Source organism: Vulpes vulpes, chromosome 12 (genome assembly GCF_048418805.1).
Source record: "Vulpes vulpes isolate BD-2025 chromosome 12, VulVul3, whole genome shotgun sequence".
NCBI lineage: Eukaryota > Metazoa > Chordata > Mammalia > Carnivora > Canidae > Vulpes > Vulpes vulpes.
In genome coordinates, this window is record NC_132791.1 from 23,316,676 (window position 1) to 23,601,420 (window position 284,745).

At 46.2% G+C, this 284,745-nt stretch overlaps 8 protein-coding genes and 1 long non-coding RNA gene across 35 annotated transcripts in view; 7 read left to right on the forward strand and 2 right to left on the reverse strand.

The window, feature by feature from the left end:
- The first annotated feature begins 12,873 nt into the window (after nucleotides 1–12,873).
- CNTFR (ciliary neurotrophic factor receptor) lies at nucleotides 12,874–51,316 on the forward strand. Of its 4 annotated transcripts, none has more exons than XM_026008943.2 (10): nucleotides 12,874–13,051; nucleotides 21,363–21,472; nucleotides 33,299–33,383; nucleotides 37,520–37,753; nucleotides 44,830–44,947; nucleotides 45,122–45,288; nucleotides 46,466–46,629; nucleotides 49,834–50,014; nucleotides 50,417–50,585; nucleotides 50,674–51,316. In XM_026008943.2, coding segments are annotated over exons 3-10 (1,119 nt in total). In that variant the 5' UTR covers nucleotides 12,874–13,051; nucleotides 21,363–21,472; the 3' UTR covers nucleotides 50,675–51,316. The 4 variants fall into 4 exon arrangements, with proteins under 4 accessions (XP_025864728.1, XP_072584172.1, XP_025864729.1 ...); XM_026008944.2 differs by having other exon boundaries at nucleotides 12,883–13,051; nucleotides 33,296–33,383; XM_072728071.1 differs by lacking the exon at nucleotides 21,363–21,472 and having other exon boundaries at nucleotides 12,876–13,051.
- On the reverse strand, nucleotides 18,222–133,538 carry DNAI1 (dynein axonemal intermediate chain 1). Of its 6 annotated transcripts, XM_072728069.1 has the most exons (21): nucleotides 133,285–133,519; nucleotides 112,577–112,609; nucleotides 108,872–108,970; nucleotides 108,597–108,677; nucleotides 107,065–107,191; nucleotides 106,675–106,796; nucleotides 106,311–106,430; nucleotides 105,276–105,335; nucleotides 103,692–103,826; nucleotides 100,528–100,612; nucleotides 96,705–96,822; nucleotides 96,403–96,446; nucleotides 86,896–87,143; nucleotides 81,405–81,494; nucleotides 81,187–81,274; nucleotides 80,488–80,567; nucleotides 79,129–79,277; nucleotides 78,921–79,020; nucleotides 76,538–76,723; nucleotides 68,866–68,926; nucleotides 67,582–67,845 (listed from the first exon to the last, which is right to left on the reverse strand). In XM_072728069.1, the coding sequence occupies exons 1-20, from the start codon at nucleotides 133,312–133,314 to the stop codon at nucleotides 68,915–68,917; spliced, it is 2,007 nt and encodes a 668-aa protein (XP_072584170.1). In that variant the 5' UTR covers nucleotides 133,315–133,519; the 3' UTR covers nucleotides 67,582–67,845; nucleotides 68,866–68,914. The 6 variants fall into 6 exon arrangements, with proteins under 6 accessions (XP_072584168.1, XP_072584165.1, XP_072584169.1 ...); XM_072728067.1 differs by lacking the exons at nucleotides 67,582–67,845; nucleotides 68,866–68,926 and adding an exon at nucleotides 18,222–18,391 and having other exon boundaries at nucleotides 133,285–133,513; XM_072728064.1 differs by lacking the exons at nucleotides 67,582–67,845; nucleotides 68,866–68,926 and adding an exon at nucleotides 51,240–51,602 and having other exon boundaries at nucleotides 133,285–133,514.
- ENHO (energy homeostasis associated) lies at nucleotides 70,727–73,167 on the forward strand. Its single transcript, XM_026009032.2, has 2 exons — nucleotides 70,727–71,390; nucleotides 72,359–73,167. Exons 1-2 carry the CDS (start codon nucleotides 70,903–70,905, stop codon nucleotides 72,744–72,746), a joined length of 876 nt encoding a protein of 291 aa, XP_025864817.2. The 5' UTR covers nucleotides 70,727–70,902; the 3' UTR covers nucleotides 72,747–73,167.
- Nucleotides 133,539–133,622: 84 nt separating the features above from the next.
- Nucleotides 133,623–184,500, forward strand: FAM219A (family with sequence similarity 219 member A). 8 transcript variants are annotated; one of them, XM_026008953.2, is made up of 6 exons: nucleotides 133,623–134,139; nucleotides 177,233–177,281; nucleotides 179,961–180,063; nucleotides 180,291–180,371; nucleotides 181,012–181,066; nucleotides 181,588–184,500. In XM_026008953.2, the coding sequence occupies exons 1-6, from the start codon at nucleotides 134,080–134,082 to the stop codon at nucleotides 181,744–181,746; spliced, it is 507 nt and encodes a 168-aa protein (XP_025864738.1). In that variant the 5' UTR covers nucleotides 133,623–134,079; the 3' UTR covers nucleotides 181,747–184,500. The 8 variants fall into 8 exon arrangements, with proteins under 8 accessions (XP_025864738.1, XP_025864736.1, XP_025864739.1 ...); XM_026008951.2 differs by having other exon boundaries at nucleotides 133,645–134,139; nucleotides 177,233–177,332; XM_026008954.2 differs by having other exon boundaries at nucleotides 133,736–134,139; nucleotides 181,591–184,500.
- A 126-nt stretch (nucleotides 184,501–184,626) lies between these two features.
- On the forward strand, nucleotides 184,627–198,184 carry SPMIP6 (sperm microtubule inner protein 6). Its single transcript, XM_026008949.2, has 7 exons — nucleotides 184,627–185,184; nucleotides 193,499–193,643; nucleotides 194,534–194,649; nucleotides 195,666–195,741; nucleotides 195,945–196,179; nucleotides 197,366–197,452; nucleotides 197,899–198,184. Exons 1-7 carry the CDS (start codon nucleotides 185,050–185,052, stop codon nucleotides 198,002–198,004), a joined length of 900 nt encoding a protein of 299 aa, XP_025864734.2. The 5' UTR covers nucleotides 184,627–185,049; the 3' UTR covers nucleotides 198,005–198,184.
- Nucleotides 198,185–199,208: 1,024 nt separating this feature from the next.
- Nucleotides 199,209–207,338, forward strand: MYORG (myogenesis regulating glycosidase). 3 transcript variants are annotated; one of them, XM_026008957.2, is made up of 2 exons: nucleotides 199,209–199,396; nucleotides 203,523–207,338. In XM_026008957.2, exon 2 carries the CDS (start codon nucleotides 203,595–203,597, stop codon nucleotides 205,737–205,739), a length of 2,145 nt encoding a protein of 714 aa, XP_025864742.2. In that variant the 5' UTR covers nucleotides 199,209–199,396; nucleotides 203,523–203,594; the 3' UTR covers nucleotides 205,740–207,338. The 3 variants fall into 3 exon arrangements, with proteins under 3 accessions (XP_025864742.2, XP_072584177.1, XP_025864740.2); XM_072728076.1 differs by having other exon boundaries at nucleotides 199,223–199,568; XM_026008955.2 differs by having other exon boundaries at nucleotides 199,394–199,654.
- Nucleotides 207,339–213,298: 5,960 nt separating this feature from the next.
- Nucleotides 213,299–284,745, reverse strand: part of NUDT2 (nudix hydrolase 2) — a 101,324-nt gene continuing 29,877 nt past the window's right edge. Inside the window, exons 1-4 of one of the 5 annotated variants that reach the window (XM_072728086.1) lie at nucleotides 226,758–226,884; nucleotides 221,402–221,503; nucleotides 215,802–215,931; nucleotides 213,299–213,890 (exon numbers count right to left, since the gene is read on the reverse strand). In XM_072728086.1, coding sequence (XP_072584187.1) covers nucleotides 213,574–213,890; nucleotides 215,802–215,928 — 444 coding nt within the window. In that variant the 5' untranslated portion in view covers nucleotides 215,929–215,931; nucleotides 221,402–221,503; nucleotides 226,758–226,884 and the 3' untranslated portion in view covers nucleotides 213,299–213,573. Of the gene's footprint in view, nucleotides 213,891–215,801; nucleotides 215,936–221,401; nucleotides 221,504–226,757; nucleotides 226,890–284,745 lie in introns of those variants that run through there. The other 4 variants (XM_026008959.2, XM_026008960.2, XM_026008958.2 and 1 more) reach the window with 4 other exon arrangements.
- LOC140594565 (uncharacterized) lies at nucleotides 221,604–226,287 on the forward strand. The gene is made up of 4 exons (XR_011995500.1): nucleotides 221,604–221,732; nucleotides 221,833–221,939; nucleotides 224,869–224,940; nucleotides 226,035–226,287. It is a non-coding gene; the product is annotated as an uncharacterized lncRNA (long non-coding RNA).
- The window catches only part of KIF24 (kinesin family member 24), a 79,064-nt gene continuing 20,635 nt past the window's right edge, over nucleotides 226,317–284,745 (forward strand). The window contains exons 1-6 of one of the 6 annotated variants that reach the window (XM_072728080.1): nucleotides 226,317–227,148; nucleotides 254,435–255,082; nucleotides 259,718–259,907; nucleotides 265,677–265,774; nucleotides 269,908–270,123; nucleotides 275,554–275,641. In XM_072728080.1, coding sequence (XP_072584181.1) covers nucleotides 254,460–255,082; nucleotides 259,718–259,907; nucleotides 265,677–265,774; nucleotides 269,908–270,123; nucleotides 275,554–275,641 — 1,215 coding nt within the window. In that variant the 5' untranslated portion in view covers nucleotides 226,317–227,148; nucleotides 254,435–254,459. Of the gene's footprint in view, nucleotides 227,247–254,039; nucleotides 254,147–254,434; nucleotides 255,083–259,717; nucleotides 259,908–265,676; nucleotides 265,775–269,907; nucleotides 270,124–275,553; nucleotides 275,642–284,745 lie in introns of those variants that run through there. The other 5 variants (XM_072728077.1, XM_026008962.2, XM_072728079.1 and 2 more) reach the window with 5 other exon arrangements.

The following is a 284,745-nucleotide window of genomic DNA, read 5'->3' on the forward strand; positions in this document are numbered from 1 at the left end:
CGTGGGGCTCCCTGCAGGGAGCCTGCTTCTCTCTCTGCCTGTGTCTTTGCCACTCTCTCTGTGTGTCTCTCATGAATAAATAAATAAAATCTTAAAAAAAAAAAAAAGAGGAAATGATGTGGCATATCAGAGAGAACTGGCTGCTACAGTGTGGCAAATGGATTGGGGCACCGGGCAGGAAGGGCAGTGGGGAGGTTTCTAAAGGGACCAAGGGGAGATGGTGAATACAAAATTATGGCTGGAGCAGGCCTTAGAGAAGTGCCTCCCAGCCCACAAGGGCTTTCAAAGCCTGGCACTTTGAAAGAGTTCTTGGCCCAAGTACCCTCTTCACTACCACTTAAGCCACCTCAGCCCTTCTGTTTCTGAGGTTCCTTTTGGCTCTATCTTAGCTCCCCTGGTTATTCTAGTTGGAACTAGGATCTTTATCAGTTTCCATGTGAGGTCCACAGTGTCCTACATCCCATTCTTTTGGTAGATCTGTCAGCCTTGTGCTCACACCACATCCCAGCTTCCCTCAGGGTGATCCTTTTATGCACCTCCTTCTCTGACAGAAACAACAGACAGAAGTGTGACTGAGGGGCCTCCTCCACCAGGGCTGTCACTCCTGCCATGCCCCCACCCTCAACCAGAGTTCATATGAACACATGAGTGCGTGTGCATGTATGTGTATATACGCATGCATGTGTACCATTGATAGGACTGATGCTGAGGGGAGGGCATCTCTGGCAGGCAGAGGGGCATCACCTGAGGAAAGATCTGAAGATAGGAAAGTATGAGGCAGTGTTTGGGGAATGGGGGTATGTTAGCAGGGTCTGGTTAACCTTTCGAGGTTGGGCCTGGAGCCATGACCATGTACTGCAAGCAGGGGGCACCACAGCCAGGTTTTGAGCTAGGATTGGGAGAGTCACCTTCATTCATAGTCTCATGAATATGCACAGAACCTGTTGAATTATGCAGACTGAAAGGATGTAAATGTATATGCAAATTTGGCGCTGCCCTCCCTGTTGCTATGGAAACCAAAGAATAGCAAAGGGGGGCCCAAACCCTGGGGAGACCAGGCTGGAGAGACTGGAGGCCAGGAGGCTCTCCTCTGTTGCCTGCTTTTTCCCTTTCCTGCTATTTTGATCATTTTATTTGCCTCACTCTTTGTCTCCTTGCTCTCTCTCTCCATCTCTCTGCCCCTCTTGATCTTTCCGTCTCCAGCTCTCTCTTTCTCTTTCCTGTTTCTTTGTTTCTGTCTCTGAGTTCCTGTTCATCCCTGTCCGTATATCTTTGACTCCATGTCACTGTGGCTCTATGACGCTGAGACAACATTTCTCTGTGACTTCATGTCTTCCCGTCTCTTGGTCCGGGTCTTAAACTGTAAGGCTCTCCCCCTCCTTCTGTATCTCCCTGTCCCCATGTCTGACTCACATCTTTTTCCTCTGCATCTCTATTTTTGCGTCTGACTCTAATTGTGTCTATTTCTTGGCCTCTCTTCCAGGTTCTCTCTCCTCTCTTTGATTCTGTCTCTCTGAACTTCTTATTCTAATGCTTGTCTCTGTCTGATGGGAAGGAAAGAAAGCTGCACACCTGTCCTTACCTGATGGCCAAACTGCCTGCATGTTCAAAGATTCCTGGGTGCTCTTCCCACTTAAAATCCAGTTTCAGGTCTGCCCCTTGCCAGTGTTGGCATAGGATCCCTATGACAGGCCCATGCTGGCTGCCAGTACACTAGGGCTCCTGTTCCAGCCTCTGCCTACCGCGTGACCCTGCTTAGTGTTTCTCTCTCTGGATCTGTAGTCCCATCTCTCTCCGTGAATCTGGTGGGCATCCTGAGGCAATGATGTGCAGAGAATAGGGAACTGAGAGGTAAGTCTTAGAGGTTCATACATCTGGCCCTCTGCCTAAGGGCTGACGTGAGGTGTCTGGCTGGGGCCCAGGTATGGGGGTGTCTGGGGCTAGTTGAAACCAATCCTGGCCCCAGAAAAGACTCCTTGCTGAGCCACAAAATCAGAACCTATGCACAGTCTATCCGTGCTTCTGTGTGTTACAGCCTTAACCATCCAATTACCTGTTCAGGGTCTTTTGCCCCTCTGTCATTGGGTTTATATTTATAGAGCACCTGTTCTACACCATGCCTCTGCCTTCACAAATCCAGTGATAGAGAAAGGACATCTGGACTTTCTGCATCTTCCCCACCCCTCCCAAGAAGGGACTCTCTGGTCCAGGTGGAAGAACACAGATTCTTCAACCACTGTAGATTCCTATCCCTGGTAGGCTCACTTGGGGGTGTAAAGCATATGCAGCTGCAAAGTCATTGATCAAGGCGAGGAGAAACAGCCACAGAGATAGATAAGAGATAAGAGCCACAGAGATAAAGAGATAAGAGATCAAGGCTAGGAGAAACAGCCACAGAGTAGAGAGATAAGAGACTGGATCTGTGGAGGCAACTTGTCTCCATATAGAGTTTGGAATGGGGTGTGGGAAAGTAGGCAGAACTCAGGGTGAGAGGGTGGCCCAGAATATTTTCAGGGCAGGTAAGCCACCCTATGTAGAGATGGAAGGCTTCCCCCCTTCTGTCCTGAGCTCTGGGTGGGTTGCCTTACCTCCAAGCAGGCACTAGACATGGGGGATCTGGCCTGGGCCCAGGTGTGGGGGCAGTCAGAGAAGTCAGGGCAAGTTCCCCTTCCTCCAAGAGACTGCCAAGCTGAGCCCCAGCTCTCCCGTCTCGCCAGAAAGGACACAGACATAATCACTCTTCCCTCCATCTGTGATTCACCCATGTTCAGGCCCAGGCGTGATCCTGCTGTCAGGAATTCCATGTTTGAATTAAAAACCTCCCTGGAGGGGCACCTGGGTGGCTCAGTGGTTGAGTGTCTGCCTTCGGCTCAGGCTCAGGTCATGATCCCAGAGTCCTGGGATGGAGTCCCACATCAGGCTCCCCAGAGGGGAGCCTCTCTGTGTCTCTCATGGACAAATAAAATCTTAAAAAAAAAAAAAAAAAAAAAACTCCCTGGACACCCCACCCTACCTCACCTGGCCCAGTTGCCCAGTTGTGCCAATGGAGATTGGAGCAGGATCAAACAGGGCTGTCTGGGGGGCTTCTCGTAAAGCCACACACGGGGAGAGAAAAGGGGGTAAGGGGAAAGAAGGAGAGTGAGAAAGATGGAGAGACAGAGGATGATGGATGTAGAGGGAGGTGTTGGAAGACCATGAAAGTCAGAGGAGACCTAAAGACATTGATGGGGAGAAAGCCAAAGCCAGCAGATGAAGAGGGCAGTGGTGCCCACCAGGCTAGTGCTGAACACTTGACTGGATCTCATTTAACTGAATGTTAACAACAGTCCTAGAAAGTAGGCACTATTCTATTATGATCCCATTTTACTCCTGAGGTAATTGAAGCACAGAGGCATGAAGTCATTTCCCTGAAGTCACAAAGCCAGTAAATGGTGGAGTAGGTATTTGAACCCTTCGGTCTCACTGAAGAGCCAAGAAAAGAGACAGACATAGTGACAGAGGTGGGGACACATTCCCACACCAGCACTCATGGGAAATCTGGGAATCCTGGAATCGTCAGGCAGCTGTGCAGCGGAGGGCCTTCCCAGAGGCCAAGAAATAGGCAGCTTCCTATCCTTTGTATCAGAGACAAGGACTGTGACAAAGAGAGACATCAGAGCAGGGAGAGAGATGGAAAGGACCACATTCTAGGCCACAGAATTCCTTGGAGGCCTTCCTCCTTCCTTCAAGATGTGCAGCCAGTCTGCCCCTGATCCAGATTTGGCCCAGCCAACACCACCTGGCTTTGGTGGGGCCCCATCTTTGAGATTCATTCTTTCTTCCCCACAAATTGACCGAGCACCTACTAGTAAAGAGGCACTCCTGCTCCACATCTCCTACCTCTTTCTCTTTCACTATTGAGAAATCCTTCCCATTGTGTAATTTCAATCCCTTAAAGTAGGTGCTGCAATAAGGGATCCAGATTAGAATTTGGTAACACTTCAATATGGAGGCTTAGGCTAGCCGAGCACAGAGAAGAGGTCTCTGAGGGCTGGCTTTGGGTGCCTTCTGGTTGGAGGCCCCATTTAGTTGGTTTGGGGAAGAGGGTCATGGCCCAGCTGGTGGGGCCCAGAGAGCTGAGCTGTCAGCAGCAGGGAGGATAGGGTTGAGAAGAAAACCAGGAACTATCCTGAGGGAGCCGGGGAGTTGGCGTTATGGTTTCTAATGTCTTAACCCTGGTTTCAATTACCCCCAGGGTCTCCAGAGTTCCCTGGCTGTTGAGGGCTCCCAAGCTCAAGGAATGCTCAGGACCCTCCTGGGAATGCCAGAAACTAGAGACTCAGGGATAGGAGTCTGGGGGCAAGGGAGCTTTTCCATCCTCTTCTTCCCGGTGTCTGGCTGAGAAAGGCCCCCAGCCCAAGCAGGGCTCAGGGGACAGCAGGGAGGCTGGGGAAGGAGGGGCCTTGACTCTGCTCACAGGCTTCTGTGGAGGGTCCACCTCAGCCAGCTCCTAACACCAGCTTTGTCCCAGTGGCCTCAGCCCAATCCTGGCTGCTAAAGCCTAGAGCTCTTTCTTGGCCTCACCAGGCTCCTTTTTGGTCTTGTGACAATGCTGACTCCTGGCTTTCCTTATGTCTCTGGGGCAACCACACCTTCCTTCCCTGCCCTCTGTGTTCTGTTTGTTTTGTTTTTTTACAGATTTTATTAATTTTTTTTATTTGAGAGAGAGTGAGGGAGCGTGCACATGTGTATATGTACCACACTAGATCACAAGGATTGGGAGGGGCAGAGGGAGATGTGGGACTCACTCTCAGGTCCTGAGATATGACCCAAGATGAATTTAAGAGTCAGAGGCTCAACTGACTGAGCCACTCAGGCACCCCATCCTCTCTGGTTTTCAATCATGGTTCCTAGGGCTTTGCCTCAATCCTCTCCTCTTCTCGCACTCCCTCATCATTTTCTCTCCCTGCTCAGTGATCTCTCTTGTTAACTCCTAGCTCACTCAGAGTGCCCAGATCAGTCTGAGATTTTGATGAATACCCACAACCAGTAAGAACCAGTTACAGGGGGCACTGGGAGCTGCTGACCAGGGACTCTGCACTTCCAGCCAGGCAGCCCTCTCTCACCTTCTGTGTTCTTCCCATCCTTGTCCTTGCTGGCTGTCATCCCACAGCCCCTTCAATTGGACATGTCAAGCCCCAACTCCCTCTAGCTCAGTGAATGGCACCATCATCTCCCAGTCACTCATGCCAAAAACCTGGGAGTCATCTGTGCTTTTGTACACAATGTTCCCTCTGGGCCTGGCACACAGTAGGTGCTAATAAATGCCTGTTGAACTGAACTTAATTCAATTTTCTCTCTTGGACTCCCATCTGCTCCTGTCTCTTTCCCTAGGACTTGGTGTCTTTGGCATTCAGTCTTCAAATCTCTAATTTTTCTCTGTCTTCCAGAATCATTACAATTGAGTTTTTGAGGGAGAAGTTGGGGTCTCTTTTCTTCCCTCTGCCCCCACCCCAGGGAATCACAGGCTGGCTGGATATGGAGCTTAGGGAGGAAGCGAATCTTGGGGCCATGTGGCCCTCAGTCCTTTTTGGAAATCTCAGCCCCATTATTAGGGAGGCAGCCCTACAGCAGCAGGGATCAAAGCCAGACTCTGGGCGGTCACTGGAAAGAGACAATCCTTTGAAGACATATGCCTCCTCCAGGAAGAATTGGGGGAGAAAGAGGTCAAGACCCACTGAAGTGGGAGGAAGGGTAGGCGAGACTTTGTGCTTTTGAGCAGGGAATTAGTTTCATGCAAATTTTTACAAGATGAAAAATTGAGTCTGTGATTTTGCAAGTCTGTGCCTCTGTTCCAGCCTTCAAACACACTTAGTGTCCTAATTCTTAGGTTCTCTGTCCTCTCTTGTCCCTCTCCCCACCCCCCATCCCCTCCGGATCTTCTTCACTCTGGCTGACCACAGGGCTGCATTTTCCAAACTTGTCCCAGACCCCAGGATTACTGGGGGAGGGTCCTTGGAAGAGCAGCCCCCTGGAATAAGTGTCCAGGGGTCTGTTCTCTGTATATAGGGTAGCACAGAGCTTCCTCTGTCAGGGAGCAGATGGAGATGAATCTGAGTGCCCACTCTCCCTCCCCCAAAGCCCTGTTCTCTCTTCAGCCCCATGGCCCTGCCCCAGGCCAGGCTGGAGGTCTCCCTCCTAGGATAAATGCAAACACCTCTTCCCTGACTGCCCCACCTTCAGCCTTAACGTTGATCACTATCCTATATGGCAGCAGCCTCGGTGATCTAAAACACAGATCTGGTTATGTTCTTCACATATTCTCTGCCTTTCCAGGCCTGCGTGGCCTTGGCACCAAAGGCACTTCAGGATGTGGTTTCTGAGCCACTCAGGCTATCTCAGTCTGCCTTCTGGGTCTCTGCTTAATCCCTTACTATGTGCCAACCCCTCTTTCCCATCCCTTGAGGCTGTAACCCATTCAGGCAGTTTTCCCTCTCCTGTGCCGTGGGACTTCACTCCTCAGGTCAATGTTGTCCTGCTTGCTTACATCATTCATTCATTCACTCAATATTTATTTAAATCTCATTCAATGTTAGGAGCACCTGTTCTATGCCCGGCCCTTCTCTAGCTATCACAGGGCTGCCCTCATGGAGCTCACAAGTAACTAGGTAGTTAAACATCACACAATTTACGAGAAGGAAAAAGACTATGGCACTAAGGGAGAAGACAAAGGGGCTTAGGCTAGGCTTCTTTTAGGTGACATTTAGGCTGTCACCTCTCACCTAAGGGGGCTATGGAGTCAGACACAGCATTCTCACATGGACAAACTGTATAGTTACCTATTTTGTTTAGGTAAGTCTTCCTTGACTAGAATGGGAGTTCCATGAGGGCAGGGGATTTTTTTTGGGGGGGGGGCAGGGGATTTTTAAACTTTTTTTTTCTTTAGACAAAACGTAAACAGTAAAGTACACAAAGGGTACAAAGCTGTACCCTTAAGGGTACAGCTCAAATTTTGACATACATGTCTAAACTCTTGGAACTGCCACTCCAACAAAGGTTAAGTGCAGTTGCAGCTTCTATCATTGTAAATGAATTTGCCTATTCTCAAGCTTCATCTTAATGAAATCATTGAATATATACCCTTTTGTGTCTGGTTCTTATTTTTTTCATTGCTTGACATTTTGTCTATGAGTTCTATCCATTTTTTGTCGCATGTAGCTACAGTTGGTTCTTTTGTATTGCTGTAACTACATAATCTATTTATCCATTTGGGTTGTTTCTAGTTTGAGACTATTATGAATAAAACTGCTATGAACGTTCATTGTGAGGTAATAGGGCATATATATGTTCAGCTGAGTAGATCCTGCCAAACCATGTTTCAAAGTCGTTGTACTAACTTAGACACATGTCAGCAGTGTGTGGAGTTCTAGTTCCTCCATATGCTTGAGAGAGCAGGGATTTTTGTTTGTTTGGCTCACTGCCCTATTCTCTCACTTAGATCAATGCCTGGCATGTAGTAGATGCTCAATATATACTTATTAGCTGCCTTATGAATGGGAGGCCATCAGCATTCCTGGGGTCCTGTTTTGGTCCTGGTACTAATTTGCTGTGCTACTTGGTCAGGTGACTGCCACTCTCTGAGTTGCTTCCCTGTCTGTAGCATAAAGGAACTGACAGTAGGAGCATTACCTTTCAGTGCTGTCTAGGCACTGTGAGAGCTGGACACCTGTTCATTCATTCACTCCACTTGTATCAGTTAAGGTCCTACTGTGTACCAGGATGGCGAGGGTGTGATTTGTGACATACCACTGACAGCCTCTTTCAGGTCAGCCAAGACCAAGGGTCACTGCCCATCTTGTCCCCAACTCATTCTTCTGGAAGTTGTACCTCATCCCTCTGTCCAGCCCTGACCCCAGGCGGAGGGGGTCTGGACTGAGCCTGTGGATGGAAAATGTGATTAATAATCAAAAAAACATCCAAGAGGAAGAGACCAGGAAAACAACTTGGGGAAAGCTCCTCGCCCAGGGGAGGGGGGCCATGTCCTGGGCCTTGGGACAGCTCCGGCTGCCCTCCCGCCGCCCTTTCTGGGAAGCTGCCACAGGAGTGGGTAATTTTAGCCAAAAGCAAAAAAAAAAAAAAAAAAAAAAAGCTACTCTAATTATTTATTAAAAAAGATGTCCCCCCAATGTAAATTGTGCTACCCCTGGAGGATTTCCCCTGTTACTCCGCTCCTAGTGGTGCCCTCTTCTTGGTCAGGCTGGGGGGCCCTAGAGACTGGGTTGGGGGCAGAGGGGGAATTTCAACATGAAATGTTTTGTTCATTAGCAGAGAACATAGGGGGAAATTCCCTTTCTGCCTCTGCTTGGGCAGCCTAGCCGAATACGCAAAAGCTATTTTGAAAAATAGAGTCTAGGCTGCAGAGTGGGGTAGGGGTTATATGCGGGGGTAGGGTGGGGGGGTAGTTGGACACAGATGTGTTCTTCCCTCCTCTTAGACTCCGGACTTTCAGGGGTTTCCTGAGCCTTAATCCTTCCTCCTTTCGGGGATTTCATTCTCAATGGCTCAGGTTGCTTTCAAACTTCCTTCTTAGCAAAACAGGAGGAACTGGGGTTAGACTGGCGTTAGAACTTCCAACTAAGGAGGAAGGAAGGATATCAGAGAGGGAGGCGAGGCTTTGAGCCTATCCAAAAAATTCAGAATTCTAGTTGGGTATGTTGGGATCAATAGGCAGCAAATCTGAGGGGGGCCTGGAGCAGGAATGAAAGCACCCCTTTCTATCAGCATGGCTTTAGAGGGCCCCAGTGAGCAGGGAAGTGTAGATAGCTCCAGAGAATTGAGAGCAATTAATTCCAGGCTGAATACTTAGGTTTCCCCCATCATAGTTTCAGCTCTCTCCTATTCTCTACCTTTAGGGAATCTTTGCCCTTTTCTGGTGCCAAGGTTGGAAGGGTCAGGGCACACTTAGGCAGTGGTCCAAATAACAGGATTCCAGAAGGGGCTCTGCAGCACAGGGTGTGTTGTAAGTGGGCCTAGGTGCTGTCCCAGGATAGGGGTAGGTCCTCCCTGAGGGGCCGGGCTGGACCCTGAATGTGTGTGTGGGTGCTCAAGGGGCCCCCCTCCCTGGCTCGGCCCGGGGCTGTGTCGGGATCGGGTTTCTCGGCGCCTGGAGCCTCCGCGAGGCCGAGCTGTTCCCGGTCCCCGGCCAAGCCGCCCCGGGCGCTGGCACAGTGAGAGGAAGCAGGGGGGGCGCAGTGAGGGGGAGTGAGAGGGGGAGGCTATGAGAGCTTTTACGTAACTGCCTCCCAGAGCCCGCCCCTACCGCCAAACCCCAGTGTGGGACTTTGTGTGATTGAGAGTGCGTGTGCCTATGCGTGTGTGCCTATGTGACACGTGGTATGACTGAGTACATGGCTGTGTGTGTGGCTGTGTCTATGTGTGAGGATGGCGTACAAGTGTGTGATTCAGAGAGTCCTGCCCTTCTAGGACCTCTAGCTGCCAGTTGCAGAGGACCCTGACTACCAATGTACTGTAGTGAGGCTGAATATAAACATTTGACTCTTTGAGACTGAGTATGCGACTTTACATGATGGTGTGTTTGGCACTGGTAGGCAAGATAGAGATTGTCTTTGTATTTGTAACTTTGGATAGTCAGGTGTGTGACCCACAGTGGAAAATTCTGATGGTATGGCAGGTTAGAAGAGCATCATTTCCCAAAGGAGCTCTAGAAAAGGTAGGCCACAGGAGGTGGGACGGAAGCTCTCCTTCCCTGAGGGCATATCAGTAGGAATGGGGAAGGAAACTTGCTACCTAGCCTTGGGATGGCAAAGCTGATTCCTGGGAGTGGAGGGGCACGACGGGGTCCAAGGTTAGGTCATGTGCCATGGTGAAGGGTGAAGCCAAAAGTCCTGCCATAGAGCTTTCTTTCAGGTGTATTCCTCAAGAAGGTGTAATACTCCAAGTTGAGAACTTCTTCCCTCAATTTCCCAAGGTTTTCCAGGATTATCAAATCTGGAATCTACATTACTTGCAGGGGGCTAGGGCTCCCAGCTAAGGGAGTTTTTTCCTGCTGTCCCTCATGGGAGAGGCAGGTGTTGAAGAAGGGTGAAGATGGGGTGGAACAAGGGGGATGGTGTCAGTGAAGTGGGGTTTAGCTTAAGGATAAAGGCACCATGATGGAGAAGGGGGCTGGTGCAGAGCTAGGGCAGCTGGGGATAGGGGTGCCTAATGAAGCCTGAGAAGAGGGCACCTGGCTGGCTCAGTCCCTACAGCATGCTACTCTTGATCTTGGGGTTGTGAGTTCCAGCACCACCTTGGGTCTAGTAGAGATTACTTGAAAAAAATAAATCTTTTAAAAATATAATACAATTAAAATTTAAAAAGCTTGAAAGGAGATAGGGCCAGATCCCGCAAGGGCTTTTACACCCCATCTAAGAAGCCTGGCTTTGCCCTCACGGCCCTGGGGTATGGGAGGGTTCAACACAGAGACTTAGGAAGCTCACAAGCTCCTGGGCAGATAGGGCATTGAAGGCAGCAGGAGCAGAAACCCGCGAAAAATCTGTTGCCCCAGCCCAGGTGGGAACAGAATCGGTTGGGAGGGCGGCGGAAGGGAGGGGGCCGCACCCACAGGTCCTTCCGCGGTTGGGCGCTGCCGCTGAAACCGAGACGCAGCCTTAGGGGTACGCGCCTCCCGCACTGCCCGCCAGGTGTCGCTGCGGCACCGGGGAAGCGGGCGCGGCCGCTGGGTGCTGCGCCTGGAAGTTGCTGAGGATCAACGGACGCCGGGATCCGGTCCGACGTGCGCCTCTCGTCCTCGCTAATCCTCTGACACACCGACATGTCCGGCTCCCGGCTCCCGGATGCCCCGGGCAGAACCTGTCCCGGCACCCGCAGATATCGGCACTGCTGGCTGCAGCCCCCGAGTCCCCAGGTGGAGAGGGGACGTTGTCCCGGGCGGAACTCCCCACTGCTCTCAGCCTGGCAGAAGGAGGCAGTGTCCGGGAACACGGGAGGATCCCGGGGTCAAGTCAGCCCACCCATGACCCGCGGATCTCACGAGGAGCGGGGGCCGCCTGAGCACCCAACTGCATCCAGGCCTAGTTTCCGCTCAGGATGAGGAGCAATTCCTGACCCCTCCTAATCTCGCCCTCCCCTAATTTCGTGGCGTGGCCCCCGCTCTTTCCCAGGGTCCACCTTCCTGTCCTCGTCCGTGGCTCGGGAGTCGGGAGGCTTCGGGCCCGAGAGGCCGGACAGCGGGCGCATACTTGGGGTGGGGATGCACAGGATCTCAGCCTGGCGCCACTATTTAACTGTGTCTTTAAGCCCCTGCCAGCCCTCTCTGAGCCTCAGCCCGGGCTGACCCCTGCCGGTTGCACTGAGGGGATTTTGAAGCCGTGGAAGTGAAAGTGAACAGTCCCGGCAGTGGCGGGAAGAAGGTTTTTCTTCTGCAATTGGAGTCCCTAAGGCACTTCTTGGGAAAGGGCCCGGGCGCTCTGGGCAGCCTACTGGGGAAGGGTGTGAGGAAACCGAGATAGTTCCTTCCCCCCTCTCCCCGCCCCCAGCCCTGGACCGGCTCCCAGGAGGGGCAAGGCGCAGGGATTATGGGTCAAAGGTCAGGTGAAAAATCCATGGGGTGGAGATGGGGGTGGGCCACTCGTTCTCCGCTTCTGGCATTAACCTTTCTGTTGCGCTCTCGCGTGGCTTCAGAAGTCGGTCGGGTTGTCTAACCTTAATCCCCCATGTTGTAGTCAGACTGGAGGCCCCGGGGCAAGTGAAGTGAGCACACTGGCCCCTCCGAGGCCCAGGCTGCGACACGAACACTCGAGGGGTGCACCTCCAGCGCCGGACTCGCGCGTGCCCGGCATTCTGGAACTGCCCATCCAGGCGTAGAGGATGCACCGGCCCTACCCTGTTCATCCCGGCGGAGGTTTCTCCCTAGGCCATGGGCCCCGCGGGGCGAGGAAGCAGAGGGTAGATGTGGTGGTGTCACCCAAGACTTGGTGGGAGACGAATGAATGCCTGGGCTCCCAGCCTGGTCCAGCCTGGTCAGGGGAGCGCAAAGCCCCCTTTCCCTCCAAGCGGGGAGTGTATGTGTTCGTGACTGGGAGGGTAGTCATTGCCCGGAGCAGCAGGAATAGGAGCGGGGCGGAGACGCCTGGCCTCCTGCACCCAAAATGGGGCCTGGGGGCTCTGGCTCGCGCTCCTCTCACAGAGATGCCGGTGGGAGGACCCAGAGATTGGCCCCGGGTGTGCCAGGGTGTCGGTACGAGGCATCGGGGCCTGAACAAGAGGGAGCGTTCAGCAGCAGAGACCTGGCCAAGGCTGAGTGAGAGAGGGAGAGTGAATGGGCGACCTGGGAGGGGAGAACGGGGGGGGGGGGGGGGGGGGGCGCCCAGGGGGGGGGGGGGGGCGCCCAGCGTCCCTAGGGGATCCGGCAGAGTGGGTGCGGGTACGTGTGCACACGCGTTTTTGAGACCCGCGGTCGGGCCTGCGCGTCAAGCCCAGGGGCCACAGCCGTCTGGAGGGCGTTCCCGGGAAAGGGCGAATGTGAGCGGGCCACGCGTGCCAGTGCGGGCGAGTGTGCCAGCGGGGGGAGGGTGCGTGCGAGCACGAGTCGAGTGGGAGTGGGGGCTCACAGGCCTGAGCAGAGTGAGTGTGTCCGCGCGTGCCAGGCGCGGGAGCGTGCCAAGGCGGGGGCGCGCGGGGGCAGTGGCCGGGAGGGGGTCGTGGCGCGCGGCCGCGGAGGCGCGGGGAGACAAGGCGGGAGGGGGAGGGGAGCGAGGGCGCGCGCGGCCGAGCGGGCGCCCGCGGTCACATGGGCGAGGGAAGGAGGGAGGGAGCGCGCGAGGGAGGGAGGAGGATGGGGGGGTTAAAGCTGCCGAGCGCCGAGGAGCCGGTGCAGAGCGGGCGGCGGCGGCGGCGGCGGCGGCGGCAGCGGAGGCGGCGGCTCCAGCCGGCGCGGCGCGGGGCTCGGCAGCGGGATCCGGCAGCGGCGCTAGCTCCGCGCTCCGTGCCTCGCTCGCTGCCCGCGGTGGTCGGAGGGCGAGGCGCGGAGCCCCGGTGGCCCGAGGGCGCGGTGAGTACTCCGCGGCGGACCTCGCGCGCGGCCGGACGCTCAGACCCTCCCGCTGACCGACAGACCCGCGGCCCTCGTGCGCGCGGGAAGACGGGGAGGACACGCGTGGGCCCGCGACCCGGGGGGAGAGGGAAACGGGAAAGTTCAAGGGAAACTTTGCCCGCAAACTCGGGGGCGGGGGCGCGTGAGCAGCCGCCCCCCGCGTCCGGCGCGTCGGGGGTTGGGCGTGGTGATGGTGGGGGCGGACAATCGGCTGGGGGGAGGCGGCGGGGCGGATTGTCCTAGCGTCCCTGTTCTCTCTCACCCCTCAGCAGCGCGCCCGGGGGCTGGGAAATTTCCGGAACTGGGGGGTCGTGATGACCCCCGCGCGCCCGGAGGGGGCTTCCCTCTCCCTTAGAAATCTCGACTTCAAAGCGCCCAGGGGTGTGAACGGACGGTTGCGCGTTTGCCAGTGTTGTGCGTGTCCGTGTGAATCCGCGCGCGCGCGTGTATGTGTGTGTGTCGGTGTGATCCCGCCTGTGGTGTCCTCATGAGTCCGCCTGTATGTATCTCCCTGTAGTGGGTTTCCTCCAGTGTCTCTTTGTAAGACCTCCAGTGTTGTGTGTTTGTGTGAGTCCGCTTGTGGTGTATCCCCGTCTCTTTGTGAGTCTGCCCGTGTGTGTCCCCCCAGGGCGGTCTGGGCGAGCCGGCTTGGGTGTCCCTGTGTTGCTCCGAGTAGTGTATCTCCCCGTGCGTGGGGGCTGGGCCGCCGGGAGGTCACCAGACGGACAGCTCTCCTCCTCGGTTCCTCTCCTCTGCCGAGCCTCTCCTGCGTCTAGCTCTCACCCTCGCTCGCTCCCTTGGCCCCCTCCCCCCTTCAGTAGCTTCAGGCGGGCAGGACTATTTCACGCCTTGTTGAAAATTCAGGATTTTCTTTCCCATTCCGTCTAGTCTCTTTCTTTGAGAAGCGTCTGTGTGTGTGTGTGTGTGTGTGTGTGTGTGTGGCTGGCAGCTTGTCTGCAAAACTAGGTGTGTGTCTGCATGCCACTGTGGGAGTGTGTCTGTAGGACTAGTTTTGCTTGTAACACTTGGTGTATTTGTGTCTGTGTCACTGGGGGTGTTCATGTGGCTGTAATCACTGAGGTGGGAATTTGAAATGCTGGGTGTGTTTGTGCATTTTACAATTGCTGTATGTCCAGGGTGTCTGAAACTGTATTTGTGTGTGTCTAACTCTGGGTGTGATGGTGTACCGTTGCATGTGTGGGGATGGGACTTGAACAATTGAATATTCTTATGGCTACAGGGCTAGCCAGGACTTGGGGGGTGGAGGGGCCTATGTGTCTCAAACTATGCCTGTGTCCACTGTCAAAACCCACACAAATCTCTGAACTGGTTCTTGGGGTTTCTGGTCAGGATTGGTGACCAATGGAGCTGACCTTCACACTCCATCAGGGCTAATATTCCAACAGATCCTCACCTCATACAAAGACTAAGTTTAAAGTTCACATTCAAGACTTCTTGGGGCTTCAGAATTCATACCCAGACTCATACTGGGACACTTAAAGGCATATGGACTCACACTCAGAATTACCAGAACATTGGGACTCACACTCAGATTCACACTTAAATTCTGGGGCTCATATTCAGCTGTACACTTCAGTCCTGGGGTTTACACTCAGACTCACATTGGGACTCCAGGCTCACACTTTGATTCACATTTCTGTCCTGAGGCTCACAGACTTACATTGAGACCTAGAGCTCATGCTTAGAATCTCACTGGGGTCCTAGAGTTCACACTTGGTCCTCATTTCAGATTCATACTTACATTCTGGGGCTTATACTCAGAGTTACAGTAAGACTAAGGGGTCACACTCAAGACTCCCATGGGGAACCTGGGGCTCACATTTGAACTCAAGGACTAACAACATAGGACACTGGAGTTCATGGACTCATGCCTCCATCTTGGAGCTCACACTCAGATTCACACTAGCAAGATTCTCACTTCCATCCTGGCATCACTTAGGGACCCAGACTGGTATCCCTAGTGATTACATTAAACTCACTTCCATCCTGGGGCTTAGACTCTAATTAAGGCTCTATCTAGTGCTCACATTCAGACTTATGCTTCCATGTTCAGACTTTTATAGTCCCATGGAGGCCCTGGGGGTCACACTTGGAATCACACCCAGTTATTATTCTATCCTGGGGCTCACATTCAAACCCAAACTAGGATTGGGTGTTTACACTCCCAGTGAAACTTAAAACTCAGAGTCAAATACACCCTGTTTTCTTTGATTTATGGTGTATATCAAGGCATTTGGGTAAGGAACAGAGACTGCTACAAGACCTGTTCCCTCCAAAGGTGGAGAGGAGAAGGGATACAACTTTGGGCATGTCACTAACTTGGGCTGTGGGCTGATGGAGACAGTGGTGGGAAACCCGGACCCAGTTAGGGTTAAACCTTTCTGCCTTTCTTTCCACAAGGAAACTAGGCTATTGGCAGAAAGGTCTGAGTGGCTTTTGGCACAAGAGTGATATGTACCCGTAGGGTCTCCCATGTGCCATGTTCATGCACATACCCCTTAAATAGTTTTGGGTACCCTTTCTGTGGTAAGACAATGAGGTGTGTGTATGAAGGGGAAAGACATGTCCTCCCAAGACATTTCTTCCATTCGAGTCATCTTTAGTATGAGAGGAGTATAAAGGTTGACTTGGTAAAAGCATAGACCTCTGGTTCCTTTGAACATTCCAGAGCGTTGGATCTCTGATTCTAAGGTATATATATGGGTGGCTCAGAGGTTTAGCCTGCCTTCGGCCCCGGGTGTGATCCTGGAGACCCAGGATGGAGTCCCACATCGGGCTCCCTGCATGGAGCCTGCTTCTCCCTCTGCCTGTGTCTCTGCCTCTCTCTCTGTCTCCCTCTGTGTCTCTCATGAATAAATAAAATATTTTGAAAAAAAAAAATAAGGTAGATGGTAGCCCAGATCTGTGGTGAAAAGGTAGCTAAAGGAGGAGATTCAACTGAAACCAACCTCCTCTTCTCTGCCTTTGCGGGAGAGGAAGGGTAGGGACCAAGTTATATCTCGCAATGTCTCCTGGAATGTCTCTTGAGCCCTTTTGCTGTCTCTGTGGTATGACCAGCATTCTCTACTCCCTAAAGGAGCAGTAGCCCTGAAGGGGAGGGCTGGGCTGGGATGTAACCTATCCTGGGACTTCACCTGCCTTTACAAATGCTGCTGGGTTTACATGCCCTCCCACTATGGAGGCCAGTGAGTTGGGGCTGCCTGAGGTGCACAGTCACCCCATGGGCACCCTGAGGGCAGTAGGGATCTGGCCCTCAGGCTTCCTGTCCCTGAAGGGGACATGTGCTCCCCAGCCCCCGTATGGAGTGGGAAGCTTGAAGCAAAGGGTCCTGTATCAGCTCCCTGTCCCAGAAGGGGACACATGCTCCCCAACCCCCTTATGGGGGTGGGGGGCTTGAAGCAGGGCAGCCTGCTCTCTGCCCCCCCATGGTGAGTTGAAGTGTAAATGAATCAAAACATATGGAGCAGATTTTCTTTGAAATGCAGATGGGTTGGGGGGGGGGACCATGTGTGCCTGGTTTGGTGGGGGGGCTCCCAGAGAGCAAGGAAGCTGAGAGCTGACCCCTCCTCCAGACACACCATGGGGTGAAGGGAGTTGGGGAGACCTCAACTGTGTAAACTGTGGCCCTGGGTGACCACATACACCCCTGGGCACCAGCTTCCTGTGGGGAGGGGCTGGGGAAGTAAGTGGTCCCTGTGGGTTGAGAATGCTGAGGTCATCACCTCCCTTTACCTCTGTCTATAGAGGGCAAAGAGAATCCCCAAAGCACAGAACCATGCTGGGCTGGGAGTCACCAGAGCCTGGAGCTCCAGGGACCAAGGGGTGGAAGTGGGGAGCTGGGGCAGATATGGGGAAGAGTTAGACCCTGCTGCTTGCAGAACCACCTTCTGGAAGCTGGGGCTACACCTACAGTGGAAGGAACTGCAGCTAGACTATCTGGTGACTTCCACCAGGGCACGGGCTCCTGGAGTTTAGGAAGGGACTGAAGAGTCCTCAGTCCTGGAGGAATTTCCCCATACCTAGGATAGTCAGCGTACCCCACCTTACACTACCCATACTTTCCCTCATGAAACTCAGCGAGGTCACACAGTAATTGCCTGTGAGTTCTGTGGGACCTGGGCTCTTGTCTGCTTTGCTCATTACTGTACCCTGCTATTGGCACAGACCCGGGACACGGTAGGAGGGCCATGTTGAGTAGACAATGCATCTTTTTTATCACATCTGACTGAGTGTTCCATGTGGGCAGGTCCATATTCTCAACTCCCAGCACAGTACCTGACAGGGATTAGGTGTTCAGTAAATGTTGAGGATTGAATCCTTGAATGGGACAGACGACAAGGAGGGGGAACTCTCTGGGGTTTGTGGCTAGAGACCCAAAACCCTCTGTTGCATTACCCCTACTTGGCTCAAAGGACCCCTGAATGATTTGTAGTCTAGAATAAAGGAAGGCCTTGGCTGTAGTCAGCAAAGGAGTGCAGAAAATAGGCAGCTTCTTCCTTGAAAAGGTCAGGACTAAGGGAGACTGGGGCAGAGGTGGGAGGTCACTTCTGTCCTCTCCTCAGCTTCAGGGTTTTCCAGAAGGTGGGAAGGTCCTTTTGCTTCATGCAACTGTGAGTGTGGCCCTTGGTCTCTCTAGGTCAGGATTTCTTGGACTCTAGCCAAGGCAGTGGACCCCCACCTCTGAGCCTAGGCTCTGAGGTTGTCTAGCTACTGTGGGAGCTACAAATCATATTGGTTATTAATGTCTGTCTGAGAACACGGGGTTCAGAGCCTAAAAATACCCTATCTAGTCAGAGCTCAGGAGTTGCTGGTGTGGGCTGGTGTAGCAGTAGCTGCATCTTGACAAGATAGACACAGAGCTGGGAGACACTGGAGAGTATGGAGAAACTGAGGCAGCATGGGCAAGAGATACATAGGAGACAGAGCCTCTGTTTTATATATGGAACAAAGATTTATAAAATGAGTGGTGCCAGTTCTTCAAATTACGGCAACATTTGGGGTAATCTGTTATTTTACACTGCAAAGAATTTCCTTCTTGGAGAGTTTGAAGATACATCTGATATCAGACATAAAAATTAAGTATCAGTAGTAACCATTTCAAGTCCAGCTTCAGGATGTTCCAAAATAAGTCCATGGGGCAGCCTGTGTGGCTCAGCGGTTTAAGCGCCTGTCTTCAGCCTAGGGCGTGATCCTGGAGACCCGGGATCGAGTCCCACATCGGGCTCCCTGCATGGAGCCTGCTTCTCCCTCTGCCTGTGTCTGTTTCTCTCTCTGTTTCTATCATGAATAAATAAAATCTTTAAAAAAAATAAGTCTATGGGAAAGAAAAAAATCTCTAAGTAGCCTTTTCTGAGCTACTGTCCACATCCCTACCTCCTGGAGCCGTTCCCTAAAGCCTGAGCCCCAGTGGGGTTCTTACACACCCCCTTGTATAGGCTCCCACCTCACTTCTGACCCTCAGGCCTCTGTGTATCCCCTTTTTCCAGGAGATGGATGCTGCACAGTGGTCCCAAAAAGGTAAGAGCCCAGCCTCTGAGGGCAGATGCCGTGTGACCTTGGCTTGTAAACTGACCTTTCTGGGCCCCTCTGTGAAATCGTAGGATTGGGGGGGCTGGGCCCTGGCCCAGGCTCGGAGAGAAGGCGGTTTTGGCACTCATCCAGGTCCCTGACGTCAATGACTCTCCAAATAATGGAATCAATATTGGGGGGGGGGGGCAAGCGTGAACCAGGCCCCAGCGATTAGAAACAGATCAGCACAAACCCGCAGCTGATTCTGATAGAGCTGCCTTGGAGAGCTAGGGTGGGAGGCCTAGAAGGAGGTGGACCTGGTGGGGGGCTCAGGAATGGAGGTGGAGCCACTGAGTGTCCAAAACATAGGATATACAAGTAGGCAGAAATTCTGGGACTGCTGGGGTTGGAATGATGGGGTGGGGGCCTCCAAACTGGTCCTTTCCTTTTTTGGGCCTGTGGGGTTCCAAGGGTAGGGGAAGTTTGGGAATGAAGACTTTTTTCAGTCAGTAAGTGAGAAAGAGTAGGCAAGGGGAGTTTAAAGTTCATTTCTCTGCTTCCCAGACTTGGGCCCCTAGGCCATGTTAGGGGGCACAGTATGTTATACCCAGGGTAGGGGAGAGCATTGAGTGAGACCTAAGGGAGATGATCTTTTGCTTAGAGGCAGAGGGCATTGATCCAAAATAGGGAGATGGGTATTCCCTCTCACATTGGGAGTCTGGCCTCTTCCATCAGCCTGTGTCCCCTCAGCCTCCTAGAAGGCAGCAGGTGAGGATGGAGAGGGCCGTGGGGGTCCGTAGGGGGCTGGCCTGGCGGCAGCTGACAAAAAAACAGGAAGAAGGGCTGGGGGAGCAGCTGTAATTATGGGGCATTTATTATTAATCAGATGAAATTGCTGGAAGCAGCTGGTGTAATGTGCGTAGCGATACAGACCATGCATACCCCCACCCCAACACGTGTGCACACACACATACACACAAGCCACACACAGCGTGAGCCTTGTTTGCTTACACAATTTTTTTCTAATGAAGGTTGGAGGGCTCTCTCTCTTTTTTTTTTTTTTTTAATTTTTTATTTATTTATGATAGTCACAGAGAGAGAGAGAGAGGCAGAGACACAGGCGGAGGGAGAAGCAGGCTCCATGCACCGGGAGCCTGATGTGGGATTCGATCCCGGGTCTCCAGGATCGCGCCCTGGGCCAAAGGCAGGCGCCAAACCGCTGCGCCACCCAGGGATCCCTCTCTCTTTTTTTTTAAAGTAATTTCTATACCCAACACAGGGCTTGAACTCACGACCCCAAGATCAAGAGACACATGCTGTACTGACTGAGCCAGCCAGGTGCCCCTGGAGGGCTCTTTATGTATATCTGTGTCTGTTTGTCTTGGTGTGTATCTGTCTGTACTTTTTCATGTCAGCCTGCACCCTCCTCTCCCTCTATGGTCTCCTTTCCTGACTATTCTTTGGCCTGATGTGTGTCTCTCTGTCTCTCACCTCCTCTCTGTCTGCCTCTCTTGGGGCCTATTTCTTGGTGTGTCTATATCTATTACCACCAGCCAGCCTGTCTCTAATACCTTAGTTTGTGGCCATCTCTTCCTGGTTGCATTTTTGGGCAGAGTTGGATGGGATATGGAGTCCCTTTCTCATGGGTATGTGTTTAGACCAATCATGCCTTTGTCAGACACATCTGGGACCTGTTTTTTGGGGGGAGAGAGAGGAAATTGGACCCTGAGGATCTCCTGGGGTCTTGTAGAAGGCGAAGGCTGTGTTAAGTGACTGGAGCCCATAGAAGCAATAATGGCTTTCAGGACAGCCCTGAATATAATAGCTCCTATATCAACTAGTTTCTAGGTATCAACTACCAGTTGTGTGACTTTGGACAAGGTGCTTTTGATCTCTGAGCCTCAGTTTCCTCATCTGTAAAATGGAAGCAGGATTACCTGCAAAGTCGTTTTGCTGATTTGGTACAAAGTGTATGTTAGGTACTTATGACATCTGACTCATTAAGAACACTGAACAAGCGTTAGCTGTTACTATTTTTTTTTTTTTTTAGCTGTTACTATTATTACTGGAAAAGGCACTGTGCAGGCAAGAGAGAGAACTGCAGAGGTAAACTGGTAGAGCATAAAGGCATTGCAACTAGACTTGGACTCAAATCTATGCTCTGGAACTGATCAGCTGTATGGTCTTAGGCAAGTTATTTAACCTCCCTGAATCTCAAGTTTTTTCAACTGTCAGATGGGAACAATAATAGAACCTACCTCATGGAGAAGTCATGAAGATTAAATGAGATAATGCATATAAAGTGTTTGACACAGTTCCTGGCACATAACAGATGCTCAATAAATCGTGGTGATGAGGCAAAAGAAGAGGATAGTATGATGGTGGGAGTTTTTGCCCTGCCAGTGGCCACGTGTGAAAGTGTGTGATTGGAGGTACTTGTGCCTGTGAATTGGTTGTGTGGGGACATTGGATTGTCTGTGGGTGTGTATGAGTATGTATGCATGTGTGGTGTTAGGCCACTTCTGGCCTCCCTTTGTCCCTGTGGTTTAGAACCTGAAGTCATCAAGGGGTGCTGGAGGGAATCTGGACTATTCCCAACTTTCTCTCTTGTAGACACGTATCTGCTACTTGCCTCAGTCTCCCTTTCTCTCAGTGAGGTTGTATGGAATGAGTTCTTAGTAGGACTTAGGCCTGTGGCTTCTTCTCTGTGACCTCTGATTTGTGCCCTTTGCCCTCCTAGAATCCAGCCTTGTCACATCATCCTGTCCCCTTGGTTTTGGAAGTCTTGAAAAGAGTTGGTCTGGAGAAGGAGGACATTGATGTGTTCCGTGTACGGCCAGTGGTGAAGAGGTATGTGCTGGGGACCCAAATGAGGCAGGTCAGTCTCCAGGGAATCAGGCATTAGGCTGGTGTGGTGGGGCTATAGGTTTGGGGATGTGAGTGAAGGAGGGCCTGAAGTCCCTTCCTTTTCTCCCTCTGTTCTTCCTCCTAAGGCTTTTCATGCCCCTATGACAGGTCCATAAAGAGGAAGGGCAAAGCCAGGTCTGCATGGAGAGGGCTGAATCCTGGACGTGAGAGTATGTTCTGTCTCATTGTCTGGCTCCCTTTCTGCCCCTAAAGCATCTCTCTGGCTTGACTGGGGGAGCAGCTGGGCTTGGAGTAGATGGGATGGGGGTCGGAAATTCCAAAATCTTCTGGGGCCAGCCATGGGGCTGGGCTTGACTCGCCCTGCCCTGCCTTTCATTAAGGCCAGCCAAGGCCCCCGATTGGCAGCCCCGGGTGGGGGCGTCCAAGGAATTGAGGCGCTGGAGCGGAACGGAAGGGCCTATTGTCCAAAACCCGCCAGAGGCCCACAAAGGCCAGTCGGCTTTTCATCTCAGCTCCCAAACAGACTGGCCATTTTCCTGGCCCAGGAGTGGGGCGACTGACCCTTCAGAACTAGGTCTGGGTTGTTGTTGAGGGTGGGGTGGGGTATCCCAGGCCAACATGTGGCCATAAAGGAGACTTAAAATGGAGTTGGGGTTCTGAAGAGGAGGAAGGGAGGCTTCAGGGGGCTGTAGAGAGTTAAGCTTCCCATCTCTCTGTTCCCAGAGGACTCAAGGACTAGGGTAGAGTATCTGATAGAAGTTCAGATTAACACAACAATAGATAATAAATATTTATAGGGGGCACACCTGGGAGGAGTCTCATGGCTTGTTGGTAAAGTGAGCTACTGCTGTGAGGGCACAAAATCCTCCCCTACAATTGGTAACACCTTATCTATTTGGAATTGGGACTGGAGAAGGCTAGTAGTGGTCAGGCAAGACTGGGCTCCTTGCAGCAGGAGGGACTATGGCCAGATGGTCTTTCTGCCAACGAACGGTAGCTGTGATGCCCTGACTGTATCTCTTTGGATCCCAGAGGATACCAGAGAGCAGGGGAGGTAGAGAACACCCCTGGGGGGTTAAGGGTTAGGCAGCTTCTGTGCCCCTCCCCAAGAGGAGGCTAGGAGGGAAGACTTGGCAGTTCTGTCTACCCTCCCTTTGCAGCACCTCCAGCACCACTTTAAAAACAGCTTTTTAATTTAACAAAGTGGATGAAAAACTGTTTTTGGAAATAAAAGATATCTGCTGTCTCCCAGGCTAACCCTCAGCCCTTGCAGAGAGCCTCTCTCCCGGTTGTCCCCGCCCCCCTACCCCCCCTGCTGGTGGCTCCTCTCTCCTTCCCCCTCCCTCTCCCCTCCCTCCTCCCTCTCTCCCTCCCCCTCCCTCACCCCCTCCTCTCTTTTTAGTTTTTGCTCCTTGGCCCCTTAGCTTCCCCTTGGCTTCCCATTACCCACCTCCCATATCAGCGTCCCTGGAAGTCTCCTCAGTCTCTTATCTCCATGTCTCTGCATCTCCTTTTGTCTCTCCTCTCCCAGTCTCTCTTCCCGGGCTTGTCTCTCTCCTGAATCATCTCTGTCTCCCAGCCTGTCTCAATCTCTGTCTCCCTTCCCCCCCCCTTTCTTCCCCAACTCCTGCTCTAAATGGGTCTATTTAAAACACCCGACGCTGCCAAGTCAGAAAAGCGTCTCCTGATAAAGCGCATTAGGCCGAGGGAGGGAGGGAGAGGGAGGAGGGGGGAGGAGGGAGCAGGGAGCAGCGGGCAGATGGATTGATCCAAGCCTGTAACCCCATTAATCAGGCATCGTGGATCCCCCTCCCTCCTCCAGCTTCAGCCCCTTCTGAGCTAAAAGCCCCTTAAATATTTATCACCCCTCCCCCATGGGGTGAGGGGAGGAGTGTGTGGCCCTTGGTATGAGCATCCCCAGCTGCTTGGCGCTCCCCCCTGTGTGTTTACACATGTGCACATGTGCTTATATGTCCATGCATGGGTTTGCATAGCTACCAGGCCCAGGGCCCATCTTGTCTCTGTTCACCCCCACTGTAGAGTAGCCCTGGAATCTGACACGGTTCTTGCCCTTTTTGAAGAGTAGGGCATGCAGAATAGGGAGAACTTTGGGGTCAGTTGGGGGTTGTCAGGCCTCCCAAAGTGCAGTGTTTCTCAGAGGGCAGGAGGATGAGCTAGGGATCAATGTCCAGATTCCCCCAAATTCCCAGATAAAGAAGTAACTTGGGGAATAGAACTGGGGACTCCATGCTCCTAAAGTGTGCAAAGGTAACTTGGAAGGCTGGCTGAAGTTCTCCCTTTATCCTCAAAGGATAGGAATAAGATTTAGATAGGTTTGGGGGCTCCCATTGACCTCAGAAATTTCTGAACATCACCTGGGCCTGGGTGGAGGTGGCCATCACCTCCAGAGAGTAGGAAGATGGTCACTCTCCAGGGGTGATGTAGGACTGGGTCCCACATCTCATGACTTATTGACCCCCCCCCTGGCTGTAGAGGTCAGTCAACCCTGAGACGTGCAGGGATCCCTCCTAGTTGGCCTGAGGCAACTTCACCCTGGGCGGGGGAAGGGAGGCCCCGGCCGCCCGGGGTGTGAGGAGGGGCCGCGGCTCCGAGCCGAGGGTCCCTTCCCCCTCTCCTCCCCCAGCATCAAGTGCCACATCTCCTCCTGACTCAGACAATTAGATTCAAAGGATGACCTCACTGCCTGCCGTCCCTCACTCGCTCCCTCTGCTAGCTCGCCTCGCTTGCTCGCGGCGCGCTCCTTCCTCCCCTCCTCCCGGCCCGCTCGCGCCTCGCTCGCTTGCTCACAGCTCAGCTCGGCCCCTGGCCCGCCCGCCCGCCCGGACTCTGGGTGTTGTTGCGGGGGGCTCCTGCCCCCCCCCGCCCCCCCCCCCCCGGCCCCGGGCCTCCTGGACCCCAGCCCCGAGCCCCGGGGGCCCGATGCCCACGGGCTGCCGGGCGGACCCACGGAGCGCCGGAGGCACCGACCCGGCGCCTGCGCGGGGACCCAGGTCAGTGGGCGCGGGGCCACGGGGCCAGAGAACTTGTCACCCCCACTGCCGCCGCTGAGACGCCCCCGCCCGCACCAGCCCGCCAGCCCGCCTCGGAGCTTCCCGCTCCTTTCTCGGCCCCCGCCCCCCGCGGCTGCTCGGCGCGCTCCCCCTGCCAAGCTGTCTCTCTTCTCCCCCCCCCCCCCCAACCCCCTGCCTCTGCAGCCGGTGGGAGGGACTGGGACTTCCTGAGGTCCCAGGGATGGGGCCGGGGCCCATTGGCTGCAAACGGCCCAGGCCTCTGAGAGAGGAGGGGGCTCTGGCTGTGTCCATTGGCCTGGGGGAGGGGACCACCACCTGGGTGGGAAGGGGGCTACTGAGAATGAGGCCCAGGGTGTGGGGGTGACATCTACACAGAGGGGGATGAGCTCTTGATATCTTTCTTTTCTCACATCCTGTGGGCCTCTTGCCTGGCTTCATTTGTCCCCACCTCCTAGCAAACTTTAGTCCCCACTGCCTACTTTCATTTGGTCCCCGTGTTCTTTTGGGCCATGTCACCTGATTTCCCTAGACACTGCCTCCTGATTTCTTCTGTTGGCACTGTTTGCTTAAGTCCCTATCACCTGGCTTTATGGGATTGCCCTCCCTGGGTTCCTTCCTTCCGTCCTCTCCTGCTGTTTGGTGTTTGCTGCCCTGATTAGCTTCCTTGGAGCCTATCATGCTCCCTTTAGGATAGGGCATCAGGGCCCAAACTACACCTGGAGTGGCAAGTGGTAAGGATGTCAACAGCATTGCCATTTATTCCCGGGTTGGGGCCTGGCCAGCACAGCTTGGATTCCATTCTGCCTGGACAGCGACACAGCATCATCTCTTGTGATGGGGGGCAGGGCTACAGGGTCCGAGGACGCTTTAGAATTCTTGTCCTCAGCGGTTAGAGGAGCACTGGCTTGGCCAGTGCTGTCCCCATCTCTCTTTGGGCCTGACAGTGATGACAGGGCCTTGGCAGGGGCTAGGGGTTGAGGTCCGGGCCACATCTCCTTCTCCTTACCTTGCCTCTTGCAGTCAGGCCTGACAGGTGCACTACAGATAGTTGTGGGCACAGAGAGGTTTTGAAGAGGCCTGGGATCACACAGCAGGTGGCTAGGCTGAGAGCTGTTGCTGATCCTCATCCTGGACAAGAGGAGTTGCTCTGGGAAGGCAGGAGGGGACTGGGGAGTGGGCTGGTTTCTTAGGTTTTCTGGTTCCTGCTACTCCCAGTGCCACCATCTCTTCACCCAGGGGCTTCTCACCCCGTACTGTCTGGCCTGGATATCTGCTTATTCCCAAATGCTGGGAAAGCAGGGTCAAGGGAAGAAGGAGCCATCTAGAAAATTATATTTACTTGCAGTTTTGGGACCAAGAAACTTCCTCTTTCTTTCCTTCCTTAGGCCACCCTGAGCTTTAGCCCCCACCCTCCAAGTACAGCCTGGGCAATCTGAGGTCCTAGCATGGAATGACTGTCGGGAGTGTGTATCTTTGTATTTCCCACTGCTGGATGTGGGAGCATGAGAGGCTGAGGGCGACTAGGGGACTGAGTTTCTGAAGGTGCACTGGTATCTGTAGAAGATAGACTGTTCTGAACATGTGATGGCATCCATATGTGAGACTGTGACTGTTTTGAGTGAGCGCGCGTGAGAGTCTGCGTGTGTGACTATAATGCGTGTGTGCATGCACAGCGTGTGTGAAGCTGTGGCAGTGGGTGTCCATGTGGGAGGCCGAGGTGTGTGGTCACAATGGGAAACTCTGAGTGCCAGTGCCCATGAGAGGCCGCCGGGGTGTGTCTGTGAAGCTCTCTGAAGCTCAGGCCCTGTGTATGCGGAGGTAGGGAGGGCTTTCGGGAGCTCCGCAAGGTGGTAGTGAGAGTCCAAGTGTGTGCTGCATCTCAGGGAGAAGTGAGCTCTGGGTGCTGTGTGACCCTGAATCGCTGTTGTGTGTGTGAGCATGTGTGCGCACGTACTCATGCCTGTGTTTACCCATCAGGAACAGATTGCTCTGGCTTCCCCACTGTGAGGAGGGAGTAAGGGGGAGGAAGGATGGCTTGCTTTTGCCCAGTCGACCAGAAGCTTCCTCAGAAGTAGTGTGTGTAGTGTGCATGCATGTTAGGGGGGCAGGGAGAACAGGACACTATTACATGAAGACGGGAAGTTTCTGTTCCTCCCAATCAGCCCTAGCTCTGTCAGAAAGATCATCTTCAGTTCCTTTTGTTAGAAACTAATGCTTCATATGCAGTGCTGCTCTCCTCCGTGTGTGTGTGTGTGTGTGCGCGCGCGCGCGCTTGCCTGTACAACAAGCTTGCAAGCATAGGCCTTTGAGGGTGTGTCTGCACCATAACAGTGAGGGGGCCAGGGGTAGGGTGTAGTGAGAGATGCTGAGGCAAGTAGGTCTTTGTCCCAGCTTTCAGGATTCAAAGTCTGGAAAGCTATTTTGTCCACTCTTCTCTCTTCATGGAGGCCTGCAGCCTCCTTCCTGCCCTGCCTCATCAGCTGGGAGAGCCACTGCCCCCCTGCAACCCGCCCGCGCCCGCGCCCCCACCCGCCCTAGTTAAGGGAAATCTCACTGAACCCTAGTACTCTGCCCATCCCCCACCATGAATGGGAGTTCTTCCAGCTGTCTAACCTCCCGCTGTAGGGTCTGTCCCTCCAAGAAGAGCAGCCCCCATTTCCGGTGAACTTAACTTGACTGGTGCATGGCTCTATTTTCTAGGTAGAGGGGTCCTCCTGATTCTTCTAGAAGCCAGAAGAGACCCTGGACTGGGGCTAAGAGATAGGGGATTTGGTGCTTGTACACGAGGTTCTGTGAAGTTATCTAGAGGCCATGTGCCCAAAGGGAAGATACATGCTTATCTGCTCTTTCCTTTTCTCCATTTGAAGGGCAGGGGGCTGGTCCAGATGACTTTTTGAGGGAGAAAGCCCAGACCTTTTGCACCTAGAGGGTTGCTGTAGCCCAGGCCTGCATATATGTGTGCATTCAAGCCCATGCCAGGTTGCCAGGCAGCATGGAGAGCTCTGAGCAGGGCTCCACATTGTGGGCATGGGCTGGTAGGATTCAGATTCCCACCTCCCCCAGATACCTCCCTGCTGCCCAGCCAGGCCCATCATGGGAAGGTCCCAGGCTCCCCCTACAACACGCCTGCACACACGTGCAGCAGGGCATGCACATGCTGATCTCAGGGTCCCCATGGTGCAAGAGGCTGGAAGTGGGGGGTTTGAGCACTCAGAGTCCAGGCTGCTGCCAAAATCCATAGGAATCTTGTCCCCCCCAGGCCCTCATCTCCGGCTGTGGAGGTCACAATAGCAGGTGCGGATACCCACCCCCCCAACTCACTCACATTGGGCCGCCTGCTTTTCCACAACTTCAGCCAGCGACTGGAGCTGGGGGACTGCTCCCCTTGCCTCCCTCCTGGCCCCCCTCCCACTGGTGCTGAGCTTTTCCTGCCCCCTTCTATGGGGGGAGAAGGAGGCCTATATTTGGGTGGGGTCCTTTCCTCTGAACACTGGGGCTTGACCCTGGAGTGGGTGGAGATACATCCAGGAGGAGATAAGGCTTGAATCCTGAATCCAGGCATGGCTCCTATGCCCTTTGGGGTGAGGGCACCAAGAGCTGAGAGGAGGGCCAGGTGTGGATTCAGAGAGGAAGAGCCAGAGACAAGAAACTCAGAGATAGGTAGAAACATTACAGGGGTGGGAGGTGGGAGCCTTCCCAGTGGCCAGCCAGTCCAAGACCCAGGAGCTGGCCCCTGACCCAGGCCCACGCCCCTCCCTGGTGGGGGGTCTGCAGGGCCAGCTGCCAGGGGCCGAGCCTCCCTCCTCAGCCTATACCCCCCCAACACCCTCTGGACTGCTCAGGCCTCTGCCCCCGCCCCCACCGCCCACGTTGTCCCGGCTGCCTAGGCCTGGTGGGATCTGAGGGCCTCTTGGTCTTAGCCTCTCCTCCCCCTCCTGGAGCTTCCAGCCAGCCCTGTCTCTCCCAGGCTCCCCTTCGGCCAGTGCTGCTTCTCCTTGCCCACCACATCCTTGTCTCTGCCTCTGCCACTGCTCTCTCATTTTTCTCTCTCCACCTCCAAGTGAAGATGTCTCTTTTCCTTGCTCCACCCTAATTCCTCTGCAGGTCTGAGGCCTCTAGAATTCCCCAGGCTTTTAAGTCATTTAGTCCATGCTGTGTCCTGTCCTGTGTTCTTGCCTTTTCTCAGGATGGGTCCTTTACAGCTGTTGTGGGAAGAGGGAAAGGGGGCAAGGCCCTAGGATAAAGTGTCTTTTCCTCACACTGAGGGATTCTGGAGTCTGGAGTTACCTAGGTGGAATAGAATCTGTAAAGATGTCACGTTGGCCATGCTCAGATAGGAATGCTGACCTCATCCTGGTCCTAGACCCTGGGGTCGTTAGTGCAGGTTGGGACTTTAGTTGGATTTCAATGTTGGGGCATATCACACGGGCCTGTTCAATTCATTGTTCAGATCAGATTGAGCCTACTTGACCCTCAGCACACCCACATTAACTAATGCCCTAAAGTCAGAACGTATTGTTGCACATCAACACTCACACATAGTTAGAGCTGGGCCCCAGCCAGTGATGCTCAGACCCCCCACCCCTGCTCTGAATGTGGCAGGGATTCCTGAGAGTTGGGCCTGTGTAACCTTCTGCAAGGATAAATTCCTATTTATTCCTCTCCAAACTCATACCTCCCCTCCCTCAGGTCTTGCCTTCAGCTGGTCAGGAGGTGAGGGTTTGGGGCACAGGGCACCTGAGACCTTGCTGGGGATTGCAAGAGGGGTTTTGGGACCTGGATCTTAAGCCAGACTCAAACTGAGTCATTGAGGTCCTCAATCTAAAGCCTGTCACTGCTAATGACTGTCAGCCTTCATGGTGCCCATCTTACTGTAGGCCACTGTTATTCTGTGTGACTATCCATGTTACTGAGTCTGTCAACATCCCTGTGTTACTGTGGATGTACCGTCATTGTTACTCTATGTGACTGTTGATTTTGTTGCATTTTTGATTCTGAGGTTACCATCACTATGATTGTGTCCATGTCAACAGGTGTCATTGCCCCATCTGTGATTATGTCTGTGTCAACAGGTGTCATTGCCCCATCTGTGATTGTGTCTGTGTCAACAGGTGTCATTGCCCCATTTGTTGCTGTCATCGTTTATGACTGTCACCCACTGCATGGTCACTGTAATGACTGTCAACACCTGTGTGTCATTGTCAACTATACACTTGTGTCATCTTCACTGGGTGTTGTTCCCACTGTGTAATGGTCTTTGTGTCACAGTGAGACAGTGACAGTAAGCTGGGGGCCAACGGTTTGTCTCTTGGCGTGTCACCTGTGTGTGTATGATGATGACACTGTGAGATTCTGTCAGGAGAGGTGCTGGGCTCCCTGTGCTAACAGAGAGCGTGGGCTGCTAGGTACTGGCCTCCTTTCAAGTCAGTGGAGTGCCCTCTGTTGCCTCCTCATTGTGGGCTGGGGCTGGAGGCCAGGCCGATCCATGGTGGTATCTACAAAGAGCTTCAGCCAGTTTGCATAGCCCCTATCTGAGGCTTTATGGGATTTATCCTCCAGATCTATCCCAGAGCCATGGGGTGTGGACTTGGAAAATTCTTGGGGAGGATGCTCTTTGCCCTGGGATGGGTGGCCTGAGGTGAGCTAGGGCAGGGTGGGAGTATAGCCTGAATGCCTCTGGCCTCAGCCTCCCTACCTGGGAATGGACCCAGCTGGGACTCTGAAAGGAAGTTGGCTCAGGGCTTTCGGGATCTACAGGGGCAGAGATGGGGTGGGGTAGGGTGGGGTTTTAGTCTAACCCCTGGAGGCTGGTTGCACTCCTGGATCGCCCGGAGGAGAAGCTCTATAGCCTCCAGGAAGGTTGCACCGACACCATCCTCCCTTTGCACTGGGGGAACTAGTGGAGCTGAGAGAGATGCTCCAGGATGAGCACAGAGGCCATCTCTGGTTCTGTCCCTTCCTCTGCCCTTGAATCTCTCCCAATCCCCTGTGGTCCCTTTCTCTCTTTTCCTGGGTCTCTTCTCCCATTTCTCTGCATTTTGGTCTCTTCCTGTCCCTTGGGTCTTGCCTCATGGCTTTCCCTCTCTCCCTGCCTCTCTGCTGCCCCCTCCCTGAGTCTCTGCCTTTCCTGGGTGCCCCAGCCATGCAGTGTCTGTCTCGGTACCCCATCCCCCATTCTCTGCAGCACTCGGCTCTGGCTCTCTCGGCAGCGCCCGTCTCCCATGGCTGCAGCCCCGTTGGCCCAGGGCCCGGCCCTTACAGTAACTCATCGGGCTGATGGAGGCGACTTTGATGAAGAAGCCACCCCTCCCCCTGAGGGGGGCCTGAGTGTGTGTGTGTGTATGTGCACAGGCGTGTGTGTGCACGTGCACGCTTATATGCATGCACACTCATGCCAGGCTATCTCCTTGCCCCTGCGCTCCCAACTGGGACCAAGAATGAGCTGGGAGCAGACGGCCACACTGTCCCTCTTCCATCTTGTGATCTAACCTTGTTCCCCTCCCTCTGCTTCCCAGGCCCTGGTTCCTGCTCCCATGTGGTGGGCAGTGGGGCCTGGCCCTGAAGTTAGAGTATCTTCCTGGCTGTGAGGAGAAAGGCATGGACAGATGGCAGAGGTGGTGGGGGAGCCTCTGAGGGCTACATGCAGAGGTTGAGGTGGGGAGCCAGGTAGCCCTGTAGCCTCTTGCCTCTCTTTCTCCTTCTTCCTTCCTCTTTCCTTCCCTCTGAATTCAGACAGTCCCTGGGTTCATTTCCTGGCCCTACTCCTTGCTGACTGACATTGGCCATTGTCTTAACCTTCTGGGCCTGAGGAGTAGTTGAAGATAGGGAAGTGGCTGAGGGTCAGCAGTAGCTAGGCCAAGTGGTAGCTAAGGCCCTGGGAGTCACTGATGGGGGAGGAGTGGCCAAAGCCACATGGGGCCTGGAGAGAGAGGTTGTGCCAGGGAGGGGCAGTCAGAGCACCTGCTCTGTGGCTAGAGGAAACCAGGTGCAGACTGGGGGGTACTTGCCTGTTGAGGGGTAAGTGTAGCCATAGGCAGGCAGGAGCCCTATCCCATAAAGGAGCCCCCGGAAGTCAGATTTTCTCCAATTCTCCCACTCACTGCTACAGGCTGACACCCACATTTGTCTCCTCCCAGCTCTGTAGCTCTGTTTGCAGTTTCTCTGGCAGTTCTCTGGCTGTATGTCTGGCTGTTTGTCTGGCAGTATTTCTGACAGTGTCTCTGGCTGTGTCTGGCAGTGTGTCTGTGTGTCTGAGTGTCCCTGGCAGTGTTTTTAGTGGTGTGGATACTTCCTGACTGAGCATCTGGCTATGTCTCTGGCTCTCTTTCTAGCTGTTTTTTTGGGTGTATGCCTGTTTGTGTCTATCTGTTTCTCTGGTATTTCTCTGCTTGTGTGTCAGGCAATTTCTCTGGCAAGGTTTCTGACAGTCTCTCTAGCTCTCTTGCTATGTCACTGATGGTTTCTGTGCCTGTGTTTCTTGCTCTTTCTCTGGTGGTATGTCTGCTTGCATTAGCCATGCATTTTATAGTATTTCTGGTGGATCCTTTGGTTGTGGGTCAGTTATTCTCTGACCATGCCTCTGCCTGGTTATCTGGTGATAGCTCCCTGTTTCTCGGGCTTTATCTGATTGTGCCTCACACTGTATCTCTAGTATATCTCCAGCTGTTGTGGAGCTCTTTCTCTGGGACACTGGTTGTTTCGGGCAGTGTATTGGCGGTGTGTCAGGCTATATCTCTGATAGTACCACTCACCCTGATTGGGTGTCTGGCAGTATTTTTCTCTAGCTCTCTTTTCCTGTCTGGTTGACAGTCCCCTTCTCTCCTTACACTGGAATCGGAGAGTCATATTTGAGGCTTTTTTTTTTTCTGCAGGAAATAGTTATTTCCCTGTGATCATGTGCTGGAGTAGAGTGGGGGGCAGGCAGCTGGATCTACCCCATGAAACAGGACAACAGATTAGGGGGTCCCTGGATCCATGCTGGCTTCTGGGGACATTCTGACTGTGCTTTGTGTACCTGCACAGGTATGTGTAGACACTGAGGCACATCTGGGCTGAGGGTCTCAGGCTCCTGGGGCATGTGTTGGGGTAAAGGATGGGCTGGGGCCGCTGACAAGGACTTACATGTGAATACCCTCTTTCTCTCATGGTTGTTGTACACTAAAGCAAAAGTCACATCTGACCTTGCTACCCTGCTGCTGTGAACATTCCAGAGTCCAGTGGCAAGGCTCATGGAGAGGTGAGGGGTGCAGATACTAGGGCTTCAGAGCCTCCAAGGGGCTTTTGAGCATCCAGGTTTTAGGCTCTCTTCCCAGGAGCACAGCAGGGGGCCTTCCATTCAAGGCAATTTGGAGAACTACAGACCTCCTGTTAAGTTTAAATACTACCCTTTCAGTTTGTAATGCTTATAGCTAATTAGCCAACCTCACCAGTAAAGTTATTATTTTTTTTTAGAAAAATGGCCCTAGCATTACCAATGTTCCATAACTCATCCGTGGTTGACTACATCCTGCAGCCAGCAGCCTTATCGAACAACAAACCACTGTAGGTTGCCTTCTACCATCTTAGCAAACCTTTGCCTACAGATGCCAATAATGTTGCTTTTTATTGCTTGAAAGAGAATCCTGAGCCCCATTAAGAAGGGCATTTGGGGTCAAGGTGCCCTAGCTCTAGGGCTGGGATCTCCCAGTCTTGCCTGAGAACAGGGAGGGGGTCCCCAGGAGGTTCCTGCCTGGGCTGATGCCACCCCTTCCCCCGCCAACCCTATTTCTCCCAGCAGATGGCTGCTCCTGTCCCGTGGGCCTGCTGTGCTGTGCTCGCTGCCGCTGCTGCTGTGGTCTACGCCCAGAGACACAGTCCTCAGGGTGAGTGCGGGAGGAGAGGATTCTGGGGGGCGGAGTGGTGCTCCTGGCTGACCTCCACCCAGAGCTGAGCATGAACTATCCTCGACACATGCTGTGTGTGTCCACCCAAGACCACACACTGGCACATGCTGGCGTTATCCCACACAAACATCCAGGAGTTAAATAACACTGATATGCTGGGTGACCCACTGACGTTGCCTTATATGCAGTCCTCCAGTCACTCCATGTGGTCCCGTGCCAGTGGTATCTCTGGCTTGATGATCTATCTGTTCCTCTTCCCACTAGAGTGGATGTAGGGTACAGAAGGGTGGGTTGGGAGTTGGGGGCTGCCAGGGATAGGGCCCTATAGTATCTTTGAAATGGGATTTCACTTGAAATGGGAGTTTGTGGGAGGAGTGCAGTAGAAGGCACTGAGAGAGACAGAGGCTGAGACTACTTTCCCTTACCCTAAGGGAAGATGGAGACAGAGATGGTAGACTGAGAACAAGATGTGGGACGGGCAAGATGACCAGAGGGCTGGCACACTAAGGAAGGGGACAGCCTCCTGCCCTCCCCCTAGCATTTGTGCAGTGAGGGCTGAGTTCTTCCCATAGCCAACCAAGCAAGATCCTGCCCCCCTGCTGGGAAACAGGCGCCCTCTTAACTTGACCACCAGTGCTCAAACTGCACTTAAGGCAACACCTCCCATGGCTATATCAAGTGTCAGGTCTGACCTTGAATCTCCTTGAACAAGCTCTAAGTTGTAGGGAGTTCTCCCCTTGGGTGGGTCCTGCCCCCTGCCAACTTTGGCTGAGTTGGGAGAGGCAGAGAGGGTGGAGGTACTGCTGGGGCCTAGGCATACAGCACATCCTCCCACCCTCAAGGCTATGGGCTCAAGGAGGGCAATGGATCAAGGCTTCTGTGGCTTGTTCCCTGTGAGACTGACATTGAGACCCAGAAAGAACCTTACCCACCCCAGGGTTGCTCCCCAGTGGGCAGGGACTGAAAGGACCACCAGGCTAGCCCATTAACTCCCATCTGCAGGCAGTCTGTCTGAGGCTCTGGTTGCTGGTCTCATCTGCTTAGACCTGCCAGTGGCCGCTCCCATTGGTGTGGCTCCTGCCCTGTATTTTGGGTAAAGGCAGAGTCACATGTGACCAAGGGCTTGAGCATTAAGTCTGCATCTCTGAGCATGTATAACTGTCCTTGTCCATTAGGTTCTGTGCATGAGTGAGACCACATCCCTGTTCGAATGCATTTCTCTGTGTGGTTGTATCCTTGGGGGCTGTGCTTTGTGTGTGACATTGCCTATTTATGTGTGACCATGCTCTTTGTGGGACTTTATCCTTGTGATTGAGACTGTACTCTGTGTAATTGATAGTTCCTCTCTGTTTCTGTCTCTGTATGTTTGGGTCCTTGTCAAATTGTCTCCCTGATGTGAGACTGTGCCTTTATGCGTAAGTGTGCCTCTGGGTGACAGTGCCCTCCGTGTATATGCATGTGATCATCTTGTATTAGGTGTTAGCCATTTAGGTGGGACTGTGTCTCTGTGTGGCTGTGACCTTGTGGACAGTTGTGCTGTGTGTGTGTGTTCTTCTTGTGGGAACTGTCCTCATCCTATGTGTGTGGCAATGTGAAGTTGCTTAGGACGCCCAGGGGGACTGTTTCCGGCATGTGGTCCCCATGTGAGCCCATGTACGCAGGTGTGAGGGAGTCATCAGCTCTGTCCTTCTGTGTTCTCCATGTCCATGACCTCATCCTGTCTCTGTCTCTCATCCTGGCTTCTAACAACCTTTTCACAGCTGATTCCTTTGGAGCATTTGTCACCACGTCAAGGCCAAGAACCCCATCCTCCCCCTGCTGCTTGATTTAATTTCTGAAATGGACAGCACATCAGTAGGGGCACCCACAGGGCGGGAAGAGAACTGTCCAGAGACAAAGGATTAAATCCTTGCCATCTTTGGAGCTTTTGCAGGGCTATGTGTATTGCTGTTATTGTGTTAGTGTAGCATTTGTGGCAGTGTGTGTCTCACATGATTGTCATGTCCTGTTGCCCCCTCTACCTCTGCATATGGCCTGTGGTTGTCTTCTGTCATTGCATTGTCATGTTTTCATTCCTGCCCTGCCCTTACATTGTTGGTTTGTCATTGTTGTCAGGTTGTGTTTCTGTTGCCTTTTGAGGCAGACAGGGTGACTTGGGAGTGTTAGCGCATTGTCATTATATTTGTTGTGCTGTCGGGTGGCTGTTTCCTCATCTTGTGGCTGTACCTGCCCAGCAATATGAGAGAACCACATTGGGTCCAAGTTAGTCCTGAGCTGCTGTTGGTCAGCTTTGCTGCGTCACCGCTGAGATCGTAGTGGCCACACCCCCTCCCCTACGGTCAGTTTTCAGCCTCCTCCTCAGGCAGCTGGATGCAGAGTCTGGGGTGGGGGGGTTCAGAGAGAGGGGTTTGGCATGTTTCCTGGAAGCTCCAGGTTTTGACAGGGGAGGTTGGAGGGGGGGCTCAATGGCTAGGGCTGGCGGACTGGGGGAGCTCTATGGTTTGAGCCTTGGACACTGGGCCTCTGGTCGGGGGAGGTCCCCATTCAGTCTCTGGTCCAGCCTCACAGCTGTGGCCTCCTAGGCCCCCAGCCACCGCCCTTCCGCCGTTCATCCTTTGTTTAGCTGGTCCCAGGCCCCACAGACAAGTGGTCAAGACTGGCTGGGCTTCCTGCTTCCCTCTCCTCCAACAAGGGACAGGGACCAGAGGCTCAGTGAGGGGCAAGACAGAGGCAGGCAGCAGGGTGGGGGGCAGCGGGGGACCTGAAGACACAGAGAGCCCATGACACAGGAAGGGTGGCAGAGGCAGCAAGCAGGGACAGATGTTCCAGCACAGAGAAGAGCAGTACTGGGGAGGGGGCCGCGATGGAGGGAAGGGGGTGGCTGGTGGCATAGGGGGATCCCTGCCCCCTGCAGTCCTGGTGGTGTTAACAAGTCTAATTAAGAGGCCACTGGCCCAAGTTAATTGGCTCGTTAACAGGAATTGCCTCTGAAAATCCCCCAACTCAGCGGGGTGGCTCTCTGGAGGGGAGATGTAAGCGAGTGTTAACGAGGGATCCCGCAGGCCCCCCCCCTCCACCCATGCCCCCCTCCTGCTTCGCTCTTCCCCTCCCATCCTCACTCCACAGATCTGGCCAAGACTGGGGGAAGCATCTGTCCTTCCAGGGTTGGGGGGCAGGATGAGGAATGAGGAGATTAGATTCACATCACCCGGCTCTGCATGCCTGCCTCTCCTCAGTTGTCTGTAGATCAGTGTCTCCGATTTTTTTGTGTCCTGTTCACCTCCCCCACCTAGTGCTGCCTCTCGACAGGTGCTCCCTCCCACCCTTCCCTTCCAGTCTCCTGGGTTCAGTCCATCACGCCTGGGTTGCCGAGGCCAGGGCTGGGGTTTGCTTTTGGCTCTGACAGGCCCCTCCTGGGGGCAGGAGAGGAATGGTCAGAGAGCTCTCTCTGTCCCAGCACTCCCCCGCCACCCCCCCCCCCCCAACCCCAGCAGTTCCTGTCTCACAAAGTTGATAGCTGCCAGGGCTCCCATCCTGGATCTCCCTTCTGCTGCTACCCGAGCCCTGGATGGCTGAAGTGGGGCAGGTTAGGGGCAGTTTGTAGGGGGGCGAGAGTGAGAAGGAGACAGGCAGGACAGAGACCAAGATAGGGACAAGAGACAGAGAAAGGAGTCCAGAAGTAGGACCCCTCAGTTCCAGCTTGCCTGGTAGCAGATGTCAGTGGTTGGGGCTGGGCGAGGTTAGGGTCATGGAGGTCAAGAAAACTAGGACCTAGTGACTGGAGGCAAACTGGGTTTTCACTGAGATTTAACTCCTCTCAGCACTCTACACAAACTTTCTCTGACACACATACACACAGAAGATCATCCATTCACACATAAAATCCCCAGACATGCACACTCACACACACAAATTTGGAAACACTCACATACCTGTATGCTAGCACAGCCACAGAGAAATGTTACACACTCATCTCCCAACACACCATCAGACACTAAGCCTCTTGGCCTAGACTTCTCATTTATAGGTTCTCATCCATGCGTGTTGACCTTGTGGCACCAAGGCAGGGCTCTGACCTGTGACTTTTGCCCTGTGCTCTCCCTGCCCCCTCACAGAAGCACCCCACGTGCAGTATGAGCGCCTAGGTTCAGATGTGACTCTGCCATGTGGGACAGCAAACTGGGATGCAGCAGTGACATGGAGGGTAAATGGGACAGACCTGGCCCTTGACCTGCTCAACGGCTCTCAGCTTGTGCTCCATGGCTTGGAACTGGGCCATAGCGGCCTCTACGCCTGCTTCCACCGTGACTCTTGGCACCTGCGCCACCAAGTCCTCCTACATGTGGGCTGTAAGTGTTGGTCCCAATCCTTCATCTGACCTCCCACTTCACTCAAGAGGATTGTCAGTGAGGCTTAGACCCGTGGTCCAGATTAAGTCCTCTTCCTTTTGGGGAGGGGGGCTGCAGAACCCTGACCTTTGCTCCCTAATCCTATCCTAGCCTTCTCTTCTGACCTCTGAGCCCAGTGTTTCCCACTGAGTTCAGAACTCTGGGCGTTTTGCACATGTATCCCACCCCCAGCCCACTCCCCCACCCCATGCCAGAGGCCTTTGAGATCCAGAAATCACGTTCCCTATGACAAGATAGGCAGAGGAAGGATAGCAGGACCTGGTCCTTCTGGGGCCTGGTAGGGAGGAATTCCAGGGTCACAGCTTCAAGTCAGAGTGATCCCACTCCATTGTGTGCTTGCACAGGAGCTAGTTATGCAGGTATAGGAATAGGCACTCTGGGAGGCTCCAGGGAAGAAAGAACACTTCCTAGAGTGGGAGGCACATGGAGATTGGGAGATTCCGAGGATACATTGAAAAACTCCCTTCTGGGGGACATCTGGGTGGCTCAGCGGTTGGGTGTCTGCCTTCAGGGCGTGATCCCAGGATGTAGGATCGGAGTCCCACATCGGGCTCCCTGCAGGGAGCCTGCTTCTCCCTCTGCCTGCGTCTCTGCCTCTCTCTGTGTGTCTCTCATGAATAAATAAATAAATCTTTAAAAAAAAAAAAAGAAAAAAAGAAAAACTCCCTTCTGGGAGAGAGCTAAGTGTGACTGTAGGCTCAGAGGCTGGGAGGGCATGATAGGGCCCCTTGGGCTGGTGTAAATGGGGGAAGGGAGCTAAAGGAGGGGATGGGGCAAATCACGATCCTAGAAGTTAGGGAGTGACATGGTCAGGCTCATGTTCTTAAGAGATCCTTCTCATGATGAACATAGACAGGTTGCATGGGGGCAATGCTAGGGCAGGAAGGAGGCTGTTGCTAGATGCAGGGGAGATGATGAGGATGAGGGATCAGGGCATGGAGTTGGGGAAGTTGAGAGGGTCTGGTGGTATCTCTAGGAGTCAGTGGTAGATTGGAGGTAGAGAGGACAGGAGAGTAGAGAGCAGGAAGAGTCAAGACAGCTAATGTTACCAATTGCTGCAACAGAGGCAAAGTGGAAGGGTCATTGGAAGAAAAGATAGTGCGTTCTGGGGGCGCCTGGGTGGCTCAGTTAGTTAAGCATCTGATACTTGATTTTAGCTCAGGTTATGATCTCAGGGTCCTGAGTTCAGGGCCCATGTTGGGCTCCATGCTGGGTATGGAACCTACTTAAAAGAAAATAGTGTGTTCTATTTGGACAGTAGTATGCAAGTCGTCTTATTTTGGGTTTTGCTAGAATCAGATCCCAAGATGAGAATTCATCTGCAAATAATTTGTCAGATGGCAGAAACACCGCAAGGAAGTGAGAAAGTGACAGAAGAAGGAAGTTTAGAGGACCAAGAGAGATGGAGTTATCCAGTTATCTTCTGGGCAACTGCAGCTCCACCATGGGAGAACTGAGAGCCCAAGTAGAACATGTACCTGGGAGTTGTGCCTGAGCTGGAAGGGAGCTCAGAAGTTTATACACTAACTCCTGCCCAGTCTTTGGTTGAAGGAGTCTCCTGGGGTGGGGGCAGGGATGTTTTAATTCCCCCGCATTTTTGGCCTGATGCCTCAGCAGGCAATGCAGATTTTGGTGACCAATGAAAGCTCTTAGACACAGAACCGCAGAAGAGGGCAGCAGATATGAGCCAAGGATCTGTTGTGGCACCACCACCATCTGCTGTAGGTATGTTGGGTTGGGGTCCTCGCTATAGCCAGTGGATCTGAAGGTCTGGGGCTCAGAATCGGCCTGGGCTGAGGATGGGATGAGAAAGGCCATGGGGGGGCAGGTGCAGAGATGGCCAAGGGGGAGAGACTCTGGGATGAAAAGAGAAGAAGACCCAGAACTGGACCCTGAAGACTATCACTTTATAAAGGATTGATGGAGAGAAATGAGCCACAAAAAGATAAGAAGGAGCCAATAGGAAGGTAGAGGGAAGAGTGAGTGAATGAAGTTCAGAAGACAGGTTTGGAGAAGTTGGAATAATGAGCTTATCAATGTTGCTGAGGGTCAGCTGGGCAGGCACCCATCAACGGAATATTCTGAAAATAGTTCCATTTCTTTTCTGCTTAAGCCAAAGATTCATGTTTTTCTGGCTTCAGCCCATTTGGGTGATGCACCCCATTTTCTTTGGATGGTTTCTTTATTCCCTGGGAGCTGCTGAGGGGAGGAAATGCTTAAGTGACCTGGGAGCAGGAAATTGGTATGGACAACCATTGGAAATGTTAGGCTGAAGGGTTGCTCATGGTCGTCCACAAACCACTGACCCACCAGTGGGATTAGAGGAGGGGTGAAAATATGTTTTGCTGGGGATATATTCCTTTTCACACAGAAAAGCCTTCATGTGTTCAAACTGGAAAGATAGCAATCATAACCATGTGTTTTAGTTTCAAGCCAAGGGTGGAGTGACCCCTGTTGGCCAGCTTGAGAAATACAGGACCAGCCTACCTGAGTTCATCCTGGCCCACCATGAGGTCCACTGGAAGTAGAACACAGCCTAGCCCCATGTTCTTACACAGAGAAAATGTCATAAACTGAGTGCCATGGAAGAAGGATAAGACCAATTTGACAGTATTCTTCTGTCTTCTCAATCTGAGTCCAAAAATCCTTAGGATGGACAAGGCTGGCCATGATGGCTAGGCCTTGGTGACCCTCAGCCTTATTCCTGATGACTTGATCTTTGAGAAGTTATTGGAAGGAAATTGGGTCTAGTAGTGATGTCTGTAGTCTGCACCCACAGGACATGCCCACAGATGCCCTGTTGTGACCAGAGCCCAGACCTTTTATATATATAGTGACCACTCCCTAGGCTCTGCCTGTCAGAGGAGAGTTGGCTGTGAATTGGCCATAGCATTAGTAACAGGTACTTATCTCTCATTGCCTTATTTGCTTCTAAAGAGCTGGTCAGAGGAACAAGGGACATTAATCATGATTGTCTCAGTCACTTTATATTAGTAACAAGAGACTGGGTTTGGCAACACTCAATATCAAATTATTCTTCTAGCCAACACTCAGAGAACAGGACAAAGTTACCCCAATTTGTGAGTCATCCAAGCCAAAAATTACTTAATATTTATCCTAAACATATAAGATTTTCGTGTTTCTATTTCCAACGAAACTGATCATAAAAATAACTTGTTGAAAGCTCCTCCCTTTTTAAAAAAGATTTTATTTATTCATGAGAGACACACAGAGAGAGGTAGAGACATAGGCAGAGGGAGAAGCAGGCTCCCTGTGGGGAGCCAGATGCGGGACTTGATCCCAGGACCCTGGGATCAGGCCCAGAGCCAAAAGCAGATGCTCAACCACTGAGCCACGCAGGTGCCCCATTGTTGAAAGTCCCCTTACCAGACTTATCCTTGCACTGCTTTCTCCTACTCCACCTCCCTGCCCTCCAGTGGATGCTCACAAACAGCTCAGAGGAGTCCCTCACCCTGCATGATGAAAGGACCACCCACATTAGGAAACAGGATCTCAGGGTTACTGTTAGTAGCATCCTTTTGTTTACTAGACACTGCTGATTCAGTGTCTTTCTGATTTTAAGCTAAAATAAATCAGAGTAATTTACTAATTTTAGATGGACAGTTCTTTGTCCAGTTTTTGAATATCTGTATTTAGTGAGGACAGGAACTCTGAACCTCTGGTTCAACACTGCTTCCCCCTCAGTCACATTTGGCTGAGAAGGAAAGAGCAGCTTGTGGATGAAGATGTCTGGGGGAAAAAGACAGGTGGGAGGCAGGAGAAGGGCATCTGGGAATCCAGAAGTTGGGGTGCCTTGAGAGATTTTATGAGATAAGGTTGGGACAGGCTATGGGCTTTGATGCCAGACAGGAGGAGTGTGGGTGGGACCTGGGCACGGCTGGAGCTGGAAGGGTCACCCTGCTCCACCCAGCCTGATCTGGCCTGGCCAGGGGTGTGGGCAGCCTGCCCCTCCTTCTCTCTGGGCCGGCGGGCAGGCCTTGTGCGTGCCGGGGGCTCCAGACCAGGCGGGCTGGCGAGATGAGAGGAAAAACATGCGGTTTGGTGGGCTGGACATGGAAAAACAAGCCAATTAGGAGGAAAACAAACAAACCCTGGGCCAGCGGGGGCACACGCACACATGTACACGCGTACATGGCCCGCATGGGACCCAAGGACATCCTGCTACAGGCTGAAACAGTCACTTGGCCATCTTAGGAGCCCCCCACGAGGGGCAACTTGGAATGCCTGGGCATCCAGGAGTATGTCCACTTGCCCAGAGAATGACCTGACACATGTGCATATGAGTTTGTGCTCACACACAGCCTCTAACATGTTCTCATGTGGTGTTTAGCTCATACATGTGAACACACTTGGAATTCTGAGCACTTTCCCACACACACAGTTTGAAAAGTATATTCAGGCTTAAGCTTCACCTCCTCTGTAGTGTTTCAGGTATGTAGTCTTGCTGTCACTGTGTTTCAGATGCAATGGCGCACCTTACACATATTCTCAGGGTACCTCAGCCCCGCAGCCATACACGTACAGGCAGTCTTGAAATCAAACAGCCTGCCTGGAGTCACACATAGCCAACTGCACAGTTACACAACTGCCCAGAGTCTCAGTCACAGACACGAAGGCTCTCGGAGTTAACACACAGCCTCACAATTGCAATGTCTTAAAAACAGCTTCTCCCCCATCTTGCAGCACACTCACAACAGGCCTGATCACACACTGTCCCACAACCTCGCACTTGGTCTCTCACAGCACCCCCACCTCCGCCCACCCGGCCCCTCAGCTGGGCTCCAGCTGCAGCAAGTCACTCCTTTTCTTCCTTTCTTTGTTTTTCTTTCCTCCTTTTCCCTCTGAGAAACCTGGTCCCTGTCAGGAAACCCAAGCCCTTCCCTACTCAGGGCCCAAGGCCAGGCAGGAGTAGCCAGATGACAGACAAAGCCCTGCCTGGCCCCCTGGTCCCCCATGACCTGCCCAGTCAGAGAGGAACTGGTTTGAGGGGGAAGATGGTCAGAGGGAATGGAGGGGACTGGTTAGTAGGGAGCCTAGCTGGGGGGTGGGGGCTGTGAGTCCAGTGCCATGGCCCGCTCTGCCCTCCAAAGAGTCCCAGGCAGCAGGGAGCTGACTCTGCAGCCTTCAGTACCCACCCCACCCCCAGCACCCTTCTCCTTTGAAGCTGTGGGGATAAGGGGGGGTGGTGGCTGGAGGGGGAGTGAAGGCTTCTCAGCCGACCTCGGAATGTCCTTTTCTCCTGGGGTGGCTGCCAACTCTGGCCTGGCCTACAGGCCCCCACAAGGCACTTCCTGTGTCCTTGGCCACCCCCCACCCCACCCCCATGCCTCTGTGCCCCTGGGCAGATAGGGAAGGGATATGAGAGGCACACAGGATGAACATGGAACAGACACAAGATGGACACAGAGCCAGGAAGGCTCCCCAGGGGAGGCAGACAGCAGTGGATAGAATGCAAGTTGCCCCTGTGGGGGCTCAGCTGGGCTCTGGCTCTCCCCTGCAGGCCTGGGGCATGGAGCCACCTTTGCCCACAGTGTAGCCCACTCTAGCTGCTACTTACACCCAGGCTTCCCAGATGCCTTTCTGACCCTTTCTTATCTCCTGCTGCAAAGCCAGATTGGGCCTTGGGGGTTTGGCCCTGATACACATATACTTCATACACACTGGCTGTGTACACGCAATCAGATTCAGTCACAGTCCCGTGTACACTATGGATGAAAGCCCACAGTTCCCATATGTCACCATGGCCACTCGGCAAGCATAGACATGTACTCCCCCTTTCACAGTCCCTAGCTCCCTGGCTTATTGAACTGCCCCCTCCCATTTCCTGTCCACCTGTCAGGCAGGGGGTGGGGCGGGGGGGGACACAGGAGGGAGGTGTCAGTGTCCCTGGAGCCACTGACGGACATTCCTTGCCTGGGTCAGATCACAGAAGCTGCCTCCTTCCAGGAACCTGAGCCGGCTGTCCTCACGCCTTACCCAATGCCTGAGGGTGGGACAGCTGGGCTAAGTACTCACAGCAGCAAGAAGTGTGGTTAGATAGCAGAAAGGACTTCCCAGGTGTGTATGTGTGGTCATGTAAGTAGGTATCCCCATCCTGGGGTTTAGTCCCAGCTCTGACTTGCTGTGTGATCCCAGGCAGGTCTCTATCCCTTTCTAGGACTCCCCATTCTAGATTGCAGACAGCTGCTAACCTGCTAATCAAGTAAGGGGCTTCTTTAAAGAGTCTGTGATGGAGGAGCTGGGAGCTAGGGTTTAGGTGGGGTATACACCAAGGGAACAGTAGCTTCTTCTCAACAGGCATATGCACGCACATGCAGTCACACAGGGATACACATTCTGAGCCATGCCCATTATACACGGACCTACATTCCATCATGGGTCATTGCTGTCACAGAAACGCATGTAACATGTATACCTGTGCCTATAGACACCTACATACAGATACACACATGCATAGCCACCCAGTGCTGTTGTTCCTGTGGCACCACCAGGCTTGTCCTTGTGCGTCTAAATCTCTACTTGGGGAAGCCTAGGATGACTCTTCTCCAGGGAGTGCACTCTGATTATTCTAGCAACTGGAGGACCTAGTCAAGACAACCCCCCATCCCGCCCTCAGCCTCTGTTGCAGTTTTTCTCTGTGCATGGACACAACATGTCAGGAGATGTGGGGCTGGGGCCGATTCCCCCAGACATCACCTCCATCCTGTGATTGATGAGCTGAGGCCCACAGCCCCCGGTTCCCCACAGTCCCCACCTCCACTGAGCAGGTGGGGGGGGCTCCCTCTTCATATAGCCCTTGTTTTTCTTTAATTAAACATCTGGCTCTCTGCAGCCTGGGAAGCCTCAGACCCTCGCTGACAGCCACCCCTCCCCAACCTCTGGCATTGCTGATGGGTTGAAGGGGGAGAGCTGGGGTTCTGGGGCCCACCTGTCCCCACACCAGTGCAAGGGACGAGCTCCAAGAATACCCTGACCGTGCTGTCCTCACCCCCCAGTGCCGCCGCGGGAGCCCGTGCTCAGCTGCCGCTCCAACACTTACCCCAAGGGCTTCTACTGCAGCTGGCATCTGCCCACCCCAACCTACATCCCCAACACCTTCAATGTGACTGTGCTGTGAGTAGACTTGCCTGTGACCCAGTTCCAACCCTGACCTCTGACCTCTCCTTGAACCACCCACCATGCCCTCAGTCCAGACCCTAGTCTGCCTTGGGCTTGACTTTCCCCCAACCTCTGCCCCACCTGACCCTTGATGTTGGTAACAGTGCCTGGGCCTCACCCTTCCCCCAGGCATGGCTCCAAAATTATGGTCTGTGAGAAGGACCCAGCCCTCAAGAACCGCTGCCACATCCGCTACATGCACCTGTTCTCCACCATCAAGTACAAGGTCTCCATAAGTGTCAGCAATGCCCTGGGCCACAACGCCACAGCTATCACCTTCGACGAGTTCACCATTGGTGCGTGGGGCGGGGGTGGTCCCTGCAGTGTACTCCAGTGGGAGTATGTAAGTGGATGTGTGCCAGAGGTGTATTTGAGCATTGGTGGGATATTCACATGTGTGCATAGATATATGTGGCATATATATATACATGTGCACGTATATTCATGGTATATATATATACCTGTGAACATTTGAGTGAATGCCCTTTACCTGCAGGGGCCAAGAGACCTTTCCAACAGCTCTTCCATCGTCTCTCTGGCTCCCAGAGTACACAGGAGGGGGATGGGGGCAGGCTGGGCCAGACCCTTGTGCAGCTGCAGCCTCCCCCCCCCCCCCCCCCCACACTAATGGCTTCCTTACGGCTTGTGATGAATGAGGTGTCAGAACAGGAGACAGGACTGGGACAGATACCGCCCTCACCCCCACCCCCACCAGACCCTCTGCCTGCCCCTACCCCACCCTAGCCAGACCCCTTCCTTCCTCCTACCCCATCCCAGCCAGACCCCCTGCCTGCTCTTGCCCCATCCCAGCCAGAACCCTTGCCTGCTCCTACCCCATCCCAGCCAGACCCTCTGTCTGCCCTCCATACCATGGCTGAGTCCCCCAGACTGTTTCTACATGAGGTGGGCCCTTAGATTCCCATCAGGTCTTCAGCCTGCCTCCAACTCAGATCTGCCGCACCTGTGGACTATCTTTTAACCTTGACCCACAGAGCAGCTTCAAACCCAGACTCTTCCAGGGGAGAGTGTGTCTCAGTTTGGAAATGGAAGAGTTGAGGTGAAAAGCCAAGTTTGAGGGGAGTGTATCATGCTGGTGCAGGAGGGGGTGATCCAGGTGACAATGGAGGTAATGCTTGGTAATGGTGGAGCCATTATATAGACCTGGTAATTGGAATGCTGGTCATGATGAGCATGGGGTTGGGATGATGGGATGAAATTTGGGCTACCACTATCCTGAGCTGGTGACCGTGACTGTAGCAACAGTCCTTGGTGGTGACGGGGATGTGAGAGGTGGAAATAATCAGACGGTTGTTAATGGTAGTTGCCAGAATTGACAACAGAGAAGAGGGGTGGCAATTGTGACAATTATCACAGTGGTTGGCGATGTGAGATGGTGGATATGGTGACTGGGGTTGATAAACTGGGGCTGTTCCCAGAGATTAGTGAGGTAATGAGGCTGTGTCTCCTTAACAGTGAAGCCTGACCCTCCAGAAAATGTGGTAGCCCGACCGGTACCCAGCAACCCTCGCCGGCTAGAGGTGACTTGGCAGACCCCTTCGACCTGGCCTGACCCCGAGTCCTTTCCTCTCAAGTTCTTTCTGCGCTACCGACCCCTCATCCTGGACCAGTGGCAGCATGTGAGTGCCTGGCCCTGCCTACATCCCAAGTGCTTGCATCAGAGCCACGTGGCATGGGAGGTATCCATAGCACCCATATCAGCTGGTAGCTGTTCCAGGGTGAAGCCTAGAGGATCAGATGGGCCTGGGAGGGTGGATGGGGCTGAGGAAGGTATCTTACTCTGAAGCCCTAAAGGGTTCCCCGTGACCTCCATATGTGATGGGACCATCTGTTTTTGTGGCTTCCAGGGTAATGGGGAAAAATCCTAGAAGACAGGTGGCAGGCGGGGCAGGTGGTATTTTTCTTCCCTTAACTCTGGCTCTGTCCTGTTCGGGCATCTCCGTCTTAGACTCTGGCCCAGGCTGTGGGCCTGTGCTGGACCCAAGGGACAGGACGTTCCCCATAGTCTCAAGGTCTCAAGGGATCAAAATCAGGCTGCAGAGTCAAACTTGTTCCAGGGTATGAGTTCAGGCCATGACTAGTGTCAGGGCTCCAAAGTCAGATGTAACCTGGGGGTCAGCTCAGGGTCACAAGTCACAAGGTAACATAGGTTGAGAATGAAGCGGTGGATAGATAAGGGCTGGTATGGGGTCAAGGCTGTGGTCTGGCATGTTGATCACACTACAGTAGCTCTGAGGAGCAGCCAGCAGGTTGGGGCAGACTCAATGTTCTCTCTCCTTTATAGCCCTGGGCTACAGAGTGTAGGCATGCTTTTTAGCCCGTGAGTTCTGTGGGCTAGGGCTGGGGCTATGAAGGGTGCTTCACAGGCTAACCCAGGCTGGTACCCAGTGGTCAATCCACCCACAGGCTCCAGCCCCATCTCCTTATGCCTCCCTTCCAGTTAGCCTTTAAAGTGTGTAATTTGATTCCAGGGTGCCTGTCCGGGTTGTAGGCCTGGCCCCCACAAAGGCTGCTCACATGTTCTCTGACAGAGTCCGGAGTCCCTCCTGCCTGGCCAGCTGCCCGCGCCTAATGCATTGCTAATAACCAGGGTCTAGTTTCACAAGCCCCCCTCCCCTGCTAACGAGCTACAGGCAGCAGCCCTGCGCATCGCAGCGCACACGCCTCACAGTGGACCTGGCACACCGCCCGCCACACACGGGAGCATGTACACATACACGTGGTCCCCAGCAGGAACCACACTCCATACATGCATCTGACTGACATGCCAAGACCATGCACTACAGAACTGACCCCCACACCGATGAGGGCAGAACAAAGTAGGAGGACTCTGTGGTAAGAACATGTATGACATGTGGCACGTGCTTGCCCTATTCCATATCTCATTGGCATTGCAGTTGGCTAGATTTATGGCTCTTTTGAACATGACTTTCGCCCTACATAGAATTTACTCTCCCTGATACTTTATATTGGAGAGAAGCAGGTGAATGATTGGGAGAGGGTAGGGAGGGGAGAGCAGAGAAAAACATCACGTGGGTTTTCCAGAGGAAAGGAGAGCTACAGGCCAAGATTTACAAGAATGGGCACCATGGGGTCTGGCAGGAGCTCTCTCAGCATGTGCAAGGTGGGACAAGTGCTGGGACCCAGCATGGGTTCCCTGCATCTTCTCCTCTGGCCCTAACTCAGCAGGGAGGCTGGAGGGTATGACGGACATTTGCTACAGCAGACTGCATAGAGGACTCTGAAGCTAGGCAAATGCCAGCTACTAGAGAATTCCTGCCAATTGAGGAGCAGTTCTCTTAAGGGTGTGGATTAAGGGATCAGTCATAACCAGCAAGAAGGGCCCAAGTGTAGGAGATGTGGCTGCCAGGAAAGCATTGGGTTCCTGGGCCATATTCCTGGAAGTGTATGGTGCCCACCATAAGCCCACCAATGAGGTAGTAATTTGATCTGCTCTCCATAGCTCTGTCCCTCTCTACTTAGCCAGAGGGGGTCTTTGGAGGGCAAAAGGGTGTAGAGTACCAAGAGGAACTGGGCCCCAACACCAGGGGAGGAGAGTCTGTGGAGTCCACCGATCTTCCTGGGCTGGGAGTAGGACTTACTGAGCCCAGGTCTGGTCCCCAAATGACTTTCACCCTGACCCTGACCTTTACCAGTTGTCTCCTGCCTCAGGAGCCACAGATGGGGGTGGGAGGGGGAGTTGTTGGAAGGGCTTCCTGCTCTACTTAGACCCACCTTCACACACATGAATACACATGTGCACATACAGCCTGTCAAGTAGGTAACCCAGACCCCAGTTTTCCGGGAAGGAAGATTGGAACAGGGACCAAAAAAGCCCTGAAGCCAGACGTGGCCCAGAGCAGCCCCCTCTTCCGCCCCTGCCGGCTGCCCCTGTTTACGAGGAGGCTTAATGAGGCGGCGGGTGCCGCTGAGATGAACCAGAGCCCAGCCTGGGACTGGGAGGGGCGCCGGATGGGCAAGCCAGCCTGAAGGGTGGGGGAAGACCAGCAGAATAGGGCTGGTCTGGTGGGGGGGTGGGGGTGGCGATGCCTCCAGGAGGAAATGGTGCAGCTGTCCTGCTGCTTGGGAGCTGCTGCCACCTCCAGCCCCTTCTACTTTAGGCAGGGTGATAACCATCCTGAGGCCTTCTTGGGGCCAGGTTCATGGGTGCATGGGGCACCTGGGAAGCCAGGCTCTGAGCTAGAACCCATGATAATGACAGAGCTGGCTGACGTGTGTTTGGTGCTTACCATGTGCCAGGGTCTTCATTATCCTCCTGTGAGACAGATCACTGATGCCATTTTACAGATCAGGATGGCAAGACATGGAGGTTAAGTAACTTGGTCACCTGGCTGGGAGGGGATGGAGCTAAAACTTGGACTCCATGTCTGTGTTTATAACCTTCCCTCTAAACTCCTGCTTGATGGGAAAGGACAGCACATCACCATCACCTCTCTTTCCCTGTTACTCTTGTCACTTCCAGGCAGGGAAGTGGGCTCCTGCTGGGGGCTGTGAGGGTGCGGGGATGACAGTTGAGAGCAAAGTCCTCCTCCTGCTCTCCTGGGGGGTGCTCCCATTTTCCTTAAAGGTTTTCTTACTCTCCTTCAGGATCCTCTTTCCTCCCTCAGTGTCTCCTCCCTGAGATGTCTTTATGCTCCTTCAGGAATTTTCTCACTATCCTCTTTCTCCCCCAGGGAAGTCCTTTTTTCCTCCAGGGGGGTTCTTCATTCTTCTCTCCCCTGAAGTATTCTCAGTTCCTCTGGGGGTGCCTCACTCCCCTGACCCCCAGGACCCCCTACCCCCATCCCATGGTCTGGCTGCAGGTAGAACTGTCAGATGGCACAACACACACCATCACAGATGCCTATGCTGGGAAGGAGTACATCATCCAGGTGGCGGCCAAGGACTATGAGATTGGGACGTGGAGTGACTGGAGTGTGGCTGCTCATGCCACGCCCTGGACTGAGGAGCCACGACACCTCACCACTGAGGCCCAGGCCCCGGGTGAGCCCCCCCTCTGCCCCGCCCCCTGTTCTCTCAGTGGGCTAGGCTCTGTCTAGCACCTTCCAACTCCTCCCAGGACTTAGAGCCATAGAGCCTCTGCCCGAGGCATGCTGTGGCTGCCACACTCCTATCTGTCTGTCCTGCCCGAGCTGTTACTGGTCCTTGCTCTCTGGACATTCTTGGTGGGGGACCATTGGGTGGAGGAGTCATCTCTGAGCCCTGGGGAAGCAGGGTCAGCCTGATGGGTGAGGCAGGACATGTTTGAGAGAGGAAGCAGGGGTTGTCTGATGGGAGAGGCAGCACGGGTCTAATACAGGGAGCAGGAACAATGTGCCTCGACCCCCCAGATCTGGGTTGGGCTGCAGACCTGGCCCTGCCCTGAGTTCCCCCCATGTTCCCCAGAGACCACGACCAGCACCACCAGCTCACTGGCACCCCCACCCACCACGAAGATCTGTGACCCTGGGGAGCTGGGCAGTGGCGGAAGACCCTCAGCACCCTTCTTGATCCATGTCCCTGTAACTCTGGCCCTGGCTGCTGCTGCTGCCACTGCCAACAGTCTCCTGATCTGGTAAGTGTGGGGCTGGGTGGCAGAGGGGACCCTGAGGGGACTCCCATCCCACCCTCATCCCTCACGGCCCCCTGCCCTGTTTCCCCAGAGCCCGGCATCCCGTGAGGACATGCCAGCGCACCTGCAGAGGAGCAGGAGGCCGGAGCTGAGCCCGCAGACCCGTTTCTATTTTGCACACGGGCAGGAGGACCTTCTGCATTCTCTTCAAACATAATTTGTAGAGACCCCGGCAGGCCCGGGCCTGCCACCCCCTCTCCCTGCCACATCACGCTGGTCCTTCTCCCTCCCCCAGGAGAGGAGGACCCTGCAGCAAACCCACCCACCAAAGACCCCCCACCCCCGCCCTGGCCCCTCGGGCTGGACCCTCCAATGCCAGCGACTCCCAGGAGCCCTTGGGGGGGTCTGAGGGGAACGCCTCACATCCATAATTTCTCCTCCTGCCCCAGCCTCCTGTTTGTCCCAGGGTCTCTGTTGCCACCATCAGATTATAAGCTCCTGATGCTGGGGGGGCCCAGCCATCCCCCTCCCCCCAGTGCCCACACTTCTCACTCCCCTACCTGTGCCCATTTTGTACGACCTTCCCCTTTCCCTGCTCCCACCCCACAGTATTTAATGCCCTATCATCCCTTCTAGTCTGACTCAATGGTAACTTGCTGTATTTGAATTTTTTATAGATGTATATACAGGGGTGGGAGGGCGGGGGGTTCTCATTAAACGTCACCATTTCATGAGTCCTTGGAACAGACCCACTTTGGGAGGGTATCCTTCTTCTAAGGATCCCTCCCTTTCTAGACCTGGAGGAGGGAAGACATTCTAGTTGGAGAGAGACCGTTCTTTCCATATAGATGGGGAGAGGCAGGAGAGCACTCAGGCAGAGGTGTCTGGGGCTGGGGCCTTCTGCTTCTTTGGAGGATAAGGCTCCCTGGAGGCCAGGGTCAGAGTTGTGGGGGAATGAGGGGTCCCAGTGCAGCAGGTCCCACATGAGGATGTCCAGTCAGTCCTGGAGGCTGCTGAATCCTGACAGGGAAAAGGCTTGTCAAGGGTCATCTCCAGAGCTGCCTTCCAAAAAACCCTAGGCTTTACCCATTGAAGCAGAGATGCAAGGTGAGGAGGCCAAACTTCGTCCTTGGGGCAGGGGGGTGTTGTCATCCCTATCATCCAGGAGACATAGTTCAGGGGGCTCTAGCAGGTCAGGCCTGGGGCTCAGCTAGGCTCTTAGGCTCAGAGTGCAGAACGCACTGGGCCTGGGCAGGGCGGGAGGGTGCCTGAAGGAGGCCACTTGGAATGTGACTGGGAATTGGACCTGGGCTTCAGGACTGGGAACGTAGGGTGCAGGATTTACCCCAGGGTTAGATTACAGTCAGGACTCAGTGTGAGCGGAAGACGAGTAGGTTTTGGTTTTACAAAGTGCCCAGTCTTTGGTCCAGTTGTGTACCCTGCCTACACCCTTCCAGTCCTCAAACTGGGATTCTAAGGTCCCTTTGATTTCTCCTCAGAGGAGGGACCTGTGGCTGCCCCATGCCTGCTCAAGTCCAGCCCCTTGTAGAAGCCAGTGTAGCTTCCACTACAGTGGGATGCCCACTGTAGTTCCTTAGCTGAGGTTACCTAAGGCTGGGGCCACGTTGGCAGGTGCCTCCAGCCTGAGGGTAAGAGCAAAGGATCATCCCAGAGCCCCAACCTGGGGAGCCAGGCTTAGACTTGCTCTGGGTGGCTGGGAAGAGAATGCACTGACTTGTGTACACACTCCCCACAGCAGGTGCTGTGTGCTAAGCCACTAATCCTATGATGTTACACTCCCCCCCCCCCCGCCCCAATTCAAACCCTCTTCTTCAGACCAGGGTCAGAAAATGAACATTCCTTGCCCGTCTCACCAGGCCTGCCCTGGGAGCTCGTGCCCCTGGGGGGAGGATCCATGTTGCCTCAAGCACTGATGTGCTAGGCCTGGACAGGGCTTGGGTCTGGGTAAGGGGCTCAGAGTGAAGGTGACTGACTTTCTTCCAGGCCAGGCTCTACAGGAGGAGAAGGGTGTTCCAGGTGGGAGATCTCATGGAAAACGAAGGCCTGATGTCAGAGTAGAGGGGCCTGTGGCTTTCCAAGCTGAGTAGCCTCAGCTATGGGAATGCATGACTCCTCATTCACAGGAAGAGGCTCCCAGTGAGAGAAGTGGCTGTGGAGCTCCTCTGTACTGTGGACCCCTGATTTACCTGTTTGTCTGGTTTCTGTGAGATGTAGCTTGAGCCTCAACCTGTATTCCAGGTTCAGCAGGAGTGGAGGGAGCAGGGGGCACCAAGTCTTGCCAAGGACATTGTATTCCTGGGATGGGTCTGAGCCTTCCCCTTCCCTGTCCTTGCGGTAGTAGGGCTAAAGTTCAGAGGTCTTTGGCCTGTGCTGCCTTCCTGCCTTGAGAGCCTTGGTCAGCCCTGACCCACCCATTGCCCACCCAGGGCTCGGGCATCAGCAATCTGGCCTCCATTAGCAACACGGGAAAGCAATCATGTAGGGTCTGGGGAAGAGAGAGAAAGGAGGTGTCCTACTTGTGCCTCAGAGGCCAGTGGAGAAGACTGGGCATCTCCCTGCCCCCAACCTTAAGGAGAAATCCAGCCCTGTCCTAAGTGCCAAGATGGTTGGGGGGTCAGTGTTGTTGCCTCTGACGGCCCTGGGCCTAGGCATGGTCATTTTTCTTTGGGAGTCTTGGCCCTCAACCTCACACAGGCTGCTCGTTCTGGAGGGTCTTGGCGTGCTGTCTGCTGCTGCCTCCCAAGTATTGTCCCTCCACGTCATTATTTCCCATGGTGGCTCAGGGGAGCTGGGGTAAGTATAGTTATCAATTCTTAAAGCTAAATCAGATCCCACAGAATTAAAACGGTGGAGGAGGGCTGTCAGGGGATGCTTGGATCCCAGGCCCAGTGTGTATGGTGGCTCAGTCTTTCAGCTCACTAGTTCTCTTTGCTCCCCCACCGGGCAGTGGAGACAGGGACCTTTCGGTATGCCCATTCCTATAAGGCTAACTTGTCTCTGCCCCCATCCTCTTCTCACTGAACCCATTTCCATTAGTCTCTGTCCCATTCCTCTCTCTGAATAACTTTGTCCTGGTTCCTATCCCATGTTTCTCTGTGTATGTTTCTAACTCCTGTCGCTGTCTCCATCCCTGTCTTTGTCTCTCTGTTCTCCGTCCTGTCTCTGTGTGTCTGTCTCTCTGTCTCTGCATGTATCTCCACCCCATCTCTGTGTCTCTGTTCCTCTTCCCTGACTCTGTCAGCTCTTCCCTCTCTTTGCCTCCTTCTTTGTGTTCCTGCCCTGGTCCAGACCCCAGCCTGTGGCCACTGTGCCTCTATGGCCTGAGCTGGGGACTGTCCTGGCTTCTGCTGCCCCCTCTCGGCCACCTGCCTGCCCTTCATTTCTGCTCCGGGGCAGGCGGCAGATAGCTGATACACCCCACATCTGCCTTCCAGTAGCCAGCCAGGAGAGGAACGTGGATGAGAGAGAGTGGGCAGGAATCCCTCTGGGGCAGCCTCTGCCCCTGTGAACTCCCCAGAGCCCTGTGAGCTCATTAATTCCCTAGACTGGGACTCTGGGAAAATTCATCTTACCTGGAAAGAACAGAGTGCTTGGGGGCAGAAAAGATTGGGGTGTAATCCTCATACCTTTCCCTATCCTCAGAGGAGGGCAGAGGGGAAGGGGGTCCAAGGAGGGGAGTCTGATGGAGCCAGCATGAGGAGAAGCTGGAAGAGAACTTTTCTGACAGAGGCACTCCAGTGGGGGAATGGCTAAGCTGAAGGTGAGTAGGTCAGTGTAATAGGATTAGTCTGAGGGGAGGCAGGTCTGGTACATGCTGCTATAGAGATCTTGGTTGGAAGGGCCAATCTGAGGGGGTAGACTGGTTGAGGAAGCATCTGGAGGGTCCAATCTGAGGAGAGACCATTCTGAAGGCACACAGGTCTGAGAACAGGATCATTAGTCCTGGTTTGCCTGGGATTTTCTCATTTTTAGCACTGAATATTTCAAGTTCTGGGAAATCCCTCAGGCCCAGGCAAACTGGGACTTTTGGTCACCCTATTTGAGAAGGCCTTGCCTAACAGTGCTGGTCTGATGGGAAAGTAGATCTATGGGCCAGTGGATCTGAGGAGCTCTGGTTTGACAGTGCCAATCTGAGGGGAGAGGCTGTTTAAGGTGGGAAGCTTCTTTGGGCAGAAACTAGGCCTTCAAGGAGAGTGGATAATTAGGGTCCTTCCAGAAGGGCAATGGCTAAGGGAGTGGCCACCAGGGGGCAGAATGAGCTCTCAGGAGAATCAGAGGCAAAGGTCCCAGAGAGGGGAGCCAGACAGGGGGCGGCCAGAGAGAGTGCAGCTGTGTGCAAAGTGTACTCTCAATATCATGTGTCACTGTGCCATCATCTGCAAGTTTGTGGTGATGGCATACAACCACAAAGTTGTTTTTGTGTGATGAGGTGACCAGGGGCACATCCATGGGTATGTTAGTGTGTAGCCTGTGAAGAAGGTATCTAGTGTGGCCATGGCTAAAGCCTTACCTGTGGCTATAGGGACGAGAGCAAGAGCACCCTTGGGACACAAGAACAGTCTAAGTGGGGTGGAGAAGTTGCCTGGGTAAGGGCTGAGATGAGAGATAGGAACTAGGCTTCCCTACTTGTATTCCCTGAGAGTCCAAGAGCTAAGTGTTTTGGTCACACCTGGGGAGACCAGACTGCGTGCCTAGGCCATACCTGCCCTAATCTCCAGGTTTTCTCCTTCTGCACGTTCAGCTGGCATTCCTCCAGCTAGAAACACCCCTTACCTGCCCCTCTCTCCCATTCCCCAGTCATTGTTCCTGTCTGTCCTACTTCTGTGCCTTGGTTCAAGCTGTGCCCTGCCGGGATTCTCTCTTGTGAAGCATTTGAGGTCCCTTTGTTGCTGCCTCCTGCTCATTCCTTTACCATGGACTGAACACCCACTTTGTACTAAGGCCTAGTCCTATGGGCCCCTGTTTCACTCCAGAGATTCGAAAGTACTGCTAGGGGCTGCTAGGGTCTTACCCAAAGGAGGGATCTGAGGGAAGAAGTATGGACAAGGCAAGAGTGGGTTCTCTGGGTTAGGAGGCAAAGTGAAGCCATCACATAATCACTCTACTCCATATCTACCCCTGCCCCCGCACTAACAAAATGAACAAAAGCCCAAACCAAAACAAAAATGCTGCTACCAACTCAAGTCCAACCAAATAAGCAAAGTTTTTGTATAAACCTTAAAATGTGATAGCCAAGGAAAGTAACAGAAGATAATAGTACAACAAGTGAATGGCATGTCTCCTAATCCCATGCCCAAAAGGAGCATTGAGAAAAGAAAGATGAGTCAACAAAGTACCAACAACTCTCACTAATATCCTGTAATCTGAGGAAAATGGATTATTGTGTGAGCAGGTAGCCTTAAGAAAAGTCTGGGGAAAAGCCTTTGTAAGTAGAAGCCCCTGTGTTCCTCTATGAGACCTCCGGAGAGGCAAGAAGAGCTGCCTTGGCTTGGCCACCTCCAGAGTATGGCGGTGAGGTTGGGGGAAGAACCCAAAATCTGCAATTTGGGATATACCCCACCTCCCGGCTGGACCAAGATATCTAAGAGGGTCTCAGAGGAGCCTAAGTGCAGGTAGCCCCAGCCAAACCACCCTCAGGGCGCAGAAATTGGGTGGGTGAGTTTGAAAGCAAGAGCTAGCTTTCAAACCACAGCTCCCAGGGGGAGGGTAAACTGGTCCAGATGGGAAGGGGCAAAGGACCTACACACCAGAGCAAGGAGAGGTATGCTGACTGTGAGCCCTGGTAGATTATTGTAAATGGAAAGACAATGGCATGGCCTTTAGGCATTCAGATCACAGCCAAGATAGAGGTAGGAAGGAAGTAAAGGGGGGATAGGATAAAGGAGGGAGGGAGGGAGGGATGGGAAAGGAACAAGGAAGACAGGATGCAAAAAATAAAGGAGGAACCCAATCTAGAAGAAAACAACCAAAGGAATAAAAAGATTGCCGGCAAGTTCTTCCTGTTATGGAAGGCCTTAAGAATAGTATGAAATTCAGAGAACAAGGACTCAAAGATGATAAAACAACATAATGAGATGAAAAGGGAGATTGCAGAACTAAGGAAAAATAGTAAAGGACCAAAACAATACCATTACAGATGCAACTGACTAGCAATAATGACACAGAATAGATATGGCTGGAAATCAAAGTGATTTGTAGGAAAGGCTTTGAGATCCTGAAAGTAAATATGATGAGGAAAGATAAAGACATTAAAGCAATTAGAGTGAAGCTAATAGGACAAAGACAGGCTACCATAAGCATGATTGTTGGCAGCCCTAAACATAGAGGTTCCAAAAATGGACAGGAAAAGATACTAAGGTATGAAATATAGAAAAGCTTTCCCTGAAATTAAGGAAGAACTGAATACCCAGATGGAAAGTGCACACCCCATGCCAGAAGAATTGATACAGAATAATGGACATTAAGACACTGATTTAGTTACTAAACTTTGAAGATAAAATAAAAAGACTTCAGGAACCCAGGCAAAAAGAGCAAGTCATGTATGGGGAAAAATTCAGTCTGATCTTGGATTTTCTTCAGCATCACATTCCATGAATCTAAGTAATAAAGCAATCAATATCTATGAAGTTCTGAGGGTAAACAAATATTACCTCAAAACATAACCAACAAAGTGGTTGATCTCAATCATGAATTTGGGGATACAGAACCCATGAGCCCTTCTGAGAAAAATACTACACAGTGACAAAATCCAATCAGCCAAGAGATTAATCAAAATAAGGGAGAGTGGTGAACATTAATTCCCTTTAGGTTAAGATTAAACTGGGAATTTTAGTAGAACAGAATGTAAATATAAATCCTTATAAACTTAGAACAACATTGGCAATATAATCTGGTGAGAGGGATGAGAAGGAGAGCAGAAGTACTACTTGGACTTTCCTTCATAGTTCTGAGCAACTAATAGCTTATAAAATTGACACCTAAGGATACAAATTCTACTACCAACCTCTTCTTTTCTTTTTTTTTTTTTTTAAGATTTTGTTTATTTAGTCATGAGAGAGGCAGAGACAGGCGGAGGGAGAAGCAGGCTCCCTGCGGGGAACCCAATGGGGGACTCAATCACAGGACCCCAGGATCACGACCTAAGCCAAAGGCAGATGCTCAACCACTGAGCCACCCAGGGGTCCCTGCTCCAACCTCTTAATCAAAATTGCTTTTAACTTGAGAGGGGTCTTTTAGGAATGAATATTTTTTGAGGTGAAGAAATATTTAGCTGCAGTTTAGCATTCTTTTGTTTTCACTTGAGTTGCTTTTCCCTCAATTCAAGTGAAAGTATGTTTTGTATGTTTTGTATTTAAAAAAAGCTTCTGTAGCATGTCCCATTCTTGTATAATTATTCTGACTCTCTTTTTACATACCTTTCTCTTCACTCCCTGCTCCCACCCCAATGCATTATGCTCACCAAATGTTACTACTGACCATTTGTGAGTGGTGAGACTCTCAGTGATATGTTGCATTTTTCTTTGTATTCTTTTGTATGGTTTATAATTTTTAAATAACAAGCATGTATTTTTTTCAGTCAGTCAATTTTTAAAAAGACCATTTATTTCTTTTGTTTTAAGGTTCACTTAACCTCTCTGTGCCTCAGATTCATCATCTTCAATCTGAGAACGACAGGATTCCTAATAGGATGTTTTGAAGATTGTGAGATAATATGTGGTGGGCTTAATAATGACCTCCAAATATGTCCACGCCCTGATTCCTAGAACCTGTGAGTGTTAACTTATATGGCAAAGGGATTTTGCCACTGTGATTAAGTTAAGGTTCTTGAGATGGGAAGATTAATTCTGGATTATTAGGTGATCCCGATGTAATCACAATAATCCTAATAGAAAAGAGGCAGAAAGAGAGTCAGATAGGTGATGGGATGATGGAATGGGAAATTGGGAGATGAAGGAGGGATGTAAGCCAACAAATACATGCAGCCACTAGGCAATAGGTTCTCAGAGCCTCCGGAAGGAACCAGCCCTGCCCACACCTTGACTTTAGCCCAATGAAACTGATTTTAGACCTTTGACCCTCAGACTGTAAGAGAATAAATCTGTGTTGTTTGAAGCCACTAAATTTATAGGAATTGATTAAAACAGCAACAGGAAACTAATACACCTTCCCATGTGCTGTTCTCTTGTCCCTCCCTACTCCATTCATCTCTTTCATCCCCCCAGCTCCCACTTGTTCAATATTCGATTCAAGTTTCCCTGACATTGCCTACCTTCCACTGCTGCCCAGAGATGGGACATGCATCCCCCCTCAAAGCACTCGCCACTCTAGGTTACAGTTGCTTATGGATAGGTCATCCCCCAGCCTGGGCAGAGGTGCCAACAGAGCAGGCCTCTCTGCTTACCTAGCCTGGCAGAGGACCCAGCTGGGTAACTGTTAACAGATAAATAAATGAAGACTAGGTGAGTAGTTGGTACCATATAACTAACCACTACTCTTTCCTTGGTGTTAGATCTTTCCCTTCCCTATTACTACCTGGCTGTTTCTCCCAGCAGCCTGTCCTCCACATACACATACTCTTTCAATCTCTAGAAAACCAATCTGCGTCTTTATCTCTGACTTCCTTCTTTAGTCATTAGTCCAAAACACATTCACTGACACTTGTGAGTCCATCAGCAGGTTTATCTTCACATCTGTGTATGTGTACACATGTATGTTATGGAGGTTTGCATGCACATTCTTGTGGTCAGGGTAGGCTTGTTATTTCTGTATACATGTGTCTTTGCTTGTATATATGTGTGCCTCTGCTTTGTGGGTGGTGTATTAGTGTGTGTCTATATGTGCAGGGAAGGATACATTTGATTTCTGCCCCCAAGGGATTTGATGGCCTGAGGCAGGAGTTGGTGTGCAGGGATAACTTACTGAAATGTTAATGGAATTTTGTTCCAGTGCATTGTTCCTTTTCTTGTCTCAGGCAGAAGGCTGGGCCTTTTTTCTCCCTGTCTTTTGCGGTGAGCATTGCAGGCCCAAGGCTGAATCAACCTCAGACATCTTTCCGACTCTAGCCTTCTGGACGCCTAAGTTTCTTCAAGGGATTATGCTAAGGAAAGGGGGCAAAGCAATCCAGAGAGTAACCCCAAACAAAGAGGGGATCTGTGTTTGCGTGAGCAGGTGGGACCTACAAACACTCCCTAATGATGTCCTAGGAGTAGGGGCAGGGTGAGCTTGGGAAGGCAGGACTCTGGATATTGAGTTCCCAAACTTGGCTTCTCAGCAGAGACCACATGAATCACAACAAAAAAGTACCCAGGACCTTTGCACGGTTGGGAAGAAAGGGGTGAGGAATTTCTCCCAAAATGACCTTACTATTAGCTCCAGGAGCAAAGACCTAGGAAAGGAATTACCTTTAGTTTCATTTTGTTTTATCATTGTAAGCATTTCTAAGTGTATGGTTTTGTGGTATTAATTGGTATGTGTGTGTGTGTACATACATTTAAAAGATCTATCCATTTACTTGAGAGAGCGCACTCATGAGCAGGGGCAGGTGGAGGGTAGACAGAGGGAGAGGGAAAGAGAAAACCTTCAAACAGTTTCTCTGCTGAGCACAGAGCCCGATGTGGGGCTCAGCCCCAGGACCCTGAGGTATATATTATGCAACCGTAGATGTCATTTTAATAAAACAGAGAAACATCACCAATTTTACACACCTGAGCACATCAGTCACTGGGCTCAGTGTCACAGGAAACACGTACCAGTTGTGGAGGGCACCGTGAAGAGGCAGAGGACACCCCTTGCCCTTGGGGGGGGGAAGAGAAGGGGAGCAGTGGGAGGGGAGTTCAGGAATAGTGAGGATCCTCCTGCCATCAGGAGTGGGCCAGGTGAGAGCTGAAGCTGCAGAGGAGGTGGGGCCAGGCAGTCTGGGCTTCTTTGAAAAACTTTTTTTTTTAAGATTTATTTATTATTTATTTATGATAGAGAGAGAGACACACACAGGAGGAGGGAGAAGCAGGCTCACGCGGGGAGCCCAATGTGGGACTCGATCCCGGGATTCCAGGATTATGCCCTGGGCCAAAGGCAGTCGCTAACCCGCTGAGCCACCCAGGGATCCCCCTCTGGGCTTCTTTGAAAGCCAGGCTGAGGTTCAGGAGCTTCTACTGAGAGTCAGAGGGCTCCAGGAGCTGGGGAGACTTGGTCAGATTTGTATTTGGGAAAGACAGCTCTGGGGGCCATGCAGAGGAAAGCAAGGAAGGGAGAGAATGCAGAAGTGGTGGTAGCCAAAAGGTGCTTTGAATGATGTGGAAGGCCTGAGAGCAGGTAAGAAAAGAACCAGGGCCAGCTCTGTGAAAACAGTGCTTTTTTGGAGCACAGAGTCACCAAATCTTAATGAACATGGGGTGGGGAGGGAAGGGAGAGGGAGGGGCCTTGTACAACCCTGTTGACTGGGAGATGGTAGGACTGTTTATCAAACTAGTTAGGACAGAGGGAGGACAGGGTTTGGGGGAGTTGATAATAATCATGACTCATACATTCAATGACTTGCCTATGGTCACACAGCAAGTAAGGGGCAGATGGGCTCAGATTAGATTATGTCAAGTGTAAGGCACTAGTTGGGACTTCTTGGTAGAAGGCCTTAGGTCAGTAGTTAAGAAACTGGAGTCGGGTCAGGCAAACCTGGGCTCCTGTTGACCTTGGACAAGGTGGTTAATCTCCCTACAGCTCAGTTTCTTTAAGTGGAAAATGGCAAAGGCTTGTACCTCATAGGCTCGTTGTAAGGATTTAATGAGATGATGTATATAAAGAAATTAGCACAGTACCTGCCATGTTGTAAACACCCCATAAATCTTAACTTTTAATAACAACAGCAGCAGCAACAACAAATGCCAGTCTGGGACTTGGGAGTGAGGTCTGGGTTAGCATTAAGGCATCGTCAACACAAAATGGGCACAGAAGCCATAATGCAGAGGGCGGACCTCACTTGGAGAGAAGAGGAGAGGAGAGTGGGTGCGGAGAGCACAGCCCAATGGAGAGGAGGAGCCCTGGAAGTAAGGGAGACAGCCAGAATGCTGTAGTTCAGGGCAATGCAGCAAATCAGGGTTTAATTCCAGACTCTATCCCTGCTGCTATGGGGCCTTAGGAAAACCTCTTGATTACCTTGAGTTTCAGTACCTTCATCTATTCCACAGACCTGTCTTACATGCAGGTGAGGGATAGCTATGATGGATGTAAGACTTTGACAGAGGCTAGGTGCTTGATTAGCAATAGTTTTAGGGGCTCTTGGGTGTCTCAGTTGGTTAAGTGTCCGACTCTTGACTTCAGCTCAGGTCATGATCTCAGGTTGTAAGATTGGAACCCCATGTCGGGCTGCGCTCTAGGTGTAGAGCTTGCTTTAGATTCTCTCTCCCTCTCCCTCTGCCCCTCCTCTCCCTCCTTCTCTAAAAAAACAAAACAATAGCTGTTTTAGGAGGAGGCATAGAGAGGGTGGCTTCATGGAAGACAATGAAAGATGGGTTTTCAAAAAGGGACCAACAGCCTCAATGCTGTCAAGAAGTCAACAAAGATAAGAACTAAAAATATTCACTGGATGTGACAAGGAGGTGAAAGTGACCTTGGTGAGCCAGCTTCAGGGATGATGAGAGCAGAAGGTGGGGGCAGCAGCTGAGGAGTGTTGGGAGGTGGGGAAGTGGATCTGAGAAAGCAGGTGACAGCTTGGCAGGGATGCTGAGGAGCGAGTGGGTGGGTAGGGGGTAGCAATACGCATGGTTTCAAGATAAGGAAATCAGAGCAAAGTCATGGCAAGTCTGCCTATCCCAGAATATAACTGCTTTATACTCACCCTGCCCCTACCCACTGAGGACTGGCTCCTTTGCCCTCCACACAAGGCCTCTCTAAGCACAGACCACAGTGCAATCCCAGGGCCCTGGGTGTGTCCTGGGACCCAACTTGGGTCACCCAATGCTGAGGTCAGTCACCTCTTATCTCTGCCCTACTTGCTAGTATGGCCTAGGAAAAGTTGAAGTAGTTCATACCTTCTGCTACTTTTTAACTTCTGTCCCTGCCCTTTGGCTGCCTGGGTCTGCACAGCCCTGGGGAGATGGACAGTATTAATAAAAATAGCTCTTGATTATCTTCTTTTTTAAAAAAGATTTTATTTTTTATTTGTTTGTTTATTTATTTGAGAGAGAGCGAGCACAAGTTGGGGGGGAGAGGCAGAGGGGGAGGAAGAAGCAGGCTTCCCCACTGAGCAGGGAGCCCAATGTGGGGCCCTGGGATCATGACCTGAGCTGAAGGTAGATGCTTAACCGACTAAGCCACCCAGGCATCCCAACTATCAAATATATTCTTTTTCAGGTTCTTCCCACCAGTATTTAAGCATGCCCATGTAAGAAACACATAAGAAATTTTTAGAAATTGAATATAAATTTCCTCTGGTTCTACATCCTTGGTGTCTATTCTCCTTCTCCCAATTTTTTTTTAAAGATTTTATTTATTTTTTCATGAGAGACACAAAGAGACAGAGAGAGGCAGAGACACAGGCTGAAGGAGAACCAGGCTCCAGGCAGAGAGCTCCATATGGGACTCGATCCTGGGACTCCAGGATCAAGCCGTAGGCCGAAGAAAGCAGGCGCTAAACCCCTGAGCCACCCAGGCATCCCATCCTTCTCCCAATTTTTTACAATAATTACCTTGAGTCATCTATATTGTATCAGCTTCTTACTCATCAGACCACTCAGATCTGGTGGCCACCACATCCCCCATCTCCGCTGCCCACTATCCATTGCCTGCTGGAACAACCTCTTGCCAAGATAATCAACAACCTCCTTTCTTTTAAGTCCAAAGGTTCTCTCTTTCTATAACTACTAGACCTCTCTTTGACATTCTGGGTTGCTGACCCCTCCCTCTGTCTTGAACCTCTGTCCCTTCTTGGCTTCTCTGAAACCTCTCTGACCACTACTCCCTTATTTATTTTGCAGATTTATCTTTTCTCCTGCATCCATTAATGTCAGTATGGTGGACTCCTTTATATTTTATTTGGATGGCCCTCCCTTCTAGTGGGAACTGCTTTTCTCTCATATGGTTACCAGCATATTATGACCTCCCTACCCCGCCATGGATCAATGATACAGGGAATGGCATCTGACCAAGGCCAGGATGATAAGAGCAAGTCCCTAGGAATTTTGAAGCTGGAACTGAGAAGGGTAAACTGGAACTGAAAGACATGAACCAATGTCTTGCTGGGTATACCTGGATTTAAACTGTAAAGCTGAGAATTGTCAGAAGCTGGGTTTATTATTATATGGGCTGGAGAAGCAATAGGAAACTTGTCTGGAGAGAAAAAAGGAGACGAGACAGGTTGGGGACAAGAAGCAGGGCTTCCCAATTTCTCAGACTCTCCCAAGTATACCATCATCATGATTGCTAAGAAGAGGAATAAATGTTTCCTCATAATTAATGTTAGAGAATAGGCAAGAACTTGGCTTCTGCATTTCAGCACGATGCATGATAATCTAGCTTCTAGCCATCTGAAGTCAAGGCTGAAACACTTCCTTATCCAAACAAAATACTGTGTTGGCCCCTAACTTCTCGCAGACCACCCATTTTGGATGTTCTTACCCTGCCAGGCAAATGTGATGGTGCTTCTTATTGTAAAGGGAGTTGATTGGAATGCAGGAGAGGCAAGGGCATCACTCCAGGGCAGGTTGAAGAAGAAAGGCTTTCAGCCCTGTCACTCCAGCCTAGGATTTCCCAGGAAGCCGGAAGGCATAGTTAGAGGGATTGAAAGTGCCCCTTTTAGCATTATGAAAAACGGAGCTAAAAGAGAGAAATTGCTTCAAGAGCTTGCACAGGTCCTGCATTTTCGTGGCAAACCGAAGAATTCAGAGAGCATGATTCTACAAATTTCTAGTATTGATTATGGTAGTAGAAATATGTTGTATTCACAGATGTCCTTCACCTTTTTTAAAAAAGATTGTTTTATGTATGTATGTATGTATGTATGTATGTATGTATGTATGTATGTATTTGAGAGAGAAAGCAAGAGACAGAACATGAGTTGGGGGGGTGGAGAAGCAAAGGGAGAGGGAGAAGCAGGCCCCTCACTGAGCAGGGGGCTCAATCCTAGGACCCTGGGATCCTGGGATTATGACCTGAGCCGAAGGCAGATACTTAACCAACTGAGCCACCCCTGTCCCTCACCCTTTAGTTTTCCTATATGGGAAAATTCACATTTTAAAATCCAGTCTCCTTAGTACTAAAGTCAGAACTAATATTTCCAGCATCTTATGCAGTTTGCTTATAGGCATGCTACTTGCCCCCATGTGACACTTTGATTTGGAAGTGAGCCATACAAGTGGAGTAAATATCACTAAAGTTCAATATTTGTCATTCTCCTTTCCTTCTGAGCACCAGGAGGATTGCACTTCTCTTGTCTCTTGATGTTAGGTATGGCCATGAGATTTGTTATGATTGATACAATGTGAACAGAAGCCAGTGTACATTTTTCCTCACCCTCTTCTACTACAGCAAACGCTGAAGGTTCCTATCAAGAAAGTGGCATCAGGGTGCCTGGCTGGCTCAGTCTGTAGACCAAGTGATTCTTGATCTTGGGGTTGTAGGTTCAACTCCCACACATTGGGCATAGAGATTTACTTAACAAAAATCTGAAAGGAGGGGATCCCTGGATGGCTCAGTAGCTTAGCTCCTGCCTTCAACCCAGGGCATTATCCTGGAGTCCTGGGATCAAATCCTGCATTGGGCTCCCTGCATGGAGCCTGCTTCTCTCTCTCTCTCTCTCTCTCTCTCTCTCTTTGTGTGTGTGTGTGTATCTTTCATGAATAAATAAAATATTTTAAAAAAACAAAAAAAAAAAAGAAAAAAAAAAGAAAAAAAATATTTTAAAAAAACATCTGAAAGGGAGGGAGGGAGGGAGGGAGGGAGGGAGGGAGGGAGGGAAAAGAGAGAAAGAAACAGGCATCATCATAAGATGGTGAAACCTCCATCAGCCTAGATCACTGAGTGATCACAGAGGGCAGACTCCTCCCCCCCACTTCACCCATGCCAGAACTGTGGCATGAGCAAGAAATACATGTTTGTTACTTTAAGCCAGTAAGATCTGGGGGTTGTTTGTGACCACTGTCACCTACCTAATTCTGACTGATAGAGGAAGGAAGTAGGCTGGACATAAGACTTTAGTTTCTGCTATTGCTAGTAGTACACGTGTCCACTTTTTGGAGGTGGTAGTGGTAACTGGTGGTTTCCTAGTGGTTGCAAAATTGAGTTCTTACCGCAGAAGTGCTACAGAGCTTGTAAAGTTGGCAGTGAAATTAAACTTTTGGTACTTAGTATTTGGAGTGGCAGTGGCTGTGGTTTTCTCATCAGGTTGTGTGGTATGGTTTGAGTGTTGTTCCTAGAAACTGAGCCTCAAACTCATTTCCTCAGTCCTCCTAACATTTCTGAGTTAAATAATATCTTTTTAACAAATCCCTTTTCTGTTTTAACTACCCAGGGTGGATTCTATTGTTTGTGAAAAAGAACTATGATGAAATTACTATATTTAATAAATCTCATGTTCCCATCAATTCAAGAGGCAATTTATTTTATGAACTACAGTTGACCTTCAACACAGGTTTGAACTGTATATGTCCACTTATATGTGGATTTTTTTAATAGTAGTATAAATGTATTTTCTCTTACAATTTTTTTAAAAGATTTTATTTATTCCTGAGAGACACAGAGAGAGAGAGGCAGAGACACAGGCAGAAGGAGAAACAGGCTCCGTGTAGGGAGCCTGACGTGGGACTCAATCCCGGGTCTCCAGGATCATGCCCTGGGCTGAAGGCGGTGCTAAACCGCTGAGCCACCCGGGCTGCCCTACAATTTTCTTCTTAACATTTTTTTCTCTAGCTTTATTATAAAAATACATTATATAATACATAAACAAAATATGTGTTAATCAACTGTTTATGTTATCAGTAAGGCTTCTGGTCAACAGTAGACTATTAGTAGTTAAGTTCTGGAGGAGTCAGAAGTTACACATGGAGGGTGCCTGGCTGGCTCAGTGGGAAATGCATGTGACTCTTGATCTTGGAGTTGTGAGTTCAAGCCCCACACTGAGTGTAGAGATTACTATAAAAAAATAAACGAAGTTTTTTTTAAAAAAGCTATACATGGATTTCTGGCTGTGCAGGGGCTGGTGCCCCTAACTCCTGCATTGCACAGGGGTCAACTGCACTAGGGAAAAAAGAGGCTAAAAAACTATTACATGCCATTAATTGTAAGACTGTATTCTGATTTAAGAGTCATTAAACTAGGGGAAAAAATGTGCTTTAGGATGAATAACTTAATAGCAAAAGGAATTCTCCCCCAGATGAAACTGACAGACAGCTGATTATGATTTTAAAAGAACTGTATCAAAAATAAATAAATAAATAAATAAAAGAACTATATCAGGGCCCAGTGGTGCAGCGGTTTAGCGTCGCCTGCAGCCCAGGGCGTGATCCTGGAGACCCTGGATCGAGTCCCACGTCAGGCTCTGCATGGAGCCTGCTTCTCCCTCTGCCTGTGTCTCTGCCTCTCTCTCTGTGTCTCTATGAATGAATAAATAAAATCTTTAAAAAAATAATAATTTAATAAAAATAAAAGAACTGTATCATCTGGGAGGAAAATAAAACCACACCCAAACCTCATAAATGCAGAGATCTGTGATTGCTCAATCCCAGGATCCCTAAAACACCACCAGAAAGTGTAGTGCTAATCAGTACAGTGCCCCGCAGAGAAATCCTCCATAATTATGCTCTCAGAACACTGGAAAAGGGATCACATCCTTGTGGGCAGAACCTGGGACAACCAGATTGGCTGACTGAGAAACTGTAGCCAGAGAAGTGAGTCAACAAACAGATGCCATGAAATTTCCTGGTCCCATCATTTTCATTGTCATTCAGGGCCAATGAATATATGACGCTCTGGATTACTGACCACTCTACAGTGCCTTTTTAAAATTTATTCTTTATTTCTTCCATCTCTAGACATTAGGAGTTTGGGGATTGTTTTTGGGCCGAGGTGGTGGTGGTGGTGGTGGTTTAAAGGTAGCTCAGGATCCCTGGGTAGCTCAGCGGTTTAGCGTCTGCCTTTGGCCCAGGGCGCGATCCTGGAGTCCCGGGATTGAGTCCCGTGTCAGGCTCCCTGCATGGAGACTGCTTCTCCCTCTGCTTGTGTCTCTGCCTCTGTCTGTCTGTCTGTCTGTCTGTCTCTATCATGAATAAATAAATAAAATCTTAAAAAAGAATAAAATAAAGGTAGCTCAAAGGCATTTCAAACAAAGGTAATGAGATTATTAGAAACCATATTCACACCGTATGGAAACCTGACTGCAGCACGAAGGGACATTACCCAGAGAACTTATATATGAAGAACCATGGTCCTATGATATAACCTCCAGAAATAGTAGCTGGATGTGTCATTGAGCTGCCCTCCATTAGAAAGGAGGTGAATTTATTGGCATATGTATAGTGGAATGGCTAGAATATGTAGGTGAGGATATTTTTTTTTGAAATCAAATATATAGAGGAAAATAATGTGTGTGTGTGTTAGGCAAACAAGAGGTGGACTACACTGTACACCTGCAATTCTGCATCCTCTCTTCTCCTGGGACCCCCCCCCCATATCCCTCACGTAGTGTCCATGGGGTTCTCATGTGAGCCACATTAGGCAATTTGAGCTTCAACCATCCCTTGACTACAGCTGATGAGTCCAGTGTTAAGCATCGACTAAGCGGAGCCAGAGTATTTCCTGAAGAATTTGCAAAGTGTAACTAAGAAAAAGAAGCCAGTGTCTTGTTGGATGCCTAGACAATAAGATTTCTAAGCTTTGGGATTGTCCGAAGTGATGTTTTTCACTATGCGTTTTCAGAAAAACATTAGAAGCCAGTCTGGGGGTGGGGATGATAGGGGCTGGGCAGCGCAGGGGAAGGCAATGAAGGAACCTGGCAGAAAGTAACAGAGAGGAGAGGTGGCAAGAGATTCTAATGGCTTTTGTGTCCATTAGTTCCAGTTATTCCTTAGGCATCCCTGTCTTTAGGTTTTAGTCTAACTATAAATGTTTTGTTTTGTTTTGTTTTGTTTGCTTAAACCAGTTCTTACTCTTCTTTGGAGAGCTCATCCACTTTTTGTTTGGTTTTGTTTTGGTGAGAGAGACGGAGGGAGGGAGAAAAGGAGGGGGTGGGGAGAGACATATGGAGAGGGGGAGAGAGCATCCTAAGCAGGTTCCATACCCAGTGCAGAGCCTGATGTGGGGCTTGATGTGGGCTTGATCTCACGGCCCTAGATCATGACCTGAGAGGAAATCAAGAGTCAGACCCTCAACCTACTGAGCCACACAGACACCTGGCTTATCCACTTTTCTGATTTGATTATTACTAATTTACTGATAACCCACAAAATGTTGTCTTCAGCCTGAACCTCAGACCTACTTATCCAACTGTCTATGGGATACCTTGGCTTGAGTGTCCAACTGGTACCTCAAACCTAGCATATCTAAAACAGAAGTCATCATCCTCCACCTCCCCCCCCACACCATCCCAAGCCCCTGCTGAAACACCCCTTCTCTTGTGTTTTCTATCTCAGTAAATGGCATCACAGTATCCCTGGTCACCAACCTGGAACTTATCCCAGACTTTTCCCTCCCTCTTACTTCCCATATCCTATAGGTCTAATCTAAGTCCTACCAATTATAATCCCCAAATATCCTCAGTGCTCTCTTCTCTCCAATCCTCTTCCTCTACATCATTTCAGTCCTTTGTCATTACTCCTTGCCTTCACTCTCAATTGCCTTCAATCTCTCCTTCCACCCAGCAGCCCAAATCATCCCTCTAATTTTTGGATATGACCACATTTACTCCTCTGCTCAAAATATTTCAGTGGCTCCCCACTGTTTCCAGGACAAAATCTGAACTCCTGCAGCTGGGTCACAAATTCACTCACATTACACTCAGATGTGCAACAACATAAGTCTCCTCTCTTTCCTAGAACTGATTTGATCTTGCTCACAATACCCCACCCTGCTGGGTAACAGGGGCAGGGGAACTAAAATTAATCCATTCCGGTAAAATCAGTAGGGTCCAAAAATTTATTTTAGACAGTCTGTAAGTATGACTCAGTCTTTCAGCTTATCTTACCCTTCCCTTTCTTGTTTTCGAGGTGGCATTTGGTTTTATAGGAATCTCATGTGAATTCTGTGTCATTGAGGGAAAGGGTCTCTATGGTTCTTGGGGTTATGTCAGTTGGCATTTGCTGAGATGTGGTGGGTCGGGAAAAAACGAGTTGGTGAATTACAACCCTGAGAGGTAGCTGTTACTAAAACAACTTAAAAATAAGGGAGCTGAGGCTAAAAGAGGGTGAGTAACTTGCTCAAGGTCACAAAGTTTGTTAAGTGACAGAACCAGAAATCAATACCCCCCTAATTCTGGAAGGTACTTGGATCTATGGCTAGAATTCCACAGATGCTTATTGAGAGCTCTGAGAGTCTTCATGGTATACCTTTAGGGATGTGCTCATCCATGGAGAATATGTAGAGTAGGATGAGAAAAAGGTCCAGTTCAGAACACTTAGGAATCATTGACCTATGAGGTAGGGTAGGAAGACCTACCTGACAGCTTCTGCCCGAACTAGTCTTCCTCTTAGGAGGGATTCTAGGATGGAGAGTCATGCCTGGTCCTGCTCCAGCCAGGCCTGAGTGAGCTCTCGGAATACCCCATTACTCTCAGTCCTAGCTTCTCCCACAACGTAGCAAAGCACAAACCTGAGAGCAATACTGCGTGGGAACTCAGTGAATATGCCCAAGAACTTGTGTTGGCAGGGCGGCTCACACTTCCTGGGGCCAGGGAATGCAGAGCCACCTACGGACCCTCTGAGGTGGGGATGCAGAGTCCACCCCAGCTGAGAGTGGTTGTGCATAAGTCTAGGGGTCTTCCAAGATGAGGACTTCGGATCTCCTCCTAGATGTGGGGACCCAAGGCCTTCCTCCTTGGATGATGCGGGCAGAGGCAGATATGGAGGGGCAGTCTCCTCACGTATACGGTACAGAGGCCTTTCTCAGAGATTGTATGTGCAACTCTTCCAGGTGCTGAAGGTGCAAGAAATCTCCGCAAGCAGGTGGGCCTCGTTCCCACCCCCTTCCCCCTGAGGGATCCAGACCTAGTAGCCCCTCCAGTCCTTTTCCCGCCCCCACCCCACTCCTGCATCACGGGCGAGACAGTCCCACCCCAGAGTGCGACCAATCGCCCGGGAGCCTGGCGCAGCCAGCCAATTGAATGACGGCAGCGCCGCGGGGATGGCTCCACCCGGCACAGGCCGCCGGCCGCCGGCCTCCCGGGAAGCTAGGTTCTCCGCTGTTTCTGCTGCCTGCCGAGCCCAGCCGAGCCCAGCCGAACATAGCCGAACGCAGCCGAACGCAGCCGAGCCTAGCCGAGCCCCGCGCCGGGCCGCAGCCGCCGCCCGAACGCCGCCGAGCGAGCGAGCGAGCCGCCGCGGCCGCGGAGGAGGCGCCGCCCCAGGGGGAGGAGGTGCCGGCTCGCCGCAGACCGCCCGCGGCAGAGGCCGCCCCGGTCGCGCCGCGGCGGGAGCGGCCGGCGGAGGCTGCGCGGCCGAGGGGGAGGGCCGGGGGAGGGGACATCGCCCCTGCCCGCCTCCAGTCCCCCCCCCCCGCCCGCCCCGCGCCCGCAAGCTCCCGAGTCTCAGTCGGCGCCCAGCATCCCGCTGCCCCGGACCCTCCCGCGGGGGCGCACCGGGCTCAACTCAGGTAAGGGGGGCCCTCCCCCCATGGGCACGGGGGCTGAGAAACAGAGACAGCGATACAGAGACCCAGACTCACATGGAGACATAGAGGCACAGCCGCGGAGAAAGAGACACAAAGACAGAGACACACGAGACTCGCAGAACTACAGAGACAGACCCCCGGAGAAGGGGCGAGAGACACGTCCACGGGGACAGAGTGACACACAGCAAGGAAGAAAGAGACCGAGAGACACAAAAGACCCATACACACAGAGACCGATACAGAGATACATCTGTGTATCTAGATAGACTGAGAAAAGAGAGACTCAGAGCACACGGAGACAAATATAAAGAGAGCCACATAGACAGCTGCACGAACATAGAGGTGGGTATGCAGAGGCAGGGGCACACATCTAGGCGAGGGAACGAAAGACTAAGAACCAGCCACACAGACACAACTGACCTGGAGAGACAGTCCCACAGAGAGGCACACCTAGGTACACAGCCTTGGATACACAGACCCATACATGCCTGCCAGGGCCTCCACAAAGTTCCCTCTGTCTGAGCTGGCACCTCTGGAGGTCTCCGGGGCTGGCTGGCTGGCGTCCTGAGAAGGGGGAGGTGCCCAGGCCACACCAGCGGTAGTCACAATCCCCATCCTCTAAGGCCTTGGGCTTCCTCAGCCTCATCCACTCACACAGTGCTTTTGAGAGCTGGAAGCTTGGTGGGCAGGGCCAGGCCATGCCCACTGGTTCTAAGGAGGTAAGATATGGGCTGTCGACTCAGCTTCCCCACTGTGGCTGCACCCCCATCCAGGTGCCCAGAGCCAGGCCGGAGGATGGGGGCATTGGCTCTGTGGGGTATTTAGAACTGCTGGGACCCAGAGTCCTCTGCCAGGGAAGCCAGAGATGTGGGGAAGGACTCTCTTTTATACCCCTAGGCCTCACCGTATCCCTTCTCCCTCACTACCCTTTCCTCTGCTCTCTGCCACAGGCTCAGGACTGCAGGTGGACATCTCCACTGCCCAGGAGTCATTGTGTGGACAGGACAGCCTCTGTGGAAGGCCAGCTATACTGGAGTTCTGCCTCGGCATGGGCCTTGCCATCGAGCCAGCCCTGTGGTCTGTGCTGGTCTGAGGGTGCTGCCTGTCATGGGGGCAGCCATCTCCCAAGGGGCCCTCATTGCCATCGTCTGCAACGGCCTCGTAGGCTTCCTGCTGCTGCTGCTCTGGGTCATTCTCTGCTGGGCCTGCCATTCCCGCTCTGCGGACATCGACTCTCTTTCGGAATCCAGTCCCAACTCCAGCCCTGGCCCCTGTCCTGAGAAGGCACCCCCGCCCCAGAAGCCCAGCCATGAAGGCAGCTACCTGCTGCAGCCCTGAAGGCCCCTCGCCTTGCCTGGAATCTGGGGCCTAAGTCTGCCCCACCCAGAGCCTGGGATCAGGATCCCAGGGTCTAGCCAGTCTGGGGTCCAGAACCCAGAGTCCAGCCTGTCTGGAGCTGGACCTAGCAGCCCAGAGTCTAGCCAGTCTGGCTCCACAAGGGGCTCCAGTGGCCCTTAGTAGACAGGCCTGGGGTGGGGGTTCATGAGTTGGTGCTAGGGCCAGGGCCATCTCGACTCTGCTCCATACCGAGGGCCAGGGACTGGGTCCACCTCTCCCTAGGCCAATTGCCTCCAGGCCCTTGAGGTTGGGGAAGCAAACTGGAATCCATGGCAATAATGGGAGGGTGTCCAGGCTGGGCCCCTCCTTGGGTCCTCCCACTGTTTGCTGGATAATAAATGGAACTATGGCTCTACCCTGAGATTTCCTCCTCTTCCTGGGGGCCCTGCGGTAGCAAATTAAAGGTGTGGGGTGAGCTTCCAAACACAAGTTTATTTGTGCAAAGTAGGACAGGATAATGGTTGAGGGGTGAGGTGCTGGGACCAGGGCTGAAACAGAGTGCTGATGGTAGATGCTAGGACCTGATCAGGGGTGGGGTCACAAACTGGGTGCTAAGGCTGGGCTTGGGTACCTCAGTCAGGAGTTACAAGTACTGGGTTCGAAAAATGAGACAGGGACTCAGGTCTTGGTTTTCACTTCCCTCACCAGGTTCAGCAGTTTATCCAATTTTGCGATTTCCACAGCTGGACCCTTCTGTACCTCCTGCCCCTTCTTTTCCTGGGGACGGGGGAAGTACATGTGGGTGAGGAATGGTGAGGGACAGGCCACTTTTCTCTGGGTCCCAGCTCTGCCTCCTCTGCACACCCTGCCCCAGCTTTGTCCCGCCCCTCTCCCCACCAGTTAGATTTTGGATCCCTGCCTCTCCCCATCCCCATGGGGTTCTTCCCCAACTCAGGTTAGGAGACCTGGGCCCAGCTGGGGCCTCCGAGAAGCATCCAGTCTGGCTCTGAATCTTGAGTCAACAAAAAGACTTGATTCTGGGAGGAGGGGCAGAAGGTATCTACCCACTAACCCTCAGAGGAACTAGCCTTTCGGGCTCGGGAGAGCTGTAGCTCTCGGGGAGAGGTAAGGCCTCTGACTGTTGGGACCACCCTTCCCACAGGAGGGTCCTTGGTTGAGGCCTAACAAAGAGCTAAGAGATGTGGGTTTGCAGAGGGAGAAGTGTGGACAAAGCCACAGGTGCACTTACCTAGTACCAAAACTTTCAGGTCATGTTGGGAGTGGGGGACATTTGGGGGTCAGGCCTACTGTATCAGACATACTTAGGGTAGAGGAGGGTTTCAAGAGACCCAGGAGGGCAGATGAAATATCCCATGTGATTCCAGATATCCTTAGCCAGGACTGGCCCTCAGAAAAGCAGATCCTAAATTTATGACCCTCACCCTGGCCTACAGGGCGTTCTAATGCCCTGAGAAAACGAGAATTGGGACACTACAATATGTGTCACTCACTGGCCCCAAGAGCTCCATGGCAGACTAGCACCACTCCCATCCTCCCTTCTGTCCAGGCAGCGGGATACGGGCTACGCTGGGGCAGCTGCCATTTCCTGCCTTCCCTCTGCTCCAGAGTCCCCCTCCCCCTGCCTCCCCTGCCCTCTCTGCCACCTGTGCCCACTGCTCACTGGCACCTGCTCCAGCCTTGCCTGCTGAGAGCCCAGCTTGGGTCTGGCCTGGGCTGTGAGGAAGTGAGAGAGTGCACGGCCAGCAGGCCCCTTCCTGGCCCCATCCTGGCTGCTGACACCATGAGGAGCTCAGATTTCCTCCTGGTGTGACCACTGCACCTGCTCCCAAATCTGTCTCCCCCTCCCCGTGTGGCCCAGTGCCTTTGCCACTACCCGACTCACCTCTACATTCTTTAGGCAGAGAACAAAGAGGTCTTTTCCTTTAACTACCCTCCCTTCCAAATCAAGTTAGTGCTTTCTTCTTGGCCTCACCCCAGGAGTTGTGGGTCCTGGCTTTTAGTTCCAGCTTTGTCATTAACTCCCTATATGGCTTTGGGCAAGTCTCTTGCCTTTCTGGGCTCAGTTTCCCATCTATAGTGTAGTTAGGGAAAGACAGTCTGACCTTTGACAAGCTGTCTTCTGACACCAGTTAGGGGAGGTTATAGGTCAGGAAGTTGGGCCTCTGTGGCCAAACCCTCCTGGGAAGGGCAGGGGGATTGCGGCCGGTAGAGGAGGGGCATTGGGGATGTCCAGAGGACTTCCTATTGCACAAATCACTCGGCTACTGATAGGATCAGATGAGAATTTCACGAGAACCTTCAATCTACCAAAGCACTAGCCCCCAGCTGTCACCCACTCAAGTCCTCTGCTCCCCTGGTACCCACATCCTCAGGTCTTCAGAGATAGAGGTCTCCAGATACACAGAGCCCAGCTGTCTTAGCTATGGCTGACCCTTGGTCTGAGAGGAGTTGGGACTGTGAGAGATCTTCGCCTTCCTGGGTCAGAGTGGGCAGGGCAAGCCCCCACCCAGATCTACCACCCTCCAGGTGTGATGGCTGTACCCTTGCCCCAAAGGGGAGCCACCATCCCTCCCACTGGGCTGTCCAGCTCAAGCCTAGGTCTCTTTCCTCACTAAATCAAGAGCAGATTTTATCTGTTCCACAAATTGTGCTGTTTCCTTCCCCCTCCTTGAGGCCAACTAGCTGGGCTCAACAAAGAGCTTCAGACCATGCCCAACCACCCCATTCCACCCCACCCTACCCTATCCTCCCCTCCCCCCCACCCCCCAGTATAGCCTATAGGCCACAGCTGCAGGGGCTTAGCTGCCTTCTGAGTATTTATAGCCAAGTCAACCCCCTCCCCCAGCTGGCTACAATTACAGGCCCGGCCAAACTCCCAGCTCTTGTCTCCTGGTCATGGTGGGGAATAGACTAGGCAGGTACCAGGGGGATGCTGTAGGGATCCCTGCTTTGGTATCAAAGCAGGGCAGGTATCAGTAGTTGAAAGAGACAGGGCCCTGCCTTTGCCTCAAACTGCAAATAAACGCTTCATATTGCAACCAAGAGGTGTAGTCATCAGGGCAACTTGGCCCAGCTCTGATCCTGGCTCAGGACCAGGCAGAAAGCAAATTCTGTATCTTCTCTTAGCACCCAAATAGGCAGGACTCGACTCTGGGTTCTTGGGCTCTGGATTCGAAGGCCTGAATTCTTATGTCTGAATCAGGACTCTTGAGATACAGACTTTGAGGTGCTGGCTCTGAGCTCCATAGCTGTTTTCAGGGCCTTTGCACTCTGACAGGGTCTCCAGTACAAATCCCAGAAAGGAGCCAGAGCTCACAGGAAGGACTGTCTAGCTGCTGACCTTATCCTCTTTTTCTTTTCACATTCTTCCCTGTGTGGGCCCACAGCTCCCAGCTTAGGGACCACTGGAGCTGAGGCCCTGGGTAAGCCCACCCAAGCCCCCTTTCTGAGTAACCTGGGTCTACACCAAATAAGCCAATGATGTCTATGTGCTTCCCCAGGCTTTGGATCCATGGAGTCACCTGCTTACTGGATGTCTCCACCCAGAAGCTCCACAGGTAACTTAGCTTCAGCATGGCAAAGCTGATCTCATCATCTCTCCACAAACCTGCTTCTCCTGTGCTCCTTATTTGGGTAATGACACCACCATTACCCTGGGTTTTCTAAGCTAGAAAGCTGGGAACCACCCCCGGGCTCTTCCCCTTCCTCTTTACCCCCACCATCTTGGAGACTTTATTTCCTACAGCAGCCCAAACTACCCAAGCTTGTACCTTCGGCATCTTGCGCAAGTTGGGTGAGAGCTTGAGGCAAATGACGTGCCCACGGTCATCACCCACAATGATGATGGGGTGGATGGGATTGAACTGCACGTGGGTGATCTTGTTCTTCTTTTTGGTCACCACGGGCTGGCTGCAGATGGCCTCATACTTGTTGATGGACAAGTCAAATACATGGGTCTGTGGAGAGATGGGTGTCAGCACACTCAAGGCTAGCGCTTGTCCCCCACCTCAGAAGAACTAGCACAAGTGCTTTCTGGGGAAACACAACAGAAGCCTAGCACACTGGAGCTGGAGGCAGTGGGAGAGGGGATTTGTGTCTCTGATCATGGTTTTTTTTTTTTTTTTTTCCTGTGGTTGAGGGAATGAGCATAAAAAGCTTAGAAGAAAATTTAAGTCTATGCAGAATTAATAATAGCTACCATTTATTGAACACTTATTATATACTAGACTCTAGGCAAGCATGTTATGTAGTTGTATAACCTAATAATCCTCACAGACACTCTATAAGGTAGGTTCTGCTATTATCCCCATTTTATAAACGAGAGCTAGAGGCTCTAGGGCTAACTTGCCATTAAGAGGCATATGCAAGGTGCTCAGACAAGTGGTTAATCATATTTTTACCATTCCCTGAGTCCAAACTATTAGTAACTCTTGCCTGGACAATGGTGGCAATGTCCTGACGGATCTTTCTACTTCCACTCTTGCCCCTCTACGATCCATCCTCCATGCAGCCACTAGACTTATCTTTAAACAATCTAAAATCCTCCAGCAGTTTCCGTTGGCAGTATACGTAAAATCCAGATTCCTTATTCCGAATTCTCTACTCTCCACTGCTAGAGCTCTTCTTCCCTTTGCTTCCTAGACCCAGGCATACTTGCTTGCCTGTCCCTGAAACCCCTTCAAGCTCATTCTCACCTCAGGGCATTTGTTTTTTGTTTTTTTTTTTTTAATAAATTAATTTTACCTCAGGGCATTTGTACTAGCTATTCCCTCTGTCTGGAATGCCTCTCCCCATCTTCACATAGCTGGTTGTTGTCATTCAGCTCTCAGCTTGAATGTCACCTCTTGGAGAAGCTTTCTTTGACCATGCTAAGAGACCACCTGGTCTTTTTCTTTTACATCACTCCCTTTCTCTCTTTTTTATAAAACATAATAGCTTTATTGAGATATAATTCACATACAAAAACATTTACCACTTAAAGTATACAATTCTTGGTTTCGGGTACATTCACAGTTATGCAACCATCACCACAACCGATTTTAGAGCATTTTTCTCATCCCAAAAGAACCCTTGTACCATTAACAGTCACTTCCTATGTCCTCCCACACCCACACCCCTAGGCAACCACAAATCTACCCTCTGTCTCCATAGTTTTGTCTATTCTCAACATATAAAAATGGGATCCTACAATGTGTGGTCTTTTGTGACTGACTTCTTACGCTAGCATGTTTTCAAGTTCACCCATGTTGTAGCATGTATCCAATACTTCATTCCTTGTTTTTGCTGATTAATAATCCTTTTAGATATACCATACTTTGTTTATCTATTCATCCGTCAATGGACATTTGGGTCGTTCCACTTTTTGGTTATTATGAATGCTATGAACTCTGTGTACATACATACTCCTCTGTTCATCTCTGCCTAGTACTTAACTCTAATTTTGTTGTTGCTTTGTGTCCCTTTTCCTTCACAAGAACGTGAGCTCTGCAGGGACCTGAATCGCCAGGCCCTGGTCTACTGCTGGGCACCCTTGTTGGCCCTTAGTAAACATCTGTTTGGCAAAAAGGTGACTGATGTTAGGGTGATGCCTTAAACTATAGTCTTTCCTTGAGTGGGTGCCTCTCAGGTTTTACCAAAGTCCATAAGGAAAAATGGATTTGTGTCCAAGAATTTCCTCAAAAAATGTCTGTCTCTGAGCTTTTACCCAATCTCAGTGTTGCACAGACATCTTCCAATCTTCCTTCTCATCTTCCTGCCTCAGACTCAGCTTGCACACTCCCAGGGATAAGGACCTTGCTACCTTTTAGACAGTATTTCAATCACACATAAACTCTGGCTTGGAAGTTTTGCCCTCCCATCCTGTAGCTCTGTCCCCAGAGCCATCAGGGAAGATGGCTGCTCCTCCTGGCATCTTATCCCCCAGTGTGTTCTGTCCTTCATGATGAACAGCCCCATTCTCTCCTCAAGGCTTCAGGGGATGAATGATTCCTCTTTTGACAGGGCCCTGGGTGGCCTAGCCCTTGAGAATACCGAGTTCTTAGGTCTCAGCTCTCAGCTTCCCCTACCTGATTAGAGCACTGCATGGGCTCTCTAGGAGGGAGACCCTAAGATACCTCATGCCATCTCTAGTAGGGGTCAGCAGGGGGCACTCACCTTCCCATTGGTGGTGACTGCCGCAAACACGGTAGAAGAGTATGGTGCCCAGGCCACATCACCCACAGCTGAATTTAGATCATAGATGAACATTGGGGTCCTGCAGTGGTAGGGGGATGGAAAGTTCACCACACAGAGGGCTCACAGTTCTGGAGCCCCACAGGCCCCAGCCCAGGGTGGCGCCTGAGGGAGGGCACGTCTCTCTCACTTGATGGTGTGGTCCCAGATCTTCACTGTCCAGTCGGAGCTGCAGGACATGAAGACCTTGGTGTGGTATGGGCTCCAGGACACAGCATCCACCGCCATGTTGTGGGCATCATAGGTGTCGAGGAATTTGCTGGAGTAGGATTTAGAGCACTGGGGCAAGAGTGAGGGTGGTGGGGGGATCAGGGATCAGGAACAAGAGAGAGGTCAGCAGCCACCACTTCCTTGGGGGCCCTGGAGAGTCAGAACCTAAGACTCCTCTCCTGTCCCTACGTCATTGACACAGCTGAGCTGGGGCCAGGCTGCTGGCTTCTCTCCTTGGTGCCCTCAACACAAGCAGAGACGAAGGAGGGACTGAATGGGTTGGAAGTTTCCCTGGAGGGTGAGAGAGTGTGTAGTCTGCCCAGAGAATTCCAGGCCAAATTGAAAAAGCCTTCTCTCCCGGAGTCAAGGCAGAACAGGTCTGGGGGCCCTGGGAAAGGTGTGGCCTAGCTTGTGTCCAGGCCAAAGCCTATGGGCAGACAGACAGAGCCCTGGGTCCACTCACAGCCCACAGATAGAATCCTTGCAATAGTGAGAAACATCCCACTATACCTGTTGCCCAGGTAAGAGCAGGCACAGAGCCAGGAGCAAGTCCCAATCTCATGATTTCCCATGGGTTTCTGGCCCAGACCAGCATGCCCCTCCCTCTCCCTCCAAGAGACTGTGTGACTGACTAGTCTCCTCCCTCCTGCCTCTCCCACGCTGCCTTTAGGACCTTGTCGAGGGGGGTGGGGACCTCTTTTGCATTCAGACCAGCTCTGGCGGGCCTCAGGGCCTCCTGGGAGGCTGCCTGTAATTAACATTCTGAGTCTTTTGAGCCTAAGAAAAGCATGCAGCAGAGCTATTTCTGGATGGATGGAGGTTCAGAAGGATGTTCACCTACTAACACTGGGACCTTGCAGAAATTGGCCATGAAGTTCCATCCTACTAGCTGGAACACACCCAAGATCCGGAGAAAAATTTTCTTGTTACCCAGCCTTTAAAGCTCAGCTCAAGTTCAGATCTCCTCCAGGAAGTCTTCTCAGAATGTTCCCAACTCCCCCCAACCTCCACTCCCACTTCTATTTCCTCTACTTCTAGGAAGGGAGGGAGGGCAGGCTGAGGGAAAGGTGCCAGACTGGACTAAAGTCAACCTCTAGATTTTTATGCCCTTTTCTGCAATCATCCCCTCTTCCTGCCACCCAAGCAAGTCAAAAATACTTTCTTTTCTCCCAAGAAGCTTTCTAGAACCCTAAGATCTGTCAGAATCAGGTCTGTTGAGAAGGATAAACTCCCATGGTTCTCGGGTCTAAGAAGCTGGCATAGGGCAGCGCTACCTCACCTTGTAGATTTTTCCCTCTTCTGTGCCCACTAGGAACATATAGTCGATCTCTTTGTGGAAGTCAAAGGCGGTGCCACAGCCTTGGGAGAAAAGGTAGAGCAGCTTTAGCCCAGTTCTGGAGGCGAGGGGAGGCTCCCAGCAGGCCCCTGTGACAGCCTGAGCTCTAGCCGGGGCTGGGGCCAGGCAGGCGAACAGAAACCGGCCGTTGGCCTGCTGCTTGTCCCAGGCAGTTGGGACTTTGCTAACGGCCAGGGCTTCTGCAGACAGGCCTGGGGCCTGGGTAAACAAGGCAGGGATTGATTTAAACAGGGTCAGGGTCAGGGCAAACAGGGACATGGTCTGTGCAAACAGGGATCTATTCTGCATAAACAGGGTAGGAATTGAGTAAACAGGGATGGGATTTGGGTAAACAGGGGCCTGATCTGCATAAACAGGACTGGATCTGCATAACAGCACCTGATCTGCATAAACAGGAAAAGGGGTCTGCAAACGTGGCTGGGATCTGCATAAACAGGGAGGGTCTGCAAACAGTCAAGCTCAGGAGGGCAGTGCCAGGTTTTCCCATTACCTCCTGTCCAGCTTCTGTCTAGCACAAGCAGAGGAGGGAGCGCTTGGTAAAAGGGGTGGGCCACCATCCCTGACCCTCGTGGGGCCTGAGTGAGGTGGTCTGCCTGGATGTGAGGGACCTGGGGTTCCTACCCATGGTGTGTAGCTGCAACCCATCGAGACCGTCCATGGTACTGCCCTCCGCCTTCAGCTTGATGACATCTGTGTGAACCAGCTCACTCTGTGGCAACAAGGGATGGGGAGGGTGCATGGGTGGGGCCACCTCCATGAGGTCCAGGGCTGCTTTAGCCGGTCAGCTTCCCCCACTCCCTGTCTCCACCCTCACATGACCCTTTCCGGGAAACGAGCACCTTCAAGAGTGTCCAAGACACAATCCTGCCGTCAGATGACACAGAGAAGAAGTTGAGGTTGTTGTCCATGTCATCCTTCTGCCACCTGACCTGAAACATCCCAATCTGTGAGCTGCAGGACACTATAAAGTGGATGTTGAGTTGGGGCTGGGAGCCTAGCAGGGCTCCCGCCATGTGAGCTTCAGAAGCAAGTTCTGGGAGCCCATTTCCCAGAGTCCCACAGTTGGCCCTCCCTCTCTCCTTCCACCCATCTCTGTCTCTCTCATCCCTCCCTCCCTGACGGTCCTGAGCTAACAGTGCCACTTGGGGTACTGCCCTAACCCACTGGCGTGGCAGTGGAGGTGCCAAAATCCTCCCTGGGTTGGACTCCCGGAGCCAGTTGTAGGAGGAGGGTGGTGTCTCTGAACTCATCCTCCTTATGTAGACAGGGCCTGGAAAGGACAGGGTCCATCGACCAGTTTCCTCATTTATAAAACAGGAACCATAATAGCACAGATTTGTTATAAGAGCTGAATGAGACAACAAACATGAGGCCCTGATCTGATAACACTCCCAACTATTAAAGGTTCAAAAAATGTTAGCAAATATCCTCATTATGACCCTCATCTTAGGAATTGGGGTGCCAGGGTTCTGCAGGGGGCTTTTTCTTGCTTGCTTGGAGGGTAGGGAGGAGAAGGCCCCCTCCCCTCCTCTTCCAGGCTAGCCTTTCCCTAGGCAGCCTCTCCTCTGTTTCCGCCTTTACTTCACCATTAGCTCCCGCTCCCAAAATATTGCTCTCAAATCTCAGATTTGAGCTGCCTTTCTCCATCTGTGATTCGATTCGGGGTTAATAATTGTGCCCCACCCATCTTCTCGGGGCTGGAGACAAACATATGGGAAAGTGTTTTGGAGACAGAGCTGTTGTCTTATGAAGATGACACGCTTGAGGCTCAAGTTTCTGTTGCCAGATGTGGAGGCCTGGCCAAGCCCTGTCCCAGAGAGCCTGGGTGGGGCTGGGTGCCCAGAGCTTTCCACTCTTCAGCTCCCTTCAGACCTCCCATGCTAGGACCCTGTCCCTTCCCCCTGGCACAGAGGCCTGGTGAGGGAGGACAGAACACGCTGCTGCTGCCTGTGACCAGAGCTGTCACCATGGCTGTTGAGGGGTGTGGCTGGGAGGGAGAGGGGATCGTCTGTCCCTGGCCAACCCCCAGGCTTGGCTGATCAGAGCTGCAGAAGGGCTGGCCAGTGCTGCCTGGGCCTGTCTAGGCAGCTGGCTCTTTTTTTCACTGGGGGGGCCTAGAACACTACAGAGCCTCTGAGGTATAAGTCAGAGCTGGCCCTTACACTGGGACCTCTTCTCCTTCTGTGTAAAGATAGTCTCTTTAAAGGGGGGAGGGGACAGGGAGTGTCAAAGGCCAGGCTGTAAGAGGCGCTGGGGAGCTGCAAAGGGAAGTGTTTAATGAGCAGCCGCCACATGCATGGAAATTGTAGTTCACACCCCACTTAGCAGCCTGATGCCCAATGGGGGTTGCTGTATGTATTTGCGAGCGAGCATGTACGTGTGTATACAAGTCACACGTGTGCTCCTGGGGTGGAGGCCGAAGGATAGGAATAAAGGGGGTGGGCAGGTGGTAAGTGGGGTTCAGGGAATGAATGAAGGCCCAGGACTTATGCGGTAAGCAGCAGAAGGAGCCTGCTTAGCTGATTGATTCCTTCTCTTCGGCAGTATCTGATTAGGGCAGACCTGCTTGCCCCTTGTCTCTGCTCATCTATCCTTCCCTGCTCCCTTCCCCAGTATTGCAGAGAACACACTCACACCCACAGAATATTGCTGGTTGAGGCTTCAGAGAGGGGCTTGAATAGGGCTGGGCTACCTAGAGGGGCTTCCTTGGGCAGTAGCCTGTGCTGTGGGCTTGGAACCTAGTCCCCTTTGAACAGACAGTTCTCTCCCTGACTCCAAAACCTTTCATGGCTCCCTGCTGCCAACAGAACAAAGTCCTTCTGCCTCAGCCTGGCATTTGAGATCCAAAATAACCTCTCTGCTCTCCCCCAAGATACAGTCCCCCCCCACTTTTTTAAAGATTTTTTATTTATTCATTTGAGAGAGAGAGAGAGAGAGAGAGCACAAGCAGGGGGAGAGGCAGGGGGAGAGGGAGAAGCAGACACCCTGCTGAGTAGGGAGCACTATGTGGGGTTCAATCCCAGGAACCCCAAATCATGACCTGAGCTGAAGGCAGATGCTTAACTGAGACAGCCAGGCACCCAAAGACACAGTCCCTTTAAGAAGGACCTAGACTCTAGTGTTTCTGACATGCCATTTACCAGCCTAGCTTTCCTCCAAGCTGTAGGCTTACACAGCCCACTGCCTGTAGGACATCTCCTCTGGCTTCTTTTTTTTTTTTTAAGTTATTTAAGTAAAATTAAAGGGGATCCCTGGGTAGCACAGTGGTTTGGCACCTGCCTTTGGCCCAGGGCGCGATCCTGGAGACCCAGGATCGAGTCCCACATTGGGCTCCCGGTGCATGGAGCCTGCTTCTCCCTCTGCCTGTGTCTCTGCCTCTCTCTCTCTCTCTCTCTCTCTCTCTCTGTGACTATCATAAAAAAAAAAAATTAAAGTATGGTGTTAGATTAATTTTAGGTGTTCTTCTAGCTTCTTGTATTAACTTCTGTCCAAGCCTGCTCCTCCTCTGTCATTTCTACCTCTGTGGGTGCTCTCCTGGGTGGTGTCCCAGGTAGTAGCACCAATTCTTTCCCTTTCTCACATCCATCTAATTTCCTTCTATTGATTTTCCTGCATCACCAGAGCTCACCCTACCTTCTTATTTCTATCTCCACTGTCCCTGCTGTAGCTTGGGCTGCAAAGTCTCTCACACTGCAGTGAGAGGACATCTCCAAGACATGAACATTACTGTTACTTCTCTGTCCCAGACTCTCTGATGGTTGGGCAGCCATTTTCAAACCATGCTGGAGGGAGCTCTGAGCAACCTCATGAAAGTACCTTCAAGGACAGGGCAGTGATGACAGGGGACCCTCAAGTAAGCAGGAACCTGACTCACCAAAGCTGCCCCATTCCCACCTCTAAGATACTGGGTTTCTGTACAAGCACTTCATTTGAAGCCACTGACTCTTCCTCACTAGAGAAGCACACTCACACCTGGTGCCTGTGCTTCCCTCAGGCCCTTTGCCACCTTCCCTGCCTCTCACATGTGCTCCAAATGTGTCGTTCCCGGCCCCCACTCCGCCTGATGTCTCTGTGTCACTGCACACGTAACCCCTTTGTACCCTTCCTCATCTGACTCATACTTTTTTTTCTTTTTTAACTAAAATCTAGACTTCATTTGAATTTCTTAGTTTCCTCCTAATACCCATTTTTGTTGTGTTCTAGGATCTCATATTACATTTAGTTGTCATTAACTAATACTTTCTCATCCCTTACCATTCAGCTCAGGTGTTGCTTCCTCTGGGAAGACCTGGTCCTCTTGCCCCTTCTCCCTATCCTGGACAATCTATATGTCCCTCCTCAGTCCCCCCAGGAGCCCATTCACAATTAGCATTTTGCCCTGTCCTGCTCAACCCCTGGCTGTGCTTATCTCCCTACTAGGAACCCCAGGGACCAAGCCCGTAAGCACCCTCAGCTCCCAGAGGAGTAAACAGAGGAGTCGCTGAATAGAGAGATGAATGAGGAAAGGGGGAGGGAATGAGAGGCAATGAGGGAACAGGAAGGCAGGAAACCAATGAGGGAGTGAGTGCCAGGCAGCCCCTCCCATGTCACAAACCAGTCCAGCCAAGAACTCTTGAGTTTTTGGTTTTGCAAAGGCACTAGCCTGTTTTCCCAGCAGGGTGGTGGTGGTGGTGGTGGTAGTGAGGGGGGACAGAAGGCCATCCCTGTCTGGGTGGGTTCCAGTCTCTCTGGCACCTGCCCAATGAAAGCCATAGGGTATCTTCTGCATGCGCCATTTCTTTTCCCAACCTGCTATTTGATTCAGAGAACACAGCAGAGTGGTAGCAGGATGGTTGGCCTTGGCCTGTTGCCCTCTCCTGGGCTTGAGGAGGGTGGTCAGGCCAGTTACAGATGCTCTGTGCTTGGCTCGGGGCTGTCTGAGCTGGGGGAGCAGGGGCAGGCCTGGTGCTGGCTTAGTCTAATCAAAGCAGGTCTTTTCTCCTCTTGGGTGTTTAAAGTCTTTGCAGAGATCCTCCTCATGTCTAGAGACCTCTGTGTGCCTGGAGGCAATGAATTGGAAGGTGGGATTTTCACAGAACTCTTGAGACTTGAGCTTTGGCCTCTGCTTTGGTGGAAAGCAGTGGGGAAGATTTCTCATGGGAGGGGGCACCTCCCTCTCTCTGTCCCTGGTTCTGGGAAAAAGATAAAGCGGACAGGGCATCAGGTCCCCTATGCCTGGACAGTCCCTCCTCTGCTCAGGGAGCTGAGTGGTCTGGGAGCTGAGAGCCAGTGCCTAGGGCAGGTGTCCACGTGACTCAGGGAGCTAGGGACCAGAAAGGCAGAAGTACAGTGCCTGCCTGGAGACTCTATCAGGGCAGGGGGCCAAGGAAGATGAGAAGACAGAGTCCCAGCACTGCCTGATGAGCCCAGAGACCATGGGAAACTTAAGGCAGAAATCCCTCCTTAGATTTGCCCAGACCTGCCCATGGGTAATGGTTCGCAGCCTCAGAAGGAGGGGGCCTGGGGCACCTGGGTTGCTCAGTGGTTGAGCATCTGTCTTCGACGCAGGTCATGATCCCAGGGTCCTGGAATCAAGTCTTGTATCAGGCTCCTGGTAGGGAGCCTGCTTCTCCCTCTGCCTATGTCTCTGCCTTTCTCTCTGTGTTTCTCATGAATAAATAAACAAAATCTTTTAAAAAAAAGAAGGAGGTGGACTTTTGGAATATGGTAAGGGGAGGTCTGCAAAGCCAGAGCTAAGAGACTTCCTGAAGATGAAACATGAAATCCACTCCCAGTGCAAAAAGATGGGAGACATAGGGTGAAACCTAGCTCAGTGTTGGAGTAATGTTCCCCTCCTATGCCCGTCTGGAGAAGAGGGGTGCTACAGAGAGGCCTCAGGGACAGACCTACTAGGCCTTACAGCTCCACCCAGAGGGCAGACAATTGGCAGCACCTGTCTTTGTCTGGGAGTTGTCCCAAATCTAGCCCAAATGGCAGAGGAGAGCCCCCATGGGGAGACAAGGAAGCCCATAGGCAGGGAATTGGAGCCATTGATAGACTCAGCAGAGGCCTGTCAGGCCTTGAGTCTTCCAGCCATGGGCTGTGAGTCACTGCTGCACCTAAGAGAGCCTTAGAAGACAGAAGGGGCCCTCCTGATAGCAGCTCCGCAGCAGCAGACCCTTCACCTCCTGATTATCACCTTCTGCCCTTCTCTGCCCCTTTGCACACCCAGATCCTTGGACTCTAAGCTAGCACCTGTCATTCCCATCCCCTTGCCTGTGGCCTGTCCTCCCCAAGGTCCCTCCTCCAGAGGTTGCATACCCACTTCTCCCACCGGGGTTCCAGGCTCACCTGCCACACAGGGTCTGAATGTTTGCCAGACTTGGCTGAGCTGCGGAAGGAGGGCTGGGAGTGGGGCTTCTTGAGGTTGTAAATGGCCACATTACCATCATAGTGGCCCACCACCACCAGGTAGGGGTGGTCCACGTGCATGTCGAGACACATGATGCCGCTCTCGCTGCTGAAGATATATTCAGGGAAGCTGGGGTTCTTCATGCTGTAGAGCAGCAGCAGGCCCTGGCTCTGCTTCATGAAGTCATCTGTCCCAGGGAAAATGCCAGGCTGTGATGGGAGGATTCAGCTGCCCCCCTAGCCCCTCCCCCACTGGGTAGACAAGACCGGCCTGCTCTGCTTGTCAGGGAGGGTGGGATTCCTCTCTGGGCTTCATCTTCTCTGTCTCAGAAATGGAATCATGAGACTTGGTTTACCCCTTCTAAGGGTTCACAGGAGGATAAGGTGACCAGGCTTATCTGAGGGATGGGCAATCATTCTCCTTTTCTCCCTGGGGTACAGGAAAGCAGGATGCAGGCTCAAAGAGCTGCTAGGTGAAGAGTGTGTGAGCTTGGGAAGAAGCAGGAACCTCAGAAGAGGAACCCAGGGGCAGGAGTTCGGTTTGGACTAACGTGGAATTCTCTATATGAGTTCCAAACTAGCCATCTATGGACATCTTCCCATACCCTCTGGGCCCAGGGTCCTCAGCTGTAGCCTGCTCTCTAGATCTAGGCATGCTCCCAGAATTGAGAAGTCCAAGGCCAGCCAGTCAGGCTTCCACAGGCCACTGTGTCACACTTCTGGCCTGAGCACAGCTTTTGGTGATTAACAGTGGACCACTCAGCAGAGGCTTCCTCCCCACCTACCCTATGTCAGGCGAGAGCCTCCCTCTTTCTTTCACTGCTCATGTGGCATCCATAATGTAGTCACTGAACAGAATACAGTCCTAACTCTCAGTCCAGCTCTCCTGCCACCACCAGTTCAGGACCCTTCCCAAGCTCAGGAAAGGAAGAAGTCTAGAGCAGCCCCCCATCTTGGGGACTCTAAGCTAAGGGAAACTTCTAGATGAGATAAGGGCTCACTCCCCTACCAGGGCTACTTCTTTTGTCCCTGGTAACTGCAGGCCTAGGCCTTCCTGAAAACATGGCCAGTCCTGAGGTCTTGAGCCCATGGATGGGAAAAATGGGGAGACTGCCCCACCCTGATTAGTTTTGCTGAGTCATTCTTTCTTTTTTCTTTTCTTTCTTTCTTTTTAAGATTTATTTACTTATTTTTGGAGAGAGAGAGAGAGAGAGATCATAAGCAGGAGAGGCAGAGGGAGAAGAAGAATCCCAAGCAGAGTCCGTACTCAGAGTAGAGCCCAACATGGGGCTTGCTCTCATGACCCTAAGACCAGGCCTGAGTGGAAACCAAGTGTCAGATGCTCAACTGACTGCACCACCCAGGTGCCCCCTGTCTTACTTCTAATGCTGCCCCTTACTCAAGGGAAGAAGTGCTTGGGCTGGACTCAGGGACAGTATTGGTTGGGTTCCCTGGGCTCTGGGGATGAGCTTGGCTACAGCCAGTTGCCAGATATTCCTGCCCCAGACACTCTGCAAACACCACGTGGTGCTTACTGGGAGCCAGTACTAGGGAGTGAGTGCGGCCAGGAGCCAGGCTGACCTTAGGTAGGTAGAGTTAGAAACTGAGGCAAGTTGGTGTGCTCACCAGAGCAGTTCTCTATGGGGAAGCCCACCTTCCCTTGCTAATCCTTACCAGGTCTGGGATCCCTTTTGGGAATCCCTCCCCCTGATCACTTGCAAAGGAGGCTTCATGTGCCAGGAGGGGGTTGCTCCTTTAGTGGAAGATGCCAGGGTACAATTTGAGGCATGGGAAGGGCACCCAGTGGTTGAGGAAGGACAATGCTCTGCTCTGGAGAAACCTCTCACAAAAGAGGAGGAACTGGGGCCTTCCAGATCTCCCAGAACCAGGGGGGTTACCCTATGCCTGACACTATCTCAAAGTCAGTAGGAACTGGCCTTCAGGTGGAGTGGGGAGCTGGCAGTCCCTCACTCTGTAGGGCTCCTTCTGGGTGGGCCCTGAGGGCTGACCCTGGTTGGGAGAAATTTGCAGCTGCTGAAGGAAGTGATCTGTTCCCTCCAGATCATGCAGGGCTTGGACTGAGGCAGTGTGACAGTCATTTGTAGTTCCTTTTGTTCATCCCACAAATCCTGGGCCTCCCTGTGGGCTGGACCCTGGGAGGGACAGAGACACTCCACTGGAGATGTAGGCTTGCCCTCAGCAGCCCCCAGTGTGATGAGAGAGCCCCATCCCGCAGCTGAATGAGACCAGCACCTGGATGGGTAGTGAGTGGTAACTACCAGGACACTGGTGAACTATTGATGCCCTTAATGTCCAGTCTGTCCTTGATGCTGGGTGGAACTGACATAGGATGAGTGGGTAGGCACCCAGATGGTGAGCAAACAAGTAAGTGAATGAGTAGAGAGTGATTGATGCTCAGGCTGAGGACTCAGACTCTCTCCTTATCTCATCAAGGGGCAAAGGTGGGTATGACCCTCACACTTGCTCCTACTATGGCACAGGCAGGACCTTGACCCTCAAGGGACAGCAATGACCCCCTGCGTGTGTACAGTCTTCATGACTAGTGAAATAAGAAAAGGGGGGGAGGGTAAGAAACCCTAGCCTGGCTTAATAGCTCTGTAGTGAGGATATCTCTGATCTGCTCTAGAACCATTGAGACTAGAGGCTGGACTTTGGCTCCTGATTTATATAGAGGGGTAAACTGAGGCCAGAAGGAAGAAATGGCTTGCCTGGCTGCATCAGATCCCTCACATGGTGTTTGCGTCACACAATATCTTGTTTATAGCTGAAATTACACTGCACTGATCTGGTCTTTATGTGGAGATGGAGAAAGGAAGGGGACACTAGACCTAATGGTGTGGTGGTAACTGGCAAAGCCAGTCCAATCTCTTCAGAATCTGGACTAGAGAATGTGTAAAGAACAGGGCACTCACACATGATAAGGGGAAGCTTCTGGCAGAGAGAAGCATGGATTTCAAGAGATGGGGACACAGAGAGCATTCAATCACATGAAGACCTTAGGTCCTATCTTAGTTCTCAGGCCACATACATCCTGACAATAAGCCTCTTGCCCTTGGTGGTCTCTCTTACTTGCAACCAAATGAGTCCTCCTGATATAAAGATCATGATTTCTTTTTGTTCTTTTTAAAGTAAGCTCTACACCCAACATGGGGCTTGAACTCACAACCCTGAGATCAAAAGTCTCGTGTTCCACTGACCGAGCTAGTCAGGTGCCCCAAGATCACAGTTTTTAATCAAGCCTAGACTATATGTTTCCTGAATTCCAGTTCAGGGTTCTGTCTTCCAAACCACAATGGGAGAACACAGAAAGCTCTCATTTAACTGGTGCTTCCTTTCCACCCCATCTTATTCTATGATGTTCTCATCCCTGACTCTGGTGGCCCCTGGGAGACCTCACTATTCCATTTTCTGAGTATACCCGGGTGACATCACAGCCCAGACCTCCAACAGTATCATCATCTTTTCCAGAAGTCCTAAAATTACATCTTCACTCAGGCCACCAGGGATCCCATATGATATCACTGCTCAGATAACCAGCAGTCCTTAGTGCCTTGTCTAGTGATCATTTCCCAGCTCTCTAACATTCCCAGTATGATATCACCAACCAGGTCACCAGCAGCCTAGTACATCATTGCTCGGCTCTCCAACATTCCCATCACAATGTCACCCACTAGGAGTCCCAGTATAACGCTGGCATCAAGGGGTATCTATAGTGCCTCGGTTCCCAGTGGAGACTAACTAGAATCTCATCAGGCTCTAGGCTTACAAAGCCCTGGGCCCTGAGCCCCGGGGGTATCTTGTTCTGAATATCACAAATTCCCTGGTTTCTCAAAGTAGGACTGGAGGGTCCAATGACATAGATGGGAGCCCCCAACCCCACACTCCACTGTATAAAGAGGCAGAGACTCTGAAGTCTGGGGCCAGTGAGGAATTCCTGGTTCCTCTGGGCTACATGATTTCAGTAAGTAAATGTGGCTAGGTAGAAGAGAGGAGAAACAGAGGAAAGGAAAGAGAAAGGGACAGAGGGAAAGAGAAGAAAAGAGGGAGGGGAAGGGAAAGAGAAAGGAACCATCTGGTCTGTGACTCTGAGACAGAGGGAGAGGGCTGCTGGCTTGGCATTAGCTCCTCTTTATGCTCTTGCCCTTCTCCAGGAAGGCTTCCAGATCATTCAGCCTCTCTTCTGTGTGTGGGGCCCCTCCACTCTTCTCTACCTGTACGTTGTTATTATAGGTGGTCATGAGTAGGTCTTTCTGTAGCCTGCTGCAAAGGCTCCGTCAAAGGATGGAGTGAGCACGGCTTAGCCCAGCAGGTTTACTCTCTCCATTGGGAGGGTGGCCTCCTGCTACCCTTTGCCTCGGCTAGATCACCTCTAAAGCCTGCTGACTCTGACCTTCCATGATCCACAAGATCCGGGGAAGGAGAATCAACCCCCTAGTAGAACCTGATCTGGCAGCTCTCAGAAAACCATGGTGTCAGGGAAGGAGGGCTTAATGCCACCATAGACCAAAGCCCTCACTCCCTCAGCTCCCTGTGGTGGGGCCCTAGCAGAGTAGGGCCCAGTGAGGAGCGTGGATGGATGGGTGTCTTCTTGAACTGGCAACCACCAGTGGGGGTCTCAGTCCCAGAGCTCTACCCCTGCCTTGCAAGTAATAACTCTAGATCACAGGGGCCATTCTGGAGAGTTCTGGCTATCAGAACAGAGGGGAAGCCTGGGCTCTTGCTCAGGATTCAGGGAAGGCAAGGTAGACAAAGGGCATGTTAGGGTACCAGGTTAAAGCCAGGTCAGTGGTCAGAGGGAATTGGATGCCAAGCTGCAGACAGGTTGCCAAGCCAGCCTCAGACAGCACACCTCCTCCTTTCTTACTGTGGCTTTCCAAAAGAGTCCAGCCCAGGGCTGACTCCAAGCCAGCAGCCATTTAAAGACTCCCTTATTAAGACATGCAAGAGGCATTTGGAAGGGGGCTGTGGTAGGCGGAATAACAACCCCTCAGATGTCCATGTCCTAATCCCTAGAACCCATAACTATGTTACTTAGCTGGCAAAAGGGATTTTGCAGGTCTGATTAAGTTAAAGACCTTGAGATGGGGAGATTATCCTGGATTATCTGAGTGGACTCAATGTAATCACAGGGGGTCTTATAAGGGAAAGAGGGAGGCAGGAGACTCAGAAAAGGAGGTTAAGAATAGAAGCAGATGTCAGAATAATGCACTTGCTGGCTGGAAGGGGGCCATAAGCCATGGACTATGGGCAGCCTCTAGAAGCTGGAAAAGGCAAGGACATGGATGTCCCCCTAGAGCCTCTAGGAATGAAAGGATGAAGCCAAAAGCCCTGCTGACAACTGATTTTTGCCCAGTGAAACCCACTTAGGCTTCTGACCCCCAGAAATGTAAAATAATAGACTGATGTTGTTTTAAGCCATATGTTCATAGCAATTTGTTACAGTAGCAATAGGAAACAAATGTAGTAGGCATTCAGGGAAGTTTGACCCAAACTCTATTTTGAGGAATCAGAGAGAGAAGCCCCATAGATGATACCTTTTCCTGGTATGGTTTAGAAAGAGTGTCCTTAGAAGTCTGGGTGATGTATGCAATGATCCCCAGCTCTTCTAGTGACAATAATGAAATCTTTCTTCAGCTTCCCACACCCAGCCTTGCCACCTTGGACTCCAGGAGCAGAAATGCCCTTTTAGTTAGGATTTTCACAGTCTTTTTCACAAAAGCAGGGACTAGCCCAAGGCTGCACTAAGACAGGACATCAGTGCTAGAGGGTTCCAAACCTCTGGCACGGCCCAGAGACCCAGAGGCCGTAGTGCCAGGCTGGGTTCTGCCTCCCAGGCAGCTGGGCTTTTCTGAGCACTTTCCTCCAATTAGAAATCATATTTAAACAGTGTAGGAAATAAGAGCAAGGCCTTGGAGACAGAATACATCAAGCGGGACATTTAATTTGATTTAGGGAAAATGAGGCAAACATTTGAGAACCTAAATAACTAACCAGTAATTAAACTAACAACGGGAATGCCCTTGCACTACAACCCGGCAAGCACAGTGGCCTTTATGGACTGTATTTACAAAGAGACCTGACAACATAATTAGTCCTGTAAATTTTACGCAGCCTGCAGCTGAGGAGTGATGGATTTTGTGTGTGGAGGATGAACGGGGAGAAATGAGGTGGATGAATTTCCATTTTCAGTAAATGAAATTAACACTGCTTAATTAGTGAAGCTGACAAATAAATGATCAGGAAAGATTTAAATCCCTACAAGTGTATCTCTGGCCTTGGCAGGCTCAGAGATCGGCCAGGATGTGATCGGACAGAGTGGGAAAGGGTTCAGTGCTGGGACTCAGGGCCTGACTTTGGCTCCTCTTGAGGGCTGCCCTCAGAGGGAGGCTGGGCTGAAGGGCAGCTGGCTCCTCTGTCTTTCTTAGGGGTGGCCCACTGTGAAGCTTCCCCCTCATCTCTTGTAAGCTAGTCAGGACCACACAGAGTGTCCAGGATCTCCTCCACCATCCCTGCCCAACGGGCCATGAGGAGTTCCCATTTCCCTGCTATCAACTGGCTAATGGGCTGGAAAGGATCCCTTCAGTGTAGCAGGCTGATATAATTGCATTCCAGCTTTGCCCCATGGGCCACCCCTTCCTAGACTACTTTCCCTTGCCCTCTGGCAGTGTTCCTCCATCTGCTTTCACCTGCTCACAGCATCTCTACTTTGCTGAGACACAGGAGCCTGGCCCTAGGGGGCACCCCAGTCTCTGCTTTACATGTAGCTTGACATGCCCACCACCTCATCCCCAAGAGCCACACAGTGAAGGCAAGTGCAAATGCTTCTGTAGTATTGCAGGCAAGTGCCTGGACTCCCTTTTCCCTACCTCTTGCTCCTGGCCTGGCCTGGCTCCAGCCACTCTGCTCTGTGCCCAAATAGAATGGCCACAGTCCTTCTTAGGCATGTGCCTACGCCTGCCAAAGTCCTTCTTAGCTGCGTTATAGAATAAATATCAGGCAAAAGGAGGCCCGAGCTGAGTTTATCAGGGTCAAATCCAACAGTAAACCCACATTCTCCCTCCAGTGTTTGTCTGTATGAGGCAAAGTCTGATGACAGGAGGCTGGCATCTGGGAGTTTCCAAAGACAGTGTGATGGATGCTGTTGAGCCAGCTGCTCCTCACAATGACCTCATCCAGTGACGAGGGTGCTCTTTGCCTGCCTCAGCTTTGCTCTTTTTTTCTGGGCGGTGGCGGGGGGGGGGGGCTCTGGGCACTCTAGAGCACAGGACTCCCAGAGGTGATCTCAAAAGTGAATGCAGGAGCCCTTCCGAGTCCCAGGTAAGCCTGGTTCTGCTTGGGCCTCTGCAGAGTGGTGCTGAGATCTGCAAGGCTCTAGCTGGTCGATAACTCCTTTGCTAGTGGCAGTAACAGCAAATACCACCACTGCTGCTTCTGGGGCCTGCTCTCTAGAGTAGGTAGGGGACTTATCTGATTCTCCTCCATCCCTACGGCCCTCTCTCTCTGCTTAGGTCCCCTAAGAGTCCTGCGGGAAAGCCAGGGGACAGAATGGCAGACAAATCAGCAATTACTGTCCTTTACATGTCAGTGGTTCCTATAGTTCATAGGGCCCATTTGCTTTTCTTTCAAGTGAGTCTAGCAACAACCCTGGATGGAATTCTGGCAAGTGTCGCCTCTTCATGTCACCAACAAGGAAACCAAGGCTCAGAGCAGCTTCTGTCCTCAGTTCACACCACTGGAAAGTAACCCTCTAGTCAGAAGTTCTACAACTGACTGGTACTACCCAGGCATGTGGATATGACCAGCAAGGGACAAAGAGGCCCTTCCTGGGTGTATGCTTGCCTAAAGGAGGCTGCTGGGCCTGTCAGGCTTAGGGTCATCTATTCCTTACTTCTCCACCACTACTGACTAAAGCTGCCCCTATGGATAGCCTCTGCATGACCCCAACCAGCTGCCCCTGCTTCTGGCACTGGGTGGGAGGAGGATGGGGCAAGAACTGATGTGGTTTCCCTCCCACCTGCTAGGGAGCCTCCTCCACCCTCGCTTCAGTCCTGGGCAGAGAGCCTGAGCTGAGAGCAGCCTCACAGGGGGTCCACACCCACTCCTGGGAGGGCCTGCCCAACCCCCAGGCCCTGTTCCAGGCCCAGTAGCTGCAGCAGAGGGGGAGGAATGTGCTAGTTCCCTGCCAGAGGGGGAGGGTGCTTCCAGCTTGGCAGCAGCCCACCCTCAGGAGTGGGGACACAAAGCGGGCATTTAGGGCATCCTCAAAGGCAGCCCAGACCACGAGACTGGGAGCAGCTCCAAGGTCTCCTCCCTGAGAGGAATAATAAACACCAACTCCTCCTTGCCCTCCCTCCCACTCCTCAACCCTGGTCAAAGAAAGGGCTGGGTGCACAGGCAGTCTGAGGGGTAGGGACCAGGAGCTTGCACGTCTGCCAGGCAGCAGAAGCTTGGAGAATGGAAGGGTTTTCTGTTCATAGATGCTGATCCTCCCAGCCAGAGAACATGCTGTTAGCCTGGAGAGCTGCAGCTAACATGAAGTGTGGGGCCCTCTCCCGTTAGGAAGGAGGAATGTCCAGCCCAGCACGGTGGCAGGGGCTTCTGCTGGGAACATGGAAGATGAAGGGAAAGCAACCTACTACACAGTTCCCACACTGCTGCCTCCTGCTGTGGAGAGACAGGCGGGCCAGCAGGGGCAGCAACAGCCTGGACAATAAACAGTCTTCCAGGGACCTGGAAGAACACGAAGCACCTTGCCTCACTCCTGCCTGCTCCAAAGCCAGGTCAGGAAAGTTCTCTCTCAGCTTCACCATCCACTCTCTCCCCAGGTCTGGTCTAGCCTAACTTCTCATGCTTCCCAAACCCACTTCCCCATTCCCACTCCACAGCTGTGGTCCAGGTCCTGCCATCTCTTTCTGAGGAGCCTCACCAGTCTCCTAAGTGGTTTCCCAGCCCCCAGCCTCATGCCTGCAATACCCCCCTGTTCTGATTCTGTCCCTGCCCTTCTCAGGTTCCTTCAGTGACTTCCCCTCAGAAGAATGTCATTAAGACTGCCCTCAGGAGAATTTCCAAGCTTCTTGGAATGGCTTATCAAGCCCTTTGGGGGCCAACCCTGGCTCCTTCAATAGTTTCATTTCCTCCCATATCTCTTGTGCCTCTGGACCTTTGCATATGCTATTTTTTTCTGCCAAAAGTGCTCTCCCCTCTTTCTTCACCACAATAACACCTTCAGCGCTCACTTTGGCATAGTCCTTCACCCAGCTCTAACTGCTGGTTGGATTGTCGGTCTTTCCCATTAGACTGTGAGCTCCTTGAAGGCAGTGACTACATCTTAGTCATCTTTCACACCTCACAAAGAGCTCTGCACTGAATAGGTACTAAAGTGTTTGCTGGTTGAGTGAGCAAATGAAAAAATGCCAGATTACTTACAGGAGCCATGTCCCACTGCAAATAGATCATTGTACTTTGGATTCCTGCAAAATAAATATTAGCCCATTGGCCCAGGAAATGAACATGGCTTTCCCATGGACACAACACTGATGCCTAACTACACTGCAGACATCTACTGTTGGCTTTAGAGACCTGGGCTGATCCCACAATCCCATAAGCATCCCAGGTCCATTTTTTCCTCTAAAGCTACATATCATCCTCAAGGTGGTTGGTTAAGCACAGTACAAGCGCCCTGCTCAGGCGCTCAGGGGCTCTGGGTTTGCGGCAATGTCTATACTTACCAGCAGAGGGCGGTGACAGCCAGGCGCTTGGCTTTGTCGTTTTGGAACTTCCAGAGCGGCAGCAGTGTACCCTCCTGGTCTCGGTACTCATCAGCAGCATCCTCGTAGTACTTGAAATCTTAAATGCACCCACACTGAATCAGCCCTGGGACTGCCATTTTATGGCAAACCCATGTCTGCCACTTTCTCTCTGTACCTCCTTGGCCAAAACAGGCTCTGTGTTTCAAAGTGGGAATAGTAATAGTACCTATCTCGAAGGACTGTTGTGAGGATTAATTATACTTAGAAAAATACCTGGCACACAGTAAGCTTTGTATATGTGTCATTGTTACTGTCATCACTGCTATTGGAGGCAAATTACAATAAAGTAGCCATGCCCTCCTAGATAAAATCCCAGGTTTGTCCATCTTTACATCCGCTGCTTATGCTCCACTATGGTGAAGAAAGCTGCGTGGATCCCTGAACTGGGTTCTCTGAACTCAAGTTCATCTCCTACCCTAAATCATCTCTGCCTCCTGCTTCCTCTGACTTAGGTAGAAGCACCATCCATCTTACCACTTAGCTAAACCGGAAACCTGGATAATCCTTGACTAATCTCTTTCTGTCATCTCTCATATTTTCCTTCTACTTCTTTAATCCATTCATTTTTTCCCCCAAACCCATAGTGAATGCCCAAGAACCATCTCCTGGGTTATTACATCCTCCTCCTAATTGGTCTCCCCACCTCCGATAACTCCTCCTCCAGTCTGTGCTCCCCAGAGCTACCTGAGTGAAAACAAATAAATCGCCTCACCACACTACCTCCTCCACCCCACTGAAAATCCCTCCATGACTCCCTTTGTACAGGGCTTCCTGGTCAAACCAAGACTCCAAGCCATGACTTCCATGGCATTTCCAGCTAAGTGTTCATGTAACCTCTATATCAAATAGTGTCTAAAATGTCCCGCTCTTCCATCTTCCTGGCAGACTCCCACTCAATGCAGATCCTCTGTGATTAAATTCCCTCTCCTCTGTGAGGCCTTCATTTTCTTGTTGAGCAGAATTCATTTCTTCCTTCATTTCAGCCTTGCCTCTTCTCTACTGAAATATCTGTCACGCTGTGTTGCTTCTATTTATCCTTTTGCCTGTCTCGCCTACCAGACAGCTCCTGAGGAGCAGATAGCTTGTTATATTCATCACTGGACTCGAAGTGCCTAGCACAGTGCCAGCCACACAGCAGACACCCAATGACTGTTCAAAGAATGCAATGAAATAAATCACCAGAAGTGAAAAGTTTCTCAGTCTTTTTTCCAACCAAGGGTGACCCATTAGAAAACTAATGCTCTCACCCAACATGGTCAAGGACATGCCCAGGCACTGCCCCAGCCTTGAGGTCATGGAACTACACTCAAACCTCAAAAATATCTCAGAACAACAACAAAAAATTAGAGTGATCAAAGGCATGAGCCTTGATCATATCAGAGATCCCTGAGCTTAGGCAATCTTTGAATATACATCATTTCAGAGAGGAGATTAATTGGGAACACTTCTCTGCTTTCACTTCTTCATGACTAGACTTTCCCAAAGGGAAAAGAGTATGCAATTAAAAAAAATCAAAGTTCAATGCATTTTTATGTGATTGTGTTCTTATAAATGAAAAAGGTTCACCAAGGCCAATTTCTCCATGGATATTAATAGTGTTTGCAGCCCTTTCGGTGGGCTGGTTGGAGAGGCTGGGTTTCAGAAAGCCAAGCTGTGTGAGTGACAAATTCATTCACAGCTGCTGTGTACTTTGACAGCTTTGAAAAGCACTCAAGGTCGTTTTCCAGCCTGAATGATAACAAGGGGGCTTGTTTAGGCTGCTGGTCTTGGCAGCCTTGGTTTCTATGTCCCATGGGTGAGCAATGAGCATCAAGTCACCAAGAAGAGCCCTAGGCTGTCAGCAAAGGAGACCAGCCAGCAACGAGGAGCTGCCAACTTTGGGGAGGCAGCTGCTCCAAATAAATGCACAACCTCTTAGGGAAATACAAGCCACTTGGGAATGTGCTGTTCATGCCATGGGAAGGATTCTGTTTCCCTGGCTCTGTCAAAGACACCAGAATTTCCCAGGCCCCCAGGATTTAAGCATTTCTGAATCAATCTCTTTCTTCACTTCATTACTAATTAATCACCAGCATAGACTTATTGAATGTTTATTTGAAATGTCTCTTCCAGCTCAGTGGCCCTGTAGCATTGTGCTGAAGGGCTTAGGCTATGGATCCAAGGGGCCCATGTTCAAGTCCTGATTGCTCCACTCACTCCTCATACTAGCTATGGTTTTGAATGAGTGGCAATAGTCCAGATTTCTCACCTACAAAATGGAGAGAATATTGGTATCCATCTGACAGTGTGGAGGTCAGGACGATATAAAGTAATATATGCAAATTGCACAGCACAATGCCCAGTATATGGGTCATTCCTAGGGAATACTGGTGCTGGTTTTTCACTATGATAACTGTATCCTTTTCTCCCCTGGAAAAGGTATGTTGAGGCCCATTCCACCCCACATCTGAACCTCATCTTCATCTCTGTCCGTGTATTTGGCCAATCACATCCTTCTCAGGCCATGCTCTCAATGGGCTATGTTCCCGCCTGGACAGTATCTTTAAACTGTCTGCAGGAAAAGCTCGGATTCCCTGAGATATTCTAGGTCCTTCATTAACTGGCTCTAATCACCTCCATAACCTGAACTCTCCCTACTTTCCAACAAACCCCTGTTTGAGTCACTGAGCCAGCTGCCCTTTATCCTCAGAGTCCATTCCAATTTGTTTTTACCACCAAGTCACTGCTCATGCTGTCCCTCACCCAGTGAAAACATCTGCCTTTCTGCTAATCTCCCATTCAACCTCTGCTTATCCCTTGGCATTTAGCTTATCCCTCCCTGCTGCCTTCCTTTACTGCTGCCACTCATCCCTTCCTCCATTCTTGAGGATCCCCAGAGCAGTTTCAGTCTGTATTGTAGCATTTATATTGTCTCCAAGATGGACACAGTAGAGACAAGAATTAGGAAGCTCAAGACCTAGATTTGGGTTCTCTCTGCCATTCACTAGCCAGGTAGACTTGGATTTAGCTTCCTCTTGTGTAAAGTAGGGGTAATACTCTCTGCTCTCTGCCTGACTCCCTGGGCTGTTGGGAAGTGATCCATTGGATCACTAATGTGCAGGTGTTTTTGCTGCACCATTGTCAGATCTCATCAATAGACCCATTTTTTTCTTATTCCATTATTTGTAGTAGACCTGTGTATGCCATGTCTTCCAGGTGATATCCAGAGGAGGGAAGGATTAGTTTTTCTCCCCTTGCATCTACAGACCTAGTATGGGACACTCATGGCTTATACGAAGAATTTTTGAAAATATTTATTTATTTTAGAGAGAAAAAGCACAGAGATGACAGAGGAAGATGAAGAAGGAGAGAAGCAGAACCCCACTGAACACAGAGCCCATAAATCTTGATCCCAGGACCCTGAAATCATAACCTGAGCTGAAATCAAGAGTTGGATGCTCAACCAGCTGAGATACCCAGGCACCCCATGAGGAATTTTGTTTTTGTTTTTATTTCTTTTTTTAATTTTTATTTATTTATGATAGTCACACACACAGAGAGAGAGAGAGAGAGAGAGAGAGACAGAGACACAGGCAGAGGGAGAAGCAGGCTCCATGCACTGGGAGCCTGATGTGGGACTCGATCCCAGGACCCCGGAATCACTCCCCGAGCCAAAGATGCTCAACAGCTGAGTCACCCAGGTGCCCCATGAGGAATTTTTAATACAGGCTATAATAGTAGTTGTCAGCACTTCAAATCTTACCTTGAGCAACATCATCATAAGTGTTCTGGTTGACCATCCGCTCCACAATTTTAGCTGCCTGAGTCACTTTGGTGATGTCATCACTCTGTGGAGATAGAGAGGCCACAGGTCCTCATACTAGCACCTGGAAATGTTATGCCTCAAGCCACAGTCAAGATGTACAATTGTGTCTCTGACACCACCCACCCCAGATAACTCTGTAAAGATATCTCTTCATGTGTCAAGGACCAGCTCACTTCCCCACCCGCTTTTGGGAATGCCCAGCTCAAAAATGGCACAAGGAGTCTGCACTGCCATACTTGGCTCCTGGGCACAGCCTGCCTCATGATCTTTCATTCTGAGCTTATTCAGAAGGCATATCTTGGAGTACAACATAGGACATTGAAGAGATGCCAGGAAGGGTATTGGAGGGAAGAACAGAAAAGGGAAGGTAAGAGCCTTCTTCAGTGGAGACAGAGAGGTTTCACCATTTCAGGAAATGACAAAGACTCCCATTAAAGAGAGCTTCTGGTCCAATTTATTTAGTTAAGAGTTGAGGAAGACATAGAAGCCCAGAGAGGGGCAGAGATATGCTTGTATACCAGAAGTACAAGGCAGAAATGACTCCTAATCCAAGACTTTGCCCACTGCAGGAAGGAACCAGATGAGTGCGCAGCTTGAGCGGCTCAACATGGCTAGGTCCATGGCTCTTGAAAAAGAGATATCCCAGGAGTGTCAGCATCAGGTGGTAGAGCTACACAGACCTGCATTCCCTTCCCATCCCATGGATTAGGAGCCAAGTGGCAACTTTAGGCAAGTTATTTCTCTGAGTCTTAGAGTACACATGATACAGCAGGGATGAATAATGGCACCTGCACCATAGGGTCACTGTACTATACTAGCAACTGTACATAATATTGGGTTGTTACAACAATCTTGCAAAGTATCTTTAGGATGTCTTTCCAATGAGGAAACAGGTTAGAAAACCCCAGCTAATAAGTAGCAAAGACAGGATACAAACTCAGCTCTGTGGACTCTAGGTCCCAAGCCCTCAGCTTCACACAGAAAGCCAGTCCCTCACTAGCCTGAACACCCTTGCCTTATCCTGGCAGACTCAGGGTTTTTGATGTGCTCTGAAGACAGAATGTGGGGATCCCTGGGTGGCGCAGCGGTTTGGTGCCTGCCTTTGGCCCAGGGCGCGATCCTGGAGACCCGGGATCGAATCCCATGTCGGGCTCCCGGTGCATGGAGCCTGCTTCTCCCTCTGCCTCTGTCTCTGCCTCTCTCTCTCTCTCTCTGTGACTATCATAAATTAAAAAAAAAAAGACAGAATGTGGTGGACTTCAGTCTCCCTTGTTCTGGATATTATGCTACTTGAACAGACATAGCTCTTCATTAGTTCTGACTAAACTTGTGGCCTCTGAACCCTTTCTCCCATTCCTGTCCTAATCTTTCAGATCAGACAAACTTGCTTTCATTTCTGTACATTCATCCAAATCATGAATGAGACAAACCTGAGATCTATTACTCCAGGGTATCATGGAATTATTCCACTTTCTCCCTTCCCATGCACTTGAGTTTTATATCAACTTCATCAGATGCAAGTCACTGAAGAAGAGGTCACTCTTCATGCACTGGGCCTGAGCAAAGGGCCACTCTATTTTACAGACAGCTAGGACCAGTTCTTGGGATTCCCAATTAAAACTCAATTGCCTTGTGTAGTGGTTGTACACTAAGTATTCAGTGTCCTGCCTCCACTGTAGCTTCTTCGTTCAGAGGGCTGGTATCTTCCTGCATCACAGCCTTCAATGTCAACCAAATTGGAAGATTCAAGTGTAGTCCTTCTTCCCTGGGCATGTTAGACACCAAGTCTGATAGACATGTTAGGCACCAAAGGCTTGGACCGAAGGACAATTTTCAGCCACAGGGACATTTCTTCTGTTTCCTAGGTCCTGGCAGCTGCAGTTAAGGTTTCTGCAATAATGGTCCTAGGACACAGCCTATAGCCAAACAGCCTATAGCCAAACCATTGATGGATCTTCAAGTGAAATGTGACCCAGGCAAATAGCCCCTCTGAAGCTGCTAACTTCTAGGTAATAGTACAGGGGAAGTCAGGGGTCTGGACAGGGCAACCTATGGGGCAAGGACTTCATCTTTCACCTCAGGGTTCCAGTACCCAGCATGATCACAAGTGCTTGGTCTGTAGTTGAATGAAACTGAATTGGGGCAGTTCATATTAAGCCAAGGCAGGGAACCCTCAAAGCTCTTGTAAAGTGTGATTTTTATCAGGGACATGGATTTGAGTGGAAGTGGGGATACCTTAGACAAAGCAAAATTTCCTTTAACTCATCTGGTTTCTATAGCAGAGCCACTTCCCAGAGCTGCCTGGGAACTCTCCAAGGTGCTGAACCCAGACCTCAGCTTCCTGTGGCCCTCATCTTTCCCACTCCATTGCAGGTCAAACTCAATCTGATATCCATACTGTGACTCTGGCTCCTGACCCAACTTTCTCTCTGTTGAAGGGACAAATGTGGTCCTTCAGCACTCCCCGTGGTGATCTTCCCTGTGGTGACCTATCACTATAACTTCCATGATAATCTCCAACCTATACAGGCTATACCCACAGTGAGCCCCCCAACTATTACCTCTATAATGACTCCTATATGGTTCTTTACAGTAAAAATCCAGCCCAGAATGACCACATCCAGTGGCCTGGACTTGCTGGTGACTGTGATCAGCTTTGACTTGGCTCCTGGCCCATAAGACTCACCATAAAAATTGGGTACAAGTAAACACAAGGACTGAAGGTCAAAGAGCAAATCACTCTCCCAAACCCCAAGAGCCCTGCTCAGGGAGGTGGTGCCTTATTCTCATATCCCACACCATCCTGAGAAGACTCCTGAGCTCTTTCAAGGTGTACATTGGGCTTTCAATAACATTTATGTCTTCTGTTGCCCCCTAACCCAATAATCTTGAATCCTATACAAGATTGGAGAGAGGTGTGGATTGCCAGAGGCTGTAAGTCTTCTCACATGTTTCTACAAGGAAACAACTCTTCATACTTCAACATTAGCACTCCCCTTAAGGTCTGTGACATTATTTCAGATAGACAGGCTTCTCTACCCAGAGACCAAGATCCCACTCAGTTATTCTCTGTGACAGAGCCATAGGAACCTCCATCAAACCTGGGACTCCATAGATGTCATCTTCCTCATGGCCATCTTCCCCATTTTTTTAGCCACTGGTGTCTTTGCCTTCTCTTTCTCTTTGGTCTTTTCCTGCTTCTCAAGCTCCTCTACATAGGCATCATAGATCTCCCACTAGGCAAGGGCAAGATGAGAAGGATCATCACAGGGCAAAATCTTCAGCCAGCCAACTCCTATTCAGCTTCTAAAGCTTGAGGAATAGATTATATCAACCCCTGTCACATGTCTCTATAGCATCCCCTACTTGGCCTACTGTAGTTATATATTCAATGTCTATCTTCTCTGCTGCCAGCTTGAGGACAGAAATGAAGGAGCTCTCAGGGCACCTCTGGGATGAACTTTCCACCTCAGGCTCCTTATCAGCTGGAGATCAGTATTGTTCCAACCTACAGACCCCACTAGGCAAAACAAATGGGCAAATATTACGCTAGCTCACATTTTTCTTGGTGAATTATAAGACTCTGAAGTAGAATATTTTAAAAATGTTTCCCCCATGGAGATGTAATAAGCTTTACTAGTTCATGTTGGCGGTCTACCACACTGACAACACCTTGTGAGCATAAAAAGGTAAACGGAAAGTAAATGATGGGTGCCTGGGTGGTTCAGTCAGTTAAGTGTCTGACTCTTGGTTTCAGCTCAGGTCACTATCTCATGATCATGGGATTGAGCCCCATGCTGGACTCCACACTCAGCATAGAGTCTGCTTGAGATTCTTTCCCCCTCTCTCCCCCTCTCCCTCTGCTTCTCCCCCTCTGCTCCTCCCCTGCTCACTCTCTCTCTCTCTAAAATAAATAAATCTTTTTTTCAAAAGTAAGGGGATCCCTGCTAACTGGATCTGACACCAATAGGAGCTCCAGGATAGTAGCAAGGAAGCACCAAGGATCTGGGACTGGGCAAAAATTCTGGATCACATTCTGTGGTCTCCAGAGTTGGGCAGTCACTGCCACCTGGAGGCCAGATAGACACACCTTACATTAATGATTCACCCATGGGCCAGTATTCCACACTACAACATAATTCAATGTTTGTTATCTCATTCAGAGCCTTCTTACAATTCTGTGAGGCTGCTTATCATCCTCATTTGACAGAGAAAAAGAAATTGATGCATTAAGGGTGACATGGTTTGCCCAGGATCTTATAGTATGAGCAGCAAAGCTGGGGGCTGAGCTCAGGGCTCCTAGCACCATATCCTGCCCAAATCCGAATGGTTATCCAGTAGGATTTGAGGGAGAAGGAGGGTCTGCAGGAACAATGAAAGCTGCTAGAAGGGCAAGCTAGAGTGCTAACACTTCAGAGTCAGCCTTGGGATACCATGAGCTGCAGAGAGTCAGAAGCCATGCCTTTTCCCCTCTTTGACAGCCTTGCCCTGGAGGGCATGTAGCTGATCTAGAGTTCCCTGGGTGGTGACCTACTGTCTCATATGCCAAGTGTTCAGAACCTGGATAAGGAACAGGAGGATGGATGAATGAGGAGGGCAAACTGCCAGAGGAATCTTTGACAAAGATGCACGGGGTAGGTGGCTGGAGGTGTGGTGATGACTTTTAAACTGACCCAGGGTCTTACCTGATTGGCTGTGGCTGAAAAGTTTGTCCTGGGAGGAGGTTCCATCTGGCATTCTCGGTCCTAGAGAACAATGACAATGGAAAACCCATAGAAAGCCCTCAACTCCTTCTCACTTAACCCAACAGTATATCTATAAGTGAAGTAGTTCAGTTGGAGCAGTGGGAGGGGTGGGACATGGAACTGGGGAAGTAAAGAGGGCCTGAATAAAGGACCAAATGATGCAGTAAAAGCCTACATTTTCCTTCTAAGCCTCCTTCAGAAGAAGCCTAAGCTAGAAATCAGGGGCAATGAAGCCTGATTATCCCAGTTTCAATCAAGAAAAACTCCAAGTGGGGGATGGACAGGTCTCTGGCCAGCTTCCTGTTGCAAGACACAGAGGTCAGCCCCTGGCAAGCTACTGGGCTAATATCCTTCACCCTGACAAGACTTCCTCCTAATACTGGGGTCTCTGGCTCCACCAGAGGAATACACTCCCTTTTCCTTGTATATCATGCAAATTACTGAAGAGGGACTATACAGCATGATTAGGAGTACTAAAACCCATCCCATAGACCTCTGCCCTCCATTCATAGGTTGGTTTCTGTAAAGCACTGTCTTATATATGTGGATATCTCCCCTGAAACCCTGAGAGGTTCTTTCAGCCTGGTACTCAGAGCCCTCCATACTTATGAGCCAGGGAACTTTTATAGCCTTTTCCAGCTAGTCTATTACAGACCATCAGCTTCAATCAAACTGGCTCTGAGTCCTGCCTCCCTGGCACATTCTGGCCTCCCCTAACTCCCCCAGATCTTATCCTCTCCAAGCCTGTACATGCTTCGGTCTCAGTGAAGTGGGTTTCAGACTCCTTGTTATCCACTCTGAACTCCCACCAGGTTGGCTTACAAGGACCCAAACACATGCTCCCAGCTCTCCTCGGCCTGTGCCTCTCATCCTTCCAAGCTAAGGGCTGCTGAGACTGGGAGCAGGCCTGCTCATTTCCTGCCATGCAAAGTGCAGAGCTTCAAGGTAGAGGCACTGCGGTGGGGGCTGCTCTACCCGGAGAGGGTTGTTTAAGGTCTGTGAGGCCCTCTCACTGAAGTTGAACTTGTTGGTGAGCTTTCGCTCCTTGGGCTGCTTAGGAGTCATCAATTCTTCTTCAGTCACTTTTTCAGCTACCTGGAAAAAAAGACCCACAGGATCAGGGATCAGCTGTGAGAAGAAGGTGGTGGGGAGTCAACGGTGGGGAGAAGTCATGTCCTAGGAGAGGATGGAAGTAGGAGAGGGTGATAATGCAAGAGGTATTGGTACCTGCAGCCTCTAACCTCTCACCTTCAGCTCTACCTCCAACAAGTTAACCCCTACAGCTTTCATCCACACCTGGAGCTGGAAGGGGAGGAATGGGAGCAATATTATACTGTACCTCAGCTACAGGCATATCTGTTTGACTCCCAGCTTCAGTTTCAGCTTCTGCTTCCTTAAGCTCTTCTTCTTCTTCAAGAATTTCAGTTTCAGAAATCACCACCTTAGTGGACTCCTGAGAACCTTGGTAAGAAATTGCAGGTGAACCCAAAGCCCGGGCCTACTCTCCCACCCCCTGGCAGGGCCAGGCTTTCTTGGTTTCTGCCTTTGAGACCTCAGCTATACCACAGTTCTCATGGGTTGACTCCCAGACCTAACCAGGACAGCCAGCTATTGGAACATTATGTAAGTGGAAGCTCTGCAGAGTTCTGGCTTAGTATTTGCTCCCTTGGGTGACCATGGAAGGGGCCCGGGCTCTGGGTTCCAGCTCTGAGCTGGTCCCTCAGCCTACTTGCTGCTAACTCATCCCGGTAGTGCTGCCGTCGTCCTTCGTCCGAGTCTTTGGGGATCAGGTTCCCGACCTGGCTGAAGTGAACTGCCAGTTGGTTCACAACACCAATAAGTTTATATGTGCCTTCCTAAGAGGAGAGGGGACTGAGTCAGACCAGGTGTCCCAAAAGGGCCGGAGTTGAAATGTAGTCTGCCTTCATTCTGTAAGGCTTAATGTGGTCCATCTGTGTGGGTATATATATATATATATATATATATCCTCCAATCTTCAGTTAACCTGAAGTTTTTATTACATTCCAGCTTAAAGAAGAAGAGGCAAATGAAATAAAGTTTTTTTTTAAAGTTCTCATCAAAGACATATTTTAAAATATCTTTTCTTTCCAACTTTGAATAGTTCTGGATTTGTCTGTCACTGGCTCTTACATCCATGCCTTGGGATCCTCATTTACCTGTCTCATCACAGATCTGAGAAAGGTCATACATGGTCATCAGATATCCCTGGCCTGACCTTCTCTGTACTGTATTTAGTGGATATGAGGACTGGATAGATTCTCAGAGACACTAAATATCCAATCCCCCTGTTCTATAGAAGAGGCCCCAGAAATCTAGAAAAGGTTTGAGTTTGGCACTTGTCCAGTTCATACAGCAAATGAGAAGCAGTGCTAGGTTTAAAATCCAGGCAACCTTATTCATTCCTTTTCAACAAATAATTTTTAAGCAGACACAACACAACATGCCAAGTATTTTCTAGGTTCCAGGGATATAAAGCTTAGCAAAAATAGATACGATCCCTGTTTTCATAGGGCCTATTAGTCTGGTTCTTTTAATAGCTTCTTTATTGATAAACATCTTAGTTGTATCATTGCCCGAGACCAGGATTTCCTTCCTTCTTTCAAAACATTTCTTCTCAACCTTTTTCAAGTCACAAAGAAAATTATTATATTTTACACAAAGGGATAAATTCACTAGAGATGAAGCCAGCCCATGGGCTCTGGTTGTACCAAACCCACCTGCCCCAGGAGGACTAAAAGAATTACTATTTCTACACATAGGTTGGGATGCTCTGCCTTAAAAAGTCATCACAAAGCCCTTTTCTTGGTAACTCAGATGGATGGGAGGATAAAACAGTGTAGCAGTTAAGAGCATGGTTTATGGTGGTGGGCAGAATGGATTCAATCCTGATTCTGTCCCTATTTCCTGGATGAACTTGGGCTTAGCCACTCTAAGCTTTAATATTTTCATCTGTAAAATGAGGATAATATCTAATTTTCAGGATAGTTAGAAGTATTGAAGATATTGAAAATAATTTATTAATACAGTGTCTGACACATAATAAGTACTTATTAAGATTTCAAGGGAGATTAGTAAAGAAATTTCTTAAATCTCCAGAAAATTCCATGTAAAATTTCAAGGTTCCAGTCAAAGACCAAAGTTTAAAGGTGATCTCTAATAGCAGAGAGGCTTTTGTAATATAGCCATCACTGCCAAGCCAGGGAGTACCTAGAGGTCCCTACCCCAGAGGGGATGACTTACTTTGAAGCTGTACCTGACAATGTTCTGGGGTGCATGTGGGTTGTTGGCTGTCAGAATGCGGGTGAACTCCTCCTTTAGCTCCTAAGGGAGAAAAATACCAAGAGGGTTATACACAGAGGGCCCCTACTGCTTTTGAGACTTGAGAGGACCCCTCAGGCTATCAGCAGACATCTCACAGCCAGGTTCTATGCAGGCTCCTAATCTGTACTATGAAAGAACACATTTCTGAGGCTGGAGGAAATAGAAGGGGCAAGGGCAGGATGCTGCTAACTCACCGCATCAGTCAACTCTAGCTGGTCAGGGGGTCTAACAGTGGCTTTGGACTGGGCCCATTCATCTGTTCCTTCTCCCACTTCAGTCCCTGAATCTTCATCCTGGACAAAAACCTCATGTGAGGATTAGTAAGCATTTCTGCAGGAGGCCCTTTCACTCACAAATCCTCCCAGAAGCCAAGCTCTGTCCCTAATACATAGAATACAAAATGCACAATAGATCACTCATGGAAGAGTCCAAAGGAACTGCTCAGGCCAGAGTTCTCTTTGCCTGGAAGACCTTAGCCACTTTAGCCCTTGAGGTCAGGGGTTAGCTGGAACATTGTGGTGGGCCTTTGGAGCCAGTAGTGAGACCGGAAGAACTCTCCCTTCCCTACTCTCTCCCATATGGTCTGGAACCTAATGATCAGGACCAGCTGCCAAAGGCAGGGCTTTATGCAAAATGAAAGGACATCCAGCTATTCTTTTTTTTTAATTTTTATTTATTTATGATAGTCACACACAGAGAGAGAGAGAGGCAAAGACAGAGGCAGAGGGAGAAGCAGGCTCCATGCACCGGGAGCCCGACATGGGATTCAATCCCGGGTCTCCAGGATTGCGCCCTGGGCCAAAGGCAGGCGCCAAACTGCTGCGCCACCCAGGGATCCCATCCAGCTATTGTTTAAGCTACTTCAATTCTGATTCATATTTTATCTTCCAATTTGCCACCTTATGGTTACTCTTTCAGCAATACTCTTAGTGCCTGGTAACTTTGAGCTTCCCAGTCCCATCAGATTCTTGCTGCAAAAAAATCAGACTACGAGTTTTTACTTTTCCTGATAGCTAAAAACCTTGCCAAAGTGGCCCATGATATATTAAGAAAAACTCACCCTGGTTAGCAAAGATATACAAAATAAAAGAATGTCATTTTTCACTATAAAATTCCTGAAAAGTATGGGGCACCTGGGTTGGCTCAGTCAGTTGGGCAACCAACTCTTGGTTTCAGCTCAGGTCATGATCTCAGGGTGGTAAGATGGAGACCCACACCAGGTTCTGCACAGTGCAGTCTGTTTGGGATTCTCTCTCCCCCTCTGCCCCTCCCCCTGCTCGCATTCTCTCATTCTCTTTCTCTCAAATAAAAAATAAATCAATTCCTTCCTTCCTTCCTTCCTTCCTTCCTTCCTTCCTTCCTTCCTTCCTTCCTTCCAAGATTTTATTTATTTATTATATAGAGAGAGATTGAGAGAGAGCGCACAAGTAGGCAGAGAGGCAGGCAGAGGGAGAGGGAGAAGCAGGCTCCTCACTGAGCAGAGAGCCTGATAAGGGCTTGATCTCAGGACCCTGGGATCATGACCTGAGCTGAAGGTAGATGCTTAACTGACCGAGCCACCCAGGGGCCCCAATAAAATCTTTTCTTAAAAAAAACCATTGAAAACTAAAACAACAAAAACCCAAAACAAAGAGATCCCTCAACCAAATGAAACTAATCATCAATGTTGGTGTGGTTATGGGGAAATTGATGCCCATAAATTAACACAACCTGTCTTTCTTTCTTCCTTCCTTTCTTTCTTTCTTCTTTCTTTCTTTCTTTCTTTCTTTCTTTCTTTCTTTCTTTCTTCTTTCTTTTTCTTTCTTTTTCTTTCTTTTCTTTCTCTTCTTTCATTTCCTTCTTTCCTTCCTTCCTTCCTTCCTTCCTTCCTTCCTTCCTTCCCTCCCTCTTTTTTCATCCATAAATAGTTTTATTGGGACACAATCACACTCATTCATTTATGTATTGTCTTTTGCTGCTTTGGCCATACAAGCTGAGTTGAGTAGTTATACATGAGACCAAATGGCCTCCACAGCCTAAGATATTTACTCTCTGGCACTTCATAGATAAAATTTGCCCACCCCTGAGGTATATGATTAGTAGTCAGGCTGCTGGTGTTCAGTAGAATTAGATTGTCTTATCTTTGTGTTAATAATTTTTTCTTCTGCAGTGGCAGACTACAGTTTCTGTATGTTATAGGGAGAGTTTTACAGTTAACCTCTCTTTGCTACTATGAAAAAGAAAAGATATTTTATTTATTCCTCAAAAACATGACTGTGGTTACCCTGTTGTTGTGCAGGGCCAGTATGACAATTTTGGTCATTTTTTAAAATTTCAAGTTTTTATTTAAATTCTAGTTAGTTAACCTATATGGTAATATTTGGTTTCAGGTGTAGAATTTACTGATTCATTATTTACATATAACACTCAGTGCTCTTCATAACAAGTGCCATCCTTAATCCCCAGCACCCATTCAGCCCATTCCCTGCCCACCTCCCTCCATCAACCCTCACTTTGTTCTCTATCATTAAAATTCTCTTATGGTGGGACGCCTGGATGGCTCAGTGGTTGAGCATCTGCCTTTGGCTCAGGGTGTGGTTCAGAGTCCCAGGATGGAGTCCCACATCGGGCTCCTTGAGGGGAACTTGCTTCTCCCTCTGCCTGTGTCTCTGCCTTTCTCTGTGCGTCCCTCATAAATAAATAAATAAATAAATAAATAAATAAATAAATAAATAAACAAACTAATAAATAAATAAATAAAATCTTTTAAAAAAAGATTCTCTTATGGTTTGCTTTCCTCTCTCTCTCTCTCTCTCTCTCTCCTTTTTTTTTTCTCTCTCTCCTTATGTTCATTTGTTTTGTTTCTTAAACTCCACATGTGAGTAAAATCATATGGTATTTGTCTTTCTCTCACTGGCTTATTTCGCTTAGCATAATACCTTCTAGTTCTATCCATGTCATTGCAAATGGCAAAATTTCATTCTTTTTGTTGGCGGAGTAGTATTCCATTCATCTTCTTTATCTTCTTTATCCATTCATCATTTTTAAAAAATATTTCATTTATTTATTCATGAGAGAGAGAGAGAGAGAGAGAGAGAGAGGCAGAGAAACAGGCAGAGAGAGAAGCAGGTTCCATGCAGGAAGCCCAATGTGGGACTCGATCCTGGGTCTCCAGGATCATGCCCTGGGCTGAGGGTGGCGCTAAACCGTTAAGCCACCTGGGCTGCCCTCCATTCATCATTGATGGCCATTTGGGCTCTTTCCATAATTTGGCTGTTGCTGATAATGCTGCCTAAACATCGGGGTGCCTGTGCCCCATTGAATCAAAGTATAACCTTTCTAAAGAGCAATTTGGGAATATTTCTCAAAAGCCTAACAAGTGTTTATATTCTTTGACTGAAGTTTCTATATGTAGGACTTTTTAATTAAAGAAATAACCAAGGACACGCCCAGAGATTTAAACGTACAAATGTTTGCTGGAGAATTGATCATAATAGTGAAAAAGAGGAAACATGAAACATTAATGTCCAATAATAGGGCATGGTTGAACAAATTATGGTATGGCCTTAAGAACACATGGTAAAATATTATATAGTAATTTTAAATGACTCTATAAAAGTATGTTTATTGGCAATGAAAAGTATTCTAAATATATTATGTAAAAAGGAGATTATAAAATAACATACAGTTTGATTCCATTTCAAAATAAATACATATCATTTTTATATATGCACAGAAATATCTGAGAGGATATAACATCATGTGTTAACTAAGAGGTTTCCTGTGATGGTGGGTTTAAGGGTGATTTTAATGTTCTTTTTGCTCATTTGAATTTTCTAAAAAATATATAGCTAATATTTTCAATGGAAAACAATGCTGTTAGCTTCTTGCTGAGAGCCTGCAGTGGGCTCAGCACTTACTCTTTTTCTGGTTCCTCTGCCCACACTGATGCTCTGAAAGAAAGAACAGAAACAAGAGGTAAATCATAGGCAAATCTCTGTGGGACTATCAGAAACAGTATTATAGGGAAGTTTCTGCCCAGAGACCCCAAAGACATTGGACATTGAACTTTCCCAAGTCTTAAAAACAGTCTTTTCAGTGGCAACATGTGTTTCTTACCCCAGCCAAGGAGGCCCTGTATCTGAAGCAACCCCATTCCAGCATCAGTGCAATTGACCCATGAAGAGCAACCAGGTAACTTAGCATTGGGCATTTCAACAAACATTTTTTTAAAGTATTTGCTATTTTAAGTGCTCAGCTTTGCAGTATGCTTTCCACTAAGGGGATTTTTTTTTTCACTAAGGGGATTTTGAAGTCAGATTATATTCACAAACACTTGTTTGGGATGAATGTAAACTCTTTCTGAGCAGGTACTTTGTGTTGTCCACTGCTGTCTGAGAATATAGCATGTGTTCAAAATATTTATTGAATAAATGAAAGAATGCTGTCAAACGCATTAGTAATCATGATGCTGGGAAAAATGTTTTTCCTCTTTGGGCCTCGGTTTCCTTGTCAGTAAAATGTATAGGATTGGATGTGATGACCTTCCAGTTCTAACACACTAAAATTTTATGTTCCCAAGGGGATCCCTGGGTGGCTCAGAGGTTTAGCGCCTGCCTTTGGCCCAGGGTGTGATCCTGGAGTCCTGGGATCGAGTCCCTCATCAGGCTCCCTGCATGGAGCCTGCTTCTCCTTCTGCCTGTATCTGTTTCTCTCTCTGTGTGTGTCTCTCATGAATAAATAAAATAAAATAAAATAAAATAAAATAAAATAAAATTTTATATTCCCAAGAGCATCATGGTCTGTTCAGCTTCATAAACATTTGTTGAGCATCTATTTATCTGTTAGGGACATACCCGAGCAGTAGGACAAAAATGAAGACAGATAAGGTCTCTGTTCCAGTTTGCTCAGGGTCCATGGAGGATAGTGTAGGCAGTGCTCATCCTTTGCTCTCTCATTCACTCACTCACTTACTCACTCAGAGTACGTTCCTTTGAAAGCCTGCTCTGTGCCAGCAACAGAGATATATGTGCCCAGAGTGCTGGAGGGGTGCACAGAGACACCTACCCAGCACAAGAAAGGCTCCCAGAGGTGGCTATTTCCTAGCTGGATATCAAAGAAAAAAAATATATTGTCCAACTAGAGAAAATATTTTTCAGAAGAAGAAAACAGCATGCACAAAGGCAAAAGAAGAACAGTGACAGAGCTAGTGAAATGTTCCACCAAACAAACAAAAACCCTGCAGTATATATACAGAACAATAGATGTTTCAGATGATCAAGCGAAAGGGAGATCAGTGGAGGCTAGAAATGTGAAGGAAAGGCACCTGTAGGAAGCAAGTCTAAAGTGTTGGAGGAGGGGCCAGTGCAGTGTGGTGGCTGCATAGCACATTGGACAGAGACCTCTGCTCCCTGCTCTCACAGGCCATCTGTGTGATCTTGCAGAAGTGTCTTGGGCCTCAGTCTTCCAAATACAAAGCGACAGAGTTAGACTAGATGGGGTCTTATAGCTCTTACAGTTCTTACATGGTAGTCTATGGGAGAGGCTTTGATGGTGGAGGGGAAGAAAGGGATTCTAGGGAAAGGAAGAGCATGTCTCAGCTTGGGCTGGGATTGTTGCTGGTAGAGCAGGCAGCAGGATTCAGATTTCTGCCAGGTTGCCAGGGTTTCCAGTGATGGAACCCTTCTCTGAGGCTAAGGTGCATGAGCCAAAAAGCTGCTTTTTTTTTTGAAGCACCTCTGATCCCTAAGGTAACAAGATGGAAGCGCTACAACATCCAACAGCTTTCTGGCCCACAGCAGAACACTGGAGGGCCAATCCCAATCCAAACTGCCAGCCTTAAATAGAAAACGAGATCCAGTTACCACTGCCCCCCATAAATATGTCTGTAAAACATTTATCTGGCAATAAAAGAACTGACAAGGCAATTTGAGTATAATTGTTTTTGGCAGTTGGAAATATTTCAATTAACACACTATAAAAGCCACACTATAATAAATGCAAAACAGGCCAATGAAATCAGCTGCAGCCCTGACTTCCCAACCATGGCAAAGGAGATTGAATGTCAGGCTGCCACTCTGGGCCCTTGGTCTTCCAAAAGGAGAGGCTTGAGACAGACAAGCCTGAATTCCTGGAAAGCTTTTGATGGCTCCTCCCAGAAGCCATCAAACCACAGAAGAACAAAGCCCAAACTCCCTCCCCTGGCCCTCAGAACTCTATCATTTGGCCCCACATCTCCATTCCAGCCTGTTCTCCAACCCTTCATGTGCTAGCACTTTGAGATGCAGCTACTCACAGTTCCTGAGCATGGCCTGTGCTTTCTCACCTCTGCACCTTTGCTTTTTTTTTTTTTAATTATTTATTTTATTTTCTTTTAAGATTTTATTTATTTATTTATTTATTTATTTATTTATTTATTTATTTATTTATTCATAGAGACAAAGAGAGAGAGAGAGAGAGACAGGCAGAGGAAGAAGCAGGCTCCATGAAGGGAGCCCGACGTGAGACTCGATCCAAGGTCTCCAGGATCTCACCCGGGGCTGCAGGCGGCACCAAACCGCTGCGTCATCTGGGCTGCCCTTAATTACTTATTTTAAAGCAATCTCTATACCCAACATGTGGCTTGAACTCATGACCCTGAGAATAAGAGTTGCGTGCTCTTCTGACTGAGCCAGTGGTGCTCCTGCACCTTTGCTTTTTACATACAGTTCCTCCTGCCAGAAACACCATCTTCCCTTTTCCCCTTTCTGCTCCCACTATCTCTAACAAAACACTACTTAACTAACCTCTACTCGTCCTTTATCTTACCCTGACATATTATCATTTTTCTCCTACCTCCCTCTATTCTTCTATTCCTCACTTTGAGCAAGGCTCTGCCCCACCTTCCATCACCACCATAAGTACTGGCTGTTAAGAGATGCAAGATGAAATGTATCTTCAAATAGACACTCTGTTATTTCTGGGTTTTGGTTTGCAAAAGGGAATTGTATTATGAAAAGAAACATAATACCGCAGTATGCGTTGGAGGCAGCCTGGAGATTCCAGCAAAAGAGGTCCACTATTCTTATACTATTGATCAAAGATCTACTTTTGGATAGGTCATTCTACTTTGCCAAGGGAGGATGTATATTAGAGGAGTGATGCAGGAAGAGAGAGGAACCCTCCCCATCCCCCACAGGCCACCATGGCAGTCAAATTAATCCTGATGATCAGTGGGATAACAGATGTCCTATTCTGAACTCCTCCATAGTAGAGCATTTTCTATTCTCATTATTACAGATTTTAGTGTGAGCATCCTGAGAGAAGGAACTGGTAAAAACTCAGCTTCCAAGTGGTTACTTCTCATTTCTTTTTCAGGATGAGGGCTGGGCTCCCTTGCTCTTTCTTGAAACTTTTCCACCTTCAATTCCACGTCACTTCTCTAGTAGTTCCTTCTCAATATCCTTGACCAGGAATATATGCTTCAACTCCTTAGTCTTCTTTTTTTTTTTTTAAGGATTTATTTATTTATTTATTTATTTAAAGAGAGCAGAGGGAGGGGTAGATGGAGAGTAGGGAGAGTATTTCAAGCAGACTCCCTGCTGAGCATGGGAGCCCGACTTGAGGCTCCATCTCATGACCCTGCGATCATGATCTGAGCTGAAACCAAGAGTCAGATGCTCAATCAACTGAACCACCCAACACCCACCCCCCAAGTCTTCTTATTCTACACAGTCCCCTTGGTGTTTCTAATCCCTACTCATAGCTTCATCTTGCACCTTATGATAGGGTTCAAATTATTTCTTTTTAAAAAAAATTTAATTATTTATTTTTATTTTCTTTAAGCCATCTCTATGCCTAATGTGGGGCTTAAACTCCAGACCTCAAGATCAAGAGTTGCATGCTTAAAAAAAAAAAAAAAAAAATTGCATGCTCTACTGACTGAGGCAGCCAGGTGCCCTAAAGTTAAGATCTATTTCTATAGCTTAGACTTCCCAGGACCTCATGTTCAAATTGGTAACAGAGTACTCAAACTGAGTATATTTAAAAGCCAACCATAATATGTTCTTTTCCCACCCCAATGATTATATTCTTTTTCTACATCAAATTTCCATTTCTTCTGGTATTTCCTATGTCACTTAAGTGCATCCCCATCCACTCAGTCACCCAGGTTGGAAACTGGAAACCATCAAAATGCCTGCCTTTCCCTCCCTCCCTCCCATTAGCATCATATTTCAAAGTCTAACAATTCTATCTCCTTGATATCTTTCATACCTATCCTCTCCATTTACACCTCCCTTACTATCTCTTGCCTAATTACATTTGATTTACCTAACTCCAGTTTCTCTCCATTCTAATAATTATATCATTATCATCATTCTCAGCTACTGACCACTTACACTGGGCTAGTCATTTACTAAGCAATTTATATGCCTTATCTCATTTAACCTTGAGAACCACCCTATCAGGTAAGAATTATCATTATTCTATTTTACAGATGATGACATTGAGGCTTAAAGAGATCAAGCAACTGACCTAAAGGTGACCAGGAGTTGAACCCAAACTAATCACTATCTATAAGTGATCTTCCTGTAACACAAATCTGATCATATCACTTTCCTGATTTAAAGCCTTCAAGGGTTCCTCATCAGCCATGAGATAAATCTCAAATTCTCTAACACAGCATCCATATCATCCTCTACCCTTTTCCTCCCACAGCTATGGGTGGGTGCTTTGAAAATGAAAATTCTGGCCAAGGTAACAGATGATTATTATTGTCACCTACTGGGCATTTACCTGAACTTAGATCTGTTTTGGTACATAGCATCTGAAAAGTGTAAGCAACCCATTTGTCTCTGAGCATACTTTAGAGGTAAGGAGATAAAAAAAAATTCTTAAACTAAAAAAAAAAATTCTTAAACTGTTCCCTATCATGAAGATATAATATTAAACAAGTATGTGATAAGATGTACTCACGGAGCCCAGATGTGGGCTCTGAAGTTGAAGATACCTTGGTTTGGGTCCCCACTCTGCCACCTGCTAGTTCTATGGCTCTAGGCAAGTTACTTGTCTTCTCTGAACCTCGGTATCTTTATCTTTAAACTAGGAATAATGACACCTTCTCAATCATAGGCTTGTTATGAGGATTAAATGAGTCAATGAACATAAAGTGCATAGTGTGGTGTTTAGCCAGATTTATGCTGAAGTAATGTAGTCGGCAGCATTATATTCCCATTTACAGACCCTGCTCTGCCCTCAGCCACACAGAATTTCTGTGGCCCTTGCTTACTAGGAAGCCCCCACCCTAGGGACTAGAGGCTACAGCAGCTCACATTTCCACCAAAGAGTTCAATGCTGAAACATGTTTGTTCCTGGAAAGAGGGGCTCTTCGAAGCATGCAAACCCACAGATGCAGCAGCATCCTTCCTGGAGCCCAGGAGACTTCGTTTACCATTTCAGTTGTCTTGGTCCTTATTTTAAAACTCACTAACAGGTTTCCATTAAGCTAAATTGAAACTAAATACCTCACCAGCTTGCAGTTTCCGTTTTTAAAAGGGTAAAAGCTCTTAGTCCCAAAGGAACAGTAATTCACCAACACATCTTTCTCTGGCTACAGGGACTGCATTTCAAATCTCTGAGCCTAGTGCAGTGTCTAAAGCACACAGAAGGTACTAAATAAGTGTACTTGAAAGAAATCTCAAAATTTTGAAAAACTGGAGATAAAGGGTAATAGATATTATCAAACACTATTGTGGGAGTGCCAACTGATGCAAACTTTTTATAGGATTATTTGGCAACATCTGACAAAATTTAAAATGCAGATACCCCTCAACTCCACTTTCTTGAATTTTTCCTATAGCAGTATTCATACACATGCATAAAATGTACAAAACTGCTCACTGAAGCGTTATTTATAATATTTTTGCAAATGGAAAACATTGATAGGGGCCTAGTTAAATAACTTATGGTATAGCCATTCAATAAGACACTCTGCATATTTTTAAAAGAATGAGATAAACATTTATGTACTGTTATGGAAAGCTCTCCAAGGTACATTGTTAAATAAAAAAGCAAGCTACAGAAATAGATGACCCATCTGCTTACTTTAAGAATATGTATGTATGTGTATTTGCATATACATACAAAATTTCTAGAAGAATATATAGAATCTGTTGATAGCAGTTTGGTTTAGGAATGTGACTAGGGAATCGTGGGGAAGGGGACCAATACTGTCCACTATATACTCGTTCTCATGGTTTTAATATTTTTAATGTGAATGTGCATTATTTTATAATTTAATATGCTAAGAAATTTAAAAGTCAACAAAGCACAATTATAGAGGTTTTTCTTCCCTATTAATGCAGTATTAGTTAGTACAGTGTTCTGAATACAGAAAAAGAGGATATGAGACCAGGCTGGTGCCTATCTGGAAGGTGAGGAGGGCAGAAGCCAACTCTAAGGACCCTTGCCAGATAAGGCTACAGCAAGCAAAGAGGGTAGGATTTAAATGCAGAAGTTTTATTTATTTATTTATTTCTAAAAAGATTTTATTTATTCATGAGAGAGAGAGAGACAGGCAGACACAGACAGAAGGACAAGCAGGCAGAGGGACAAGCAGGCTCCATGCAGGGAGTTCCACATGGGACTCTATCTCCATCCCAGGTCTCCAGGATCACACCCTGGGCTGAAGGCGGCGCTCTGGGCTGAAGGCGGCACTAAACGGCTGAGCCACCTGGGCTGCCCTAAAAGCAGAAGTTTTAGGGTAAGCTTTGGATGGGTCCCCTACTTGGCCACAAACTATATGTGAAATCTTGAGCAAAGTATTTAGTCTCTAATCCTCATTTTCTCATCTACAAGGTAGAGAAAAATATTAATGCCTGTCTCAGAATTGCTCTGAGGATGAAATAAAACAATGCCTGAAGAGCACCTAACTTAGAGCCCAGCACTCAGTAAGCCAAGTAACACTGGCAATGTAGACTTTGTGGTTGTCATCATTTTATTAATCTATCATGGTCTGCTAAGCATGGCCACTGAGTCTCATTCTAGGGGAATTTATTGTAAAATCGAAAAGTGTGTTGTCCATACCTGAAATCCAGGTAGGCACCAACCTGGTCTCATATCTCCTTTTTCTGCATTCAGAGAGAGACAAACTATAAGAGACTTTTAATTATGGGAAACAAACTGAGGGTTGCTAAAGGGAAGGGTTGTGGGAGAATGGGGAAACTGGGTGATGGATATTAAGGAGGGCACATGATGTAATGAGCACTGGGTGTTATAGAAGACTGATGAATCACTTACCTCTACCTCTGAAACCAATAATACATTATATATTAGTTAATTGAATTTAAATTTAAAAATAACACTTCTGTTGTTATTTATGCCTTTGTATTTGATACAGTTCATCAGTTAAACCAGTTGGGACTGGAGTTTCTTTGTAGGAAGGTTTTAAGTTTTGAACTCAATTTTTAAAAATAGGTATGGAGTTTTCATATTTCTATTTATTCTTTTGTTAATTAAGGTAAACTGTATTTTTCAAGAAATTTGTCTATTCAAGGAATCCCTGGGTGGCTCAGCGGTTAAGCGCCTGCTTTCCGTCCAAGGCATGATCCTGGAGCCTCGGGATCAAGTCCCACGTCAGGCTCCCTGCATGGAGCCTGCTTCTCTCTCACACACTCTCTCTCTCTTTCTCTCTCTCTCTGTATCTCTCATGAATAAATAAATAAAATCTTAAAAGAAAGAAAGAAAGAAAGAAATTTGTCTATTCGGGGCACCTGGGTGGCTCAGTTAAGCTTCCAACTTTTGATTTCGGTTCAGGTCATGATCTCAGGGTCATGAGATCAAACCCAAATTTGGCTCCAAGTTCAGCACAAGTTTGCTTGAGATTCTCTCCTTTTCCCTCCTCCTGTTCTCTCTCTCTCTCTCAAATAAATAAAATCTTAAACTTTTTGTTCATTCTATCTAAATTGTTGAATTTATTGCCATAAAGTTATAGTAATATTTCCTTATTATCCTTTTAAAAGAAAAGATTTTATTTATTTATTCATGAGAGACATACAGAGAGAGGCAGAAACACAGGCAGAAGGAGAAGCAGGCTCTATGGAGGGAGCCCGATGTGGGGACTCAATCCCCAGACTCCAGGATCACGCTGTGAGCCAAAGGCAGATGCCCAACCGCTGAGCCACCCAAGTGTCCCTCCTTATTATCCTTTTTAATGTCTGTAGGATCAGTAGTGATTTCTCATGTTCTATTCCTGATATTGATGTTGTGATTTCTTTTTATCTTGATGAGCCCTGCTAGATTTTGTCAATTTTATTAATATTTTCAAAGAATGAACTTCTGACTTTGTTAATTTTCCCTATTGTTTTTCTCATTGTTCCTATGAAACATTGATTTAAAATCTTTCCTTTTTTGCTAATACAGGCATTTAGAAGTGCCTGGGTGGCTCAGTGGGTTAAGCATCTGCCTTCTACTCAGATCATGATCCCAGGGTCCTGGGATTGAGCCCCACATCAGGCCCCCTGCTCAGCAGGGAACCGGCTTCTCCCTCTCCCTCTGCCCCCCACTTGTGCTTGATCTCTCTTTCTCAAAACAATAAAATAAATCTTTAAAACAGACATTTAAAGCTATGAATTTCCATTATGCCTAACTAAGCAGCAACCAAAAATTTGTGGTCATATTTCCATTACCACTCAATTAAAAGTATTTACTAATTTCATTTGTGCTCTTTCTTTTTTATTCTCTTTTCTTTTTATATAGTTGACACTATATAGTTGACAATGTTACATTAGTTTTAGGTGTTCAACATAGTGATTTGATAATTTTTTAAAAAAGATTTTATTATCTATTCATGAGAAACACACACAGAGAGAGGCAGAGACATAGGCAGAGGGAGAAGCAGGCTCCATGCAGGGAGAAGCAGGCTCCATGCAAGGAGCGCAATGTGGGACCCAATCCCGGAACTCCGGGATCACACCCCGAGTCAGGCAGACAGACGCTCAACCGCTGAGCCACCCAGGTGTCCCTGATTTGACAAATTTATACATTATGCTATGCTCACTACATGTGTAGCTACCATTTGCCCTTGTCTCCTTTGACAACTTTATTTAGAAGTATGTTCCTTAATTTCTAAATATTTAGGGATACAATTCATCAGTTTTAAATAGCAATTTTAAAGATATTGCTATTTATTTTAAATTTAACTCCGTTTTTTTTTTTTCAAGCTATTCCTAGTCTGCTGAGATTCTTTCTCTCATGGATGGATGTTGAATTTGAATTGAATTAAAATCTGTAAGATTTTAATCTTTTGATATGTCTTGGGATTTGCTTCATGTCCTAGCATATGGTCTATTTTTGTGAACATTCTGCAGTTCTTGGATATAATTTTCATTCTCCAATTCTTAGCTGTAGTGTTCTACAAATGTTAATTAGGTCATTATCTTCCAATAACTGAGAGACAAGTATTAAAATGAACTATCTTTGTGTATTTTTCTATTTCCCCTATACACTCTGTCAGTTTTTTTTTTTTAAGATTTTATTTATTTATTCATGAGAGACACGGAGAGAGAGAGAGGCAGAGACAGAGGCAGAGGCCCACGCAGGGAGCCTGACAAGGGACTCCATCCTGGGTCCCCAGGATCGTACCCTGGGCCGAAGGCGGCACTAAACTGCTGAGTCACCTGGGCTGCCCTGTCAGTTTTTTATTCATTTATCTTGAACTTCTATTAATAGGTGCATACATGTTTGTGATTTTAAGTCTCCTCTTGAGAGAATGTCATTTATTTATCATTATGAAATGTCTCTACTTATCATTGAGAATATTCCTGGTCTTGAAGCCTACACTTAGTTCTGATAATACTAGAGCCACACAACTTGCCATTATCAGGGTATACTTTTTCTACTCTTTTATTTTCACCTTTTCTATGTCTTTATGTTTAAACTGTACTTTTATAGGCAGCATTTAGTTGGGTCTTGCTTTTTCCCTCCATAGCTTGAGAAACTCTACCTTGTAATTGAAAGCAATGGTATGGTTGTTGGTTGTCTTTATTATGTTGCTCTTTGTTTTCCCATCTGCTTTTTTTTTTTTAACCTTTTACTTAAATTCAATTAGGTTAACATATATTATTAGTTTCAGGGGTAAAATGTAGTGATTCATCAGTTACATATAACACCCAGTGCTCATTACATCAAGTGCCCTCCTTAATGCCCATCACCCAGTTATCCCATCCCTCCACCCCCATCTCCTCCAGCAACCCTCAGTTTGTTTCCTATAGTTAAGAGTCTCTTATGATTTGCCTCCCTCCATCTGCTGATTGTGTTCCTCTGTACACCTTCTCCCTTCTTCTGTTAACTGAGTTCTTTTAGTATTTCATTTTATTATCTCCATTGGCTTTTTATCTGTGCCTTTTTGTGTTACTTTTTAATGGTTACTCTAAGGTTTACAATGAGCATCCTAAACTTATCATAGTCCACTAAGAATAAATAACATACCACTTTATATTTCACAATGTAATAACCTTATAACATCTTAATTCCATTTACCACCACAACCTCATATTTTGCCCTATTGTTATCACGTATTTTATTTCTATATACATTATAAGTCCCATCTTATAATGGTATTATTTTTGCTTTAAACAGTCATATGCCTTTTAAGAAAATGAAGGGAAAAGAGCTAGTTTTTTATCTTTAGCCACATACTTATCATTTCTAGTACTTTTTGGTCTTTCCCATAGATAGAGCTTCTATCAGTATCATTTTTCCTTTAGCCTACAGAACTTCATTTAGTACTTCCTATAGTGGAGGTCTGTTAATGACAAGTTCTCTCAGCTTTAGTTTATTTGAAGATGTATTTATTTCACTTTTCTTATTTGAGGGATATTTTTGCTAGATGTAGAATTCTAGGTTGACAGTAATTTTCTTTCAGTGCTTTAAATATATCCTTACATTGTCTTTCTGACCTCCATTGTTTACAATGAGAAGTCAGCCATAATCATATCACTATTACCCTTTATGCAATGTGTCATTTTGTTCTGCCTACTTTCAAGATTTTATTTTTATCTTTGGCTTTCAGTATTTTGACTATGAGGGACCTAAGGGTGGTTTTCTTTGTACTTATCCTGCTTGGGACTCACTGAACTTCTGATAATACTATATGTTTTCCATCAAATTTAAGAAATTTTGGCCACTATTTCTTCAAATCTCTCTCCTCCTCCTCTATTTCCTTCTGGGATTCCAATAGGATACATATATGTATATGTATATACATATACGTATATGACGTGTTCCCAGAAGTCAAGACTCCTATTTTTTAATCTTATTTCTCTCTGATCTTCAGGTTAGATCATTTCAATGGACTCATCTTCACATTTAGCCCATCCAGTTACTTTTCCATTCTGATATTTTTCTATTGTTTCCATTTTTCTGCTTAGATTCCCCATCCATTAAATCAATATTTTCTGTAAGTCTATAAATATATTTATAATAGTTGCTTTAAAGTCATTGTCTGCTACTTTTAACATATGGGTTATCTCACTGGTATCAGCACTCCTTTGGAATCTACCTCCCTGAGCCAAGGTCAAGAAATTGTCCCCAGCCAGAGAGCAAGGATAAACACATGACTCACATTGGGTGCTTTCTTTCCCTCAGGAGTCACTGTCCTGAGGGAATGTGGCACATGTTGTCCAAAATTATAGCTGTTTAAGTGGGAGGGCAAGTCCAGTATGGATTGTTCCATCATGGCCAGAATATAAGTTCCCTATACCAAGGCCTTTAAAAGTTATACATAGTGTGCTGCATTTTAAAATTCATTGCAGAAACACACACACACACACACACACATGCACACACATGAACAACAAGCCTAAAGTAAAGCTGTAAAGCTGTTTGTAAAGGACAGAACCTTTTATAATGTAAATATCAGCCCTGAATGGAGGCACTGGGTTGGAAGAAATCTGAGGCCCTTCCCGCACAATATATGAGAAAGAGATTTTTCAGAAACAATGTAGAAGTTACTTTGGAGTAAAGCAGGTTATACCTTGTACCGTGTAAGAGAAACTGGCCTCCTCACAGCTTTGGCTGCTTAGAAAGCCATGGGATCTTGTCCCTCTGTGATACAGTCTAGCATGAACAGATAAGCTAGGGTCAATCAGGTTCCTTCTCCAAGAATTTGAACTGGGACTACTGAGAGAAGTGGTGATTGGATGGAGATAGTATGGAGATGTTTCTGAGTTAGAGACAGGCCAAAGTGGCATGATGGGCTGGAAACACACTAAAGTTATGAGGGAGCAGAAACCATAAAAAAGTTGGCTGTTTGGGAAATGAAAATAGGGAATGAAACATAGTTGCTAAGAGAAGAAGAGAGGCTATGAGAGATACAGAGAAAGTAATTAGTACTTAATCTGTTTCAGAACCAATAGTTTTCCAATTATGATTCTAGGCTACTTATATATTTATAATACTCATCCTCAAACCCCCACATATACCCTTTCTCCCTTTAGCCAACCCTCCTTTTACTTGAGATAACTTGAGTTGAGCCTCTGTTCTTTGCAATTTAAAGAGCTTGACTAAAATTTGTGTGCCTTAGAGTTTGCCAGGCTCATAAAGAGCAGAAGTAAGAATGCCTTGGGCATTCCAGGCAAAGGAACAAAATCATTAACAAAGATACAGAGACTTGTAACCATGTGTCTGTCTAGAGATCAGCAGATTCCTTCCCTCCTTTTTTTTTTTTTTTTTTTTTTTTTGAGAGAGAGAGAGAGAGAGAGAGAGAGAGAGAGAGCCAGAGAGCACACACACAGGAGGGTGGAGTGGGCAGAGGGAAAGGGAGAGAGAGAATGTTAAGCAGGCTCCACACCCCGTGCCAACCAGTGCCAGTCCCACCTCATGGGGCTAGATCTCACAACCCTGAGATCCTGACTTGATTCAGAAGCTTATAGACTGAGCTACCCAGGCACTCTAGGATCAGCAGATTTTTTTTATCCATTTATATTCCAATTTGTCTCGAAGCAATATTTGAGGCTAAATATATGACACATGAAAAAATTAAGTAAATAAGAAAATGGATGTGAGGTAAAAATAAAAGTAGGGAAAAAAGCTTAACATCAGTAGTAGGGTCCCTACATTATTATTATTATTTTTAAAGATTTATTTATTTATTTATGATAGGCATAGAGAGAAAGAGAGGCAGAGATTCAGGAGGAGGGAGAAGCAGGCTCCATGCTGGGAGCCTGACATGGGACTCGATCCCAGGACTCCAGGATCGCGCCCTGGGCCAAAGGCAGGCGCCAAACCACTGAGCCACCCAGGGATCCCCCCCTCCCCTACATAATTAATAGAATGAAGCTGCTTTGACTAAGACAAAGGCATGAGCAGCTTCTAATGCAGGCCCAGAAAGAAAAGCTAGCATTCAGAGTATTGTTATACATACCTTTCCATCATGCATTTATTTACTCATCAACCGATTCATTCAGTCATTATTCATTCATCCAGTATTTATTAAGCATCTAATATGTACCAGATCCTAGGATGACAGCTAAAGAAGAACCAAGGCTGAGTTGGCCCCACCTCTAAGAGTTCTCAAATCTAGGAGGTAAGAACAATAAGAGGACGTAAACCTTCCATACAAACCAGAATCCAATGACTCCATGAGTGGGACAAAGTGTTTTGAGATACAGACAGTGAAAAAGGTTGACAACAGCTGTGTCCTTTACTTGCTTCTTACATACAATTCTGTCTCAGTGATAGGGAAGACTGAACGCTCCATACAAATCCCTAACCGGCAGAAAACAATTTCATGTCACTTGCTTACAGCTGGAGCCAGAGAATCAAAATTACTCTTCAGCATCAGCTTGCAGGCTGCAAAGCCTAGGGATAAGCACAAGAGCCCTCTGCCATTGTTATTCGAGTACCTGGCATGTACTGAGTACTAACAATGTGCTAGGCTCTACAGTAAATAGGAGGAGACCAAGTTCTGGCTGCAAATGCTCACAGCTGTTTTGTAATCTGATAATTGTGCATGACAAACCTCAGACTATAACTCTGAAAATAGCATGACTATAATCATAACAAAATGGAACAGCCATTGGCAAAATTTGTTTTCTAGTTATCACTTCCAGAAGGAATTCCATAACACTACTACGGGAAGAGAAGAGAAAATTCTCTCAACTTCCTGCCACTAAACCTCTAAATTATCATCATCTGCATCCATCCCTTCCTCCTTTCTTTTCTCCTGTTACAGTGTTCTGTCTCCTGTCCACAACCGATCCACCCTCTCCTCCTCAGAGACTTGGCTCTAGTCAATATTTTATGTCTCCTGATTCTCCTTCTTCTCTATGCCAGGGTCCCTCCCCTTAGCATTTAACATATTCAAGTATTACTTTCATCCATAAATAAGTAAGTAAGTAAGTAAGTAAATAAACAAACAAATCATTGTCTATATAGTCTTTACTTTCTTTTTAGCTCAATTCAATCTGGCTTTTAACTGGAAAATTGTTCTTTCTGGGGTGCCTGGGTGGCTCAATTGGTTAAGTGTCTGCCTTTAGCTCAGGTCATGATCCCAGGGTCCTGGGATCTAGCACCACATAGGGCTCCCTGCTCAGTGGGGAATCTGCTTCTTCCTTTCTCTCTGCCCCTCCCTCTACTCATTCTCTCTCTCTAATAAAAAAATAAAATAAAAAAGAAAATTGTTCTTTCCGAGGTCCCCAGTGACTTCCTAATTATTATATCTTTTTTTTAAAGATTTTATTTATTTATTCATGAGAGACACACACAGAGAGAGGCAGAGACATAGGCAGAGAGAGAAGCAGGCTCCATGCAGGGAACCTGATGTAGGACTCAATCCAAGGACTCCAGGATCACACCCTGGGCTGAAGGCAGGCGCTAAACTGCTGAGCCACCCAGGCATCTCCTAATTATTATATCTAATGGCTCTGTCTAGTTCTTATCTTCACTGACCCCTTAGCATCATGTGACACAACTGACCACATATTATATAAACACTGTAAACTCACTATAAACACTCTTCTTTAGGACATTATTCTTCCTTGTCTTCTGTGTATGTTCTTGTATGCCTTCTATTCTGTTATGTCTTCTAACTTCTCTGGTCACTTCTTATCCTACATTTTGAACTATTCTTCCTTTGTCCAAGCTTTATTTTTATTTTTTTATTTATTTTTAAAGATTGTATTTATTCATTCATGAGAGACAGAGAGAGAGAGAGAGAAAGAGAGAGAGAGAGAGAGGCAGAGACACAAGTAGAGGAAGAAGCAGGCTCCATGCAGGAAGCCCCATGTGGGACTTGATCCTGGGACTCTGGGATCATGCCCTGAGCCAAAGGCAGAGGGTCAACCACTGAGCCACCCAGGCATCCCTCTTTGTCCAAACTTTATTTTTTTTTTAATTTTTAAAAAAGATTTATTTATTTATTTATTTATTTATTTATTTATTTATTTATTTATGAGAGAGAGAGAGAGAGAGAGAGGCAGGGACACAGGAAGAGGGAGAAGCAGGCTCCATGCCGGGAGCCCGACACGGGACTCGATCCCGGGACTCCAGGTTCGCGCCCTGGGCCAAAGGCAGGCGCCAAACTGCTGAGCCACCCAGGGATCCCCTGTCCAAACTTTAGATCATGGTACTCCTCCTAGAAGTCTTCCCTCATTCCCCCAGAATCAGTGTTAAGATATCCTATAACAGGCTTTTCATAACACTCTATGCTACTTTCCAATCACATCCTATCATTCACCCAATAGGCATTTATTGAGAGCTTCTGATGTGATGGCCACTGTGTTAGGCGCTTGAGAACAGTTGTGAGCAAAAACATCCATAGGTCCTACTCTTGAGGAGCTCACAGTCTAATGGGAGAGACATACAATAATCCAATAATTACACAAAGAGTAAATAAGTACATACTAGGATGCAGGCTAAGGAAGAAAGGATCAAGGTATATTACTACATAATAGAGGAAACAACCCTATCTTCATTAATAGGGCAGCAGCATTGGGGCAGGTAGTGCGGATTGATAATTGGTCTGAAATCTTAGGAGTACATATGTGAGGAAGGATTTGAAAAGTGTTCCAGAAAGAAGGAACAGTACGTAGAATTAAAGTACAGCTATAATAGGGTAAGAGTGATAAAAGTTAAGGCTTAGAGATCCAAGTGGGCCTCAGCCCATATAGGCCCGTGAAGGGTTATCTAAAAAATTTGTCCCTATACTAAGAGCAATGGGAAGTCACTGAAAGGTTCTGAGTGGGAATGACATAATCAAATGGACAGTTTGAAAAAATCACTTGATGTAGCTGTTGAGAAAGGATTAGAAGGGGTATGAGTAGATGAGGGGAATACCAGTTACAAGGCTTTCACAGCACTCTGGGTGAGAGATGATGTAGGCTGGGCTAAGGAGGTGGTAGTGAATATGAAAAAAGTGGTTTGATTTGAGAGATATTTAGGAGATAAAGTGACAAAGGATCATATCTAGGGCTTGAGGAAGATAAGAGGTGTAAGGATGACACTGAGAAGAAGGGTTGTAAGAGTGTGGATATCTTACTTTGAACATATAGAAACACTTCAACTGCTCTCAGATTCTGCTCAACTCCTCTTGTCCTTTCTTCTATGGGATCCCAGGCCCAGTCACCAGACTCAAAATCTCTGAATCACCTAAGACTCTTTTTTGGCCTTGCATGGATTCTTGCCAATTTTCCCCTAACCTAGTCACCCTCATCAAGATCATCAGTTCTAAAAGTATCAACCATGAGAGACCTCTGGAGAGACCATAAAATGATCTAAAAATGCAAGCCTTTTCTTTGGCTCTCATAGACAAATGATGCAAAATTCCCTACTGATTTTTTTTTTTATGGTAACTGAGTTATAAAGAAGTACTAAAATTTGTTAGTCATAAACTAAAATTAGCTTTTAACTAGAGTTCACAGAAGACTCTAATTCAGTTCTCTACTAAGAAGTCTGGCTGCCAGGCAATGTTTGGCAACGTTGCAAAACTCCCCCTGCACACATACACATGTAGCCAGTTGGAATTCTCAAAATTTTCAGGAAGGACACTCTGTTATTGGGGCATTACCGGTGATGTTTTGAGCTGGTCATGGTTTATGGTGCCTGACATTCATGCATTTTAACTACAAATTATGATTCATGGAGCTCTATCAGCACCGATTTAATATGCCCTAGGCTATTTGATTAACCCTATGGAGTAGAAGGATACACCTCTGACTTTATTTCCTGTCACTTTCCTCCTTCCCTTCCTTGCTGATCCAGAACATGTATAGCAAGCTTCCATCTTAGGAACTTTACACTTGCTATGACTGTCTGGAGGCTAACTTGTTTATTTACTTCAGGTCTTTCTCAAATGCCACCTTTGTCAGGCCTTCTCTGATAACTATATTTAAATCATAATCTTCTGGTTTCCTGAACTTCCTACTCCATTTCCCTGCTTTATTTTAATCCTTGATACCTATAAGCATCTGATAAACCATATATTTTACTTATTTATTTATTGACAATTTACCTCCAACTAAAAGGTGAACTCCATGAGAATAGGGATTTTGGTTTGATTTGTTTAGTGCTATATCACCAATACCTAGAACAGTACCTGGTATATAGTAGGTGATCAATAGATAATTGTTGAATGAGAATGACAATTTATATTATCAGAATTACTGACCTCTTAAATCTCTAATGCCCAGCTCTTGAGGCATGGGTATATGTGATTCAAATTTGAATCATTCATAGCCCTACTGCCAAAGCAGATATAAACATGAACTCAGAACCAGAACATGCTTCTACAGTGACATTTTCTTGTTATTACTCCCCACTAGTCTCTTCATCCCAGGCTTACCCCTTCCTATCCCTCAAACACTCAGATCAAAACTTCTAAAGAACAGCTCCAGACATTCAGAACTCATATTCAATTCATGTTCAGAATTTAATATATTCCAGACATTGTGCTAGGTTCAGGGGACTCGACAATGAATGAGACAGACATGATCTTTGCTATCACTGAGTTTATAGTCTCAGGGGGCTACCCTATCCTGCTTCCAGAAAAGGAACTTAGGGCAGCCTTGGTGGCGCAGTGGTTTAGCGCCGCCTGCAGCCCAGGGTGTGATCCTGGAGATCCTGGATCAAGTCCCACGTTGGACTCCCTGCATGGAGCCTGCTTCTCCCTCTGCCTGTGTCTCTGCCTCTCTCTCTCTGTCTCTATGAATAAATAAATAAAATCTTTAAAAAAATAAATAAAAAAAAAGAAAGGGGACTTAATCCCTTATAGAATATGACAGCCAGGCTGAGACCTGATGTATGGCCAGGAAATGAAGAGACGTGAGGCAGAGTGGTACGGAACAGGTGGCAGCAGACAGAAATGATTATACCAAGCAGGTAGAGGAAACAGGAGTTTCAAAGGCCTAGAGGAGAGGAGTGTGTGGATGTCACCTTCCAGGAAGTGAGGGCAGTTCAGTGTGCTGGGACTGTGGAATTGTCACAGAGCGATGGTGGTATTTGAAGTAGGGTTGGTAGAAAGGCTAGACCTTGCAGGCCAAACAAAACAAGTCAGACTTTTGGGACTTTATCCTGAGAGCAAGAGGAAGCCATTGAAAGGTCTGATCAGTGGAGTGAGATGAACAATGGAGTTAAACTCTTCTCTGTCCCCTAACAAGCTCAATCCTGACCTTCCCTCTCCACTACAGGCATCCAAATCATAGATACCTCCTTCCTGAAGCTTTTCTATCGCTTCAACCTCCATGTCTCTCTTCCTGCCAGCCCCAGGGATCCCATCCTCTTTTATCTTTGTGTGCCTATGTTCTGTCTCCCCCATGGGACTGAGTTTCCAGAGGAAAGGAGTAATTTCTCAAACCTTTCTAGACTGTCCCAAGCCCAGCTCACCACTGACTCAGATTGCCCTTCACTGAGACAAGAGACTGAAGAGTACAACCTAGCACAACCCAACCTTTTCTAACACCCACACACCAATATTTACACAATATTAAAACAACTCCTCCCTCCAGAGGGCAGTGCTGATGTGTACAGAGCCAGTTGACCCAGGTTTCTGTTTTCTGTCTGTTGTCACCTATCTCTGCTCTCAGTGAAACTAGCCTTTAATGTCTCCCCTAATGGGCTGAAGAAACTGACCCCAAGCTTGTTCAAACTATAAGTGCTAGAAAAGATAAATATAATCTGCAGTGACAGGAAGAAGCGGTTACCTGGGGGTAGGGGGCTGGGGAAAACGGACTGGGAATGAGGCACAAGGAAATTTGGAGGTAGAGGAAGTGTTCTATATCTCAGTTGTGGTGGTGGCTCACAACTGTATACATTTTTCAAAATTTGTCAACATGTACAACTAAAATGTCCATCTCACCATATGTGAATCAGACATCAGTAATGCTGAATTTAAAACAAACTTCATGTAAATTAAGTCAGTAGGCCCAAGCACAACACACTGAGTTTCAAAACACAGCTCAACCCCAACATAAAACTAGGGCGTGGCCATGCAGGAATAGCAGCCTCTTCACCGTTGCTGAGATTTAAGAAAGATGAGTCCACTTGCTATGGAAGGCCAAAGAAGCAAAGTAGCAAAGGCTAATAAAGAGAAGGCCAGACCAAAATATGTAAGGTCACAAACAGGATGGACACAGGTTTGCTCCCCAAACCTCAAAATACCTACATCTGAATGAGGGAAATTTAGAATAAATAAATAGAAGTCCTGCTTCACAAACCTAGAAACTGCATATTAGCTACACAGTGATAACTCATAAAGGGCTTGGAAAAGTGAATTCTTAAAGGACTGAGTGGCAACCACAGAGGGATCCTTGAGAAGCCAGGTCTTACCTCACCTTCTATCAAGAGTGATGCTGGGGGTGAAAATAGAACTCTGTACTTGGTGGTTGAAGGGGCCAACTCTTGGGTTTCCTATGAGAAGGAATGACATCTGGCCAGGTGGCAACAAAGACCCAATGTTCACATGGCTGAATGAGTCACAGGACTGGTCCAGGGGCTCAGAGCAGAGAGAGACATATGAGGTTCCAGAAATAGTCAGGGGCCAGTGTTTGGGGTGTGCAGGTGTGTGAGGTAGGGGCGTGGGCAAGAATGAGAGAAAGGTCTCTCTCCTCTTCCTCTTTACCTGATCTCTCTCTCCTGAAAAGTCGCCCAGCACGGAAAATCTAAGCCAAATTCCTGTACATAATCTGTTCTGTCTGCTGTACAATTCTCTTGCACTCCTTCTGTGGGTTCTCAAAGGCCTGTGTCCCCACCTAGCCCAGCACTGGGAATCCAGCAAAGGTCTAGAAAAAGAATTTCTTTGGAACAAGAATGTGAGGGCAATGAGGGACACATGAGTCAGGGTGGGGGTTAAGGAAGACGAGTTGGTCAGAAGGGTTTGCGATATGAGTGGAGAGAGGAAATGGAAAGATGAAAGGAAGACAAGTGAAAGGGAAGTAGGAAATAGTGGGTCAGGGGCAGTGTGGGAGAGGAAGCTAGGATTAGAGGGAGAGAGGACAGGGTTGGAGGTCAGTGGGAACACAGGCCAGGGGTCACAGGGAGAGAGAAGTTTAAGGGTCAACAGAGAAAGGACGATGAAGGATCAATAAAAGTATGATCAGTGGTCATTGGTGGAGAAGGGCAGAGGTCGTTGGGAGAGAGCAGTCGGGGTTTGTGTTACCTGCCTACGAGGCGGCTGTTTCTGGGGCATCTTGATAGAAGCAGGAAACACCTCAACACTTGGAACACCTACAAAATGCTCTCTTTCCTGAGGACAAGTAGTTTGTCCCCTCGATCACGCACAGGAAATCTGGATTCTTTGTCACTTCAATTCCCAGTCGCAGGGGTTCTTTGGGGACAGCCGTCGTTGTGGGTCCCCGCGCCCTTGCAGTATAGAATCTGCTCCTCCCTGACGCGGTTGCCCAGCAACCAACCGTTAGCCAAGGCGCAGGCGCCTCTGACGCCCCCTCCCGGCTCGAGGGAGAGGCGGGGCTGCGCGCTCGGGGAACCTCCGGCTCCACAAGACCCGCCCCCTCAGGAATAATCCGACCCGCGGCAGCTTGCATTAGAACTCCCGCATGTGGGAGGGGCTAGAGCAACCGGGCACCGCCTCCTCATGAATAATGCAAGTTCAGGCGGTGTCCCGGACCCGGAAGTGGAGTTGCCGAGTCACCGCAGTGGCTGAGCTGCTGACAGGAGGCGGCGGCGGAGGAGGAGGCGAGGCAAGACCTGCGGCTCGGCCCGGCCACAGCCGCGGTAGCACTAAGGCGAGCCCACGGAGCCACGCCGGTCTTAGCCAGCAGGCGAACCTCCCGCCCCTCGCCCATCCCTCCGTCCGTCCCGACGCTTGCCCGCCCGACTCGTCCCGGGCGGCCTAGTCTGCACCACCCACCCGACTCCTGGGGCCGCCGCCCCGCGCGGTCCCGTCGGCGTCCCCGGCCGCGCCCGGCCCCTGGCCCGCTCGCCCGCCGGCACCATGATGGAGGAGATCGACCGGTTCCAGGTGCCCACCGCGCACTCGGAGATGCAGCCGCTGGTGAGGGGGCGGGCGGCGGGCAGGCCAGGACCGGGAGGGGGCGCTGCCCGAGGCCGAGGGAGGGAATCAGGCCCTGGTGACTGCGGAGGGGGCGCCTTGGGATGGGGCAACGCGAGCCTTGAAATCGCATCGCCGGGGGAGGGGGCTTGCAGGACGAGAACACAAGAGACCCGTGGGAGAATACGCGGGGTGACAGAAAAGAGGCCTGTAAAGGCTCAGGGCTCTGTCAGCAAAGACAGGCCAAGGGAGCTACGGGGAGGACCGTCGGTCGGAACGTTTGGGGCACAATGGTGCACACTGCTAGTGGAGGCCCTTAGCTGGGAAAGGAAGGGAGCTGTCTTGGGGCCCCGCCGCCGGCAGGCCCTGGGGGCTGGGTTGAGAGGTGAGGAGCCGCTTAGCCCTAGAGGCCTGTGATGCTCAGAGCGGGGGAGGGGGCCAGGAGCAATTAGGCTAAAAGGGACTGGGAATAGACCGGCAGAGGAGGAAGGGGGCCATCCCTCAGTTAGCTGGATACGGATGGGAATGCGGGTCTGGGGCCGAGGGGGTCGGTGCAGGACCCCTGAATTCTGTTCTTCTCCGGAGGAGAGCGCAGGGAGTCTTAGGCGTAGGGGGTTGCTAGAGCCGGAGTCGCGGAGGAGAGAGCACCGCGGGGAGGTGGAGAAACAGGGGCGCGGATGAGACAGCTCGGGAACCGACAGGAGAGGGGGCGGGGTCGCTCTGGAACCGCCTGTGCCCACCCTTTCGGAAGAGCCCCCAGCATCTTCGGCCTACGTGCATTGAGTCTTTGCTGGGCGCCCATCCTGCTGCCAGTCCGCGGTCCCGGAGTCCGGGAGGAATGATGTCATCGTTGCCGGCGCGAAGGGGATGGAAAGGGGAGGGCGACGCGGGCGACCGAGGCCAGTCGTGGGGAGACCATGCCCGATGGCCACCGCTCAAGGGGGCTGCCTGACGGGCTTGTTCATTCGGCGGTGGGCAGCGGGGCGAGAGGCGCCACCAAGGCCTAGGCAGCTGGTACAGGGAGAGGGGGAAGGGAGGGAGTGCCCAGCTCTGTTCACTTTTCCATCTCCCTTCCTCCTTGGAACCCGAGCGGGAGCTGGAAGGAAGGAAACAGGGCAGGCCAGGACCCTGAAGGTGTGGATGCCCTATTCTCTGAGCTCTGCTGGAGCTAAACAGAGCTCTCCAAAGCTTGAAGATCTGGAGCTCCCTAAGGCTCCTCCTTCTATGTTAGGCAGAGAGGTGAGGAATAGGTCCTATTCCTAGGCCCTTGGGCCCCTGGCTAACAGATGTGCTTTGTAGCTTCCTGAGCAAGTAATTAACCATTACAGCAGACCAGACAGATCTTGGCAGGGACTCATGACCCACTCTAAGCCACACCTTTTGGGGGAATGGTAGACAGAATCACTAGGAACCACCTAGCAGGAGACAAGTGGCCTTTTCCCCTTTTTGTGATTACTTAGTTCTAGAAGCCCAAACAGAGATTTACAATAGCAGGAGATGAGTGGCCTTTTCCCCTTTTTGTGATTACTTAGTTATAGAAGCCCAAACAGATTTACAAAAGTATACCATAATATTAAAGTGGGGAAAGAGATCCTGATGGACTTTTTTCCTAGCCCGATGCCATCATTGGAATATTTGGGGGCCAGAAAATCCTGGTGAGAAGTCTGTCCCACGAACTTGAAGAACTTCAGGCTGGCTGAAGAGAACATTCCTTTCTAGATTATCTTTCCAGCCTGGCTTGTCAAACTAGATTGCCCTTCCAGTTCTAACCATCTAATCAAGAATCAAAAGGGAGGGTGGATGAAGTAGGAGGAGGAGGTCCAAGTGAGTCAGGAGAAGAAAGCAATGAGTTGGTTCTTGCCTCCCATCTGGGGTTCCTAAGAAGGTAGGCAGTAGTTGTCTAAGGAAAAGGGGGAAGGAATGGTGTCACAAGGACTTCTTAGTTGTCCTTGGTGCCTTTATTATCACCTGAAGTTATCAAGGATAGTTTGAGTGAATAGTGACCCCAAAAGACTCCTGAGGTGCTTCTGGTCTGTGTGACTCTGGAGTAGAAATGTTTATGCAAGGAGGCATTTATCAGAAAAGCTGTGGCTGCCTTCAGACCCTCTCCTTGAAGGCTAAAGGAGCCCTTTGCTGCAGGAGGATACTTTGTTGAGGTTAATGAGAGCCTTTTGGAAGTGGCAATACAGTCATCCTTCCATTTGGAGGCATAGATGTTGCCCTGTAGATCTCTACCTCTTGACCTCTGTTCCCAGATTGAAGTTTAGAGGATCCTCAGAACTCCTTAAATGCTCTGTGTATTACTGAGACCATCAGACTCTTGGGTGGAGTTTCTGGAAGAGCCTTTGTTTCAAGGCATAAGGAATCAAAGTGGTATACCACAGAAGAGAAGGGCAAAGTGGCTCTTTAGAGGTATTTGGGTAGACCATAAAAACTAGGGTCCCAGGCTTGGACTCCACTGTGACCTATTTCATTTTTTGCCATTTTTTTTTATTGAGACCTCTAGGAAGTCTCTTCTCTTCTCTGGACTCAGTTTTCTCATTTATCAAACAAAGACAGACTATCTCTTTAAAATTTAAACAATAGCTCCTCACCCTGTCTTCCCAGGAATATCATAGGGAGGTAATATCACTGTTTTAGCTAATTCATTCACCAAATATTTATGTAGTATTTGCTCTGTTCCAGATATTACACTAGGTATTGGGGACACAGTAGTTAGCAACACAGATACAGTTTGGTAGAAGTTTTATTGTTCATGCTTACTCCTTCGGTGAGAGCCCCTCTGAGGGCAGAGTGGGGGCTGTCTCCATTAGCCATAATGGAAACAAGACAATGCTGGTATCAGCATCTGGCCCACACTGTACCAATAGAGGCCTGTCACAGGGACTCCATCATTAAATAAACCTCCCTAGCCTATAGTGGTTGGAAAGAATCCAGAGGGCACTCTTTACTTGAAAAGCTCTAGTTCTAGGGGAGAAGATTTTTATTTTTTTCTTATTTACTTGAAAGAGAACCTCAAGCTTAAAAAGGGGGGCCTAAGGGAGTGGCAGGAGCTGGGAGAGAAGGCACAGCCAGCAGATCTGGGTGTTTCTAAGGTGCTAATTTAAGCATTAGTTCTCAGCTAAGTGGGAGGAAGAGGAAGAGATCCCTGCCCTGTTGTTGCTGCTGCTGTTGCCACAGCTGCATGGAGCCTTCTGTCTGGGGTGGGAGTTTGCCTGAAAGGAGTGGCTTCCCTTCTTTTCCCATCACAATTATTTAATTGGCCTGGCTGCATCTCAGCAGCTGAACCAGGCCTGGGTCTATCACTGAGAGCTCCCCAGGGTCTCTTCCTTGTCTCCTTATGAAAGGAATAAGAACTCCTCTTGGAGACATAGTCCCCATGCTCCACTCCTGCTGTGTTCATCTCCTAGACAATCCTGAGTGTTTCTGAGCACTCAGATTTTCCCGAAGAAACTGCCAGAGATAGGCACACTTTGTACTCAATTCTGTGTCCCAGCCACACATGCACCTTACTGATCTAGGGAAGCTCCCAGATGTCCAAGGCTCTCTGTAGAGCAGTTGGGTTGAATTTGGGCTATTGTGTAAGTGAGCAAGCAGGAATAGGTTTTCTGGCCCTATTTGTTCGGCTGGTTGGTGCAGCCTCACAGTCTATGTCTTCTCTTTGGCTGCAATTGGAGAGGAAGAGATTTGTTGCAAAAACAAGAACAAAACAAATGGAGCTTTTAAGGACTTAATTATGTCAGGCAAACATCTTACCTCTTGTGTTCTCAGAACCTAAGAGACCAAAAAAAAAAAAAAAAAAAAAAAAAAAAAAGAATACGGCACCAGATGGGGTCTTTGTCTGAAAGAAATGCTAGTCTGTCCTCCTTGAAACTCTTATTATCCATTAACTCATTTGTTTAGTTCATGAGCATATGCTCATTTCTGGGTACTTTAAGGATAGAGACAAGTGAGATTTCTCTAATAGTTGGCCAGGAAAGGATGGGCTCAAACAGCTATAGGAAGCTTTTAGATATATGTCAGGGGAGAGTGAAAATCAATGGAGGGTGCTCCTGAGAAATAGTGACACTGCCCTTGGGAGAAGATGAGGAATGCTGAAGTTTTGACCCCCTTTGACCACATGAGTTTGGAAAGATATCTCAGACTCCTCTTGCCTGTTGACACTCGGAGATGGGGATGGTCAAGGCAGTAACTCAGTGAGTAGGCCACAGTAGCTCCTGAAAGTGGCAGAGAGAACATTGTAAAGATAGCAGGAACCCACAGTGAAAAACTGACCTATATATATTCTTTAGTCTGGGAGCTTTAAGTCACCTTCTTGTAATTAGATGGCTTTTCAGTTTAAGGGTAAATTCTCCTAGTGGGTCCATGTGGCTTATGACCCAGTAGTATTTCTCAGGTTCTGAGAAGAGGCATATCCTTCTCTCTCTTCCAGTATTGCAAAGTGAAGATCAGGTTTGCTCAGGCCTCCCCTTTCTCCATTACTACTCCTCTCTTCAGTCAACAAACACTAAGAAATGACTTTCTGCCAGATGTTGTGCTGGGCTTAATAACACAGAATCTTGCTTGCTTCAGGGATACACACAGTCAGGATGGACTGAGGTAATGCAGGTAATGAGCACTGCACGAAGTAAGAACCAGACCAAGAAGGGCCAAAGGAAAAAAGGAAGTGCTCTCATCAAGTGACCAGGGAAGGCTTCACAGAGGAGATGCCGCTGAACTGGTGCTTAGATGAAGACTAGTAGCTTGGCAGATCAATAAGATGAGGTGAGGGCAAGCATGCCAGCCAAAGAGCATGGAGAAGAAACAATTGAATGCATGAAGGGTTTAATTAAGGGAATAGCATGATCAAATTTGAGTTTAGGACTATCACTCTAGTAGCAGATGAGAGATGGGAGAAGGTGAGATTGGAGGTTGGAAAACTAAAATGGAGGTGGTGCAGTAAAAATCCAGGAAAGAGATGATGAAAGCTGATACTAAAGCAGCAAGAAAAGAGGGATCCTTATACAGATACAAATAAAATAGAATAGGCAGTATATGGTACCTGTTTGGAGGTCTGGGGAGAGGTAGGGAGTCAAGGATGACTCCCACGTTTCTGGGATGGATATCTGGAAGGCAACAGGCACCATCACGACCCCAGGAAATTGAGGGGGGCTGTTTGTGTACTTGGCTTCAGGGACTGCTTATATAGGAGAAAACTGCTGTTTTTCCTTGCTCTGCTTTTGAAACCGCATTCTTGGGGTTATGAGGGACTCAGGAGTCTTGGAAAGTCCTGTCAGAGTGATACTGGCCCCCAACAGCCTCAAATAGGATACTGAGAAGCGTGCTCACCTACCAGTGACTACTTTTCCCCTGAAACCTGCTTTGATGAATGCAAGTGAATTGGTTGCAACATGGAGCCAGTGGTGCTGCTTTGTTGTTGTTGTTGTTGTTGTTGTTGTTGTTGTTTCCCAGCAGCACTTTGATGAAGGAATAATAAAATCCTTTGTTGGCTAAGAGAGTGTTTTTATGTTGCAGTTTCTGGCCTGGCCTTTTACCATCATCCTGGTTAAGCTTATAACGATTTTCTCTCTAATTGGTTGAGCTGGGCTCTTGTACTGATTTCTCTTTCTTTCTTTCTTTCTTTCTTTCTTTCTTTTTTCTTCTTTAAAGATTTGATTCATTTATTTATTTGAGAAAGAAAGAGAGCGTGTGGAGAGAGGAGCAGAAGCATACTCCATACTGAGCCCCACATGGGGCTCAGTCCCAGGGCCCCGAGATTACAACCCAAGCTGAAATCAGGAGCTAGATGCTCAACTGACTGAGCCACCCAGGCGCCCCTCATTGATTTCTTTTAGGATAGATGTGTGAGTTACTGCTTCACCTGCAAGAGTCAGAATGAAAAAGGATACATAACCCTTCTTCTCTGATGGATACCAGCCTGGAAAGCTCCACTTGGTATAGAAGCAGTTTCCAGGCTGCTGTCTTCCAGGCAAGGTGTGCCAAGAGAGCAGGCTTCTGGAGTGAGATTGCTCAGAGGTGACTTGTCTTCTTAAAGGCTCCAAATGCAGCCTTTTAGACAGGTGCTTCCATGGGTAGTTGGGTGTCAAGCTGAATCATTTCCAGCCCCCTGCTGCTTTTGACTGACTGCTGCTCAGAGTGAAAAGAAATGGAAAACAGGGGCACCTGGATGGCTCAGTAGATTAAGCATCCAACTTTTGATTTTTGGCTCAGGTCATGATCTCAGGGCCAGGAGATTGAGCTGTGCATCAGGTTCTATGCTCAGCATGAAGTCTGCTTGAGATTCTCAATCCCTCTTCCTCTGCCACTTGCCCCCATGCTCGCACTCTCTCTCTCTCAAATAAATAAATTTTTTAAAAAAGATTTTAATTTATTTATTCATGAGAGACACAGAGAGAGAGGCAGAGACATAGGCAGAGGGAGAAGCAGGTTCCCTGCAGGGAGCCCAATGTGGGACTCGATCCCAGGACCCTAGGATCACAACCTGAGCCAAAGGGAGACATTCAACCACTGAGCCACCCAGGCGCCCAATAAATAAATTTTTCATAAAAGAGAGAAAGAAAAGAAGAAAAAGAAATGGAAAACAGAGCCTTTTTCGCTTGAATCTGATTCACCTCAAGGACTCTTCTCAACTTGAAAGGGCAGATGGAGCCTTGTATCTAGAAAGGATATAGGAGACTTATCTTCTTGGGCTTAGCTGCTTCATGCCTTCCAGCAGACCATGGGAGAACAGGTGCAGGGAGGCCCAAAGGGAACAGGAAGAGGAGAATCAGGTTAACAGTAGATACCCAGAGATGCTGGCTGAAGGAAGCAAGAGGCGTGGCTCAGCAGGCTCTCAAGTCATTGTTTCCTAAGGAGATTCTACTGGGAATGTGGCCATCTGGGCCAGAGAAAGGAAGGAAGGAAGGAGGCAGAGCTGGGCCCAGCTTTGTATCTGGCTCTGCTCTGGAGTTCAGAAATTGGCACATGACCCAAAGCTTCACTGTGGGGCAGCCAAATGAACTCCTGAGCTCTAGAAAGGGACTCTGGAGTGGGAAAGTCCACTAGAAAGGAGGCCAGGAGGTCTGGCCTTGGGGACTGGTAGACAGGGGCCAGTAGGAGTTCAATCTAGGTCTTATCTTCTTAGGAGCTGGTTCAAGGAGATATGTATTTGTTGTTGTTGTTGTTGTTGCTGTTGTTATTCAGCGATGTCAAATTGAGGATCAGTTGGTTGTGGTTCTTGAGGATCAATTTTAAGTTTCTATGATGATGATGATGTGTGTGTAAGCATAAGAGGGAACTAATGGCCAGAAAGGGTATTTGACCATTCTAACCCTGAGGAGTGTAGCTATGCCAAAGGTCACACCCAGGCAGAGGTGAGCCCAGCTACTGTGGTACCTGATCTAGTTTTACCTTTTTTCACCACCAGACTCTTGGCTGTCATAACCAGAGTCTACCCCAACTATTTAGAAGGGGTAATTTAAGATTTGTTGAATTAACTTCATCTAAATCATATGAGAACCATATATATTTTACTATGTAGTTAACTTAAACTTAATTATATACAAGTTATAAATGATTTATAGTTCCCCATATTAATTCTGAATTTTATCCTTATAAAGGAATTGGTGAAGCCCTCAGCCAAGCATGGCTTAGATGAGCATTTCCTATAGTATAATTCTTAGAAACATTGATCCTTTGAGATACTTTATGGGAATAAAAAGGATCTATAGACAAATTCCTTTGGGAAACACTACATACTGTATCCTATCACAATGTTTAATAGTGTTTTAAAGGCTCTGAGTAGTCCTGCAATAAAGACTTTCCAGCTTTGTTTAACCCAGTGTTTCACAAGCTTGTGTAACTGTGGGACCTTTTTTCATGTTTCATCTATTAACATCATATAGAACCAATGTGGTTTACGGAATATTCTTTGGAATGCTTTGTCTTAGAAATTAGTATCTCAGGACACCTGGGAGAAGTAAGGCATCTTACTTTTGGTTTCAGTTCAGGTCATGATCTCAGGGTCATGATTGAGCCCTGCATGGGGCTCCATGCTCAGCATCCAGTCTGCTTGGGATTCTTTCCCCTCCTCTCTGCTGTTCCCTCTGCTCTCTCTTTCTCTCTCTCTCTCATAAACAAACAAACAAATAAAATCTTTTTTTTTTTTTTTAATTCATGACAGACATAGAGAGAGAAAGAGGCTCTCTTTCATAGAGAGAGAAGCAGGCTCCATGCAGGGAGCCTGATGCGGGACTCAATCCTGGGTCTCCAGGATCACGCCCTGGGCCAAAGGCAGGCGCTAAACCGCTGAGCCACCCAGGGATCCCCTAAAATCTTTTTTAAAAAAGAAATTAGTCTTTCTTCTGATTCAGTCTAGATTTATAGTCTTCTCAGTTCTTTTGAGCCTGTTTTATAACCCATACCATTTTGCCCCATGCTAGTCTGTAATGGGATATTGTTGCTTTGTGTCAGGGTCTGGACTTATTGCTATCAGTAGGAAGTTCTTAGTGAACTTGGGTCGATGTAAAAGCAAATCCATTGTACTGTGTCAAGTTTTTCTCATGATAATGTTAAAGGGGTTTTACTTCCCTTTAATTCCCTCTACTAAATGTTGGTCTGGTGAAACCAGTATTTTTACCACTAACCTTGTTTTTTTTTTTTTTTGACAGCTTCATTGAGATATTGAGACATAATTCACATACTGTACACTTTACCCATTTAGTACTTTACTTTGAATCTTTGTGTGGCTGCTGCTTGCCTCAGTTCTGTTTCTCCTTTGTAGCTTTGGGCTGTGTTCTGCCCTTTTGTGTTCTGCTACAAAGGAGAGAATATAAAGATTATAGTCATCAGAAAGAAATCTCTCATCAGAGGGAATCTTATCTCAATTGGGATTTAAGCTGAAAAAATGATTCCCTGATTAGGTAGGTGCCTCAACACTTCCTCTGTAATACCATTAAATGTGCCCCCTGGTCACAGCAGATTAGGAGGCGTTCCCACATAATCATTTTACACTCCCTATTCCATGGGCTATATAAAGCATGAATGATAAGCAGGTTTCACCCTTTATGTCAATGTCCATTGATCAGTAGTGGCTGTCTAGATTAAGGTGGATTCTGAGGAAGAACCCTGGTTCAGTTAGAAAGAGTGACATGGTTGATTTGCCATGTCTGCTATGGTCTTCAGCAGGGAAAATGTTGTTTCTGTTTGCCATTCTGGCACCCCTGAGCCCTGAGACACCATAGTTATCCTAGGCAAAGAACATAGGAAAGGAAGAATCTTGGAGATGTTAGCCAGCTCAGCAATATGTTTCACAGAGGGTCTGGAGTCTTATGATATGGCTCTTTAAGAAATGAATGGAGAAAACTGATCTTTCCTATCCTCATATTCAACATGGACTTTTGAAGTATTGACTTCATATAAAGTTAATAATCCTTTGGAAATAGGCCAGGCAAGAGGAAGTAACCTTGACTCTGCTGAGTGAGTAAGAAGAAAAAAGAGGCAGATTTAAGAAGAGACCTCATAAGTACCATATAAGTAGCTGGCCACACTTCAGATGAAACTATAAGCCCTTGACGAAAGGATCAAGGAGAAGGAATAGGCTACAAGAGGAGACCCTTAAGCCAGCAGTTGCTGGAGAGGAAAGGCCCTGATGTGGACTATACAGCCTTAGCACTTTTTTTTTCCCCAGGCTAACTAGGCCCTGCATTTTCTTTCTAACCATTTTCCCAGAGACTGATTTCCAAATCTCCAGTTATCCTGGCTGCTGTAGTGAATTCTTTGAGTATTTCACCCCTGGAACTAGACCTGACCTTTCCATGTGATCTGACTGGTGCAGATTACTGTGGGGCAGCCGCTATCCATAATATTGATATTGTACTTCTATTATCAGTTGAGGTTTCATGATCACATTTTAATAGTTGTACCTATTGCTATATTGAACTCAACATACATCTGAAATAGGTAGACCTTTGCCTTTTCAGTGCAGAATCAAGGCAAGAACCTGGAATCACATCATGCGCTGGGCTGGCTGCTAATACAAGTAAGGGTCCACTGGTGCCAGTGAAATGGTGGTTTCATATTAGAAACTATGCCACATGTATGTACTCCCAGAGAGGTAGCTGACTGAATTCAGCAATATGGAATTTGAAACTAGGTGAGACTGTGTGATTAGGTAGGCTAGGGCAGACCTCCAGAGAGCCAGTGCATATGTAGACAGAAAACTTCATATAAATCTACTATGTGACTTAGCCATGAGCAGAGCTAATGTGCTGTTGAGCAGCATTCAGGTCCTAGGAGTTGAGGATCTTGGAGGTGACAGGTCAGTGCTGTCTAAAGTCCTATGTTCTGGGCAGCCCGGGTGGCTCAGCGATTTAGTGCTTGCCTTCAGCCCAGGGCATGATCCTGGAGACCCGGGATTGAGTCCCATGTCGGGCTCCCTGCATGGAGCCTGCTTCTCCTTCTGCCTGTGTCTCTGTCTCTGTCTCTGTCTCTCTCTCTCTCTCTGTGTGTGTGTGTCTCTCATGAATAAATAAATAAAATCTTAAAAAAAAAAAAAAGTCCTATGTTCTATGCTGATACTATTATTCAAGAGGGCAAGTGAATGGAATGAAGTAAGGAGTCAAAACCAGGACCCTCACCCCCTCTTGTCTATTAGTATCTTTAGGCCTCCTCTCCTCTTTTTTTTTTTTTTTCATTATGTTTATTTAAGTAATCTCTATACACAACATGGGGCTCAAACTCATGATCCTGAGATCAAGAGTCACATGTTGTTCTGACTGAGCCATAGACACCCCAAGGCCTCCTCTCCTCTTAAGAATTCTCTCCCTGGGGGATCCCTGGGTGGCTCAGTGGTTTGGCGCCTGCCTTTGGCCCAAGGCATGATCCTGGAGTCCCGGGATCGGGTCCCACGTCGGGTTCCCTGCATGGAGCCTGCTTCTCCCTCCTCCTGTGTCTCTGCCTCTCTCTCTCTCTCTCTCTCTGTATCTCTCATGAAAAAAAAATTTTTTAAAAAAAAAAGATTTCTCTCCCTACTCCTCCTCTGCCTGTCCTATTCCTGTGTATCCTTCAGAAGACCATATAAACTGCCTTTCTTCAGGAAGCCTCCCCTGACTATTCTTATAAGCTCTCAACCATCCCCAAAGCCTTTATAACCTCTAGCACATAACTTGATACATATCCTAATTTGAGGGTCCACTTTGATGTGCTATGTTGTGAGTCTCATCACCCCAATGCCTCTTTTTAACTCCATGGCAGATAGTTCTGCCCCCAAAACTTACAGTCTGGCAAAGAAGAGACTTACTGTCATGAAACAGAACTACAGAAGAGTGCAGCTGGTTTTGCCAAAGATGAGTAAAAAAGGAGACAAGGTTGGGAGGTGATTCTATGGATGGCACCAGTAGAGACCTAGAGGAAAATGAGTAGGTGGGAGTTAGTGAGTGGAATAGAAGGTACATGTGGGAATTGTGGGAGGTTCAAGGGAATACATGAATTGGGCACTCATTCATTATTAAAAAAAATGTCATTGTGGAGGGCGCCTGGCTGGCTTAAGACAGTAGAACATGTGACTCTTGATCTCAGTGTTGTAAGTTCAAGCCCTACGTTGGGTGTAGAGATTACTTAAAAATAAAATCTTTAAAAAAAAAGTAATGTTTGAACTCAGACCACAGAATGAGAAGAACCTTGAATGCCCTGACAAGGAGTGACTTGCTGCCACTGTTCCACAGTGAGGTGGAGGCTCCCAGATTTGGTAGTCTAAATCCCTTACAAATGGACCTTTCTGCATCCTCTCCCTTTGCAGCATTAGGTAAGTTTTCTGGAGTGAAGTACATAGGAGAACGTAGGAACGCTGGTCCAGCTTCTCTCCCATAGGTAGTATAACCGATGACAGTGCTACCAGCTTTGCTATAAGGCTGGAGGCACTATTTTTTTTTTTTTTTATGATAGTTACAGAGAGAGAGAGAGAGGCAGAGACACAGGCGGAGGGAGAAGCAGGCTCCATGCACTGGGAGCCCGATGTGGGATTCGATCCCGGGTCCCCAGGATCGCGCCCCGGGCCAAAGGCAGGGGCCAAACCGCTGCGCCACCCAGGGATCCCAGGAGGCACTATTAATAGAGTTGTGACATATAATGTTTAGCGAGCAATTTGACTCTCCTGATGAAGAGCTTCTACCTGAGTCTTCCAACATTCTATGACTTGCACACATCCTCCTGGAGATGGAAAAAATATCTGGAGCTCTTGGAGGGAGGAGAGTGCCAGCCTGGATGTCTTGTTCTTTGTGTATCAGGCATGGGGTACACATTCTCCTTACCACAAAAGCCAAATGCTACAAGCTATTCTGTCCAGGGGCCGGACTGCCTCTAGTGGGACAGCCAGTAGCTACATTGGCATATAGATTGCAATAGCTAGTGAGAAGGGCCTCTGTTGAATTGTTTGCAAATCCCAAAGATGTTCCATAAGGATTTCAGCTTCCAGAAAGTCCTCTCTGTCCTCAGCTGTCCTGCTGCTTTCACCACTGGCTCAGAGTATATCATAAGCTCAGAGAAAGGCCAAGTGGAGGTAATGACATGGGGAGGTGGTGGTGGTTAGTGGTTTGGGGAAGAGGAGGAGAATTATGTGGAGTCAGGGAAGGAGACTGAGTTGGGAGGTGATAGTCAAGGTAGCAAACCAGTGGCATCAAAAGGAACCAGTCAGGAACCATCTATCAGGCTCCCTGTCAACTTCTTGATAGAACCTCATGTTTCAGATTCTTTATTTGCCAAGGGACTGAACTACAGCAGTGAGGCAGTCTCAGGGAACTCCCACGAGAGGAATTGGCTTCAGTATCCTTGAGGGGCTGTGGAGATCTGGGTGAGCTAGTGAGGGGCACTGGCTTCAGGGCAGGAGCTGTGCACAACAATAGTAGGAAAGCTGGGTACATTCTAGATCTACCACTTTTGTTGTCTAGCGCTACTACCTTTAGCCAAGCTCCTAAACTCTTTCAGCTATTTATAAAATAAATAAGATCATGTACATGAAAATGAACTGCAAATTACTGTATCATTTCTGATCTAAGGATTGATGTGATTAAGGGGTTGGCATTTTCCATTTTTTTGTTGATGGTTCCCAAGTGAGCTTTTATAGGAGAGGGTGAAAAGATGGCTTATTTTTCTCATCATCATGAAAAGAGTCCCTGGCCTCCTTTACAAGGCCATGATGCGACCAGCTAAAGATGGAAGTGCTCTGTGCTCCTGCTGATTCCCAAAGGGGTTCCATTGACCAGAGGATTCCTGCTCCTGCCCCGTCCTATCATGACTGATGTAGAGTTCTTTTGGCTGAGTGGGGCCTTCCTGGAAAGCCCCAGTACTGATGCTAGTAGAGGGTGTCCTGCTGCTGTTTCAGCTCCCATAGGCCAACTCTCAAGGCTCAAGAAACATTTGGAAAGGACCATGTTGCTACTACTACTCTCCCAGTAATAGGACTAGAGAAGGTAGTTTCTAGTCTGCAGAACTTCAAATTTTAAAAATGTTTTGTTATGGATAATTTTAAGCATATACAAAGTAGAGGAAAAGTGAAATGAACTCCCTAGTACTCACCCAACTTCAACAGTGATCAACCCAGGACTAATCTTGTTTCACCTATAACCCACCCACTGGATTATTTTGAATAATTATTTCATTTATAATCCTCTCTGTCTCTTGTATTTCTGCAAACTGGTAATTATATCTCAAAGTCTGATTAGATTCAGATTCGACTTTTTTTGTGTGAAGAACACTTCTGAGGTGTGCTGAGTACTTCCTATTGCATCATATCAGGAAAGAGGCACAGGACATATGGTTGTCCTACCTTTTGTGAAATTCAGATTAATTAGTGGTGTAGTTAGCCTCATGTCTCTATCACACACATTCCTTTCAGCCTTTCACCTAATGTTTTGAGCAGTCATTGCTGGTCTGCCTCAGTCCATTATTTAATCAGGATTTTCCTGTATACTTGCATAGCAAAGAACCCCTGTCAATTGTCTGCCTGCACCCCTCCCTCCTCAACAGGTATTACAGATAACCCTAGGCCTTTCTCTTTTAGGACTACTTTTTCTACCACTGCCCTTATCCTATACCATCTTTTCCTTATCAGCCTGGGATGGCCTTAGGATATCTGCAGATGAGGTACTCAGCCCACTTCACTGAAGAACTTTGTTTCTCTGAGAAGAGGGTCCTTACTTGGAATGTGTTCTCACATGCCAAGACAGTTTCCCCCATGAAGCTTCTGGGTCTGCTCTCTGAATCCTGCTAGGCCATGCTTGACCATGCTACAGAGTGAAGGCAACTCTAGTGTTTTCCTCCTCTGGAGGAATTCAGCAGGGGCTGGACTTATTTTATCTTCCCAGGGATTTCTAAGCAGCCTTCTTCTATGCTGAAGACCGTCTTTCTCACTTGTTTCCTGAGCTTCCTGCCCCAGCCTTGGCCCTGGCAAGGACCCAGGCCTGATTTCCTGTTTAGCTGGGCTGTGGGTTGGGAGAGGTTGGAGGAGGGGTGGGGCAGGCAGCTCTAGTAGTCTTAGGCCCTTTTCTCTTTCCAGCCAAGTTAACGAGTCTTGAGAGCCAGAACAGAGCTATCACCTTCTGGTACTTTAGCATTCCTGTGCTGTTCAGGATCTCCACTCTTAGTTTCTCTGCTTACAAAGGAAAGATTGTAGAGACTACACTCTGTGCGCATGTGCCCCCAATCAACACACTGGATGTTCTATGGATGCTGTGAGCTGGCTAACCAGAAAGGCACATAGAAATTGAGAGCTGCTGCTTGCAAAGCTGAACACATCCCTGCCTGTAGGATTGTTGTACCTCTGCCACCCCATCTTAATAGCTATTAATCCCTTAGTCACTAATTCCAATACAGTGGATAATCTGTTGGGGCAGGAAGTCTGAGATGTGGAGACTGGCTAAGGACGTGGCCATGCAAGTCAGAAAACATTAGGGGTTCTGTAGTGACAGCCTATCACCAGTATAGGATTTCTGATGAGAGTCTCCAAACCCTATGTCTCACTCATATTCCTCTTTATGCCCAGTTCTTCCTTGGGCAATGAGGGTTCACAAGGCCTCATTCTGTTTTGAGAAGAGACCTGTTGTAGGTTACTTTTTTGCACCCTTCTCCTGGATGGCCATGGCAGAAATTGTGTGAAGCCCTAACCCTTTATCCCCCATGAAAAGAGATATCAGAGGGAAACATTGCCAAGTAGGATGGATGCTCAGTACAGCCCCTGACATTTCAACAGCTACCCCCTTGCTCTTAATTATAAAGACTCAAATTCTTAACATGGCCTGCAAAGCCTTATGTGATCTGGCTCCTGCCTTCTTCTCCAGCTCATCTCATACCACATTAATTCCTATCACCACAGTCAACCTTACTGGCTTTTCCTCTGTGTCTCTGATATCCCAGACTCCATTCTGTTTTAGTGCCTTTGCACATGTTCCTTCTGCCTGGAATGCTTTCCCTATACTTTCTACCATTTTTGGGTTGACTCTTACTCATCCTTCAGATCTTAGCTCAGCTATAGTTTCATCACAGAGGGTTTCCTTCAAACTCTAGACTTCATCAGTGGTCTTTTCCTTATTGCACTTTTTACATTTATAATTTCACATATGTTTGTATGATTATTCTATTCATATGGGTCCTTTTGAAGGCCAAATTTCATGATGGCAGAGATCATACCTATTTTTACTTCCCATTATATCCCCTGTGCCTTGTAAGGTAACCTACACATAGTAAACGTTCACTAGATATATGTTGAATGAATGAATGAGTGAATTCAATCTTTTTATCTCCTTTACTTAGTTACCCCTTGTCATATCTGACTATCATATTCACCCATATACCCTGTGATGTGTGCCCTGCTGTCTATGGGCACTTACTATGTGTTTGCCACTGGACACACATTTCATTTAATACTTTTCATTTAATACTTTAAGAAAGTATACTCTTAATCTACAAAGAAGGCAAGCAAGTCACACAGCTAATATCAAAGTCCTGATCCTAGCCCACAATGTGAAGTCAAAGCCTATGCTCTTAACCATAACACTACACTGCCCCCTTTTGGCAGTTTGGAGAGTTGTCACAGGGCTTTTTCTGTCACTGGGTCCTGGTTAATTTCAGCTCTAAATCAATACTTTTTGGAACTCAAAGCCCTAAGAGGCCCTGATCCAGTTCTAGCCCTTCTGCTTTTAGGCCAGACTGTGGAAGTAAACAGTGAAGGGAATTCAACCTGGACTCCCCAGTGTCTCAGAGTGCATGTGTCTGAGGTCTGTCTCCCATCTGTTTTCCATAGGCCCCTTGTAGCCTCCAGGGTTTAATGCAGTGTCTTATTTTAAAGAACAGAAAAGCCAGCTGTCGAAATGGCCCGATCAACAGTGTTCTGGGGAATAAACATGGCCTGATTAAGATTCTAGGAAAGATCCTTGAGAGGGGGAGAGTTTGTCTCTTTGTGATTTAGCCACTAAAGATAGAGCTCTGGAAATTAGCTTCAAGGCTTTCCTAGGAAACTGAGACTCAGTAAGAGGGCAATATCTCTTTCTGTTGATTAGAAAAACTTAAGCTAGTATCGTCAGCTCCTTTTAGTGGCCAGGGAACTTGGGACTGATGAATACTGTAGACTAGATGGAAACAAAGTAAATGAGGAGAGCAACATAAAACAAAACAGAACAAAACTCAACTACCATTTGTTATATGTGCCAGGCATGCCGTGAACCATTTTACATACATCATTGCATTTCATTCTAATACTGGCCCTATTAAGTAGGTAATATTACATCTCTAGAAGGGAAGGGGATGTTAAGAAAGGTAATTTGCCAAAGGTCTTATAATCAACTGTCCTTAGAACTAATCTAGGGTTTTCTGAGTTCAAAACCTGAGTACTTTGCACACCCTGTTGCTGAGAGTATGCATTGTCACAGCCTCTCTGGAAAAACAGCTGGCAATATAATGTATGCATACACATTGACCCCCTCAGCAATTCTACTTCTAGGAATTTATTAAACTAAAGAAATAAGTGTATAAATATTTTTACAAGATATTATAGTAGCTATAAATAAATAAATAGTAACAATATTATAACAAATAGTTGTAATAAATGTAACATTGTAATAGTGGGTGGGGAGAAAAAAGAAACAACATGAATTTCCATCAGTTAGGACTGATTAAATAAATCATGATACACCCATCCCACAATATACATATAGGCAGCCTTTTATTTTCTTAAAGATTTATTTATTTATTTGAGGGAGAGAAAGCACGAGCAGAGGGAAGGGCAGATGGAGAGGGAGAGAAGCAGACTCCCTGATGAGCGAGGAGCCTGACCCTGAAGGACCCTATCTCAAGACTCTGAGATCATGACCTGAGCTGAAACCGAGAACCAACGGAGCCACCCAAGTGCCACTAGTCAGCCTTTTAAAAGGAAGAGGAGATAAATCTAATATAAGATCTACCATGGAAAAATGTTCAAGATATATATCTTTTTATTGTGGTAAGTGCATTTAATGTAAGAGTTACTATTTTCATATATCATTTGGAATATGGATGATATGATTCATCTATGCCTACCTAGGAGATAGAGCTTTAACCTCAAAATTCCCATCTTATTCAATCAAGTATGCACATCAACAAGTTGGTGACATGAATTGACTATGGAAATGCTGCCAGATACCTGGATGCCACCTATCTGGTCAGTCTTGTTCCTACTGGGCACTCCAAACTTTGACTGCACTGGCCACACTTGACTCAGTTTTTCTCACTTCCTTCTCAAGTTCTACAGAGCCCTGTAGCTTTGGGGAGGCAAAATATTTCTTTGAAAACAGAATGCAATCACACCAATCAGATACATTTCTATTTCTTATTTCCTTTTTAGAGCTCTCTTCCATAGCCTCACTTTCACCATAAAAGAGAAGTAAGGGAACAAAATTATTCTCACATTCCCCAAGGTAAAACCATGGTCATTGATGTGTCAACATTCTGAGTGGTTCTCTTTGGTTTCTGGCCTTCCTCCCATTAATGTTGCTGCTCATTGTGGTTTTTAGCATGGTGTTTTTATGAGGTAAAGTAGGAAAGGGGTCAGAAAACTTGGGACCTAGCCCTGGCTAAGGGACTTGAGGGGAGCTGATTAGCTTTACAGGGTTTCAGGGTTTTTTTCCTCTGTAAATTTGGGGTAAAGAATAGATGTTGGATTTCTAGGGCAGTGAAAATGCTCTGTATGATACCATAATTATGGATATGTCATTTTACATTTGTCTGAGCCCATAGAATGTACAGCACCAAGACTGAACCTTAATGGAAACTATGGCCTTCAGGTAATTATGATGTATCACGTAGGTTCATCAGTTGTAACAGATGTACTACATGGTGGAGGATGTTGGTAATGGGGGAGGCTATGTATATGTGGGAACAGGGAGTACATGAGAACTCTCTGGACCTTCCTCTTAATTTTGCTCTAAACCTAAAACTGCTCTTAAAAAAAAAAAAAAAGCCTTTATTTTAAAAGAAGATACTATTTCTATCTCAGGATTGCCAGAGATTTCATGAGATAATAAGGAAAAAGCTTTGAAAGCATAAGTTGCAATGCAAACATAAAGGTTTATATTTTTCTGGACTTAACCTTTTCTGACTTGCATTATAAGTTCTTAATTCAAGAGGCATGTCTCTAAATCTGCTGTGATGTAGCAACTTAATAGGGAGATAGGAGATATATTGAACAATCCGGAAAAGCCACTTCATTCTTAAAACGGGGGGCACCTGGATGGCTCAGTTGGTTGAGCATCTGACTTCCGCTGGGGTGGTGATCTTGGGGTTCTTGGGTCGAGCCCCAAGTACCCAAGTCAGGCTCCCCACTTAGCCTGGAGTCTGCTTCTGCTTGTCCCTCTCCCTCTTCCACCGGCCCTCCCCCCACTCATGCTCTCTCCATCTCTTTCTTAAATAAATAAATAAAATCTTAAAAAAACAACAACTGAGGTTTGACAGTTGAGGAAGACAGAGGGCACAGGAGAGTCAGAGACTCATTGTCTTAACTACTTTGGTATTGTTTTAATTCTCCCCCATTTAACATACATTACTTTTGTAAGTTAAAGAAACTAATAAAGATTCTTTAAAAAGGTTTTTATTAATTTATTTGACAGAGAGAGAGAACATAAGCAGGGAGAGCTGCAGGCAGAGGGAGAGGGAGAAACAGGCTCCCCACTGAGCAGGGAGCCAGATATGGGGCTTGATCCCAGGACCTGAGCTGAAGGCAGATGCTTAACCGACTGAGCCACCCAGCACCTCTGATAAAGATTTTTTAATGGCTTAAAATGATAGAGCTAGAGATAGAAATTGAAAGTCATCTGCATATAGAGCTAACAGTTGGGCCAAGAGAACAAAGAGCCATGTTTAATCCCCAGAAGAGTAATTTAAGAGTAAAGTATAGGATGAGTTGGAAGAAAAAGAAACAGATTGGGGAGATGAGTGGGTTACCACTGCAGTAGTCCTGAAGTAAGCTGATAAAGATTTGAAGCAGGATGTTGGTTAATGTAAAAAAAAAAAAAAAAAAAAAGGAAACAAAAGGAGAAAAAGGAATGTTACTGTATGTTTATGATTAGCTTGCCAGAACAATAAGGAAGAAAGAGATAGATCAGATGACATTGAAAGGAGATAGGAGCCAACTTGAAAAAGGTTCCAGTGGCCAAAGCTGGAATGATTTGACAACAAAATAAATAATGGAGGAGGTACCTGGGTGCCTCAGTGGTTGAGCATCTGCCTTTAGCTTAGGTCGTGATCCCTGGGCCCTGGGATCCAGTCCCACATCGGGTTCCCTGCGGGGAGCCTGCTTCTCCCTCTGCCTGTGTCTCTGCCTCTCTCTCTGTGTCTCTCATGAAGAAATAAATAAAACCGAAAGAAAGAAAGAAAGAAAGAAAGAAAGAAAGAAAGAAAGAAAGAAAGAAAGAAAGAAAAGAAAGAAAGAAAGAAAATAGTAAGAAACTAAGGAGACCATGGAGATATATTCAATGAAATGCAATATGGAACAGAAAAAGAGATATTAATGGAAAAATGGAGAAATTTGCATAAAGTCAGTAGTTTAGTGAATAGTATTGATTTGATCATTGTAGATTTGATTAATGTACCATGGTTATTTAAGGTGCTAATATTAGGAGAAGCTGAGTGAGAGTATACAAAGATTCTCTGCACTGTCTTTGTCACTCTTCTGTATATATAAAATCATTTCAAAATAGTAAGTTTTTTAAATGACCCTCTCTGTTTTGAGTTTAACCAGGAAAGTGGTTTGTGCCATTGACAAGATAAGGATACTCAACAGGAAGACCTAGTCTGGGGGAAGGGTATGACATCAGTGAAAGTAGTAGGTAGTTGGAAGTGTGGGTCTAGAGCTTAAGAGGTCAGAGCTAGAGATTCAGATTTGGGGACAAAACCTAGAGATGTATTATTTGAAATAATAAGTTTATAGTATCTATGCCAAGAAAGAACATGTGGAAAGAGAGTCAGTGACCACACTAAGGAGAGGATCTATGTCTAGAGTATGAGAGGAAGAACAGTAGGGAGGGTAGTCAGAACAGATAGGGATAGGATGTTTGTTTGTTTAAAGATTTTATTTATTTATTTATTTGAGAGAGAAAAAGAGAGAGAGGACATGAGCAAGGGAGAGGGACAGAAAGAGGGAAAAGCAGACTCCCCACTGAGCAGAGAGCTCGATCCATATGGGTCTTGATCCCATGACCCTGGGATCATGACCTGAACTGAAGGCAGAAGCTTAACTCACTGAGCCACCTAGGTGCCTCAGGGATAGGATATTTTTATAAAAGCCAAAGGAAAATTGAATTTCCAGAAAGATTTGGTCAGCACTGTCTAATGATACTGAAAGATAATGGACTATCACTTGAGAAAAGACCATTGGATTTTAATTAGGAGCCCAGTGCTGACCTCAAAGAGAATAAGGTTAGTTAGAGTAGGTATGGAGAGGTGGGGTGGCAGACACAAGAATCAAGTGGCTAGGACATAGACGGTGAGGAAGCAGGCTTGCCCAAACCAGGCAAAGGGACTTGTTTGGGTGCCAAAAGGGAAGGAACCCCTGGAGGAGAGTGGGCACTCCTGGGCAGAGAAGCAGAAAGTGCTGCTCAGAGCAAGTATACCAAAAGGCCGGGGCCCAAAGTTCAAGAAGAGGAGAGAACCTTGACTAAAAAAAAGCCACTGCCATTTCCTGGCTGCAGAACTCAGGCTGAAAGCTAAAGCCCTGGATCAAGAACTGCTTGTTTTCCTTCCTGAGCTGGGAGGCCAATTTATTTCCTAAGTCCCAACTTATCATCACTGTGGCCTAGAAAGTTAGGCCAGACAGAAGATGAAGTAAACTGAATTTATTAATCCTCTCCAGATCTTCTCTGAGATGGAGAATAGTCTGGTTTTAAAATTAGGCATTCGGGGACACCTGGGTGGCTCAGCAGTTGAGCATCTGCCTTCAGCTCAAAGCATGATCCCTGGGTCCAGAATCGAGTCCCACATTGGGTTCCTTGCAGGAAGCCTGCTTCTCCCACTGCCTATGTCTCTGCCTCTCTTTCTGTGTGTGTCTCTCATGAATAAATTAAATAAATAAATAAAATAAAATTAGGCATCCAGCAATATTACAGAGTGATTTCTATGGGGGTTTATGTATAAACCTACTCTTTATTGGGGCACCTGGGTGGCTCAGTGGTTGAGCATCTGCCTTCAACTCAGGTCGTGATCCCAGGGATCCCATCTAAATAGCCATCTACAGGAGCTCCCTACTCCCTGTGGCCAGATGGGAGTTCCAGATCACTTTTTTCTCCCAGGCCATGGTGCTGGGGCCACTACAGTTGGTGTGACTGGTTCAGGGGCTTTGGAGTAATGTTTGGTAGCTTTATCATTGGCTATACCAGAAACCCGTCTCTCAAGCAGCAGTTCTTCTATGCTTTCTGTGCTTTGCCCTGTCTGAGGCCATGGGGCTTTTCTGTTTGATGGTCACCTTCCTCATCTTCTTCACCATGTAGGCTTCATGAGAGTCACCTACCCATTCCTGCTGCTTCAACTCTATGCCTGTACTAGAGTGAACTAAGCTTTACTATTAAACACTGTATTTCTCTAAACCTCTCTCTCTCTCTCTCTCTCTCACACACACACACACACACACACCAAAAAAAGATGAAAGCCAGACACAACGAGGTTAGAAATTTAATCACAATCACACAGACAAGTAAATGGCAGAGGTAGAACTTACTCTAAACTCATACTTTTGGGATGCCTGGGTGGCTCAGTGGTTGAGCGTCTGCCCTTGGCTCAGGGCATGATCCTGGGGTTCAAGTCCTGCATCAGGCTTCCTGCATGGAGCCTGCTTCTCCCTCTGCCTGTATCTCTGCCTCTCTCTGTGTCTCTTATGAGTAAATAAATAAAATCTTTAAACAAAAATAAACTCATACTTTTTAACCACTACACTGTACTGCCTCTTACTGACACTCGTAGCATGCGTGCATGCGCACACACATACACACACACACACACACACACCACACACAAGGGCCTAGGCTATGTGCCAAGAAGTTAACATGGGATATAGCTCTGGATGGTAGGATTAAGGGTGATTTTTTTTATTCTTCTTTTGTGCTTATCTGGACTTTTCACAGTGACAATCTATTCCTCTTGAATTCAGAAAAAGCAGTATTTTATTTGTAGAAGTTTTAAGTTTTGGTACTCTTTGCCAAATTTCTGTAATTGTGAGAACAAAGCAGATACATTATCCTCAAGTGCAGACAAAGAAGACTATACCTTCTTTGTAGCAGTACAGGCTCTGAAGTGACAGAGCAGAAAATCTGGCATGTGTGTATGTGCATGCATATATGTGTATGTATGTCTGTGTTTGTGTACATGCACGTGTGTGCAGCAGCCACGAGATGAAGGGAGGAGTGACTGATCTGTTTGAGGATATGCCACATGAAGACCTCTTTCCCCTCCCTATAACCAGCCACCTTGTCCCTGAGCCAGGCCCATTTAGTTTTGAGCTTCCAAAGGGGCTGAGAGATACTTTTTCACATACACCAAGATCACCCTCAATATCACCCCTTGTTAAAAATCTGGACAGGGAGCCAGGCTGCTGGCATGAAGCCCAGGTTGTACCCATAGAGAGTGATTGGAGTTATGCTGGAGGTACTTCAGATGATGGATCCAAGCAGACAGTTGATATCAGGGATGAGCAGAGAGGAGCCAATAGGATTTAAGGTCGGCATCAACTCCAATGTGGGGGTCTTGTCCAGAGGCTCCAAGGTCTTCAGGTGGAGGCAATTCAGGACCCTGGATAGCTCCCAGAGAAGCCCAGTCTCTGCCAGGTCTGAAAAGCCTAGGTGCCCAAGTCCTTAAGGCCCTTGCTTATTTAATTTTGAATAGCCTTCCTATACATGTCTCTGGCCCCTTCTGTCTCCAAGATCAGCTCTATGGATCCAGGGACTCCTCCTTATCCTCTAGCCCTTGCCTCACCTTCCTCCACACACATCTAGCCTGACTGAGCTCTCTCTGTTGAAGTCACCATTACTCTGAAGGTAAAATAAGCTTTCAAGACAGCATCTGAGCTGTCTCTGGCCAACGTGATACTATAGAACTGTAGGATTTCAGAGGGAGGGTAAGAGTCTAGTGGAACAAGGGAGTATTAAAAGGGCCTTTGTCTCTAATACCCCTGCATTCCTATCTTCAGTCTGGTGTGTGAGTCAGGGAAACTAAGGAGAAGCACTGGGCAGGTTTCAGGGCCTGAAGCTGGAACATTTCATGAGTTATCACTATGCAGTCAGCCTGCCACTGGGTGTACACTTGATTTAAAGATATCTTTTTGTAGGAAAAGAGCACTTACATAAGGTGGATAGGGGCAAGTGTAGCAAAGAGAAGCAGAAATGAAACTAGTGAGTCTCGATGCTCACAGCCTGCCATCCCTACCCTGGCCAGGCACTTGGGCCCTAGGCAGAAGAGAGATTAACATTGCAGAGGGGTTTCCTTCCTGATTCCCCAAATTATCCAGAGGAGGGGTGTGTGAGGAATATGGAAGGACAGAGGAATCAGAGTCGCCTACTAGGGTTGGATTTTCTAGTCAAAAGTTCCTTCTCTACTTCAAGGCCTCTTCCATAGCTAAATGAATCAAAGCCAGCAAATGAGGTTTCTATGCTCTCACTTTGATTGCCTCAGATGGTGAGTGAGGAGGGACGGTAAGTTTACCTGGATTGAGGCTGAGTGAAAGCACTTAAGATCCCATCCCTCCCAACCAGCCTTACTCTAGGCCTTGTGTAAGGGTCTCCATTGTTTTCTTCACCTCTCATAGACTCCTGAATCCCTTATCAAAAAGAACTGTCTGCGCTGAAAGGCCATTACATGCCTTATACCTCAAATAACTTCCTGGTGAAAGAAACAGGTGCTAAAGCAACATGAAACCAGCAGAGAACAGCTGCAGGCCCCCACTCTTAGCACCAGCCAGTCATAATGGGACAGGCCATGTCAGGAAGAAGAAGAGAGCATTTGGTGTCTGCTGAGCCATGAGTAGACCTGACAGTTGGGGCTGGAAGGAGTAGGGCTGCCTCCAACCCACTTTAAGAGATACACATTTGAAGAGGATAACACTCCTGGAGATGGACTATTAACAATGTAGTAACTAATTTATGGATGAAAAGATGCTCAGAGGATCTAGATCCAGATTGTCCCTCAGGCTGACACCTCTCTTGCCTGTGGAAACAGTGTTTCCCAGCTTCTAGGAGAGGCCCTTACTATGGGATTGAGCACAGGTTATTGACATATAAAGAAGCCTGGACAAGAAACAAGAACAGATGATGACCCTGTCAGATCCCAAGGGAGTTGTTTGTGTTGGTTTTTGTTCAAGTAGAACAGTCCTAGCCTCAGCCAGAACTTGCTTTTGGCCTGTTTTCTCAGGGGCAAGGTCTCCCCCATGTTTCCCTTCCCTAATAGCGGATGCTCTGTATTCTGTTTTATTAAGAGCAGTGATTATGTGACCACAAACCTTACTAAATTGAATATAATCCTGAGTATTCAGAAGAAATGGTTCAAGACTCAGGGGAAGGAGCAGCTGGCTGGAAAGAAGGGCCCATGAATTCTAATCCCAGAGCTGCCATCTGGCATTGACTTGGGACAACTCATTTACTCTCTACCCTGGAGGCTCTTTCTGGAATCTCAGGGCCTGAATAAAAACAGACCTGGGAACTCAGTGAAATGACCTGTCTAGGCTCTCAAAGTCGTTGCAGTTCACAGGTAATACTGGAATCCACAGGCCCTATTCTCCAGCCAGAGGTGTGTTTAGTGTTTGGGGAGGTTTCTTATGTTTTCCTTTGCTGTCTTTTTGCCCTTATGTCTGAACTCCCAAGTGCTCCCATTTTTGGGTACTTCACAGCCTACCAAACATGGTTGTAAGCCCCAGGTTGTCAGAAAGTACTTTGAACAGACAGGATCAGAGCAGCCCTGACCATATCTCCCTCTAAAGGGTTTTCTGATGGTTTGGTTCCAAGCTGGGTTCCCACTGCTCTAAAACTTGACAGTTGGGATGCCTGGGTGGCTCAGTGGTTGAGTGTCTGCCTTCAGCTCTGGACGTGATCCCAGAGTTTCCGGATCAAGTCCCAGCATCGGGCTTCCTGGGTGGAGCCTGCTTTTCTTCCCTCTGCCTATGTCTCTGCCTCTCTCTGTGTCTCTCATGAATAAATAAATAAAAATCTTTTAAAAAGAAAAAAAGAAAATCACATCTTCAGCTTAAAAAAAAAAAGTTGTCAGTAAGAGTTGGGCCTTACTCACTTGATGGTGGGAGTGTATATCTGCAAGCAAAATCTGAGCCTGGCCCTAGAGTCTCAAACAAAGCTGTATCTGCTCATCTTGGTCCCCACAAGAGGTCTACCTGGAGTTGGGCTGCCGCTTTGGTCATGGGCCTTAAGTGAGTTTTAACTAGGCCAACCCTTCAGGTGAGTGAGTGAGTAACAGAGGGTTTGGGGACTCCTGCTTTAGCTGTTCCCCAAAATAATTTCCTGGAAGGCAGTCTTTCAGCCCCTAGCCAAAGGCTTATGTAGAGAAGTGGCCCTACAAAGAGCACACAATACAATATCTGTCTGGGACACCATTAAACAAGGCCCTGGCACAGCCTGGCAGGCCACTGGACTTTTGCTACCTCTGTTACAGAAAGAGCCTTGCTGTGGCTCAAACCAAATAGAAAGCAATCTGTTTGTTATCAGATTATGGCCCTTCATTTTCTATGCTGGTCACTGGGAGAACACAGTAGAAATAGGCATGGTCCCTGCCTTCATGAACATTTATTAAATAAATTATTCAAGTATTCACTGAAGTAAAATTTGACAAGTACGTGAAAGAAATGAAGGGAGGTGGTGCTGTGAGAGTATATTACAGAGGGACCTGACCTATCCTGGTATTCATGGGAATTTTTTTTTTTATAAGAGATGATGTTTCATCTGAGGTCTGAAGGATAAGTAAGGTGTAGCCAAAAGGGGAGCATGAAGCAGGAAGGCTCTTTGTGCTCTGTCAGGAACAAAGACCCCTGATACAAAGTATGATAATCTGGGGAAGAGTGGCATGGGATTAGGTTGGGGAAGTGGAAAGGAGGGCAAGCGACTGCTTCTTTGCCACCATTCCTGGCCCAATCTGAATAGCTCCTTTCCAAAAAAGGGCTGGTGGAGACCCACCCAAACTGTTATGGCATGGGGAAGCTGGTGCCTCTTCCATTTCCCCAGCCTAGGGGACTCTCACAGGGATGCTCAGGAGAGGTGCTTTTAGCCCCAGCTTGGAGTTCACACAAGTAAGGTGGTCTTCACCTGGCAGCACAGCTCAGAGGACGGAAGAGGGAGGGGGCAAGAAGGACTAGACACTTAACTTTCCCTACAAATCCTCTCTGTATGTTTTTCCATTGCTTTGAACTGTTTATTAATAGATGACAAAAGCCATTTCCTCATTTTGATGGTTCCGCTGGGAATTCCACACTATCAATCCCCTCCTGTGGTAGATAAAAAATGTCAGCTTTCAAGATTTTTTTTTCTTTCAAGATTTTATACTTGGATTTCAGAAAGTAAATTGCATTACTCCTCCGGTGAGACGGCACCTACTACTCCGGTGAGATGGTTCCTATCTGCGTGCTCCAGGCACCATGTGGCTGATAACATCAGCGTGTCAAAGCAGCTCGATCCAGACAATTTGCAGCTGGTTGGGGCTGGGCCAGAGGAGTTGGGTGGCAAAATTCTCTCAGAATCCAGAGCAGCCCAGGGTTGACTGGATTTTCAGGGTTTTTTTTTTTTTCTATAGACCATTAGTTCTCTTATATGTCGAGAGAGAACTTGTCTTGTCCCACCTAGATGTAACAAGGAGTTGAAAAGTACTTTCCTAAATACTGGTAGGGTAAAATCACCAAAGAACCAATGCTCAGATTTTACTTGAAGTGAAAGATAGAAGAGATTAGGGGAAAGAGTGGAAGTCATAATATGAATAAGGCAGGTCCCTACTGCCTGTGAAATTAGGTGTCCATGTAGAATCCAAAATATTCCTGGAAATGGTTGTTCTGGGCTTCCTTGAAGCCCAAATGTGAGGCCTTGTAACTAACCTTCGACTGCCATAAGGTTGTGGAGCAAACCAAGAGAAAGCATTGTTCCTTTGCCAGGAAATACAGGAACTTCTGGAGTTTCTTTTCTAGTTGTAACCATGATTTAACTCTACAGAACAAGTATTCCTTTCACAGCAAAAATTTTCAACTTATTGGGTTATTTCAAACACATCAAATAGCATAAAACATTCATTCAACTCTGGCAGCATTCACAGACCCGTTTTTGTAAATAGCGAAACAGGCTCTTCATCCCCAGAACATGATGTTTTCAAAATATAGTAGACCCCAAGGTCAAGGTTCTGGGAAGAGTCATTCCAACCTCATTGAGATTGCCAGTGCTAGTGCAAGCCTGTTTTCCTGCTCACTGCCTACTCACTCATAGGTTCTCGTGTTTGCATGCAAGAGACAGAAACTAGAATCTACCCCAACTCTAATTGCACATATCTTAACTTCTCTTACAGTGGAGGCATACAGTTTACTGACTCCATTACTATAGCTATGGGATGAATTGATAATTAAGTCAAATGATTCTTTTTTTTTTTTAAGATTTTATTTTTAAATATTTCTACACCCAACATGGGACTCAAATTTACAATCCCAAGATCAAGAGTTGCATGCTCTACCAACTGAGCCACCCAGGCACCCCTAAGTCAAATGATTCTTTAGCTTTATTTGTTTATTTTTATAGAACAGTACTATCTTTTTAAAAGATTTTATTTATTTATTCATGAGAGACAGAGAGAAAGAGAGGCAGAGACATAGACAGAGGGAGAAGCAGGCTCCTCACAGGGATCCTGACCCGGGATCACAACCTGAGCCAAAGGCAAACGGTTAACTGCTGAGCCACCCGGGCATCCCTAGAAAAGTACTATTGAAGGGGCACCTGGGTAGCCAGTCAGTTAAGTGTCTGCCTTTGGCTCCAGTCATGGTCCCAGGGTTCTGGGATCGAATCCTGTGTCAGGCTCTGCTCAACAGGGAGCCTGCTTCTCCCTCTCTGTCTCCCTACTGCTCCCCCTGCTTGTGCACTCTCTCTCTCTCTGTCAAATAAAGAAATAAAACCTTCTTTTAAGAAAAGAAAAGGATTATTGAAGGTTTTAAAAGTGAGAAATCATGATCACTAGATAACCATGATCTCTTGGAGTATAGTTTCAACATTGAGCCTTTCCTATATGTCCATGGTTGGTGGAGCTGGTATTTCAGTTCTAGAAAAAGCTCAATGCAGGCTGCTCCCTGCTGTCCTGGATTCCCAGGCTGCTCCTGTTTGGTCTGTGCAGGCCTCTTGCCTGAAGGACTAGAAGCCCAGGGTTTTTGTGCTTTCTACCCTGGCCGGGGGAGAATGGCCCAAGGCTAAGTCATGGGACTGTGGTACAGCCAGAATTGGGGGCAACTACACCCCCTACCCCCACCCAGCTTACTGTTACTTTGAGATTGTCCAGGCCCTGGTCAGCCTCCTTTGTCTTCAAACCACCTGTACCCACACTTCCTAAAAAATAGCAGACCTGCCATCCTTTCTGGACCAGGGCTAGACTCCTCTAATGGGGCTTCTTTCTGGGGAGTCTCAAGCTTCCCAAGGATCAGACATATAACTTTGAGAGGAAAATAGAGTTTTTGCTGAAATGTCAGCAAACCACAGAATAAACAGTGTGTCTTGAACTCTCTTTATTGATGTCTTCAAATATCTGGCCCTTCTCCACTGGCTCCTACCTTCTGGCCTCAACCATCCTCCACTCCAGTCTCTCTTGTCATTTAAGAGCCCCTTTACGACTCTAGTTTTGTTTCTCCCTGTTTTATATTATCCGTCTCAAAACCTTATCCTTCCCAGACATCCATGACACCAGCCTCTTCTTAGCCTGTTGCCTCTCTGAGCAGGGCTGTCAGTCTTCTACCTACCCCTTCATATTTATAGGTGTGTGCACACATGCACACACACGAAACCTAGGAGTCATCTGTGCCTAGGTCTTTCTCCTCAAACCCAGATCCAGTCTGCCACTAAACCCTGGCAGTCTGACGTTGATATGTTTTTCTTCTCTGATCCCATTATTTTCCACTAAAGGCTAAGGTCCTGAATGTGATTTACAAAGTCCTTCATGATTTTAAGCCTTCCTCCAGTTCTGGTCTCATCACCTGCCACTTCACCCCACCACTTAACATTCCAGCAAAATTGAGCTATTCTTTTTTCCTGCTATATAGTCATGTGTGTTTTCCTCCCTACTCCTTTCTTTTCTTTGCTTTTCTTTCCCTACTGCTTTCTTCATCTGGTTCATTTCTATCTCCTACTCATTCTTCATGCCTCAACTCTCTTTGGAGAAATCTTTCCTAATTCCCCAGAGTAGAATAGGTGCTTCTGTTCTGTGTACAGACGACACTCTTACAAACCTCTGTTATAGCACTTGGCATATTATTAAAAATTATCTGTTTATTCATTTGCCTTATGTCAGTACGTAAGAGCCTTTGAGCTCTTCATGAGTAGAGATCATATTATCTTTTGTATCCACTGCACCTAGCACAGTGCCTATAATATAAGTACCTCTAAAATTTAGGACCAGAAGTGAATTGGTGACTGAGACTCTTTCATCTCCTTTTTTTTTTAAATTTATTTATGATAGTCACAGAGAGAGAGAGAGAGAGGCAGAGACATAGGCAGAGGGAGAAGCAGGCTCCATGCACCAGGAGCCCGATGTGGGATTCGATCCTGGGTCTCCAGGATTGCGCCCTGGGCCAAAGGCAGGTGCTAAACCGCTGCGCCACCCAGGGATCCCTCATCTGCTTTTTTTTAATACTGTTGTCTGCTTTTCTCTCCTGGGCTCAGCATTCTCAGTCCCCAGTGCTTTTTCTTGCTTCCTGCTTCCTGCTAGTCTGTCTGTCTCTGTGTCTGCCTCTTTCTATCTTGAGATATTGACTGCTTGAGTAACTCCAATATCACCTTCATATGGAGCACTGGAGCACTTGTTGAGCAAGAGATTGCTAATCAGAAAGCATCCATGCCATTTTCTAAAGAGAGGCTTTAAGTGTGTGCAGAGCACTGGAGACGGGATGAGATTAGTACCAGCCTTCCAAGTGCCTGCTTTATAAGACAACAGTCCCACAGCTGTGAATGTTCTGATGTGTTGTTAATCTCATGACTTTATCTGATGTTTCTAAGGAGGGGGGGTTAAATAAAATTTAAAAAAATAATTTAGAAAACAGACATGTATATGGGAAATTAAGATATCATTTCAAACTAGTGGTAACAGGATGTCATTCCAAAAAAGGGGTATGGTGATATGTTATCCATTTGTTAAAGCATTAAGTTAGATCTCTATTTCAAAACTCCAGATGGATTAAAAGCCTAAATGTAAAAATAAAACTATGAAATTTAAAAAAAAGAAGGAGTTGGGTATAAGAAATGACAAGTTAGATTCAAATTCTAGTGCTGGGATCCCTGGGGTGGCACAGTGGTTTAATGCCTGCCTTTGGCCCAGGGCGCGATCCTGGAGACCCGGGATTGAATCCCACGTCGAGCTCCCGGTGCATGGAGCCTGCTTCTCCCTCTGCCTGTGTCTCTGCCTCTCTCTCTCTGTGTGTGACTATCATAAATAAATAAAAAAATTTAAAAAAAATTCTAGTGCTAACCACCTTCTAGGTATGATTTTGAACATATTACTTTATATAATCAGGTTCTTCAGTTTTAAAGTGGGAATATTATTTACCTTACTCAGTCTTTTAGGAAGATTAAATGAGATAATATATACAAAACACCAAGCACCATAACTGTACATATAGCAGGTAACAGGTGTTCAAGCAATTTTAACTAAATGATCTGCTGAATTCCAGAAGAACCACATCTGGTCTGCATTGTGAACAACTTCCTGACTTGGCTCAGCCACAGCTCTTGGCAGAGCTGCCTCCTCAATATGAGCTTTGGGTCCTCTCTCCTCCCTCCTTCCACACCAAAGAATTGTCCTCTCTTGGCACTAAGAATATAAAACAAGTTAAGGTGATGGCAGAGGGCTGTTTGAGAGACTGTCTGGGATGGTGTGGGTGTAGAGGGAGGGTGGCCTGGAGCCTTGCTATTCAGTGTGGTCTCTGTATTGAGAGCATTGGTATCACTTGAGAGCTTGTATGAAATACACTTAGGCACCATTCCAGATCTACTACATTGGAATCTGCACTTAAACAATATCCCCAGGTGATTCATATGCATATTAATGTTTAAGAAGCACTATCCTGCACGCACACAGATAAGCTCAGCAGGTGTGGAGGGATATAGGCTGTGCATGTATGTCAGAACCATCTAGAAGAGATGAAGCCTGCACAGGTGCAGAGGAGCTTTGAGAGAGTGTAGTCAGAAGTATTCCTCAGAGGTGTGGGCTACAGAACTGTAGGGGGCGGGGTTTGGGTAGGTATAGGTTATGTGTTGTTTCAGGTCCCCTTCCTGTGCATGCCTTAAGAGGGAGATTATACCTTTGAGTTAGCTGGTCAGTGTCACTGCACCAGCCAGAGAGTGACAGATGAATAGAGAAAGGCTCTTTACCACCATGAGCCTGCAGAGACCCTCCAACAGGGCCCCAGGACCATCTAGTTTAGTGGATAAGTATTATTTCTCTGAAGAGATGCATAACTAGCAACCAGCTGGCTTCACTGCTGAAAATTTGCCTTGAGTTTATGCTATAGGCTAGACTCTTCCCTCCCCCTACTCTTCCACCACCAACTGGTACACATCTCTCTCTCTCTCTCACACACATACACACACACACAAACACACCATAAAAAAGCTGACTTAACAGAAACTTAGGGGTTTATGAGCCTTTGTAGAGTTAACTCTCTACTTCCCTCTCTGACCTTCACTGCTGAGCCTCCAGGAGCCTTTAACATTAACCTCTTTGCTGCACAAAGCATGCCTGATAAGAGTGACGGAAGGCCCTAGACTTGGTTGGAAGCAGCAAGAATTTGGAAAACAAGAAGTCCAAAAGATTCATGAATTGATGCAGGGTAGGCTCAGTCCCTTGAGTAACTAAAGCTTACCAAAAATCCTCCAGTGAGATTTGGGGCCAAGATCCATGTGCAGAGCTGAGGGACCGGTCTCAAAGACACTCCAACCAAAAAATCAAAAATCTTTTGATTTTTGGACAGCATCTTTCCTCAATGTTCTGTGCCTCCATTCTTACCTTGGAGAACTAGAATCCACATCCTGGAAGGAAACTGAAAGATCCTCTAGACACGCTCCTTAAAGCTTTGTTAGTCCTGAACATCTGGTTCCCTTCTTGCCCTCCTCTGGGCCCTGCCTAAGCAGAAGGACCCCAGAAACTTGACTCAGAATCTCTTGGCCCCTCCAGCACCCTTGATTTTAGAATAATTTCCCCCCTCATAGGCCTCATCGCCAAGGTCTGTGTTGGCTGGAACTGAAGCAAAAAAGAAAGAAGGAGAGAGAAAGAGAAAGAAAGAGACGGCCTTCTATCCACGGCCCACCCTCACACATTTTCTTTCTGCCTCAGGCCTTACCAGTCCATCTTTTATTTTCTTCCACTTTTTCATAACATAAAATTAGCCATTTTAATCACTGTTGATCTATTTTTAAAGAACTTTATGCTTTTACCCTTTTCTCCATTAAGTGAGATATTCTTTCCCTAAAGAGATTGAAATGGGGGCCAGGGAGGTGTGGCAAGATAGGGAATTCAGAAACCCTTTAGGTCATAAGACCTGTGTCTCTAGTTGGTCCAAAATAAGGTAGGAGACTCTTGAACATCTGGTTCAGGGTATAAGCTTAAGGATAGGGATGAAAATCACAGGGGCTAGGCCTCCCAGAGGAACCCAAGTTTCTCAATTTGTAGCTCTGGTTCCTACCTCCTGAATCATGAGGCTTGTTCCCTAGGCTTACCTCAAGCCACTTCTGCTACAGTGGGTGTCCCTGAGTTGAGGTATTTGTCCTATCTCCTGAACAAAGGCTTTTTAGTCATAGGGTCTCCAGGTGATTAGGAATGGGAATGAATAATACAATATCAATCTAGGACAAGCAGTCCTAACCATGAAGGAGGCAGAGCAGGATTCTAAATCTTTTTAAAAACTCACTGCCCCGCCCCCAAAAAAACTCACTGACCCTTTGTCTCCCCATTTTGAAAAATGAATCTAGTTATTTGCCATCCCAGTACTAACTTCATATCTTTCGCCGTTCTTTTTTTTTTCCCCTGAGTAGTTCTGAGTAGACTTTTTTGAAAACTAATTAATGAGTAAGGAAGTAGAAGCTGCCACTCTTGCTGGGTAACTCCAGAGCCATTTTGATTAATTCTCCTCCCACAAGTCTGAAAGCAAACTTCTGTGAAATTTGCCTCCTGGTTCTGCAATTAGTCATGGTTCCTACAGCTGATGTGCTGGCACCGGCCAAGAACTAGCTAAAGCCTGGTGGCTGGCCACCAGGCAGGTACTGTCCCCATTTAGAGTTTTTCCAAAACTTCAGTGTAACAAAGTCTTCTCTCCATTTGTTCTTAATTGGTGGCCTCAAGTTAGGCATATTTTGTCTGGCAGGTGATACCCAGAGGGAATTCTGTTCTTTGAAAGAAGATTCCCCAGAGGGCACTAGGTGAGTAAGGACTGAGGCATAGTTCTCTTGCAAGATGATGGATAGATGTGATGACCTAAAATTCCCTGGCACACAGTGAGAAATAAAATATTAAAAACCAACTATAGCCCTCAGTCATGACTGGAGGCAGTAAATTGGAACAATCCTTTGGGAAAGCACTTTGTCAATGTGTATCAAGAATCTTAAAAGCACTCCTGCTTTTTTACTTTATAATTCTACTTTATTTAAGAAATTATCCTAGGGGCACCTGGGTGGTTCAGTTGGTTGGGCGGCTGACTCTTGATTTTGGCTTGGGTTGTGATCTCGGGACTGTGGGATTGAGCTCCATTTCAGATTCCACACTCAGCACAGAGTCTGCTTGAGATTCTCTCTCCCTCTCCCTCTGCCTCTCCCCCAACTCATACTCATTCTCTGTCTCTAAAGTGAATAAATAGAATCTTTTTAAAAAGAAACTATCCTAAATGCAAATACATATGGATTTAAGCATGGCATTATTTATAATAGTGAAAAATTATAAGCAACCTGAATGTCCAAAATAAGTGAATGGTTAAAAACTTATTGTACAAAACAAAAAGTTATTGTACATCCCCTCTTATGGATATTTGTAGCCATTAAACTGATGATTTCAAAAACTATGTGAAAATATGGAGAGTTGATTATATTCCAATATTAATTTTTAAAAATAAAGAATATAAGGGGCATCTGGGTGATTCAGTCAGTTAAGCATCCAGCTCTTGATTTCAGCTCAGGTCTTGATCTCAGGTTGTGAGCCTGCTTAAGATTCTTTCTCTCCCTCTGTCTCTCCACTTGTTCTCTCTTACAATCTCACTTTAAAAATAAAGATAAAAATGCGAATATAAGATACAGTTTGTTTTTCTTTAAATGTTGTTCAATGCATGTGTATTAGTTGACACTCTCTGGTTGTGAGCCTGCTTAAGATTCTTTCTCTCCCTCTGTCTCTCCACTTGTTCTCTCTTACAATCTCACTTTAAAAATAAAGATAAAAATGCGAATATAAGATACAGTTTGTTTTTCTTTAAATGTTGTTCAATGCATGTGTATTAGTTGACACTCTCTGGTTATAGTAACAAATTTTAACTTAAGCTAGTGTAAGCTAAAAAAGAAACTAGAGGTGCCTGGGTGGCTCAGTGGTTGAGCACCTGCCTTTGGCTCTGGGCATGATCCCAGATTCCTGGGCTCAAGTCCCACATTGGGCTCCCTGCATGGAGCCTGCTTCTCCCTCTGCTTGTATTTCTGCCTCTCTCTGTCTCTGTGTCTCTCATGAATAAATAAATAAAATCTTAAAAAAAAAAAAAAAACTAGACTATGAGGACACTAGGATTCCTCATAGTATTCAAGGGCAGTTGTGCCCTTCAAGCCTTAGGAGGGTAGAGCAAGTTCTAGAACCAGAGCCTAGGAAAGACTTTACCTCTTGGTCTGCTTCTTTGTGAACATCAGCTTTATTCTTGTCTCTCTGTCCAATGGCTTTCTCTGCTACCTTATCTACAGTTTTAAACCTTACATCTCCTCTTAGTCCTACTTCCTATTCTGGGGAAACTGATCAGCTCCACCTGATCCAAGCAAGAATGGAACCACACTGAACCAACATGGTACTTAGAGCCTACCTCTAAGGACAAACATCAGCTCCTAGGGAGGGAAACCCCAGAGTGTTGCTACTGTCGTCTACATACAAGACTTAAATACACTAGAGCATTAACAGAGGTTGTTTCAAGATAGTGAAAATATGAATTAAAAAATTTTTAGCATATATTACTGTATAATAGAAAAATCTAGGGGCACCTGGATTACTTAGTCGGTTAGGTGTCTGCCTTTGGCTCAGGCCATGATCCCAGGGTCCTGGGATCACAACCTGCAAGGGGGGGGGGCTGTGTCCTTGCTCAGCTGGGAGACTGCTTCTCCCTCTTCCTCTCCCTTTGCCCCTCTTCCCTGGTCATGCTCTCTCTCTCTCTCTCTCTCTCACTTGCTCTCTCTCTGTTAAATAAATAAACACAATCTTAAAAAAGAAAGAAAGAAAGAAAGAAAAATCTATTAAACTTACCATGGCTATTATTGTTATTAGGTTGTTATTAGGCCTGGGGTCAGCAGAACCCTTCTCCATTTTGGTCCCAGTGACAGCCACTACAAAGATACTAAACCTTGGTGGTGCTTGTTTTTGGTAACTAATTCCATTGAGCTGTGTAAGGAGACAGAAAATTCTCCATTAATCACAGGACCAATCTGAGTTCTCACACTCTAGCTGTAGCATAAAAATCCTTTCTATTTCTTTATGGTTAACTTTACTTTGTCCCAAAATTCCTCTGCAGAAGTGTGATATGTATAAAGAAAGAGTGCTTTCCTTCTTTGCATGCAACCACCAGTAGCTACTCCAGAGCTGAAAAGAGTAGACACTCAGTGTGTTGACTATTTGAATTGAGCCTTCTTTTGGAGAAAAACCTAGTAGATTGATCAGATTTAGACTAATAAGGGAGGCCCCTCTTGAAAATGTAGGCTTCATGGATTTTTTTTTCAGTTCTCCTTCCCCTCTTTGTAAAAGCCACAAGCAGCATTTGGAAAAAAATGGTGTCTCTTGTGTTTCCTTAATCTTCCCCAAAGACCTTATACTTGTAAAAGATATTTATCTTTCCTCAGAAGTGGGCCCCATAAAGGTCTTAATATGCACCTAAAAGATAGACGTCCTGCCAATTGCCTGGCGCTGCAGGCAGCTCCTGGAGAATCCTGGAAAAGGGGAGCTGAGGAGTAAAAATAGGAGCTGCCTAAAACTCAGACTTAGGAAATAGGACTCAGAACTTCACGTCATACCACAAAGACCTGTTATTGGTCAAATGATTCTTATGTTGAGATGTGGAGTCAGAAACAGATGGGAAGGGGTGCCTGGATGGCTCAGCGGTTGAACATCTGCCTTTGGCTCAGGGCGTGGTCCTGGGTCCAGGAGTCAAGTCCTACATTGGGCTCCCTGTGAGGAGCCTGCTTTTCTCTCTGTCCCTACCTCTCTCTGTGTGTCTCTCATGAATAAATAAATAAAATCTTTTTTTTTAAAGTTGGTAATTCAGCCTTACAGGCTGAATAAACAGTCATCTGTAGGGAAATAGAGGTGTCTACCCAGTGCCTACATTGCTACTGAATATTCTTGGACAGGAGGTTAGGTTTCTGCTCACCCATGGACATTGAACATAAAGAGTCCAATGTTGTAGTTAGTTGTATCATCTGGATCTCTCTCTAAAATATGATATCTGGGCAGCCCCAGTGGCGCAGTGGTTTAGTGCCGCCTGCAGCCCAGGGCATGATCCTGGAGACCCTGGATCGAGTCCCATGTCGGGCTCTCTGCATGGTGCCTGCTTCTCCCTCTGCCTGTGTCTCTGCCTCTCTCTTCTCTCTCTCTCTCTCTCTCTCTCTCTCTCTCTCTGCATCTCTATGAATAAATGAATAAATAAAATATAAATAAAATAAATAAATAAAATCTAAAAAAATAAAATATGATATCTAAACATGTTTATTTCTACCCGCTGGCAAGAGATGTTTTGAGAGGTGGCATAGCCCTGAACAAGAGACCCCAGGTAGTTTCTGAGCTGACCTCTAGACAAATTGTTACAGAAACAAGAGTTGGTCTTTGGTGCCTTGTCTTTGGTGCCTCAACCTACCTGTGAGAGAAGGGTGTGAGCTCCAGATCTTCTCTGCTTTCCTGCTTCTTTATCAGCGTCATCTTTCTTCCTCACCCTGTTCCTGCTCTAGGTTTGCCCTGCTTCCTGCTTCCACCCAGGACAATTGAACAGAGTACAGACATAACTATTCCAAAGGTAGCCTCTGACAACTCAGAACTGCCTCTGCTAACTCCCTTGTAAACCTGGAGGAAAAGTCACATGTTTTCAGCAAAGAAAGTTTAGATAATGTTGGTAGGAGCACTTTGCCTCTTCATATTTCATTCTGAATCCATTTAAATTTCCATTTGCCTGAGACTTAGTGCTTGGAGGTGAGGACAGAGGTTACCTTTCTTGTGGGAAAGCTAAAACTGAATCATGTCTCTAAACTAAAACTAAAACTAAAACTAAAACTAAAACTAAAACTAAAACTAAAACTAAAACTAAAGCTAAAACTCACTCATGTTCAATCCACAAGACAAGGGCAAAATTGTTCAGCACCACGGAGAGCATCTTTCATCCTGGTGACGAGATCAAGGGCACCTAGGTAAAAGATAAGAATTTGTAGCTAGAAGCCCAGCCAGTCTGATCTCCTTCCTCTTCTGGCCAGTCACCAAGTATCCCTTTGTCTCCAACCTCTTAGTATTCAACTTCTTCCTTACCTAACTAGACTTTCAGGAATGAACTCCTTTAACTTTCCACCTACCCTTCTGCCTCCATGTTATCTACATCCTCCACTCATCTTCACCTCCCTTCCATTTCAGTAAGGAGCCTTCCTTCCCTGGCCCAAGGCTCTGTTTCCATCTCCTTTTGAGTCTACCAGGACCATGCTGTATCAAACATCTCCTTTTGATGTTTCTAGCTTCTTTCCCCTCAGTCTAGGATATTAGTCAGGTATTCCCTAGGTCCAAAGAAATTTCTTCAACTCCAAAGTTCCCTCTGGCTATCATTTATTCTCATTCCTTTTCTTCTCAGTCTGATTCCTTGAAATAATATCCATGTTCACTGTTTCTCCTTTAGCTTTTCCTATTCCCTCCTAAATCCTCTGTAATCTGGATTCTGTTCCTACTCTTCAACTAAAACTGTGTTTTCTGAGGGCACCTATGACTTCCTTATTTCTAAATACTGTATCTCCTGGGACTTATCTGGTTTTTGACACTGTTGATAATTACTGGAAGCTCCTTAAGGATGGGATTATTTTTTTTATCTTTATGAGCCCCAGGCCTGCCACTGATAAATAAATGAAGGAAATTTAGTATATTGGAGTAAGGAGCAAGAGGAGGCAGAATGACCCCTGGTCAGTCCCCTTCTCACCCTGTGGAGGGAATACCTTTTCCATGGCTACTTCCCTATGTAATCCAGGCCCCAATCTGTGTGATGCCAGGGATGCAGCTGTGGGCCAGTCACTCCCAGGGCATTGTGTAGGCCTTATGGAACCTGTACTAATAACTTTATAACTAGCAAAGTATATTGCTTAATATGTACCTAGTGCTCACATGTACTAACTTATTTTAGCCTCACAAGAACCTTTGATGAAGGTATTAATATTAGTTGCATTTTACAGATAAGGAAACTGAAAGCCAGATTGCACAGCTAGTAAATGGAGGAGTGAAGATTTTTTTTAATGGATTAATGAGTTGAATTTGTCAAAGCTGATAATACCCAAGATCTCACTATATTATTTTCTCCACTTTTGTGTAAGTTGAATAATCTCCATAATAAAACATTTTTAAAGGACCAGATTGTATTAAATTAATGGATTTTTAAAATATTTTATTTTAAAGTAATCTATACACCCAACATGGGGTTCAAACTCACAACCCTAAGATCAAGAATCACTCACCCTACCAACTAACCCAGACAGGCACCTCAAATCAATGGATTTTAACTTTGTTGTTGTTGTTGCAACAGAACCCTTTCTCCAACCAAAAATTTGTAGAAAGGCTGGTATATAAGTGAAATAAAAGAGGATCTTCATTCTCCCTATTATTGCTTCCCCCTTGCACTCAGCCCTGCCCAAGGCACAGGGTTCAGGGAACACAGTTTAATGAAAATTAAACTGGACCAGGGATCCCTGGGTGGCGCAGCGGTTTGGCGCCTTCCGTTGGCCCAGGGCGCGATCCTGGAGACCCGGGATCGAATCCCACGTCGGGCTCCTGGTGCATGGAGCCTGCTTCTCCTCCCTCTGCCTGTGTCTCTGCCTCTCTCTCTCTGACTATCATAAATAAAATAAAATTAAATTTAAAAAAAAAGATTAAAAAAAAAAATTAAACTGGACCAGACTAGCTCTAAGGATTCTTCTGGCACTTTTGCCTTCCTCTAATTATGTTGGCTTTGCACTGGCCATTAGCCTATATATGCTGTCCCAGAAACAGTGAGACTGGGCTATTAATCATTTCTGCAGTCTGTGGAGAATTTATTTGAAGGGTTGCAGAAACACGGGTTGTTAGAGATGCATTTCAATGTCTGTCTCCACTGAGTGTTTAATAATCTTGCTAATCCCCACTCTAGTTCCTGGATCTAGCTAACTCCTGTCAGATGTCCTTGGGGGGCATTTTAAATTCTCCCTGATTTTTTGGAGCCAGACATTTCCTTCTGCCTGGATTCTCTCTGATACTTAACATTCATGAATATTTCACATTTAACCTGATTACATTTCCATGTGATGGTCATGGTGCATTGGCTGTGTTTCTCAGGGAAAACATACAGGAAGCCCACAGTAAAGACTTGAATGTTCAGGCACAGTGCCAGAGATCTTTGTTCTTGCCATGAAAATGACCTTCTATCATGGACAGTGATGGGGAGATGCTGAATGGTAGGCTTTGCATGGGACTTTTCAAGCCCAGGGCTCTCTCTGCACCCTAGTTTATGACCCACAGGAACTGGCAATTTCCCTCAGGGATCAGAAGCCACCAAGACCTGTCCAGTGGCATGAAGGACCAAATGTGGGCCCCTGTAACTAGAATTGCTCAACAGCTTCTCAGCCCTCACTCAGACCCTATCCTTCCTGCATAGTCTCCCTCCAATGTTACCATTCCTACTCGGTGGTACCTCCAGCCTGAGAGAAGCAACTCTTATGAACTCATCTGTATTAAAGAGGAAAAGGTTAGCCTTACACGCCTGAGGGACTCACGTGTGGGTTTTTGTTGTTGTTGTTGTTGTTTGTTTTTTGTTTTGTTTTTGTTTTTGTTTTTGAGAGAGAGAGAACATGAGGTGGGGAGGCGCAGAAGGAGAGGGAGAAGCAGGCTCCCTATTGAGCAGGGAGCCCAATGCAACCCTTGATCCCAGGACCCTGAGATCATGACCTGAGCAGAAGGGAGACACTTAACTGACTGAGCCACCCGGCATCCCTGAAGGGCTCATGTGTTTAAAGTCAGCCCCAAGGAAAGGACAGTGAAGCTTGCATGAATGGATGGGGTAGAGGGTTCCAGAGAAGATACCAGATTGGGAAGGCCATAGATTTAGAAGTCCCTAGTGTAAAAATGTTACTCTAAACTGTAAGAAACATTAGGGCTCCCCAAAGTGAGAGGTAGACTGAGGGCCAAAAACTGCTGAAGAGACACAGGGCTGTGGGAGGAGTAAAAAATGATGGTTAAAGAGGCAACATGAGCCAAGGATCACAGTGTCCTCAAAGCCAGAAGAGGAAACCATATCCAAATGGATATGGTATGTGTGACATGTGAGAAATGGTACAGAAAAAGTAATGTGACTAAGGAAATTGGAAAGGTGCCAGTACTTCACTGGTGGGATCCCACAGGCATGTTTTTGGGCTTTACCCTTTGAAAAGTCATCCCTCAGGCTGCTTTGGAAAGGAGTCCTACCTGTAGCCTAAGGGGAAAACCAGAACCCAGCTGTCAGGTCTTCATGCCCCCTGTAGGTAGCACCTCAAGGTTGTTTTGGCTGCAGAGAAGCCTGCTTCTCTAAGTCTGCATGGGACAAGTGCTATCCATTAGGAATCTCGCAGGAGGAACTCAGACAAGGAGGCAGAGAATAAAGGATTGGAGAGGACTGTAGCATGAGGCGCCACCTGAGATGCACTGAGGCACTGCAGCACCCCACTTTTTCTGAGCCCTGTCCCCTACAATCCCAGCTAAGTGGTGTAGGTTCAGAGCAGAGGACAGAGGCCCAGATTCTGCCCTCAGGAACTCACAAACCACTGTGGCAACAGAGTCTACCCAAGGTCTTACACTCTGGCTCGCCTGAAGGAACACGGGCAAGGCTAGGATTTCCCTCCCAAACATTCTAGACTTTTTCCTTTCCCCTTAATGACAAGCATGTTTTTATTTCTACTGCCTCATTCTAAAGGGAACAGAAGCCATCATAATGGTTCTATGTCCTTCCCTTGCTTGGTCACTCAGATCCCTGGGCCTGACACTGTAGGGCCAATTCTGGAGCATTCTACCTGTCTGTCTGCTGCCTGCATCCCCAGAGGCAGAACAGGCAGCCTTGGGTCCACTCTGCAGTTCTCAGGCCTTGGGCTTACTATTCTTTAATCCTAGGCAGATGCCTAGAGTGGCAGTATCTGTATCAGTTTCTCAAGGAGAGTGTGCATGATTCCAGCCCCTTCCAACTGACTAAAGTAGGATTGGCCAGGGCCCTGGACCTTGTAGCAGAGGTTTGAGGTGTTTTGGAGGAAACAATGAGGCTAGATTACTGAGCAGCACAGTACTAACTGGTCACCAGTTCGTTTGCCATTATTCATCTTCTCACCTACCATATCCAGCCAACCTTTCAGGAGACATTCTTTATGACTCATCTGTGAAACGAAGAGAAGTCCTCATGAGGACTCTTTTGTCCATTGGCTGCAGCCTTGAAGTCTGGCCTGGCTTGGCCAGTCAGTTCTCTAGATCTGGCAAAGAGACCCATCCAATGCTAGGAGAAAACAGAAGCAGAAGGTCTGTCTTAGAGGGCATCTACTCTGCCCTTAATCCAGACTTAAACTCAAAGGAACCTAGAAAGACCTTTCCAAACAAGTATACAGGAAGACCCCTGAGGAACAGGGCAAGGGGAAGTTGGACAAGGAGATTCTGTGGGTTTAAGGAATCACAGTAGGCTTTCTGGGGTGAGGCTGGCTCACACAGGTCTTTGAAGACAGACACCTAGGTAAGCGTAAGTGGGGCTGAAACCTGCGGCTCTTTTACCCAGTTCGGGGTCTTCCTTCCAGCATATATGGATCTGCCCTTCCCTCCTTGAATCGCCTGTCTACTGCCAAGTGTTAATGCTTCCAGAGGACAAGTGGAAAAAACAGCTTTAGGGCTGAGAGCAGCCCCATGAATTCACTTCCTAACAATTCTCTGTCTCTCTGCTTTCTTCCCACAGGACCCAGCCGCCGCCTCCATCTCAGACGGGGACTGTGACGCCCGGGAGGGTGAGTCAGTAGCCATGAATTACAAACCATCCCCGCTCCAAGTGAAGCTGGGTGAGTGTGTCCGGGGGCTGAGGGAGATGTGGGGAGTGGACAAGATGCTCTGGGCTGGGTCTGCAATGAGGTGGCACAAATAAACCAACTCAGACTAGATGATTCCAAGACTCAAACCACCAAGTCATTGGCACTGCCAGACACCTTATTTCCTGCAAGGTAAAGAAGGAAGTTAGTTCTCTGCAGGACCCAAAGCTCTAGGAAGCATCTCTGAGGCCAAGAAGACTCCAGGTGTTCCAGGGGCTAGCTTCAGGGATAAAACCAGGGAACCCCAGAGAGAGGGTTAGAAGTCCCATCAAACATTGGACCAAGCTGGAAGGAAACTGCCTTAGAGGTGGGGTGTCAGTTACTATGTTTGAGGGGTAGAAATGAGTGAGGATCCGAAAACCTAGAAGCTGAGATCTTCTCTCTTTTCCTCCCTCACCCATCCAGAGATCTCAGGGCCTGGCAGGCTCCTGTTTTGGGAGCTTTCCCTTGATTTTTTAGTAAGCCCAAATATCTCCCCACCCCCTTTCCAGGGAAGCCACTTGGCTCCTAACTACTGCTGTAGCTCCCACTGCTCTTCTCACTTCACCCTATGCCAAACACTGTCCTTCTCCCTTGGGGGACCAAACTGTTACTTACCAAAGGTTGCTGCATATAACAGACTTACTAAAGTTTGGTTTCATGAAGAATTACATCACAGTGTATCCAGGAAACAGTTTACAATTACATACAACTCATCACTATCCTTCAAAACTCCTCTGCCATGCCTGCCACCCTCTTGGCCTTTCTCTATCTGTTGTAAAACCTTTCCCTCTGTAGCTGCCAGAGCTCCTTTTCACAGTCCTATTCTTTTATTCAGTGTTTGTTTGTTTTCTTTTCTTGTGGTGTGTATGTCGGGGGGGGGGGGGTGTTTTGTATTGTTTTGATCTTGCTTCTCATTCTAGACCACATCCAGGGATCTCCTCAGGCTGTTTTTCTAAACAAGAGAGCAGTTCTCTCAGGGGAATTTGTTCATCTTCCCAAGACACCAGTCTCAAACTGCAGCCAGTTTTGTTATTATTGTTTAATAATACAAGTATTTTAACAAGTGTTCTTCTCCTTTTATGCCCTTCCCACAGATAATCATCCTAAGCCTTTTTAGTTTTTATTGTTTTATTTTACTTTTTAACAATAGTGGCATCATACTGTACACATTTTCCAAAACTTTGTTTTTGTTTTTGTTTTTGTTTTCCACTTAATACCATGCAGACCCTGCCAATGTCAGTGTATAAAGAATGACTTCACACTTTTAAATGGTTGCATAGTAGTCCATAGTTTGGTTTTGCAAATTTATTGTTTGCATTTTTTTCGCTATTTAAAACAATTCCAATATGCTTTTAAAATAACACTTTTTTTCCCCTCCCCATTATACTACCACCAAAGTGCCTCTTGAAAATTCACAACTTTGTCCCAATTGAACTAAGGAAAAATCACCACCGGGAACCTCCTAGCAGATGGCACCCCCTAGAGTCATGGAGTGGTAACGGCAGCTGCTGCCTGCTGGAAAGAAGCCAGGGGAAAAAACTGGAGTCAGAGGAGCAGTGGCAAAGACAGAGGATCAAGACTGAGAGACGAGAGACTAAGAGACATGGAGATCAGGGGAAATTTCAGAGTCACAGTAGCTGGGAATGCCCATTCCATCCTGACTCTCTGGGGCTAGTGGTTATTTTATGAGAGCTTTCCCCTCAGCATCTCTCTTCACCCAATAGTTCTTTTTCCCACATCTGGGTTTAAGATGAGTAGGAAAGTGTAGGCAGGCTTTCTCAAGGGCCCAGGCGCTACTAACTACTGGGAACAGTGCCACATACTAGACAGTGGGTCACCTGGTGGCCAGCTCCATGAAGCTGGTAGACTCGAGCCCTGAAGAACTCAAAGGCTGGCACAAGAGTCAGAAGTAAAGTCAGAGGAGCTCCCCAGCGTCCTGCCCCTTACTCTGCTAGCCCCATTCTTCCCCTCCCACTCTACAACTTCAGTAGCTCCTTCGGCTTCTTCATTAATCCCAAGTTCCTTGGTCTAGCATTCAAAGTCTTCAAACTCTGAGTTTGTAACCAGAAGGAGCCCCCAACCCCTTAACACAGGACCTAAGACATAATGGTGATTGGTGAATAAATAAATGACTGAATAAATGTATCCTGTTTTTCTGACCTGACTTCCCTCCAACTTCACCCCTCCATCCCATCTGGATCCAACCTTATTTTGCTCACTTATAAATTCATTTTTGCGTATGCTATCCCTCCTTCCTAGAATGCCCTCTTCTCTCCAGCTCAAGGTATCACCTGCAAGAAGCCCTGATTCCTCCATGCTTCTGCTTCATCTCCAGCCTTTCTCTGGCATCAAGCACATACTAACTGCCCCACATGGGAGTAGAGCTTCTGGAAGGCAGGGGTCAACCTCTTCCTGTTGCCCCTTAGTGTCTGCCTCAGGTTGTACAGGGGCAAGTATTGTCTCCACCAAGCAGAAGGGCCTGGAGTTGGGATCCCTGTCTCGGTTCCTAGAGAAGCAAGAGGTTTCACAATGGAGGCCCAACCCCGTCAGCCCTGAGCAGTAAGGTAGGGTGGTGGCCCTGGGAGCAGGACACAGCTTCCTTCCCATGTTCTCCTGCAGAAAAGCAGCGGGAGCTGGCCCGAAAGGGCTCCCTGAAGAATGGCAGCATGGGTAGCCCCGTCAACCAGCAACCCAAGAAGAACAATGTCATGGCCCGGACAAGGTAGAGGCCCCCCCTACCTCACCTGGACCCTGCCAGTCAGCATCTATTTCTGCTGGTCCTATGCTTCTCCTTCTTTCCTCCCTCCTCAGGCCCAACTCCTCCCTGAGAGGAGAGAATCTCAACAGGATCCAAGGGGCAGGGGGAAGTGGTGGGTCAGGGCCCAATCCAGTTCCTCGCCAGGCTATCTGCTCCAGTTGCCAATCCAATCCCCTAAATTTTCTACCCAGGCTGGTCGTCCCCAATAAAGGCTACTCCTCGCTTGACCAGAGCCCAGATGAGAAGCCACTGGTAGCCCTTGACACGGACAGGTGTGTACAGGGATGTTGGGGCAGCTGGGCAAGCCACAGAAACTATATGAACATACAAGTGGGCTGTACAGGCCACACCTGCTATATTGTCAGAAGTGGAATGTGGGGTATTCCTCAGACAGCCAGGAGTTCTCCAAGGATGAATCTCCCAGGGAATGGAATTTTTTTTATCTGGAGGTAGGAAAGAGCAGAGAGAGGAAAGGGGAAATGTCACAGCCTGATGCTGTCCTGGGACAACTGATTCAATCACTGTCCCTTGAATGGGCCCTGATGCAATGTTCAATGTCCTGCTCCCTCCAAGGAAGGAGCTCTACTGCTAGGAACACACCTGGCTACACTTAAAGTTTGGGAAAACCCAACAAGTCGGGGATTTGAGCCTAGAAGAAAAGTGAGAGAAATGGGGGTAAAGGATGTATCAGCTCTGTGTAGAAGAAGGTTAAGGGTAACAATTCATTCAGAAGGGTAGGACTAGGGAACCTGGGCATTTGCACAGCAAGCACAGTCTTTGATTTAGATCTGCTGTTTGCTTGGAAGCACGAGGGAGGGGGAAGGTATCAACTGTTGGGTAGGGAGTGGGGTACAGGGAGTTTCCTATTTAATATTGAGGAATTACTTCTCTGTCTCTTTCTCCTACCACCAGCGATGATGACTTTGACATGTCCAGATATTCCTCCTCTGGCTACTCCTCTGCTGAGGTGAGGCCCCACTCCTTAGGACTCTAGGCACGCCTGAGCAGGATCACCGCCATCCAGGAAAGGGCATGGGGCCAACACCCACTCACACCCTGAGAAGAGTAATGGGCAAAGCTAGGTGGAGGCCTGTGAGGGGTGGGGCCTGGGGTGGGACAGTGTCTGAAAGAAACTGGAGGCCGTTAGAAATGGGCCTTGAGTGTGGGGAGCCCCGTTTTAGGGGCAAGGTTTGAGCTTGTGGTTAGAACAGGGTCCCTAAACAGAATGGAGTGTGAAATACAGGCGATACTTTATAGGGGCCAGCCAAATAGAGGCAGCTGCCCTTTGTAGAGAGGCAGGGCCTCAAGGTTGTACCTGTAAAGAAGTGAGGCCAGAAGTGAGGCCGGGGCCTAAGAAGGGGCAAAGCCTGGCATTTCAGTAACCTGGGATGGGACTGAGTTGGATGCAGGTGGCCTGTGAGTGAGGCCTGACTGTGAGTGGTTCCTCCAGATCACCCCGAGCCTGACCTCCCTCCGCTTTGTCTACAGCAGATCAACCAAGATTTGAACATCCAGCTGCTGAAGGACGGCTACCGGTTAGACGAGATACCAGATGACGAGGACCTGGACCTCATTCCCCCCAAGTCCGTGAACCCTACCTGCATGTGCTGCCAGGCCACGTCCTCCACCGCCTGCCACATTCAGTAGCGGGCGGGGCCATTGCGGCCACCCGGGGCAGGGTCCCCAAGGGCCAGGTTGGACAGGGCAGGGGCCAACCCCTCCCCAGCTTGTCTGCCTGCCCCTGGCCCCTGTGCCCCCTACAGCCGCCAACCTCGTAACAGTCATTGCTTCCTCCTATGGTAGGACGTGTACCTCTGTGTGTTCATGGAGCCGGAGAAACCAAAACCGGGTCTTTCTCCACCCCGGGGGCTGAGGAATGGTGGGGCTGTTTGTTCAGTTACTTGGGGGATCTTGCCCAGCACCCTGCCCCCCTCCCCAAAGATGCAGTCTGGTTGAGGAGAGGAAAGACCAGACAGCAGGGAGGCTAACACTAATCAGTGGGGGGAGGGATCACAAAGCCAGGGGCTTGACCCCACCCCAGTGAAGCCATGAGCTCCCCCAGCCCCAGCCTGACAAGGAAAGAGGCTGGGAGGCAGAAAGGCCCAGGGCAGTGGGAGCAGGGCCCAGCATCTCAGAGCCCCCTCCATGCACCCCCTGCCCGCCCATATAACTATTTGTTTCCCCCTCCTCTCCAGATGGGAAGCCTGGCAAAGCTGCCCAGTGGATACTGCCCGCCGCCCTCCTCACCTGCCCATAGAATCACTGCCTTCTCCCTCCACTTCACCCCATCACCCCCTTCCTTCTCTCTGGGTTGTGGAGGAGTACGGTGGGCCTTAGAGCAGGCCAGTTTGGGGTGATATGATTTGTCCTCACCCACCCCCAACCAATGCATCTATTTCTCTGTCAACTCCTCACACCCCTCTAGGCTTCTGTTCATTGGTCTCCATCCCAGGCTGGAAGCAGGAGGTAGGGCTGGCCTCGAATGCCCCATTCCCATTTTTCTCCAGCCTAGGATCCCAGATGCTGCTTCCCAGTAAGAATCTTCAAGGAGACAAGCTTAGGAGAAAACAGTGGTTGCATGTGTATGGTAGCAAGAATTTGGCAGGATGTGCGTGTGTCTGAGGCTGTCAGGGTGTGTGTCTGTGTCTCTGTGCTGGTCCTGTCTCTCCAGATGTCTGTTTCTGTCATGGATATGTGTCTGTGGTGGGAAAGTGACTGTGTGGTCTATTAGCGATGGGAGAGGCTGCTCAGCAGTGTACTGAGAGCCCAAGCCTGAGAGTCAGAAGTGTGGGTTGTGGCCCTTACGCCAGCACTCACTCTATCCACTTTCAACAAGCCACTTGTGTTCCCTGGGCTTTGGTTTCTGCCATTGTAAAATGAGCGGGGTCTGAAGTTACTTTTAAGGTCTTTTCAAACCTGAAGGAATTCCTTCATAGGAATTTCTATGGAGGTGTGTGGACAAGTCTCTGTGTGTCTTTGAATACATCTATGGGGCTTTCTGAGTTGTGTGTCTGTGTGGAAAGGAGAGGGAAGTTCCTAAGAGACCTGGATGTATTTGGGATCTATTTGGGAATACATGTGTGTGTGTCTATGAACATGTATGTGTGGGGGGTATATGTTATGTGTGTAGCTCTATGTGGTATTTGTGAGTCCGAATGTGTGTATTGCTGCTTCTGCTGCTAGTGTTGGGGGTGGGGGGGTGCGCAGGGAGAGGGCGGAAAATTAAAAATCAAGAGGGAGGAGGTGATCAAGTCCAGCACCTCCTCTGACTGGGCAATAGAGACCTGCCCCCATGTGAAGACATATGAAAGCACAGAGAGCCTAAGACTGCTCAGGTCTTATGCCTCACAAACCCCATATCCCAGGACCAGGGTGTATACTCCCCATTCTTCCATGGTACAACCTACACATATTGGGATATCCACTCTCATATGTACCACCCACATGCTGCAAGCTTGCACAGGACACCCCCACATGCTGCAAGCTTGCACAGGACACCCCCACGGCCCACTCCCTGGAGGGAAGGGTAGTGAGGAGTGAGAATAGGCTGCTGGCTTGGGAAGGTAGCACCTCAAAACCCACAGGCTCCAAAGTTTTTGAGGTGCAGCTCTCCCCCCTCAATTCTTCCCACCCTCTCATACCTCCTCAAGTGCAGGGACCCTGGTTAAGTGAGGAGAAAACAAATGCCAAAGGGAAGCAAGGACAAATAAGGCACCCGCGATACCTATAAGGCCCATCTCACTCCCATCTGAACCTTTCCCTGCCACCCTGGTCAGCATCCCCATTCTGGCAGCCGGGCCCCACAGCCAAGTTTCCTACCACTACTATCTTCACCCTGGGCTCCCCGTCTCACCCTTCTAGAACATGGGTACCTCCTCTTTTCCAGGCAGGGTCCCCACGAGGGCTCATTTAGACTACTGTCTTTGCTGCTGACTTGCCCTAGGACTGGCCCACTGCTTGACCTCTCTGGCCCTGAGGAACCAGGGAAAAGCTCCCTCCCCACAGGACAGGCTAGTTCCCTGGCAGGTGAGGGCTTCCAACTGAGGCAGTGTACAAGTGGTAGAGAGAAGTAGGGAGCTGGTGGCCAGCACCTTTTGGGTCTAGGAGAGTGTGTGGGTCCCTCCTTCCCTGTCTGGGATGTTGGAGGGGAGGAACTGAGGCCTTAGCTTGCCCCCTTGTCATCCTTCCCCCTTGTAGATACTGCCTTAACACTCCCTCTACCCTCAGCTCTGGCTGCCTATCAGCCAGGTTTCTCCGTGCTCACTAATTTATTTCCAGGAAGGTGTGTGGAAGACATGAGCCGTGTATAATATTTTTTTTAACATTTCCATTGCAGTATTGACCATCATCCTTGGTTGTGTATCGTGTAACACAAATAATGATATTAAAAGCATCAAACAAGCCAGCCTCATCTCCCTACCTGGGTTGTGGGCAAGGGGCAGGTGGGCTGGAAAGGGGAGATAACTGATTCTCTGAATACACATTTCACTCTGCTTCCACTGATGGGTTCCCAGGCCAGGCCTGCCACTGACCTGCTGCATAACCTGGGACAAGTCACTTGATGTCTCAGAACCTCCATTCTCTTCATCAGAGTGAGAAGTTTGGCTTCCAGAGACCCTCTGAACTCTTGGAAATTAGATTCTTTTGAGAGGCTTGAGGCAGGAAGAGGCTGGAGGTAGGGAGGGAATTGGATCTTCTCACCTCCCCAGTGCTGGGGCTGAGCCAGATGATATCATAATGGGCAGTGCCCATCCTAGAGAGGGAAGCAGGGTTGGGTAGGAGCAGGAAGGTTGCAGGGGAGGAAAGCTGAGAGATCCCCCATAGGAGGGGGTCACAACAGCTAGGGGCACCCGCCAGGCTGGAGGTGTGAGCTTTCTGGAAGAGGGGGTGGTCACTGATGTTCTTACAGGAGCCCTTGGTAGCCCACCGCGGCATCCCCTAGACCTCACTATGTTCCTCTTCTCCCGTAAGACCAAGACCCCCATCAGCACCTACAGTGACTCCTACAGGGCTCCTACCTCCATCAAGGAGGTCTATAAAGACCCACCTCTGTGGGCCTGGGAAGCCAACAAATTTGTGACCCCGGTAAGTGGAGGCTGGGTGGGTGGGTGGGCAGGCCAGAGTGTATGGTCATGTATGTCTGAGTGACTGGTAGTGTGTGGTTGTCATTATGTGTTTGTAATTATTTATAGCTGTGTGTGTACACACACACACATGCATGAATGTATTTATTTGCCTAGTATGGAATTTATTTTTTTTCTAGTATGGAATTTATAATAATACATAAAATAGTACAAAATCCTGCCCTCACGGTGCCCTCCTACTCCACCAGGGTAGGAAGTGGAGAGAGACAGATAATTATCAAGAAACAAACAAGTTTTGGGATGCCTGCGTAGCTCAGCTGGCTGAGCATCTGCCTTCAGCTCAGGTCATGGTCCCAGGGTCCTGGGATCAAGCCCTACATTGGGCTCCCTGCTCTACGGGGAGCCTGCTTCTTCCTCTCCCTCTGCCCCTCCTGCTCCTGTGCACTCTCTCTCTCTCTCTCTCTCTTTCTGTGTCAAATAAATAAATAGAAATCTTTAAAAAAAAAAAAAAGACACAAGTTTTATAAATTATCCAAGATGCTGTATAGGAGTAAATGGGGTGGGATCCCTGGGTGGTGTAGCGGTTTAGCGCCTGCCTTTGGCCCAGGGCGCGATCCTGGAGACCCAGGATCGAATCCCGCGTCGGGCTCCCGGTGCATGGAGCCTGCTTCTCCCTCTGCCTATGTCTCTGCCTCTCTCTCTCTGTGACTGTCATAAATAAATAAAAATTAAAAAAAAAAAAAAAAGGAATAAATGGGGTAATGGAAATGGAAAGTAACCAGGCAAAGCTACTTAAATATGGAGGTCATGGAAGACCCCTCTCTCTCATGGTGACATTGAGCAGAGGCTGGAAAGATAAGAGAGAACTAACCCTGTAAAGAGCTCACAGAATAGTGTTCCAGGCAGAGTGATTAGAAAATGCAAAGGCCCTGAGGCAACCTGTGGGATATGTGAGAAAATGTGCTATAGGCATGTTTTCGTGTATATATAACAGAGTCTTCTTGTGTCTGTACTTGAAGACGAGTGGCCAAGTGGGTCTGTGCAGCTTTCACAAAATGAAGACAAGATCTGTGAGTCTACTTTTGACTGCCTAAAGGAATTTATCTGTGTGTACCATCTAACAAATGGGGAGTATCGACACGTGCCACGCACAATGCAGATACAGCGATGAAAGGCCAGGCTATGCCTTTGAAGAGCTCTCAGCAAACAAGTGAACAAAATAGGGTTGCCCAGTGGATGCAGTGATACAAGAGCTGGATAAAGGAGAGAGCATTCCTGCTTCTTGAAGGGTAGGTCTACTAAGAGATCCTGAGGAAGGGGGCTTCCAACAGAAAAGAAGGGAAAGGACAGCCTAGGGACACGGATCCACCAGAAGTTCAGAGCTGGAGCAAAGGGAGAGGGTAGCCCCAGGTGAGAGGAGTTGCAGTGGCAGATTGGAGGGGCTGGGGCTCAGGACAGGAAGCCCAGTGAGGTGGTGAAGGATAAGGGAGAAGGATGTAGGTGAGAGATAAGAAGAAGACTGTAGCAGTGAAAAGGGAATTTTTGGAATAGAGAATATTTAAAATAATGTTTATAAAATATATTCTCAATGAAGAAAATTGGGATAACTCAAAGAAGCATGAAGAAAAAAGCTCTATAATCTCACTATCCAAATTAACCATTGTTAATTTATTATTAGATGCCAATTTAGGTAGCAAATATTTTTCATAAAAATGGAAAAAAAGTGGAACCACACTGTATACTAACATTTTGAATCTTGCTCTTTTCATATAACCACGTATCAGATACAATTTTTTTGTGTGTAAAAATATTCTATAATGTCATTTTAATGACTATGGTATTTTATTTTATGACTGTACCAAAATATATTTAAGGATTCTTATTGGAAATTTAGATTATTTATAAAATGTTGCTAATATAATCATTTGTGTACATCTGTAGATATCGATTATTTCCTTAGGACAAATCCCTAGACATGAAATTGTTGGAAGAAAGGATATGCACACTTCAAAAACTTTTGATATACACTTCATATTCCTGTAATAAGAATTATAATAGGGGATCCCTGGGTGGCGCAGCAGTTTAGCGCCTGCCTTTGGCCCAGGGCGCGATCCTGGAGACCCTGGATCGAATCCCACGTCGGGCTCTCGGTGCATGGAGCCTGCTTCTCCCTCTGCCTATGTCTCTACCTCTCTCTCTCTCTCTCTCTCACTGTGTGCCTATCATAAATAAATAAAAAAAATTTTTTAAAGAATTATAATAATTTACATGCCCACCAGAAAAATATGAGTGCCTGCCTGTTTTTTGACATTCAATAATAAGAAGGAATTTTAAGAATTAGATCAATAGATCTTGGTCACCAGCTGGGTATAAACAAGAGAGGAGAGATTACGATGACTCCTAGGTTTAGGGCTCTGGCAACTGGAGGAATAGTAGTTCTATCAACTAAGATTTGGAGTTCATTTTGGGACAAAAATATTTGAAGACTTCCAGGAGATATCTGGATATATTTATCTGAAGCAAAGGGTAAAGGTTTGAGCTACAGATACAGATTTTGAAATCAACTGTATACAGGCAGGCAGTAGCTAAAGTCGTAGGAGTGAATGAGATTGTTAAGGAAAAATAAAAAAGAGGTCAGGGATGGACTTTGGAGAATACAGATTATTTAAGAGGTAAGTAAAAGAAAAAGAGCCACAAAAGGAGACAGGGTGATAAAAGAAAAATCAAAGAGAAACCAACAAAGACAGCATTTTAGACAAAGGTCAGTGTCAAATGTCAGCTCAGACATGGATCTCTTGGATGTAGTAATCCTTAGCAATCTGACCAGACAGCTTCAGTGAGTGAAGACAAGTGAAAGCCAGACAGCAATGGGACTAAATGAAGGAAAGGCTTCTTCTGCTCCTGGCATTGTGCTGATCTAGAAACTCTAAAGGGCCCTCCTGCTTCAAAACAGCTAGGTCTTGCATAAAAATTAATTTTTATTTTTTTCTGGACTCTCATGGAGAGGAATGGTAGGTATACTTAGGATGCCCTGAGTATGAATGTCAATATCAGCACTATAAGCAGAAGTTAAAGCCTTAAGCTAGCTGAAAGGTGAATAAACAACTTTAAACTCCAAACTGAACCAGAAAGTTTAGTAATCTCTGGCTCCCTGCCCCCACCACACACACATACACACGTGATGAATGTGTATCCTCTGCAGTGGAAAATACCCTTAACATAGGTTTTCAAGTATCCTTCAGAGTAAAACCAATCAAATCTGAGTTCACAATAAGAGATATAAGGAAACAAACCACCATACAACAGCAAAAAACAAATAACAGACTAAAACTTCCACGGACTTCAGATATTGGAATTAACAATACAAAATAATTATTATGAAATTTTAAAAATAAAGTGAAATCATCAAAATGAGCAAGCAACAAGCAATCATATTTTTTAAAGGCCAAATGTTAAAAAGAAGTGAATAGAAATTTTAGAAATAGGGACGCCTGGATGGCTCAGCAGTTGAGCATCCACGTTTGGTCTAGGGCGTGATCCTGTGGTCCCGGGATCAAGTCCCACATCAGGCTCTCTGCATGAAGCCTGTCTTCTCCCTCTGTCTATGTCTCTGCCTCTCTCTGTGTGTCTCTCATGAATAAATAAAATCTTTTTAAAAAGGCATTTTAGAAATAAAAAATATATGTGTTAAAACCAAAACCTCAGTGGATGGGTCTCAAAGGGCAGATTAGACACAATTTAAGAGGTCAGTGAGATGACACAAAGAAATGGAAAAACATTCCATGCTCATGGATTAGAAGAACAAATATTGTTAACCTCTTTGACATTGGCTCTAGCAATCTTTTTTCTATATATGTCTACTGAGGCAAGGGAAACAAAAGCAAAAGTTAACTATTAGGTCTACATCAAAATAAAAAACTTCTACATAGTGAAGGAAATAATCAACAAAACTAAAAGGCAGGACACCTGGGTGGCTCAGCGGTTGAGTGTTTGCTTTTGGCTCAGGGCATGATCCCTGAGTCACGGATCAAGTCCCACATTGGGCTTCCTGCATGGAGCCTGCTTCTCTCTCTGCCTGTGTCTCTGCCTCTCTCTCTCTGTCTCTCATGAATAAATAAATAATCTTAAAAAAAAAAAAAACTAAACTAAAAGGCAACCTACGGAATAGGAGAAGATATTTGCAAATGACATAGCCAATAAAAGGTTAGTTCAAAATATATAAAGAACTGTAAAACTCAACCACCCAAAAAATAAATAACCCAATTTAAAAAATGGGCAAGACGGGCACCTGAGTCTTTCAGTTGGTTAAGTGTCTGACTCGATTTTGGCTCAGGTCATGATCTCAGGGTTGTGAGATCAAGCCCTGCATCAGGCTATGTGCTAGGTGGGGAGCCTGCTAGGTGAAGATTCTCTCTCCCTCTCTCTCTGCCCTCCTCCATACTCTCTCTCAAATAAAATGCACAGAAGACATGAACAGATATTTCTCCAAAGAAAATATACAGATGGCAAACAGACACATGAAAAGGTGTTCATCACTTATCAATAGGGAAATGCAAATAAAAATTATAAAGAGCTATCACCTCACACCTGTCAGAATGGCTAAAATCAACAATACAAGAAATAACAACTGGTGTTGGTGAGGATGTGGAGAAAGGGGAACTCTTTTACTCCTTCCTGTTGGTGGGAATGCAAACTGATACAGCCACTGTAGAAAATAATATGGAGATTCCTCAAAAAGTTAAAAAATAGAACCACCCTACAACCCAGCAATCGCACTACTAGGTATTTAGCCAAAGAATACAAAAACTCCAAAGGGGATAAATGAACCCCTATTTTATAGCAACATTATTTATAATAACCAAGATATGAAAGCAGCCCAAGTGTCCATCAATTGACAAATGGATAAAGAAGATATATATTTATTCCATTATATGCTACATGAATAATTCTCCATTATTATATGATATATGATGGATTATTCTTCAGTCATAAAAAAGAATGAAATCTTGCCATTTGTAACAATATGGATGGAGTAAGAGTATAATGCTAAATGAAATAATTCAGAGAAAGATAAATGCCATATGATCTCACACATGTGGAATTTAAGAAACAAATGAGCAAAGGGAAAAAAAGAGAGAGAAACCAAGAAACAGATTCTTAACTATAGAGAACAAACTGATGGTTACCAGAAGGAGGAGGTGGTAGATGAAATAGGTAATGCGGATTAAGGAGTGCACTTGTTTTGAGGAACACTGGGTGATGTATGGAATTGTTGAATCACAATATTGTACCCCTAAAATTAATACAACAATTAGTATGTTAACCAATTGTAATTAAAATAAAAACTTTAAAAAAAATAAATAAATAAAATAAAAATTTTTTAAAAAAGAATGAAATGAAAGAGCAAAAGAAATCTCCCAGAATGCAACACAAAGACCAAGTGGTTAAAAAATATGAGAGAAGCATTAAGCAATATGAAAGATGTAAGGAGAAGATTTCATACACATCTACTCAGAGTCCTGGAAGGAAAGAACAGAAAGAAGAACTGGCATTATCTGAAGAGAAAAGAGCTTCAAATTCTCCAGAACTAATGAAAGAAATGAATCCACAGATACAGAATAAATAGAAGAAATTTCACATTTTAGGTACCTCACAGTGGAACTGCCCAACACCAGTTTAAGAGATGACCTTAGAAACAGGGAGAGAGAAAAAAAAGAAAAAAGAAACAGGGAGAGAGGAGTGCCTGGGTGGCTCAGTTGGTTAAATATCTGCCTCTGGCTCAAGTCATGAGCTCAGGGTCCTAGGATCCAGCCCTGCATTGGGGCTTAAGCAGGGGCTGAGCAGGGAGCCTGCTTCTTCCCCACTCTCTCCCCATACTCGTGTACTCTCTCTTGCTCTCCCCCACACTTTCTCTCAAATAAAGAAATAAAATCTTAAAAAAAAAAAAGTAGTACCTGACAGCAGATCTGAGAAAGCAGAATCCAAAGCCAGTAGTGAGAAACACAAGACATAATTTAACTTAAAACTGCAGAATTTAAAAAAAAAAAAAAAACGCAGAATTTTCAAAAAGTTTCAGGAATTGGCAATGCTAGGCAACTAGTTAAGTGGCTGCCTTTGGCTCAGCTCAGGATCTCAGGATCCTGGGATCGAGCCCCACATCACATTAAGCCCCACCTGCAGGGAGTCTGCTCCCCTCTTGTACCTACCCCCACTCGTGCACTCTCTGTCTTGCTCACTCTCAAATAAATCTTCTTTAAAAAAAAAAACAATTAAACCCCCAAATCCCTCTTTTTAAAAAGATTTTATTTGTTAATTGAGCAAGAGTGAGAGAGAGCACACAAGCAGGGGGAGTGACAGAAGAGGCAGAGGGAGAAGCAGATTCTGGGCTGAGCAATAAGTCCGATGTGGGTGGAGCCACCCACTGAGCCACCCAGGCCCCCTCTAATTGCCTCATATTTCATGCCATGGGGTGACTGCCTACCCCATCTCTGCAAATGTCAGAAGGCTTATTTTTTGGCGAGGATCTCAGGACTGGGCACACCAGGCCCAGCTGAAGACAGGGTACCATACTGAAAACAAATGAACCTCCACATACTGAATGCCAAAACCCTCCAGCAGCCCTCTTCTTCTCTACTAGATTCTCAGAACACTGGCATCCTGGCCACTGTCCTCAGGCCAAAGATTCAGAGTCTCTTTTGAGGATTTGATCAGCCCAAGAGGGAAGACCTACAGATACTGACAGAATTTAACAAAAACAGTTTAACCAGACCATCTTACAATGATGCTCTTGGTTGACAAAGCCCACTAACAGCTCAAAGCCTCCAATAAGCTTTTTTAGTCTCCTATTCCTTTTTTTTTTAAGATTTATTTATTTATGATAGAGAGAGAGAGAGAGAGAGAGAGAGAGAGAGAGGCAGAGACACAGGAGGAGGGAGAAGCAGGCCTCATGCTAGGAGCCTGACGTGGGACTCAATCCCGGAACTCCAGGATCACACCCTGGGCCAAAGGCAGGTGCTAAACCGCTGAGCCACCCAGGGATCCCCTAGTCCTATTCCTAACTGTGAGCAGACAAAGATACAGACATTAGAGGAAAGCCTCTGAGGGGAAAACTGATGACATCTAGGAGTTCTTCTAAATGACTGTGTGTGTGTGTGTGTGTGTGTGTGTGTGTGTGTGTGTGTAAAGGTCAGGGGAATGCCAAGCCATGGGACTCTTTTACCCATTTGGAGTATGATTGTCCAGGATTTGCCCATAAAACAAAACCTCAACTGGGTACAGAAATCCAAGAAACACCTCAGCTGAGGGATTTTCAGGGCAGTAGGGGCACCAGGTCTGATCTTGGTCAAGAGAAACTTTTGGTCTTCAGATTATACAGGGGAAATGTGGGTAGCAGTGTCACCATCCCAGCACCTTGATGCCCACTATGAGGAAATCCTTCCCGGCCTCTGACTTTGCTGGGGGTCCCACCCCTGTGACCCAGCCATCTTTTCACACCAGCTGATTGCAGAGATCTACTGGTATACAGATGATGTGGCATTCTGCCCTCAGCTGAAGACAAAGAAGCCCCAGAAATAGGTCTTAATCAGGAATTCCACAGATCTAGCCCAACAAGGGATTGAAAGAGATAAGACAAGGTAAACCCCCAAAAGCAGAGGGACCCAGGTCCTGAACCAAGATCAGGAAAAAGGTCAGGTTAGGATAAGAACCAGGGCAAAGTGAGTGTCAGGGCCAAGGGTGATATTGCTGTCAAGATCAGAGCTACAGTAGAATCAGGGTTAGATTGGAGTCAGGGAATTAGATTTTAAATTAGGTATCCCTCCAGCCTCATCCTTCATCTCCTTTAGGATGCCAAATTCCCAGAGAGCTCTCCCTGTCCAAAACACCTGTATAAGGTGGCTGGCTCCCAGGGCAGCCAGCCTTTCCTGAGGTTCCTGGTTATACCAGGGTCCTGTTGGTCTGTTGAGGGAGACCCAGGCCCTGCTCCTGGATAGCACACAGTCTGAAAGAAAACAGGAACACCCAGCTCTGCCCTTAAAGAGATCTCAGTCAAGGAAAGGACAGAAATGAGAACATCAGAAAAACACTTTGAGGGCAATGCCTGGCTCCAAGCCCCAGCCTTGGCTAGAAAGGAAGAAAGTGTAATTCAAACAAAGAACTATTCAGAGGGGGCCAAGACTGGCATGGGGATCTCTCTGGCATAGGGGAGAGACCCAACTAGGCTGACTTTCTCTATAGGGGCTGAATCTGGGTCGAGTGGACATGGAGGCTGGGACCTCAATGCACCTAGTCATTTCCCCCCATCTCCCCTTGCCCAGGGCCTGACTCAGACCATGCAGCGCCACGTGGATCCTGAAGCTCTGCAGAAAATGGTCAAATGTGCCGTGCAGGACTACAGCTATAAGGGTTTCATACCAGGCCACCCCTATTTTCCTGAGAAATATTGGCTCTGTCAAGAGGAAGGTAGGGCCTCACTCCTTACCTACCCAATGCGGACTCCACTCAGAGACTTCAGCTATGACCCTTAAACTGACCCTTAACCTCTACCCTGATTCCATACCAAATTTATCCCCACCCATAATCTGGGCTTCTCCAATCATCTCCACGCCAGCTTGATTCCCAAACACCTGATCTGATCCTAACCCTGACCCTAGAGGAGGAGATCCAGGCCCTGCCTTTTGGGAGTTTCCTATCTGTGCCAAAGAACTGGAAGAGGTCTGAGTCCTATTCCTAGAGAGATAGAGGGAGTATTAACCTCTTCTGAACAAATCCTTTCAGATGTATTCCAGGGCCATCTTTTCCCATATTAGTGACCCTGTTCCACCAGTTACTCCATTAACTAATTCAGTCAAGGTCATACAGAGCTAATATTTGCAAGAGCTGAGGTTTGAACAATGTCTGTGAAGTCCATTCTATTAACCACAATGTGATATTATTTCCTCCTTATGGCATTGCAGAGATACCTGGGTGAGATCATGGGGGGCTGGAAGAAGGGATAGATTCAAATGATTTTACTGAGGCAAAATTAGTAAACTTTGGAACCTTAGATGTGAAAGATGAGAAGGAAGAAATAGGAAAAGGATCCATTTTCAGGTTGCCTGATTCAGAGAGAGTGGTGTCAGTATGCAAAGTGATCAGCTCAAAGGATCCAGATCCCACTCAGAAATTTGCCTTATGTGAGAAATGGGCTGCATCTCAGTATCTAAATCTGGAGCCAGGCTGGGCTTGACTGGCTCAAGGATATTAGACTCTAGCTTTGTCCTGGGGATCAGAGGAGGAACATGTAGGGGGACCCAGATTCTGGGGTAGAATAAGGAGTAACAATGTCTTATGTCTCCACCCCTATGATCAAGTAGACAAATGCAACCCATACTACCTGTGTGGTGACCGGTATAACTTATGGAGGATGGGACCTTACAACTGCACCGGCTGGAACAAATATACCACATGCCTTCCTCGGCTACCTAAGGTATCTACTGTGACCAGCACAGATGCCTGGGGTCTGGGATACACATCTCTCTCTATTTCTAAACCACAGTGACTGATATTTCACCATAAGTTCTTCATCCCTTTCCCATCAACAATGCTCCAGCGCTCTTTCTCTAGTGTGAAACTAGGGTTTGTCTTTTTTAGGGGACAAGGGAACTCAGGAATGGAGCTGTATGAACAGCTCTTGGGTTCCCGAGATCCCAATATCTGGCTGGCCTCTGTGGGGACGCGATTAGCACACATTCCCTGACTTGCTACCTTCCTGAAGCTTGCCACCTGGCCCCTTCCTACATGGTCTGGCTAAGGATTCAATGATAGGTTGAGCTTACCTGCTCCACTCTCCCTCCTTTGTGATGTGAGCAAGGACAAGGGGAGGGAGAACAAGGTCACCCAGTGGCAGTGCAGATAGATATAGGAGAGTCATTCAAGGAGACAGGGAGGAGACTAGCTACAGGCCCAGGCCAGAGGGAAGAGGAAATTTGAGAGAATGGGAAGACAGAGCAGAGGTTCTTAACTGTAGCTGATGGTTGACCTTGGGTTGACTGAACCCTTTTGAATCAGAATTTCCTCAAGAATCAGAATTTTTCACAAGTCTTTCAGGTGATTCTGGTGGGCAGGCAATATTATAATATTGACACTACCTCTCGCCAATTAAAGACGCTCTAAGACACAACTACACAGAGTCAGCAAGACAGAGAGATAAAAATCAAAGGCAAATGCTGAGGCAGAGATGCCAGAGACCTAGGTCCAGACCCTGTCCACCTATAGCTCCATTTCCATCCCTTCCTATCCTCCTCTCTCCTCCTCCCACCTGGAGGTAGAGCAACTGCGTTGCCTGGTGACAACTCTAAACACTCAGAGTCCCGAGAGAGTAGAGGAGCTTCTGGAAGGCGGGAGAAGACATGGCCTGGGACTGGTCTGGGTGTTCAGGGAGGACCCCCAAAAGGAGGAACTCTTCTGGGTCAGAGTTTGAGGTAGCATGTGTGCCACTTCCAGGAGGCCGGAATGGAGACAGCTTGTCGAGGAATGCCTTTGCGATGCCCTCCTAAGCCGGAACGACTCAATGCCTACGGTAAAGGAGGTGTGGCGGTAGCGGGGTAGACCAGAAGGGCGATGGTATGAGACCTGGAGGATGGGGTGGAAGCCAGAGATTCTGTAGAGGGTCTAACTCTGTCTCTGTCTTTCACTGTTTTTGTCTCCATCTCTTCCTATCTCTGACCTTGTCTCCTCCCCTTTTTTGTAACTCTGTATCTGGGCTTGGGGCCGCGGGTGCAGAGCGCGAGGTGGTGGTGAACATGTTGAACTCGCTGTCACGGAACCAGCCACTGCCGCAAATCACTTCCCGATGCGGGTGCGTGGACCCGCTGCCCGGTCGCTTGCCCTTCCAGGGTTATGAAAGCGCTTGCTCTGGCCGCCACTACTGTCTACGTGGGATGGACTACTGCGCCACCAGAGCACCCTGCACGGAACGCCGCCTCCGGTCTTTGTGCACCGAGCAGCCGACTGTAAGGTTCGCGGGACTGCTCCTGCCTTAGGCGGGCTCCGCCCCCAACAAGCCCCAACCCCCTGAGTCCCGTGGCACCCTGGTAGTGCGCACCCCATCCCTCACCATTTCCAGCTCTCCTCTGCCTTTATACCAGACCCCACCTCCAGCCGCCTCTATCCCCTTACTGGGCCCTGTCCTTTCCTGCCCTTCGGCCCCAGGGCCTGAGCTGACCGCTGAGACTGGAGAACCTGCAGGAAGATTCCCCTAGGTTCTCGGCCCTATCCGTCCGGAACTGGGCTCAAGGTCAACCTGTACCTGTTCTGGAGGCCCTGCCAGAAGGTTTTATTGAGGGAGAAACCCCGCAGACCAGTCCCATCCCTTCCCACACCTGGTTCCCTACCTGGACGCCCAGCCTTGGAGACGCAGGTTCTAGCCTGCAGTGTCCCATGTGCCCTCAAAAATCAGCCTGTATTCCTGTGTCTTGGGTCACCGTCGATAATGGGCAGGGTCATTGCCGGGGGTTATGTGAGCAAGGAAATGGTAACCGCATTACCAAAGGGGTCCTGGCCTTCAGAGCCCCGCACGACCTATGAAGGTAGAGAACCTAGCAGGTTACAGCAGAGGAAACAGGCCTGAGCGCCTGTTTTCCTCAGCTGCAACCCAGACTGCTGCGCACCCTTCCTCCTGCATGCACCAGGTGGCAGTCAAGGCAGGCCCAGCCTGGGAGAACTTCAAAGTCCTCATCTAAGTCTAGAGAGCTCAAGTGAGGGGTGGGCGCTAGAACCTGCCCCTACTCTACAGTGATACCTCTCGCCCTTCCCCAGGCAGAGTCTGATTAATTATGCAAGGTTGAGTCTCATCCCTCACAAGGGTAGGGGGGAGGGAGAAAGTGCCAGAGCCTTAGAAATGTCGTTAGTGCTGGAATAATTGCCCTCCAATGGAGAGCGCTCCCAGCTCTTCAACTACTGGAGCCCGACCCTCCCCAGAGTCCAGCGTGCTCCACACAGCCCAGCCTGGGCGGTGGAAACGAGGTGTAAGGAAGATAGGGACTTTCAGGTATCTTCCCATGTTTTGATGGAACCTTGAAGACCCAGATGTACGAGCCCTAGGGCAGACACCTGAAGCGCAGCTCAGAATCTTAGTCTGGGTTTTGAGGGTAGGGAGAAATCAGAAAGACCGACCTCTTCCCGCCCACCACTTTCTCCTGCAGGAGTGTATCACCCTGCGAGCACCGGCCCGGAATGCAATGTGCTGTTATAACTCCCCCGCCATCATACTACCCTTGTCCGAACCTTAGGTAAGTCTGGCGCAAACACATGCAAAAGCATTTGGCGCAGCGGGGTAGGCGGGGACCGGTTGGGGCGGGAACTGTCCGCTGCAGTGCACTGACTGGAAGATGCCAGCAGAGGGTGCCAGTGCCATGGGGCCGTCAAAGCGGGCAAGGAAATGGAGGCCCCTCCATCAGAGGGCGCTAAGGCTGGCTTTGAAGGGTTACAGGTTGGCAGTGGGGCTTAGAGTCAAGAGATCGGAGCATTAAGTTCAGGGCTTGAAGTAAAGGATAAGAGATTAATGTTAGGGAGTCAGTACTGGGAATCAGAAATTTAACAGTAGAATCTGAGGTCAGGAGGTCAGTGTTGGAGCATGGGGTCAGTATTAGGGGCAAAATGTTGGGATAGGGTTAGCACTGAAAATTGAAATCAGACTTCTGAGGGTCCAAAAGGGCTGACTCATTTCTCCCCACAGATGGGACACAAGTCACTTCAAGAAGACCGGTGGCCCCCAGAGAAACAACTATGTCGTCCACCCTGAGTTTGTGTCTGAAAACTATCCTGACTGCCACTGCTGGTAGAGCCCAGGCTGGTGGGGCCGAGGGGGCTGAGCAGTAAATAAACCCTTCACCCCAAAGGCTGCCTCCTGCATCCTTACCCTGCAGGACCTAGCAGTGAGGAGCCAGTCACTCTGGCTCTGCCAGGCCCCTTCAACTGAGATACAGTTTCTTAGTCATCCTGCCTTGACTCTCCTTGCCCCCTTCTCTCAGTACTTCCCTTGGGTGGCCCTGAGTGCCCTCCTGACACATAATAATAGCTGGTGTCCTCCCTCCACCAGAACTAATGGGTCTACCTAGCCATGCAGGGAGGGCCCATTGACCTCCCATCCCAGAAGGGCCTTCCAGGTGACATTTGTTCAGTATCCCCCAAACCTAGATGTCCCCTCACCCCCACATCTCAGCAGACCCAGAATCTTCCATTCTACAAAGACCTGTCCCTGTACCCAAAGTTCTTGATCTCTGTTCCCAGAGTCTCCATCAGAGCGCTGAAAAAGTTTATATTCAGACATCCTTGCTGCCCTCCCTTACCCAAGTCCAAGGGTCTAAAACATAATTTTGGAGGGTTTCATGACGAAGAAATTTCAAATTACAAAGCAAAGCTCTGTTTCTCTGTCCCTCCAGAAATGAGGGGTGGGGTGCTCTGGAATCTTTAGTATTTTTATACCCAACTCCTCCTTGAAACAGGGATATGGCAGGGCACGTCCACCACCTCACAGCACATGCATTTCTAAAGGTGTCACCACAGAGTGTGTGTTGTGCAGGGAGAGCAGAGGGGGCATTCCAAAGCACCGAGATCCCCAACCTCATATACTATCGGTCTTGTCCAGTGGGAACCCACATTTTGGGCCACCTGGCTGTTGGAACTAGGCTCCTTCCATGGAGCCCTTGATTAGATTCGCCGTGTACTGGGCCTCTGGGATCGTCCCAGAACTCTGCTACCCTTTTTCTATATGAGAGAATTTCTTCCACACGTGAAACAATTTCACATGAAGAGCTAGTGAGAGCGTTATACCAAGATGGCCTCTACTTGCCCAAATGTGGAGAAGAAGGAATCCCAAGAGCCAGCCCTACCCCTTTACCCTGCCGCTCGCTCTTCCTCATATGCATACCACATTTAGCCTAGAGGTGCGAGAACCCCGACACTCTACTACTGCTCCTTCCTCCAAAACTACATTTCCCAGAAGGCCTGGGGCAGAGCCCCGCTTGCACGCGGTGAGCAATTGCCCAGGGGGGCGGGCCAGCAGGCAGGGGGCGGAGCCAGGGGACGCCCGGCTGGTGGCCGGCCAGAGTTGCCCGGAGGTGGGCACAGAGCTGTAGGAGAAAGGCAGGGGCTAAGGCGTGGGGCCCTCAAGTCCACGTGACAATGTAGGCGGGATGGAGCGCCCGGGGCGGGGCCGGACTCCGAGGCCCGAGGTGAGACCAAACGACTGGGGGCGTGGCTGAGCAGCAAGAGGGCGGGTCCCGAGGAGGGCCTCAGCTGTTCAGCTAGGCAGCGCCCCGCGCCGCGCCGTGGCAGCCCAACTCCAGCTAGCGTGGAGGGAATCTTCAGGAGCCTCCCTTCACCCCCACTTCTGGGGTCACTGCCGTGAGTGAGCCCAGGGGGAGGACCTGGGGGGGGGGGTTGCTGAGGAAGCACACTTCCTGAACTTTCTCTCCCTCTGATGAGAAGGGGTAAGAACCTGAACACCTGGGCCCCTCCTCAAGTGGTGGTTTCCAGAGGGAGGCCGGCCCTTTGACCTCAGTCTGTCCCTCCGGACATTGTAGCTGTAGCGCGGGGGTGGGGGTGGAGTATTCCAAGCTGAAGGCGCAGTCACTCGATCCCCTCTGATCCCGTAGTTGGGGAGCAAAGGGAGATGGGCTGGATCGAGTTGCCTTTGACATCTCCCCCACCACCCCGGAATTATGTTCGACAAACGACTCGGCTTGGCATGGCCTCCCCCCTTTGGTGTCGGGCCGGGCCCTCCCCCTCGGATCCGGCTAAGGGCCGGCAGCCAAGACTAAGGTCTAGTGTCAAGTGGGGAAGGGCTTGGTCACGGCGGACCCCACCTGCCAGCATTAGCCTGTGATTGGCCAGATGACGGAGGCGGCAGATTACAGGGGTCTCTAGCGCTGTTAATACAGGAACCACAGTTCCTCCTCCATAGCCTCTGTACCAAATGCCATTAAAATTGCCCTTTTCCCACACCAAGGAGTCTTTCTGGAGCAAGCAGCAGCACCAAGCCCTTCAGAAGATAGGGTTCACTATGCACACATTTCATCTGATGGGGATCCTGTCTCACCCTCTGACCCTCAAAACTCTTTTCCTCTGCTGCATTCAGATAGCCAGTCAGACCTTTATCTCTCATCTCCTAAAAATTATGCTGTGGGGGGTTAAGCTGGGACTTTGGATTTAGGCAACCATGCTACCTAGTAACTTCAAACAAATTCCTTTTCTGTTTGGGCAAGTTTCTTCATCTGTAGAATATGCACTATAGCTCTGCCTCTTGTTCAGTATTATTGTTAGGGTTAGATGCTGTGGTAGCATTTGGGAAACCAGCACAGGGCCTGCATGGAGTGGGTGCCTAGGACTGTGGGCCCCTGTCCTTCACCAAAAACCTTTGGAATCCTAGAACATTAAGATTCTCAGAACCTATCAGAAAGGGCTTTTGAGGTCATCTTGGTGGCCTCCCTATGCTTCAGGAAATGGGTTGACTTAATACGAAAGGTTTTGGGGTTTGTTTTTTTTTTAAGATTGTATTTATTCATGAGAGACACAGAGAGAAGGCAGAGACATAGGACAAGGGAGAAGCAGACTCCTCGCAGGGAGCCTGATGTGGAACTTGATCCCAGAACCCTGGGATCATGCTCTGAGCTGAAGGCAGACACTCAACTGCTGAGCCACCCCAGGCATCCCAATATAAAAGTTTTGAAGATGAGGGCTTCTCTGTCCTCTTCAGATATAGACCCTTTCCCCTTATTCCCTCAGTGCCCAGAATGGGGCCTTGGTTGTCCCGAATGAATGAACATTAATGTACAGCAAGTCTGGCCTGGGCCACCTAAGGCCTTCTTTGGGTTCTGCTTAGCTTGAGGGCATCAGCTAAATGCTACTGTGTGCATTCTCTTGCAGCAGGGCTTTTCTGACCTGTACCTACAGGTAGGGGAAGCCATAGTAGGGTGGGCGAGTTTTGAAAGCTAAATTGTGTGGGATGAGAGGTAAAGAGTGAGAGGCTGTTCCAGACCAGTTGGAACTGACCAGCTTGGAAATTTGAGAGGAAGGAGCACAGAGAATGAGGCCCTGAGATAATATCTCCCTGGAGGAGGGATACAATGTAGTGGGCTGTATATTGACATCTGGGATCACAATTCTGTTCTGCATGGGAGAGGTGGGGGAGGTGAGGACCCTGTGCTGTTCTGGCATCTCCTTGGAAGTAGCTAAGGACTTAGAGACAGACACTGGCATCTGAGAGGAGGCTAATTACTGTTTGCCAGTCTCCCTCTCTCTTTCCTCCCAGCTGGAACAAATGGGCAGCTGGCTGGCTGGCAGTGTGTATGTCTGTGTGTGCATCTTGCTGGTGCTATTTCTTTGTTGAACTCTGCCGTAAGGGCTGAGATAGGGTCAGTGGCCTTGGGCAGTAGATTGGGACACACCCTGCCACCCCCTTCCCCAAAGTCTATGGGTTTTTTTTGCAGTCATATGTTTAACATACAATATATGAGAGCGTATGTGTGCAGCAGGGAGTGTCCACTCCTTGGAGAGCTGATAGGTGGAGGAGAGACATTGACCCAGTGTGGGTAGGTGAAAGTTCCTAGAGCAGATGGCTGAAGTATTTAGGTTAGGGAAGGAATGAGCTTGGTGGTCATAGGATAGGCCTGGCTGGAAATGGAATCAGAAAGGCAGATGAGACTACATCATGCCTTGACCCTCGATTGTAAAGCTTATACTTCTGAACTTAATTCTGGGGGTCATGAGTAGCTCTCTAACGTAGGGAGATAGAATCTAATAAGTGCTTTAAAAAGATCACCATGGGGGATCCCTGGGTGGCGCAGCGGTTTGGCGCCTGCCTTTGGCCCGGGGCACGATCCTGGAGACCCGGGATCGAATCCCACGTCGGGCTCCCGGTGCATTGGAGCCTGCTTCTCCCTCTGCCTGTGTCTCTGCCTCTCTCTCTCTCTGTGTGTGTGTGACTATCATAAATAAATAAAAATTTAAAAAAAATAAACTTAAAAAAAAAAAAAAGATCACCATGGTTGCCATGAGTAAGGCACTGGGGGAAAAGAAGGTGGAAGCAGGGAGGCCTATTGGGGGAAGTACTGCAATGATACATGGGAGAAATAACAGTGCCCAAAGTAGGGCAGGGGCAGCAGGAGAGAGGGTGAGTATAGACACAAAGCCAGGAGGAAGCTGGCCAACAAATGTGTTGCCAGGGGGAGAGCAGGAAGGTTGGCAGGGAAATGGACTTGGTGATCAATTGCTGAGAACAGGGTGGAGTTTTGAGAGCAAAGAGAAGGTAATCTGAGAAGTCACCATGGCCCCTATGCTAGACTTTTTACGCCAGCCCTAATGTACAGATTCAACCCTGCCCCTCTCCAAACCAGGCCCAAGACTAAGTCTGGCTTTGGGTATCTTCTCTAATCTCCAGATTTTTTAAATTAATTAATTAATTAATTAATTATGATAGACATAGAGAGAGAGAGAGGCAGAGAAACAGGAGGAGGGAGAAGCAGGCTCCATGCCAGGAGCCCGACGTGGGACTCGATCCGGGGACTCCAGGATCATGCCCTGGGCCAAAGTCAGGTGCTAAACCGCTGAGCCACCCGGGCTGCACTCTAATCTCCAGATTTAACCTGGCTTTTGACTCAAGATTAAATTCTATGCCTGAAATGTTCCCCCTTCTTCTCTCCTGTCCCCCCTGCCTGGACAGGAAAACCAGTCTACTGCCCTGCGAATGATCTTTTTTTTTTTTAATTAATTTATTTATTTATGATAGTCACACAGAGAGAGAGAGAGAGGCAGAGACACGGGCAGAGGGAGAAACAGGCTCCATGCACCCGGAGCCCGACGTGGGACTCGATCCCGGGTCTCCAGGATCACGCCCCGGCCAAAGGCAGGCGCCAAACCACTGCGCCACCCAGGGATCCCCCTGCGAATGATCTTAAAGAGCTTCCCTCTCCCACCATGGGGAGAATCTGCAGAAGGCAGATCCCTCCCCTTCTTGCCAGAAATGCCCCCATGTATGATCCAGGGAGGCCTGGCTAATTCTGTGATCCTAGATAGTTCCCTGACCCTGTGTTGGTTGTTCCTCCACCAGAAAAATGGGGATGCATGCCATCTGTCCCTCCCCATTCGGAGTCCTGAATAATTTTGGCAAAAACTGGTGCTCATGAGAAAGAGTGGGTTAGACACAGACAGATGGTCCCGGTAAGGGTCAAGCCTTTATGCCCCAGACCTTACATCCGGTAATATAACCTTCCCAAGGTATACAACTCCTCCTTCTGCTGCAGCAAAGGGAAATACTATGGAATGAGAAAGCTCCGTTCTACTTCTCTGTTCCCCTTCCAGAATCAGGCAGTCCAAGTTCAGATGAACTTCGTCGAGTGGTCCCACTGCCCACTCTTTCCATAACTGGGGCTGATGCCCCAGAACCCTCAGGAAAAGAGCCAAGCCTACCCCCGCCGCCGCCCTGGGAGCCACGCAGATCATAGGAGCCCCAAGGCCATCGCCGCCGCAGCTATGTACACCTTCTTGCCTGATAACTTCTCGCCTGCCAAGCCCAAGCCCTCCAAAGAGCTGAAACCTCTACTAGGCTCCGCGGTACTAGGGTTGCTGCTGGTGTTGGCCGCAGTGGTGGCCTGGTGCTACTACAGCGCCTCTCTACGCAAAGCAGAACGCTTGCGCACGGAGCTTCTGGACCTCAACCGAGGCGGCTTCTCCATCCGCAACCAGAAGGGCGAGCAGGTCTTCCGCCTGGCCTTCCGCTCAGGTGCACTGGACCTCGACTCCTGCAGCCGAGAGGGCGCTCTCCTCGGTTGTTCTCGCACAGCCGATGGGCGCCCCCTGCACTTCTTCATCCAGACCGTGAGGCCCAAGGATACGGTCATGTGCTACCGCGTGCGCTGGGAGGAGGCGGCCCCGGGGCGCGCGGTGGAACACGCTATGTTCCTGGGCGATGCAGCGGCGCACTGGTACGGCGGTGCTGAGATGAGGACCCAGCACTGGCCCATCCGCCTGGATGGCCAGCAGGAGCCGCAGCCCTTCGTCACCAGCGATGTCTACTCCTCCGACGCCGCATTCGGAGGCATCCTCGAGCGCTACTGGCTGTCGTCGCGTGCGGCTGCCATCAAGGTCAACGACTCAGTGCCCTTCCACCTGGGCTGGAACAGCACCGAGCGCTCGCTGCGGTTGCAGGCACGCTACCACAACACGCCCTACAAGCCTCCTGCGGGCGGCTCTGCCGCACCAGAGCTCAGCTACCGTGTGTGTGTCGGCTCTGATGTCACTTCCATCCATAAATACATGGTCCGGCGCTATTTCAACAAGCCCTCGAGGGTGCCAGCACCCGAGGCCTTCCGGGACCCCATCTGGTCCACGTGGGTGCTGTATGGGCGTGCCGTGGACCAGGACAAAGTGCAGCGTTTCGCCCAGCAGATCCGCCAGCACCGATTCAACAGCAGCCACTTGGAAATAGACGACATGTACACACCCGCCTATGGAGATTTCGACTTTGACGAGGCCAAGTTCCCCAATGCCAGCGACATGTTCCGCCGTCTGCGTGATGCCGGCTTTCGCGTCACGCTCTGGGTTCACCCGTTTGTCAATTACAACTCGTCGTGCTTTGGTGAAGGAGTGGAGCGCGAGCTGTTTGTGCGCGAACCCACCGGCCGGCTGCCCGCGCTTGTGCGCTGGTGGAATGGCATCGGCGCGGTGCTGGACTTCACGCGCCCGGAGGCTCGGGACTGGTTCCAGGGGCACCTGCGGCGGCTGCGCTCGCGCTATGCCGTGGCCTCCTTCAAGTTTGATGCAGGAGAAGTCAGCTATTTGCCGCGGGACTTCAGCACTTACAGGCCGCTGTCTGACCCCAGCATATGGAGCCGACGCTACACTGAAATGGCGCTGCCCTTCTTCTCTCTGGCGGAGGTCCGCGTGGGCTACCAGTCCCAGAACATCTCGTGCTTCTTCCGCCTAGTGGACCGCGACTCCGTGTGGGGCTACGATCTGGGGCTGCGCTCGCTCATCCCCGCGGTGCTCACCGTCAGCATGCTGGGCTACCCATTCATCCTGCCCGATATGGTGGGTGGCAACGCAGTGTCTGAGCGCACAGCGGGCAGTAGCGACGTGCCCGAGCGTGAGCTCTACGTGCGCTGGCTGGAGGTGGCTGCCTTCATGCCCGCTATGCAGTTCTCAGTCCCGCCCTGGCAATATGATGCCGAAGTGGTGGCCATCGCGCACAAGTTTGCCGCACTGAGGGCCTCGCTGGTAGCGCCGTTATTGCTTGAGCTGGCTGGTGAGGTCACTGACACAGGTGACCCCATCGTGCGCCCCCTTTGGTGGATCGCGCCCGGGGATGAGACGGCACACCGCATTGACTCGCAGTTCCTTATCGGAGACACGCTGCTGGTGGCGCCAGTCCTGGAGCCGGGCAAGCAGGAGCGAGACGTCTACCTGCCTGCAGGCAAGTGGCGCAGCTACAAGGGTGAGCTTTTTGACAAAACCCCAGTGCTGCTCACCGATTACCCCGTCGACCTGGACGAGGTCGCCTACTTTACCTGGGCATCCTGACCCAGTCCAGGACCCAGGAACCCCACAGCCCTAACCTCTGTCTTCATGCAGGCCCTTAACCCTCCATCACAACCACACGGTGTAGCCCCAGGAAGTCCTCACCTCTGCACCACACACTGAGTGGGAGCTGACATAAATATGCTCCAGCCAGCTGAGGTAGGGCCAGGTGAGAGGGCACTGAAGCAACTTCCCATTCTAACGCACAATCCTCAAGCCCCTTTTTCTCTCCACACCTACTGTAGTCTGCAGAAACCTCTTCCCTGAGGTGGAAGAGAACTCAGAGGGGAAAAGTCAGCTATCCTCCTGTTACCCATGATTGTGTTTTAAAAGCACAAAAAGAAACCTTACCCTCCATCCTGGCCTGAATGGCCATCTTTGCCCTTCTGAGGTGGGGACTTGATCCTCAACATCCCAAAATAGCCCCTGCCACACTTAGGTTCTTGGAACATTCTTGATGCTGGAAGCCAGGGCCAGAGTTCCCAGTATTGGCCTGAAGTGTGGCTGACCTGGTCCTACCCCAGCTGGGGAGATGGGTTGGAGGTGTCTGGCCAACAGACTGGAGGGAGGAGGTCCCATCCGAGAGGACAGGATGACTGAGCAGAGCACGGAGCCATCACTGCTGTCCCTCATTTGTGAAGAGACTCCTAAGACTGCCCTTACCATCTAGGTAAACACATGTGCTCAGCCCTGGCCAGGGCCATGGCCTCATGGGCAAGGACTTGCAAGGCCACGCAGGCCAGACTTGATGCCTTAACTCAAGAATCTGTGTGTGTGTGTGTGTGTGTGTGTGTGAGAGAGAGAGAGAGAGAGAGAGAGAGAGAGACTGAGAGAGAAAGAGACACAGAGAGAGAGGCACCATGTGTCCCTGAATCCATGGAATGAACACAACACTCCTAAAGCTGGCGAAGCCTGGAAAGAGGGGCAGGGAGCAAATTGGAGGTTTTGATTGTTGAGCTGGCCCCCTCCTGGTTGATGTCCCTAGTACACTAGTAGGAAATAAACAGCCCTTTCATGATTTCTCAGCTGCTTCGCTTCCTGCATACATGGCAGGGGTGTGGCCTAAAAGGGAGAGATATTCTTACTCTGGTGGGGGTGTGCTTCTGCATGCGAACCCCATGTGCACATCAACACCTGTAAATAGACCGGGTAAGGTCTTTCATTTCAGCCATTTTCTCTTTCTAAGAAGAGCAACCTCAGCCAGAGTGAATTTTCTCTGACCTTGTAGCTGAGTCTGAGGAAGCAGTGGCTTGCCTGAATGGGGAGGTGGGAAACAGGGCACCGCTCAGCTTCCTTCAACCCCTAAAGAATGTATCCTTTGGTCCACTCCTCCACCCTCTCTATTTTAACCCTGTGTGAAGAATGCCTAATGAGTTTGGGGGCACTCATGGATGTCCGTCCTGAATGCTGATTCTACCACTTGTCTACAAGCTGTGTGATTTTAAGTGAGCCACTTAATCTTGTTGAGCCTCAGTTTCCTCATGTGTAAAACAGTGATGATAATGCCTACCTCCCAGGTTGTTGCGGGAATTATAAGCACAGATGTATGTAAAGTGCCTGGCACAAGTAGGTGCTCAATAAAAGGTAGTTATTATACCATGACACAGTTTCTTGGTTTTTTTTTTTTTTATACAAAAATAACAAGGATTTTTCCGGGCCCTAGCTCCCAGCTTCCTCTGGACCTACCTGTGACACACAGAGCACCCAGTTGAGCTCCAAGTTTGTGACCCAGAGGACACTGTATTCCAGGAAAAAGGCAAGAGGAGAGAGATCTGAAAATGGGATGTCAGGAGCTGAGATTCCTGGGTCCTCAGGAGATGGGGAGTAAATTAATTAGCTTCCTTCTTTTTCTCAAGAGCATCCACCAATCAGTACTCAATGAACTTCCTGGGGCCCTGGCACCCACCTGTAGGCTGGGGAGTGACTGTAGAGGCAGAAGACCCAGCCTGCATCCTAGAAGTTTCCCTAAGTGGCTGGAGAACATGATTCACACTTGAATGGCCCTTCTGCTTTCTGTACAGTCTAAAGCCAGTTTAACCAACCTCTTGAGCCTTGGTTTCTTCATCTTTATTATTATTATTATTTTTTTTTTGAGAGTGAGAAAGAGAGAGAATAGGAGAGGGGCAGAGAGAGAATCTTAAGCAGGCTCCATGGCCAGCACAGATCCCAATGCGGGGCTCCATTTCAAGACCCTAAGATTGTGATTTGAGCCAAAATCAAGTCAGATGCTCAACTGACTGAGGCAGCTAGCCACCCCAGTTTCTTCATTTTTTGAATGGAATTTCTAGGATTCATTGAGATATGCCTGTAAAGCATTAGATAAAAATTGGCAAAGAGTAAGTCCTCAATAAATGGTAACTCCTATCAACTCTTATTTTAGACAAGGGACGCTAAACAAGAAACAAAGAGAATCTCCACCTAGAACCTGTGCTGTGCAATGTGGTAGTTACTACCCACATGTGGCTTCTTAAATTTAATTTTAAAATGAATTAAGGCAGCCTGGGTGGCTCAGCGGTTTAGTACCACCTTCAGCCCAGGGTGTGGTCCTGGAGACCTGGGATCGAGTCCCACGTCAGGCTCCCTGCATGGAATGGAGCCTGCTTCTCCCTCTGCCTGTGTCTGTGCCTCTCTCTCTGTATGTGTCTCTCATGAATAAATAAATAAAATCCTTAAAAAATTTTTTGTGAATGAATTAATGAAATAAAATGTAAAATACAGTTCTTCAGGCACACTAGCTATATTTCAAGTGTTCAAAAGCCATATGTGACCAGTGGGCAGGGCAGATTATAGTTGCAGAAGGTTCTAGTGGACAGCCCAAGATGGAGCAGTGTATGCTAAGATGGCATGGGGAGGGATAAAGCCATCTGGCATGGGGGAGGCGGCATATACCCTTCCAAAGGGCATTAAGGGTCGGCAGCAGTGTCTTACAGCCTAGATGGGGGAGGAGGCCGACCATACCCACTGAGTACTCACTGTATGCTGGGACAGGGCCAAAGGGAAGAGTGCTCTTTTCTTGCCAATTCCAGCAAACTGGCCCTTGGCTTGTGGTCTGGTTTCTAGTTAGGCTTCTGCCATTCTCGTTAATCACAAAAGCACAGATGAACAAACTGAAGCACTGAGAGAGGGGGGTATTGGCAGAAGATTAGTAACCAAGAATAGACTGGAACCTCATGTTCTGCATCCAGACACCTAGAATTTCCTACCCAGTATTGTCCTACCTTTCAAAGGCACAGCCCATCCCTAGCCTATATACCACCAAAGATGGGGAGCCAGCTGAAATGTGTATCTCTGAAGCTGCCACCCAGTGGTTCTGGGTCAAGAAGTGGCGGGGGGGGGGGGGGGGTGGGACTTGAATGGCAGAAGCCATGAGAAAGAGCTGGATTTTGGGAGATAGGGGAAGGTGAAGAACTGGGCTAGAAGCTACCTCTCCCCTATTCTGGCCCCTCCCAGACTTGTCCAGCACCCCATCCCTGCCCCATCCTCTTGTGCATTCCAAATTTATGTCTCTCCACACATCTGGATGGAGGGGGATGTTTCTACTTCATGGGACTTCCAGCTCCCTTGTATGGCCAGAATTCCTCATTTGTCTCCCCTGTAGTCCTGGGTTTTGTTGGTAGGGACTGATATGCAGGAATGAGGAACTCCTCCAGAGGTAATGGAGAGAGGGCCAGAGTGGCCGCTGCAGGAAATCTGGAACTGGGGCCCAGTGCTCCCATTCTGTGACCTGTGTACCCTGAGAGTCTGCCTTAGCCTCCCTTCTAAAACCACATGAATCAGCTGAACCCTAACCAAACCCTCTAAACCCAAGATGTAAGTTTTCTGAGGGTCTTTGCCCTGTTCCCCAAGGTTTGGGTCAAGTGTCCCTCATCCCAGTTGGCTGCAGAGCAAGCCTTCTGCTGGCTCGCCTCACCAGGTTTCTGGTCACTTCTCCCCTCCTCAGGTCCAAGGCCAATGCTGACCTCTCCAATCCCTTATTAATGCTAGCCTGTACCACTGCAGTGGCCTCCTAACTTTTTCCATTCTTGAACCCTTCAACCTAATCCATATAGCAGCTAAAGAAATCTTTCTGAAATTCAATCAAATCACTTAGAAAAATATCCAAGCTCTGATGTTCAAGGCCTCTAATATCTGAATACTTCTCATGCCTCTGTTTCTTTTTTATTCACACACACATACGTATGAACATAGTTTGAAAAGCATTTGAAGAAATACTACCTTCTGTTCTGAGAACAGCTGCACAGCATATCCCTGCAAGGGGAGGTCTGCCTGGACCCAGCCTTGAAGAAAACCCACAGTGCTAACTGGGTGATTTCCTTTCCTGTCTTTGTCCAACTCAGTGGGGCTTCAGCAGACACCCTCCCTTCTCTGGCACACACCCCAGCTCCCAAGGAACAACCTGGTTTTTATCTTAAGGCTAGTCATTTACTTCATAACCAAGGATCTTCCCAGCAGCTTGAGGGAAAGGGAGAGTCCTTTTTTTTTTTTCAGTGTACTTTACCATTTTAAGGGAACATAGGGGAAAACAAAGGCTGACCTCTTTTTTTTTTAAATATATATATATTAAGATATAACTGACATAACATTATATTAATTTCAGGTGTACAATGTAAGATTCAATATTTCTATGTATTGCAAAATGATCAACGTAGTAAGTTCAGTTAACATGTCACCATGCATAGTTACCAAAAAAATATTTTTCTTGCAATGAGAACATTTCAGATCTACTCTCCTAGCTACCTTCAGATATGCAGTACAGTTTTATTAACAATAGTCACCATGCTGTACATTACATCCCCATGACTTACTAATTTTATAGCTGGAAATTTGTACCTTTTGACTCCTTTACCCATTAGGGGAGGGGAGAATTCATGACCTTAATTAAGTGGCAAGCCCTGAAGTTGGCTAGGGTTGGGTGAGGAATGGGAAAAGACAAGGAGGGGATCCCGTCCTTGGGAGTCTCCAGTCTAAAGAACAGGAAGATTGTGCCTCTGTATTCTGTGTCCTTATGCTGTTTTTCCCTCCCAAGCCCCCCTTTTCCTTCCTCAAGGAGTCCAATTGAAAACTTCCTAAAAAAAAAAAAAAAAAAAAAAAAACTTCCTATTACATAATCCTGAGCAGGAGGTGGGCTGGGAGGGTAAGGGGTAGAGGAAGGCACAGAGCAGTCTCACTGGGCACCTACAGCACAGCCTCAAGGGGACAGCAGGGGGTGCTGGCACAGCCCTCCTCTAGAAAAGGGACAGGTTGGGCCACAGTCTGGACCAATGGAAATGTAAGCCTCTGCTCCCCAAACATGGGAGCCCCACTTGGGGTCTCTCATATGAGTATGAGACCCCAAAAGTATTTTATTTTTTAAAATTTTTTTTTTAATTTTTTTTATTTATTTATGATAGTCACAGAGAGAGAGAGAGAGGCAGAGACACAGGCAGAGGGAGAAGCAGGCTCCATGCACCGGGAGCCCGATGTGGGATTCGATCCCGGGTCTCCAGGATCGCGCCCTGGGCCAAAGGCAGGCGCCAAACCGCTGCGCCACCCAGGGATCCCTTAATTGAAATTCTATCCTACCACCAAAACTACCATTATAAATTCATTCCTTTTGGGTCTTCAACTCAGCAAAGTGCCTACCATGTGGGTATAAGGCATCACATCTATGAGTCAAGAGGGCATTTTAGTTTTCCAGGGCCCCCTCTGGCAGGGGTAAATCTGTTAAATGCTTCTTCACCCTGTGGTGGTGGAGGCAGTACTGGGGTAGACAGGTGGAGTTCCAAGAGGAGCCTCTTCAGGTATAGGTGGGGAAACAGGATAATATTTATAGGGTGGGTGGTTATTAGGGAAGGCTTCCAGAACATGCTCTGGAGCTTGGAGGGCCTCAGATTGAAGGGGAAATTGTGGTCTCAGTCCCATATCTCTGGATGAGCTGGCCAGAAGCAAAGTGGGGATGATGACAAAGCCTACTTGCCTGCCACGTCCCAATCTCAGTTCCACTCTCTCTGGCCTCATCCACCTCCTGTCACATGCCCTCGTTCCACCCTGCTGTCAATTCTCCCTGCCAAAAGTGGATGAATACAATTTATGGGGCTCCCCTCACCAAAGTACCTGTGTTTCAATGGAAAACTCTGTAAGGCCCAGAGGAATTACTTCAAAGCCATATACATGGTATTCTAAAGCACTTCCCTTGGGCACTTCATCCTCAAAGCACCTCACATATGGGTAACTGCCAGGGCCATCTACCTTCTTAAGCCTCAATTTCCCCAGCTATAAAAATGAGCAGCAAAATTAGGTCATTTTCCAGGTTCCTTCCAACTCGGATGTATAAGGTTTTAGCATCTTGAACTTCAACAGCCTCCCATGCTGAGAGCACGAGGCTGGCCAACCCTTGTTAGGAGGCAGCTAGTCTGTGGTTTGGCACCACTGCCCAGCCAGCATTTATTAAATCAGTGGGATGTGGTCCCTGCTGGCCTGGAAAGAGAACATTAAGCTCCAAAAACTTCCTGCAGCAGGCCTCCTTCAGAGAGCACTGCTCAGAGGGGTGAGGAACAAAACTACTCAGGTCCTTGGCGGTGCTCCAAGATCCTGTTCACTAGTATTTTTGCCCTGTCTGCACAGAGAGCCAGTGACTGAAAACATCTGGAAGCCTGGCTAAAGACCTGGGTGACTGCTCTTTCCTTCAGAGGTGGCTGTTCACGACCTTGGAAATCCAAATTGACCTTTGCCAATGCCCCTTCCCATCCAACCTTCTGCACTTCAATGGGCAACAGCCCTTTAATAAAATCTGCATGAATCCATTTGCTAACAGCTTCTGGAAGGGCTGGAGGATCTAACACCCGCCCTGCATTCCTTGAGCCCTAGTAGCAAGGGAAAACAGGGCTGAGACCCAACTCTTGTGCCTCTGGGTCTTACAAGTGGAATTGGAGAGAAAGGGAGAAGGTAGGAAGAGAGAGACATCGATGATGAGAGCTTGCTAAAGGTGAAGGCAGCTGCAGGTGAGGAGTGCACCGGTGGAGTGATGGGGTTGCTGGGTAGCCTAGCAGAGTCCCCCTGGCCTGGGCGTGCCTCTTGCCAGTGACCTCAGGTCACTATGGCCCATGGTGACTCTGGGAGGCAGGGCTGGGCTGAGAGGTTTGGGTCCATGTGTCACTGACCTGGTGGTCCAGAGCTGCCTGTCCCTCGTCTCCCTCTTATGGCCTGGGCTATGTAGCAAATTCCTTGGGTCTCTATTTTAGGAAGTATCTACCGAGCACCTACCGGTGCCGGTGTTGGGGACAGGATACATTAGCGAGTAGAACAAACCCAATTCCTGCACTCTAGTCCCACTCGCTTGTATATCCTGTCTGACTACAGGTCACAAAGTCTCAGGTACACTGGTGGGGTGTGGTGAGAGTGCTTGGAGTTCCAGAGGCAGCAGAGCCACCCTAGCAGTGCCTTGTCTCCCCCATTCCAACTCCTCCCTTAGCTTTTCTGGGGTTAAGTGCATGGACACAGGATTCCCTCTGGCTAAGGTCAGAGCTCCTAATTTACTCTAGCTTTCTCCCCACCAAGGGCAAGAGTCCAAGAAAGACAACAGGTTAGATGGACAAACAAGCTGCCTGAAGTTTATTTATAAAGTACAAGGACGCACTTACCACGCCTAGACTTTTCTCTTTTTTAAAACTCATTTGTCTTCCTTTTCACTCTGCTGAGACTTTCCTTTCCTCTTAGAATTCTCAGCTGATTTTACTAACCTATCTGCTCTTTGCCATGATGAGCGAAAGACCAACACAACCTTCCCTGGAGCTGACGGTATTCATCTCAGAAGGCCCTCAAGGATCCTACTGAAGTAAATGACTCTCCTCTGGTCAGCTCAGGATGCTGTGGAGCAGAGAAACTGGTGTCCTTCTTGGAGCACTGCCTTCATTTCCTTGAACTGAGCCAACTGGCAGGCCTCATCTAGCCCCAGCCAGCGGTAGGCTTGGTGCTCTTGGGAGAGGCGGATCTCCACATCGTAGTCCTTCACCTCAGCCAGCCAGTAGATGACTATTTTAGGCTTGTTCCTGGCCACATAATTGAGCTCCCTTCTGAACCCCTCAATGATGGTCAGCTGGCCTGCTGCTATGCCTGCTTCCTCCTGAGTCTCCCGCAAGGCCGTTTCCAAGTCATCTTCTCCTGGTTCCACATGGCCTGGTTAGGAAAAAAGAGGAAAAGGAGGAAGAGATAATCTTTAGCAAAGTGGAATTTTCAGGTCTGGTGATTTAAAGATGGGGTCTTTGGTCACTTTTCTAGATGTTGCTGGGCTAAAGGGGCTCTAGGAATGGGGCACAGAGCAGGTAGTGTCCAGGCAATTCCTCCACCCCACCCCACTTCCTCTGTAGAGAAGACCAAGTGTTTGGCAAGTCTAGTCTAGAAGACAGCTCTTCAGTGATGAGAGAGATGGCCTCCCTCAGACCTCTGCTTTCTTATCCTTTGGCGCTCTCCTCATTCCATGTTCTTAGGGAGACTTTTCCCTTGGAGACCTTAAATCGATTTTCTTAAGGAGGGGCAGTCTTCCTGGCAGATGGGAGCTGGCTGAAGACGGAGCACTTTGCCTACCGTCCACAGCGAGGACTTCACGCTGTCTTAGCTGGTCCCTGAAGTCCCAGGGTCAACAGACGGGCCGGGCTCCAAGCCCTGCACTGCGGCACCGGCAGCTGTTTCCAAGTAGCTAGCAAGGCTTTTCCAAATTGTTTTCATCTTTCTAACTGAGCAAGGCCAGATTCCAGTTTCACAGGGAAATTCCTGATGGGAACTTAGATTCAGGACAAGCTGAGAGCCAGTTCTAAGAAATTTTTTTGGCAAGACCCAAACCCAAGGAGACAGCTGCCAAGAAACTGTTTTAGGAGAGCCTGAAGCTCTGCAGACTGGAAGCAGCATTCAGTTTTGCCTCTAGGCCCCCCCTGCAAATTCTAAGCCTGCCCAGAGGGGCCAAGATGGACAGGGAGGGGTCTGGCAGCTTCTGTCAGCACATAGCTGCAGCGAGTTGCTGGGGGCCTCGGGGTTCGGGTGCTCCTGGGGAGCAGGAATTGTTAGCTGTTCCCTTCCTGGTTCAGAAACTATCCTAGCCGCCCTCCTTCCCAGGGGTTCTCACAGCAGTGCCCTGAGCCAGCTTGCTGCACAGCTCCCACAGGGAGCAACCAGAAGTCAGAACTTAAAAACCCAGTCTGGTCCATGGCTTCTGGGGAACTTTCTCTGTATAGCACCCATGCAGTCATGTACACAAAGCTGGGTAAGTAAGTACTGCATGGGAGGGGGGCAGTGGTGAGAGGTGTGCTGGTGGTGAGAGAGGGGACACGGATCCCCATGCCCCACCCATTCTTTCTGAACACGCCCTTCCCAACAGCATCTATGCTGCATTCTCCCCATCAGTGTTAACAGGGTGATTTCTCCCTAGGTCCCAGCAGAACACAATTTGGAGAGGTCCTTTGAAATCTTTCAGTGAGAGGTACTAAGCAGTATGACTTTGGCAACCAGGAGACAAGTGTGAATATTTCTATTCATAGTATTTGTGACACTTCTGTCCCTTTCTTTCACCTTATTTCTCCTTAGTGAAACACAAACGTGCAAAGTTTATTTCCTATTCCCCTTTCCTTATTTTCCTCCCACCCTTGATCCTTGTTCGTCCCTCTCCCATGGCACTCCCCTTTAAAGCCCCTGCTCCCTTCTATCTTGGAACCGTTCACTCTGGGCTCCTGACCTGTAACCCAGTAATGACTTGACCCCAAGGTCCCCAATTCCCAGCCCAGTGCCTTTTCTCCTACCCATTTACCACAGAGGCTGGTGCTTCAGTGAGTGATAGTCTCACATACACACACACACACACACACACACACACACACACACACACACATGCTGCTCTGCTCCGGGATTCAATCACGGAGTACTATTTCCAGCTCCAAGCTGGCATGGAGACCACGTATGCAGAAAGGATCAAGGGCTCCTGCCTACCCCACCTCCTTCTGCTGCACAGTCACTGGGACGTAAGCCTTATGGGGGGCCTGGTAAGGTGGCTTTTCAAGCAATGCTCGGCACTTGAGAGCCAGCCCCTCTGCCTCGCACCTTTGGGAGGAGTCCAGTGATGAATGCCATCTGACGCCTGCAGCAGTAGAAACTCAATTGTGGGATTCTCCACCTTGGGAATGAGCCGTCTTCGGAAGATGATCAAGCCACACGCTCTCAGGGCCATGGTCTACCTGAGGATTTAACAAAGAAGATGTGAGACACTGGAAGTTACATGCAACAGGAAAATGCATCCTGGGGGCAGCATCTGGTACTGGGGAGTAGCACAGATCAGCTAACAGTGACCTCATCAACTACAGAAAAAGGCAGCATACCAAGGACCAGTTGGAGAAAGCCAGGAATCAGAGACTGATTTGTGAGTGATGGTAGGACCCTGGCTCCTACCCTGTCAGTGCAGCTCTATCCCAACTCCTCCAGGTTTCCCTGCTAAGACACAGGGCTGGTATGCGTGTTAAGAGATCAGAGGTCCTCAGAGGCAAACCATCTGAACCTGGCGAGATGCTGGGAATGGGAGATGAGGAATGTTATCAGCAAACCCATGGTTCCACTTCCTTCAGCCTTCAGCTTGAGTTTGTGGGGCAGAGACTCCAACAGTGTGGTTTCTGATGGCCTGAGGGGTCACGTAGGAAAGGTAGCTTGGTGTACTAAAAACATTTTTGTTATTGGAATTTTTAGTCTTTTTTTTTTTTTTTAAGATTTTACTTATTTATTCATGAGAGACACACAAAGAGAGGCAGAGACATAGGTAGAGGGAGAAGCAGGCTCCCCACAGGGAGCCTGATGTGGGACTCGATCCCAGGATCTTGGGATCATGACCTGAGCCAAAGGCAGCTGTTCAACCACTGAGCCACCCAGGCGTCCCTATTTTTAGTCTTTTATCCATGTTTTAGAATGTTACACATTTTACACATTCACATTGTGAATGTAGAATTTTACACATTCACATTCACATTCACATGGTTCAAAATTCAAAGTAAGAAGAAGCGCACAGAGTAGAAAGTCTCTTTCCCATCAGTGAGCAGCACACTAGCTTAGTGGTCAAGAGTGTGAAGCTGCAGCCTGGGTTCGAGTTCTGACTTTGCCACTTATTCACTGTGTGATCAGTTTCCTAAGCCTTAGTTTCCTCTGCTCCTAGGCCTCAGTTTCCTCTGCTGTAAGACAGGATAATAACAGTTCTACTTCACAGGGTTGCTGGGAGGATTACATGACTTAACTTGTAAAGTGCTTTTGAACAGTGCCTGGCATGTAATAAGTCCTCAGTAGGTTTCAATATGCATTGGAAAATGTCTGGAAGGATACACATCATTAATAGTGTTTTCTGGAGGATGACATTATGGCGAGACTTTCATTTTCTAGTCCCTATATTTCTGTATTGTTTAAAAGTTCACAGAGAACATTTATTAATTTTATAATCAGCAATTCGGTTTTTTTAAAAAAAAATCCCCCCCCCAATTTTTTTTATTTTTTTTCCTTTTATTTGAAAGAGATAGAGCACAAGCAAGGGGAGCAGCAGGCAGAGGGGGAGACACAGGCTCCTCGCCAAGCAAGGAACCCAATGCAGGGCTTGATCCCAAGACTCCAGGATCATGACCCTAGCTAACGGCAGACACTTAACCAACTGAGCTACCTAGGCACCCCAATTCAGTCTTAAGTCTTTTTCATTTCAGTTTTTTCTTTCCATTTCAGAAAAGAATGTCAACAACAACAAAAGACAGAAAGGGAGAAGAGTAGGAATATCTGCAGCAGCGAAAAAACAATTCATTATCTGAAGGGGGACACATCATCAAGGTAATAAAAAATATGGAAGATCTCTTATGTAAGGCCTCGCTAAAGAAAATGTGTCACTTGTTCAGTCAACAAACATTTACTGATACTATGTAATAAGTACTATGCTAGGCCTTTGCTCTCATGCAGTTCATATTTTAATGGGAGAGGCAGATTTTTTAAAAAGATTTATTTATTTTAGAGAACGAGAGTGCACATGAGCTGGGGGAGGAGTGCGGGAGAGGGAAAAAATCTAAGCAGACTCCGTGCTGAGCTCACAGCTGGCCGTGGGGCTCAATCCCACAACCCCGAGATCATTACCTGAGCTGAAACCAAAAGCTGGACGCTTAACCGACTGCACCACCCTGGTACCCTGGGAGAGGCAGATTTTAATCAATCAAGCAAATTAAAAAATAACTGCCAATAATGTATGTGCTACAAAGGAAAAATGTGTGATAGGTAACCTGACCTTGTCTGAGGGATCAAGAAAGGTTTCCTGGAGGAAGGGATATTTGAGCAGAGAAGTAAGGACGAGTAAAAGGTAAGTTGGCAATGGGAAGGAGGGGAGAAAGCATGTTCCAGGTGGAGGGGACAGCATGGGCAAAGGCCCTGAGGTGGGATGACAGAACTGAAAGAAAATCAGGTGTCTCAAGTGCAGCAAAGGCCTAGGAGAGTGGCCCAGGCAGGAAGAGACCCAAGTCAGTAGGGCCTCATCTGAAAGATTCCAGGGCCAAAGAAGGCGCTGGTGCACATAGACAGGCAGAGCTGATGCAGAGAGGATGGCTGGAGCAGGAGGTGATGGTTTCCATGGCTCCTTTGCTGTTATTCAATCAAGATGAGCCAGGGGGCACTCCACTGGGTCAGTAGGCCTTGAGCATCTGCCTTCAGCTCAGGTCATGGTCCTGCGTCCCGGGATTGAGCCCCACATGGGGCTACCGATGGCGGGGAGTCTGCCTCTCCCCCTTTCTGCCCCTCTCTCCACTTGTGCGTGTGCGCACTCTTTCTCTCAAATAAATAAAATCTTTTAAAAAAGATGAGCCTGAATCTGTCAAAGGCACAAAAATCAGACCCATATTGAAACTCAATTCAGGATAATTCTCAGGACTGACAACAGATGGCTTACCAAAAACCAAACGCACCCAACACTGCGATCTTTCTAAATGTTTCGAAACCTGTAACGAGTTTTTTAAGATTGGAAATAATCTCAAATGTCTTTTTAGTTTAGTTTTGTTTTTAAATATTTTATTTTAGGGGGCACCTGGGTGGTTCAGTGGTTGAGCATCTGCCTTGGCTCAGGTGGTGATCCTGGGGTCCTGGGATCAAGCCCCACATTGGGCTCCCTGCAGGGAGCCTGTTTCTCCCTCTGTCTATGTCTCTGCCTTTCTCTGTGGGTCTCTCATGAATAAATATGATTTTATTTATTTATTCATGACAGACAGAGAGAGAGAGAGGCAGAGACACAGGCAGAGGGAGAAGCAGGCTCCCTGTAGGGAGCCTGACATGGGACTTGATCCCGGGTCTCCAGGATCACACCCCCGGCCGAAGGCAGTGTCAAATCGCTGGGCCATCGGGGCTGCCCAAAGATTTTATTATTTTATTTTATTTTATTTTATTTTATTTTATTTTATTTTATTTTATTTTATTTTATTATTTTATTTTATTTTATTTTTTTATTAATTTTTGACAAAGATTTTATTTTTAAGTAATCTCCATACCCAATGTGGGGCTTAAACTTACAACCATGAGATCAAGGATCACATGCTTCTACCGGCTGAGTTAGCCAGATGCCCCTCAACAATTTTTTTTTAAAGATTTTATTTATTTATTCATGACAGACAGAGGCAGAGACATAGGCAGAGAGAGAAACAGGCACCCTGCAGAGAGCCTGATGCGGGACTTGATCCCAGGACCCTGGGATCACAACCTGAGCCAAAGGCAGTTGCTCAACCACTGAGCCACCCAGGTGCCCCTCAAATGGGGTTTTTGAAATGGTCTGTGCTCTTGTATACTATTGGTAGGAGAGAAAATTAGCATATCCCCTTAGGAGGGCAATTTGGTAATAATTATCAAAACATAAAACACATATTCCCTTACCCCTAGCAATTCCATTTCCAGGCATCTAACATACAGAAATACATGTTTAAGACATATACACAAGGATGTTCATGACAACCTTGTTTGCAATATCAAAAAAAGGCAGAAACAATATCCATCAATATAGGAATGGTTAAATAAAGTACAGTTTTTCTATATGATGGGGAATGTTATGAAGCCATTTAAAAAATAAGGAAGTGGGGTGCCTCAGTGGCTTAGTCTGTTAAGTATCTGCCTTTGGCTTAGGTTATGATCCCAAGGGCCAGGATCATGCCTCAAGTTGAGTTCTCAGCTCAGTGGGGAGCCTGCTTCTCTCTCTACTCCTCCCTCCTGCTCTGCTCCGCGCGCACTCTCTTTCTCTCTCTCTCAAATAAATAAAATCTTAAAAAAATAAGGTAGAGCCAAATGTGCTGCTTTTAAATTATTTTCAGACAAATGAAAATGATTCAGAATAATCATTCAGAATTCGGTATGATTCAGAATAAAATGTGTAACAGGATCTTGTTTGTTTAAAAACTTGTATGTAAACTGGTAGTAGGCTTTTTTTTTTTAAGATTTTATTTATTTGGGATCCCTGGGTGGCGCAGCGGTTTGGCGCCTGCCTTTGGCCCGGGGCGCGATCCTGGAGACTCAGGATCGAATCCCACATCAGGCTCCCGGTGCATGGAGCCTGCTTCTTCCTCCGCCTGCGTCTCTGCCTCTCTCTCTCTCTCTGTGACTATTATAAATAAATAAAAATTAAAAAAATAAAGATTTTATTTATTTGAGAGAGAAAGAGAGAGAGAGAAAGAAAGGAGACAGAGGGAGAAGCAGACTCCTCACTGAGCAGGGAACCCCACATGGGGCTCGATCCCAGGATCCGAAGATCATGACCTAAGCTGAAGGCAGACACATAATCAACTGAGCTACCCAGGTACCCTAGTAGCAGGCTTTTAAAAACATTATATTCTATTTCCCTGGTCTCCCTATTTATGCTAAGAACGTTCACCATTCTGGAAACCAAAAAGAAACAGCCTGTCACCACAGAACTGGTGAATAGAGATTTCAAATTATTGGTTTCAGGTTCAGGCAGAAAGAGGTACTTGATCCCATGCCCTCCTATCAGGAAGCTCATAAAATATTAGCAAGTTACAGATGAAGGACACCTTGCTCCTGTTTTGGGTAGAGTCCCATGGAGTAAATGTTGGAGTCGCTAGATAAGTTTAGGGATCCAAGACTAGAGGCCCTGCCTTGGATAGGAAGCCCCAGAGCATTGCTCTACACCACTGCCATCACCAATACATCATGGGGAAACAACAGCACCTGAATGGGGGGCCAAGAGACAGGCATGGGGTGGCCATGCGGAGCCACTGGAAAGAAGGGAGCAGGCCAATATTTTCCCATGGGGAGAGATTCTATTTATTTATTCATGAGAGACAGAGAGAGAGAGAGAGTGAGGCAGAGACACAGGCAGAGGGAGAAGCAGGCTCCATGCAGGGAGCCCAACGTGGGACTCGATCCCTAGTCTCCATGATCACGCCCTGGGCTGAAGGCGGCGCTAAACCTCTGAGCCACCCAGGCTGCCCCCTTCAGGCTTTCAGAAGCAGCTCAGTGTCACCTCTTCTGTGAAGCCTTCTGGTTTCTAATCATTCCATCTTTTGGGCCTTTAGCATGGCTTGAATAAACTTCTGTAGGGTTTGACTGGAGAAGTAAAACACTATGAGACAATTAAGGATTTAGTGTAGGGATTAGAGCTTGTACAATTGTGGAAGCTGATGGAGAAATCCATGCAACTCTGTCACCTCTGCATCTGGTGGTGAACTCGAAGTCTCTATAGGTCAGCAAGGCCAGCAGTTGGGAAGGAAAGCTGGATGTGAAGTAGAAAGAGCAAGGAAAACTGGAACCTGTGAAAACAAACCAGATCCTATGAGGACAAGAACCCCTGAGGACAAACTGAAACCTCTGACTTCCTAACTTAGAGGAGAAGCTGGAGCCCTTTGCCATAGAGCTGAAGGTACATCTGGCCTGGCACTCAGAGTATCTGAAGGAGGAGACTGAACAGGAGGTGGGGAGCTGGGGCCCTGGGTGCCTTATCCAGCATCAACAGGGGAACCAGCAAGTCAGTATCAAAAGGTATGCACTGCCACATGCTTGGTATCCCACTCTGTCCTTCATAGTGTACTGGCTGCTACTTCACTTCAGCTTTCCAGATCTTGCACAAAATTTTCTTTAGGTCGACCCTAACTTGGAACCATATAGAAAGGGAATCCTGGGAAACATAGTTCCAGCCTAGCCAAGTGGACACAGTACAAAGCCACCACAAGCACAATACCTTGTCTGGTAAGTCTCAATCTGTACCTTTGGCAGCAAGAGCCAGACTATGCACTCTGTCTCCTTGGGACCCAGCACAGCAGCTTTCAACAGATGTTCATTGACTCAACAGAACACTCTCCCCACATCCCACTCAAACAAATGCTCAGGGTATGTTCTGGGATTTTGGGAAATCGCCCAGTGTTTTCCTGAAGAGTGCCATTTACATAAAAGTCAATGGAGCTATTGTTGTACGTTTTCTGTTTTTCTGGAAACCATGGATTGAAACTGTCCTGGGGTTTGAAAGTAGCCAGCTTATATACAAACGCACACACACACACACACACACACACACACACACACACACATAGCATGCACGCATGCACTCACACACATGACTCCAAGTGGATTCAAACCTCAGGGGGTTAAAGAACACAGCATCCAATATGCAAATGTGCTTGCAGCCAGGATTGCAGAGATGAGAACTCCAGGCTGACAGCAGGCAATTCACACTTCAGAAAAGTGGCAAAGTGCCTTAGGTGGTTAAAAAAAACCTGAACAAAAAAGTCCTCAATGTCATCAGAAGGTTCCAGAAGCTAAGGAAAAATGCTCTTGCCTTTCTCTATATATACATTTCCCTTACAGCTGAGGAGGTTCAGGACCTAGGTGCCAAAAAATAATTCACAGATAAACGGCTGTACTGATGTGTTGTGTTCCAATGTTTTCATCAAATTAATCAGAGTGCTATTGCAAGCCTAGCTCAACCTCCCAAAGAAGGCCTCATAAATACATCTTTAGATATAGAAAGAGTACCTCAAATCCTTTCCTCATGTCCTGATAATCTAAAATCCCTTTAGCGGAAACTGTTTCATGCCACCATGTTATCAATTAAGCATCTACACTGGGCCAGCTATCCTGTGCAAGGTTCTTCACATGTGTATTTCTAATATTCAAGACAAGTCTTCATGATAAGCACATCTTCAGTTTTGCATGAGGAAACTAAGATTCAAAAAGGTTAAAATACTTGCCCAAGAGCATAGCTGGTCTGTGAATGGGAAGATTTGAATCTAAGTAAGCCTAACTCCAAAGTGTTTATTTTTTCCCCTTCTATAATTCTGCTTAATGTAAAAGAGCAGAGCTTAAGGCAAAATGGTGCTGAGAGAGGACATGCAAATAATTTATAAAAATTATTTCCAGTTCCCAAATTCCCAGTCTTTGATCTATATGCACATAGAGGATTTTAAAGGTACCTAGCTGGAATCTTTTCCACAGGACAGGTATTAGTTGAGGGAGGTGGAGAGGGTGCATAGATGAAGGTCCTGGTGCTCAGAGATGACCCTGGAGAGGTAAAGTTTCGCCTAAGGCCCTGAAACTTTGCCTATCTGATAAGGGTTTCTATGCGTCCTCTGCTTTTTCTCTGGAAAGCAGGAACCTAAAATCACATGTTCAAAACCATACCAGGTAGCCTGGGAGTTCCCATGAACCAAGTGTTGGGAATACTTTTAGTGCTAGCCTTGAACAAGCACACAAACAACTAACTTGGGGTGCTGGTATGCAGGTAAGTTGCCCAGGCCCACTCCACTGGGAGGAGGAAAGCCACCTCCACCTGCCTACAAGCAACTCTGACTGTTCACTGTTTCCTCTCTTCCCATATCATAATGGTCTTTTCTGATTCTTTAATTCCCCTTTACCCTTTCAAAGGATTGAGCACAAATTAGGTGCCCATCTCTGAATAAAGCTCTTTCTTGTAACAACAACAACACAAAGAGAAAAAGAAAAAAGCTCCCAACTACTGCGAATAAATTCAGACAAAATGTTTCCTCACTGCCCCTTTAGGGAAAGGACACCTGCCTGACACTATCTTCTGACAGAAACCAATTTGCTGAGTCATCTTGCTATCTTTGCCATTTGGCTGAGGACAGAAACAGGAGATTTCACCTGTTATGGCATGAATATTAGCTTCTAGGATGAGGCCAAAGTCAGACAAGGTTGGAACAAAAATCATTCGTTGTGAAGGGGATCTGTTAAGTGGCCTATTAGTGCCATCTGCTGTACAGTTCTAGAAAGTAAACATGGGTAATTCTAATATTAGAGCCTGAAGGGATTTACTTACTCATCTAACATCTGTTGAGTGTGTCCTACTTGACCAGCAGTGTGATGGGATTGAAGAGTGGGTATGAAGCTGAATATTATAAACCCCAGCTTCCTAAGGGTTCACAGCCTCAGAAAAGTAGAAGGTACTTTGACAAAGTTGACAGTTTGTTTTGTGCAAAATAGGGGTATGTGTAAGATGGAAAGGAAGCAAAAAAGAGAGTGATTTTCTTTGGGTCAAAGGGGCACCCCATAAGGATTCTGAAGGATGGCTAGGAATTCACCAGGCAGAATAAAAGTGGAGGAGAGGTGCATTCCAGGCAAAAGGAGGAAGGTGGGCAAAAGCTCTCAAGCACAAAATGACATTCCACTAATAAACAGTTTAGTTTATATTCTATAGGCAATGAGGAGCCTTTTAGGCAGGGCTGGTAATTGTATTGACATTTTACAAAGACATTCTGGCAGCACTGAAGGTGGCGAATGGATTAGAAGATTGGAGACAGGAACCAATTTGTTACAAATCTGTTGCCAACAATCCAGATGACAAATGATAGAGTTAAATTAAGGCAGAGAGGAGGAGAAAGAGGAAGGGATGAATTTGAGAGATATTTCAAAAAGAAAACCAATAGTATTTGTTTCATTGTCCAAGGAAGAGGGGTGGGAGATAGGGAGGTAGAGAAAGAAAGGTGAGTGAAGAGGTTGTTCGGTTTGGGTGACAAGAAGTTGGTGGAGTAGGGAGTAGAAGGTAAGCTAATGCTTTGTTTGGGAGAAGATGAATTTGAAGTGCTATTGACTACCCACAAGGTAAATGAACTGAAGGAATTGTGTTCAGTGATCATCATCTCATTCCATCTCTTCATTTTCCAAGGTGAAAATTTCCTATTGGAGAAAGATCTTGCTCCCACTATAGGTACTTTGGAAGCCATCTTCCTCCATTTAGGTAAGCCTATCTGTGCATCTGGTATTCAAAGCATCTTATCCTCCTTCAGGCAGAAACAACATGAAAAAGCATGGCTAACTGTACAGTGGGAAACACCTAGGTCCCTAATTCAACAGTTGTATTACTGTAAGCAAAATACTTCTCTAAGCCTCATTTTCTCATCTGTAAAATGAGGGTAACCTCTACATGATTGTTGTAGTGGGTTTTTTAAACATATATTTTTAAATATTTAATTTATTTATTCAACAGAGAACGCACAAGCAGGGGGAGCGGCTTCAGAAGCAGGCTCCCTAAGGACTGAGGAGCCCAATGCAGGGCTCTATCTCAGGATCCTAGGATCATGACCTGAGCCAAAGGCAGATGTTTAACTGAGCCACCCAGGCGCCCCTGTTTTAGAGTTTAAAATAAAGAATGTATACATAGGACCATATCAGAAGTACTGAATATATATGAGTCACTTTCATCCGTTATCATGAAAGGTCATCAGGAAGCTTCTGTTATGTTTTAATGGTACGCTCTTAACTTTTATTGATAGCTGAATCAAATGGCTTTTTGTATATTCAGCAAAACTGCTGGTAAGCACACTGCTCACCACACCATTATATTCCTCACATATAAAGTACAAGATATAAATTCCTTTCAATGAAAGTACTAGGAAGAATTTTCACTTTTGAAAAATGGTTTCCTTAATTATTTCTCTGACAAGTTTTGAGCTAAATTGGGTACTTGCAGTGAGTCCACTGGCCTTGTTAGCTAGTATATTTGTTTGTTTCTATTATGAAGGTAATAGGTACCTTTTTTTTTTTTTTTTTGAGGAGTTATGGCTTGTCAGGTGTTGTGCCAAGTGCTTTACTTTCCTTATTTCATTTAAACTTCACAACAACCCTGTGAGCCTTTACCAGGGTTTTTCAGATGAGGAAAAAGGAAAGATGTGTCTGGGTAGACTGAAAAGCAGGTCTGCCTGACTCCCATCATTGCTCTTTTAACGTCAACTCTGTATTTGCGTTTTACATTTGGCTATTTGATTGCATTCGGTTTAAGTTGTCACATATATAAATACTTTTGCTTTTCTTTTCTTTCTTCCTTTCTTTCAGAGATACAATAACAAATACACAGAGCCCAAACCAGGCCAGAACAAGGGAAAAGAAAGTTCTGTTTTAGGCGGTGGGACTCATGTGATTTTCTTAAGACTTTTTTTTATTTGATTGTGAGTGAGAGAGCGAGCACGAGGCGGGGGAGGGAGAAGGAAGAAGCAGACACCCCGCTGAGCAGGGAGCCTGACAAGGGGCTCCATCTCAGGACCCCAGAATAATGACCTGACCTGAAGGCAGATGTTTGATGTTTAACCCACTAAGCCACCGAGGCAACCTGGTGATTTTTTTTTTTTTTTTTTTTTTTTTTTTTACTATTGCTATAATTGCCAAGATATTATCCATTCAATAAATGAAACAATTAAAACATACAAAATCTATTTTGGAAAGCAGACGGGGCATAAAGAGTAACAACAAAGTGAAACTGAGGCCAAGGGAGGGGAGGGTATGGCACTCTCGCCGCCGATCCCTAAATCCGGAACTCTAGAATTCCGCCGCCGCACCCCATCACCAAGCGGACCAGCAAGGCTCAGAGCCATAGAACCCTCCCCTCTCCCTGAGCTTAGAGGAAAACTGAAGTTCTCCGAGGGCCTGGCCTGCCCACGCCTCACGTCCGCCTTTGACGCTGCAACGACGGAAGCTCATTCAGCTGCATTCCCATCGCTCCAACCCTCAGCTCCTCCGTGGGTGAACTACACCCAGAGGCCCCTCTCTAAGACTACTCACCCAACACCCAGGGCGGCAGGAGGCGGGCCTTGAACCGAAAGGGGGAGTACACTGACCGATTGTTGGGCTGCGCTTAGAGCGACCAACAGTAGAGGGCAAAAGGCCCTTCCACCCGCCTCAAAGAGGCCTTCCTTTCACTTAGAATGTCGCGAGAGCCTCACTCAAGCGATTCGATTGGTTGAAAGACGCAGCGTGAGAGTTACGCCCACTGTTTCTTCGGGTCCCTGATTGGTCTTCTAGAGAAGAAGGACTCTAACGTCAACGAGTTCCCGCGATGCCCATTGGTGGATGTTTCGGGGCTGCCGGCGCGCGGGCGCCGGCGCGGGCGTTCGAACCCGCGCTTGGTAGTGTTACCATGGGGATACGGCCTGGTCGGCGCCTCAAAAAGCTGGTGAGTTGACAGCACGCCCGCCAACTTTGGGGCTCTCTCTCGTCGGCATTGTCTTCTGCCCTCAGAGTTGACCGAGGGGGAACTTGGAAGCTACCGAGGTGAGAAATGGCGGGTGAGAGCCGGGGAGGAGAGAGGCCTCTGCTCCGCGGGGAAGGGTACGCTGGACGCCTGCCGAGCGCGTGAGGAGGCGGCGGTTGCGAGGAAACCGGGGTTTGGCCTCTCCTGGTTGTTCCAATGCTCAACCTACTCTCCTACCCTTCATCCTCATATCTCTGCCTTTTCTTCAGTGTTCATCTCGAGCGCTGCTCTTCCCATGAAGCCTTCTCTGAGTCTCGAAATCCTCTTGCCTTTGAACCCGTGGCCCTGACTGGAACCTTTGTTAAAGCACTTCTACTCGGCCTTGGGTTGTGTACTTCGGTAAACCTCATTCTCCTCGTTCCTCCCATATAATTTAGAAGTCTTTGAGGCAGAGTAACCATCTTTCATTCCCAGCGTCTTACACATAGTGGAGGAAATTTTCAGGAAATACTTGTTGAGTCGAATTTAATTCACCACAAATAGATGGGATTCCCCTCTATGCACTGCCCTGTTTTCCCTTCCGTTTAGAGGTTATTTTTTATTTTTCTGGGAGTAGAGGGAGGGCACCCTAATCTCATATTCCGAAGGACCCGAGGGGCCTCTGGGTGGCTCAGTGGTTGAGCGTCTACCTTAGGCACAGGTCGTGATCCCGGGGTCCTGGGGTCGAGTCCTGCAACGGGCTCTCTGCAGGGAGCCTGCTTCTCCTTCTGCCTATGTCTCTGCCTCTCTCTGTGTCTCTCATGACTAAATACATACAATCTTAAAAGAAAAAAAAAAAAGGATCTGAAAGCCCACGGTTGGCCTTTCCACTGTTTGTGAAAGAGAAATTTTTTTTTTTTTTTGAATGCTTGCCACAACTCTTCTGGCTTTTAGTCTTGTTCTCACAGTGCTTTTATTGAAGTCTTAATGAGTCTTTGCTTAAAACAAACCATTCTGTTGTTGCTGAATGTCAAGAGTATTTCAGTGTCTTAGTTACCCATAGCTATTGTCACATTTTAAGAGTGCTTTGGAAATGGTTTTAAAGCATTATCTCCTTTGTATTCTACTTGGAGTTTCTCTGCTTCAGGTGCATATAACATAACAGCTGCTCTGGTAGCTATCCATTCATCAGCTGTCCATGATAGAATTACATTACCAAGACTGTTGTTTTGTCAATTCATAAGACTATATATTGCCGGGATGCCTGGGTGGCTCAGTCAGTTAAGCGTCTGTCTTTGTTTAGGTCATGATCTCAGGATCGTGGGATCAAGCCCCTCATCAGGTTTCACGCTCAGTTGGGATTCTGCTCCAGGATTTCTTCTCTCACTCTGTCCCTTCCCCTGCCCATGCTCTTATTATTACGTACTCTCTAAAAATAAGTAAATCTTAAAAAAAAAAAAGGGGGGATCCCTGGGTGGCGCAGAGGTTTGGCGCCTGCCTTTGGCCCAGAGCGCGATCCTGGAGACCCGGGATCGAATCCCACATCAAGCTCCCGGTGCATGGAGCCTGCTTCTCCCTCTACCTGTGTCTCTGCCTCTCTCTCTCTTTCTCTGTGACTATCATAAATAAATAAAAATTAAAAAAAAAAAAGAGAGAGACTGTATTGCCAATCTGGATTGTTGATGATTCTTATGTGAAATTCATAGCCCATTGATGATTTTAATAAAAGGATTGAAAAAATCAGGTATAGCAGCTATGTTTTTATTAACCTTTTACCAAAGTTTAAAGACAGCCATATAGCTAAACTGCAGATCTGGGACTCCTAGGTGGATCAGCGGTTGGTCTGCCTTCGGCTCAGGGCATGATCCCGGAGTTCCGGGATCAAGTCCCACATAGGGCTTCTGCAGGCAGCCTGCTTCTCCCTCTGCCTATGTCTGTGCCTCTCTCTGTGTGTCTCTCATGCATAAATAAATAAATCTTAAAAAATATTTTTTTAATATTTTTTTAAACTTCAGATCTGAGACATGTAATGGAAACATGATTGAGAATTCAGGGTTTGACTCTGGCTCTGTCTCTACTCACTCACTGTGACTGACTTTGCAAGTCACTTAGCCATTAACCAAAGACCTCACTTTTTCCATCTGGAAAATTAAAATATTGAATTAGATTAGAGTTCCTGTGGCTTTGCTATCAACTTAGTCAAGCAATTGGCTTTTTAAAAATTTCATTATAATTAACAGTGTTATAGTTGTTTCAGGTGTACACTATGCTGATTCAGCAATTCTCTACATTACTCAGTGCTCATCATAAGTGTACTCTTAATCCCCTTCACTTATTCACCCACTTCCCCTCTGGTAACTAACCATTAGTTTATTCTCTGTAATTGAGAGGCTGTTTTTTTATTTGTCTCTTTTTTTCTTTGTTCATTTGTTTCTTAAATTCCACATTTGGGTGAAATGATATAGTATCTCTCTGATTTATTTCACTTACCGTTTTATCCTTTAGATCCATCCATATTGTCGCAAATGGCAAGATTTCATTCTTTTTTGTGGCTGAGTAGTATTCCATTGTATATGTATTCCATCTTCTTTACCTGTTCCTCTGTCAATGAATACTTGTGTGCAGAGCGGGGGGAGAGGCAGGTGGCAGGGGAAGAGGGAGAATCTTAAGCCCCATATCATGACCCTGAGATCATGATCTGAGCCAAAATCAAGAGTCGGTTGCCTAATTGTGCCACCCAGGTTCCCCTATTTTTGAATTAGTGTTGTCATATTTGTATGCAGTAGTTTGCATTCCTACCAACAGTGCATGAGGGTCCTTTTTCTCTACATTTTCACCAACACTTGTTTCTTGTGTTTTTTATTTTAACCATTCTAACAGAAGTAAGGTGATATTGTGATTTTGATTTGCCTTTGCCCGGTAACTAGTGATATTGAGCATCTTTTCAGCTGTCTTTTGGACATCTATATGACTTTTTTGGAGAAATGCCTGTTTATTTCTTCAAGCAATTTGTTATTGATGTCAGGTAAACATCACACGTTCAGCATTCTAAAGACCGTACAGCTGGAACTGATAGCCGCCATTTATTGAGCATTTACCCTGTGCAAAGCATTATGTCAAGACTTTATATAAACATTACATTTTCTTAACATAGTACATCAATATACTGTCCACATAGCATTTCATTAAAAGCTTTTGGTTTATGTTGCTAATTTAAATCCTTAGCTGTTGGGCAGCCCAGTGGCTCAGCGGTTTAGCACCGCCTTCAGCCCAGGGCCTGATCCTAGAGACCCCGGATTGAGTCCCACATTGGGCTCCCTGCATGGAGCCTGTTTCTTCCTCTGTCTGTGTCTCTACCTCTCTCTCTCAGTGTCTCATGAGTAAATAAATAAAATCTTAAAAAAAAAAATCCTTAGCTGTTGTATGTCTTTTGTTGTTGTTGTTGTTGTATGTCTTAATGCAGTGTCCATGGGGCAAACTAGGGCATGATCCTCTCATCTTCCAGTTTAGGAGGAATAGCAGTTTTTTTGGGCTGCCATTTTATTGTTTATAAAGTAAGTTGAACTCTTCTCAATCCCTTATAGATTAATTAATCAATTATTCCACTTTCTTGTGCTGGCTCAGCAAACTCATTCATAGTTTGTTCAGAGTAAATCCCCAACAAATTTTGTTTTTTTGTGTTTTTTTTTTTTTAATTTTTAAATTTATTTATTCATGAGAGACCGAGAGAGAGAGAGAGACAGACAGACAGGCAGAGGGAGAAGCAGGCTCCATGCAGGGAGCCCAACGTGGAACTCGATCCCGGGTATCCAGGATCACGCCCTGGGCCGAAGGCAGCACTAATGTTGAGCCACCCAGGCTGCCCCCCAACAAATTTTGTTAAATGAGCAATAGAGTTTTACTTATACTTTGATTGTTATCATCATTATATACTTCTCTAGTTATTGTCTCAAATATTTTGATGTTCATATCCTGGTAAACAAGAAGACTCTTCCATAGGCATAAACTCATAATAATAGGTGCTCATAATAATAGGTGCCATGTGTATTGGGAAAACTCCGTTTTCCACCTACTTGTCTTTTCCTGTGTAGGAAAAAACCTCATTTCTTTCCCTCGTGTGTGTCTCCTTTACCACTCATATGGAAAACTTCTGACACTTCTGGTCAAATGTATGGGGACTTTCTCCCCATCAACCAATTATCTGTGACGCCAGCTGGGTGTCCCATAATTTAACTCAATCTAACTCTACCTATTTGGAGACAGTGTCAGATTCCACAGGTTAAGGGCTCAGTCTGACAAAACTGCTCCCACCCCACTTCAGATGCCAACTGTAAGTAGGTCTCCAGGTTACCCACAACTTCTGTCAGACTTGGTTACAAATTAGAGGTTCCCGTGACTCACTCCTTAGATTCAATTAATTTGCTAGAGTGGCTCACATTACTGAAGGAAACATTTAAGTTTACCAATTTATTAAGTTTATGATAAAAGATGTAGATGAACAGCCAGATGAAGAAATACATAGGGCAAGATCTGGGAAGGTCTCAAGCATAGAAGCTCCTATGCCCATTGAATTGGGATGCATCACTGTCCTGGTGTGAATGTGCTCACCAACATGGAAGTTCTCTGAACCCCACACTTTGGTATATTTATAGAAACTTTGTCACATAGGCATGATTAGTTGTTCAGTCCATTTACAGCTTCTCTTCCCTCTCTGGAAAATAGGGAGTAGGGCTGAAAATGTCAAGCTTCTGCTTATGGCCTGATCTTTCTGGTGACCAACCCCCACCCAGAGTTGCCTCATGAGAACAAATGATATTCCTAGTGCTCTTACCACTTAGGGATTTGCCAGGGCTTTAGGAATTCTGTGCCAGGAACCAGGGACAGAGACCAATATATACTTCATATTATCTTATGTCATTTTATTGCTGGATGCTTCTCTGTCAGATACTGAATGTAGCATTTTATTTACATTATCCCAATTAATCCTTATAAAAGTAAACATCTTTCCTAAGTCGCTATCATTTTTTGCCTATTAACTGCAAAGAGCTTCCTAAATGATACTCCTCCTTCCATTTTTGTCCATCGTCTACAATCCATTTCCCATAGAACTTGCAGAGTGATCTTTAAAGATCATGTCCTTTCCTCGCCTAAAATCTTCCAGGGACTTCCTGTTTCATTTCAGATTAAAATCCAAGGGCACCTGTGTGGCTTAGTCTGTTAAGCATCTGACTCTTGATTTCAGTTCAGATCATGATCTCAGGGTTGTAAGATTGAACTGGGCATCTGGCTCATGCTGGGCATGGAGCCTGCTTAAGATTCTCTTTCTTCCTCTCCCTGTCCCCCACCTCCCTCTCTTAAAAATAAATAAGGGTGCCTGGGTGGCACAGTCAGGTAAGTGTGGACTTTTCTTTTTTTTTTAAGATTGTATGTATTTATTTGAGAGAGCATGCTGGAGTGGAGAGAGGGGCAAATAGGGAGAAAAGGAGGGAGAGGGAAAGGGAGAGAACTCAAGCAGACTCTGCATGAGCCTAGAGGCTGATGTGGGGCTTGATCTCATAACCCTAAGTTCATGACCTGAGCCCACACCAAGAGTCCTATGCTTAATTGACTGAACCACTAGGCACCCCTAGCTTCTAAGTGTCCAGACTCTTGATGCAACTCAGGTGATGATCTGAGTTGTGAGATCAACCCTGTGTGGGGCTCTGCACTCAGCGCAAGTCTACTTGTCCTTTTTCCTCCCCTTAATGTGCACACAAGTGCTCTCTCTTGAGAGAAATAAAATATTTTAAAAATTAATTGGTTAATTTTTTTTTAAGATTTTATTTATTTATTCATGAGAGACACAAAGAGAGAGGCAGAGACATAGGCAGAGGGAGAAGCAGGCTCCCTGAGAGGAGCCTGTTGTGGGACTCGATCCCAGGCCCCGGGGATCATGCCCTGAGCCAAAGGCAGACGCTCAGCCACTGAGCTACCCAGGTGTCCCAATTAATTGGTTACTTAAAATCCAGATACCTTTACTTGGCCCAGTACCCTCATAAATGACCCCTCCTTTCTGTCATCATCTACTACTCTCCCTCTCACCAGCTGTACTAGAGCCAAACTGGTCTTGTCTTGAATGTTTGCTTGATAATGCCATGCTCATTTCCACCTTAGGGCCAGTGTACTCACTTGCCTGGAATGCTCTTCCTCCTAACTTGTACGTGAATAATTCTTTCATATTTCATCTCAGTGTTTCCTTCTGAATGAGGTCTTCTCTGATCATCCAATGTGAAATAAACCGTTCATCCTGCTTTATTTTTCATAGTACTTATCACTATCTAAAATTATCTTATTTGATATTATCTCCTCCTACTAGAATAATAGACTTTATGGGCAGTGACTTTATCTCTTTTCTTCACTGCTGTATCTTGTATGTCTAGAACAGGGCCTGGTTCCTAAAAGGCCCTCAAAAATTATTTCTTGAGTGACTGGATGAAAGGTTCTTCCTGAACTGTGGCCATAGCTTGTGTCCATAGCAATCCATTTGAGTAATACAATCTTGTTTCATTTTATTGCCAAGGGAGCAGTGAGTCAGGGCACCAACTCTGCTACAGTTTTCCTGAGCAGTCAAATTAACCTGATACAGCTTCTACCTCCTATAACTACAAATGGTATCAAATGCTTTTGTATAGTTTTAAAAATAGTGTATGGTTATATATTCATTAAATAATTATTGAATGTTACTTATTTCCAGACACTGTTTTAGAAACTGGGCATAAGATGAATAAGACACATTCCTTTACCACAAGGAAATCATCTTCTAATGGAGGAAATAGACCTCCTTATATAGATAATTAGCATGTAACTGCAATGATAGAGATATGCAAAAGATATGAAATGAACACATAAAGGACTTCCAACCACATATGGGAAGATCAAAAAAGACTTCATTTATGTTTTAATCATTGCTAAGAAATAGGCAGGTAAAATGAGGTTTGATGAGAGTGGGAGGGGGCTATTTAAAAGCACGATATGGGGGCAACCTGGGTGGCTCAGCGGTTTAGAGCTGCCTTCAGCCCAGGGCATGATCCTGGAGACCCGGGATCGAGTCCCATGTCAGGCTCCCGGCATGGAGCCTGTTTCTCCCTCTGCCTGTGTCTCTGCCTTTCTCTCTCTCTCTCTCTCTCTCTCTCTCTCTCTCTCTGTGTGTGTGTGTCTCATGAATAAATAAATAGAATCATAAATAAATAAATAAATAAATAAATAAATAAATAAATAAATAATGCACAATATGAATAAATGCACAGAAAACAGTCTAAGAAGTTGACTAAACTGGAAAGAGGAAGGGGCTAGACTATAGGTGGCTTTGTAGGATGTGCTAAGGAGCTTGGACTTTGTCCTTTAGATGGGTGACTAGTTGACATTGAAGGGTTTTAGGTAAAAGGAAGCAGCATGGTCAAAACTGCTTTCTAAAAAATGGTCAGCTCTGTACTGTGGAATATGTTTTGGAGGGGGCAAGACGGAGATGGGCAGAGCAGTTGAGAGATATGTAATTATGTAGGTGAAAGATACTGGGACTGAACCACCAAGGCTGTAGTGGTTGGAATGGGGCTAGAGAGGGGAAATTTGACAAATATTTATGTTATCAAATTGACTGGACCTGCCTGTTGATTGGATTTGGGACTGAAGGAGAGGAAAGGAGTCTAGGATGCTTCCCAGTTTAGCTCTGAGTCACTGGTGGATGATATTGTTACTCACCCACTCCCACGCCCCTACCAAGGAAAAGAAAGGTATTCACAAGAGACACAGAGAGAACGCAGAGACATAGGCAGAGGGAAAAGCAGGCTCCTCACAGGGAGCCTGATGTGGGACTTGATTCTGGAACTCTGGGATCACACCCTGAGCTCAAGGCAGATGCTCAACAGCTCAGCCACCCAGGTGTCGCATATTCTTTGAATTTTTCTTTGCTTTCAGCATCATTCCTTTAGAAATAATTCTGGTGCCATTGTGGCAACAGTTCCCAAAAGGATGTAACTTTGAGTAAAAGAATCTATATTAGTAATTTATAAAAACTGATTATAATAGGGTAGCCTGTGACTCAGTTGGTGGAGCATGTGACTCTTGATCTCAGGGTTGTAAGTTCAAGCCCCATGTTCAGTGTAAAGTTTACTTAAAATCTTTTTAAAAGATTTATTCATTACAAAGAGAGCTTGCACATATGCATGAGTACAGGGGAGGGGCAGAGGGAGAGGGAGAGAGAATCCTCAGACTCCCTGATGAGCATGGAGCCCGACTTGGGGCTCCAGCCCAGGACCCCAAGATCATGACCCGAGCAGAAATCAAGAGTCAGCTGCATAACTGACTGAGCTGCCCAGGTGCCCTAAAAAGAACATCTTAAAAAAAAACTGATTACAATATCTTTCCAATGAAACACATGAAGATATATTTTGTTGAAAGTACTTTATAACTGCAAAATGGCAAAAATCTGCAAGTGACAATGTACAATTGGATTAGACCAGGATTTTAAACTTAAAGCACTGAATTAAAACCCAACATTGGTTACCATCTATTCCTGGAAATTCTTAAAACATTAAGCCTCTGTATTTAGAGAGAGCAATACTTGTACTCTTTTAAGATAACTAGGTTCAACAATTTTGTTATGTTTATTTTTAGGTGATTGCTTCTATGCGCTTTACCAAACGTAGAAACTTAATAAGCTCATAGTGGGACTTTTGAAAGGAATCATAGTAATTAATTGCAAAGTATTAGCTACTTAACCATAAATTTGAAACTTTTCTTTTTCCACTAAAAAAAGAATCTCTCAAAAACTGCTTTTGGGTGTAACTCACATAGTTGGCATCCCAAAATCTACATCTAGCTTTAAGAATTCCATTAAGTGTCATATATTCTCATTCTTTTGCAGCTGTTGTTTTGAGCAGTTGTTTAGTGTCACTTGTCTTCAGTTGAGATCACTGGTCTATAGATAGAATGATCCCTAGAGTTTGAAATAACTCCCTTGTTGGGGGCAAAATATACCGTAGCATCCACCTTTTAATTTTTCAATGATAATACTGAATTTCTTATGTTATTATTAGGGACCTTACACCTAACATGGGTTACAGAACCATTTTAATGAATATTAATTGAGAATTTTGGGTTTGTATTGTATACATTTCTAATGGTACAGGGGACCCAGTGACTTTGTTAGCAATTCCTAAAAGATGATTACTCTTAGTGTGTCCTAGAGCTGAGTGGGTTGGGGGTTTAGGATGTGAACATACACTAAAAGCCATTGAATTCACTTTAAGTGGCTGAATTGTATGCTATGTGAATCAGATCTCAGTAAAGTTGTTTTATATATTTTAAAAAGTGGTCATTGTCACAATTTAGGGGAACTCAGATGAAGAAATATTTCTTGGCAATCAAGCTACTTTAGTTGGGGCTCTGAGGTGGATGAGTTAGTTGGGCATCTAACTCTTGATTTCACCTCAGGTCTTGATTCAGAGTCCTGAGTTCAAATCCCATTTTGAGCTCCACGGAAGAAGAGGAGAGAAGAAGCTATTAAAAAGAAGAAGGAGAGAAGCTATTTTAGTTTTTATTTTCATACTACTAAATAATAGAGTGTAATATGCTTTTAATGCCTGGTAACCTTCCTATGTAGACTCTTACTTTTAGGAATAGCATATTCATTTAACACATATATAATTAAATATGTAGAGTGGAAAATAGGAAAATATTTGAAGAGGCCATAGAGGTTTAGCCTGCCAATGCTATGTGTTCTTGAGCAAGTCACTTAATCATTCAGAGCTTTAGTTACCACATACTATGAAAGTGTTGGACCACATCCTGGTTCTCAAACTCAAATGCCCATGGAGCTAACCCACTAATGTAAATGAATAAAATTGGTTGGTTGGTCGGCATAAAGGAACCAGGAGCAGAGAGACCATGGTGTATAGGATAGTATATGCTCCTTTAAGGAGAACAGCCACAACTCAGTTTTCATCTGTTGACTTATCTTATTGTAGGCCCAATGTAACTATCTTTTAATTTTCAAGAAAAATGGAAACTGGATTATTTTTAATTGCTCTTGATTTTTAAATAGTGCAACTAATTCTAAAAAAAATTTAAACATTGTGTAAGGTATGAAGGAATCCTTCATGGGCTAAATATTCTAGATTAGATAGCTATGGACTAGATGATTTCTATTGATCCTGGCTAGCTGTAGAATGCCTTTCTGTTTGTTTGTTTGTTTTTTAATCTTATAGAAATACAATGTGGTGCTTACCAAAGAATATGTGTGAAACATATATGTAGGTTATAAAGCACAATACAAAATGAATAAATATCTAAGACCTAGCACATGATCTCCCTATGCTCCCCTGTTCCACGTTTCCCTACTCTCCCCTCAGAGGTAACCATTATTGTATATTTTGTGTTTAGATGCCTAAATAATACATTAGATTGCTTGCTTTTGAGCCTTATAAACAACAACAAAGTTTTCTAGGATTTATTTCTCTCATGATGTTTCTGAGATTTGATAAATTACTGAGTGTAGCTATAGTTCTTTTTTATCACTATTGTATAATATTCCATTATATGTATATTTCCAAATTTATTCTCTAGCCAATAGATATCCAGGTTATTTTCAGCTTTTGGCTCTTATTAAGAGTGCAACTGTGAACATATTTGTATATGCCTCCTGAAGCATGTGCAAACGTTTTGTGGGGTATATACATAGGAGTTGAGTTGTTTAGTTGTATGATATATGAAGACTTAAATTCGTAGGATAATGCCAAACTTTTTCAGTATTACTGACTTAGCCCCATGAGTCTTGATTCTGAAAGTTCTCCATAGCTCTGCCTTCTCTAATTTATTCTGTCCTCTCTTTCTATACTTCTCTTCCCTTGGTGAAGATAACTGCTTCACTGCCCTTTTATTTTCTTTTTCACAAAAACCATATGTTCCCTGTCATTTCATTAAGAACTTTTTCTCTAATAGAATACAGTGATATTTAGAAGTAGATATTAGCCTTTCACATTTCATAAATGTAACTTGCTAAAGAAGCCTTTTAAAAAGCTTTTCCAGGGATGCCTGGGTGGCTCAACAGTTGAGTGTCTGCCTTTGGCTCAGGGCGTGATCCCGGATTCCTGGGATCGAGTGCTGCATTGGGCTCCTTGTATGGAGCCTGCTTCTCCTTCCTCTGCCTTTGTCTTTGCCTCTCTTTCTGTGTCTCTCATGAATACATTTTTTAAAAAAAGTTTTTCCATACAGAAATATTTATTTAAAATTTAATGGTCATTTAAAGACTTTGTAAGTTGTTATTTGTCAGGTTCTATACAGGATTAGTTACAATGTAAGTTCTGTTTACGGTGTGGCTGTGTTTTTTTTTGTTTTTGTTTTTTTTTTATTTATTTATGATAGTCACACAGAGAGAGAGATAGAGAGAGAGGCAGAGACACAGGCAGAGGGAGAAGCAGGCTCCACGCACCGGGAGCCTGACATGGGACTCAATCCCGGGTCTCCAGGACCGCGCCCTGGGCCAAAGGCAGGCACCAAACTGCTGCGCCACCCAAGGATCCCCTGTGTTTTTTTAATTACCTCACAAATGATCTGAGTATTTTTGGCATTTATGAACTCTTAGTTGTTTCAGGAGCTGCTTAGCATAAATAATTTGAAATCTTGGGGTGCCTGGATGGCTCAGTCAGTTAAGTGTTTACCTTCAGCTCAGGTCATGATCTCAGGGTCCTGGGATTGAGCCCTATGAGCTCTATGTGTGGCTCCCTGCTCTGCAGGGAGTCTGTTTCTCTCTCTCTCTACTCTTCCCTCCCCCTCCACTTCTCTTTTGGTTGCTCACTCTCTCTCAAATAAATAAAATCTTAAAAAAATAAAAAATAAAATAAGGAGGGGTGCCTGGGTGGCTTAGTCAGTTAAGTGTCTGCCTTCAGCTCAGGTCATGATCCTGGGTCCTGGGATTGAGCCCCCCATTGGGCTGCCTGCTCAGCAGAGAGCTTGCTTCTCTCTCTCTCTCTCTCTCTCTGCCATTCCCCCTACTTGTGCTCTCTTGCTCTCTCTGTCAAATAAGTAAATAAAATCTTTAAAATAAGTAAGGATAGGATTCCTAAGCATCTTAATAAAATGAAGTAGGTTTTAGTTTATCCATTATTAGGCTAATATTGAATTACTCTTTTTAAATTTTTATTTACTTTTTTTTAAGATTTTATTTATTTGAGGGAAAGAGAGACAACACAAGTCTGAGGGTGGGTGAGGGAGAGGGAAAAGCAGACTCCCTACTGAGCAGAGAGCCTGATATGGGCTCAACCCCAGAACCCCAAGATTATAACTGAGGCAAAGGCAGACGCTTAACACTGAGCGACCCAAGCACCCCTACTTTTTCTTTTCTTTTTTTTTTTTTTTAGATTTTATTTTTAAGTAATCTCTGTACCCAATGTGGGGCTTAAACTGACAACCCTGAGATCAAGAATCATATGCTTTACTGACTGAGCCAACCAGGCATCCCTTGAATTACTTTTTTAAAAACCATGGCCATTACCCTCACTTAGAGCATGTTCATTATCCTTTTTTAATTTATTCAAATAAAGCTCTTGAGGTTTTTATTCTGTGCTTGACAAGTCTAAAAAAGTAAGTGTTCAGCATGTGCATCTTTTTAAAAAAATTTATTTATTTATTCATGAGAGACACAGACTAAGAGAAAGAGAGGCAGGCTCCCTGCAGGGAGCCTGATGTGGGACTCCATCCTGGACCCTCCCAGATCAGGACCTAAGCCGAAGGCAGGCGCCCAACCACTGAGCAACCCAGGCATCCTGCATTTTTTTTTTTTTAAAGTAGACTTCATGCTCAACGTGGGGCTTGAACTCACCACCCTGAGATTGATAGTCACATGCTCTATTAACTGAGCCAGCCAGGCATCCTAGCATGTGCATTCTTGACACCTCTTAACCACAGCTCAATTTTTTAAATTTAATTTTTAAGTAAACTCTACACCCAACAGGGGCCCATACTCATGACTATGAGATCAAGAGTTGCATGCTCTGCCAACTGAGCCAGCTGAGCACCCCCGCAGCTCAAATTTCTACAGAAAATTTCAGTATATTTTCTCAGTTTCTTCCATGGTTAATTTTGGTTTTGATAATTATAGAAGTGAACACTTTACGGAAAGAGCTTTTCCCTTTTAGATGTTAATGTAACATCTAAAATTTAATGGAAGAGGTTTCTTTTGGGGTGATAAAAATATCCTAAAATTGGGTTGTGGTGGTATAGTTGCACAACTCTGAATATACTAAAAACTACTGAATTGTACACTTTAAATGGGTAGGTTTTATGGTATGTGAATTATATCTCAATAATGTTGTTAGAATTTAACGATGTTTTGAAGGGATTTCTTGACCCTTTTTCCCTGTTTCTTTGATAATTCAAGTATTTGTGATGTCACATGAATTTGAGAAACTACAAATAACTTAGGTGCTTTTGAACTTGGGCCATTTTCCCCCAGTGTTTCTGATTAGCAAGGGATATATAGACCTTAGATTTAGGTTTTCTACTTTTTTATAGCAATCAAAAACTTTTTTTAGACATATTGAATAGTCTGCTTGTAAAACTGTCAAGATAACAGTGGATTCTGATATTTTCTTCAGGTTTTTTGAAATATTGCCAGTGGGTTCATGTTAGTTACACTGTTGTCTCTTCCTAGGCATAGAAGGCAGAACTCTTAGCAAAAATGTCCTATTTATTGGGGTGCCTTGGTGGCTGAGTTGGTTAAGTAAGGGTCTGACTCTTGATTTCAACTCAAGTCATGATCTCATGAGTTGTGAGATTGAGCCCTGCAGTGGGCTTTGTGCTAGGCATGGGGCCTGCTTAGGATTCTCTCTCACCCTGTCCCTCTGTCATTTACCCCCTTGCCCTCCCACACTGAAGTAAAAAAAAAAAGGGGGGGGGGATCCCTGGGTGGTGCAGCGGTTTGGCGCCTGCCTTTGGCCCAGGGCGCGATCCTGGAGACTCGGGATCGAATCCCACGTCGGGCTCCCGGTGCATGGAGCCTGCTTCTCCCTCTGCCTGTGTCTCTGCCTCTCTGTCTCTCACTGTGTGCCTATCATAAATAAATAAAATTAAAAAATAAAAATAAAAAATATATATATATACATACACACACACACACACACACACAATTTACCCATAGGATTGCTTCAAAGAATGTTTTATAAGGAATATTTTTTCCAAGTCATTGACACTATATGTATATTTGTTTCACTAACTCCTGTTTTTCTCAGGTTGACTTAAAAAATTTAGACTGAAATATCTTCATTTATTAGCAGATGTCATCTAGGCCAGAAAAAAGTTATGAAAATTGGTATCATTTTGTTTCCAAAGGCCTAAGAAAGAAAAATCACACATAGAGTTGCAACTCTATATGTCACATGGATTTAAAGTAACAATGAGGGCAGCCTGGGTGGCTCAGCAGTGGTTTAAGCCCCTGCCTTCAGCCCAGGGCATGATCCTGGGGTCCCGGGATCAAGTCCCATGTCAGACTCCCTGCATGGAGCCTGCTTCTCCCTCTCCCTCTGCCTGTGTCTCTGTCTCTCTCTCTCTGTCTATCATGAATAAATAAATAAAATCTTAAAAAAAAATAAAGTAACAATGACACTGTATGATTTTATTTAATGTGAAATTCTAGAAAATAAAACTCCTCTACAGTGATAGAAAGCAGGTCAGTGATTACCTTGGGCCCAGAGTAGAGGAGAGGGTTGACTGCCAAGAGTGGATGAGGAAATTTTAGAGGTGATTTATGAGACTGTCTTGATTGTATTTTGTCAAGACTCATAGAACTATACTTCTAAAATGGGTCTTGTTTATTATATATAAGTAAAGATGATTAAAAGAAAAATAGAATAAGACCATATATACACATGCCTTGTATTTGTATCAAGTGTTGGTCTTTTAATATATAGCATCATCTAATATTTCTACATTATATACATAATCAGACATTTATGTTAACTATGCCAATGAAGAGAAAAGTACTCATACAGGGGCACCTGGGTGGCTCAGTGGTTGAGTGTCTGCCTTTGGCTGAGGTCGTGATCGCAGGGTCCTGGGATCAAGTCCCATATCAGGCTCCCTGTAGGGAGCCTGCTTCTCCCTCTGCCTATGTCTCTGCCTCTCTCTCTGTATCTCTCATGAATAAATAAATAACATCTTAAATAAAAAAAAGTACTCCTATAATTGTCATTGATGAAATAGTTTGAATAGAAGCCTACACATAGTATTACTATTAATTAGTATATTTTGCAAATATGTCTACTTTAGTATCTCTAATCCTTTGCCTTTTAATTCTATGTTATATATTCAACTTTTCACCAGACAATAGAAACCATCTTTTAACAGCGTTAAAAGTCTTTATATGGTGTGCCTATTTGTATCTAGTCAGGCAGCCAGCACTTCCTACATGCAGAAACACTGATCCAGTGCTGAATAAGAGAGCATGGCCCCATCCTATGGAGTACTTTACAGTTTTCAAATTAGTTTTATATAAATATCTTATTGCGTTCTTTGAGAGCAGATGAAACTCAGAGAAACCGACTTTGCCTAAGTTTACAGTTAGATGACTGAGATCTGATTCCAAGTTCAGTTTCAGGCAGTTTAGGTGGATAAAATTCCAGAGTTGAGGTAGATGAATGGAGAGTTTGAGAGAACATGTGAAATTCAGTTGGATCTTATCCATATTGTGGAATGTGTATAAACTTCCCTAATTTTGTATAAAGTTACATGTATTCCCCTTCCAGTTGATTTTCTCTAACACCAGGATAAGAAAGTTTGAATTTCTGCCAATTGGATTTCTTCCAAGACTATTTCTGATTGCTACCCTAACAGCTGAGACCTCACAGATTCTGGGTGTTACAAAGGAGAACCCTGCATACTTGTGGCATTGAATGTGAATGAGCCCTACATATAAAAATCTGCCTATTAGAGTGCTTGGGTGGCTCAGTCAATTGAGCATCCAACTCTTGATTTTGGCTCAGGTCATGATCTCACAGTCACGGGATTGAGCCCTGCATCAGGCTTCTCAGTGGGAAGTCTGCTGGAGATTGTCTCTGCCCCTCTCCTCTCCATCCTTGCTCACTTGCTCACTCTCAAATAAAATAGATCTTAAACACAACCCCCCCCCCCCCCCACCACACACACACACACGCCCTGCCCTCCTTCTGGCACCATTTGGATTTCATTGATTTGCAGGGAATTTTCTTGGTGGTGACAGCTGTGAGCCATTTCCTGCTGCAGAACAGATGCAGGAGGCTGCTCTCCTGCTGAGTGGTATAGATGGTAGGTCTTTTGTGACAAGGGGATGGCAGTGTGGTTATCTTTGCCACTACTTGTGAAGGAGGCAGCATGGAATAGTGGAAAGAACATGGGACTAGCCATGAGAAGACTTAGGTTCCAATCTTAGAACTGTTACTTGAGCTATGTTACTTTGGGCCACTCACTGATTCATTCCAGTCTTTCTCCTTTTGAGTAAAATGAGGGAGTGGTATGTATATCACAGATAAATCTCAAAATCATTATGCTAAATGAAAGAAGCCAGATACAAAAGAGACTATATTGTATAATTCCATTTATATAGAATTTTAAAAAATGCAATCCAATATATGGTGACAGAAAGCAGATCAGTAGTTGCCCAGGGCCAGGGGCGGAGAAAAGAATGGAATGCAAAAAGGCATGAGGAATCTCATTTTGAGAGTAATGAAAATGTTCTGTGCTCTACTTGTGGTGGTTTCACAGGTATATACAACTCTCAAAATTCATAGAATTGTACACTATTGTGTACATACACTCAAAAAATGGGATTCCAACTTTTAATAAGGGCTTAATAAGAAAAAATAGATTTGGATTATTTACCATGTGTGTAGGAGGGGAGAAAGCACAGATATGTACTTGTGAATTTGTATGAATATTTGTATATATTTTTATATACTTTGTAGTTTATGTAATAGGAATGTTCAAGCACTAAATAAAATTAACAGTCATTAGCCTTGATCTCTAAGTCTTGCTTTACCTATTTGTCATTTTTATCTGAAATTTTATGAACTAATAGTAGTAGAAGACATTTAAGGTCAAATTCCTCAAAATATCTGAAATACTTAATTTACTAAAAATTTTGACTCTATATGCCATTTGTGTGATTGTTTTGCTTTTTAGCAGTTACTGCATCCTATCACCTTTATGTTGCAGGAGTCTGTTTACATCATTATAGTCACAACATGGCAAAGGTGTTAGTGGCAAATTCTTAGTTCCAATATATAGCACAAGAAACAAAATGGAAATGACTTGACAATACCCCTTCCCCCAGTTCCCATCCTGTATTCTATTAATGGTTTAAAATCCTCAAAATCCTTAATAAATACTTCCAGAAGCCAAAACTAATTGTTTGGAGTTGACACTGACGTTGAAAATTGACCTAGAAAAAAAAAAAAGAAAAAGAAAATTGACCTAGAGAGAATATTCAGTAACTCAAATATGAAGTAAGAAGTGACCATTCTGGATTAGTTGTGGCTGTATAGAGCTATTCCTGATCTCCTCTTTCCCTAATGCTCAGGCCCTTTGTACTTCAGACTTGCAGGGAATGCATCATTTTTAGCTGGATGTAGGACAGTGGCAGCTACTTCTAAGACAGAGAAACACTAGTTTCTTTTTTCTTTTTTTAAGATTTTTATGTATTTATTCATGACAGAGAGAGAGAGAGAGAGAGAGAGAGAGGCAGAGACACAGGCAGAGGGAGAAGCAGGCTCCATGCAGGGAGCCCGATGTGGGACTCGATCCCAGGTCTCCAGGATCACTCCCTGGGCTGAAGGCAGCGCTAAACCGCTGGGCCACCAGGGCTGCCTGAAACTCGTGTTTCTTGGGGGAAAGCCAATTTTAGGCTTTGGTCAGGAATATACAAGATGAAGCTGTCAAGATAATTGATTGAAACACATGGAATATATATATATATATATAAAAAAAACCATGAGTTAATAGTGAATTTTTTAAAAGCACCCTACTCCCCCCAAATCCTAAAGGAACTCCTTAGATACCATCCCTGTCTTCATGTACAAACTCTTGCTTTGGATAATCAAGTAGCCCTAGTTGTTGACAAGTTTTTCTTTACAGGAAAATTCCAACAATAATGATATATTCAGGAAATCACCATTTTGCAACCCCTCATGAAATAATTGAGGCAGGTAGCAGTCATCATTGGATGAAACCATTGGATTCATTAGCTGATGAGAGAACTTTACAATGAAGGAATCCGGCTGCAATTCTAGTAGATATTTGCATATATTCTGATGTGATGGTAATGTATTTTAAAGTACATGTAACACCGATGAAGTATTTTTGCCTGAAATGTGGAACTTTATTCTAATATAGGATTGCAAGATTAGGCCAAAACAGAAAAGGATACTAGTTAAAATTGAATTTCAAATAAACAATGGTTTTGTTTTGTTTTAGTATGTCTCATACTTGGAACATACTTGGTTTATGCAAGAAGTCAGTGGAATAGAAGGGGAAAAAAAGAAGGATTTTAAAAATACTTGTTTAAAGGTGCCTGGGTAGCTCAGTCGGTTGAGCTTTGGGCTGTTGATTTTGGCTTAGTTCATTATCTCAGGGTTGTGAGATTGAGCCCTGCCTCAAGCTCTGCACTCAGTCTGCTTGTCTCTCACCCTCTGTTCCTTCCCCTGCTCACATGTTCACTCACTCTCGCTCTCAAATAAATCTTTAAAAATATATATTTTGAGAGGGTGCCTGGATGGCTCAGTCAGCTAAGCATTGGACTCTTAATTTCGGCTCTGGTTATGATCTCAGAGTTGTGGGATCAAGCCCCACATCTGGCTCCATGCTCAGTGGGGAGTCTGCTTTCAATTCTGTCCCCACCTCCCTCTGTCTCCCCTGCCTCCACCTTGCATGTGTGCCTGCATACACATTCTCTCCCTCTCTCAAATAAATAAATCTTAAAACATATGTATATATTTAGGAGCTCCTTGTTGGCTCAGTTGGTGGAGCATGCAACTCTTGATCTCAGGGTTGTGAATTCAAGCCCCCATTAGGTGTGGAGATTATTTAAAAATAAATATTTGGGGATCCCTGGGTGGCTCAGCGATTTAGCACCTGCCTTCCATGCAGAGCATGATCCTGGAATCCTGGGATCGAGTTCCACATTGGGCTTCCTGCATGGAGCCTGCCTCTCTCTCTGCCTGTATCTCTGCTTCTCTCTCTATGTGTCTCATCAATCAATAAATAAAATCTTAAAAAAAAAATAAATCTTTTTTTGGAATTAAAAAAAATCTTTAAATATATACATATATACATACATACATGTTTAAATTTAAATATTTTCTTGGAAAACTGGACAGCAATGTGCAAATACACAAAAATTAAATTTGAGTTAATTTGGATTAAGGACTGAATGTAGGAGCTCAAACCATAAAACTTCTCAAAGAAAACATAGATGTTAAGCTCTTGGATGTCAGTTCTGGCAATGATTTTTCGGATTTGACAACAAAAGCAAAAATAAACACATAGGACTACATCAAACTAAAAACCTTCTGTACAGCAAAGGAAACCACCAATAAAATGAAAAGGCAGCCTACTGAACTGGAGAAAATATTTTGGAGAAAATATTTGCAAATCATGTATTTTTTAAGATTTTATTTATTCATGAGAGACACACAGAGAGAGAGAGAGGCTGAGACATAGGCAGAGGGAGGAGCAGGCTCCACACAGGGAGACCAATGTGGAACTTGATCCCAGGACTCCAGGATCATGCCCTGAGCTGGAAGGCAGACACCTAACCAGTGAGCCATCCAGGCGTCCCATGCAAACCATATATCTCATAAAGGGTTAATATCCAGAATATATAAAGAACTCCCATAACTCGATAGCAAAATAAACAATCTGAAAAAAAGGGGAGCAGAGGATCTGAACATTTTTTCAAAGACACATAGATGGCCAACAGGTACATGAAAAGATGTTTAACATCACTCACATCAGGAAAATGCAAATCAAAACCACTTTGAGGGCAGCCTGGGTGGCTCAGTGGTTTAGCACCACCTTCAGCCCCGGGGGATGATCCTGGAGTCCCGGGATCGAGTCCCACATCGGGCTCCCTGCATGGAGCCTGCTTCTCCCTCTGCCAGTGTCTTTGCCCCTCTCTCTCTCTCTCTCTCTCTCTCTCTCTGTTTCTCTCATGAATAAATAAATAAAATCTTTAAAACAAAACAAAACAAAACACTTTGAGCTATCACCTCACACCTAATAGAATGGCTATTATCAAAGACAGGAGATAACATTCCAGAGAGGAGGTTAGTGAGAAACTAGTCCTTGTGCACTACTGGTGGGAATGTTAATTGGTACAACCACTATAGAGATTCCTCAAAAATAAAAATTGGGGACTAGGGTGGCTTGGTTGAGTGGCCTGCTCTTGATTTTGGCTCAAGTCATGATCTTGGGGTCCTGGGCCTGGACCCCACGTTGGGCTCCGTGCTCAGCCCGGAGTCTACTTGAGGATTGATTCTGTCTCACTCCTGGCTTCTCCCTCCTACCTCCACCTGCCTCTAAGATAAATTAATAATTAAAAAAAATAAAAATAGAACTACCATATGACTCAGCAATGCCACTTCTGGGGAATTATCCAAAGAAAACAAATACACTAACTCAAAAAGATATATGCAACATTATTTACATTGGCTAAGATATGAAAACAACCTAAATGTCCATCAAGGGGTAAATGGATAAAGAAGTAGAATATATGTGTGTGTGGATGGACCTTGAGGGGATTATGCTAAGTCAAAGACAAATACTGTATCATCCCACTTATATATGGAATCCCAAAGAAACTATAAAAGTAAGCTCCTAGATATGGAGGCCAGAATGGTGGTTGCCAGAAGTAGGAATTGTGAGGGTGGGCGAAAATGAGTAAAAGGAGTCAAGAAGTACAAACTTTCAGTTATAAGTTATAGGGTATAATGTGCAGCATGGCAACTATAGCTCATAATACTGTGTTGCATATTTGAAAGTTTCTAAGAGAGTAGATCTTAAAAGCTCTTGTCATAAGAAAAAATCCGGTAACTATATGGTGACAGATGTTAAGTGGACTTCTGGTCATTTTGCAGTATATACAAATGTTGAATCATATTGTATATTGAAAATGTGTTTCAGTTATATCTCAATAAAAATATACACATACATATTTAAAGATATTTTTATTTTTATTTATTTTATTTATTTGTTTATTTTTAAGATTTTATGTATTTATTCATCAGAGAGAGAGAGAGAGGCAGAGTCACAGGCAGAGGGAGAAGTAGGCTCCATGCCGGGAGCCCGACGTAGGACTCGATCCCGGGACCCCAGGATCACACCCTGCGCTGAAGGTGGCACTAAACCGCTGAGCCACCAGGGCTGCCCAAGATAAATATTTTTAAAATATATACTTATTAAAGATTTTATTTATTCATAAGAGACACAGTCAGAAACATAGGCAGAAGGAGAAGCAGGCTCTTCACAGGGAGCCCCAGTGGGGGACTCGATCCCTGGACCTCAGGATCACACCCTGAGCCAAAGGCAGATGCTCAACCACTGAGCCACCCAGGCATCCCTATATTAGTTACTACTAAACAAACTCTTTGGTAGTCTACTGACATGTTTAAAATAATCTCGGTGGGGTGCCTCGGTGGCTCAGTGGATTAAGCATCTGTCTTTGGCTCAGATCATGATCTCAGGGGTCTGGGATCAAGCCCCACACTGGGCTCCCTATTCAGCAGGGAGTCTGCCTCTCCCTCTGCCACTCCTGCGCCCACTCATGCTTGCTCTCCTCCTGCTTGCTTGCTCTCTCTCTCAAATACATACATACATACATAAAATCTTATAAAAGTAAAATGGAAATCTGGTTTAGCCAGATTGAATAAAATAGTTTATGTAAAGGACTTAAACATAGTTCTTGGCATAAAATACAACAATAAATTTTAGTTTAATCAGATTGTCAAAGTAGTATCACTGCACTATGTGCCGAAATAATGTGATTAGCCTTGTTACATGAAATGTTTTTTTGAACTATATGAAGTGTTCAAGGTGACATTGCTAAAGATACAGTGTGTACCAGGCCCTTCTAGTTTGTAAGGGCTCTGAGGTTGTCCCCATTACTTTGAGTGATGGGACTTGTAGAGAGTTAGGAATCCGAGAAAATGGCTCCTTAGCCACCACATAAGCAAGCTTCATGCAATGTTGTAATCCTGTAGTTGCCTTGGTTAAAAAGTAGAAATGGTAGAACTTTTTGTTCTTTGTACTGTCTAAGCAGATTGTGTTCATTCAACCAATACTTGATACACACCATTCTAGCTAGACTGAGAAGATCATATTGCTTTTTCTCTTGAAGAATTCACACTATAGTATAAGGCAGAGCCACCTTACATCACCTCTAGAACAAGAATGGCAATAAATAAAAAATATATATATATAAGTCTGTAAAAAGTACCCTATCGGTTTTACAATTGAAACACTATAGAAGTTTGGAGAGTGAAATCACATCTCCATGGGGTAATTCATATTTGTCAAACATTATAATTATGTGAATTGTTTTTAGTGGCTATAACAAACAGCATATGAAAATGCTTATGTTGGTACGCCTGGGTGGCTCTGTGGTTGAGTGTGTGCCTTCAACTCAGGGCGTGATCCTGGGGGTCCAGGAATGGATCCCCTACAGGGAGCCTGCTTCTCCCTCTGCCCGTGTCTCTATCTCTATCTGTGTCTTTCATGAATAAATAAATAAAATCAGAAAGGAAAGGAAAGGGAGAAAGAAAAGAAAAGAAAAGAAAAGAGAAAGGAAAGGAAAGGAAAGGAAGAAAGAAAAAAAGAAAGAAAGAAAGAAAGAAAGAAAGAAAGAAAGAAAGAAAGAAAGAAAAGAAAGAAAAAAATGCTTATGTTAAAAAAGTAGATTGCAATATAGTTATGTGTACAATGTTATATAAAATGTAAAAATGCATTAAAAAATAAAAAGCTAGAGGGAAAAACAATAGCAACAAGTAGTTTTCTCAGGTCAATTTGAGAAGGGAGGGAGCGAGGTAGATGGATTTAGAGATATATTTTTAAAATAAAATATATAGTCACATAGTTTCAAAAGTTAAAAAAACAGCTGTTCTAGGTCCTGCTCTGGGTGATGAAGACAGCAGTAAAATAGAAATAACAATAGGAAAGGCAATAGCTAGTGACATTTATTGCTATATAGTAGTCTCCTTCCCATGCTTGCCCTCTACCAACTAGTTCCCCTCCCCCCCCAGACCAATACTATTACTTTATTGTGCATCCTATCAGAGACACTTTATGCCTGATAAGCAAATATATAGATTTATTATAAATAGTTCTCTTTCTCTTCAATGAATGGTACCTTTACAAACCTTTACAAACATACAAACTGTTTTGTACCTTGCTTTAGTCACTTCAATATATTGGAGAGTTTACTTTTTCTTCAATAATATATTGAGAGTTTATTTATTCTCTGTAATTGTTTCGTAGTATCCCATTTAATGGGTTACTGTTATTTATTTAACTAGTCCCTATCTGTACTAATTCTTTGCTAGTATATAAAGTGCTGCAGTGAACAACTTTGTTACTTATGTCATTTTGTACTTGTCCACAGTATCTATCTGATAGGTTCCTAGAAGTGGAATTGCTGGGTCAGTGCATTTGCATTTGTAATTTTGATAGATCAAGCTCAGTGGACTAAATCACCTGGGGAACTTTTTCAGTGTTCTTATGCTTGTCTCCCTTAATATCTGGGAAATTTGGGATGCCTGAGTGGCTCAGAGGTTGAGCGTCTGCCTTTCGCTCGGGGCGTGATCCTGGGATCCAGGATCGGATCCCACATGGGCTCCCTGCATGGAGCCTGCTTCTCCTTCTGCCTATGTCTCTTCCTCTCTGTGTCTCTTGTGAATAAATAAATAAAATCTTAAAAAATATATCTGGGAAATTTTTTGGTTTTGTTTTTTATTTTTCTATGTATCTGAGATGGAGCTCAGTATCTTAATACTTTTAAGTTCCTATGGTGATTCTGATGTTTACCCCAGAAGAAGGAGGATGTTAGACCCTTGTAAAATGGAATGTGTACTAAAAAAGCATATCGAATTTTATTTTATTTTATTTTATTTAGCATATCGAATTTTAGAACAAAAGAGCAGCTCTTTCTACCCATGGGTCATATCCTTGTGCTTTAATAAAAATGCCTTTTTGCACTGAGAAAAGAAAACACAAAAAGTAAAACAAAAGAAAGTGGGTTAAGTATAGGGCTCAGAAAGGCAGCATGCTCCCAATTTTTGTAGAAGTATGACAGTGGCTGCTTTAATTTACATATCCAGATTACTGCTGTCTCCAGCATCTTCCCCTCCCATGACATTATGGGATATCCAAGCATTGCAAGATGAAGACATTAGTCTTTCAGGTACTGATAAAGGGATGCAGTAGATGTCATGGTAATCAGAGTTTGGTATGTTCCAAAGGAATGGGTGTGTGAAATACAGGATTTTGTACAACCTGTAGAAATTAAGAAAACTGCATAGCACCTAACCTGCTGTTCTGGGTTAGGCTGAGCCAAGTAGGAAATATAATTGCTTGGAAGTAACTTAAAGCACACCAAAATGTCAAAGGCTTATTCTGTTCTAGCTTCTGTGCTAGGCAAAGATAGTAATAAACAAACAAACCATGGTAGTAATAATTGGGCACTGAGTATGTGCCAGGTATTATGCTGAAAGTTTCACAAGTATTTTCTCATTGAATCCTAATCCTAGGAACTGTGGTCACTATTACATTCCCCTTTAACAGTTGAGAAAAATGAGCTTCATAGATATTAAATTACTAACTTACTGAAGATTGTGCATGTATCTACTGCATAGAATTGTTTGAAGGTTAACAAATAGTACTTAGAAGAATAGTACCTGCTACGTAATAAATGCTCAACAGTATTAGTTATTATTACTAAAGTACAGAGGAAATCCTAATAATCCTTTGCCTAGGGCATACCTCAAAGAAGAAAAATATAAGTAGGGCTTTTCTTAGGAAAGACAGATATTTCAGTAGAAGAAACTGTAGTAAAGGGATTGGTGGCCTGATTTGGCTACTGCATAGGGTGATTAGTGGTAAAATGGTAGAAGAGGATGAGAAATGAAAGGCTTCATGAGAGGGTGGGGCAGAGAGCTCTTGAGCTATTTTGAAAGAATGGGCATAACTCATTTTAGGAGACAGAGGGGATTGGGAACATTTCAGGCAAAGATACAAGGCATAGAAGAAGTGTTAGAAGGCATAGAAGCAGTGTTGGCAGTATCTACTGCTATGTAGTAAACTACTGCAAAATTAAGTGGTTTAAAACAATTACTATTTTATTTACCCACAGTTCTATTAGTCACATATTTGGGCTAGGCCTAACTAGGTAATTCTGGTCTCACCAAGGGTCACTCATGTGGCTGCAGTCATTTGGTGGTGCCACTGGGGCTAAATAGTATGATGGCTTCTCTCACAAATGTGGCTTTAATGATGGCTGTCGGCTGGACTTCTTCACATGGCAGTAGAAGAGTTGCAAGAGAACAGCAGAAGCTGCAAGGGTTCTTGAGGCCAAGGCAAGAAAGTCACACAGTGTTGCTCCACCACATTCTATTAGGCAAAACAGTCACAAGGCCAACCTAGATGCAATGGGAGGAAAAAGACACTGCCTCTTGAAAGGACATGCGAAGAATTTGTGGCCTTCCCCCACGCCCTCAAATCTTCCACAAATGGATGAGTTTAGGATGTGTAGCCTTTTCCTCACCCTAAGTAGTGTTTCCTCCAAAGTTAATTATAGAAGTTACTCTAATCACCTTTATTACCTGGCCCTCAACTCTGTTTCTCTTAGAATGAAGACAAAATATAAATTAAAGTGAAAAAATCTTTACTGAGAATTCACTAACTGAATTTTGAAAACTGAGCTTATAAAACAGTTTGAGAAAATGTAGTTTTTAATATTTTCACAAACTTGAACTTGATTAACAGTGGTGTAGAGAATTCCTCAGGGTCCTGACTTCAGTAATAGACTAGGATTTTGTGTTATTAACACATCATTTATTAGTATTTGATTAAATACCTTGGTGTTAAAATTTTTTGAGAATTACAGTATTTGACCATTTGAAATCTTTATTTTTTTATTTATTTATTTATTTATTTATTTATTTATTTATTTATTTATTTGATTTTGTTTATTTTAGAGAGAGGAGAGTGCAAGGGGAGGATTGATAGAGGGGCGGGGAGAGAGAGAGAATCTCAAGCAGACACTGAGTGCCGAGCTCAATGTGGGGCTTACAACCTGGGATCCTGATGAGCAGAAATCAAGAGCTGGATGCTTAACTGACTGAGCCTCCCAGGTGCCCCTAAAATCTTATTTTTGTTTTTAGTAATCTCTATATCCAACTTTGGGCTTAAACTCATGACCAAGATCAAAGAGATCTCCAAACTAAGATCAAGAGTCACATACTCTTCTGACCGAGCCAGCCAGGTGCTCCAACAACCATATAAAATTTTGACCATTTCCTAGGTTATTTACTTATTTATTTTATTTATCCTAGGAAAATTATTGTATTCATATTCTGTACAAGTTAACATCTACAACCACCTACCTTCACCTACCTTTTAGAATGATCTGAGATCCTGAATTAGATTCTGAATTAATGATGTTTTTACCTCTTTATTCAACTAACTTTTGCCAGTACTCAGCAGATACAAATGTGATTTCCTCTGAGTTATATCAGTTCTGTGGTTTGCTATTTAATTCTGCTTTCCATTCTGAAAGAGTTCTTAGCCTTTGTTCATTAATCATAGGAAACAGTTGTGCAACATGCCTTGACATTAACTTGAACATCTAAAATTAGTCTTGCTACAATCAGTGGTTGGGAACAAGGTTTCAGTAGTTTGTGACATGTGTTAAGTAGACATTGCAAGGTTGGAAGGAACTCCCTAGAATTAAGTAAGTAACTTGCATTGTGTGTGTGTGTACATGTACCTGTGTATGTATACAATTGAAGTTCTATTTGTATTAAGCAGATGAACAAATTACATCTATTACTACAAATGCATCATAAGCATCTTTCCTTATGCACTGTACTGTTTAATTATTTCAGAAGAAAAATGTATTTTGAAAACTTGGCATGCTAGAATGAATTTTTCTGCATGTTTGTTTTGTGATTTTAATTTTTTAACAAAATAATTATATATACCGTTATTTCAAATAAATGGCTTTTTTTTTCTTTTTCAGAATTTATAGAAACTCATTCACAAAAATGACATCCTGGTTGTATGAATGTCTTTGTGAAGCTGAACTTGCACAGTATTATCCTCATTTTACTGCCCTTGGCCTTCGAAAAATAGATGAATTAGCCAACGTTACAATGAAAGACTACTCTAAATTGGGAGTCCGTGACATGAATGACCGCAAACGTCTCTTCCAACTTATCAAAATCATTAAAATTATGCAGGAAGAAGATAAAGAAGTCGGTAGCCCAGATCATCCTCTTCAGACAAACCGCCTGTGCAGTAAGCCTTGGGAATCCAGATCTGGCCCTCGCCGGCAACTGCATTTTGATTCTCCTGCTGACGACAAAGACAGAACTACCAACAACAATGGGTTTGAAATGTGCAGTTTATCAGATTTTTCTGTAAATGAACAGAAGTCTAGTTACCTAAAAGTGCTGGAACACATACTGCCGGATGATTCCCATTACCATACAAAAACAAGAATTCTGAATGCTACAGCTGCTGGTTCCTATGTGCAAACAGAAACTAACACTTCACTCTTTTCATCAAATCACTTTTCTCCAATCCTGGGGGATTATGATATTCCCATTATTCAAAGAATCTCTCATGTTTCAGGGTATAACTATGGAATCCCTCGTTCTTGTAGCAGGTAATCATTTTTATCTTTTTGGGGGGTATGATGGAGAGGGTAGCATCAGGCAAGGGCAAGCCTCCATGATTAAGAGCACCCACTCCTTATTTACAGAAAATTACAGTGAACAGCTTCTGCAGTAATAATAGCAGTACCTTGATGGGGTGAAGTTCATGAGGAATTGGGACTTTCCAGATGGGAGAAAGATGATATTGTTCATGTATGTCAAACAGCTGCTACTTGCCAGGATCTGCTATTATTCCGTTAGCAGACCTATTTCTATTATTTATTATAGTGTAACATGATACATATAATGCATCCTTGAAGGTAAAATAGTTAACTGGCCTTCTGCAATGGAAAAAATGTGCGTATTCCACAGGTTTTTTTTTTTTTTTTTTTAAGGCTATCAAATGCACTTCAACCAGGAGATATAGAGCTTAAAAACAAAGAGCATGTAGTTGAATTAAGTAATTCTTTCTTTTTTCTTTTTTTTAAAAGATTTTATTTATTTATTCATGAGAGACACAGAGACAGAGAGGCAGAGACACAGGCAGAGGAAGAAGCAGGCTCCATGCAGGACCCCGACATGGGACTCAGTCCCGGGTCTCATTGGACCCTGGGCCGAAGGCGGCGCTAAACCGCTCGCTGAGCCACCCAGGCTGCCCAAATTAAGTAGTTCTTTCATGCAATTAGTTTACCTGCACACATTGAAATATGGTCCTGATTTTGAGTGCTTTTTTCTATTCCAGCCCTGCAAGAACATATGATTTTGGTGATTGCAGAAGACTAAGACATTTTAATGTAGCTTAGACTTTGAGACTCAGGGTGACAATAAGTTATTTTCACTTAGTGCTTTAAGTTAAATGTTGAAATAAAGGTCCCTAGGAGGGATCCCTGGGTGGCGCAGTGGTTTGGCGCTTGCCTTTGGCCCAGGGTGCGATCCTGGAGACCCGGGATCGAATCCCACATCAGGCTCCCGGTGCATGGAGCCTGCTTCTCCCTCTGCCTATGTCTCTGCCTCTCTCTCTCTCTCTTTCTCTGTGACTATCATAAATAAATAAAAATTTTAAAAAAAAAATTAAAAAAAAAAAAAAGGTCCCTAGGAGCTGAAATATTGAATAATCTCTAATACCAGAATTGGTATAATAGAAAGCATGTTCTTTTAAAAATAACACATATTTGTTGTTTTGTTATTTTAAAAGTTATACATGGCAAGTTGTGGAGAAACAAAATACCTTCTTTTTTTTTTTTTAAGATTTTATTTGTTTGACAAAGAGCACAGTAAAGGGGGAGCGGCAGGGAGAAGCAGGCTCCCTCCTGAGCACGGAGCCCAGTGCTCAATCCTAGGACCCTGGCATCATGACCTGAGCTAAAGGCAGACACTTAGCCACCTGAACCACCCAGGCATCCTGAAACAAAATACATACTTAAGCCACATTTCCTTTTCTTTCCTTTTCTTTTTTAAGGCTATTATTCATACTTTAAAACAAGGTATATATTTACATCTGGTCTTATATTGGCTAAGGTTTCAGAGGATCTCATAACCAGTTCTTTTATTCACCCCAAAAATAAAAGACTCAATTTTACAGGTAAAAGTGCTTTTAGTAATTTGAAATACATAGTGCATTTTATAGTATTTCTGAAAACTTTATTTGGTTTAGCAGAGCATAGAGTATATAGTACTCTTCTTCTTTTAATTGTTAGAGAACTAGATTGTTCCATGACTATCAAAGCCAGGATTGTTTCTGTCCTATTAGTTAGCTCTGGTAAAAGAAGAGATATTTTCTTGAATATTACAATCTTGTATTGAACAACACATAAAAATCTAAACTGGAATTATTTATAAATAAAGATACCCCTTTATATTATTTATTTGGACAGAATGAATATTTTAGTTTAAATACTGCTATTTCATTTATGTGGCACATATTAAGTATCACCTCTTCTAGGTCTGATTCTAGTTGTAAAGATAATTAGGATATGTGGAGGCTCTTAGACTCTTAGGGGGAGTGAGTGGGATGACAAACAACCATATGGTGAGGTAAGTGCTCTTATCAAGGTTTATACATCACAAACCCAGAATGAAAGCTGTTCCATTGAGCTTTCTTACTTTTAATGTCATTATTTTATCTCTCTTCTCTTTATTATGTGAGGGAAATAGAGATTAGAAAGGACATTTCCTCCCAATAATTCTCATATTCTCACCCAGATGTTTCTAAGTAGCAGTCAAGGTTTTAGAACCCTGAGAAACTCCCTCACCAACTTAATGCTTACTGTTAGGATGTCATCTTGTCCAAAGTGCATTCTCTTTGGATGCCTCAAATCAAGTAAGCTCAAAATAAATTAATAAAAGTCTAATGCATTTAGAGATCTTAAATAGACCTAACTCCAGCTGTCTTAACTCTTCATGTCAGGAAGATACAGCTTATCTCTTCTAAGGAATGTTGGGCATTAAAACCAGAGCCTTCTAGTGGTACCAGGGTGGCTCAGTCGCTTAAGTGTCTGACTGGCTCAGGTCATGATCTCAGGGTCCTTGGGATTGAGCCCTGTGTCAAGTTCCCTGCTCAAGGAGGAGTCTTCTTGTCTCTCTGCCCCTCCCCCTCCCACTCATTTTCTTTCTCTCTCCAATAAATGAATACAATCTTTAAAAAAGAAACAGAGCCTTTTAGCAGAACATTCATTCCTTTTTGCCCCTTGACTTGAAAACTGTAGTCTTTTTGACCACATGATCCATCCTAGAGTCCTTAGTCAATTTTGAAAAAGACTTTTTCTATCCCGTTTAATTGGCTTTATACAATTGGTTTTTAATACTTCCCAATAAAAATTTTGACACAGGCCCTTGTTAAAATAATGCATTAAATTTTTGTTTTGGGGGGCACCTGGGTGGCTCAATAGTTGAGCATCTGCCTTTGGCTCAGGGCGTGATCCCAGAGTCTTGGGATAGAGTACCAGCAGCGAGCCTGCTTCTCCCACTGCCTGTGTCTCTGCTTCTCTCTCTGTATCTCATGAAAAAATAAAATCTTAAAACATTTTTTTGTTATTAAAAAAATCAAACATATGCAGAAGAAGGGAGAATAGAACAATGAATCCCCTACCTGCCCATCATCTACTTTTAATGATTGTCAAGATTTTGCCACACTTAACCTCAAAATGGTACATTTTTAAAAGTCTGCTGTGTTTTGGTTCATGAGAGACACAGAGACAGAAAGAGGCAGAGACACAGGCAGAGGGAGAAGCAGGCTGGGTCGCTCAATTAAGCGTCTGACTTTTCATTTCAGTTCAGGTCATGATCTCAGGGTTATGAGACTGAGCTCTGAGTTGGGCTCCACACTGGGTGTGGAGCCTGCTTCAGAGTCTCTCTTTCCCTCTCTCATTGCCCCTCCCTCCCTTAAATGCTTTAAAAGCCTGGTGTAGTCCTTTATGCACTATATAGAAATTTTATTCGTTCCTTTTTACTAATTTAAATAAAATCCTGGCAAAAAGTAATTTTCCAGCCAGTTGGAGGGCTCAGAAAATCGAAATTGATATGAAACAATTATATAGTGAAATATCCTGTGTAAAATCTATTATAAAAGGGTTTTTAGGGGCTATTAATCAAATTCTAAAGTGTAAAAGGAAGGGACTAATTTGTCTTGCTAAGGCAATCTTAGTATATGGACCAAAGGCATTGATCTGGTAAACTACTTTCAAGAATCCTATTTTCTTGTTACTAGGTTAAGAGGAATTTCTATATAGGTAAACGGTCAGTTGTTAGAGATAAGTGTATATAGCCCCATTAGACTCAGTAAGTAAACCTGGTGAATTTTGTATCCCTAGCTCAAGGAATATTTCATCAAATATTCTAGCTGTTAAGATTGTTAAGTTCATTGAAGTCAGAGCCAGAGAAGAAATGCGTCTGAATAGAAGGCTGATAGTGGTGGGCAGCACCAGTTGTAAAATTGTCCCAGGAAGAAGAAATACAGGATTGTGTTCTAACAAATACATATCAGGTAAATAAAAAGAGGAACTGAGAGAGCAAGACAAAGGGAGGACAGAGTATACCAGGAGGAACAGAGAAAAAGTGCATTGAAACCTACCACCTAGTTCAAGGTATTCAAGGATCAAGGTGATCCCAGGTAGGATAAAAAAAAGAAATTAGATTGAATGATCAAGAAAACAATAAATGTATAAGAATAATTGGATTGAGAAAAAGCAATAGATATGGGTTTTAGGTATTTTAAAGGCCTTGGAGGAGTGATCAAAACATAACTGTGTTTGATTTTGAGGATTAACCAGCCTGATTTGGGGGGATATATAGAAAGACACATAGAAGTTTTTGGAAGACCACATCTGGAAGCCAAACATATGGCTTAGAGCTAGAGCAACTCTTAGGGTTTTGGAGTTTTTTTGTTTGTTTTGGCAGGACAGAGGATGGAGTGGATTAGGGATAGAGATAGAAGTAATCAGGAGGATTTAGTTAGTAAAAGAACTTTCTATACACCTAATATGTATAAGTTACATATTAAAGTTGACACTGAGAAAGCTTTTTATATATGTAAGATGTGTATATAAGTTAGGTGTAATGTGTATATAAAATAAAATATACTGATACTTTGACCTCTTAAGTAGCCTTATCCTATTATTAATTAAAGCCCACTTCTAAATATATATCAGACAGAACACCTCAGAGAAAGAGAATCCTTGGACTGAGATGGAGAAAATTAGAGTTTGTGTTCGAAAACGCCCTTTGGGCATGAGGGAGGTACGTCGTGGAGAAATTAATATTGTTACTGTAGAAGACAAAGAAACGCTACTTGTTCATGAAAAGAAAGAAGCAGTTGACCTTACACAATATATTCTGCAGGTATGATGCTTTCCTTTTGTGTTTGGAATTAATATGATCAAGTGTGTAGATTTTTTTTGCTCTTATTTTAATGATAGCATACAAATTCTAAAACCCAATTTCTGCTTTGGGTGTTGGTATTCATACGTGATATAAATCATTAATACTCTGGACCTTCATTTTAAACAAATATAGTGCAATGGAGGAAACAAAAACGTAATTTCTGCATTCTAAGGCTATAGAATTGCATCATATATTCGCTTAACACATTTTACATGAATGTTATTATACCTCTTTGGCAAAAAAGGGTCTTAAGGGGATAAAAAGAATGTAGTGGTGGTAGGTAGGACTAGTCACTGAGTATATGCCCCAGAGTGACTCTGAGATGATCCCATAGTCAGTCTCAATCCTTGCCTGTATCTCACAGTATGAACTTACTATTATGAGTATGAATCTGGAGTTTAATATGGAGGATATGTTTTCGAGCAACAAAATTCCAGATAGCCACTCAACTGCTTATTTTGATTCTCAACTGTCTTTGGGTTTAGATTTAACTTGGTGGAAATTGAGCAGGTTACTTTGTATAGAATAGATTATAGCAAGTAAATGCAGTCCAGGGATATGATTTCACTTTTACATCTAACATATAAGGATTTAAATAGAACACTAGTAACTTAGACACATAAGAAAGTGTTCACTCCCTGCCAGAAAGATAAGAGTCCAAGAAGAAAGAGTTTGATATTGAAAGGAACTTATTTCAAGCAGATAGATAACCTTGCAATAACTTCAGTCTCCTATGGAAGCAGCAGGCCATGGATGGAAGATGCCATAATTTAGGTACTCTTAAAATTATGAAGCAATTCTTTTTTTTTTTTTTTTAAGATTTTATTTATTTATTCACGAGAGACACACACACACACACAGAGGAAGAAACACAGGCAGAGGGAGAAGCAGGCTCCAGGCAGGGAGCCCGACATGGGACTCGATCCTGGGTCTCCAGGATAACACCCCGGGCTGAAGGCAGGCGCTAAACCTCTGAGCCACCTGGGCTGCCCTGAAGCAATTCTAAACAATCTAAAACAGAGGATAATCCACCAGATGTTAAGATTTGGGAATTCAAGTCTCTCTTAATCTGCCTCTATATATATTCATATTACATTCATACTATTCTCTCTCTTGCTCTCTTGTCTCAAAACCCAGTGAATGGTAGAGAGAAGAAAAGTGGTGAGTAATCTGTTGTGCTAGCATTTCACCTTAGTCAGCTGAAATTTTACTCTCCTGGAATAAATATGTTAACACTGAAGTCAAATTGTTAACACTTTCCCCCTCTTTTATATTTGGCATTGTTCATCTTTTTCTTTGGTTATCAAAATTGGGTTTCACCGCAACATTCAAAGTAATCCACTGAGTCTTTCTATGGGCACTAAATTACTAGACCACTGTATAAACAACCCAATTACTTTAACAGCATTATTGACTGCTGATCAATGCACAATCTATTAGGTCTAGATGGGAGGTATTTATTTTGAAGATGGTCTAAATGTCAATTAGTTATAATGTTATCTAGTTCCATGTCTACTTATAACCATAGTAATAGTCCTGTCCAGTTGCCATCTACCCAAGAAGCCCTTAATGATGCTTCTGTCACAGTAATTCCCTCAAAGAAGCATTGTCTTATCTTTTGTATTTTTCCATTATTCCAAAACATAATAACCTTACTTCTTTGTCATTACCGTTGGTCAATACTTATTGAACACCCATAGTTTTCATAGCACTTTCTCTGCAGTTTGAACTTTGGACCTTTGCTCTCATAGGTCAAAGTCCTTACCTATCAATGTCATAATACAAGTGCTGGGAGGGCTTTCACCCCCTTTTCTTTCCTTAAGTGGAAAGAAGAAAAAGGAGGTTGATAGCAAACCTAGCAAATAAATACTGATCCTAGACTCTTTGGGTTTTAATTTTTAAATTTATTAAAGAATTCAAACAATAGGTTTATATATATCCATTTAATTAAATGTACTTTCAAATCTTCTTTGTTATTTAGTATATATGATCATATATATGCAATGTGCTATCCTGCTTAGCATTTAATTTTGTATCAACATAATGTGTGAAAGGACAAGGAAACAAATTTTTATATATTTCATTCCATTTCTTAAATAAAGAAATATATATAGAACAAAGAGATGGCACTGAAATATATCAAAAAGTCAACAGTGGCTATCCCTGGGTAGTAAGATTTGTAGATAATTTTATTTTCTTCTTTACTGTTTTCCATGTTTTTAAATTTGTCTATAATCAGCATGCTACTTTTATATAAAAAGCAAAAAAAATGTTTTAAAGATTTTTATTTATTTATTCATGAGAAACACAGAGAGGCAGAGACATAGGTAGAGGGAGAAGCAGGCTCCCTGAGAGGAGCCTGGTGCAGGACTTGATCCCAGGGCCCCAGAATCATGACCTGAACCAAAGGCAGATGCTCAACTACTGAGCCACCTAGGTGCCCCTAAAAAGTAAAAAAATTTGAGTAACATAGATTTGTTTCAAAATCAAAACATACAAAAAGGACTGCGGTGAAAAGTGTCCTGCTTATTCTATGTCCTCCTTGAAGGCAACCAGTATTACCTGTTCTATGTTTCCAGAGATATTCTATAAATACATGTTACTTTAATAATCTGAAAAACTTATTTGAAAATAAAATATGGAACTCTGATCATATCAGGGCTAAAGTGTATATTAATACAACCTAATTAATTAAGTATGATCAAATGAAATATATGTGATGCAAAGGACTTTATGGAATATATGTATTTAGATATCTTTTGCTAGCATTTATAATATTTATATATATTAATATGGGCAGCCCCGGTGGCTCAGCGGTTTAGCGCCGCCTTAAGCCCAGGGCCTGATCCTGGAGACCCAGGATCGAGTCCCACGTCTGGCTCCCTGCATGGAGCCTGCTTCTCCCTCTGCCTACGTTTCTGCCTCTCTTTCCCTTTCTGTGTCTCTCATGAATAAATAAATCTTTAAAAAATATAAATATATATTATAATATATGCGGTAATTATAATAATAATACTAATCTTACATGTTCACATATCTTTCATTGAGGATATTTACAGAAGTACTAGAAAAATCAATACCTAAGTCCTATTGGAAGGAAAGATACTAATGCCTTTAATCAATGTGTTTTCTAAGATATATACTCAAGAAGTAAAGTTATTTACAGGCACTTATAGAAGAAGATGAAGAATAGCCAAATACTCAATGAAGTAAAGGAATTTAAAAAGTTTTCACATTTACTTGTGATCATTTTTTTATTTTGCTGAGAAATGCCAAAAAATATATATATTTTAGAAATAGATTTTACTTTTTATTATTGCCATTTTCAAGTTTATTCAAAAGTAGAATGAGCCCTTATGTGCCTGTCACCCAGATTCAGCAGTTAAAAACATTTTATTATTCTTAAAATCCTATCACATATTTCATACCACTAAAAGTTCACAGATTTCTTTATCATGCTGCACAGATTCATTATTTTCTCACCTTCTAACTTTTGGCGATATTTTCTAATACATTCAACAATAATTGAATAATTTCTGTTCAGGTGACCTAGCAAATTTCTATTCCAGTGTATTGTAATGATACACAAGACTGAATCAGACCTGAATAGAGTGACTCACACAGTAAATTGGCCCAAATTCACTTTGCTGGATTTTCCCATGCAATTTTTCTCAACTGTATATTTAGAGTATGCCCAAGAGGTAGTAGAAGAAAGGGCTTAATGTCTCATTCATTGCACATGGACTGCCATTATTACACTACAGTCAGGCTTGAAATTAGGATTTTTTTTACTCAGAGTTAGTTGGTCTGCCAACATAATAAGCTTCTTAATTATCCAAATGATTATTGCTGCTAAGTTAATTCTTTCCAGATCCAGTTTAATAGGGTCTTCTATCCTTTTCCAGATTATCATGGTTTATTCATTTGGGGATTGTGGACTACTTTCTCTCCCCACCAACTCATATCCAGGCAGTGGCCAAATTTCTCATGCATACATCTCTTTATTTTTACTGTCATCATTGAATTTAGACCCTTCTAAAACAGAGGATAATCCACCAGATGTTAAGATTTGGGAATTCAAATCTCTGGATTACCATTGGATTACTACCAGTGTCCCTGTGCTTAGTCTTTTCGCAGTGTGAAGCCAGATTAGTCTTCCAGTAAAATGGCTCAGAGCATCTCTTTCCTTTGCAAAGTTTTTTATTGGCTACCCACTATTTGCTAAATTAAATATGAACATTCTGTCCTTAAGGCTACTGTCCTAATACCCATGCAACATAGTCCTAATACATTATTCTTAGCCTTCTATTTCACCTTTCTATCTACCAAGATCCTATGATTCAACCACAGTAAATCTTCTCTGTTTCCTAAATGTTCCTTGTGCTTCTCTCATTTGACTGTTGCTGAGGTTTTTCCCATGCTAGAATATCTTCCCCTGCCTCCATCTCTACCTCTAAATTCTTCTTCTTGCATGGCTCTTTCTGTGTACAGTCTTTTTTCATAATGTCTCTCCCAATCAGAAGGAATATGCTTTTCCTTTGAATTCCACATGTACTTTATCTCTCAAAGGTTTTCTAGCTTAGAATCATTTGTATACTTGTCTGGATTCACATCTTTAGGTGTGAAGTTGGGGTGATGGTAGGGTAATATCTATATCTTTGGGCCTTTTGAAGTGCCTACTGCAACTATACATGTTACCAGCTGAGCAATAAGTGTTCATGGAATTAAAAACTCAGCTTTGGGGGCTCTTGGGTGGTTGAATTGGTTAAGCAAGCATCTGTGTTTGGCTCAGGTCATGATCTCTGGATCCTGGGATGGAGCCCCATGTTGGGTTCCCAGCTCAGTGGGGAGTCTGCTTCTCCCTCTGCCCTTCTGCCACCCCCCCACCCCTGCGCTCACTCTCTCTCAAATAAAATCTTTAAAAAATAAAAAGGGGTGCCTGGGTGGCTCAGTTGGTTAAGCATCTGCTTTCAGGTCAGCTCATGATCCCAAGGTCCTGGGATCGAGCCTCAAGTCAGGCTACCTGCTCAGCAAGCAAGTCTGCTTCTCCCTCTCCTTCTGCCCCTGTTCCTGTGCTCTCTCTCTTGCTCACTCTCTCTCAAATAAATAAAATCTTTTTTAAATAAATAAAATTGGGGGGGGGGGGGGAGACCAGCTATGTAACCTATGAAATGGAAGTCTTCCTTTATAATTCCTCCAAATTTCAAATATGCTAGTCCTAGCTGGGCTATGAGGATAACCCCCATAGAATTCAGTTCTCCTGGACCTAAGGAGGATTAGCTGTCTTGTACTCATAATTTACTTAAGAAAGAACAAAAATCGGGGCTCCTGGGTAGCCCAGTGGTTGAGCATCTGCCTTTGACTCAAGGCGTGATCCCAGGGTCCGGGATCGAGTCCCACATCGGGCTTCCTGCATGGAGCCTGCTTCTCCCTCTGCCTATGTCTCTGCCTCTTTCTTTCTCTATCAGAATAAATAAATAAAATCTTTTAAAAAAGAAAAAGAACAAAAATCGTGTGCTTTTGTTTTTACATTGTAAGAACATATCTACAGAGATCTTAAGAAAGCCCTATCATTTGATAGTTATTGATTGCTTATTTATCTCTAAGTTTGTCATAGTCAGTTACTATTAGTTGAAAAAGTACTTGCACCTTTATTATGTGTTTACTAGAATAGTGAAGAAAACCCAGAAAATACCTCTTTATATAAAAATCACATTTCTTTTTCAGCATGTTTTTTATTTTGATGAAGTCTTTGGTGAAGCATGCACCAATCGGGATGTATACATGAAGACTACTCACCCACTCATTCAGCATATTTTCAATGGGTATGATAGTTATTATTTGCTTCGCTTGGTTCATACTGTTTTCCATAACATATTTCTTTATAAGTATCATTTGTTTTTTATTTTTTTGAATTAGACATTAATTTGTGTTTTAATCCGATGAATTTAGACTCTTCTGAAGAGTGCATTGTCTCTTTTGGATTTACCAAGCATTCAGAAAATTTCAGCAAAAATATAAGTTGTCAATAATATAATTTTATCAAAAAAAAAATAATAATATAATTTTATCAAAGTCCTCAGAATAAAAAGGCTTAAGTGGTTGTAGTTTGAACTTTTGATAATAGGAATTAAATATCCTACCCATAGTTCAGTTACTCTTTTCATTGAAGTGGGATAGGTAAGTGACTGTCACCTGTTTTTTATAGATGTATTTTTTTAATTTTGAAATAATTATTCACAATAAACATTAAATGGGACCGAAAAGGCACTAAGGACTCTGTTGTTTATTCAAAATATAGGCATGTATAGATAGAAAATGCCAAACAGCTTGCTAGAATCACGGATTCCAGAGTATTTTGACTTTTTAAAAATAATTCTTAGAACTTTAAAAATATTGAAATATAATTCAAATAAAATTAGATGCACAGATCTTAAAAAGTATTCAAGTTTGATGAGTTTTGATACTTGTATTTGTCCAAGTAACCAATACCTCAAACAAGATAGTAGACCATTTCCATCACTCCCAGAGAGTTTCCTTATGTACCCTCCTAGTAAATCTCCAACTTCCACCTTCAAGTTTTATATAACCACTGACCTTTCCTTTACTATAGATTAGTTTTGCCTGTTCTAGAATGTCACAGAAATAGAATCCTTCCCATATAGGTTCTTTTATGCTTAGCTTCTTTGGCTTAGCATAATGTTTTTTGGTATTAGTACGTGTTGCATGTATCCATAGCTTTTATTGCTGAATAATGTTCCTTTCTATAAATATACCACAACTTATCCATTTTCCTGTTGATGGACATTTGGATTATTTCCAGTTTGGGAATATAAAGCTGTAAAAGCTGTATGAACATTCTTGGTCAAGTCTTTTTCTTGGACATGTTTTCATTTATCTTGGGTGAAACCTAGAAATGGAATTACTGGGTCATTGGATAGGTGTGTGTTTGTAAGAAAGTATCCAACAGTTTTCCACACACCCATTTTCTTTTTTTAAAAGATTTTTTTTTTAACTTTTTTTTAATTTATTTATGATAGTCACAGAGAGAGAGAGAGAGGCAGAGACGCAGGCGGAGGAAGAAGCAGGCTCCATGCACCAGGAGCCTGATGTGGGATTCGATCCTGGGTCTCCAGGATCGCGCCCTGGGCCAAAGGCAGGCGCCAAACCACTGCGCCACCCAGGGATCCCTTTTTTTAAAAGATTTTTATTTATTTATTTGAGAGAGAGTGCAAGAGAGCAAGCACAAGAGGGAGAAACAGACTCCCTGTCAAGCAGGGAGCCTGATGTGTTGCTTGACCCCAGGACCCCAGGATTATGACTGAGCTGAAGGCAGATGCTTAAACCGACTGAGCCACCCAGGCACCTCCACATACCCATTTTATATTCCCATTAGCAATATATGTGAATCGAATTTCCTTCTTTAAAAAACATTTTTTTTTTAGGATTTATTTATTTATTGGAGAGAGAGCATGAGTATGGCAGGAAGTATCAGGGGCACCCTGTGAATTGCATTTCTATGTCACCATATTTAACATCATCAGTCTTCTTTATTTCAGCCAATCTAATGGGTATATAACTTGATCTCATTTTGGTTTGTATTTGAATTTCCCAAATGCCTAATGATGTTGAGAATCTTTTCAGAAATGTGCTCATTGGCCATTCAGATAACTTCATTTGCCCAATTTTTTTCTTTTTATTGTTGTTTTGTAGAAGTCATTAAATTTTTTTTTATTCTGAGCAGGCTGAAAAACTGAGATTCCTTTCAGGTTCAATTTTTTATGCACCAAGTCTAGGGAGTACTTTTTAAGAGAGCAAGTTTCTAAAGTTAGAATTTGAATGTTAGGCCAGTACCAATTAAAAAATAAGAGGTGCAAGAGTGCCTAGGTGGCTCAGTCACTTGAGCATGAGCCCTTGATTTTGGCTCAGGTCATGATTTTGGGGTCATAAGATTGAGCCCCCCTGTGGGAGTCTACTTGAGATTCTCTCCATCTCCCTCCCCACTGCCCCACCCCTTGCTCATGCATGTGCACACACGCACATGCTCTCATTCTCTCTAGTTCTAAAATAAATAAATCTTTTTTTAAAAAGTACAAGTTAAATGCATCCATTCTGTGAACCATAATAAGAGACATTTCATATCCATATTTGTTGTTTTTCAAAAAGCACATCTCTAAAATGTTCAGAAGATGAGGTGCCTGGGTGGCTCAGTCGTTAAACTTTCTACTCTTGATTTCCCCTCAGGTCATGATCTCAGGGTTGTGAGATCAAGTGCCGCACTGGGTTGTGCACTGGGTATGGAGCCTACTTGGGATTCTCATTCTCCCTCTCCCTTTATCCCTCCCCTCTTCACATTTTCTGTCTCTCTTAAAAAAAAAAAACTAAAAAATGTTCTGAAGATAAGGTAGATATTATTCTTTAGTCTCATTCTGCTGAATCTTCTGTAGTTTGTTCACATTTTCCTCCTTTAATGCTTTTCCTCACACTGCCTCTACCAGTGTATCCAAGTACCTATACAGCTGGGAGCCTGGATTCAAAAGACAAGGAGTAACTGGTCTCTACTCAAGCAGCTTAAATCTGATTAGTTACCATCTCTTTCTTCTCACACTTCCATGGTTCCTTTGCCGTTGTCCTATTACTCATTCTTTGGTTTCTTTCTGGCTTCAGGCTCCTTTCTTCATGTTAATCTCTCTGCCCACCTCCAGTATCCCCTTACCTCTGTGTCTGTACATAGACATTTTTTCTTGCTGCAAGAAGCTACTTTTATCATTCATCCATGCAATTCCTGTTCAAGAGTCTGCAATAGCTGCTTACTACTTAACATTATGGTCACTTACTGCTCTGCACTACATAGTTGGGCCTCTGATACTCAGATAATCTTGGCCTCTAGCTCCTCTGAAAACATGTGATCAGAAGATTAGTCTCTGTCTTTCTTCTTCACCTCTAATTCTGTAGTTCTTCACAGTCCTAACCACACACATACCCACCCACATGCGGGAATAGTGATTCTCACTTAGAATCACATGATGTCAGGGCTAGAAGGAATCTTAAAAACACAAATAACCTATTTATTAATGAAAGTGAAAACTGAGGCCTTTAGAAAAGCTCTTCTAGGGATCCCTGGGTGGCGCAGCGGTTTAGCGCCTGCCTTTGGCCCAGGGCGCGATCCTGGAGACCTGGGATCGAGTCCCACGTCGGGCTCCCGGTGCATGGAGCCTGCTTCTCCCTCTGCCTGTGTCTCTGCCTCTCTCTCTCTCTCTCTGTGACTATCATAAATAAATACAAAAAAAAAAAAAAATTTGAAAAGCTCTTCTGAGTCATTCCTCAACTATTTTGCTTATACTGATTTTACCTCTGTCTAAACTTCCTTAATGTTTATGAGTAGTCACTAACACCTTGTTCATATAGTCTTCCATTGTCTATTGTATTTATTTTAATTCTCTATTTAAAGATTGTATTTATTTATTTAACAGAATATAAGCAGAGGGAGTGGCAGATAGAGGGAAAGGGAAGCAGGCTCCCCAAGGAGCAGGGACACCCCGATGCACGGCTCGATCCCAGGACCCAGGGATCATGACCTAAGCCAAAGACAGACACTTAACCAACTAAGCCACCCAGGCATTCCAATTTTCTATTACTTCTTTCATCAAACTTACCTTTTAGGATTAAGGCAAAATCGTCTACTTGATCTCTAAAATGTGGGGCCGTTGTCTTATGGTATAACCAGTTCCATAACAAATTCCTATTAAAAAACTCATGTACTTCTTTGAGAATATTTTTTCTTCTTCCTACATTTTTATAATGTAAAGCTCTGTCCTTTCCTTAAAGGATTGTATGCGTATAGTTGAATTTTGTCAGCTATAAACAGGATTCTGTTTCTGATTTTTGTCATGAAAAATCTATGTGTAGATTAGCATTTCTCTTAGTATATATGTTATGCAAATTATTTTTCCCCTAGAGGCAATGCCACTTGCTTTGCATATGGACAGACAGGTGCCGGGAAGACCTACACCATGATAGGAACTCATCAGAATCCAGGACTCTATGCTCTGGCTGCCAAAGATATCTTCAGGCAACTAGAAGTATCCCAGCCAAGAAGGCACCTCTTCGTGTGGATCAGCTTCTATGAAATCTACTGTGGACAGCTTTATGACCTCTTAAATAGAAGAAAAAGGTACTGATTATGAGTGGGGAAACTATAAATCTGTGAATCGTTGTTTTAGGCCAGAGTCCCACAGGATCATGGAATCATGGGATTTAATGCGAGGCCTTGTTATATTTGTGCCCTTTTGTGAAATAAGTTTCTTGAATCAGATGAATATTTCTTTTTTTTTATTTTTTAAAGTTTTTATATATTTATTCATGAGAGACACAGAGAGAGAGAGTGAGAGCCAGAGGCACAGGCAGAGGGAAAAGCAGGCTCCATGCAAGGAACCTGATGTGGGACTCGATCCCGGGACTCCAGGATCAGGCCCTGGGCCGAAGACAGGCGCTAAACCGCTGAGCCACCCAGGGATCCCCTGAATATTTATTTTTAAAGATTTTATTTATTCATTTGACAGAAAGCACATGCAGGGGGAGTGGGAGAGGAAGGATCAATGCAGGGCTTGGTCCCAGGACCCCAGGATCACGACCCAAGCCAAAGGCAGACACTTAACCAACTGAGCCACCCAGGCGTCCCAGATGAATATTTTTTAAACCATCAGTTCAGCTAGAGAAAAATGTAAATTAGCCTTCCATTAGTATTTTATTTATTTATTTATTTTAAAGATTTTATTTATTCATGAGAGACATAGAGAGAGAGAGGCAGAGACATAGGCAGAGGGAGCAGGCTCCATGCAGGGAGCCTGATGTGGGACTCGATCCCAGGGCCCCGGGATCACGACCTGAGCCAAAGGCAAGATGCTCAACCTCTGAGCCTCCCAGGCATCCCCCATTTGGATTTTTAATATTTATTTTAGAGAGAGACAGAGCAAGCATGGGGAGGGGTAAAGGGCGATAGAGAGAGAGAGAGACCCAAGCAGACTCCTCCCTGAGCTTGGACCCCCGCACAGGGCTCATTCTTAGGACCCTGAGACCATGACCCAAGCCAACACTAAGAGTTGGATGCCCAACCAACTGTGCATTAGTATTACTTTTATGTGATCAATATCCTAATGTTTATTGAAAGACTATCCCTTTTATTTTGGTCTATGAAAAAGGTCATGATTTCAGGAAGTCAGGATGTCAGCGTGTACTTAAATCCTTTCCTATGCTTTTGACCTATTATTACACTAGAAGAACCATAAATAATATTTCCTGCTTTCTCTTATTTTTTTGCTCTCAATAATCTTAGGGTAAATTTAATGATAGTTTTCTGAAATCAGTAAAAAAAAAAAATCTCTCTTCTTCACATTAGACTTTTAGCTCTTATAAGCCCATGCAACATAATACAGTAATTTAGAAATGAATTCAGTAACTCTGACTTTAAATCCCTATTGTATTTTTCTGCATAAAGTTTTATTTAGGTTGAAACAGATGACTTCAATCGAGCAGGAAACAATGAAGTTGTGAAGGTACCAACTGACTGGAAGAATAAGGAGGAGAGATGGAATAGGGGACGTGGAAGGATAAAAGGGTGTCATAACAGAATTAACCAGACCTGTGACATGTTGGGAGCAGCCACACCAAGTAGAGAGAGTTGAGGCTAAGCATGGTAGAGGGCTGGGGAAGCTAAATCAATGACAGAGACTAGCCTCCAGCAAAGGTATCCAAGCCCCTACAGAGCTGTCCAAAAGGATGTGCAAATTCCACAAGCTTCAGGCAAGCACTGGAATGGGAGGTGGGGGTAGAAGAGCAGCTTGAGTTCAGAAGGGAGAGAATGATAGGGCAGGCCCCCATGGTAGAGGAGTACTAGGATATTAAGTTGTGAAACTGGAGAAACCAGCAACTAGGCTTGGGCAGACTGCCATCTGTGGACTATTCCAAAGGAAAGGGGACCTTCAGGTATGCCACAATTCAGAGAATATACAGGTGTTCAGGGTTCTGTCCCGACACAGCAACTGCCAAATAAAGAAGGGTTCTGCTCTGGGTTTGCTTTGGAGGAGAGTTGCTTTTCTTTTTACCTTCTCTGTTGGTTCTGAAGCCTCAAGTTAGCTCAATCACAGCTTCTCTTTCAAGCCCCAGCACTTATTTATGAGCTCTTTCCAGTCAGAATGTATCTGGGCGCTGGGATCTGGCTCTGGGGGGCCCAAACAGACCAGGTCAACCACTAGCCACTGACAAAATTCGAAGTTAGAGTAAATGAGTGGTGGTGAAACAAGAAATTTATTTCTGAGAGGCCAGTACTGGGAAGACAGCAAACTAACATTTCAAAGACTGCTTCCAAAGTACCAAAAATACTTCTAGGTTTAGGTAAGGAAAATATAGGACAAAGGTTGTTGGGTACTCCCAGGTGGGTCATGAAGTTCAAGTTGATCATTATCTTGGGGTCAGTCGTGAGTGGGGGCTTGCTGGCTCTGGGCAGTCCTTTTTGCTTGAGGGAATAGTTTGGATTCTCTTATAGGGATGCTTTGCCTGCAGGATCTTTTTCCTGAATGAAGAGATAAGCTGAAAAGAACTAATTAGAAAATTTGAGGACAAAATGGAGGTAGTTGAAGTCCTCTTTGTTTAAAGAACAGTTGGCAGGAGAATACAAGCTGCTGTGTTTGTGTGTCTGTCTGTCCATTCGTCTGTCCAGTTTATTTGGGTTAAGGGACAGTCAAGGTGTCTAGTCAACTATTTGTGAGTGTCATTCTTTAATAAATTACTCATATATTGCCCTGTATGTTTGCACTCTTTAATTGTAGCCACGGAGATGGGATTATACTAACTCCTTTCTTTGAAGCTTCCTTTTAGGGCTCACTAGGGAAGAACCTACACTTACTCTGCAAGTGTCTTGGGCTGTAGGTGTTTTCTTTTTGTTTTTATATCTCTGGCTAATTGACTAGTATCTCTTTTGCCTATCTTCCTGGGACTTCTGAAATGTCCTGATCCACTCATGGCATACTTTCTGTTTAGAGCTGTTATGCTGTATCCTGTGTGTTTTTTTAATAGAATATATTTCCTAAAAGTAATAGTGAGACTTTGACAAAGGTGAACAGAAACATACATGCTCAGTCCACCTCTTAAGCTAGAAACCAAAAGTTATGGATCTTCAAATTAACTTTTTTTTTTTTTAAGATATAATTGGAAAAAAAAAATAAAAAAATAAAAAAATAAAAAAAAAAGATATAATTGGCTTTTCTAAGCAATTCATGAATCGGGCCTCATTCCATCTAGCAAGTAGAGGGGAGGTCCAGGGAATTGTACAAAATGGAAGATTTTTATAGAAAGGAGGCTAGAGCAAGGAAGTTAGTAGCAAAAGAAAATAAAAGATTGTTCCAGGCAAGATCACCTTCCTTTGTGGGGAAGGGCAGGGGGTCTTATTAGGTAGATTACCTCATTTTCCTTTGAGAGGGCTAGAGAGGGCTCATGTGACAGATTACCTCACTAGTGCTTATCAAAAAAATGTCTGATTGAGAAGTTAAAACACACTTCTGGGGGAGGTTGAAACTGCAATTAGGTATGAAGCCGCAAATTAACTCTTAAAAGTAGAGGTTAAATTGTAAAAAGTGATAGAAATATACTTCTTGCTGGGACACCTGGGTAGCTCAGAGGTTGAGCGCCTGCCTTTGGCTCAGGGTGTGATCCCGGAGTCCTGGGATCGAGTCTCACATTGGGCTCCCTGCATGGAGCCTGCTTCTCCCTTTGCCTATGTCTCTACCTCTCTCTCTGTGTCTCTCATGAATAAATTAAAAAATATATATATTCTTGCTTATAAGATTTTAAAATCTAGCAATACATTTTGGGCTGTCCATTAGGAACTTTTCTGGGGTGAGCTTAGGGTGTAGGGCCTAGGAAAATATGTTCAGGAATGACATGAGGACTCCGAAAGCTAGGTCCTTCCTTTATTCCAGAAGCCTGACTGTACCAATAGTTGTTTTCTGAGAGGTCACAAAGATTGGTGAAGCTGATTTCTTCCAGTCCTTCTATAAAAGTTTAGAAACTTGGGATGAAACATAAACTAAGGAAAAATGTTTTTTAACGGCACCTGGGTAGCTCAGTTGGTTAAGCTTCTGTCTCTTGGTTTCCATTCAGGTCATGATCTCAGGATCATGGAATCAAGCCCCACATTGGGTTCCCCACTTAGTGGAGAATCTGCTTGTACCTCTTCCTTTGTTCCTCCCTGCCCCCCCCCCCCATGCCACCCTTGTGCACATGCTCTCTCTCTCTCAAATATTTTTTTTCTTTTTTAAAATATTTTATTTATTTATTCATGAGAGACACACACAGAGAGAGAGAGAGAGAGAGAGAGAGAGGCAGAGACACTGGCAGAGGGAGAAGCAACTCCATGCAGGAAGCCCGACGTGTGACCCGATCCCCCGTCTCCAGGATCACACCCTGGGCTGAAGGCAGCACTAAACCGCTGAGCCACCGGGCTGCCCTCCCAAATCTTTTGTAAAAAAAGAAAAAATTTTGAGAAAATTATTTCCTTTTTTGGCTGTAAAGTGGAATTCTATTCTTCTTCTTTTTTTTTTTTTAAGATTTTATTTATTCATGAAAGACACAGAGGAGGGGGGAGGGCAGAGACACAGGCAGAGGGAGAAGCAGGCTCCATGCAGGGAGCCTGATGCGGGACTCGATCCGAGGTCTCCAGGATCACACCCTAGGCCGAAGGCGGCTCTAAACCGCTGAGCCACTCGGGCTGCCCAATGGAATTCCATTCCTAACTTCAATCACTATCTTATTAAGGGAGAAAAATAATCTTAGAGTCTTTAATAGATTCAATCAATACATGTGCCTTGATGTATCTGGTTTAATGATGATAGACCACATAACCTTACATACAGACCTGAGAAATTCAGTCACAGCACCAGCTCTTCTTCCTCCCTTGGAAGATATATCAAGACTCCTTAGGTTGGAAATAAAGTAGAACCCCACTTATGCTGGCTTAAGCTATTTAGGGGAGGCATTGGCTCATATAATTAGATAAAGCCTAGAGGAGAATCAGGCCTTAGGATCTATTTACTCTAGCAGCTCAGGGATGTTATAAGGACTAATTTCTTTGCTCAGCTATGCTTTCTATGATGTTAGCCTCCAAAATTGGCTCTCTGGTGAATACAGAATGGCTGCCACTGTTCCTAGGGCCATGTACTTTCACTTCTAGAAAGAAAGAGCACCAGCACCTCACTCCCAGGCAACCTAACAACCAGAGACTAGCACTTTATTTTGATTGGACCAGCAGAGTTCCCATATCCAATCCTGAACCAATCACTGAAGCCAGGAATATATGACCCACTGATTGGCATAGGTCTGGATCTTATGTTCATTCTTTTAATTGTAGCCAAAGTTGCTGACTTGTTTACAACAGTCAAGGAACATCTCTGAAGCCCAGGGCTGGTGTCAGGAGGTGTGGGAGTAGACCAGGAGTATACACATTAATCTCACTCAAATAACAGGAGAATGATGGAATGGTTTCTGAGGAGGCAAGAACAAAGTCCATTACAGCAGGTCTGCCATACTAACCATCTTCTTATATCTGCAGGCTCTTTGCAAGAGAAGATAGCAAGCACGTGGTACAGATAGTGGGACTGCAAGAGCTTCAGGTGGATAGTGTGGAGCTCCTCTTAGAGGTAACTCTTCTTTCCTTACTACCCACCCCCTACAACAGCCTAAGTACAGAGAAAGAATTCATTTTTCCTATCTAACAAGTAAAATGGACTCAGATTTACCCAAAAGGCTATGACAGGCATTCCTCTTCACATTTATAAAACATGAGTCCTCTAAGAAGACAGCTCCTTTCCCTACAGGATTGTTGTTTCATTGCCACAGAGCATATGGGAGAACCTCATGCATGAGAGGGATACTCTTGTGCTAGTTTCACAGGCTGCTAATGTATATTTCTAAGGTAGTAGGAAAAGCTGCTAGAGAGAACTATTCTTACTTTAAGTAAAAATTTTAATAGGTAAGAGGTGCCTGGCTAGCTCAGTCAGTGGAGCATGTGACTCTTGATCTCAGGGTGTGAGTTTGGTGTAGAGATTACTTAAAAAAAAAAATTTTTTTTAATGGGTAATACCTTAAAAAAAATGGGTAATACTTTCACATGGTTTCAAAATTCAAGAGGTACAGGAGTGCCTGGCTGGCTCAGTCAGTTGAGCATCTGACTCTTGATTTCAGCTCAGGTCATGATCTCAGGGTTGTGAGATCAAGCCCTACGTCAGGCTCTGTGCTGAACATGGAATCCGCCTGTCTCTGTCACTGTGCTGTGTCACTGTCACTCTGTCACTGTTCCTGCCTCTGCTGGTTCTCTCTCTCAAATAAATAAATAAAATAAAATAAATAAATAAATCTTTAATAAATAAAATCTTTAAAAATAAATTCAAGAGGTACAATGAAAATGTCCCTTACATTCCCTTTTCAAACTGAGGCAACTAATTTTAATAGTTTTTTTTTTTTTTTTTTTATCCTTCCAAAAGTATTTTTAAATCTTCTTCTATTAAAAGTTATCTTTTGGGGCACTGGATGGCTCAGTCGGTTGGGATCTGCCTTCAGCTCAGGTCATGATCTCAGGGTCCTGGGATGGAGCCCCACATTGGGCGACCTGTTCAGTGGGGGTTTGCTTCTCCTTCTCCCTCTCCCCCTCCTCCCTGCTGTGTTCTCTCTCCTTCTCTCTCTCTCTCTCTCTCTTTCTCTCTCTCTTATTCTCTCAAATAAATGGATAAAATCTTTTTTTAAAAAAATTATCTTTGGGATCCCTGGGTGGCGCAGCGGTTTAGTGCCTGCCTTTGGCCCAGGGCGCGATCCTGGAGACCCGGGATCGAATCCCACATCAGGCTCCCGGTGCATGGAGCCTGCTTCTCCCTCTGCCTGTGTCTCTGCCTCTCTCTCTCTCTCTCTCTCTCTCTCTCTCTGACTATCATAAATAAATGAAAATTAAAAAAAAAAATAAAAAATAAAAAAATTATCTTTTAACACTTACTCATTATTATATATAAACCTTACAAAAATATATAAGAAGACAGAAAAACAAAGGCCACCTCCAACTAACTATATTTAACTCCCTACCCCCATTGAGATATCCACTGTTAACAATTTAAAATATTTTTTAAAACTTGTTTAAAATACTTAATTTTTTTTTCCTATTCTGGGAATTTATTAATTTATGTACAAATAGATTTTGGTGACTCTTCCTTTAATTCAGTGGTCCTCAACCCTGGCTTTACATTAGATCATTATTAGGGAGCATTTTTCCCTTAAGTAAAAAAAAAAATGGTTTAACCATTTTTATTGTGAAAAATAGTACTCTACAGAAAAAATGCCTAAAGCCTAATAAATGTGTTTAGTATAAAGAAACAAGCACCTTTGTAATCAGTTACTCAGATTAAAAAATACATTTCAGCACCCCACAAACCCCTAAACAACTTCCTACTCACAGTCCCCTATGATACTGACATTATGCTTTCCTTTTCCTTTCCTTTCCTTTCCTTTCCTTTCCTTTCCTTTCCTTTCCTTTCCTTTCCTTTCCTTTCCTTTCCTTTCCTTTTTCCTTTCCTTTCCTTTTTCTTTATTTCAAGATTTATTCATTTATTTTTAGAGAGCTAAGGAAAGCACTAGTGCCTTGCGGGGAGGGCCAGAGGGAGAGAGAATCCCAAGCATACTCCCCACTGAGGGTGGGGCCTGACTCAGCTCAATCCCAGAACCCTGAGATCTTGACCTGAGCTGAAATCAAGAGTTGACTACTTAACCAACTGACCTACCCAGGCTCCTCTACGCTAATCACTTTCTTGTTCTTTGTTATAGTTTTGCCACATGTATTATTCATCCATTAGCTATATACCTTCGTTTTTGTCTGTATTTAAACTTTGTGTGAATAGAATCCCACTGTGTTTTTTAGTGTCCTCTTTTGCTCAACATTATGCTTTTGAGTTCCATCTATGTTTTTGCAAATGGCTGTGGTTTTGTTTTTATTTGCTGTGTAGTATTCAATCATGTGAATATACCATAGTTTATTTAACCATTCTGTTAAAGGATTCTGTTAATGGATAGTTGGGGTTGTTTCTTTTTGGTCACTATTCTGAACGTTGTAAGTGAATATCCTTACCCATATATTCCAGTACACAGCATATGAGTTCTCTAGGATATATATCTAGTTGTGAAATGATTGGTTCAGAGGACATGCATATCTTCATTTCACTAGATGATGTACCTGCTTTCCAAAGCTATGTACATTACTATAAGCAGCATACAAGCAATCCGATTGTTCTTCATTCTTGCCAGCACTCTCTGTTGATTTTTAAATTTTTACCAATCTGGAATTGTTTAATTATATCCCATTGTGGTTTTATTTTGTACTTGATGATTGAGAATTAAATGAATAGCTTTTCTTTTTTATTTTTTTTTTATTTTATTATTATTTTTTTTAATTTTATTTATTTATGATAGGCACACAGTGAGAGAGAGAGAAGCAGAGACATAGGCAGAGGGAGAAGCAGGCTCCATGCACCGGGAGCCAGACGTGGGATTCGATCCCGGGTCTCCAGGATCGCGCCCTGGGCCAAAGGCAGGCGCCAAACCGCTGCGCCACCCAGGGATCCCATGAATAGCTTTTCATATATTTTTTTTAAGATTTTGTTTTTAAGTAATCACTATACCCAATGTGGGACTTGAACTCATGACCCTAAGATCAGGAGTCACATGCTCTACCAACTGAGTCAGATGCCCCACTTTATATATTTTTATTTATCTTATAGGTTTCCTCTTTTGAGAATGCCAGTTAAGGTCTTTTCCTCATTTTTTTTTTAAGATTTTATTTATTTATTCATGGGAGACACAGAGAGAGAGGCAGAGACATAGGCAGAGGGAGAAGCAAGCTCCATGCAGGGAGCCCGATGTGGGACTTGATCCTGGGACTCCAAGATCACGCCCTGAGCCAAAGACAGCCACTCAACTGCTGAGCCACCCAGGTGTCCCATTTTCCCTCATTTTTGGGTTGTCCATCTTTCTGTTACTGATTTGTGTATTCTGGATGTGAGTCATTTGTCAGATATTTGTGTCTTTTTTTTTTTTTTAAGATTTTATTTATTTATTCATGAGAGACACAGAGAGAGAGAGGCAGAGACGCAGGCAGAGGGAGAAGCAGGCTCCATGCAGGGAGCCCGACTTGGGACTCGATCCCGGGTCTCCAGGATCAGGCCCAGGGGACAAAGGCGGCGCTAAACCGCTGAGCCACCCGGGCTGCCCAGATATTTGTGTCTTAAGCATGTTGTCTCATTCTGTGATTTGTCTTTTTAGTTTCATTAGTCTTTTTAATGTTTGCTTGAGTCTCCCTGAAGCCAATTAAATCAGAATCTCTTGGGATGAGGCCCAAATGTAGATATTATTATTTTAATCTGAAATATAGGTTACATACATTAAAATTCACCTTTTTAAAGTATATGCATCAGTGTTTTTTTTAAGTTATTTATTGATTTATTTGAGAGAGAACGGGGCAGGGGAGAGAGAGAGAGAGAGAGAGAGAGAGAACAAGTCAGGGGAGGGGCAGAGGGAGCAGGACTTGATCACAGGACCCTGGGATCATGACCTGAGCCAAGGGGCAGCCACTTAACCAACTCAGCAACCCAAGTGCCTATTTTTTTATATATATATATATATATATATATATATATATTTTTTTTTTTTTTTTTTTTTTGAGAGAGAGAGAGAGGGGAGAGAGCACATACATGGGGATAGGGGGTAGGGCAAAATCAAGAGTTGGATGCTTAACCAACTGAACCATTCAGGCACCCCAGTATAATTTTCTTATTAAGTTATAATCCACATATCATAATAATCACCCTTTTAAAATATAGAATTTAGTGATTTTTAAAGAATATTCAAAAAGTTGTGCAACTATTACCACTGTTGAATTCCAGAACATTTTCATCACCTCAAAATGAAACCCTGTACCATTAGCAGTTACTCCCTATTTCCTCTGCCTCTAAGCCTGGCAAGCACTAATTTCTGTCTTGATGAATTTGCCTATTTTGGCCATATCATATAAATGGAACCATACAACGTGCTACCTTTTGTCTCTGGCTTTTTTCATTTAGCAGATTTTCAAAGTTCATCCATGTTGTAGCATATATATGTACTTCATTTTTATGGCTGAATAATATTCTATTATGGATATATTATTCATATTTTATTCATCCATTCATCAATTGATAGGTTCTTTGCACTTTTATAAAAACCATGATTATGAATAATGAATGCTACTATGAACATTCATGTACAAGCTTTTGTTGTAGACACACAGGTCTTCAGTTTTCTTGAGTCTATGACTAGGAGTAGAATTACTGGGTCATACTTTTTGAGGAATTGCCAAACTGTTTTCCAAAGTGGCTGCATTATTTTATATTCCCACCAACAATGTATGAAGTATGTGTTATTTTAAAATCTCACCAGGTCGGGTAGCCCTGGTGGTTCAGCAGTTTAGTGCCGCCTTCAGCCCTGGGTGTGATCCTGGAGACCCAGGATCGAGTCTCACATCAGGCTCCCTGCATGGAGCCTGCTTCTCCCTCTGCCTGTGTCTCTGCCTCTCTCTCTCTCTCTGTGTCTGTCATGAATAAATAAATTTTAAAAATCTAAAAAAAAAAAAATTTCACCAGGTGATTCTAACATGCAGCCTGCAGCCATTATAGTCATTCTTTTAGTATATCCACCAACCCTGCCTAGAGTCAAAGAGAGAAGGCTAGAAGGGCAGGCTGGGTACTTGACAAAACCTGCCTTTAAAACAGCTTCACAATATACCTTTCCAGAGACTTAGGTATATGAAATGGCAAGATGACCCACTATTGATGTCTTTTTGTAACAGTTTCCTTTTCCTAGGACAAATAGGTAAATTTTGCTTAAGGGCTGGGACTTCATATTTGTGTAATTATCATATTCCTGATTCCTGGGATCTAAAATTTGAGGGTAGCACATAAGTGGGCTATTTTAGAGTTACCTAAGAGGCAAGAGCCCCTTTCTAGGAATTGTAAAGTCAGGTGCAGACCAAAAGTTTGTGGGATGTATTGAAGGGGCTTCCCTGAAACTGACCATTCTTAACCTGTCCAGTGCTCCCTCCACTGTGGTGTCCTAAGGAAATTGTCTCTCATACTCCTATTCGCTGTGGTCCTCTTGCATCTTCCTCCCCCAGCCATTCCTTCATTTGGCAGGGAGTGGCAGGAGAGTTCGTTCCCCTAATATCTTTCTCCTTGAAGATTAAACCAACTGAATGAGAAAGGAGCAAACTTTAGGAGGAAGTCCCTTTTCCTTAGCTATGGGCCATCATTGTGTTAACAGACAATCTGTGTCAAATCACCTCCTCTACCCTTGAAGAGTTTTGTGTACTGCTCTTTCCTAAGATATATCTCCTAAGAAAAACAGAAAGAAGTTTTTTGTCAGTGTGTTATCTCATTATTGTCATCAATACTCTCAGTCTGTAATATATATGATATACAGGGAAGCCAGCTGAGATCAAGGTGGAAAGTTGATATAAATTATGGATGCCCTCATAAATATTTACTGACTCGAAACAACAGCACTTGCCAACTCAGATGTCACACTTTCTCAGGTGTTCCTGTTCATGCTCACTCAGGTATCACCTATGTGTTTACTCAAATGTCACTGTCTGGTGTCATCTTTGAGTGTCACCCTCAGGTTCACTCAGGCATGGCCACTTGTTGCCTACCTGCACAACTAACTAGTAGCCTCATTTTTCACACGATATTGTCCTTCCTCCAGGACCTTCTCCTTCAGGTGTATTTTATTACCTAGTCTAAATGCAGGCACCAGGTCTTCCCTGCTTTTACAGAGGACACACTGACTCATCACATTTCTCAGATTTGGAATCAAGATTTCTTCTGTCGGGGAATTGATGAGTATTTTTTTAGTATTAGAGACTTATAGATTTTTAAGTCCTTTTTATAGCCATTTTACATTCTTATGAGTATCCATTCTCTAACTTCTAATAAATCTGTTCATGTTTTATCATTGCCCCAGCTATAATTGGTAGCAGAGGCCACATGGTGAAAGCTTCCCCTAGATGAGCCTCAGTTCTATGCCAGTGATAGAAACTAAATGTGTATACAATGCCTATACTACTGAAGTGCTCATAGCCCTTCTTTGGTATATGTGAAGAAAGCTTAGTAAAGCCTTATAACCAGACAGACCTGAGTCCCAGTGCCATATATCCTTGATACATTTACATGTATCATCTTTACTTTTCTGAGCCTGAAACATGTGGATGATAGATGATTGGGTTGGGTGATAGGGAAGGAAATAACATACATAAAATGCTTGGTGAGACACTAGCTCAGTTTGCCACATCTATTCCTATTAATAATGTCCCTGAATGTTTCCCAGGCAACAGAATTCAGCAGTTGTCTCTACTATCTTGGTGGCAGGTCCCCATTTCACTACTCACATAACTCGTTTTGTCTAAAGGACCTAGATTTAGAAACTTGACTAATAGACTTTAGTTATGGAAGGAGGAATTTGAGGAGGAGGAGGAGAAGGTGATGAGAAGAAAAGGGAGCCTAGTGATTCTTAAGTTGATTGCACTAATTTTGCTCAGTTCCCAGACTTGCATTTCCCCCCAAATACATTCCCTATTTTTTCCTCCCTTCCTTTTTTTTTTTTTTTTTTTTCACTTGCACTGGAGAGCCCATGGAATCTCATGTTGATCTATAAAGCTCTATTTCTTGCATGAAACTCTGGTTGTTTTATATTTGTGAAAAGAAAGTTTTGGAAGTTTACACAAAGATGTTCTTTTTTCTTTTTTTAAGATTTTATTTATTCATGAGAGACAGAGACAGAGACAGAGACATAGGCAGAAGGAAAGCAGGCTCCCCATGGGGAGCCTGATGTGGGACTCGATCCTAGGACCCCGGGATCACGACCTGAGCCAAAGGCAGATGCTCAACCACTGAGCCACCCAGGTGCCCCAAGATGTAAGTTCTTGAGGCACCTGACTGGCTCAGTCAGTCTAGCCTGTGACTCTTGATCTCAGGATTGTGAGTTTGAGCCCCACACTGAGTGTAGAGATTACTTTAAAAAATTTTTAAATCTTAAAAATATTTTTTTTTATTTAAATGAATATTTACTGGGTGAGGGGAGGGGGCTTGAGTGGGCTCAGTTGGTTAAACATTGGGCTCTTGATTTCGGCTCAGGTCATGATCTCAGGGTCTTGAGATTGAGTCCTGCTTGGGGCTCAGCAGGAAGTCTGCTTGAGTTTCTTTCTGCCCCTCCCCTCTGTGTTCTCTCTCTCCAAAATACATCTTTAAAAAAAAAAAAAGAGAGAGTATTTATTGAGAATTTACTATGTCCCAGTCATGATTCTAAATGTTTTACATGTATCATCTTGTATAATCTTTTTTAGTTCTCATAAGTAACCTATGAGATTATCACTTTATAGATAAGAAACTGGGGCTCTGAAAAGTTGAGTGGCTTGTAAAATTTTGCTCATTGCAAAAGTTCACACAACCTATGCCAGAGCTGTCACGTAAACCTAGACATTCTAACTTCAGACTTCACTACCTTAACCACTACACCTGAGTCTGTATGTCACTTAGAAGTTTGATGATCTTCACAAACTGAGTCATTTTTACTTAGAGTTCAGCTGCTTTATTTCATAGTTTCTGAAAGGAATGGTGATTTCAGGCTGTTTCTGAAGCTGAGGAAATGATCAGAACAGAAATTCTTTCATGCCTTCCCTAAAAGGCATTTACACAGGAAAGGACTCCTCAACACGTTAGATTTTCTGCGACATACTCACAGGTGACCAGTGCATCATGATGGACAAGGTAGACAAGGTGCATGAAAAACAAAGTGTAAAACTCTGTAATAGAATCCCAGAAGACAACCTTTCTTGACTCCCCTAGGGGTGAACCACAAACCATCCTGTGAGTTTCTCAGTATCCACAGTTCCTTTTGCTAGGTAGAGCCTTAAGGCCTCTGAGCTCTCACTATGTCCCAGCAGAAGTAGCATCATTACTCTCACATGTGGCAGAGGGCACCTGGCTTATATCCCTAGCCTGACCATATTTGACCTATGTGACTTGGATAAGTCACTAACTTCTCTGGGTTCATTCCCTTATCAAGCATATTGTTTACACAAATGTAGAAATTTAAAAGATTTCCCCTGTCTCTTCACGGAGCTTGTAAGAGACCAAAAACAAACAAAGCAAAAGAGGTGTGAGAACCCTAAAACTAGAAGGAATTACACCAGAATCTTGTTAACTCTGGGACTATGGGAAGTATGTATTTTCTTCTTGATACTTTTCCTGTATTTTCCAAGTTTTCCACAGTAAGCACATCTTCCTTTTCTAATAGAGAAAAAGGAAATAAAAGTTTGATAAAAAGAACATCACATAATCATGACATTACAGTCTAAGTAAGCCATGAAGTCAGAGTGACAGGAGAGAGGCCATGATGAAGAAGCACAGTTGAACTAGATGGTTCAGTTACAGATACGCCTTACATGGCCTAGCCAGCATCTGAGCTTAGTTAGGTTTAAGGGACTTAGGTGCAGGTTTAAGGGACTACTGCTCTTACTCTTCTGATTTCCAATTAGCATAACATTCTAGCCATGCAGTTGAAAATCCAATGTTAAAAATTAACAGGTTCTTCTCTTTATAAAAAAAAAGTTATCAGATACTTGTGATACTCTAAGCAGATTATGTACAAAATAAGTGTATCTAAAATATGATTCTAAATT

Excerpts from the sequence above, each read along its gene's own strand:
- CNTFR (XM_026008943.2), top strand. The coding sequence starts at position 33,299 with ATGGCTGCTCCTGTCCCGTGGGCCTGCTGTGCTGTGCTCGCTGCCGCT. Across the intron at positions 37,754-44,829 it reads AGTCCTCCTACATGTGGGCT|TGCCGCCGCGGGAGCCCGTG; the intron begins GTAAGTGTTGGT and ends CTCACCCCCCAG. Across the intron at positions 44,948-45,121 it reads ACCTTCAATGTGACTGTGCT|GCATGGCTCCAAAATTATGG; the intron begins GTGAGTAGACTT and ends CCCTTCCCCCAG.
- ENHO (XM_026009032.2), top strand. The coding sequence starts at position 70,903 with ATGACGGCAGCGCCGCGGGGATGGCTCCACCCGGCACAGGCCGCCGGC. Across the intron at positions 71,391-72,358 it reads GCGCACCGGGCTCAACTCAG|GCTCAGGACTGCAGGTGGAC; the intron begins GTAAGGGGGGCC and ends TCTCTGCCACAG.
- DNAI1 (XM_072728064.1), bottom strand. The coding sequence starts at position 133,314 with ATGCCCCAGAAACAGCCGCCTCGTAGGCAG. Across the intron at positions 87,144-96,402 it reads TGCAGTGGGACATGGCTCCT|ATGACTTCATGAAGCAGAGC; the intron begins GTAAGTAATCTG and ends TCCCTGGGACAG. Across the intron at positions 81,275-81,404 it reads TGTCTTGGACACTCTTGAAG|AGTGAGCTGGTTCACACAGA; the intron begins GTGCTCGTTTCC and ends TTGTTGCCACAG.
- FAM219A (XM_026008951.2), top strand. The coding sequence starts at position 134,080 with ATGATGGAGGAGATCGACCGGTTCCAGGTGCCCACCGCGCACTCGGAG. Across the intron at positions 134,140-177,232 it reads ACTCGGAGATGCAGCCGCTG|GACCCAGCCGCCGCCTCCAT; the intron begins GTGAGGGGGCGG and ends TTCTTCCCACAG. Across the intron at positions 181,067-181,587 it reads CTGGCTACTCCTCTGCTGAG|CAGATCAACCAAGATTTGAA; the intron begins GTGAGGCCCCAC and ends CTTTGTCTACAG.
- SPMIP6 (XM_026008949.2), top strand. The coding sequence starts at position 185,050 with ATGTTCCTCTTCTCCCGTAAGACCAAGACCCCCATCAGCACCTACAGT. Across the intron at positions 185,185-193,498 it reads CCAACAAATTTGTGACCCCG|GGCCTGACTCAGACCATGCA; the intron begins GTAAGTGGAGGC and ends CCCCTTGCCCAG. Across the intron at positions 197,453-197,898 it reads TACCCTTGTCCGAACCTTAG|ATGGGACACAAGTCACTTCA; the intron begins GTAAGTCTGGCG and ends TTCTCCCCACAG.
- MYORG (XM_026008957.2), top strand. The coding sequence starts at position 203,595 with ATGCCCCAGAACCCTCAGGAAAAGAGCCAAGCCTACCCCCGCCGCCGC.